This window comes from Heloderma suspectum, chromosome 5 (genome assembly GCF_057233095.1).
Source record: "Heloderma suspectum isolate Gila_16-S chromosome 5, 16-S_ref, whole genome shotgun sequence".
NCBI classification, from domain to species: domain Eukaryota; kingdom Metazoa; phylum Chordata; class Lepidosauria; order Squamata; family Helodermatidae; genus Heloderma; species Heloderma suspectum.
Window position 1 is genome coordinate 235,119,519 of NC_139462.1, and position 278,950 is coordinate 235,398,468.

Below are 278,950 nucleotides of genomic sequence, written 5' to 3' on the forward strand. Positions count from 1 at the left end.
GAGACGGGCTGCTTCTGCAACGTCTTCCTAATGGGTTGTACCTAGGGATGCTGGAGAAATCTGCCATAGACTCAGATGAAGCCGGATTCCGAAGACGGCCATGGAGGACTGGCCGCGCTTACCCCCGGGTCCTGCGGGGCGGCTCTCCAGTGTCCTAAAAAACACGATACACTAATGGCAGCCACCTTTATCGCAGGAAAGTTAAATTGTAAACAGCTGCAATTTAGGAAAAAGTGCTTTATGGCCTCAAATGACATAAAGTATGCCTTTTACGGCTGTAATTTTCCCACAATAAGCTAATTGGCAGCTGCCATTAGCATATCATGTTTTTTAGAATGCCAGAGAGCCAATCCACCAATTCCAGCGGACGTGGCAGGGCTCTGGAGGACTCGGCAGGGCCCCAGGCAGCCCGAATTGCCCCACAGCGAACCCAGCCCCCTGGGCCAGACAATGGGGGGTTCGTACATCCCTAGTCATGCCTAATGGTGGTGTTCCACTACTGCAAACCCACCCTAGCAAAAGCCATAAGGAAGCTGAGACATGGGGACACTTTGGAAAATTTCAATTCTTACATTTATAGAATCATAGAATAGTAGGGTTGGAAGTGATGTATAAGACCATCGAGTCACTCTCCTGCTCAACGGAGGAATCCAAGTCAAAGCATCCCTGACGGGATGAAGCATCCCACCTTCACCTTGAATGCCCCCAGTGTGGGAGAGCCCACCACCTCCCTAGGGAATTGGTTCCATTGTCATATCACTCTTTAACAGTCAGGAAGTTTGTCCTGATCAACCAGAATCTGCCTTCCTGTCACTTGAGCCCGTTATTCCGTGTCCTGCAGTCTGGGATGATGGCGAAGGGAGCCTGGCCTTCCTCTCTGGGACAACCTTTCAAGGACTTGAAGAGCACTATCCTGTCTCCCCTCAGTCTTCTCAAGGCTCAATCGCCGAAGGAAGTACAAAAATTTATTATGAACAAAAAAGGATGATTACATACAACAATCATGGATGGAGTGAGGTCTGGCAACTCTAGAAAGGGACTCATCCAGATTCTGGGCCCTGGTAGTAAATGAGATAAGAGGTTATAATGGCTCTACTGATAAACCAAATTTCATCATTGCAGTGGCATGCTCATTTTCCTTCACTTTTGGCCATTTTTTCCCCCGGGATGAACACAGACTCTACTTAGAATAGGAATGTGTTGGTTGTGTCCTCTTGCTGTGAATGGGAGCCTGTCACCCCAGATGAAAAAAAAATGCTTTAATTAAATCTTTACCTGTAAAAAATATCCCTTGGAGGGGATGTACTTCCAGGAGAATTGTTTAGAGCAAATCCTGACTGGTGGTTTCCAGTTCTTGCAACAACATTTACTTATATAAGCCATCATGGGAGAATTCCTCAGGGCTGGGAGTAAATGTAGCGGTGCTAATCCATGAGAAAGGCTGTAAGGCAGATCCAAAGAATTTTAGACCAACGCGCTTGCTCAGTGTTATCTCTAAACCGTATTCCAAATATCTGTTATGTAGACTAGAGTCCTGGGCTGCTGAAAATTCAATTATTGCTCAAAAACAGGCTAGGTTTATAAAGGGAAAGCCCACAATCGCTCAATGTTTTGAACTCCATCAAGATGGTAGAAGAGAGCAGTCTGCTTCCTTTATGGATTTTAGTTCCGCTTTTGATCTTATAGCCAGAGACCATCTGTGGCAAAAATTATCTGCCACAAATATGGACAGAAGACTCCTGTACTTAATACAAATGCTGCACTCTAATACTTCTCTTAGGGTCAGGTTAGGGGCAAATGGATTGCTCTCAGAAAATATACCTGTCAGGTCCCTCGGTCCTCTCCCTTCTCAGTCACACACTCCCAGATACCAGGCTTCAGGCTCACTACTTTATTAGTTAACGACCAGGTTCTTTACAAATGCAAATCCTTGGAGACTCTCAGGCTACAAAGGAAAACAGCTACTCCACACAATTATGAATATAAATAGAGGAGCCAAGTGGGAATTGGAGATGTTGCTGGCAGTTTGAAACAAGAACTTGCCAGCCAGAATAACTTGGGGGGATGTCCCTCCCTTGCAGTTGTGCCCTCCTACGTAGGCTATCACACATACTGGGTGGAACATCTGAGCTCCACCTCTTAACTTTTCACGGTTTGCTCTGCACCAGACTCAAGCATCCTTCAAGTCACACCTTGCACTCTCCTCCTCCCCCAAGACCCCATGGAGGAGGAAATGGGGGGGGGAGCCTTCAGGTCAACCCATCTGTGTGTCAAGGTCCTGAGAAGAATGCCTATCCATATCTGAGTTCACTAGGGAGGGAGCTTACCCTGGTTCTGGCTGTTCCCATTCTGAGTCCGAGCTGCTAAGTATCTCCATTCCTGATAATACCAACTGGCACAGGTGTGCATCAGGGATGTCTTCTGGCCCCCTTTTTATTTTTTATAACAACGATGTTGTACAGGAACTGAGTGGTTTTGAATACTATCCAGTTTCTATTTTGGATGTGAAACTCTCAGTTCTTTTGTACGCTGATAATATTGTTATGATTCCCACCACATTCATTGGGATGCAGAAGCCATTGACCAAATTGAGTAAGTTCTGCACAAAAGAACCCCTATTAATAAATGATACAAAAACAAAAGTGGTAGTGTTTGGGAAGAAAAAACACACCCATGCATGGAAATTGGAAAATAAGCCAATTGAACAGCAGTGTAATTTTAAAGATTTGGGTCTCAAGTTTAACACTCTGCTTTCATTTGAAGGCAGTTAAATTGAAATCTTCTCACTCTATACAGTCCCTGATGCATTTTCTGAAATTTCAAGGAGGAGTTTGGTCTCGCCAGCAGTTGAGGTATTTCTGAAGAAGGTATTTCCACAACTGTCATATGGTGCAGAGATATGGGAGTATACCCACCTTTCCATCTCAGAGGTAGTGCAGAATTCCTTTATGAGATTCCTGTGAGCTGTCCCTCAAGGCATAACCATTCCCTTTCTAAGGGTAGAAACAGGAATACTCTCCATAGAAACATCCACTCATCTTGCGTTTGCCCTATACTGGCTGAAGCTGTCTTGTATGAATGATTCCCACCTGCCAAAAAAATGTTTCTTGGAACAACTGCAAATTCCAATGCAAGGTTCTTGGGTAAAGTCTCACCTATCTACTCTTACTGCAGAGTTAAACTGTTGTTTGAAGAAATAATCCATCTATATTCTCAGCAATGGAACCTCTCACACAAAAGTCGTATTCAATTTGGTATTCATAATATAAAATGACATTTGGTGTGGAGCAATACTTTACAATTCTTAATGTGGCTCCTTTAAGAAAGTCATTCACAGCTTTACAAGTCCAATGCATGCCCTCTGCCTAACTGGAGAGGTGATATGACAATACCCCTCCTCATTTATGACTGTATTTGTGAGTCTGTCAAAGCTGAGGATATTGAACACTATTTACTTTGCTGCTACTTGTATGAGTCCCCAAGATAGAAATTTCTCCACCATATCCTTTGTTTTCTGTCAAACAGACTTTCCTTGGATCAGCTTTGTACATTGCTTGCAGTCAATGATGTATATGTTACGACCCAGGTTGCAAAATCTGTCCTGGCTGCCAGAAAATTAAGAGCCTTGCATCATATTGTACCCTCACATAAATCTAGGGGGAAGGACTTTGCAGCTGTTGCTCTGGAGGGGAAATGAGATGCAAATGTGTCATTTTAATTATTGTTTGTGTACTGTTTTTAAATTGATTTTATATTTTTATTGTATTCTGTCTTTTAAATTGTGATGGCCTATGCCTTTGCACAATAAAGGTTCATTCACTAGTGCAAACCCTTGTGGACACCCTGTTTTTATCCTTGAGCAAGTGTCAAATCCAATACGTTGATTCTGCTTGCACAAGCTATTTCACAAGGTATTATGTAAGCTGTTTCACAACATGTTGCACAAACTTGTGTAACTCACATGGTGTTGCACAAAGTGTTGTACAAGGCATAGTGCAAGCTGTTGCACAAGCTGTTTTGCAAATCATTGCACCAACCTTTGCACAATTCACAACTTACTAGACTAGGTTTTGCTTGTGCTACTGTGCTAGTTATTCTTCGTGGTCTCTGTGACTCACACATATGGGTTCTGCACCTGCGCAGAGACTCATTTGGGAAACTTCCAAGCTGAGCAAGTTTTTTGGTGGGAACCCTCCCCCACCATCCATATTATATACCGCATGGGTTCCTGCCTTCCCCTCACTTCTTTTTCGACCACCTCAGAACTTCTTTGACTTTTTTCCGTCAGCATGAGTCTTTTTTCTACCTCTTTTTCTACCTTGCCTCTTTCTACCTTTGTTATTTGCTTCTATCTATATCCTTTTTTAAAAAGGGGGGGGAGAAAGTGAGAGAGGGCGGGGATTGTGATCACCTCAGCAGTGACACGCCTCGCAGCCGATGGCCCCAAAGGCCCCTTTCCACAAATGTCCTGCTTGCAGCAGGAAAGTGCCTTCTTTGGACAGTCACTCTCTCTGCGTGCTTTGTCTAGGTGAATCCCATAAAATGGAATCTTGCCGCCAGTGCCAATCGCTATCGAAGCGGGCTTGCAAGAATCGGGCAGATGGATCTAAAGCGATCCTTTGGCAGCGGGCCCTTCAGGCAGTAGACCTGCCTCAGACCCAGACACCTCATGAGCAGGCTGCTGTTGCTCCTTCAACAGCTGTGAAGGGGGCGGCTTCTATGACTCAGCTTCTCCCCCTCTGTCAACTACGGAGCCGGTTAGAACAGACCCACCTATACCAGGTAGGACTCTCTAAAAAGGCTAAGCGCCCCAAACCAGCAGCAGATGCACCAGAAAGGAAAAAGAAGAAGAAAGCCTCTAAACAGCCAGAGGAAGAGAAGGACACTCCGCCGCCTCCTCCGCCTCCTCTGCTTAACTCTCCTACACGTACTGTGGCCTTGCCACCTCAAATAGTGGTTTTGGACCCAGCCTTTACAGCCTCTGAGGGTGAAGTGCGGGACACGCTGCCTCCTCCACCCTGTCCAGCTCCACCACTTAAAGCACAAAAATCTCTGAGCCCTGCGGTACCCCACTCCTTACCTCTCCCCAGTTTGAGAAGGTCCCATTGATAAGCACTCTTTGAGTCCGATTCTGTAGCCCACTGTGAATCCACCGGATCGTTGTTTCATCTAGCCCACTTTGAGCTAGTTTGCTCATCAGGATATCATGGAGCACTTTGTCGAAAGCTTTGCTGAAGTCGAGGTATATGATGTCTACAGCATTCCCACGGTCTACAAGGGAGGTGACTTGATCAAGAAATGAGACCAGATTTGTCTGGCAGGACTTGTTCTTGACAAATCCATGTTGGCTTCAAGTCATCACTGCATTGTTTTCAAGGTGCTTCCAGATGGATTGCTTGATCATCTGCTCCAGAATTTTCCCAGGGATTGATGTCAGACTGACTTGTCTGTAGTTCCCAGGTTCCTCCTTTTTACCCTTTTTGAAGATTGTTGTTCTTCAGTCGTTCAGTCGTGTCCGACTCTTCGTGACCCCATGGACCATAGCACGCCAGGCCTTCCTGTCCTGCGCTCTCTCCCGGAGCGTGCTCAAGTTCATGTTCATTGCATCGGTGATGCTATCTAGCCATCTCATCCTCTGCTGCCCCTTCTCCTTTTGCCTTCAGTCTTTCCCAGCATCAGGGTCTTTTCCAGAGAGTTTTCTCTTTGCATTAGGTGGCCAAAATATTTGAGCTTCAGCTTCAGGATCTGTCCTTCCAATGAGCACTCAGGATTGATTTCCTTTAGAATTGATAAATCCACTGTTCGATAGTTTGAACATTCTTTAGTGTTTCCCTTTTTTGGTATGGGGATACAAGTTGATTTTTTTCCAATCTGATGGCCATTCTCGTGTTTTCCAAATTTGCTGGCATATGGCATGCATCACCTTGACAGCATCCTCTTGCAAGATTTTAAGCAGTTCAGCTGGGATACCATCGTCTCCTGCTGCCTTGTTATTAGAAATGCTTCTTGAGGCCCATTCAACCTCACTCTTCAGGATGTCTGGCTCTAACTCACTGACCACACCATCAAATCTATCCCCGATATTATTATCCTTCCTATACAGATCTTCCGTATATTCTTGCCACCTTTTCTTGCTCTCTTCTGCTTCTGTTAGGTCCTTGCTATCTTTGTTTTTGATCATACCCATTTTTGTCTGGAATTTACCTCCGATGTTTCTAATTTTCTGGAAGAGGTCTCTTGTCCTTCCTATTCTATTATCTTCTTCCGCTTCTGCGCATTGCTTGTTTAAAAATAATTCCTTATCTCTTCTGGCGAACCTCTGGAATTTTGCATTTAATTGGGCATCTCTCCCCCTATCACTGTTGACTTTTGCTTTCCTTCTTTCTTGGGCTACTTCCAGTGTCTCAGCAGACAGCCATCTTGCCTTCTTGGTTTTCTTTTTATCTGGGATGTTTTTTGTTGCCGCCTCCTGAACAACGTTGCAAACTTCTGTCCATAGTTCTTCCGGGACCCTATCTACTAAATCTAGTCCCTTAAATCTATTCTTCACCTCCACTGCATATTCATGAGGAATATTAGTGAGCTCATATCTAACTGATCTGTGGGTCTTCTCTATTCTCTTTAGTCTGATTCTAAATTGTGCAATAAGAAGTTCGCGTTCTGAGCTACAGTCAGCTCCAGGTCTTGTTTTTACCGACTGCATAGATGTCCGCCACCTTTGGCTACAAAGGATGTAGTCAATCTGATTTCAGTGTCGACCGTCTGGTGAAGTCCATGTATAAAGTTGTCTCTTAGGTTGTTGGAAGAGGGTGTTTGTTATGCACAGTGAGTTGTCTTGGAAAAATTCTGTCAGCCTATGTCCTCATAGAATCATAGAATCATAGAATAGTAGGGTTGGAAGGGGCCTACAAGGCCATCGAGTCCAACCCCCTGCTCAATGAAGGAATCCAAGTCAGAGCATCCCTGACAAAGGGCTGTCCAGCCTCGTCTTGAAGGCCTCCAGTGTGGGCGAGGCCTCCTGCTTCATTTTGTTCTCCCTGACCATGCTTGCCTGTAATTCCAGGTGTCGTTTGACTACCCACCTTAGCATTCCAATCTGCTGTAATGAAAATAACATCTTTGTTTGGCGTAGTATCCAGTAGGTGCTGCAGATCCTCATAGAACTGATCTACTTCTGCTTCTTCAGCATCTGTGGTTGGGGCGTATATTTGGATCACTGTGATGTTAAATGGCTTACCCTGAATTCGAATTGAGATCATTCTATCATTTTTTGGGTTGTATCCAAGCACTGCTTTAGCCACTTTATTATTAATTATGAAGGCTACTCCATTTTTTGTGTGGTCCTCTTGTCCACAGTAGTAGATCTGGTGGTCATCTGATGTGAAGTGGCCCATTCCAGTCCATTTCAGTTCACTGACACCCAAAATGTCTATATTTAATCTTGACATTTCCCCAATAACCACATCCAATTTGCCCTGGCTCATAGATCTTACATTCCAGGTTCCTATGGTGTGTTGATCTTTGGAACATCAGATTCGTCGTTCACCACAAGCACCGTCGGCCACTAGCCGTCTTTTCGGCTTTGAGCTAGCTGCATCATCACATCTGGGGCTAATTGAACTTATCCTCTGTTCCTCCCCAGTAGCATTTTGACCATCTTCCAACCTGGGAGTCCCATCTTCCGATGGTATACCGACATATCTCTGGTTGTACTGATCCACTTAGTTTTCACGGCAAGAATACTGGGGTGGGTTGCCGTTTCCTTCCCCAGGGATCGTATTTAGTCTGACCTCTCTGCCATGACCTTCCCGTCTTGGGTGTCCCTTCACGGTTTAGCTCATGGCGGCATTGTGGTGCTCAAGCTCCAGCACCACGACAAGGTAACGATCTCCTTTGCTGGAGCAAAGGATAAAACTTTGCTGGTTTTATGGCTGGGCATATCTCCCCTCAAATCGCGTCACAGACTTGATCAATCATGCCACGTCGATATTTGTCAAGTGCCACACCATGGCACACAATATTCAATGTCTGCTAGGCCACATGGCAGCAATGGTGTCAGTTGTGGAATGGCCTTGACTGCGGATGAGGCCTTTACAAATTTGGTTCATTTGGACTTTCCACATCACCAACAATCCCTTTATGGTCACCCTCACAGTAGTGGAGGAGGTAGCTTCCAGCCTGACATGGTGGATGAATTCCACACATCTGATCTGGGAGATTCCCTTCCTCCCCTCTCCTCCATCCAGGGTCCTGACAACAGATGCTTCCTTACTAGGTTGGGGAGCTCGCTGCAGACCTCTGCAAATGCAAGGCCTATGGTCCTCCACAGAGACTACCTTCCACATAAATTTCCTGGAGTTAATGGCAGTTTGGAAGGCCCTGCATGCCTTCAAGCTGTATCTCCTTGTTGTTGTTCAGTCATTAAGTCGTGTCCGACTCTTCGTGACCCCATTGTCAGGGGGCCCTAGCTGGCCTCTTTCAGTCTACTCCAGTAGCCAACTCCAGACACAGACAAAGGATTCTTTTCAAGGCTTTATTCCTTTTACAACTTAATAACTCTATCACCAGCGACTAAGCTATGAACAGCAGAGTAACCTATGCCCCGGGTTGGAAACAGTTGGTCCCCGTTTGAACGAGAATCACTTGCAGACCCTGAACTTATGGGCTAGGGAGAGTCCCTCCCCTTTTCCCTTGGGTCCTATGGACGCGACCGTTGCTTGCGTGCCAGACGGGTGCTACACCTCCTTTCCGCGCCCTCCATAGCTCGTCGCTCTTTGCATCTGCGTCGAGCATCCAGCCAGCCCTCCTCCCACGCTCTTTCACTCCCAGGACCGCTATCTATATCTGGAATGCCGGCAGGAGGAATCTCTGCCAGCTGCAGGGCCTGGGAGGGATGAGCATGCTCCTCTCCCACGGATGGCTGTTCCTCCTCAGAATCAGAACTGCTCTGAGGTTCTATGGGCTCAGTGTCCACCCTGACACCCATGGACCATAGCACGCCAGGCCTTCCTGTCCTCTGCTCTCTTCCAGAGTGTGCTCAAGTTAATATTCATTGCATTGGTGATGCTATCTAGCCATCTCATCCTCTGCTGCCCCTTCTCCTTTTGCCTTCAATCTTTCCCAGTATCAGGGTCTTTTCCAGTGAGTTGTCTCTTCGCATTAGGTGTCCAAAATATTTGAGCTTCAGCTTCAGTATCTGTCCTTCCAATGAGCACTCAGGGTTGATTTCCTTTAGGATTGACTGATTTGACCTCCTTGCAGTCCAGGGGACTTGTAAGAGTCTTCTCCAGCACCACAGTTCGAAAGCATCAATTCTTCGGCGCTCAGCCTTCCTTAGTCCAGCTCTCACAGCCATACGTTACTACTGGGAAAACCATAGCTTTGATTATGCAGATCTTTGTCGGCAAGGTGATGTCTCTGCTTCTTACTATGATGTCTAGGTTTGCCATAGCTTTCCTCCCAAGGAGCAAGCGTCTTTGAATTTCATGGCTACAGTCACCGTCTGCGGTGGTCTTGGAGCCCAAGAAAATAAAATCTGTCACTGCTTCCATTTCTTCCCTTTCTATATGCCAGGAAGTGATGGGGCCAGATGCCATGATCTTCGTTTTTTTAATGTTGAGTTTCAAACCAGCTTTTGCACTCTCCTCTTTCACCCTCAACAACCTGCACTGAGCAGGGGGTTGGACTCGATGGCCTTGTAGGCCCCTTCCAACCCTACTATTCTATGATTCTGTGATTCTAATTGACATATTTAGATTCTCACGGACAATACTACAGTTTTATGGTATCTAAACAAGCAAGGGGGAATGCATTCCCCAGCTCTCCTTCATCTCACCATGGCCATTTACAACAGGGTTGTTGTGACAGACATTAGTCTGATGTCTCTCCACATCGCTGTATAGGACAGACTAGCCAGCTTTATTGTTTTGCTCCTGGGAGCAGGTGTCCAGGTGACTGGCATTTCTGGCTTTTGGGTATTGTAATCTTGCTTGTAATTTCCTGTACAACCTACCACCTCTCCCCTTTTCCTTCCTCTTTGTTCCTTTCCCCTAATAAACTTTTATCCAACTTCCATTTGGTGTCATGTGTCCTGTATAACTTCAGTGCCAAATACAGTGCCTATTGGCCTGGGCGGGAAGCTACTGGGTAATCTTGGGGGAACTTGTGGCCAAGTTCAGCCTGTCCTACCTTGCAGGGTTGTTGGGGTGAGTCCAACAATCCTTCACAAGGTGTTTCTATGCAAATGCTACAAGCCTCTGCAACAAAATGGGAGAGTTGGAGTGCTTGATTTTAAAGGAAAACCTGGATAGAGTGGGCAATATAGAAACCTGGTGGAGCAGAGAGAGCGAATGGGATATGGCCATCTCTGGATATAAACTCTATAGGAAGGTACTGGGGGAGGTGTTGCCCTGTACGTCAAAGAGGGCATAGTGTCCAGCAGACTAGAACACCTAAAAGGGATCGGCTGTTCCACAAAAGCTCTGTGGGTGACAATACCAGGCTCCAAAACTAATTTAGTGCTAGGAAAATGCTATCGTCCCCCAGACCACAATGCCCAGAGTGCCCTTGAGATGGAAAACAAAATCAGGGAGGCCTCCAAACAAGGAAGTGTTGCAATCATGGGAGACTTCAGTTAGCCCCACATTGATTGGATAAATGCATGTTCCAGCCCTAAAACAGTTGGTCCTGGAACTGACCAGAGGGGAGGCGACCTTGGATTTAATCCTAAGTGGTGTCGCCCAGGACCTAGTACAAGATGTAAATGTTGTTGAACCAAGTGGAAACGATGATCACACTGCTATCAGATTTAAGAAATATTTAAGTGGAAAATTGCCCAAGAAGTCCAACACAGTCACATTTGACTTCAAAAGAGGAAACTTCCTTAAAATGAGGGAACTGGTGAAACAGAGGCTAAAAGGGGGAGGATTAAATCCCTTCAGAATGCTTGGAGATTACTCAAAATCACAATAATAGAAGACCAGCTAAAATGCATACCACAGGTTAGGAAAGATAGGAGTCCAAGAGGTTGCCGACATGGCTAACGAGCAGTGTTAAGGGAGCTATTAGAGAAAGGGGAGCTTCTTTCAGAAAATGGAAGTCTTTCCCAAGTGAAGAAAACAAAAGGGAGCAAAAGCTTGCACAAGGACAATGCAAGCAGACAATAAGAGATGCCAAAAAGCATTTTGAAGAGCATATCGCTAACAACATCAAGGCCAAAAAAGAATTCTTTAAATATATCAGAAGCAGGATACCAGCTAGGGAAGCAGCTGGACCATTGGATGCCAATGGAGTTAAAGGAGTACTGGAGGATGAGGAGACTGCAGACAAGCTGAATGAATTCTTCTCATCGGTCTTCACTGCAGAAGGTATAGGACAGATACCTGCGCCTGAACTGATGTTTTCAGGAAGGGAGTCTGAGGAACTGAGGCAATTAGTGGTGACAAAAGATGAAGTTCTCAACCTTATTGATAAACTGAAAGCAAATAAATCACTGGGCCCAGATGTCTTCTTAAAGAACTCAAATATGAAATTGCTGATCTAACCAAAATATGCAACATGTCCCTAAGATCAGCCTCTATACCATAGGACTAGAAGATGGCCAATTTAACAGCAATTTCCAAAAAGGGATCCAAGGGGGATCTGGGATGTTACAGGCTGGTTAGCTTAATGTCTGTTCCAAGTAAATTGGTTGAAAGCATTACTAAAGATAAAATTAGTAAGCATATACAAGGACAAGCTGAAAAAGAATCAACATGGCTTCCGCAAAGGTAAGTCCTGTCTCACTAACCTTTTAGAGTTATTTGAGCGTGTCAATAAACATGTAGACATGGGTGATCCAGAAGACACTGTTTACTTGGACTTCCAAAGGCTTTGAACGAAGTCCCTCACCAAAGACTCCTGAGCAAACTTAGCAGTCATGGAATAAGAGGTCAGGTCCTCTTATGGATCAGTAACTGGTAAAAGAACAGAAAGCAGAGAGTAGGAATAAATGGTAAATTATCCCAATAGAGGGAAGTAAATAGTGGGGTCCCACAGGGATCTATATGCTTTTCAACCTGTTCATTAATGATCTGGAATTAGGAGTGAGGAGTGAAGTGGCCAGGTTTGCTGATGCCACCAAATGATTTAGGCTGGTTAAAACAAAAAGGGATTGTGAAGAGCTCCAAAGGGATCTCTCCAAGCTGGGAGAATGGGCATCTAAATGGCAAATGCAGTTCAATGTAAGCAAGTGTAAAGTGATGCATGTTGGGGCAAAAAATCCCAAGTTCAAGTATAGCCTGATGGGATCTGAGCTAGCAGTGACTGACCAGGAAAGAGATCTTGGGGTTGTTGTGGACAGCTCAATGAAGGTGTCAACCCAGTGTGCAGCCATTGTAAAAAAGGCAAATGCCATGTTAGGAATAATTAGAAAAGGAATTGAGAATAAAACTGCCAATATCATACTTATACAAATCTATGGTGTGGCCACACTTGGAATACTGTGTACAGTTCTGGTCACCACACCTAAAAAAATATATTGTAGAGCTGGAAAAAGTGCAGAAAAGGGCTGCTAAGGGTACAATCCTATTCAGATAGGTGCCCGCCTCCGAACTTGGAGGCGACTGCCTATCCAATGCAGGGCAGGAGAAGCATGGAGGGGATCGTTCCCTCCATGCTTCTCCTGCCCTGCATTTTTGGCTAGACAGCCACTTTCAGCTGTCTAACCATGGGAGGGCAGAGCAGGGGAGGAGGCTGCTGTACAACGTATAGGATGTGTCGTACAGGCATTACTGCCCTTCCTGCCCTGGAATGCCCCCCGGAACACCCCATGTTAGCTGCTCCACGCTCCTCTTGTGAGCGCAGGGCATGGGGCTGCTCCACACTGCCTCACAGGCAGCGCGGTAAGGGGGGAAGGTCAGTTCTCTGGGGACCGACATTTCAGCGCGTGCTCCGAGGTCAGTTCTTGGAAAACAAGATATCCTACGGCCATCTAGCCAATGAGTGGCGGCCATAGGATTGCTCCCTCCAATGATCAAAGGGCTGGAGTATCTCCCCAGTGAGAGGAATGTGGATAGGGAGACATTTTTCTCCCTCTCTCAAAATACTAGAACCCGGGGTCATACTATGAAACTGATTGGTGGGAGATTCAGAACAGATAAAAGGAAGGACTTATAGAATCATAGAATAGTAGGGTTGGGCCTACAAGGCCATCGAGTCCAACCCCCTGCTCAATGCAGGAATCCAAGTCAGAGCATCCCCTACAGATGGCTCTCCAGCCTCGTCTTGAATGCCTCTGGTGTGGGAGAGCCCGCCACCTCCCAAGGGAATTGGTTCCATTTTCATATTGCTCTAACAGTCAGGACGTTTTTCCTGATGTTCAGCGGGAATCTGGGTTCCTGTCACTTGGGCCCATGATTCCGTGTCCTGCACTCTGGGATGATCGAGAAGAGATCCTGGCCTTCTTCTCTGTGGCAACCTTTCAAGTGCTTGAAGAGCGCTATCATATCTCCCCTCAGTCTTCTCTTCTCAAGGCTAAACATGCCCAGTTCTTTCAGTCTCTCTTCATAGGGCTTTGTTTCCAGTCCCCTGATCATCTTTGTTGCCCTCCTCTGAACCCTCTCCAGCTTGTCTGCATCCTTCTTAAAGTGTGGTGCCCAGAACTGGACACAGTACTCCAGATGAGGCCTAACCAGTGCTGAGTAGAGGGGAACTAGTACTTCCCGGGATTTGGAAGCTACACTTCTATTAATGCAGCCCAAAATGGCATTTGCCTTTTTGGCAGCCACATCACATTGTTGGCTCATATTCAGCTTGTGATCTACAACAATTCCAAGATTCTTCTCACTTGTAGTGTTGTTGAGGCACATATCCCCCACCTTGTAAGTGTGCATTTGGTTTCTTTTTCCTAGGTGCAGAACCTGGCATTTATCCGTATTCAATGTCATTCTGTTGTTTTCTGCCCAGCGCTCCAGTCTATCCAGATCACTTTGAATTTTGTTTCTGTCTTCCAAAGTATTTGCTATCCCACCCAATTTTGTGTCATCTGCAAATCTGATCAGCATTCCCTGCACCTCCTCCTCCAAGTCATTCATAAAAATGTGGAAGAGCACTGGGCCCAGGACTGAGCCCTGCGGTACCCCACTCGTTACCTCTCCCCAGTTTGAGGAGGTGCCATTGATAAGCACTCTTTGAATCCAATTCTGTAGCCAACTGTGGATCCACCGGATCGTTGTTTCATCTAGCCCACTTTGAGCTAGTTTGCTTATCAGGATATCATGGGGCACTTTGTCCAAAACTTTGCTGAAGTTGAGGTATATTATGTCTACAGGATTCCCACAGTCCACAAGGGAGGTTACCTGATCAAAAAATGAGATCAGGTTCATCTGGCAGGACTTGTTCTTGATAAATCCATGTTGGCTTTGAGTCATCACGGCATTGTTGTCAAGGTGCTTCCAGATGGATTGCTTTATGATCTGCTCCAGAATTTTCCCTGGGATTGATGTCAGACTGACTGGTCTGTAGTTCCCAGGTTCCTCCTTTTACCCTTTTTGAAGATAGGGACCACATTAGCCCTCCTCCAGTCATTTGGCACTTCCCCCATCCTCCATGATTTCTCAAATAGAATAGATAGTGGTCCTGAGAGTTCTTCTGCCAGTTCCTTTATTACTCTAGGATGCAGTTCATCTGGCCCTGGAGATTTAAACTCATTCAAAGTAATTAGGTGTTCCTTGACCATATGCCTATCGAGCTCAAGCTGCAATCCTGCCCCTTCAGCCTGTACTTCACCTTTGCCAGGGGGGTCACAGACCCTCTTTTGGGAGAAGACGGAGCCAAAGTAGGAATTGAGCACCTCTGCCTTTTCTTTGTCCTCTGTTATCATTTTCCCATCCTTATTTATTAGCTCAGCCTTCCATCCTTCCGAGGTCGGTAAAATGAGTACCCAGTTTGCTGGGGGAAAGGTGGTCATGACTGGGGAAGGCAATGGCAAACCACCCCGCTATAGTCTGCCATGAAAATGCCAGCGCAAGCGGCGTCCCTCTAGGGGTCAGTAATGACTCAGTGCTTGCACAAGTTGAAGAAAGCCTTTTTGTTGCATTTAGCATCCCTCGCTAACCTCAGCTCATTCTCAGCTTTAGCCTTTCTGACTCCATCCCTGCAACTCTGTGCTACCTGCCTGTACTCTTCCTTTGTTGCTTGCCTTCTTTCTACTTTCTATATGTGTGCTTTTTTGTTTTCAGGTCATCTCTAAGCTTTTTGTGAAGCCACATTGGCTTCTTCTGTTGTCTTCCACCTTTTCTTCTTGTTGGAATTGTTCATGATTGTGCCTTGAGAATTTCCTTTTGTAAAAGCTCCCACCCATCTTGGACTCCTTTTCTCATTAGCGTCACTTGCCATGGGACCTTCCTGATCATTGTTCTGAGTTTATTAAAATCAGCTTTCCTAAAATCCAGGATACGCGTTTGACTACACTTGGCTTTTGCTTCCCTTAGAACCAAGAACTGAAATATAACATGGTCGCTTTCCCCCAGAGTTCCCGTAACTGCTACTTTATCCACTAAGTCATCTCTGTTGGTTAGGATCAAGTCAAGGATAGCTGATCCTCTAGTTCCTTCCTCTACTTTCTGTAGGAGGAAGTTATCCGCCACACAAGTCAGGAATTTCCTGGAGGGGCCATGTTTTGCAGAAAATTGAAGTCCCCCATTACTACTACATCATGCTTCCTTGAAAGATTGGCTATTTGCTTTTCAAAAGTTTCATCCTTGTCTTCTCCTTGATTGAGTGGCCGGTAGTAGACTCTGACCACCAGGTTCCCTTTATTCTTTGCTCCATTTATTTTGATCCAGATGCTCTCGATGGGGCTACCAAGCTCCTCCTCCTGTATTTCTGCGCAGAGATATGTCTTTTTCACATACAGTGCAACCCCACCTCCCTTTCTGTTCCTCCTGTTCTTTTTGAACAAGTTATATCCTTCAGTTGCTGTATTCCAGTCATGAGAGTCATCCCACCAAGTCTCAGTTATACCTATCAAGTCATAATTTCCCTCTTGTATTAAGAGTTCCCCCTTCAGGGATCACTGCCTTGTTGTGGTGAAGGGGCTTGCGTAACTCAGTGAAGCCATAAGCTATGCCGTGCAGGGCCACCCAAGATGGACAGGTCATGGCAGAGAGTTCTGACAAAATGTGGTCCACTGGAGAAGGAAATGGCAACCCACTCCGGTATTCTTGCCAAGAAAACCCCATGGAACGTATCACAAGGCTAAAAGAGATGACGCCGGAAGATGAGCCCCTCAGGTCGGAAGGTGTCCAATATACTACTGGGGAAGAGCTGAGGGAATTTCCAAGTAGTGCCAGAAAGAGTGAAGCAGCTGGGCCAAAGCCGAAAGGACACTCAGCTGTGGATGTGTCTGGTGGTGAAAAGAAAATCCGATGCTGTCAAGAACAATATTGTTTAGGAACCTGGAATGTCAGATCAATGAATCAAGGTAAACTGGAGGTGGTCAAACATGAGATGGCAAGAGTGAACATCGACATCTTGGGAATCAGTGAACTAAAATGGACAGGCATGGGCGAATTTAATTCAGGTGACCATCATATCTACTACTGTGGGCAAGAATCCCTTAGAAGAAATGGAGTAGCACTCATAGTCAACAAAAGGGTGGGAAAAGCAGTACTGGGGTACAATCTCAAAAATGATAGAATGATCTCAGTACGAATCCAAGGCAAACCATTCAACATCACAGTAATTCAAGTCTATGCCCCAATCACTGAGGGCGAAGAAGCTGAGGTTGATCGGTTCTATGAAGACCTACAACACCTTCTAGAACTAACACCAAAAAAAGATGTCTTCTTCATCATAGGGGATTGGAATGCTAAAGGAGGAAGTCAAGAAATCACCGGGATAACAGGCAGGCATGGCCTTGGTGTACAAAATGAAGCAGGACAAAGGCTAATAGAGTTTTGCCAAGAGAACACGCTGATCATAGCGAACAATCTTTTCCAACAGCACAAGAAGCGACTCTACACATGGACATCACCAGATGGTCAATATCGAAATCAGATTGATTATGTCCTTTGCAGCCAAAGATGGAGAAGCTCCATACAGTCAGTCAAAACAAGACCTGGAGCTGACTGTGGCTCAGATCATGAGCTGCTTCTTGCAAAATTTTGGCTTACATTGAAGAACGTAGGGAAAACCACTAAACCATTCAGGTGTGACCTAAATCATTTCCCTTATGAATATACAGTGGAGGTGAGGAATAGATTTCAGGGATTAGACCTGATAGACAGAGTGCCTGAGGAACTATGGACAGAGGTCCGTAACATTGTTCAGGAGGCAGCAACGAAATCCATCCCAAAGAAAAAGAAATGCAAGAAAGCCAGGTGGCTGTCTGATGAGGCTTTACAAGTAGCGGCGGAAAGAAGGGAAGCGAAAAGCAAGGGAGAAAGGGGAAGATATACCCAACTGAATGCAGAGTTCCAGAGAATAGCAAGGAGAGACAAGAAGGCCTTCTTAAATGAACAATGCAAAGAAATCGAGGAAAACAACAGAATGGGAAAGACTAGAGATCTCTTCAAGAAAATCGGAGATCTCAAGGGAACGTTTTGTGCAAAGACGGGCATGATCAAGGACAAAGAAGGCAGGGACCTAACAGAAGCAGATGAGATTAAGAAGAGGTGGCAAGAATACACAGAAGAACTATACAGGAAAGATCTGAATGTCCCTGATAGCCATGATAGTGCGGTCCCTGAACTTGACCCGGACATCCTCGAGAGTGAAGTCAAGTGGGCCTTAGGAAGCATTAGTAACAACAAAGCTAGCGGAGATGACAGTATTCCAGCCGAGCTATTTAAAATCCTAAAAGATCATAGAATCATAGAATAGTAGGGTTGGAAGGGGCCTACAAGGCCATCGAGTCCAACCCCCTGCTCAATGCAGGAATCCAAGTCAGAGCATCCCGGACAAATGGCTGTCCAGCCTCGTCTTAAAGGCCTCCAGTGTGGGAGAGCCCACCACCTCCCCAGGTAATTGGTTCCATTGCCGTATTGCTCTGACACTCAGGAAGTTTTTCCTGATGTTCAGCCGGAATCTGGCTTCCTGTAACTTGAGCCCATTATTCCGTGTCCTGCACTCTGGGATGATCAAGAAGAGATCCTGGCCTTCTTCTCTGTGACAACCTTTCAAGTACTTGAAGAGTGCTATCATATCTCCCCTCAGTCTTCTCTTCTCAAGGCTAAACATGCCCAGTTCTTTCAGTCTCTCTTCATAGGGCTTTGTTTCCAGTCCCCTGATCATCTTTGTTGCCCTCCTTTGAACCCTCTCCAGCTTGTCTGCATCCTTCTTAAAGTGTGGTGCCCAGAACTGGACACAGTACTCCAGATGAGGCCTAACCAGTGCTGAGTAGAGGGGAACTAGTACTTCCCGGGATTTGGAAGCGATGCTTCTATTAATGCAGCCCAAAATAGCATTTGCCTTTTTTGCAGCCACATCACATTGTTGGCTCATATTCAGCTTGTGATCGACGACAATTCCAAGATCCTTCTCGCTCGTAGTGTGGTTGAGCCACGTATCCCCCATCTTGTAACTGTGCATTTGGTTTCTTTTTCCTAGGTGCAGAACTTGGCATTTGTCCCTATTAAATGCCATTCTGTTGTTTTCTGCCCAGCACTCCAGTCTATCCAGATCACTTTGAATTTTGTTTCTGTCTTCCAAAGTATTAGCTATCCCACCCAATTTTGTGTCATCTGCAAATTTGATCAGCATTCCCTGCACCTCCTCCTCCAAGTCATTAATAAAAATGTGGAAGAGCACTGGGCCCAGGACTGAGCCCTGCGGTACCCCACTCGTTACCTCTCCCCAGCTTGAGAAGGTCCCATTGATAAGCACTCTTTGAGTCCGATTCTGTAGCCAACTGTGGATCCACATGATCGTTGTTTCATCTAGCCCACTTCGAGCAAGTTTGCTCATCAGGATATCATGGGGCACTTTGTCGAAAGCTTTGCTGAAGTCGAGGTATATGATGTCTACAGCATTCCCACGGTCTACAAGGGAGGTGACTTGATCAAAAAATGAGATCAGATTTGTCTGGCAGGACTTGTTTTTGACAAATCCATGTTGGCTTCGAGTAATCACGGCATTGTTGTCAAGGTGCTTCCAGATGGATTGCTTTATGATCTGCTCCAGAATTTTCCCAGGGATTGATGTCAGACTGACTGGTCTGTAGTTCCCAGGTTCCTCCTTTTTACCCTTTTTGAAGATAGGGACAACGTTAGCCCTCCTCCAGTCATCTGGCACTTCCCCGGTCCTCCATGATTTCTCAAAGAGAATAGACAGCGGTTCTGAGAGTTCTTCTGCCAGTTCCTTTATTACTCTAGGATGCAGTTCATCTGGCCCTGGAGATTTGAACTCATTCAAAGTAATGAGGTGTTCCTTGACCATATGCCTGTTGATCTCAAGCTGCAATCCTGCCCCTTCAGCCTGTACTTCGCCTTTGCCAGGGGGTCATAGACCCTCTTTTGGGAGAAGACTGAGCCAAAGTAGGAATTGAACACCTCTGCCTTTTCTTTGTCATCTGTTATCATTTTGCCATCCTTATTTAATAGCTGAACAACCATTTCTTTCCTCTGCCTTTTACTATGCACGTAGCTGAAGAAAGCCTTTTTGTTGTTTTTAGCATCCCTCGCTAACCTCACCTCGTTCTCCGCTTTAGCCTTCCTGACGCCATCCCTGCAATTCTGTGCTACCTGCCTGTACTCTTCCGTTGTTACTTGGCCTTCTTTCCACTTCTTATATGTGTCCTTTTTTGTTTTCAGGTCATCCCTAAGCTTTTTGTGAAGCCACATTGGCTTCTTCTGTTGTCTTCCACCTTTTCTTCTTGTTGGAATTGTTTGTGATTGTGCCTTGAGAATTTCCTTTTTTAAAAGTTCCCACCCATCTTGGACTCCTTTTCTCGCTAGCATTGTTTGCCATGGGACCTTACTGATCATTGTTCTGAGTTTATTAAAATCAGCTTTCCTAAAATCCAGGGTACGCGTTTGAGTACACTCGGCTTTTGCTTCCCTTAGAACCAAGAACTCAAGTACAACATGGTCGCTTTCCCCCAGAGTTCCTGTAACTGCTACTTTATCCACTAAGTCATCTCTGTTGGTTAGGATCAAGTCAAGGATAGCCGATCCTCTAGTTCCTTCCTCTACTTTCTGTAGGAGGAAGTTATCCGCCACACAAGTCAGGAATTTCCTGGAGGGGCCATGTTTTGCAGAATTTGTCTCCCAACAAATATCGGGGAAATTGAAGTCCCCCATTACTACTACATCATGCTTCCTTAAAACATTGGCTATTTGCTTTTCAAAAGTTTCATCCTTGGCTTCTCCTTGATTGGGTGGCCGGTAGTAGACTCCGACCACCAGGTTCCTTTTATTCTTTGCTCCATTTATTTCAACCCAGATGCTCTCGATGGGGCTACCAAGCTCCTCCTCCTGTATTTCTGTGCAGAGATATGTATTTTTCACATACAGTGCAACCCCGCCTCCCTTTCTGTTCCTCCTGTTCTTTTTGAACAAGTTATATCCTTCAACTGCTGTATTCCAGTCATGAGAGTCATCCCACCAAGTCTCAGTTATACCTATACCTAGATGATGCTGTTAAAGTGCTGCACTCAATATGCCAACAAATTTGGAACACTCAACAGTGGCCGCAAGACTGGAAAAGGTCAGTTTACATTCCAATTCCAAAGAAGGGCAACGCCAAAGAGTGTTCAAACTACTGCACAACTGCGCTCATTTCACATGCCAGCAAGGTGATGCTCAAAATCCTACAAGCTAGGCTTCAGCAGTATGCGAACCGAGAACTACCGGACGTACAAGCTGGGTTTCGAAGAGGCAGAGGAACTAGAGATCAAATCGCCAACATTCGCTGGATCATGGAGAAAGCAAGAGAATTCCAGAAAAACATCTATTTCTGCTTCATTGACTACGCTAAAGCTTTTGATTGATTGATTGATTGATTAAGAATCATATACCTCGACTTCAGCAAAGCTTTCGACAAAGTGCCCCGTGATATCCTGATGAGCAAACTAGCTCAAAGTGGGCTAGATGAAACAACGATCCGGTGGATCCACAGTTGGCTACAGAATCGGACTCAAAGAGTGCTTATCAATGGGATCTTCTCAAACTGGGGAGAGGTAACGAGTGGGGTATCGCAGGGCTCAGTCCTGGGCCCAGTGCTCTTCTACATTTTTATGAATGACTTGGAGGAGGAGGTGCAGGGAATGCTGATCAAATTTGCAGATGACACAAAATTGGGCGGGATAGCTAATACTTTGGAAGACAGAAACAAAATTCAAAGTGATCTGGATAGACTGGAGCGCTGGGCAGAAAACAACAGAATGACATTGAATAGGGATCAATGCCAAGTTCTACACCTAGGAAAAAGAAACCAAATGCACAGTTACAAGATGGGGGATACGTGGCTCAACCACACAACAAGCGAGAAGGATCTTGGGATTGTTGTCGATCACAAGCTGAATATGAGCCAGCAATGTGATGTGGCTGCAAAAAAGGCCAATGCTCTTTTGGGCTGCATTAATAGAAGCATAGCTTCCAAATCCCGGGAAGTACTAGTTCCCCTCTACTCAGCACTGGTTAGGCCTCATCTGGAGTACTGTGTCCAGTTCTGGGCACCACACTTGAAGAAGGATGCAGACAAACTGGAGAGGGTTCAGAGGAGGGCAACAAAGATGATCAGGGGACTGGAAACAAAGCCCTATGAAGAGAGACTGAAAGAACTGGGCATGTTCAGCCTTCGGAAGAGAAGACTGAGGGGAGATATGATAGCACTCTTCAAGTCCTTGAAAGGTTGGCACAGAGAAGAAGGCCAGGATCTCTTCTTGATCATCCCAGAGTGCAGGGCACGGAATCATGGGCTCAAGTGACAGGAAGCCAGATTCCGGCTGAACATCAGGAAAAACTTCCTGACTGTAGGAGCAATACGACAATGGAACCAATTCCCTGGGGAGGTGGTGGGCTCTCCCACACTGGAGGCATTCAAGATGAGGCTGGACAGCCACCTGTCAGGGATGCTCTGACTTGGATTCCTGCATTGAGCAGGGGGTTGGACTCGATGGCCATGTAGGCCCCTTCCAACCCTACTATTCTATGATTCTATGATCCATCCTCAGCTCATTTGCCCTTGTCCAGCCTGCCACTGTGTCCAGGTGTCACTCCAGGGCCTGCACAGCCTCTCCTGGCTGAGATGACTCAGAGAAAGAGAGTTGGGTGTCATCAGTGCCCAGATGGCACTTTACTTCCAACCCCCTCATGATGGCCTCCAGTGGCTTCGTCTAGGTGGGGGGAGAACTGGGGAGAGAATAGAGCCCTGCAGACCCAGGTCTGGTCCCCCAATGCTGTCCTGTGGACACAACCCTGCAGGCAGAGGCAGAGCCCGGTATCACTGCGCTCCTGCCTACCAACCCACACAGCTGGTCCAGAAGGGCACTGTGGCCAATGACAGAAAAGGCCACGGAGAGATCAAGGAGAATCAACAGGATCACACTCCCCCATTTCTCTCCCAATAAAGGTCATCTGTCAGGACAACCACAGTTGATTCGGCCCTAAAACTGGACCTGAACCCGGACTGGGAAGAGTTTCTTCCAAGAGCAGGTGACGCTGCATGACCAACACCCCCCTCGCAAGCACCTTTCCTAAGCAGCAGATATTAGTGTCTGGGCAGTAGTGATTAAGGGCCTTTGGGTCCAGTGCAGGCTCCTTGAGAAGTGGGTGCACCATTTAATCATCAAGGCATCAGGCACCTACCCATCCAGCAATGACACATTTTCCATACACTGGATTCACTGGGTCGATCTGTTCCGGCTACTTTGAATCAGCCATGAAGGGCATGTAGGGTCAAGAGGGCATGTAGTTGGAAGCACCACTTCAAAGGGCTTGTCCACTGGGCCTCAAAGCCAAAACTGATCCCACAAAGGCAGACCAGACAGAGCACCGGGCACCTCTTTTGGGCTTGCATCATTGGTGCTGTCCAAATTGGCACACAGAAATGCTTTGTGAATATATCACAGCACACGTCCATGGGCTTCAACACCCCATTTGCTGGAGTAGATGTTAAAAGACCCTGAACTGCTTGGAACAACTCTGCCAGATGGCTACCCAAGGATGCAATGAAGAAACCCTCCTTTGCTGCCCTCACCCCCACATGATAACCACAATCATGTGTTCCAGCCTGTATTCCATCGTCTTCACAAAGTGATTTCTGGCACTATGCTCTAGCCATCATCTAACCTGCCTCATTGCCTGTAGCGCCTCTGAAAACCAGAGTCAACCTGGTTCAACAGCAGCAGAGAGGGTACATGGGAGGGATGATGTTGGCACCCATCTCATCCCGTCATTCCCTAGGGAGACAAGGCCCTCGATGGAATTGCGAGCCCTGTCACCTGAAAAGCCCTGGGAGGTTTTACCCCAGGAAGTTCATCTTGCCCCTTCTCTGACTCCTGGTGCTTCAGCACTTGGGGAAAATCATAAGAACGCAAGAAGAGCCCTGCTGGGTCAGACCCAGGGTCCGACTCGTCCAGTACTCTGTCCACAGTGGCCAGTCAGATGTCGACCGGGAACCCACATGCAGGGCAGGAGTGCAACAGCACCCGCCCAACCGTGTTCCCCAGCAATCGGGGCACACAGGCTCACTGCCTCTGGTACTGGAGGTAGCACATCGCCATCAGGACTAGTAGCCATGGATGGCCTTTTCCTCCAGGAATTTGTCTAACCCGCCTTTAAATTGTATTACTATACAATTACTATACAAATACTATATAGTATTACTATATAATCCCCTTCATGAATCACTGCCTTGTTGTGGCGAAGGGGCTTGCGTAACTCAGTGAAGCCATAAGCTATGCCGTGCAGGGCCACCCAAGATGGACAGGTCATGGCAGAGAGTTCTGACAAAATGTGGTCCACTGGAGAAGGAAATGGCAACCCACTCCAGTATTCTTGCCAAGAAAACCCCATGGAACGTATCACAAGGCTAAAAGAGATGACGCCGGAAGATGAGCCCCTCAGGTCGGAAGGTGTCCAATATGCTACTGGGGAAGAGCAGAGGGTATTTCCAAGTAGCGCCAGAAAGAGTGAAGTGGCTGGGCCAAAGCCGAAAGGACACTCAGCTGTGGATGTGTCTGGCGGTGAAAAGAAAATCCGATGCTGTCAAGAACAATATTGTTTAGGAACCTGGAATGTCAGATCAATGAATCAAGGTAAACTGGAGGTGGTCAAACATGAGATGGCAAGATTGAACATCGACATCTTGGGAATCAGCGAGCTAAAATGGACAGGCATGGGCGAATTTAATTCAGGTGACCATCATATCTACTATTGTGGGCAAGAATCCCTTAGAAGAAATGGAGTAGCACTCATAGTCAACAAAAGGGTGGGAAAATCAGTACTGGGGTACAATCTCAAAAATGATAGAATGATCTCAGTACGAATCCAAGGCAAACCATTCAACATCACAGTAATTCAAGTCTATGCCCCAACCACTGAGGCCGAAGAAGCTGAGGTTGATCGGTTCTATGAAGACCTACAACACCTTCTAGAACTAACACCAAAAAAAGATGTCCTCTTCATCATAGGGGATTGGAATGCTAAAGTAGGAAGTCAAGAAATCACCGGGATAACAGGCAAGCATGGCCTTGGTGTACAAAGTGAAGCAGGACAAAAGCTAATAGAGTTTTGCCAAGAGAACACGCTGATCATAGCAAACACTCTTTTCCAACAGCACAAGAGGCGACTCTACACATGGACGTCACCAGATGGTCAATATCGAAATCAGATTGATTATGTCCTTTGCAGCCAAAGATGGAGAAGCTCCATACAGTCAGTCAAAACAAGACCTGGAGCTGACTGTGGCTCAGATCATGAGCTGCTTCTTGCAAAATTTCGTCTTAAATTGAAGAACGTCGGGAAAACCACTAAACCACTCAGGTATGACCTAAATCATATCCCTGATGAATATACAGTGGAGGTGAGGAATAGATTTCAGGGATTAGACCTGATAGACAGAGTGCCTGAGGAACTATGGACGGAGGTCCATAACATTGTTCAGGAGGCAGCAACTCAATCCATCCCAAAGAAAAAGAAATGCAAGAAAGCCAAGTGGCTGTCTGATGAGGCTTTACAAGTAGCTCATGAAAGAAGGGAAGCGAAAAGCAAGGGAGAAAGGGGAAGATATACCCAACTGAATGCAGAGTTCCAGAGAATAGCAAGGAGAGACAAGAAGGCCTTCTTAAATGAACAATGCAAAGAAATCGAGGAAAACAACAGAATGGGAAAGACTAGAGATCTCTTCAAGAAAATTGGAGATCTCAAGGGAACGTTTTGTGCAAAGACGGGCATGATCAAGGACAAAGAAGGCAGGGACCTAACAGAAGCAGATGAGATTAAGAAGAGGTGGAAAGAATACACAGAAGAACTATACAGGAAAGATCTGAATGTCCCTGATAGCCATGATAGTGCGGTCCCTGAACTTGAGCCGGACATCCTCGAGAGTGAAGTCAAGTGGGCCTTAGGAAGCATTAGTAACAACAAAGCTAGCGGAGATGACAGTATTCCAGCTGAGCTATTTAAAATCCTAAAAGATGATGCTGTTAAAGTGCTGCACTCAATATGCCAACAAATTTGGAACACTCAACAGTGGCCACAAGACTGGAAAAGGTCAGTTTACATTCCAATTCCAAAGAAGGGCAATGCCAAAGAGTGTTCAAACTACCGCACCATTGAGCTCATTTCACATGCCAGCAAGGTGATGCTCAAAGTCCTACAAGCTAGGCTTCAGCAGTATGCGAACCGAGAACTACCGGAAGTACAAGCTGGATTTAGAAGAGGCAGAGGAACTAGAGATCAAATCGCCAGCATTCGCTGCATCATGGAGAAAGCAAGAGAATTCCAGAAAAACGTCTATTTCTGCTTCATTGACTACGCTAAAGCCTTTGATTGTGTGGATCACAACAAACTGTGGCAAATTCTTAAAGTGATGGGAGTACCAGACCACCTTACCTGTCTCCTGAGAAACCTGTACGAGGGTCAAGAAGCAACAGTAAGAACCAGACATGGAACAACCGATTGGTTCAAAATTGGGAAAGGAGTACGACAAGGCTGCATATTGTCACCCTGCTTATTTAACTTATATGCAGAGTACATCATGAGAAATGCCGGGTTGGATGAATCACAGGTCGGAATTAAGATTGCTGGGAGAATTATCAACAACCTCCGATATGCAGACGATACCACCCTAATGGCAGAAAGCGAAGAGGATCTCAAGAGCCTCTTGTTGAGGGTGAAAGAGGAGAGTGCAACAGCTGGTTTGAAACTCAACATTAAAAAAACGAAGATCATGGCATCTGGCCCCATCACTTCCTGGCATATAGAAAGGGAAGAAATGGAAGCAGTGACAGATTTTACTTTCTTGGGCTCCAAGATCACCGCAGACGGTGACTGTAGCCATGAAATTAAAAGACGCTTGCTCCTTGGGAGGAAAGCTATGGCAAACCTAGACAGCATAGTAAGAAGCAGAGACATCACCTTGCCGACAAAGGTCCGTCTGATCAAAGCTATGGTTTTCCCAGTAGTAATGTATGGCTGTGAGAGCTGGACTATAAGGAAGGCTGAGCGCCGAAGAATTGATGCTTTCGAACTGTGGTGCTGGAGAAGACTCTTACGAGTCCCCTGGACTGCAAGGAGGTCAAATCAGTCCATCCTAAAGGAAATCAACCCTGAGTGCTCATTGGAAGGACAGATAATGAAGCTGAAGCTCCAATATTTTGGCCACCTAATGCGAAGAGAAAACTCCCTGAAAAAGACCCTGATGCTGGGAAAGACTGAAGGCAAAAGGAGAAGGGGACGGCAGAGGATGAGATGGCTAGATAGCATCACGGATGCAATGAATATGAACTTGAGCATGCTCCGGGAGAGAGCGCAGGACAGGAAGGCCTGGCGTGCTATGGTCCATGGGGTCACGAAGAGTCGGACACGACTGAACGACTGAACAACAACAACAACAAAATTACTATATAATACTATATAGTAATGGCCACAATCCAAATTGGTGGCCATTACTATATCCTGTAGTAGCGAATTCCATAGTTTAACTATCCGCTGTGTGAAGAAGGACTTCCTTTTATCTGTCCTGAATCTCCCACCAATCAGATTCATGGGATGACCTGGGTTCTAGTCTTTTGAGAGAGGGAGAAAAATGTCTCCCTACCCACATTCTCCACACCATGCATAATTTTGTACACCTCCATCATGTCTCCCCTTACCCTCCTGTTTTCAAAGCTATATAATCCCAGCTGTTGAAACCCTCTCTCATAGGGGAGTGGCGCCAGCCCCTTGATCATTTTAGTGGCCCTTTTCTGCACTTTCTCCAGCTCTACAGTATCTTTTTTTAGGTGTGGTGACCAGAACTGTGCACAGTATTCCAAGTGTGGTCGCACCATAGATTTGTATAGGGACAGTATGACATGGGCAGTTTTATTCTCAATTCCTTTTCTAATTATGCCTAACATAGAGTTTGCCTTTTTTTTACAGCAGCTGCACACTGGGATGACATCTTCATCGAGCTGTCCACCACAACCCCAAGATCTCTTTCTTGGTTGGTCATCACTAGCTCAGATCCCATCAGGCTATACTTGGAGTTGGATTTTTTGCCCCAACGTGCATCACTTTACACTTGCTTACATTGAACCGCATTTGCCATTTAGATGCCCATTCTCCCAGCTGGGAGAGACCCTTTTGGAGCTCTTCACAATCCCTTTTTGTTTTAACCAGCCTAAATAATTTGGTGTCATCAGCAAACTTGGCCACTTTACTGCTTCATCTCATTCCATGGTGCCTGTGGGCTTGCATGGTGTCCCCTGGGTCCAACTTGCTGCTGCCTCCATTTTTTGCTAATTCGTTCTTGTATTGTTTTGTTTTATTGTCCATTTTGTTGAGTGGCATCGGCATATTTTTAACTTGTTTGTTAGCCCCCTTGGTGGCGGGGGGGCGGGATCAAAAGGAGGGATAGAATTAATTAACTAGCTAGCTAACCAACCAACCGGAGCATCACATTTTAGAAACACTTTTTATTCTCTCAGGCATTTTAAGTTGATCTGGGAATATCTGTTACATTTGACCTTTCTGCTGCTCTCTGTTAGGAGGCCGGGTTAGCAGGCTGGAGCCTCGCAAGATGCCTCTTTCTCAGAATTGCCTGCACTGACTGGCAGCAGCCCCCCCCCCCCCCGGGCTCAGGCGAGGGAGACAGCTGCCAGCCCCGCCTGGAGAAAGCAGGCGGCAAACCTGGGACTTCCAGCGTGTCAAGCAGGGGCTGGACCCCTGAGCCGCCCACCAGGCCCCTTCTTTCTGCGTGCCACCTGTGCTCAAGCTCTGCCCTTGGAGGGACCGCTGGATCCGGCAGAAGTCCTGCTGCGGCAGAATGCCAGTCCTGCTGCCGCCAGGGCAGATGCGCCCAGAAGCACTGGTGGGACAGCTGCAGGGGAGTGTGGTTGGGGCTAGCCCCGGAGAACAGGGCCCTCGCCCCGCCCCTGCTTCAGCAGGAGGGGCTGCTCTTCCCAAAGAGCCGTCCCCGCGCCAACGGCCTCCCCGCCACACGGCTGCCACCGAGCAGGGGACATGGTGCGCAGCAGCAGTCGCAGCGCACAGCCGCGCTCAGTCTCCGGCCTCAAGCCAGGCACACTCAGAGCACACAGTGGAGAACTCTGGTGATGGGAAACTCTGGAGAAAGGGCACGTTGCGCACAGTGCTGTTAGCAGGCCACTCGGCAGGAGGGCAGGCACTGCGGGCTCCCATAGCATTTGGTGACCGTGGGCGTGGTCACTTCCACAAACCTGGCCTGAGCAAGGTTAAGCAAAGGCAGGAAAACTGATAGCCCCAAACTGGTCTTGCCTAAACCCCTGCATTTCTCCAGACCAGGTATGGAAGGCCAAATTGAGCAGCCCCACACGTGCACATAATCAGGAACCCTGGGTAGAGCAAACACCGAGTGAATTATGCATGCATAGTCCAGCCCTGAAGTGATTTCCCCAGGTGTGAGCAAATCACTGGTCCAGATGCCAGATTGGAAAAGTCCAAGGTTTCTGGGAAGGTCAAGATTTTGAATAGCAGTTAACGGGAGGCACTCTTTTGATGAGTTTGTCCATCCCAAATTGCCCCTTTTGACATTCGCAATGACTGTTCCCAGCCTTCTGGTTTCAGCTGGAAGGAATGGCTACTGAGGTCACCTGGCAATGGTTCTCCTACCCACTTTGTGTTTTTGCCATGCCAGGCCTGGCACCCAGTCTGTCTTTGGAGCCTTTGTGGAAATAGCAGAAGAATCCTGGCTCCGAGTGTTCCAGCTACCCAAACAGTTCCATTTGTGGCTGCATTACTGTGTGCTCCAGTGCCCACATACTGGCTCAACTCCACTGAAACCACAAAGGCATGCCAATTCACCCGCTTGGTTCTGTTTGTGGCTGTTATTTCCAGTCATGCTCATGGGAACCATGTTATGGAAATCACCTGGCTTCCTTGCCTACTCACTTCTTGGCAGGATTCCAATCCACTTTTCAAGTGTGGCAGACTTGGAGTCCCATGGCTGCCCAGGGTCAAGTGTCTCCATTTGTCCTGGACAAGCCTAGATAGACCTGGTTGCCTCTGTTGGACTTTGCAAGCCCAGATAGAACCACCAAGAGGGACACCATTGCTCAGTCATTCTGCTCTGCAATTGTTTTGCACAGACTCCCCTAGAATGGTTGCTCTGATCTCTGCCCAGCCAGAGCTGAGATCTGCTGCAAACTCTTCTTTAAAAGGACATATTTTTCTTCACTGAGACCCTAAGAGTTCCAATATGCCCCACTCTTCAGCTTCAAGCATGGGTTACTTGGACACAAGGGAAGGTCTCTTTCACAGCTCTGTCCTATTTTCTGGATAGCCTTCATCTAGACAGTGTAGCCTCTTCCTCTGTACCCTCTTTCTTACTGCAGATTCTGTTGGCATGTTATAATTTGGTCTACCTTTTCGACAATACTTGGGTGAGAACCCAGTCACTTGTGCAGCTCTCCCCTGGCCAACAGGGGGCGGGAGGAGAAGTTGGGAGCCTGGGCTTCCCCATGCCTCCTCTCTATGGCCATATCAGTCCGCCAAGTCTTGCAGAAGACATGGTTGGCATGACCGTGGGAATAAGGAAATGCCTTATTGCCCCCTTGAGTGTTGCCCTTTTTCCTGAGAGGACATGGTATGCACCCAGGGCACTGGACATTGGGCTGAATGTGTGTGACAGCTGCAGGGGACCCTGTCTTGCCACCCCCTTCTGTTATTGTAGCTGTGCACCAGAACTACCCTGATCACACCACCCACTCTGAGGACAAGCTTCTGTGAAACCTTTTATCTTGGACGAATTATTGGACAGAACGGTGGAACTACAGCAGCAAAGTGAAGACCAGAAGCTTGAAGAGCAACAGCAAACTGAGGCAGAAGTGGGAAATGCTGAGGTGAAGAAAAATGCAGTAGAGGATACTCCTTGGAAAAGGATGACAGGAGAAGAAGATCTAGACGCCACTCTGCACCAGTGGAAGCAGTGGAGCTGTGGAACCGATTCCAGGTACTTGAGGATGAGATAGGAGGACAGCCTGCAGAGGAAGAATCACAGGGGAACCTGCATGAGAGCGAGCAAGAGGCTGAAGGTCAGTCAAACAGAGGCGATGAAACCCGGGCATACAACAAGAAGAAGAGAAGAGTAGTAGTAGTGGGAGACTCCTTGCTGCGTGGGATCAAAACTCAAGTATGTCGCAAAGACCCATGGACTTGTCAGGTATGTTTTACCCCGGGAGGATGGATTAGAGACGTGACTGAAAGGTTGCTTGCACTCATAAAGCCCACTGACAGGGATCCCTTTCTTCTCATCCATGTGGGAACAAATGATACCGCCAAGCGGAGCTACGAAGAGATCCCGTCAGACTTTGAAGCTTTGGGAAGGAAACTCAAGAACTTTGGGGCCCAGATAGTTTTCTCATCCATCCTTCCATTAGTTAGAAGAGGGATAGAAAGGGAATGAAAAATACTCCGGGTGAATGACTGGCTACGAAGGTGGTGCCGACGAGAGAGATTTGGATTCTGGGACCACGGGCTATATTTCCTGGAAGATGGGCTGCTGGCAAGGGACGGGTTGTACCTCACAAAGGCTGGGAAGAATGTGTTTGGCCACAGCATGAAGAACTTCATCAGGAGGGCTTTAAACTGAATCCTACGGGGAAGGGAGATGTAATGTTGGGGGTAACAATGGACGTAGGCGCATGCACTGCAACGGAGAGAACAGCTCTGATAGCGCCCAATAATAGTCTTCAGACACATGTAGGTAGAAAGCCAGACTATGAAGCACATGGTCTTCGATGTCTACATACTAATGCTCAGAGTATGGGAAACAAACAGAACGAACTTGAACTCTTAATTTGTTGTTGTTCAGTCGTGTCCAACTCTTCGTGACCCCATGGACCATAGCACGCCAGGCCTTCCTGTCCTGCGCTCTCTCCTGGAGCATGCTCAAGTTCATATTCATTGCATCGGTGATGCTATCTAGCCATCTCATCCTCTGCCGTCCCCTTCTCCTTTTGCCTTCAGTCTTTCCCAGCATCAGGGTCTTTTCCAGAGAGTTTTCTCTTCACATTAGGTGGCCAAAATATTTGAGCTTCAGCTTCAGCATCTGTCCTTCCAATGAGCACTCAGGGTTGATTTCCTTTAGGATTGACTGATTTGACCTCCTTGCAGTCCAGGGGACTTGTAAGAGTCTTCTCCAGCACCACAGTTCGAAAGCATCAATTCTTCGGCGCTCAGCCTTCCTTATAGGCCAGCTCTCACAGCCATACATTACTACTGGGAAACCATAGCTTTGATCAGACGGACCTTTGTCGGTAAGGTGATGTCTCTGCTTCTTACTATGATGTCTAGGTTTGCCATAGCTTTGCTCCCAAGGAGCAAGAATCTTTTAATTTCATGGCTACAGTCACTGTCTGTGGTGATCTTGGAGCCCAAGAAAATACAAACTGTCACTGCTTCCATTTCTTCCCCTTCTATATGCCAGGAAGTGATGGGGCCAGATGCCATGATCTGAGTTTTTTTAATGTTGGGTTTCAAACCAGCTTTTGCACTCTCCTCTTTCACCCTCAAAAAGAGGCTCTTGAGATCCTCTTCGCTTTCTGCCATTAGGGTGGTGTCGTCTGCATATCGGAGGTTGTTGATCATTCTCCTGGCAATCTTAATTCCGACCTGTGATTCATCCAACCCGGCATTTCTCATGATGTACTCTGCATTTAAGTTAAATAAGCAGGGCGACAATATACAGCCTTGTCGTACTCCTTTCCCAATTTAGAACCACTCGGTTGTTCCATGTCCAGTTCTTACTGTTGCTTCTTGACCCTCGTACAGGTTTCTCAGGAGACAGGTAAGGTGGTCTGGTACTCCCATCACTTTAAGAATAAATGGATTCCTTTATCATCTGCTCCAGACTTTTCCCAGGGATTGATGTCAGACTGAGTGGTCTGTAGTTCCCAGGTTCCTCCTTTTACCCTTTTTGAAGATAGGGACAACGTTAGCCCTCCTCCAGTCATCTGGCACTTCCCCCATCCTCCATGATTTCCCTAAGAGAATAGACAGAGGTTCTGAGAGTTCTCCTGCCAGTTCCTTTATTACTCTAGGATGCAGTTCATCTGGCCCTGGAGATTTGAACTCATTCCAAGTCATTAGGTGTTCCTTGACCATATGCCTATCGATCTCAAGCTGCAATCCTGCCCCTTCAGCCTGTACTTCGCCTTTGCCAGGGGGGTCATAGACCCTCTTTTGGGAGAAGACTGAGCCAAAGTAGGAATTGAGCACCTCAAAACAGAGGAATTGTGGACAGGCAGCTCCCTTGTCCAGGAATTAGGACAAACAGTTGCTTGTTCTTCTTGGCAACCTTGAGGTTGGGTGACTGCGATGCACTCCTTGTGGCGCCACCTTTGAGGCTGGCCCGGAATTTGTGGAGTTGCTCACTGCAGCAGGCAGTGAGCAACTCCACAGCTAGGCTGTTGTGCTGGACAGCCTACCAGGAACATATGACACCAGTTTGGAAGGAGTTGTCCTGGTCCTGGCTGCCAATATGCTACTGAGTCAAGTTCAAGGTTTTCGTATTGACTTACATAGCCCTACATAGCTTACAACCTGGTTATGTGATGGAGCACCTTCACCCTTATGTACCTGCCTGGATTCATGCCCATGTAAACGAAAGCATATTTCATAACAAGATATAATGAGGGTGCCCTCTTGACGGTGTTGCGTTTGTCAGGAATTCAACATGTGGCAACCCAAGAAGGCGCCCCAGGTGTGGAATTCCCTCCCCCTTCAGATAAGGTTGGTGCCAAATCTTATAATCTGTTGGAAATCATGAAAAAATGTACACCAAAGGACTGCAGAATACACAGGCATTGCTGTAATGGCAAATATGCATCTTAAAACCAGTGTTGTACTCCTCTCCAAATCTTAATGTTGGATTCACAGCATTACTGATGTATCCATCAGCTAATGGGGCTAGAGAGTCAGCTCAAAAAATCCCTTTAACCAAAATAGTTGTAGAAATGTGTGCATCTTATTTCTTTCCTAGGCAGGTGTCCAAAAGTATATGCCAGTAGCCACACCCAGGAGTAGCTTTGCACACAGGGAAAGGGATTGCCTGCCTCAAGGAGGTGCCTTTGTAGTCATGTTAGCCATTCTAAGACAAAACACCAGCAACCGTATGGCTTGGAGGAAGATCCAAAGGGACGTGAAAGAGCTGCTGAGGAAAGGCTTCTAGCGTCATGTTATGTTTTAGTATGGTTTTGAATTTTATGGTTTTAAATTATGTTTTGTGAACTGCCCAAGGAGCTTTCATTATTGGGCGGTATAGAAGTGTGATAAAATAAATACATAAAATAAGCTTTGGCGCAAGCTGAAGACCTATTCATTCACCCAGGCCTATGGCTGAATCTGTGTGGCTGGGCTTTGTAAACCACTATTTGTCTATGTGAAAAGAAAATCCAATGCTGTAAAGAACAATATTGTTTAGGAACCTGGAATGTTAGGTCAATGAATCAAGGTAAGCTGGAGGTGGTCAAACTTGAGATGGCAAGATTGAACATCGACATCTTGGGAATCAGCAAACTAAAATGGACAGGCATGGGCGAATTTAATTCAGGTGACCATCATATCTACTATTGTGGCCAAGAATCCCTTAGAAGAAATGGAGTAGCACTCATAGTCAACAAAAGGGTGGGAAAAGCAGTACTGGGGTACAATCTTAAAAATGATAGAATGATCTCAGTACGAATCCAAGGCAAACCATTCAACATCACAGTAATTCAAGTCTATGCCCCAACCACTGAGGCCGAAGAAGCTGAGGCTGATCGGTTCTATGAAGACCTACAACACCTTCTAGAACTAACACCAAAAAAAGAGGTCCTCTTCATCATAGGGGACTGGAATGCTAAAGTAGGAAGTCAAGAAATCACCGGGATAACAGGCAGGCATGGCCTTGGTGTACAAAATGAAGCAGGACAAAAGCTAATAGAGTTTTGCCAAGAGAACACGCTGATCATAGCAAACACTCTTTTCCAACAGCACAAGAAGCGACTCTACACATGGACATCACCAGATGCTCAATATCTAAATCAGATTGATTATGTCCTTTGCAGCCAAAGATGGAGAAGCTCCATACAGTCAGTCAAAACAAGACCTGGAGCTGACTGTGGCTCAGATCATGAGCTGCTTCTTGCAAAATTTTGGCTTACATTGAAGAACGTCGGGAAAACCACTAAACCACTCAGGTATGACCTAAATCATATCCCTGATGAATATACAGTGGAGGTGAGGAATAGATTTCAGGGATTAGACCTGATAGACAGAGTGCCTGAGGAACTATGGATGGAGGTCCGTAACATTGTTCAGGAGGCAGCAACTCAATCCATCCCAAAGAAAAAGAAATGAAAGGCAAGTGGCTGTCTGATGAGGCTTTACAAGTAGCTGAGGAAAGAAGGGAAGCAAAAAGCAAGGGAGAAAGGGGAAGATCTATCCAACTGAATGCAGAGTTCCAGAGAATAGCAAGGAGAGACAAGAAGGCCTTCTTAAATGAACAATGCAAGGAAATCGAGGAAAACAACAGAATGGGAAAGACTAGAGATTTCTTCAAGAAAATCGGAGATCTCAAGGGAACGTTTTGTGCAAAGATGGGCATGATCAAGGACAAAGAAGGCAGGGACCTCACAGAAGCAGATGAGATTAAGAAGAGGTGGAAAGAATACACAGTAGAACTATACAGGAAAGATCTTAATGTCCTTGATAGCCATGATAGTAATGTCCTTGATAGCCAAGATAGTGCGGTCACTGAACTTGAGCCGGACATCCTCGAGAGTGAAGTCAAGTGGGCCTTAGGAAGCATTAGTAACAACAAAGCTAGCGGAGATGACAGTATTCCAGCTAAGCTATTTAAAATCCTAAAAGATGATGCTGTTAAAGTGCTGCACTCAATATGCCAACACTCAGCAATGGCCGCAAGACTGGAAAAGGTCAGTTTACATTCCAATTCCAAAGAAGGGCAACACCAAAGAGTGTTCAAACTACCGCACAATTGCGCTCGTTTCACATGCCAGCAAGGTGATGCTCAAAGTCCTACAAGCTAGGCTTCAGCAGTATGCGAACCGAGAACTACCGGAAGTACAAGCTGGGTTTCGAAGAGGCAGAGGAACTAGAGATCAAATCGCCAACATTCGCTGCATCATGGAGAAAGCAAGGGAATTCCAGAAAAACGTCTATTTCTGCTTCATTGACTATGCTAAAGCCTTTGATTGTGTGGATCACAACAAACTGTGGCAAATTCTTAAGGTGATGGGAGTACCAGACCACCTTACCTGTCTCCTGAGAAACCTTTACGAGGGTCAAGAAGCAACAGTAAGAACCAGACATGGAACAACCGAGTGGTTCAAAATTGGGAAAGGAGTACAACAAGGCTGCATATTGTCACCCTGCTTATTTAACTTATATGCAGAGTACATCATGAGAAATGCCGGGTTGGATGAATCAGAGGTCGGAATTAAGATTGCCGGGAGAATGATCAACACCCTCCGATATGCAGACGATACCACCCTAATGGCAGAAAGTGAAGAGGATCTAAAGAGCCTCTTGTTGAGGATGAAAGAGGAGAGTGCAAAAGCTGGTTTGAAACTCAACATTAACAAAACGAAGATCATGGCATCTGGCCCCATCACTTCCTGGCATATAGAAGGGGAAGAAATGGAAGCAGTGACAGATGTTACTTTCTTGGGCTCCAAGATCACCGCAGACGGTGACTGTAGCCATGAAATTCAAAGACGCTTGCTCCTTGGGAGGAAAGCTATGGCCAACCTAGACAGCATAGTAAGAAGCAGAGACATCACCTTGCCGACAAAGGTCCGTCTAACCAAAGCTATGTTTTTCCCAATAGTAATGTATGGCTGTGAGAGCTGGACTATAAGGAAGGCTGAGCGCCGAAGAATTGATGCTTTCGAACTGTGGTGCTGGAGAAGACTCTTACGAGTCCCCTGGACTGCAAGAGGTCAAATCAGTCAATCCTAAAGGAAATCAACCCTGAGTGCTCATTGGAAGGACAGATGCTGAAGCTGAAGCTCCAATATTTTGGCCACCTGATGCGAAGAGAAAACTCCCTGGAAAAGACCCTGATGCTGGGAAAGACTGAAGGCAAAAGGAGAAGGGGACGGCAGAGGATGAGATGGCTAGATAGCATCACGGATGCAATGAATATGAACTTGAGCACGCTCCGGGAGAGAGCGCAGGACAGGAAGGCCTGGCGTGCTCTGGTCCATGGGGTCACGAAGAGTCGGACACGACTGAACGACTGAACAACAACAACAATTTGTCTATGTACCCTCAACCCTGTTTTATTGGTTACTGATGGTTTTATGGTATGATTTTATTGTTTTTTATCAGTGTTGCACCCCATTTTGGAATTATTTCATTTTATAAAGTAAATAAACCAAGAGCACCCCAAAGACTAGTAAACGCATGATGGCATAAGCTTGCGTGGACCAGGGCCCACGCCACCCGATGTCATCCGGAGTTGTCAGATACCGTAAGAAGAGCCCTGCTGGCTCAGACCCAGGGCCCATCTCGTCCAGCGTTCTGCCCACACAGTGGCCAACCAGCTGTCGACCAGGAACCCGCCAGCGGGACACGGCGCAGCAGCGCCCTCCCGCCCTGGACCCCCGGCAAGGGGGGGCCTGGGCTCACTGCCTCTGGGCGGCGCACGTCCGTCGGGCGGGGAGCCATCGAGAGCCCGGGCAGAGCGCGGCGGGTCTCTCGCCCTCCGCCCGCCGCGCGGCGCCAGAGCTGCGCCCGCCCGTGGGGGCGGTCGAGAGGGAGGCAGGGCCCGGCGCGGGCGCGGAGCAGCCGCCTTCCTCCCTGCCCGCCTCCGTCCCTTGCTCCGGGGGCGGCTCCAGCCCGGCGCTGACGCGGGAGGAGGAGGAGCGGGGGCGGCTGCGTGACGCGGGGCCGCCGTTGCTGTTGCTGGCCGAGCTGCCGGCCGGGAGAGGAGGAGGCGGGGCGAGGCGAGGCGAGGCGAGGCGGGGCGGACGGCACGCAGAGCCTGGCCGGCCATGCAGCGGCGAGCGCCCGCAACCCGGGCAGCCGCAGCCCCGCGCCGCTGAGCCGCCCCCGCGCCGCTGCAGCAGGAGCCCCGCGCCGCGCCTCCCGCCGCCGCTGCGCCGCCGCCCGCGCCCTGCTGGCCCTGCTCGCCGCCGGCCATGAACTTCCAGGGCGGGCCCGGGCAGAGCCCCGGGCAGCAGGGGCAGAGCCTGGCGGCGCCGGGCGGCCCATCGGGGCCGTCGCCGGGCGGCGCGCCGCAGCCGCAGTTCGGCCTCTCCAACTCGGCGGCCATCCGGGCCGAGATCGGGCGCTTCGAGTCGGTGCACCCCAACATCTACGCCATCTACGACCTCGTCGAGCGCGTCGAGGACCTCGCGCTCCAGAGCCAGATCCGCGAGCACGTCATCTCCATCGAGGGTGGGTGAGCCGCGGGCCGGCGGGAGCGCGCGCGGGGCCCTTCCCGGGCGCAGCTCGGCCCCGGCGCCGCGTCGGCCCGGGGGGCTCCTGGGGCCGCCCTCGACGGCGGGCGGGCGGAGCCACTCCGGCCCGCGCCTTCGCCCCCCGCCCGGCCGCCCAGGGCCCCGGGCAGGGCCCACTGCCCCTCTGGGCCAGTGCGGGAGGCGCGCTCTGGCTGTGTGCCCCTGCCGAGGCGGGCGGGCGGGGGGCTGGCCGCCGCGGCCTCTCGGGCCCCCCGGCCCAGGCTGGCTGCTTGCTCTGCTCGGTCTCCAGGACGCTGTGGGGCAGGCAGGATGCGGCGTAAGGCCACGCAAAGCCCGCCTGCAGCGGCTGCCGCTCCAGAGCCGCCCCCCCCCCGCATGTGTGTAGCGTCCCCCGCTGCTGATGCTGCTGCTACAGCAGAAAAGGAAGCTCCCGAGGGGGCGGGGGCGGGGGTTTATTGGCTCTGCAGAGAGCCTGTGATTAATCCCTCGCCAAATGTCGGCCGGCCGGCCGGCCTGCCTGCTACCGCATGCTTGGCAGTTGGCCTGCGTTAGTGGCACAGGCCCCCGCTTGCAAGAGACCCCTGGCGAAGGGCAGCAGCCTTGGGAGGCTGCGCTAAGCAAGATGCTCTCTTGCCGGATGCCCAGGAGGTGCTGTGGCACCCCCTGGCTCTGGCTCTCATGGACTGTGCCCTTCTTTCCCTGGCAGCCTAGTGGGGAAGGCGCCACCCATGGAACAACAGCCCCCCCTCCGCTTAGGCGTGCCTTGCCTCCCTGATGGCCAGAAGGGGATCATTTGGGGGCTGTGGGTCAGGGGATAGGAGCAGCAGCCTCTCTGGGAAAGGGCCACAGCATGCCCTTGCCTAGCCCCCCCCCCCATTTCAGGGGTCTTGTGTGTGGTGCTTGGTTTGATGTTCCTTCTGAGCCCCAGAAAACCTTTCTCTGAAATGGGGGGGCATCATGGGGTCCCCTGCAGCATTTTCCAGTTGGTATGTGTTTCAGCAGAAGCCCAGGCACAGGCAGGTTGGCTAGTCAATGTTGCAGGGGCTGAGAACTCTGTGTGCTGAGGGCAGAGAAGGAGGTACTGAGCAATAGCGAATGGCTGGTGGTGGAACGTTTAAAAGGTGCTGGGGCTCTGATTGCCTGAAAACTGCCTGTCCTGTCAACTCCTCCCTCTTGTCCAAGATGTGATGAGTCTGGCTTTGGCTGTAGAACGGCTATCTACATAAGTCCAGAGGCACCATTTTCGTGCTACATGCTCTAGGCCTGAGTCTTCAGTACTGAGGCTTGGCTCATGCTGTCTGGCCCTTCCCTGCGGGCAAGTCTGTGTTTCTCCTGGTGTAGCCCCGAGCATGGTGGCTCCTTCCTTCAGGCCTCTCCTCTCGGAAGGGCTCTGCTTGGGGGAAGGCTCGCGGTGCTTGGTGCTGTGCCCGTGGCGCCTGGCTCTCTCTCCGTTGGCTGGGCCTGCGCAGGAGGTTTTTGCCAGAGGGCAAACTTGGGTCTGCCTGGCCAGTGGCTCTCGGGGCACTGGGGATAGGCAGCAGTTCTGATGCTGGTGGGTCGGGATCCTGCTGTCCTTGAACCTGCCCGGCCCACAGTGCTGCTCCCTCACACTTGTCCCCTGTGGCTGATAACCCAGCAGCAGCAAGCGGGGGCCTGGCGGTGTGTGTGGGAGTTCGGGTGACATGCCGGAAGGAGGGGCTGGCATCATCTCGCGCCTGTCATCAGCCCGGGTGTGGATCTGCTCAGAAAGCTGCCCCGGGTCCTGCAGTGCGCCTGCGCCGTGCCGGCCACTTGGCAAGCTTGCAGTGCCATTTTCCCCTGTGCTGCTTGGTGGGCCATGCCGAGTGGTATTGTTTTTGCGGGGGGCGGGATGCTTGTGAAATGTGGTTCAGAGTGGGAGGGACTGGCAGGCACATGAAGTGTGGCCCCAGAGAGAGGGGCACAGAAAGCCCACTTGCACCTAGCTGGCTCAAGATGGAAGGGAAACCCTGTGAGGGAAGGCCCAAGGAGCTGGGCCAGGCATGCTCTGCCTGGAGAAGAAAAGCTTGGGGGTATTTTGGGCATCCAAGCCTGTTGTGTAGAAGGGGAGGCAGGTAGAATTGGAACCACAGGCATGCAGACTTCTGGCTTCTGCAGACAGTCTGTCATTGATGGGATGGTGGAGTGAGGGTGGTTCCTAATGCTACCCACCGCTGGGCAATCAGGAAGCTAGCAGCAGCAAGAGTGTAGCCGCTGTACTGGGGTGGGAACAGAAAGCTCTTCTGTTCCTGCTTCCTTCCTCTCCTTTTTTAAAAGTGGAGACCATGCACCTGTGCATGTGTGTATTTTCCCTGCGCACATCCTTCAGAGGGAAAAAGAGTTCTTGAGCAGGCATGTGGCAATGTTGGGCAAGCAGGGGGAGCCTTGCAAGAACCCTCCCCATTCTCTTAAAGGGCTTTGTGAGTTCTCCTGCAAGGGAGCAGGGGAGTGCCAGTTCTTTGCCAAAGTAAACTAAAGCACTGATGGGGACACATCAGGGAGCAGGGTGCTGAGTGTTCGAGATCCAAGGCTGGCCATATCCTAGGGCTTGTCAACCATGGTCTTAGGCACAAGATGTCCAGGGTTGGGTGGAGTGTCAGGTCCTGTATCGTTCTGTGTGCGTGGTTTTCTCTTTCCAATTCTAGACAGGGTATCCAAATGTGTTCTAGCTCACCCAGCCCACAGCTCTCACTATTGCAAGCCCTGAGTCCTTGTGTGTTACCTGCGCTTCTGGGCCATGATGTGTCTGACACTTGCCAGCTGTGTGTGTGTGGGGGGGGGGAGTTGCCTGTGACACCTTGGAAACTCTGAGTCCAGGCCTCAGTGGTCTGGTGGCCACTGTGTATCTGCCTTGTGCCAAGGTGGGCAGCTCAGCAGTTGCTCATGAAGAAGCTTGTAGTCCAGAAGCTGGTAGCCAGGTCGGGAGGCTGGGTGGTTACTGGAGCCAGCAAAGTGTCTGACCTCTAAGGCGAAACCTCCCCTTCCTGTGGCTCCCAGTAGCCTTCAGGAATTCCCTTCCTCAGCCCCATGGCCTCAGTAGACCTGACCTGCAGATGCTGGCTGGGTGTTCCCAGCTCTGGCATGGTGGCAGGAGCAGAACCTCTAGCGGTGGCCTCAGTGGTCCCTTCTTTGGTACGTTGCTTAGTTTTTAAGTGCTCTAGAAATAATGATTAGTACCTGAAAAGCCGCAAATGTATGTTGTATCCTGTACCTCTATACATCTTCACCAGATGTGACAATTTGTGTAGGACCAGAATGTCAGCAAAGTCCTGTGGAGCTTGGCTGCCACCATAGTAGCCAGGTGACACTTGCAGAAAGCTCATCTGCAGAGGGCAGAGGCCTGATTCACCCCCCCCGCCAGTGTTTGTCCCACTGCAACTGGTGTTTAGAGGTAGACAGCGCATAGTTAAATGATGGCATTTGCTGCCACACAATGTAGCGATGGCCACCCACATGGATGGCTTTAACAGGGGATTCATGGAGGAGACAGCTCCCAATGGCTACTCACCAGGTTGGCTGTGTGGATTCCAGTACTGGAGGTAGACTGTCTCTTATTGTCCGTCCTGATCTGCTCCTATCAATTCCTTTGAATGCTCAAGGGGCTGCATTGTGAGAGAGGGAGGGTGGAAATGTCTCCTTCCATGCCATGAAGAATTTTGTGAACCTCTGTCTTACCCACATTAAAAGAACTCAGTCGCACCAAACGCTGTGACCTTCCCTTGTAGGGGAGTTGCTCAAGCCGCTTGATGGTTTTGGTGTCCCCTTTTGCACTCTTTCCAGCTCTACAGTGTCTTTTTGAGATAGGACGGGCAGAAGTGTACACAGCATTCCAAGTGTAGCTGCACCATAGATCTGTATATAGATACCTGCTGTTATTTGATCCCTTTCCTAATGCTCCCTAACGTGGAATTTGCCTTTTCACAGGAGATGCAGACTGGGTTTTCATTGAGCTGTCCACTGTGACCCCAGGATCTCTTTCCTGGTGATCAGTCACTGCCAGCTCCGACACCCATCACTGAATACGTGAAGTTACGATTTTTTGAGCAAAGTAGCTCAATCCACAAAATCATAAATACATCAAAATATCAACCATGGTAACTTCCCTGAATTTAGGTTATTGTTGATTCCAACCGTTCCAATATCTAATAAATGAAAATCAAATATCTCAGATGCATTTAACTGTGTCCTGTCTTTCCCTTATATAATTAGTCAATTTATATTCTGTATCTCTCTCCCCCCCCGATTCCATTGGTACTGGGATCTTATTTGACCTCCGGTACTTGTTGAGGTGACCATTTTGGTTCGAGATATTTTTGTTTTGCAGTGCTTGTATATGTGAGGAAAAGCAGGAGAGGGTCTGCAAGATTCTGGCATTTAATCCACTTTTCTAACCTAAAGGATTTGTCATTTCAAGTCATTTTGTACAGTCTGTTAGGAATGAGCCAATATGCAGGTGATGCGCATGATTGTTGTTCAGTCGTTCAGTCGTGTCCGACTCTTCGTGACCCCATGGATCATAGCACGCCAGGCCTTCCTGTCCTGCGCTCTCTCCCGGAGCGTGCTCAAGTTCATATTCATTGCATCCGTGATGCTATCTAGCCATCTCATCCTCTGCCGTCCCCTTCTCCTTTTGCCTTCAGTCTTTCCCAGCATCAGGGTCTTTTCCAGGGAGTTTTCTCTTCGCATTAGGTGGCCAAAATATTGGAGCTTCAGCTTCATTATCTGTCCTTCCAATGAGCACTCAGGGTTGATTTCCTTTAGGATGGACTGATTTGACCTCCTTGCAGTCCAGGGGACTCGTAAGAGTCTTCTCCAGCACCACAGTTCGAAAGCATCAATTCTTCGGCGCTCAGCCTTCCTTATAGTCCAGCTCTCACAGCCATACATTACTACTGGGAAAACCATAGCTTTGATCAGACGGACCTTTGTTGGCAAGGTGATGTCTCTGCTTCTTACTATGCTGTCTAGGTTTGCCATAGCTTTCCTCCCAAGGAGCAAGCGTCTTTTAATTTCATGGCTACAGTCACCGTCTGCGGTGATCTTGGAGCCCAAGAAAGTAAAATCTGTCACTGCTTCCATTTCTTCCCCTTCTATATGCCAGGAAATGATGGGGCCAGATGCCATGATCTTCGTTTTTTTAATGTTGAGTTTCAAACCAGCTGTTGCACTCTCCTCTTTCACCCTCAACAAGAGGCTCTTGAGATCCTCTTCGCTTTCTGCCATTAGGGTGGTATCGTCTGCATATCTGAGGTTGTTGATAATTCTCCCAGCAATCTTAATTCCGACCTGTGATTCATCCAACCCGGCATTTCTCATGATGTACTCTGCATATAAGTTAAATAAGCAGGGTGACAATATGCAGCCTTGTCGTACTCCTTTCCCAATTTTGAACCAATCGGTTGTTCCATGTCTGGTTCTGACTGTTGCTTCTTGACCCTCATACAGGTTTCTCAGGAGACAGGTAAGGTGGTCTGGTACTCCCATCACTTTAACAATTTGCCACAGTTTGTTGTGATGCACACAATCAAAGGCTTTAGCGTAGTCAATGAAGCAGAAATAGACGTTTTTCTGGAATTCTCTTGCTTTCTCCATGATGCAGCGAATGTTGGCGATTTGATCTCTAGTTCCTCTGCCTCTTCGAAACCCAGCTTGTACTTCCGGTAGTTCTCGGTTCACATACTGCTGAAGCCTAGCTTGTAGGATTTTGAGCATCACCTTGCTGGCATGTGAAATGAGCGCAATTGTGCGGTAGTTTGAACACTCTTTGGCGTTGCCCTTCTTTGGAATTGGAATGTAAACTGACCTTTTCCAGTCTTGTGGCCACTGTTGAGTGTTCCAGATTTGTTGGCATATTGAATGCAGCACTTTAACAGCATCATCTTTTAGGATTTTAAATAGCTCAGCTGGAATACTGTCATCTCCGCTAGCTTTGTTGTTACTAATGCTTCCTAAGGCCCACTTGACTTCACTCTCGAGGATGTCCGGCTCAAGTTCAGGGACCGCACTATCATGGTTATCAGGGACATTCAGATCTTTCCTGTATAGTTCTTCTGTGTATTCTTGCCACCTCTTCTTAATCTCATCTGCTTCTGTTAGGTCCCTGCCTTCTTTGTCCTTGATCATGCCCGTCTTTGCACAAAACGTTCCCTTGAGATCTCCAATTTTCTTGAAGAGATCTCTAGTCTTTCCCATTCTGTTGTTTTCCTCGATTTCTTTGCATTGTTCATTTAAGAAGGCCTTCTTGTCTCTCCTTGCTATTCTCTGGAACTCTGCATTCAGTTGGGTATATCTTCCCCTTTCTCCCTTGCTTTTCGCTTCCCTTCTTTCGTGAGCTACTTGTAAAGCCTCATCAGACAGCCACTTGGCTTTCTTGCATTTCTTTTTCTTTGGGATGGATTTCGTTGCTGCCTCCTGAACAATGTTACGGACCTCTGTCCATAGTTCCTCAGGCACTCTGTCTATCAGGTCTAATCCCTGAAATCTATTCCTCACCTCCACTGTATATTCATCAGGGATATGATTTAGGTCATACCTGAACGGTTTAGTGGTTTTCCCGACGTTCTTCAATTTAAGACGAAATTTTGCAAGAAGCAGCTCATGATCTGAGCCACAGTCAGCTCCAGGTCTTGTTTTGACTGACTGTATGGAGCTTCTCCATCTTTGGCTGCAAAGGACATAATCAATCTGATTTCGATATTGACCATCTGGTGACGTCCATGTGTAGAGTCGCTTCTTGTGCTGTTGGAAAAGAGTGTTTGCTATGATCAGCATGTTCTCTTGGCAAAACTCTTTTAGCTTTTGTCCTGCTTCATTTTGTACACCAAGGCCATGCCTGCCTGTTATCCCGGTGATTTCTTGACTTCCTACTTTAGCATTCCAATCCCCTATGATGAAGAGGACCTCTTTTTTTGGTGTTAGTTCTAGAAGGTGTTGTAGGTCTTCATAGAACCGATCAACCTCAGCTTCTTCGGCCTCAGTGGTTGGGGCATAGACTTGAATTACTGTGATGTTGAATGGTTTGCCTTGGATTCGTACTGAGATCATTCTATCATTTTTAAGATTGTACCCCAGTACTGCTTTTCCCACCCTTTTGTTGACTATGAGTGCTACTCCATTTCTTCTAAGGGATTCTTGCCCACAATAGTAGATATGATGGTCACCTGAATTAAATTCGCCCATGCCTGTCCATTTGAGTTCGCTGATTCCCAAGATGTCGATGTTCAATCTTGCCATCTCATGTTTGACCACCTCCAGTTTACCTTGATTCATTGATCTGACATTCCAGGTTCCTAAACAATATTGTTCTTGACAGCATCGGATTTTCTTTTCACCACCAGACACATCCACAGCTGAGTGTCCTTTCGGCTTTGGCCCAGCCGCTTCACTCTTTCTGGCGCTACTTGGAAATACCCTCTGCTCTTCCCCAGTAGCATATTGGACACCTTCCGACCTGAGGGGCTCATCTTCCGGCGTCATCTCTTTTAGCCTTGTGATAGGTTCCATGGGGTTTTCTTGGCAAGAATACTGGAGTGGGTTGCCATTTCCTTCTCCGGTGCGCATGATACAGCACTCCAAACCCAAAACAAGCGACCACCAGTAGCGCAACACGATGCTAAACAAGCCACAGATAGAAGGTCTGTGGTTTCTTGAGCAGCTTCTGCTTGCACTGGGAGTGATCGGTCAGTGTACACCAGCACACTGCCTAGTTCCCAATCACCCATAATTTTTTAAAAACTGTGGGTATTGTGAGGTGTGAACCAGGCTACTGAGTTAAAGGAGGCTTACTCCCAGCAAAGTGAGTATCAGATTGCAGCCTTAATACAATTTCCCCAGAAATTAGTACACAGTGACCTTGTTTGTACATAATGCTAACCCATGGTTTATTTTACCCTTGGTTAACCCATTGTTTATTGCTCTATCCACGGTTTGTTTGGCAGATGATGGAACAAACTGTGGTTTATTTTCTCAATCCCTGGGTTGTTCGTTACCTTCCTCTTTTGTCCGCTCCCTCCCTGTATCCCAAATGTCTTTGCGGTGCTGTAGTACTGGTGTACAGAGCAGTATGGCTTCGGTTTTTCTTTTTGCCACTTGTGCCCACCACTTCTCTATTCTGGCAAAACATCCTATGAACACCCCATGGTTCTGGGTTCATATGTAATGACAATTTATGGTTTAAACAGCCCAACAGTAAATGATGGGTTCTCTTTCTGGATTGTTCATGGTTAACAAACCATGGTTTGTTAGAGCGGCTGGATTTGCACAGAATTCCAATAAATAAACAATGGGTTAGCATTATGTGCAAAGGAGGTCAGTGGGGAGTTACGGCTATATTTTCACATACGTTTCCATTTATAAAGGGAATAATTGGCTCTCCCAAATCTTGACCTCATTTGATCCTGTAACCTTTGCTGCCTACTTCTTTGTGTTTATAACTTAACAAATTCTTGCCATGTTAAGATGCCATATGTTCTTCGTTCCTCGTAGCAATTAACTTCTCAAAAGATTAATTCATATAGCTGAATTTTTTGGCTTTTTAATTTATCTGTATAAGATCTCAGCTGAAGAAATTCAAACCAGGGTGGGCTTTGATTCCTCATCTGGACTTAAACGTTATCATAAGATTGACCCTTCCTGGAAAAGATCCTGTATGGTGAAGACATTCTCCATGGCAAGAAGGAGCCCCATCCCCTTCACGTGCGCATGGGGGCGAGTTGGCTTTGCCTGCAGTAAGCTCCCCTCCTTGAAGAAGAAAAATAAAGCCCACCCCTGAGGACCTGTGGGGTGTTTTCTACTCAAGAGCTAGGTGGTGGTATGTGGCTCAGAGGGGCTTCTTTGCACAGGCAAGCCCCCCCCCCCCCGCACTACAGATGTCCTAGTCTCATAAGAACATAGAATCATAGAATAGTAGGGTTGGAAGGGGCCTACAAGGCCATCGAGTCCAACCCCCTGCTCAATGCAGGAATCCAAGTCAGCGCATCCCTGACAGAGTGCTGTCCAGCCTCCTCTTGAAGGCCTACAGTGTGGGAGAGCCCACCACCTCCCCAGGGAATTGGTTCCATTGTCGTATTGCTCTAACAGTCAGGAAGTTTTTCCTGATGTTCAGCCGGAATCTGGCTTCCTGTCACTTGAGCCCATTATTCCGTGTCCTGCACTCTGGGATGATCAAGAAGAGATCCTGGCCTTCTTCTCTGTGACAACCTTTCAAGGACTTGAAGAGCGCCATCATATCTCCCCTCAGTCTTCTCTTCTCCAGGCTAAACATGCCCAGTTCTTTCAGTCTCTCTTCATAGGGCTTTGTTTCCAGTCCCCTGATCAGCTTTGTTGCCCTCCTCTGAACCCTCTCCAGTTTGTCTGCATCCTTCTTAAAGTGTGGTGTCCAGAACTGGACACAGTACTCCAGATGAGGCCTAACCAGTGCTGAGTAGAGGGGAACTAGTACTTCCCAGGATTTGGAAGCTATGCTTCTATTAATGCAGCCCAAAATAGCATTGGCCTTTTTTGCAGCCACATCACATTGTTGGCTCATATTCAGCTTGTGATGCTGGATATAAGAAGAGCCCTGCTGGATCAGACTAAGGGTCTATCTAGTCCAGCATTCTGTTCACACAGTGGCCAACCTTCTGTCAACTGGGAACCCACAAGCAGGGCATGAGTGCAACAGCACTCTCCCACCCCCCACCCTGTGTTCTCCAGCAACTGGTGTACATAGGCTCACTGGTACTGAGGTACCACGTAGCCATCAAGACTAGTAGCCATTGATAGCCTTTTCCTCCAGGAATTTGTTCAACCTCCTTTTAAAGCCATCTGCATTGGTGGCCATCACTACATCCTGTGGTAGCGAATTCCACAGCTTAACTATGTGCTGTGTGAAGAAGGACTTCCTTTTATCTGTCCTGAATTTCCCACCAATGAGATTCATGGGATGACCTCAGGTTCTAATATTATGCAGAGGAGAAAAATGTCTCCCTATCCACATTCTCTACACCATGCATAATTTTGTACACCTCTACCATGTCTCCCCTTACCCTCCTTTTTTTCAGACTAAACAATCCCAGCTGTTGAAACCTTCCCTCATAGGGGAGTGGCGCCAGCCCCTTGATCATTTTAGTGGCCCTTTTCTGCACTTTCTCCAGCTCTACAGTATCTTTTTTTAGGTGTGGTGACCAGAGCTGTGCACAGTATTCCAAGTGTGGTCGCACCATAGATTTGTATAGGGACAGTATGATATGGGCAGTTTTATTCTCAATTCCTTTCCTAATTGTGCCTAACATGGAGTTTGCCTTTTTTACAGCAACCGCACACTGGGTTGACATCTTCATCGAGCTGTCCACCACAACCCCAAGATCTCTTTCTTGGTCGGTCACCGATCCCATCAGGTTATATTTGAAGTTCGGATTTTTTGCCCCAACGTGCGTCACTTTACATTGCTTACATTGAACCACATTTGCCATTTAGATGCCCATTCTCCCAGTTTGGATAGATCCTTTGGGAGCTCTTCACAATCCCTTTTTGTTTTAACCACCGTAAATAATTTGGTGTTATTGGCAAACTTGGCCGCTTCACTGCTCACTCCTAATTCCAGGTCATTTATGAACAGGTTGAAAAGCATTGGTCCTAATACAGATCCCTGTGGGACCCCACTATGTACATTTCTCCTGTACTGTCCTGAGCAGAAGCCCACGGGGGTCAATGTCAGGCAGCAAGAGGCAGGGCGGCAAGGAGTCGAGGCAGGAGTTGCAGCACCCGGGAGAGCTCCTAGCGAGCCGCTTCCAGGGACAAAGTCTGAGGCCAGACTGAAGCCTTTTATGCTACAGCCCCAGACTCCACCCTTTCCTTCAGAATGGAAGCCTTAAAAGGACAGGCTCTGGCTTGTAGCCTAGCACTCCTCCGTCTCCCCAAGGGTTTGTGCCTGGCATGCTGCTGGCGTTGGCACACTGGCTCCCTGGAATGTGGGGCTCTTGTAGATGAGGGTGCTGGTCCGGTGCTAGAGCTGGGCTCAGGGGTCTCTGGCAGCGCTGCAGTGGTGCTTAACCCTCGAGTTTCCTCTGCTGGCACCACTGGATCTTCAGCTTCAGAGTCCATGTCACTGCTGGACTCCCGGGTCGTGACACCATCCCCCTCTTCATGGACCTCCTCCAATGGGCCTGGCTTATTTGGATAATGCTTGTAGAACTGCCTTACCAAGGCTGGAGCATGCACATCGACAACATTTCCCCCCGAATGATCTTCAGGCTGGTAGCCCTTCCCGTCTGTTAACTACTGTAAACATCCCCTACATACTCGTGAATCCAGGATCTGGGAAACTTCATATTCCTCCTGCCCCTCAACCATTAATGGAGGTGGCGGTGGCTGGTGCCTGTCAGGGTCTGTACTTGGGGCTGCTGGTACCAGGAGAGATTGATGAAACACTGGTTGAATGTTCATGTTTGATGGGAGCTGGAGCCAGTAAGCGACAGGGTTGATTACCTTAAATTCAGGAAATGGCTCTATGTACTTGTAATCAATTTTACTGGAGGGACGTTCTGTTGACTGGTAGACAACCACACTTCATTGCCAACCTTGAGAGGGTTCCCAGCCTGCCATTTACAGTCAGCATGATTTTTATACGCATCTTTGGCATGATTTGGCTGGTCCCGAAAGTCTTCTGGGATAGCTTTGAGTTCTGACAGAAAGGCATTAGCGGCAGGGACATTGGTGGAGGATGTGACATCAGGAAAATAACAAGGCTGGAAGCCATAAATGGCAAAAAAAATGAGTGCTGAGCTGAAGAATGAATTGCGCTGTTTTAGGCAAATTTGGCTGTAGCCAACAGGTCTGCCAAGTTGTCCTGCTGATGTGATAACACTGCAGATATTGCTCCAGTGTTTGGTTAGTTCTGTCCATCACTTTGAGGATGATAAGCCGATGACAGATGAACACGGATGTCTAGTAGGTGACATAAAGCTCTCCAGAATTTCAAGGTAAACTGCCCCCCCGATCTGATATAAAATGAGCGGGAAGTCCATGCAGACTAAAAATGTGAAGGAGTAGGGAGGCAGTTTCTTGGGCACTCGGGGATCCCGGATATGGAATGAAGTGGGCCATTTTTGTGAAAGTATCAACAGTTACAAAAGTGGTTGTGAATTGTTGGGAGGGAGGGAGATCTGTGATGAAATCCATTGTCAGCATTTGCGAGGGTCCTGTTGGTGTGGATAGAGGTAGTAACAATCATTCAGGCTTTCCAGTATGATCTTTAGATGTGCAGCAGGTCTCGCATGTCCCCACATAATTTTGCACTGTCGACTGCATTTGGGGCCACCAGAAGGTTTGTGAGAGTTGCCGAAGTGTCTTATACACCCCAACGTGTCCTGCTGGTAGGGAGTCATGGCAAAGTTGCAACACCTGCTTCCTTGCCAGCCCAACAGGAGCATGGAACTGAGAATTTCAGTAGAGTCGACTCTGTATAACTGCAAAGCCTGGAGGGGCTTGTCCCTCCTGTGGTTCCTTAAGCCATGCAAAGGCATATGGATCCTTTTTCTGATGAGAATAAATGAGTTCTATGAGCTCAGGGTCTTCCACTGTGGCTGAAAAATGTTCAGGTTTCAGGATAGGTGCACGGATGTCTGGTTGCTTTCCCTTAATATATTCTGGTTTGCGGGATAAGGCATCTGCTCTCCTGTTTTGTGAACTGGGTATAGAGGTGATTCAAAAACTGAAATGGGAAAAGAAAAGTGCCCAACATATCTGGTGCTGAGTGAGCTTACATGCGGTCTGTGAGTGTTCTAGGTCCTGATGGTCAGTGAGTGTCACGTTTCTTCATCCTCTCCCTTGGCAATCAACACACTCCAAGATACCAGGCTTCAGGCTCACTACTTTGTTAGTTAACGACCAAGTTCCTTACAAAGGCAAATCCTCGGAAACTCTCAGGCTACGAAGGAAACAGCTACTCCACCCAGTTACAAATACCAGTAGAGGAGCCGAAGTGGAAGTTAGAGAAGTCGCCTGCAGTTTGAACAAGAGCTTCCCGGCCAGGCTAGCCTAGGGGGCATGCCCCTCCCTTACAGTGGCTCCTGCCTAGTTGGGCTATCACACATGGCCAACCTGGAGGAGCGCCTGAGCTCCGCCTCTGACTTTTCCCGCTTCGCTCTGCGACAGACCCGAGCATCCCTCAAGTCACACCCTGCACTCTCCTCCTCCCCCGAGACCTGGGCCCTCATGGGGGGGGCTTCAGGCCGAGCCATCTGCGTGCCAAGGTCTTGAGAAGAAGGCCTTGCCATGTCTGAGCTCGCTGGGGAGGGAGCTTCCCTGGTTCTGGCTGTTCCCATTCTGAGTCTGCTAACTGTGTCCACGCGCTCAGATCCATTCCTGACAGCGAGGACCAAGCGTGGGTGCCTCCGGGTGCCGGTGTCAGGCCCCAAAGGCAGCTTTTAGGCCCATGCGTTCCATTTCCCATGCCGTATAATTCTGCTCAGGGGGAGTCACATTCCGAGAGAAATAAGCACAGGGATGTGGAGGGCCTGTGAGTGTCGCCTGTGGAGATAGAATGGCTCCTACAGCTGCATTTGAGGCATCTGTTTCCACTGAGAACTGCAGTTGTGGATTGGCATGGGCCTTGGTAAATTGCTGCTTCAGCTGGTCAAAGGCATGTTGGGCTTGGAGGTTCCATTTGAATGGCTGATGGACTTCCAAGAGTTCGGTCAAGGGGGCTGAAATAGCAGAGAAGCCCTTGATATACTGATGATAATAATTGGCAAAGCCAAGGAAACGTTGTGTGTCATTACGTGTATTTGGGGCCTTCCAATCCAAGAGAGCTTGGATCTTAGATGCATCCATCTGGACACCTTGAGGGGGAATCACGTGAACCAAAAATTCTACAGTGGTCAGATCAAATGCACATTTTTCTAATCTGGCATATAGATGATGATCCTGAAGTCACAACAGAACTTTCCTGATGTGTTGTATACGTTGCTGGGGTGTCTCAGAGTAGACCAAGATGTCATCCAAGTAAATCACCACAAACCGGTCTAAGATATCACGGAATACATCATTCATAAAAAGTGGGAAGGCAGCTGGTGCACCGCACAGTTCCGAAGGGAATAACCATATATTCAAAGTGCCCCTAATGGGTTCTGAGGGTGGTCTTCCATTCATCTCCTTCTTCGATGCGTAGCAAATTATATGCCCCTTGGAGGTCCAATTTCGTAAATGTCATGGCTGTCCCCAGTCTCTCAAAGAACTCAGGAATTAATGGCAGCGGTTAGCAATTTTGGGTAGTGATAGCATTCAGGGCATGATAATCATTGCAGAGGCATAGTTCTCCACACTATTTTTTTACAAAGAGCACTGGGGCAGCGGCTGGGGAAGTAGAAGGGTGGATAAAGCCCTGCCTGAGATTCACAGAATTATAGAATCATAGAGTAGTAGGGTTAAAAGGGGCCTATAAGAATAGAGTCCAACCCCTTGCTCAATGAAGGAATCCAAGTCAGAGCATCCCTGACAGATGGCTGTCCAGCTTCATCTTGAACGCCTCCAGTGTGGGAGAGCCCACCGCCTCCCTAGGGAATTGGTTCCCTTGTCATATTGCTGTAACAATCAGGAAGCTTTTCCTGATGTTCAGCCAGAATCTGGCTTCCTGTAATTTGAGCCCAGTATTCCGTGTCCTGCACTCTGGGATGATCGAGAAGAGATCCTGGCCTTCCTGTCTGTGGCAACCTTTCAAGGACTTGAAGAGCGCTATCCTATCTCCCCTCAGTCTTCTCAAGGCTAAACATGCCCAGTTCTTTCAGCCTCTCCTCAAAGGGCTTTGTTTCCAGTCCCCAGGTCATCTTCCTTTGCCTTCCTCTGAACCCTCTCCAGCTTGTCTGCATCCTTCTTAAAGTGTGGTGCCCAGAACTGGACACAGTACTCCAGATGAGGCCCAACCAGTGTTGAGTAGAGGGGAACTAGCAGTTCATGTGATTTGGAAGCTATACTTCTATTAATGCAGCCCAAAATGGCATTTGCTTTTTTTGCAGCCACATGACATAGTTGGCTTGTATTCAGCTTGTGATCTTCAACAATTCCAAGATCCTTCTTGCTTGTAGTATTGTTGAGCCAAGGATCCCCCATCTTGTAACGGTGCATTTGCTTTCTTTTTCCTAGGTGCAGAATTTGGCATTTATCCCTATTCAGTGTCATTCTGTTGTTTTCTGCCCAGCGCTCCAGTCTATCAAGATTACTTTGAATTCTGTTTGTCTTCCAAAATATTACCTATCCCGCCCAATTTTGTGTCATCTGCAAATCTGATCAGCATTCCCTGCACCTCCTCCTCCAAGTCATTCATAAAAATGTGGAAGAGCACCGGGCCCAGGACTGAGCCCTGCGGTACCCCACTCGTTACCTCTCCCCAGTTTGAGAAGGTCCCATTGATAAGCACTCTTTGAGTCCGATTCTGTAGCCAACTGTGGATCCACCGGATTGTTGTTTCATCTAGCCCACTTTGAGCTAGTTTGCTCATCAGAATATCATGGGGCACTTTGTCGAAAGCTTTGCTGAAGTCGAGGTATATGCTGTCTACAGCATTCCCACGGTCCACAAGGGAGGTTACTTGATCAAAAACTGAGATCAGAGTTGTCTGGCAGGACTTGTTTTTGACAAATCCATGTTGGCTTTGAGTAATCATGGCATTGTTTTCAAGGTGCTTACAGATGGATTGCTTTATAATCCACTCCAGAATTTTCCCAGGGACTGATGTCAGACTGACTGGTCTGTAGTTCCCAGGTTCCTCCTTTTTACCCTTTTTGAAGATAGGGACCACATTAGCCCTCCTCCAGTCATCTGGCACTTCCACCGTCCTCCATGATTTCTCAAAGAGAATAGACAGTGGTTCTGAGAGTTCTTCTGCCAGTTCCTTTATTACTCTAGGATGCAGTTCATCTGGCCCTGGAGATTTGAATTCATTCAAAGTAATTAGGTGTTCCTTGACCATATTCCTATCGATCTCAAGCTGCAATCCTGCCCCTTCAGCCTGTACTTCACCTTTGCCAGGGTGATGAGAGACTCTCTTTTGGGAGAAGACTGAGCCAAAGTAGGAATTGAGCACTTCTGCCTTTTCCTTGTCATCTGTTATCATTTTGCCATCCTTATTTATTAGCTACCATTTCTTTCCTCTGTCTTTTAGTATGCACTTATCTGAAGAAAGCCTTTTTGTTGCTTATAGCTTCCCTTGCTAACCTCAGCTCGTTCTCAGCTTTAGCCTTCCTGACCACTCCCTGCAATTCTGTGCTACCTGCCTGTACTCTTCCTTTGTCACTTGGCCTTCTTTCCAGTTCCTGTACGTGTCCTTTTTTTGTTTTCAGGTCATCTCTAAGCTTTTTGTGAAGCCACATTGGCTTCTTCTGTTGTCTTCCACCTTTTCTTCTTGTTGGAATTGTTTGTAATTGTGCCTTTACAATTTCCTTTTTAAAAAACTCCCACCCATCTTGGATTCCTTTTCTCGCTGGAGTTGCTTGCCGTGGGATCTTACTGATCATTGTTCTGAGTTTATGAAAGTTGGCTTTCCTAAAATCCAGGGTACGTACTTGGCTACACTCAGCTTTTGCTTCCTTTAGAACCAAAAACTCAAGTATAACATGGTCACTTTCCCCCAGAGTTCCCATAACTGCTACTTTATCCACTAAGTCCTCTCTCTTGGTTAGGCTGAAGTCAAGGATAGCCAATCCTCTAGTTTCTTCCTCCAATTTCTGTAGGAGGAAGTTATCCGCCACACAAGTCAGGAATTTCCTGGAGGGGCCATGATATGCAGAATTATTTGAGCTTCAGCTTCAGTATCTGTCCTTCCAATGAGCACTCAGGGTTGATTTCCTTTAGGATGGACTGATTTGACCTCCTTGCAGTCCAGGGGACTCATAAGAGTCTTCTCCAGCACCACAGTTCGAAAGCTTTAATTCTTTGGCGCTCAGCCTTCCTTATAGTCCAGCTCTCACAGCCATACGTTACTACTGGGAAAACCATAGCTTTGATTAGACGGACCTTTGTCGGCAAGGTGATGTCTCTGCTTCTTACTATGGTGTCTAGGTTTGACATAGCTTTGCTCCCAAGGAGCAAGCGTCTTTTAATTTCATGGCTACAGTCACTGCCTGCGGTGATCTTGGAGCCCAAGAAAGTAAAATCTGTCACTGCTTCCATTTCTTCCCCTTCTATATGCCAGGAAGTGATGGGGCCAGATGCCATGATCTTGGTTTTTTTAATGTTGAGTTTCAAACCAGTTTTTGCACTCTCCACTTTCAGTCTCAACAAGAGGCTCTTATATCCTCTTCGCTTTCTGCCATTAGGGTGGTATCGTCTGCGTATCTGAGGTTGTTGATAATTCTCCTAGCAATCTTAATTCCAATCTGTGATTCATCCAACCCGGCGTTTCTCATGATGTACTCTGCATATACATTAAATAATGCATCTCCTGCGGGGTCCCCTGTGATTCTTCCTCTGCAGGCTGTCCTCCAGTCTCATCCTCAAGTACCTGGAATCAGTTCCACAGCTCCACTGCTTCCACTGGTGCAGAGTGGGGTCTAGATCTTCTGCTCCGAACTGTCACCCTTTTCCAAGGAGTATCCTCTACTTCATTTTTCCTCGCCTTGGTATTTTCCTCTTCTGCCTCAGCTTGCTGTTGCTCTTCTAGCTCCTGTACTTTGCTTTGCTGCTGTAGTTCTACCATCCTGTCTAAGAACTCTTCATCTTCTCCCATTCCCTGGAGGGTTGACATTTGCCTCTCCAGTCTTCTTACATTTTCTTCCAGCAGTGTGCTCAACTTGCACTTGTTACATGTGTAGGCTATGTTGATCTCAGGCAAGAAAACAAACATTGCACAGACCTTGCAGGTCACCTCCACTGGAGAGGCTTGTCCTTCTGTAGTCTCTGTTACCTTTATCTTTCTTGCTTTTTGATTGTACTGGGATAAGCCTGTGCTTTGGCCTCTATTCTCTAGAGGTTAGCCACCGAGATCCACTGGTATGGAAGTGTGTGATACAAGAACATGAAATTTTTAAAAAAAATTGTTAGGGGCCTCCCCCTTGACCTCCCCCACCAAACTCCTGTTTGCTCTCCCTGTTTACTCACTCTGATTGCTCACTCTCTGGGAGCTTGCTTGCTTGTGTAGCCCCTAGAGCAGCTGGAGCAGCTTCCTCTGCTCTGCTCAGCTAGGAGGCAGGAAACAGACTGAAACTTCCTGCTGGGAGTACTCAGGCCATGCCCCCTCAATTCATTTGGAGTTCTCAGGAGCATATGGTGAGCACACAGCAACTCAAAATGGAAAGTCCCCTGGGCTTAACTCCAGCCTAGTCACCACTTTGCTTTTGCCTCCTCTTCCACCTCAACTCCCCTGTCAAACTCCTGTTTGCTTTCCCTTTCGCTCACTCTGATCTCATCAATGAAGTCCCAAAGGGCTGCAAGTTCAGGTTCAGACAAGGAATAAGAGGTGTCCTGTTGGTATCTTAGCACCAGGAATCAGATCAATGGCCCAGTCATATGGCGGATGTGGTGGTAAAGTGTTAGCTTCTGTGGGGCTGATGACATCCTGGAAATCATTGTACTTTTCTGGGAGTGAAGGGCTTGGTGAAGGAACTGGTGTTGTCGTCATAGTAGCCATAGCCAGTGCTAAACAGTGTTGACGGAAGCGAGATGAGTTGAAAACTGAGGCGCAGCCCTTCCAGGAGATGGATCGGTCATGTAGAGCCAGCCAGGGAATCCCTAACACAACAAGTGGGAAGTGAGGAATCTGAACCACATTGAAGACCAGCTTCATTGAAGACCACCCACATTGAAGACCTCTGCCCTTGGGTCCTCATTTCCAGTCTCCTGGTTTCTCGTGTGATAGGGCCCGGGACAAACAGTCTTCCTTCAATCACCTCTAGGGCAATCAGGAGATCTTCAGGCTTGGTAGGCTGGCATGCATAGTCGTAGTTGTCTCATCGGCAAAATTACAAGATGCTCCCAAGTCTACCATGGCAGCAGCCACTGGGAGCCACCAGGCAAGCGCAGGGCCACCACCAGGGCCAGGTGAGTGCCACTTCCTGAATCCCTGGAACATCGTCCAGGACAGTGAGCCTTCATGTAGCAGGGGCAATAGCATTTGCCGTCTTGCTGGCATGTGAGTCTTTATGTGGGCAAACACTGGCAAAATGCTCATCCTCCTCACAGTATAGACAAGAGGCCCAGCTGTTGACAGCGGTATTTTTCTACACAGTCTGTTCTATACAGCACCCCCTTGGACCCACATCCAGCTCAAGGGGTGGTGCAGGTACCTGCAGGTGGTTCCAAGAGAGAACCAAGGCGTCCTTCGATCTGGAGACAGGTATTAATCAGGTTTGGAAAAGTCCTAGGTGTATCAGCTTGGGCCAGCTCATCCAAGACCTCCACCCTCAGGCCTTCCCAGAACTGGTCAACAAGGGCCGCTTCATCCCTGTTCAAGTCGTATGCCCACAGGTGAAAGGAGTTGGCATATTCTAGGACTGAGCTGGACCCTTGTTGCAAGCGCCGAATGTGACAATTAGTAGTTTCTGCCTTCAGTGGGTCCTCCAATGCTTGCTTCATCTCAACTGTGAATTCGGAATGGCTGTTCAGGAGGGTACTTTTCGGCGCCAGGTGAAGACCTTTTTATTTTCCCAGGCATTTTAGCATTTTAGCTTTCTAAATTTTTATCTTTGCTGTTTTAAATCTGTATTTTAAACTCCTGCACTGCTGCTAGGTTTTATTGTGGTTGTATTGTTATATTGTGGTTTTACTGTTCTGTATATTTTAAATTGTTTTATTGTGTGTTGCTTGGATTTAATTTTTGTGAACCGCCCAGAGAGCTTCAGCTATTGGGCGGTATAGAAATGAAATAAATAAATAAATACTGGCCTGTAATATATATGGTGCAGTCCATCTAGTAGCATTCCCTGTCAGCATGGTCATTAGGAGAGTCCTGAGGTCGGAGTTCCATATAGAGTTCACATTACTTCCATACTTCCATTAGTTAGAAGAGGGCTAGAAAGGGAACGAAAAATACTCTGGGTGAATGACTGGCTACGAAGGTGGTACCAACGAGAGAGATTTGGATTCATAGAATCATAGAATAGTAGGATTGGAAGGAGCCTACAAGGCCATCGAGTCCAACCCCCTGCTCAATGCAGGATTCTGGGACCACGGGCTATAGTTCCTGGAAGATGGGCTGCTGGCAAGGGACAGGTTGCACCTCACAAAGGATGGGAAGAATGTGTTTGGCCACAGCATGAAGAACTTCGGCAGGAGGGCTTTAAACTGAATCCTACGGGGAAGGGAGATGTAAAGTTGGGGGTAACTGTGGACATAGGTGCATGCACTGCAACGGAGAGAACAGCTCTAATAGCACCCAATAATAGTCTTCAGACACACGTAGGAAGAAAGTCAGACTATGAAGCATATGGTCTTCGATGTCTACATACTAATGCCCAGAGTAAGGGAAACAAACAGAACGAACTCGAACTCTTAATACAGGAGGGAAATTATGACTTGATAGGTATAACTGAGACTTGGTGGGATGACTCTCATGACTGGAATACAGCAATTGAAGGATATAACTTGTTCAAAAAGAACAGGAGAAATAGAAAGGGAGGTGGGGTCGCACTGTATGTGAAAAGTACATATCTCTGCACAGAAATACAGGAGGATGAGCTTGGTAGCCCCATCGAGAGCATCTGGATCAAAATAAATGGAGCAAAGAGTAAAAGGAACCTGGTGGTCAGAGTCTACTAGCGGCCACCCAATCAAGGAGAAGAAAAGGTGGAAGACAACAGAAGAAGCCAATGTGGCTTCACAAAAAGCTTAGAGATGACGTGAAAACAAAAAAGGACACATATAGGAAGTGGAAAGAAGGCCAAGTAACAAAGGAAGAGTACAGGCAGGTAGCACAGAATTGCAGGAATGGCATCTGGAAGGCTAAAGCTGAGTTCAAAGAGGAATGCTAAAAGTAACAAAAAAATTCTTCAGATACATGCATAGTAAAAGATAGAGGAAAGAAATGGTTGTTCAACAATTAAATAAGGATGACAAAATGATAACAGGTGACAAAGAAAAGGCAGATGTGCTGAATTCCTACTTTGGCTCAGTCTTCTCCCAAAAGAGGGTCTATGACCCCCCTGGCAAAGGCGAAGTACAGGCTGAAGGGGCAGGATTGCAGCTTGAAATCGATAGGCATATGGTCAAGGAGCACCTAATTACTTTGAATGAGTTCAAATCTCCAGGGCCAGATGAACTGCATCCTAGAGTCATAAAGGAACTGGCAGAAGAACTCTGAGAACCGCTGTCTATTCTCTTTGAGAAATCATGGAGGACGGGAGAAGTGCCAGATGACTGGAGGAGGGCTAACGTTGTCCCTATCTTCAAAAAGGGTAAAAAGGAGGAACCTGGGAACTACAGACCAGTCAGTCTGACCTCAATCCCTGGGAAAATTTTGGAGCAGAAGATAAAGCAATCCATCTGCAAGCACCTTGAAAACAATGCAGTGATGACTCGAAGCCAACATGGATTTGTCAAAAACAAGTCCTGCCAGACAAATCTGATCTCATTTTTTGATCAAGTCACCGCCCTTGTGGACCGTGGGAATGCTGTAGACATCATATACCTCGACTTCAGCAAAGCTTTTGACAAAGTGCCCCATGATATCCTGAAGAGCAACTCTTCAAGTACTTGAAATGTTGTCACAGAGAGGAAGGCCAGGATCTCTTCTCGATCATCCCAGAGTGCAGGACACGGAAGAATGGGCTCAAGTGACAGGAAGCCAGATTCCGGCTGAACATCAGGAGAAACTTCCTGACTATTAGAGCAATACGACAATGGAACCAATTACCTAGGGAGGTGGTGGGCTCTCCCATGCTGGAGGCGTTCAAGACGAGGCTGGACAGCCACCTGTCAGGGATGCTCTGACCTGGATTCCTGCACTAAGCAGGGGGTTGGACTCGATGGCCTTGTAGGCTCCTTCCAACCCTACTATTCTATGATTCTATGATTGTGCTAGGAAGCTGGGGAATAGGGCGCGGTCTCCTGAAAACGTACCTGGACATCTTACTGGACACTTTCCCCGTGGGGGCACAGGGGCTGCTGTAGTAGTGGGAACTTTCCTTGGTGTGTCACTGTTTTTGGATGTCCACATAGCAGCTTGAACTGGTGCAGCATCCATCCTGTGTCAGTGGGTTGGAGCAAGATGGCCTGTCCTGTTCTGAGCAGAAGCCCACGGGGGTCAATTTCAGGCAGCAAGAGGCAGGGCGGCAAGGAGTCGAGGCAGGAGTTGCAGCACCCGGGAGAGCTCCTAGCGAGCCGCTTCCAGGGACAAAGTCTGAGGCCAGACTGAAGCCTTTTATGCTACAGCCCCAGACTCCACCCTTTCCTTCAGAATGGAAGCCTTAAAAGGACAGGCTCTGGCTTGTAGCCTAGCACTCCTCCGTCTCCCCAAGGGTTTGTGCCTGGCATGCTGCTGGCGTTGGCACACTGGCTCCCTGGAATGTGGGGCTCTTGTAGATGAGGGTGCTGGTCCGGTGCTAGAGCTGGGCTCAGGGGTCTCTGGCAGCGCTGCAGTGGTGCTTAACCCTCGAGTTTCCTCTGCTGGCACCACTGGATCTTCAGCTTCAGAGTCCATGTCACTGCTGGACTCCCGGGTCATGACACCTTCACTGGGCGAATTTATCATTTATTCCTACTCTCTGCTTTCTGTTCTTTAACCAGTTACTGGTCCATAAGAGGACCTGACCTCTTATCCCATGACTGCTAAGTTTGCTCAAGAGTCTTTGGTGAGGGACTTCGTCCAAAGCCTTTTGGAAGTCCCAGGTAAACAATGTCTACTGGGTCACCCCGTCTGCATGTGTATTGACATTCTCAAAGAACTCTAAAAGGTTAGAGAACTTTGGCTATTGGGCGGTATAGAAATGAAATAAATAGTAAGGCAGGACTTAGCTTTGCAGAAGCCATGTTGATTCTTTTTTACCAGAGCTTGTCCTTCTATATGCTTACTAATTTTATCTTTAATGCCTTCAACTAATTTACCTCGAACAGGTGTTAAGCTAACCAGCCTGTCTCAAGTTCTTTGTCTCCTGGAATCCCACTGCCAAGTTCTTAAGCGGCACACAAGCAGCCCAAACAAACCATGCAACCCAGGGGGAAGCATTTATGTGATGTGCATCTTTGCAAATCAGGAAGAGTATGAGGAGGCTGTAGTGCAGAGACCTTAATTATGCAAGGGAAAGGTAGACTTCTGTGGCTGGGGGGAAAGGAGTTCATTCCCAAACTGTCTGTCCCTGTACTGCTTGCAAAGCAAAATACAACCTGTGCCAAGAAATGCTGGCATTGAGAAGCTTTCTCCTTCTGAGGTTTAGGCATTCCCAGGAACCTGAGGAGTCCCGTAAATGCAAGGCAGCTTTCAGAGCAGGCACCAGAATGGTGGGACAGATGAAGAGTCGAGCAGGGAGGCAGAGCAGGCCTTACGCAAGGGTCAGCTCCTCTGCACTGAAGACAGATGCAAAGAATTAATTTGGCTACTCTGCAGTCTTCTTATCCTCCTTTAGTACTCCTTTAACTCCATTGTCATCATATAGACCAACTGCCTCCCTAGCCATTTTCCAGCTTCTGAAGTATTTAAATATTTTTATTTTATTTTAATGTTTGGTCTTAATGCTGTTAGCAATATGCTCCTCAAAATTCTGTTTGCATCCTGTATTGTCTGCTTGCATTTCTTTTATGCAAGTTTATGTTCCTTTTTGTTCCCTATGTTCACGTGACATTTCTGTTTTCTGAGGGAAGCATTCTTCTCCCTAATTCCTTCCTTGATGCTGCTCATTTGTGATACTGCAGGCCTCTTGAACTTGGCAGTACCTTTCCTGATGTTCTAGCTGGGCTTCTAACCCCGATCATTCTGGAGAGATCTGAGATCTTTTCCTTTCAGCTTTCTTCTTACCAGTCCCCTCATTTTAGAGATGGTTCCTCTTTTGAAGCCAAACGTGGCTGTGTCGGACTTCTGGGCAATTTCTAGCTTTCAAATAAATTGAATCTGATAGCACTGTGGTCACTGTTTCCAGTCGGTTCGAGAACGCTCACATCTTGTACTTGGTCACCCTTCCCCAACCTGGTGCCCCCCAACTGTTTTGGACTACAACTCCCAGAATTCCTGATCATTGGCCATGCTGGCTGGGGCTGATGGGAGCTGAACACCTAAACACCGGGAGAGTGCCAGGTTGGGGAAAGCTGCCCTAATTCCTGGGCACCACTCAGGATTAAGTCCAGAGTTGCCTCCCTTCTGGACAGATCAATGACCAGTCGCTCCAGGGCGCAGCTGTTTGGGTAACTAGGCAGAGCTGGACAATCTGGCAGCCTCCAGAAGTTTGGGAATGCAACTACCATAAGCTCTAGCCAGCTTGGCCAGTGGCCAGGGATTCTGGGAATTGTAGTCCAAAACATGAGGGAGCACCAGATTGCCTATTCAGAACTAGAAATCTTACCTCTTTGTCCTGATTGGAATTCGCATATATCCAGTCTATGTGAGTGCAGCTGAAGTCACCCATTACTGCAAGCCTTTTTCATTTATTTATTCTTATTTGTAGCCACATCTTTCCACAGTTGCTCAAGGCAGCTCACAATATCGATTAAGTTTTATTAAAAAAGCTATTAAGGATAAACACTAAAGTGAGTATTAGACCACCACCACCACCAAAGCCACCATTGTGTGGTCCCTCCTCCTCCTAACCCTGGGTACCCCTGGGCACCTCCCTTGGCACCAGCTGAGGCCAACTGCCAGTCCGGATACTTACAATTTGTTTAAACATTTTAGTTTGGAGGCCAGGCACCCTGCAAAGCAAAGATTTGTCCGGTGTCATGCACCTGTGATGCAACTAATAGGTTTCATTTTGCCTATGCCTGCTTTAATAGTAACCAATAAACCATAATATTTAAAAAGCTCTGTGGCTTTCCATGGCCCTGGTTGTGGCCCTGCTTGCTGCTGCCCTCTGATTGCCCGTGCAGGGCTGCCGAGTCATGTGCAGGATTGCTCTGTCTGAACGTGGCAGAGCCCAGGTTGTTGGGGTGTTTCTTGCAGCATCCTTTGTGCTGTTGGGGGCCTTGAGGTGGCTGGTGTGGGGCTGGGCCTCTGCCTGGGGAGTGCATGTGTTTTGAGAGGACAAGCTGCTGGTCCTGGCCCTTCCAAGCACCCTCTGCCTGCTTCCACATGAGTGCCTGCATCTCTCAGCCATGTGCAGTGTTTTGGGGGGGGGGCAGTTCCTGGCATGTTGGGGGTGGGCGGGCTTCTTCTGTCCCAGGGGCCTCCTTTGCTATTCTCAGATATCACCATTTATTGTGCCACTAGCAAATCACATGGTAATTTAGGGGGTTCTCTTGCTTTTGCCATCTGGTTTCCAAGCAACAGAAGGCACCACAGCCACATTTTCAAGATTTTCTGTAAAACCAAGATGGGGGTGGTAGAAGGGAAGAGAGAGTGGCGGTCTTGCTATCTGGGCTACCAGGGGCTTGGTTTGGGCCTCAGATGCCTATTTCTGGTTGCCTGTGGCCAGTATCGGCATTTGGCGCCTGTAGGACTTGAGTCCTTCACGTCCATAGTCTGAGTCCTCTGCTGAGGCCTTCATGTGGCCACAGAGAAGTCCTGGAATTGATTTCTGGGTTCTGCAGGAATCAGTCTCCCCTCCCTTCGGTTCCATGCTTGATCCACTGATGGCTTCTCTGGAGGCTAAATACTGATGCCAGCAATTACTTAAAAGCCACGAGCAGCTGTTTAGCAGTCGTTTGAAAGTGATGTGCTGCCACCCCCCACTAACAGTGGCTACCCGAACCTCTTGTCCCTGTCCGTGTGTGTGACACATCTGCTTAGTCCAGGAACAGAACCTTTTCCGCACAAGGCCGGGTTCCCTCTGAGGTCATCTGCTGGGACTCTGCTGATGTTGCTAGGATCTCCTTAAGGCTGCCAGCTTGCCTGGTGTGCTCAGTGAATGTTTCCAGTGAGCAGCAGGGGATACCCTCCAGTCTGAAGGCTGTGGGGTGTATTGGGGTGCTCTTGCTTCTGTGTGTCATACAGCGCCAGCTCACACTTACTGAGCTCTAAGTATGTGTGGTGTTAGTAGCAACTCTGCCTTCTCTTGGCAGCAATTCAGAGCTGATCTTTCTGGCCTCTCCCTCTTTGCTCCTTGGAAGCAGGTGATTTTGAGATGTGTCCAGCCGCTGGTGCTGGGCGTGAGAGGGTGTGGAATCCCTGCCCTGCCGTGGGCTGGGTTGCTCACCAGGGCGCCTCTTGCCTGGGAGGCAGCGGGGAGCTTGTGGAGCTGGACCTCCTGGTCTCTCCCTTGGGCCGCTTGCTCTGGCAGCTGAGCCAAGGGGCGTGGGCTGGTGGGGGGCTCTGGAGGGGACAGAGGTGGTGGCTGAGGAGGGGCTTACGCCCCTGGACCGTGTGATGCCTGAAGGCAGTGGCAGACCTGCCCTCCCTCCTGCAGAATCCCAGCTCTTGATGACTCGACCAGGGCTTGGTGGCCCATGGCCAGCCTGAGGCAATAGGCACTTGGTTGTTGGACTCAGAAAGGCTGCCCTCCAGTGTCCCAGATCTTGCAGTTTGGCAAGCAAGACTTTATTCCTGGTCCTGTTGTGTGATATCCTGTCATGGTCTCATGACTTTCTCCAGTTACCCTCCCCACAATTGCTGAGGCCAGGAATTTTTCCCTTCCCAGCCTAAGAAAATTGCCTCCTCCAAGCTGGCATTATGAGAGCTGGTGTTTTTTTTCCAGTACCTGCTAATAAGAGATATTGGAGATGGATTGTGATCCATTTTATACTAATCTGAAAAATGGACACACAACTGGGCAAAGAGGTTTGCCTCTGCAGAGAGTTTTTGCTCTGAGAAGTCAGAAATTGAGGTGTTTGGGGAGGGAGCAGCTGGAGGAAAATGGAAGTGAGCAAATGGGGTGGAGACCTCTGCTTCTGGAGGGGAGAGGTATTAGGAATCAGCGGGAACCTGCTCTCTTCCCCTCTCCCAACCCCCGCAGCCCATTCATTTATTCGTTGACAATATTTGTATACCACTCCATATCTAAAACAGATTTCATTGCAGTGAACACAAAAGATAAAACAGTAAAATAAAAATATTAAAAACCACCTTAAAATCATGCTTTTTAAAAAACAGAATCCCAATAGAAACCGTGATTGGTCAATTAAGGAATGCCTCCTGGAACAGTGCTGTTTTCAGGGGGCACCGGAAGCAACAAAGTGTTGGTGCTGACCTCCAGGGGCAGGGAGTTCCAAAGAAAGGGGGCCACCACGCCTGTGAGTTTCTGGCTCCGTACAATAGTAGCCGATGGTGTGGGCAGCTGATGGTTTGGCTTTGTGCAAAAACCAAGCAATGTTTGGAGTGGGGGCTGGATGCTGAAATCGATCTTGTATGGTGGTTGTATCGTAAGGGTGTGATTCCAAATACAATATTGAACTGGTTACAAATGTAATCATTTCTGCAATAACTGAAGCTGCCCGTCAACTTCTCCACTGAGCGGGGATTTGAACCCCAGGTCCTGGACCTACAGGCTCTTGTCTTGTCATTTATTTATTTATTTTATTTATTTATTGCATTTATACCCCGCCTTTCTCCCTCTCGCAAGGAACTCATTATCCTCCTCCTCACCATTGTATCCTCACAACAACAACCCTGTGAGGTGGGTTGGGCTGAGAGTCTGTGACTGGCCCAAAGTCACCCAGTGAGCTTCCATGGCCAAGTGGGGACTAGAACCCGGATCTCCCGGCTCCCAGTCCGTCACTCTCACCACTACACTACACTGGCTCTCCGATGATTATTATGATGATGATTATTATGATTACTAATCATAATCATGATGATTAGTAGCCAGTGTTGTCCAATGTAATAAACCCCCTTTAAAGCCTTCTAACTCAGCAACTGACATCACCTCTGTGACCATGAATTCCATAAGTTAATGATGCACTGCCTGCAGAGGTATTTCCCTCCCTCCGCCCTGAGTTTACTGCAAATCAAATCCCTGGGGTGACCTTAGGTTCCAGTTTTATATGAAAGGGCAAAATACTTCTCTTGATCCACTTCCTCCATCCCATGCATAGTTTTATACATGTCTATCATGCACCCCCTTAGTCATACTTTTTCTAAGCTATGAAACCCAAATGTCATAACCTTTCCTCAGAGGGGAGTTGCTCCAGCCCATCTATCATTTTGGGTTGCCTTTTCTGTATCTCTTCTAGTTCTACAATATCCTTTTGGAAGTGTGGTAACTAAACTTATTTATTTTAAAAATTTCTAAGCAGCCCTTCATCCAAATGAATTCTTGGGCAGTGTACAATAATACAAAAGACAATATAATAAAGACAACACAGTATCCTTCATACAAACAATAAAACAGAGGCTACAAAACTATAAAGCAAACAGAGGCCATAAAACCAATTTAACTAACCCCCACCCTGCAACAAGCTGCTTGGGCTGACTGAAGCACAAATGAGATAAAGAGGAAGGCACAAGGGAGGGGCCACCCCTGCATGCCCCCTCTCTGGTTAAATTAGCCCCCTTCCCCTCCGTGACTGGCACTGGATAGAGCAGCAGCCACCTGGGCAGCAGGGAGCGGGGGGATGTGGGATGGGATCTCAGCACCTTCCCATGCCTGCATGCTGAAATAGGAGGGGGCACCGCCCACCCATTGCTGCATGCAGCCCTTGGGGGCAAAAAAGCCCCCTCCCTGTCCCAGAAAAAGACACTTGCAAGGAAATAAGATGGAGGCTGCAATGTTAGCTGGGAGTGATTCTGAAGCCCAGGCAGGAGAAAGGCTGGAGGTGTTCTTCTGGCTGGGGCAGGTGCTGGCTGGTTCCCCGCGCCCCCCCCGCCCCCCGCCTCCAGGCCCTACCTACATGCTAGGTGGCAACTGTGGTGCCTTCCAGCCAGGCTGCATTGCATTTCTGTCTCTTCTTGCTGAGCCGCTTGTGCCTTTCCCCCCATTCTCCAAGAACTCTGGTGACCTGGCGAGCCCTATGGGGTTTGTAATCCATCGTGGGCAAAGCGGACTGTGGGGCGGGGTGTCTGGAAAGAACCTGCTGAGGCCCTCAGGAAGGAAAATGCACCCCTAGTTGTGCCCTGGGCAGCTGCCTCACCCAGCCAGGTGGTTTGTGGCTGCACCTTGATCTCTACCTTGCAAGCGTGGCCGGGGAGGGGGGAGTGCTCAGCATGCAGCTCCCTGGGCCTTGAGCAGGTGTCTGGGTGTGGACTGACCTGGCAGTGGGCAGGGTGGGTCGAGCAAAGCTCAGCCAGCCCCCCTGGGGTGGGGCCAGCTAGCTTTGTGCCTCTCAATGAATTGAGAAAGTAGCAGAAAATCTGATTAGCTACATTCCTAGCTTAATTTGCTCCTCTTAATGGCATGGGTGATGGCTGGGGGAGCCTGCAGCAGAGGCTCCATCAGAGGCTGTGAAGGGCCGTGCGGGCCGTGGGGGGGGGGGGCGAGGGAGGCCTTGTCTTTCAGTGTGGCAGTAGCGTCGAGGGGGAGGGGAGGCCAGGCTGTGCCAGGGCTCCCTCAGATGTGCGGAACACGGGTCGTGAGGCCTTCCACCTTCTGGACTCACCCAGCCCTGCACGAAGGGCCTTTCCCACAACAGAGCATGCAGAGACCCTGACAGACTGGGGGTGAGGTGTGTGTGTGGGGCTGTACCAGGTGCGAAACACATCTCCCCACTGGAGCACTAAACGCATACTGGCTGTCCCCATCTCTGTCTCCCCTGGAAGCCACACAAATGAGGAAAGGCCATGAGACCAAAGCAGCAGCAGGAACCGTTGCCCACATTTTGGGGAGCAGCCCCCCCATCGAATGTGGTTCAGTGGCCTACTGCTAGGAGGCCTTCAACCTGCCCCCCACCCGGTGCATCTTGGTGGCGAGGAGGAAGGCTCCATTTGCCTCAGGGCCCCATCCCTACCTGGGATTTTGTCCTGTCCCCCGAGGGCCCCCAGCCCATAATGTGGGAACCGCGGAAGGGTGGTGAACCGCCTGGGCCCACGTGCCATCGCTGTCAGGGCGTGGCGTGTCTCGCGGCGCGGCGCGGCGCGGCGCGCTGGGGCAGCAGGGGCTGTTCGCCGGGCCCCATGCGGGCAGGCACTGCCCCCGGAGACGTGCCCCGTGGCAGGACGCTGCGGCAGGCTGGCACGCCGGCCCACGCGGCGCCGCTCCCGCCCGTGGACAAGGGCCAAGGCTGCGCAGCTCTTGCTGGCCCGCGTGCTCGGCTCTCGGGCCCTCGGCGGCGGCCCCGCCCCGCGACTTTCGGGGCGCGCCGGCCTTACTCCCCCGGGCAGGCCGAGCTGCGCCGCGGCGAGGGGCGGCGCCGGGGCCCTCCGCCAGGCTGCGACCCTTCTGGAGCCCCGCCCTGCCCTGCCTCCCCGTGCCGCCCGCCGCGGCACGCGGCCCCGAGCCTCTCTGCCCCGCCCTGCAGCGGGAGGCTCTCGCGCGCCCGGCTGGCGCGGCGCGGCGCGGCGCGGAGGGGCGGGCGGCGGCCTCGTGCCCGGGCGCCGAGCCCCAGTGCTGCGCGGAGCCCCGCGGCCGGCCGGGCGGCGTGAGGAGGCGCGCGGCGCGGCGCTGGGCAGGGCAGGGCGGGGCTGGCCGCGCGGCCCCCCGCCCGCCGCGTCCGCACGGGGCCCCGGGAGGCCCGCGGGAGCTCGAGGGGCGAGGCGCGCCTGTCCCCGGCCGGCGTCTGCCCGGCGCCTCCTGCCCCGCTGGCTGCGCTGCAGCCGCTGCTGTGGGACGCGGCCTCCCGCGAGGCCGGCGAGCGGCGGCAGGCGGCCTCCGCCCCCGGCCCGGGGAGCGGGCGCGGCCGTGCGGCGAGGAAGGCGCACCGGGCCGCCCCCGCCCCTTTGTCGAGACGCGATGCGGTGCCTGGCCGGGAGGCCCGGCGCTCCGCTAGGGAGCCTGAGCAGAGGCAATCTGGCCCCGCCCTCCCATTTAGAAGCCGCCCTTCCCGGCAGGGGCGCCCGCCGCAACGGCCTGGCAGGGGCCGCTCCCGGGGCGGCCTCCGGGGCCTGCGGGGCGCGGCTGGCTGGGCCGGGCCGGGCCGGGCCCCTCAGCCGCTCGGCCCTCCCGCTGCTTTGCAGGAGGCCTGCGGAGCGGCCGACAGGACTGGAGCCCGGGCCCGGGCTCCCCACGCAGGAGCAGCGCGCGCTCCCGGGCCTGCTGCTCCCGCGGGCCTGAGCTGGACCCGGGGTCGGCCGCACGCGCCCCACCCCTTTGAGTTGGCCAGAGGCCTCGATGGCGGCTGGGGCCTCTGCCTCCTGCGGGGGGCTCTGGTGGAGGTGGGCCCTCCCGAGGCGGGCGCGTGCTTCGGCTGATGACAGCCAGCCGCCAAGGAGGGGCTGCCCGGGCCGCCCAGCCCATGCAGCCGTCTCCCCCACCTCCTGGAGCGCAGGGCAGCGTCTGGGCCACCTGGGAGCCCCCTTATGCTTCCCGAGGCAGTGCTGCCTGGCGTGGCGGCCTCTGTTCATGCAGATCAGCTCTGCGGCCTCAGCTAGGATTACTTATGTGGCCACCCGACCCCACAGCACAAGTTCTCTGCGGGGCGCATTTGCAGCAGCCCTCCCAGTTCATCTGAGGGTTAGGAGAGGGGTGGGGAAGATCTCCCCAGTGTGGGGATCCCAGTCTGTGCCCCCCAAATCAGAGGATTTGGAAAGAGATCGATAGAGACAGCAAAGCAGCTGACTTTTTCGGAGTGGGGGTGATCTTTGGTTCCCAAGCCATTTCCTGGGCTTCTGGGCATTTCCTCTTCATGTACATGCCAGCCCTTGCCAGGCTGTGCACGGAGCAGAGGCGGCAGGAAGTCCCGTGGGCAGCACCAGGAAGCTGTTGGGTTGCATGGGTGGCTGCAGGTGGCTTTTTGCGGCTTCCGCTTTGGGTGGTTCAGTGGTATCCGGCAGCGGCTGCTGCTGCTGGGCTTTCCTCCGTGGCTGCTGGAGCACCCCCAGCTCCACGCTCTGCCTGCCTCAGTGACCCAGAGCTCTGCGCCCTGCAGGCTGCCTGGAGACCATGGCTGGCCAGCCTGAGGCTGAGCCTCCCACCAGGGGAAGCAGAGCAGTGGGAGAGGGAGACTCCGGGGAGGCACTTCTGGGAGGAGTCAAGAGAGCATGGCCCTCTCGGGGGAGGCACGTCTGGACCAGTTGCACAGGGCCTCTGTGACAGAAGGATGACCGTTAGCTGGGGAGGGCAGTTGGCTGTCTGTGTGGACTTGCCTGCACAACTGGTTGTGGTGTGTGCGGTGTGCCCCTGCTGCACCATCACACACACTTGCACTTTGCTTGTAACACGTCTGGTGAGAGGAGGCTGTTTTGGGGGCTGATTGAGAGCAGTTCATTGAGTGGAGATGCAGGGGCTGCCTAAAAAAGGTGGAGGGGCTGAAGCACCTGGTGGAGCCAGGCTGGAAAAGAGGCAGGGCAGACCTGAAGAAAGAGCTCAAGGGGGAGGGGAGGATGGAGAGCAGGTCTTTCAGTGCAGCTCTCATTTTCACACACACGTGCATACACTGTGAGAAAAGAGCCAGGTGGTTAAGAAGAACAAGGGAAGATGTCAGGGGACTGCAGGAGAGGGTGGTTGCCACTAAAGTCCCCCAATCAAGAAGGCGGGGGCAGGTTGGCAGGGACTGGAGTCTGGGACCGAGTTGGGGTGGGGGAGGCTAAGGTTTACATAGAACAAAAAATATTTAGGGAAAAAGCCCCCCAAACAGCTCAAAGCAGACTGAGCATGCTCTGTAGCCATGGAAGAGTGACCGAATGTTCATTCATTCATTTAGCATATTTCTATACCACCCCATAGCTGAAGCTCTCCAGGCAGTTCACAAAAATTTAAAAAAATCCTTAAAATACATTATATAAAGTATAAAACTATTCCCATAATGACATAGAACAAATAGCAACACACAGAGACAACATACCAATTTTAAAACTATCAGCCAAAGACAATCCAGGACCTGACTGAAAACTCGTTATATACTGCCAATGCCTGAGAGAACAGGGCAGTTTTAACCCAGCATCGAAAAGATAACAATGTTGGCGATAACAATGATCTCCCCGACAGGCCTTGTCGGGGAGATCATTCCATAAGTGCGGGATGACCACCGAGAAGGCCCTCTCCCTTTTTGCTGCCTTCTGAGCCCACCTTGGAGGAGGCTGCCGGAGGAGGACCTTAGATGCAGAGCGTAGTTCGTGCCAGGAGAGGTGTTCTGTCAGGTACTGTGGTCCTGAGCCATGTAGGGCTTTATAGGTCAAAACCAACACCAATTGGGTTTGGAAACATACAGGCAGCCAGTGCAAGTGGTCCAGAGTCGGTGTAATATGTTCGGACCTTCTGGTCCCTGTTGTCCATCTTGCTGCTGCATTTTGCACAAGCTGCCATGTCTAAACTGTCTTCAAAGGCCTCTCCCAAATACGTTGAGAGTAGAAACCCAGGGTGGGAGATGGGAGGGGGCCATCAATGGAATGGGGTACCCGGCAAGAGGGCCCAGCTGTCTGGAACCCTGAACAGGAGCACACCAAACTGCAGCATCATATAGCAGCTCCCACTGCTTATTTTTATGATTAACTTCTTTTAGTAAAAGCATTCTGGTTACCCTCTGGAATTCTAGATATTCTACCTGTATCACTGAAGCCTTGTCCTGCCTACCAGTTTCCCCTCCTGCCATGGTGCTGTGTCCCAAAGAGTTGGCTGCCAAGAGCAGCCATGAGGGCACCTACTTCCCCCAAGATGAAGGGAGGGGCCAGGCTTCACTCAGGAGGTCTCTACCCCTAGGTGGTTTTTGGCTTTTTAAATACCAGTCTGCATGTAGAAGTGAATTAGTGGTATTGGGAGATCAGTGCTCAGGTGGGAACGCCAAGCATTTGATTCTCTGGGTTGCATTTTCCTGCCCAATAAAAGCGTTCCAAGTGCTGTGTATCAATGTCTTTCTTTCCCCTGAGGGCTCCCAAGATGACTTGAGTTAAGATCTGGGATGATCTGGATAATTTGTTAAGACACGCTGAGGAAGAAACATCCCCTGATTCCTATAAGACCATCAAGTCAACCCCCCTGCTCAATGCAGGAATCTAAGTCAAAGCATCCCTGACAGATGGCTGTCCAGCTTCATCTTGAATGCCTCCAGTGTGGGAGAGCCCACCACCTCCCTGGGGAATTGGTTCCATTGTCGTATCACTCTTAACAGTCAGGAAGCTTCTCCTGATGTTCAGCCGGAATCTGGCTTCCTGTAACTTGAGACCAGTATTCCGTGTCCTGCACTCTGGAATGATCAAGAAGAGATCCTGGCCGCCTTCTCTGTGACAACCTTTCAAGGACTTGAAGAGCGCTATCCTGTCTCCCCTCAATCTTCTCAAGGCTAAACATGCCCAGTTCTTTCCATCTCTCTTCATAGGGCTTTGTTTCCATTCCCCTGATCATCTTTGTTGCCCTCCACTGAACCCTCTCCAGTTTGTCTGCATCCTTCTTAAAATGTGACACTGAGAACTGGACACAGTACTCCAGATGAGGCCAAACCAGTGCTGAGTAGAGGGGAACTAGTACTTCACGGGATTTGGAAGCTATACTTCTGTTATTGCAACCCAAAATGGCATTTGCCATTTTTGCAGCCACATCACATTGTTGGCTCATATTCAGCTTGTGATCGACAACAATTCCAAGATCCTTCTCGCTTGTAGTGTGGTTGAGCCACGTGTCCCCCATCTTGTAAGTGTGCATTTGGTTTCTTTTTCCTAGGTGCAGAACTTGGCATTTATCCCTATTAAATTGCATTATGCTGTTTTCTGCCCAGCGCTCCAGTCTATCCAGAGCACTTTGAATTTTGTTTCTGTCTTCCAGGGTATTAGCTGTCCCTCCCAATTTTGTGTCATCTGCAAATTTGATCAGCATTCCCTGCACCTCCTCCTCCAAGTCATTCATAAAAATGTGGAAGAGCACTGGGCCCAGGACTGAGCCCTGCGGTACCCCACTCGTTACCTCTTCCCAGTTTGAGAAGGTCCCACTGAGAAGCACTCTTTGAGTCCGATTCTGTAGCCAACTGTGGATCCACCGGATCGTTGTTTCATCTAGCCCACTTTGAGCTAGTTTGCTCATCAGGAGATCATGGGGCACTTTGTCGAAAGCTTTGCTGAAGTCGAGGTATATGATGTCTGCAGCATTCCCATGGTCCACAAGGGAGGTTACTTGATCAAAGAATGACATCAGATTTGTCTGGCAGGACTTGTTTTTGACAAATCCATGTTGGCTTCGAGTAATCATGGCATTGTTTTCAAGGTGCTTCCAGATGGATTGCTTTATCAACTGCTCCAGAATTTTGCCAGGGATTGATGTCAGACTGACTGGTCTGTAGTTCCCAGGTTCCTCCTTTTACCCTTTTTGAAGATAGGGACAACGTTAGCCCTCCAGTCATCTGGCACTTCACCTGTCCTCCATGATTTCTCAAAGAGAATAGACAGCGGTTCAGAGAGTTCTACTGCCAGTTCCTTTATTACTCTAGGATGCAGTTCATCTGGCCCTGGAGATTTGAACTCATTCCAAGTCATTAGGTGTTCTTTGACCATATGCCTATCGATCTCAAGCTGCAATCCTGCCCCTTCAGCCTGCACTTCGCCTTTGCCAGGGGGGTCATAGACCCTCTTTTGGGAGAAGACTGAGCCAAAGTAGGAATTCAGCACCTCTGCCTTTTCTTTGTCCTCTGTTATCATCTTGCCATCCTTATTTAATAGCTGAACAACATTTCTTTCCTCTGCCTTTTACTATGCATGTAGCTGAAGAAAGCCTTTTTGTTGTTTTTAGCATCTGTCGCTAACCTCAGCACGTTCTCAGCTTTAGCCTTCCTGACGCCATTCCTGCAATTCTGTGCTACCTGCCTGTTGTTGTTGTTGTTCAGTTGTTCAGTCATGTCCGATTTCCAGAGAGTTTTCTCTTCGTATTAGGTGGCCAAAATATTGGAGCTTCAGCTTCAGGATCTGTCCTTCCAATGAGCACTCAGGGTTGATTTCCTTAAGGATTGAATGATTGGACCTCCTTGCAGTCCAGGGGACTCGTAAGAGTCTTCTCCAGCACCACAGTTCGAAAGCATCAATTCTTCGGCGCTCAGCCTTCCTTATAGTCCAGCTCTCACAGCCATACGTTACTACTGGGAAAACCATAGCTTTGATTAGACGGACCTTTATCGGCAAGGTGATGTCTCTGCTTCTTACTATGCTGTCTAGGTTTGCCATAGCTTTCCTCCCAAGGAGCAAGCGTCTTTTAATTTCATGGCTACAGTCACCGTCTGCGGTGATCTTGGAGCCCAAGAAAGTAACATCTGTCACTGCTTCCATTTCTTCCCCTTCTATATGGCAGGAAGTGATGGGGCCAGATGCCATGATCTTGGTTTTCTTAATGTTGAGTTTCAAACCAGCTTTTGCACTCTCCTCTTTCACCCTCAAAAAGAGGCTCTTTAGATCCTCTTCGCTTTCTGCCATTAGGGTGGTATCGTCTGCATATCGGAGGTTGTTGATCATTCTCCCGGCAATCTTAATTCCGACCTGTGATTCATCCAACTCGGCGTTTCTCATGATGTACTCTGCATATAAGTTAAATAAGCAGGGTGACAATATGCAGCCTTGTCGTACTCCTTTCCCAATTTTGAACCACTCGGTTGTTCCATGTCTGGTTCTTACTGTTGTTTCTTGACCCTCGTACAGGTTTCTCAGGAGACAGGTAAGGTGGTCTGGTACTCCCATCACTTTAAGAATTTGCCACAGTTTGTTGTGATCCACACAATCAAAGGCTTTAGCGTAGTCAATGAAGCAGAAATAGACGTTTTCCTGGAATTCTCTTGCTTCTCCATGATCCAGTGAATGTTGGCGATTTGATCTCTAGTTCCTCTGCCTCTTCGAAACCCAGCTTGTACTTCCGGTAGTTCTCGGTTCGCATACTGCTGAAGCCTAGCTTGTAAGATTTTGAGCATCACCTTGCTGGCATGTGAAATGAGCGCAATTGTGCGGTAGTTTGAACACTCTTTGGCGTTGCCCTTCTTTGGAATTGGGATGTAAACTGACCTTTTCCAGTCTTGTGGCCACTGTTGAGTGTCCCAGATTTGTTAGCATATTGAGTGCAGCACTTTAACAGCATCATCTTTTAGGATTTTAAATAGCTCAGCTGGAATACTGTCATCTCCGCTAGCTTTGTTGTTACTAATACTTCCTAAGGCCCACTTGACTTCACTCTCGAGGATGTCCTGCTCAAGTTCAGTGACCGCACTATCATGGCTATCAGAGACATTAAGATCTTTCCTGTATAGTTCTTCTGTGTATTCTTGCCACCTCTTCTTAATCTCATCTGCTTCTGTGAGGTCCCTGCCTTCTTTGTCCTTGATCATGCCCGTCTTTGCACAAAACGTTCCCTTGAGATCTCCAATTTTCTTGAAGAGATCTCTAGTCTTTCCCATTCTGTTGTTTTCCTCGATTTCTTTGCATTGTTCATTTAAGAAGGCCTTCTTGTCTCTCCTTGCTATTCTCTGGAACTCTGCATTCAGTTGGATAGATCTTCCCCTTTCTCCCTTGCTTTTCGCTTCCTTTCTTTCCTCAGCTACTTGTAAAGCCTCATCAGACAGCCACTTGGCTTTCTTGCATTTCTTTTTCTTTGGGATGGATTGAGTTGCTGCCTCCTGAACAATGTTACGGACCTCCGTCCATAGTTCCTCAGGCACTCTGTCTATCAGGTCTAATCCCTGAAATCTATTCCTCACCTCCACTGTATATTCATCAGGGATACGATTTAGGTCATACCTGAATGGTTTAGTGGTTTTCCCTACGTTCTTCAATTTAAGCTGAAATTTTGCAAGAAGCAGCTCACGATCTGAGCCACAGTCAGCTCCAGGTCTTGTTTTGACTGACTGTATAGAGCTTCTCCATCTTTGGCTGCAAAGGACATAATCAATCTGATTTCGATATTGAGCATCTGGTGATGTCCATGTGTAGAGTCGCCTCTTGTGCTGTTGGAAAAGAGTGTTTGCTATGATCAGCATGTTCTCTTGGCAAAACTCTATTAGCTTTTGTCCTGCTTCATTTTGTATACCAAGGCCATGCCTGCCTGTTATCCCGGTGATTTCCTGACTTCCTACTTTAGCATTCCAATTCCCTATGATGAAGAGGACATCTTTTTTTGGTGTTAGTTCTAGAAGGAGTTGTAGGTCTTCATAGAACCGATCAACCTCAGCTTCTTCGGCATCAGTGGTTGGGGCATAGACCTGAATTACTGTGATGTTGAATGGTTTGCCTTGGATTCATACTGAGATCATTCTATCGTTTTTGAGATTGTACCCCAGTACTGCTTTTCCCACCCTTTTGTTGACTAGGAGTGCTACTCCATTTCTTCTAAGGGATTTTTCCCACAGTAGTAGATATGATGGTCACCTGAATTAAATTCGCCCATGCCTGTCCATTTTAGTTCGCTGATTCCCAAGATGTCGATGTACAATCTTGCCATCTCATGTTTGACCACCTGCAGCTTACCTTGATTCATTGATCTGACAATCCAGGTTCCTAAACAATATTGTTCTTTACAGCCTGTACTCTTCCTTTGTTACTTGGCATTCTTTCCACTTCCTATATGTGTCCTTTTTTGTTTTCAGGTCATCCCTAAGCTTTTTGTGAAGCCACATTGGCTTCTTCTGTTGTCTTCCACCTTTTCTTCTTGTTGGAATTGTTTGTGATTGTGCCTTGAGAAGTTCCTTTTTTAAAAGCTCCCACCCATCTTGGACTCCTTTTCTCGTTCGCGTTGCTTGCCATGGGACCCTCCTTCATTGTTCTGAGTTTATTAAAATCAGCTTTCCTAAAATCCAGGGTACGCGTTTGACTACACTCGGCTTTTGCTTCTCTTAGAACCAAGAACGCAAGTACAACATGGTCGCTTTGCCCCAGAGTTCCTGTAACTGCTACTTTATCCACCAAGTCATCTCTGTTGGTTAGGATCAAGTCAAGGATAGCCGATCCTCTAGTTCCTTCCTCTACTTTCTGTAGGAGGAAGTTATCCACCACACAAGTCAGGAATTTCCTGGAGGGGCCCTGTTTTGCAGAATTTGTCTCCCAACAAATATCAGGGAAATTGAAGTCCCCCGTTACTACTACATCATGCTTCCTTGAAACATTGTCTATTTGCTTTTCAAAAGTTTCATCCTCGTCTTCTCCTTGGTTGGGTGGCTGGTAGTAGACTCCGACCACCACGTTCCTTTTATTCTTTGCTCCATTTATTTTGATCCAGATGCTCTCTATGGGGCTACCAAGCTCCTCCTCCTGTATTTCTGTGCAGAGATATGTATTTTTCACATACAGTGCAACCCCACCTCCCTTTCTGTTCCTCCTGTTCTTTTTGAACAAGTTATATCCTTGTTCAAAAAGAACAGGAGCGCTGGGCAGAAAACAACAGAATGACATTGAATAGGGATAAATGCCAAGTTTTGCACCTAGGAAAAAGAAACCACATGCACACTTACAAGATGGGGGATACGTGGCACAACCACACTACAAGCAAGAAGGATCTCGGAATTGTTGTCGATCACAAGCTGAATATGAGCCAACAATGTGATGTGGCTGCAAAAAAGGCCAATGCTCTTTTGGGCGGCATTAATAGAAGCATAACTTCCAAATCCCAGGATGTACTAGTTCCCCTCTACTCAGCACTGGTTAGGCCTCATCTGGAGTACTGTGTCCAGTTCTGGGCACCACACTTTAAGAAGGATGCAGACAAGCTGGAGAGGGTTCAAAGGAGGGCAACAAAGATGATCAGGGGACTGGAAACAAAGCCCTATGAAGAGAGACTGAAAGAACTGGGCATGTTTAGCCTTGAGAAGAGAAGACTGAGGGGAGATATGATAGCGCTCTTCAAGTACTTGAAAGGTTGTCACAGAGAAGAAGGCCAGGATCTCTTCTTGATCATCCCAGAGTGCAGGACACGGAATAATGGGCTCAAGTTACAGGAAGCCAGATTCCGACTGAACATCAGGAAAAACTTCCTGAGTGTCAGAGCAATACGGCAATGGAACCAATTACCTGGGGAGGTGGTGGGCTCTCCCACACTGGAGGCCTTCAAGATGAGGCTGGACAGCCATTTGTCAGGGATGCTCTGACTTGGATTCCTGCATTGAGCAGGGGGTTGGACTCGATGGCCTTGTAGGCCCATTCCAACCCTACTATTCTATGATTCTATGAAACTGGAGAGGGTTCAGAGGAGGGCAACAAAGCTGATCAGGGGACTGGAAACAAAGCCCTATGAAGAGAGACTGAAAGAACTGGGCATGTTCAGCCTTGAGAAGAGAAGACTGAGGGGAGATATGATAGCACTCTCCAAGTACTTGAAAGGTTGTCACAGAGAAGGCGGCTAGGATCTCTTCTTGATCATCCCAGAGTGCAGGACACGGAAGAATGGGCTCAAGTGACAGGAAGCCAGATTCCGGCTTAGCATCAGGAAAAACTTCCTGACTGTAAGAGCAATACGACAATGGAACCAGTGACCTAGGGAGGTGGTGGGCTCTCCCACACTGGAGGCCTGCAAGATGAGGCTGGGATGCTCTGACTTGGATTCCTCCATTGAGCAGGGGGTTGGACTCGGATGGCCTTGTAGGCCCCTTCCAACCCTACTATTCTATGATATCCTTCAATTGCTGTATTCCAGTCATGAGAGTCATCCCACCAAGTCTCAGTTATACCTATCAAGTCATAATTTCCCTCCTGTATTAAGAGTTCAAGTTTGTTCTGTTTGTTTTCCATACTCTGGGCAAATTTTTCGTTCCATTTCTAGCCTGCTTCCAACTACTGGAAGGATGGATGAGAAAACTATCTGGGCCCCCAAGTTCTTGAGTTTCCTTCCCAAAGCTTCAAAGTCTGACGGGATTTCTTCATAGCTCTGCTTGGTGGTATCATTTGTTCCTACATGGATGAGAAGAAGGGGATCCCTGTCAGTGGGCTTTCAGTCACGTCTCTAATACGTCCTCCTGGGGGACAACATACCTGACAAGTCCACGGGTCTTCGCGACATACTTGGGTCTCGATCCCATGCAGCAAGGAGTCTCCCACTACTACCACTCCTCCATTCTTGTAGGCCTGGGTTTCATCGCCTCTGTTTGACTGACCTTCAGCCTCTTGCTCACTCTCATGCGGGGTCCCCTGTGATTCTTCCTCTGCAGGCTGGCCTCCAGTCTCATCCTTAAGTACCTGGAATCGGTTCCACAGCTCCACTGCTTCCACTGGTGCAGAGTGGCGTCTACTTCTTCTCCTAACTGTCACCCTTTTCCAAGGAGTATCCTCTACTCCATTTTTCTTCACCTCAGCATTTCCCACTGCCTCATCTTGCTGTTGCTCTTCAAGCTTCTGGTCTTCCCTTTGCTGCTGTAGTTCCCCCATTCTGTCCAAGAACTCTTCGTGTTACTTTTTCCTCCAGCGGCGTGATCAACTTGCACTTGTTGCAGGTGTAGGCCATGTTGTTCTCAGGCAAGAAAGCAAACATGGCACAGGCCTTGCAGGCCACCACCACTGGAGAGTCTTGTCCTTCCATAGCCTCTTTCCCCTTTTTGTGTCTAGCTTTGTGATTGTTCTAGACTAGCCTGTGCCTGCTCCTCTACTCAGTAGAGGTTAACAACAGAGTCCCACTGGTGTGGAAGTGCGTATTACAAGACAAATAAATGGAAAAAAAGTTTGTGAAAAAGAAAAAATGTTAGGGGCCTCCCCCTTGACCTCCCCTGCCTAACTCCCCCGGCCAACTCCTGTTTGCTCCCCCTGTCCGCTCGCTCTCTGGGAGCTTGCCTGCTTCTGTAGTCCCTGGAGCAGCTTGCTCTGCTGGGCTGGGAGGCGGGAAACAGACTGAAGCTTCCTGCCCACTCAGCTGCTGGGAGTACTCAGGCCACCCCACCCCAATTCAGTTGGAGCTCTCAGAAGCACCTGGTGAGCTCACAGCCACTCAGAAGGATAAAAGGCAGCCCCCTGGGCTTCCTGCAGCCCACTTACCTCTTAGCCTCTGTCTCCTTTGTCTCTTCTACCACTGCAACTCCCCTGGCCAACTCCTGTTTGCTCCCCCTGTTTGCTCGCTCTGGTCGCTCGCTCTCAGGTGGCTTGCTTGCTTCTGTAGTCCCTGGACCAGCTGGAGCAGCTTGCAATCAATCCCTGGGAAAATTCTGAAGCAGATTATAAAGCAATCCATCTGTAAGCACCTTGAAAACAATGCAGTGCTTACTCGAAGCCAACATGGATTTGTCAAGGACAAATCCTGCCAGACGAATCTGATCTCAGTTTTGGATCAAGTAACCTCCCTTGTGGACCATGGGAATGCTGTGGACATAATATACCTCCGCTTCAGCAAAGCTTTCAACAAAGTGCCCCATGATATCCTGATGAGCTAACTAGCTCAAAATGGGCTACATGAAACAACGATCCGGTGGATCCACAGTTGGCTACAGAACTAGACTCCAAGAGTGCTCATCAATGGGATCTTCTCCAACTGGGGAGAGGTAATCAGCGGGGTACAGCAGGGCTCAGTCCTGAGCCCAGTGCTCTTCCACATTTGTATGAATGACTTGGAGGAGGAGGTGCAGGGACTGCTGATCAACTTTGCAGATGACACAAAATTGGGTGGGATAGCTAATACTTTGGAAGACAAACAAAATTCAAAGTGCTCTGGATAGACTGGAGCGCTGGGCAGAAAACAGTAGAATGACATTTCATAGGGATAAATGCCAAATTCTGCACCTAGGAAAAAGAAACCAAATGCACACTTACAAGATGGGGAATACGTGGCTCAACAACATGACAAGCAAGAAGGATCTTGGAATTGTTGTCGATCACAGAGTGTCTTGGACTGCAAGAAGATCAAACCAGTCCATATTCCAGGAAATAAAGCCAGACTGCTCACTTGAGGGCATGACATTAAAGGCAAAACTGAAGTACTTTAGCCACATAATGAGAAGACAAGATACCCTGGAGAAGATGCTGATGCTAGAGAAATGCCGACCAAGGGCAAGATGGATGGATGATATTCTGGAGGTGACGTACTTGACCTTGGGGGAGCTGGGGGTGGCGACAGCCGACAGGAAGCTCTGATGTGGGCTGGTCCATGAAGTCACGAAGAGTCGGAAGCGACTGACCGAATAAACAACAAAACAAGCTCAATATGAGCCAAAAATGTGATGTGGCTGCAAAAAAGGCCAATGCTGTTTTGGGCGGCATTAATAGAAGCATAGCTTCCAAATCCCGGGAAGTACTAGTTCCCCTCTACTCAGCACTGGTTAGACCTCATCTGGAGTACTGTGTCCAGTTCTGGGCACCACATTTTAAGAAGGATGCAGACAAACTGGAGAAAGTTCAGTGGAGGGCAACAAAGATGATCAGGGGACTGGAAACAAAGCCCTATGAAGAGAGACTGAAAAAACTGGGCATGTTTAGCCTTGAGAAGAGAAGACTGAGGGGAGACAGGATAGCGCTCTTCAAGTCCTTGAAAGGTTGTCACAGAGAAGAAGGCCAGGATCTCTTCTTGATCATTCCAGAGTGCAGGACACGGAATCATGGTCTCAAGTGACAGGAAGCCAGATTCCGGCTGAACATCAGGAAAAACGTCCTGACTGTTAGAGCAATACGAGAATGGAACCAATTCCCTAGGGAGGTGGTGGGCTCTCCCACACTGGAGGCATTCAAGATAGAATCAGAATAGTAGGGTTGGAAGGGGCCTACAAGGCCATCGCGTCCAACCCCCTGCTCAGTGCAGGAATCCCAAGTCAGTGCATCCCTGACAGATGGCTGTCCAGTCTCGTCTTGAACGCCTCCAGTGATGAGGCTGGACAGCCATCTGTCAGGGATGCTGTGACTTGAATTGAGCAGAGGGTTGGACTCGATGGTCTTATAGGCCCTTTCCAACCCTACTATTCTATGATCCTCTAGTTCCTTCCTCCGCTTTCTGTAGGAGGAAGTTACCAGCAACACAAGTCAGGAATTTCTTGGAGGGGCCATGTTTTGCAGAATTGGTCTCCCAAAAATTTGGGGAAATTGAAGTCCCCCATTACTACTACATCATGCTTCCTTGAAACATTGGCAGTTTGCTTTCCAAAGGTTTCATCCTCGTCTTCTCCTTGATTGGATGATTGGTAGTAGACTCCGACCACCAGGTTCCTTTTATTCTTCGCTCCATTTATTTTTACCCAGATGCTCTTGATGGGGCTTCCAAGCTCCTCCTCCTGTATTTCTGTGCAGAGATAGGTATTTTTAACACATAGTGCAACCCCACCCCCCTTTCTGCTCCTCCTGTTCTTTTTGAACAAGTTATATCCTTCAATTGCCGTATTCCAGTCATGAGAGTCATCCTATCAAGTTTCAGTTACACCTATCAAGTCATAATTTCCCTCCAGTAGTAAGAGTTCAAGTTCGTTCTGTTTGTTTTCCATACTCTGGGCATTAGTGTATAGACACTGAAGACCATGTGCTTTATAGTCTGGCTTTCTTCCTACATGTTTTTGAAGACTATTATTGGGCATTATTGATATTCCAAACAATATCTATTTGCAGCATTTGTTGATCTGTCTGCTGCTTTGGTGGCATAAATAATGAGGCAGATTTGAAATAAAAACATGGGTGGAACATGGCTCTTCATGTTAATCTGAGCATGCTCTGCCGATTTGGCCATGACTGTTAGTGCATGCCTCTCCTGAAATTAACTGACCCATGCACTACGCTCTGCATCTCAGGTCCTCCCCTGGGTGCCTCCTCCAAGGGAAGCTTGGAAGGTGGCAACGAGGGAGAGGGCCTCCTCAGTGGTGGCCTCCCATCTGTGTAACGAGCTCCCCAATGAGGTCTGCGTGGCACCAACATTATCTTTTTGGTGCCAGGTTAAGCCCTATCTCTTTTCTCAGGCATTTGGCAGCACATGATGAGTTTATTTGGTCCTGGGTGTGTCTTTAGTTCTGACTGATAGTTCAAAGTTGTTTCTAGTTAGATGTTGTTCATGTATATTGTCTGTGCACTTTTATGTAAATGGCTTTTACACTTTGTATATTGTATTTTGTGTTTTAACTTCTATAAACCGCCCAGAGAGCTTCGGCTGTGGGCTGGTATAGAAATGTTTAATAACAACAACAATGGAGGAATGTAAGGGTAAGCATCTGATAAGATTCTTCCTCTGAGGGAGGCTGTGCTAGGGGGCTTGTTGGTACCTCCGCCATTTAATCTGGATATGAACAGTGTAATAATTTTATTTATTTGATTTGTAGCCTGTCTTTCTACCAACAATGGCACTCAAGGCAGCTTATAATCACTAATAAAACTTGATAAAAGCAATAATAAGCAAACACACTAAAACACAATGGAAAACAATTAAAACACAACAATAAGAGAGTACAAACAGCATCCAGCTCAACCACCTCGCTTACACATCAAAGGCCCCCTTGAATAATGCCGTCTTCCCCTCCCTGGGTGAGGACAGCAGAGAGGGAGTGAGCCTGGCCTTCCTTAGCAGGGAGCAGCCACCATGAAGGTGGGCCTCTGAAGCCAGCAGTCTCAAAAGAAAGGTCTCTCCTGAAGATCTGAAGAACCAGGCAGGATCGAATGGGAGAAGGGGTGATACAGACCTGCAGATCGCTCAGAGGTCCCTTGAACCTCCAAAATTAAGTTTGGCTCTAATAACACCCCCAAATGGTTAATGTGGTCACACGGGCCATGCAGCCTTGTCCAGAACAGGGAGAACACCTCTCAGTCCCAATGAACCACCAAGCCAAAACACCTCTGTCCTGGCTGGATTGAACCTCAGTCTGTTGTCATCCCCCCGCCACCCAGCCCATAATCAATTGCAGATGATGATTCAGTTTCCCCCGAGTGTGATGAGAAGAAGAACTAGAGCTCGGTTTTATCCTGATGACACCTTACTCCAAATTCCCAGGTGGCCTCTGCCAGCAGCTCCATAGAGATGTCAAAGGGCATTGGGGACAACAGAAGCCAGCAGAGCACCATTGCACAACTGCTCTGGCGCAGAGCCGTCGTCTGCCAGCATGGTCCCCTGGAACTGGAGCAGAACCACCGCAACATGGTGCCCCCACCTCCCATCCTAGGCAGTCCAGAAGGCATCAAAAGCTGCTGGGAGGTCCAGGGGAATCATCAGGGCTGCACTTGACTGGATGGTGCTCTGGATATATCAACAGGCAACGCATACAGTGTGGGGTCCGGGTGGTTGAGGGTGTGAGCGATGTCGTCCGCAAAGTACTTAGCCAGTGAGTTGCCAGGGCTCTGTGCCTCATCCTGGCCCGGGCCCCTCGGAGCGTTTGTGGAGGAGGACCGAGGTGCAGTCATAGAGGCGGGAGAGGGTGGCTGCTTTGCTTCATCGCCGCCATAGTGTGGGCTTGAAAGTGAGCTGCTTGTTTCCCAGAAGGCCCCACCCCAAAGCCCATGGACAGACAGACAAACTGAGCAAATCCAAAGCTTTCAGTATTTCAGAGTTGCAGCCACATCTGGAGGAGGCCAGGTTGAGTTAGGCCATGGCTACCCAATATTTAGTTAACTGTTACTCCAAAATGCCAGTGAACCAAAGACTGTGCATGCGGATCTGGAACGCTGTGGAAGACAGTCTGGAAAACCTAGAGTGGGTGGTCTTTGACAGCTTGCTATTCTATGGCTGTCAGCTCATCCCTACAAATTTGATATTGGGTTAGCTGCTGCTGCTGTCTGTGTGTCGCGCATCAACACGGCTGCCAGTATTTTTGGACTCTTCTGGGGGCGTGGCTATAGGGACCAGCATGAGGAGCGCCTGCTCCTCAGAATTTGCCGCTGTGTCACTGGGGACGGGTCACCCCCCCCCCCGAGTTCGCCCGAAGCGGATGGCTTAGCTCCTCTCCCCCATAGCTCGGGGGCAGAGCGTTGGGCTTGCGGGGCAGCGGTCCCTGGCTCAAGCGGCGGCATTTCCATTGCAAAGGCTCTTGGGCAGCAGGTCCGGCGGGGCCACGGCCAGTCAGAGGAGCTGGGGCTGGGCTGAAGGGGCGAGTGGCTCCCCGTGACAGGTCCGGCGCCCCGCGCCCCTCCGAGCTCTCGGCGAGCCTCCCTCCGCAGCGGCCCCTCACGAGTCCGCTGGCGGGATCAGCGCTGGGGCGCAGCCAGCCCGCCCTCCCGGGCCGAGGGCGTCCCGCCGTTCCGCAGCCGACGCCGCGCACCCCGTCCCCTGTCGCCCGATGCTGTGAAAGCGGGCGGCCGACCCCGCGCAAGGCGGCCTCTGTCTGCTGCTCCCGTTTCCCGCCGGGCGGGGGCGCCATCGCGGCACGCGAGCAGCGTTTGGCCGCGCCCGGCCCTCGCGCGGGGCTTCTGCGAGCCGGCGGGGCGCGGCAGCCTTGGGGGTCGAGGCGCCCGCCGCTGGCCAGCGGGCCTGCCCCGCCCCCGGTCCCTTGGCCGGGGCTTCCAGCGCCCGGTCCCGCGGCGAGGCAAGGGCAGCCGTGGGCTGGAAACCGCCGGGGGCGCGCGGTGAGCTGAGCGGAGCGCGGCCCGCCTGCCCGAGAAGGCGGCGGAGTCCCGCTGCGTGGGGAAGCCGGGGGGCGGGAGGCGGGCTCTGCCTCTGGCTGGAGCAGGCGGGGGCACCGAGGCCCCCGGCAAGGGCAGGCCTGTGCGGGAGGGGCGGGAACGGCGCTGAGCTGCCGGGCGGGCGCCCGACGGGCGAGTGCGCAGCCCCCCGGAGGGCGTTGCGGCGCCTCTGGCGGCGGCGGGGCTCGGACGCGTGGCATGGCTCCCCCCGCCCCGCGGAGGAGCCTCGCGTCGCTACTTCCCGGTGGGTGGCTGGGCGCCGGCCGGACGCCGCCTCTGGCGTGGCGGGCGCGGTTCTGCCGCTCTCCGCCCTTGCCCTCTCCCTCTCCCAAGCCCTGGCGGGCCTTGGCGGCCTCTGCTCTGAGAGGGCTTTGGATCTCCCCCGCACCTGGCAGCTGCAGGCCCGAGGCGCCCCCATGTGGCCCTCTGCTGCCTCTCCCTCGGTCGCCCCCCTTGTATCCTGGCATCCAAGCCAGGCGGGCTGTGCTGATACCCTGTGCGCACCCAGGACCCCCAAACCTCCCCTCTCCATCTCGGGCCTGGAGCCCTAGCGACAAGCAGACCGGCCGGCTGATTCCCTCCCCTGCCCTCTCCATAGCTCCCATGTCCTGGAGATCAGGATCTAGGGGGGCTGCCGGCTGAGAAGGGGGAGGGGCTGCTGGTTGGTGACCCATCAGGGAAGGGGAGGAGCAGCTGGTGTCCCCAAGCAAGTCAAGGCAAGGCAAGGCATTCTCTCTCAACCGCGAGCAGCAAAGATGATCAGGGGACTGGAATCAAAGCCCTATGAGGAGAGACTGGAAGAACTGGGCATGTTTAGCCTCGAGAAGAGAAGACTGAGGGGAGACAGGATAGCGCTCTTCAAGTCCTTGGAAGGTTGTCCCAGAGAAGAAGGCCAGGATCTCTCCTCGATCATCCCAGAGTGCAGGACACGGAAGAATGGGCTCAATTTACAGGAAGCCAGATTCCGGCTGAACATCAGGAAAAACGTCCTGACTGTTAGAGCAAGACGACAATGGAACCAGTGACCTAGGGAGGTGGTGGGCTCTCCCACGCTGGAGGCCTTCAAGACAAGGCTGCACAGCCATCTGTCAGGGATGCTCTGACTTGGATTCCTGCGTTGAGCGGGGGGTTGGACTCGATGGCCTTGTAGGCTCCTTCCAACCCTACTATTCTACAATTCTATGATCACATTTTTGGCTGATATTCATCTTGTGATCTACAACAGTTCCAAGATCCTTCTCGATTGTAGTGTTGAGCCACGTATCCCCCATCTTGTCACTGTGGATTTGGTTTCTTTGTCCTAAGTGCAGAACTTGGCATTTAGAATAGAATGGTAGGGTTGGAAGGGGCCTACAAGGCCATCGAGTCCACCCCCCTGCTCAGTGCAGGAATCCAAGTCAGAGCATCCCTGGCAGATGGCTGACCAGCCTTGTCTTGAACGCCTCCAGTGTGGGAGAGCCCACCACCTCCCTGGGTCATTGGTTCCATTTATCCCTATTCAATGTCATTCTGTTGTTTTCTGCCCAGTGCTCCAGCCTATCAAGATCACTTTGAATTTTGTTCCTGTCTTCCAGGGTATTAGCTATCCTGCCCAATTTTGTGTTGTCTGCAAATCTGATCAGCATTCCCTGCACCTCCTCATCCAAGTCATTAATAACAATGTTGAAAAGCACTGGGCCCCGGACTGAGCCCTGGGGTACCCACTCGTTACCTCTCCCCAGTTGGAGAAGATCCCATTGAGAAGCACTCTTTGTGCCCAAGTAGGAATTGAGCACCTCTGCCTTTTCTTTGTCATCTGTTACCATTTTGCCATCCTTATTTAAGACTCAGCAGTACTACAAGGGGGACAGACAGGGTCACTCAGGCAGGTCATCTCCTGACAGATGGAACTCTGTGTTCGGGAGGGTGGGGAGGGCACAATACAATCCAGAAGGAAAAGGAGATCTTAAGTGGTATTTAACACTTGCTATCTGCAGGCAGTCATGAGACTGGAATGGGAGTTAGCAGGTGTGGGCTTCAGTCCAGGGAGAAAGAAGAAGCAGGGTGGGCAGGTGGCTGAGCCATGGTGGCATGTGCTGGAGCGGGGTGCTGGAGAGAGGGATTATTCAGCTAAGGCAGGTGGGTTGGGCTGGCAGCAGCTGCAGTGACAGGGTGGCTCTTTGGGGGGAGCGGTATGGATTGGTGGGGGCTCATGGCTGCTGCAGCCTCCATGTGCTGCTCTCACAGCATCATGGCTCCGGGGTTGCTGCCGTGGCCCCTGCCGCTGTGGCTCCTGCCGGGAGAAGGAAGGAAGGGCCAGCAGTGACCTGCAGTCTTTCAGGATGGAATGTCCCCTCCAGGAAAGTGTGAGGCAGCTTCATTTTACTGGCTGGTCTGTGCTGCCCTCCAGTGGCCATAAGCAGTAGTGCATGCTGGTGGGAGAATGGGGTCTTGCACGTTGCTTGTGTGGCCAACAGGATCTGGGTTCGGAGCAGGATCGCTAGGGCACATCCTTGCATTCTTAAGAGACTACAGTGCGCTGTGTGGCCCAAGGTCAGAAGTGGCTGCAGAGTCCTTGGGCTGCGCAACTGCTTCGTAGACTTGAGAAGAGATTCATTCTCCGGCAAATTGTGCTCTGAAGGGACTTCCGCTCCAAGCACAGCAGGGACAAAGAGATGGGAGTGGCAGCTGGAACTGAAGTCAGAAGCAGGCATCACAGTCCCCCAGGAGCCCCTCTGGGAACAGAGACAGGCACAAGAGCGCAACATCTGGCAATGTCCCCTTGTATACATCATGAGAAGAGCCCTGGAGCTGGACGGGGCCTCTCTAGGCCAAAGGCATCCATTCAGATGCCCCAAGGAGACGCCACAAGCAGGATGGGAGGGTGATAGCATCAACCCTGCCCCGCAGAGCAACTGGTGTCACCCCCCCGAGACAGCAAAGACCCCTTCACCGCCCCCAAACAGTTATTGGCAGTGAGAGGCATTCTGCTTCTGATCCTGGAGGAAGCCTAGAACCATCGGGACTAGTAGCCATCGCTAGCCTTACCCTACATGAATTTGTCTAATCCCATTCAAGTTGGTGCCCATCCCTACATCTTGTGGGGTTTAACTGTGCTGTGTGAAGACGTCCTCCATTTTATCTGTCCCGAATCGCCCACCAATCACCTTCATGGGATGACCCCAGTTCTTGAATTAATAGACGATTTGGCCAGCTCACTCTTTCGGGATCATCTGGCCAGGGGTGGGGAAGATGGGTTAAATATCTGCTGCCTATCTCCTGTTCCCACCACCAGAGAACCTATGGTTACCTTAACATCCTGCCATCAGGCCTTTGGGAGGTGATGCTGATTGCTGGGTTGGGTTGGTGATCATGAAATCTCCCTCATTCATGATTGGATTATGGAGGAGGAAGCTGAGCTGGGATGCCTCCCTGAGACGGATGCACTGGGGGGGGGGGTGTTTCTCAGCTGTGTCCCCCTGGGTACTTGGGTCAGCACCAGAACAGGCAGAAGAGTTGGGGACAGGCACTGGTGTGCCCCACCAGAATTCTTGGCTTCCTGTCCAGGTGAGCGCACCTTATGCTGGGTGAATGGGACAGACTGGGGCTTCTGCTGGTGCACCGCCCATTCCACTGCCCAGAGGCCTCCCTGCCTTAGCTAATGGTGGGGGTCTCAGTGTTGGCCACTGGATCAAGACTTCATGGCTGCCTTGGTAGCCCCAACATGTTATGGGCCCAACATGTGTAGCAGAACACACACTCTGGGTTTGGTTTTCTCGACTGGGCTGAAGGTGAGGGATTTTTTAACTTTTCCCTTGGCATGGTCAGATTGCTTCTTGTTGAGATTTAGATTTACAGTGGATGCTTCCTTCTGCAAGGGTGGGGGACCTATTAAGGTGGGCTGCCCCAGTGGAGACAAATGGGTTCTAGAGTGGCTCTGGATTTTCTGCACATCTGGTACATATGATGCTCCTGTCACAGTCCCAGCTGATCTGGGGACTGCAGAGATGAGCTGGGCAGCTGACACCCCATGATCACTCCGCAAGGGGCCATCCCACTTTGCAGAGCCCATGCAGCTCCTTGGTGTCACGGTAACACTGTTTATTGTCTGGCTTGGTTCCGTGATTTGTAGTGGATTTCATCATGTTGGCTCTGTATTGGGTTTTAGATTTATTGCCAGACTTTTCCTCTACACCTAGTGAATATCATTTTACAGGCATCTAATAAATACAATCAGTATGAATCCAAGGCAAACCATTCAACATCACAGTAATTCAAGTCTATGCCCCAACCACTGAGGCCGAAGAAGCTGAGGTTGATCGGTTCTATGAAGACCTACAACACCTTCTAGAACTAACACCAAAAAAAGATGTCCTCTTCATCATAGGGGATTGATTGGAATGCTAAAGTAGGAAGTAAAGAAATCACCGGGATAACAGGCAGGCATGGCCTTGGTGTACAAAATGAAGCTGGACAAAGGCTAATAGAGTTTTGCCAAGAGAACACACTGATCATAGCAAACACTCTTTTCCAACAGCACAACAGGCGACTCTACACATGGACGTCACCAGATGGTCAATATCGAAATCAGATTGATTATGTCCTTTGCAGCCAAAGATGGAGAAGCTCCATACAGTCAGTCAAAACAAGACCTGGAGCTGACTGTGGCTCAGATCATGAGCTGCTTCTTTCAAAATTTCGGCTTAAATTGAAGAACGTAGGGAAAACCACTAAACCATTCAGGTATGACCTAAATCATATCCCTTATGAATATACAGGTGAGGAATAGATTTAACGGATTAGACCTGATAGACAGAGTGCCTGAGGAACTCTGGACGGAGGTCCGTAACGTTGTTCAGAGGCTTTACAAGTAGCTGAGGAAAGAAGGGAAGCGAAAAGCAAGGGAGAAAGGGGAAGATATATCCAGCTGAATGCAGAGTTCCAGAGAATAGCAAGGAGAGACAAGAAGGCGTTCTTAAATGAACAATGCAAGGACATTGAGGAAAACAACAGAATGGGAAATATTAGAGATTTCTTCAAGAAAATCGGAGATCTCAAGGGAATGTTTTGTGCAAAGACAGGCATGATCAAGGACAAAGAAGGCAGGGACCTAACAGAAGCAGATGAGATTAAGAAGAGGTGGAAAGAATACACAGAAGAACTATATAGGAAAGATCTGAATGTCCCTGATAGCCATGATAGTGCGGTCACTGAACTTGAGCTCGACATCCTAGAGAGTGAAGTCAAGTGGGCTTTAGGAAGCATTACTAACAACAAAGCTAGCGGAGATGACAGTATTCCAGCTGAGCGATTTAAAATCCTAAAAGATGATGCTGTGCAAGTGCTGCACTCAATATGCCAACAAATTTGGAACACTCAACAGTGGCCACAAGACTGGAAAAGGTCAGTTTACATTCCAGTTCCAAAGAAGGGCAATGCCAAAGAGTGTTCAAACTACCATACAATTGCGCTCATTTCACATGCCAGCAAGGTGATGCTCAAAATCCTACAAGCTAGGCTTCGGCAGCATGTGAATCGAGAACTACTGGAAGTACAAGCTGGGTTTCGAAGAGGCAGAGGAACTAGAGATCAAATCGCCAACATTCGCTGGATCATGGAGAAAGCAAGAGAATTCCAGAAAAACTTCTATTTCTGCTTCATTGACTACGCTAAAGCCTTTGATTGTGTGGATCACAACAAACTGGCAAATTCTTAAAGAGATGGGAGTACCAGATCACCTTACCTGTCTCCTGAGAAAGCTGTATGAGGGTCAAGAAGCAACAGTAAGAACCGGACATGGAACAACTGATTGGTTCAAAATTGGAAAGGAGTACGACAAGGCTGCATATTGTCACCCTGCTTATTTTATGTATATGCAGTGTATATCATGAGAAACACCAGGTTGGATGAATCACAGGTCAGAATTAAGATTGCCGGGAGAATTATCAACAACCTCAGATACGCAGACGATACCACCCTAGTGGCAGAAAGCGAAGAGGATCTAAAGAGCCTCTTGTTGAGGGTGAAAGAGGAGAGTGCAAAAGCTGGTTTGAAACTCAACATTAAAAAAACGAAGATCATGGCATCTGGCCCCATCACTTCCTGCCATATAGAAGGGGAAGAAATGGAAGCAGTGACAGATTTTACTTTCTTGGGCTCCAAGATCACCGCAGACGGTGACTGTAGCCATGAAATTAAATGACGCTTGCTCCATGGGAGGAAAGCTATGGCCAACCTAGACAGCATAGTAAAAAGCAGAGACATCACCTTGCCAACAAAGGTCCGTCTAATCAAAGCTATGGTTTTCCCAGTAGCAACGTATGGCTGTGAGAGCTGGACTATAAGGAAGGCTGAGCGCCGAAGAATTGATGCTTTCGAACTGTGGTGCTGGAGAAGACTCTTACGAGTCTCCTGGACTGCAAGGAGATCAAATCAGTCCATCCTAAAGGAAATCCACCCTGAGTGCTCATTGGAAGGACAGATACTGAAGCTGAAATATTTTGGCCACCTGATGCGAAGAGAAAACTCCCTGGAAAAGACCCTGATGCTGGGAAGGACTGAAGGCAAAAGGAGAAGGGGACGGCAGAGGATGAGATGGCTAGATAGCATCACTGATGCAATGAATATGGACTTGAGCACACTCCGGGAGAGAGCGCAGGACAGGAAGGCCTGGCGTGCTATGGTCCGTGGGGTCATGAAGAGTCGGACATGACTGAATGACTGAAAAACAGCAACAAATAAAGACCAATGAATGATTAAATTCACGCAGGCAGGCTGAGTGGCCATGAACAGGGTCTGTGGTGTCGTCGTCCCCCACCCCCGCCGCCGCCCGTGTCACTCTGACCAAGAGCCAGTTCGGATAGCACCTTCCCCGGCCAACATGCACACCTTGCTGCTTGCACAAATGTCTCCTCGGGTGTGCACTGTCGAGCCTGCGCGAGGACTCCGTGCAGCCGCATGAGGGTGCTGGCCAGCGCAGGTGATGTGCGAGCTGACTGGAGGGCCCACCTCCGGACCCCTTCTGGTGGGCAGGAAACGCCCTGCGGCCGGCATTGCCGTCCGACTTGACTGTCGGTTCCCAGCGTGTGCAAAGAGTGAAATGCGCGATGGGCGCCTGCAGCCCGCTTGTACCCAGGTTGCCTGGAACCTCCGACATGGGAATGAAACGTGCGCCGGCCACCCTCCTTGCTGGTACCGGGCCGGTCGAGCGCACTGGCGCGGGAGCCTGCCTCCGCGGCGACGGCTCAAGCTCGGGAGGAGGCCGAGCCCCGCTCCAGCCGCCTCCTCCCGGCCCGAAGCGTGTGACGAGCCCGGCGCTCCGCCCAGCCCGGGCGGTCGACGCGGCTCGGCAGCCGCGGCTCTCCCGCCGGGGCTTCGGGCGCGCTTGCTCGCTACCTCTGCCTGGAGATGCGGCCGGGGCCCGCCGGCGCGCACAGCAGGGCTCCGCCGCGGAGCTGCAGCCCCGCCGGCGGGGGTCAGGGCGGCTCCCCAGGGCCTCGGACGGCCGCAGCCTGCCGGCAGAGGGCGCTGCTTCCGCGTCGCGAGGCCCCGCGTTGTCCCGGCAAGCGCGGGGCGCGGGCGGCGCTGCTCCCGGCGGGGGGGCGGCGCGGCGCGGCGCCCTCCCCGGCGACCCGGCTGAACGGGGCTCTGCCGCCTCCCCCGCGGCCTGCCGCCTTCGGGACCGCGGCAAGAGTTCGCCGGGGCGGCCGCGTGCCGCCCCCGCGAGGACGGGACCCGCGCCAGACTTTGCAAGGCGCGGCGGGCCTGGCCCGGGCATGTCGGCGCCTGCCGGGCGCGGGAGGGGAGGGGAGGGGAGGGGAGGGGGGCGCGGCGGGGCGCGGCGCGGCGGGGCAGGGCGCGCGCTGGCCGGCGGCCGTGGCGATGCGCTCCTCCGCGGGCGATGGCGGCGGCGCGCGGGCGTGAGGCGGCCCCCCGGCGGGCCGCGAGCGCGTGCGAGGCGCTGGAGCGGCAGGGGGGCCCGGCCGTGCGGGCGGCGGGCGAGCGGCAGCAGCGCCAGCGCCGGCCCCAGAGCGTCTGCGCGCTGGGCGACGGGCTGGGCCAGGGCCCCGCGCCCGCCGCCCGCGCCGGCTGGCTGGCGTTCCTGCGCCGGCGCTCGCCCCGCCGGCCCAGCGGCGCCGCCGAGGAGGGAGCGGCCGGCCCGCGCCCCGAGGCGGCCCCGGCGTCGGAGGGCGGCGGCGAGTTCGCGCGCGGCGGCGCCGCGTGGGGCAGCCGGCGGTGGGCGCTCCTCGGGGCCCGGGCCGACGCGGGCGCGGGCGCCCGCCGCACCTTCAGCCGGCTGCGCAAGAGCTTCAGCTTCCGCCTGCGCCGGGGCCCCGAGCTGCGGCGCTCCGGCTCGGCGGCCCTGCTGCGCCCGGCGCGCCTCCGCACCCGCAGCGAGGGCGACGCCGCCTCCCTGCACGCCTTCCCCAGCAAGCGGGACCTGCTGTGCCCGGCCGCGGCGCCCGCCTGGCACCGGCCGCGCCAGGACGGCGGCGGCTTCTGGAGGCTGATCGCCGGCCGCCTCCGGCGTCGCGAGCGCGGCGACGGCCGCTCCTTCAGCCTGCTGGAGCCCGCTCGGGGCAGCGCCGGCGCCCCCCTGTGGAGCCGCCTCGGGGCCGAGCCCGTCCTGGTGGCCGTGGGCAGCGGCAGGAGCGGGCCGCCCGGTAAGAAGCGTCGCTGGGCTGCGCCGGGGCGCGCGGGGCGGAGGGCTGTTCGAGCCGCCTCTGACCGGCGTGGCCTGTAGGCGGGGGAGGGGGACGGGCCTGCCGCCTGCCTGCCTCCCGCCGCGTGAGCGGCTCTGCCCGGGGCCTCTGGAACAGGCCGGGTACCCCTCTGCTTGCGTCCTCGTCCTTGTCGCCAAGTGCTTCCGGGGCTGAATCCTTCCCCTTGGCGACAACCTTGTGCGGGAGCCGCTGCAGCCCTTCTGAGTTCGTACAGGGGATTTGAGGGCGGGGGCCGGGTGATGATGCCACAGCTCAGCTGGGACACCGGGGTGCCCTTTCAGTGGGGTGTTGTGGCCCAGGCCTTGAAGAGCAACCTCTGTCTTGGCTGGGGATGTTGGGAGGGGGCTGTGCCCTGTAGTGGTGAAAGCGATTTTCCTGGCAGGAGCCCTGGAGGGCCTTCTCTGAGAGAGACTGGGGAGCCAGGCATGGGCAAGGGCTCTCTTGCCATGGAGGGAAGAGCTCCACTGGCCCTTGGCGAGATCCTTCCTGCCCAGGAGTTGCCTTGGCCCAGGCAGGGGCCAGGGAAAGCCTCACTTTGAAGGCAGGGGAAACTGTGACAGGAAGGGGACATGGTTCCTGCATGTGGAGCTCCATGCCAAGCAGGATGTCAGACTGGGGGGGGGGGGTACCAAGGACCAGCCCTGCGAAGGAGGAGCAAGGCAGGATGTCAGCCAGCCAGCCTGGGTCACCCAGGATGCTGTGGGTAGGATTAGGCTGGGGGGGTGGACGCAGGTGGCTGCCCTTGTTGCCTTCTGCAGCTCTACCTAGTGCTGTCCAGCACAATCCCCCCCCCCCATGCGCACGTTTCAGCGAGTGAGCCAGGGCCCATGGTACAAGCCCCCGGACTGCATGTGGGTCCAACACTCGTGGTCTGGGCACGTGGGTGTGCCAGTCTCCCCAACCCCAGGAGGGCTCCTCAGCTCCCTTGGTGTGCTGGAAAGAGTGGGCCGTGCTTGCCAGAGCTTCTGGCCCAAGCTGCCCCCCCCCCTGGTGTTCGTAGTTGCTGGTACAGAGCCCCCCTCCCCCAAGCTGCTGTCCTTGTCTTCGTTGCATTCATTTGTACCCCATGATTCTCCCAAAGAGGCTGACGTCATCACAGACACAAGAATTTCACAAGACAGCCAAGCAACATGAAGTTATCTGACAAAAAAGCTGCAATACACTCTCAGTTCAATACTTAAGAAGACACCAAAATATATATTGATTCAGTTATCCAAGAAACTGCTGATTTAAGGCTAGAGTTAAGATTATCTCCTGTTGGCTTAAGCTCCACAAAGCCAGGAAACTGGAAGCATAGGCTGATGCTTTAACAGACATGCCCGGGATCAGTGATGCTCTGCTCTGACAGCCATTGTGCTTCCTTAAGATTTATCCTCCTTGCACCCACACTTTGCCTTGGTCTTTCAGGCCCAAATCCAGATGGGGAGGACGGAGTGCCTGGGACCTGCAAAGATCCCCCACACTGCCCTGGTCCGGTCTTGCCTTAGGAAGCTTCTGAGCCTTACTGTATTGCTAGAGAACCCTCCTGCGAGTTGACCCAGGCCAGTTTGCTGCTTGTAAGCAAGCACAGTTTCTGGCATCGCACAGCATCTTCTCTGATCACAGGGCACTTCTGTTAACGCATCAGCCTAAGCTTCCAGGGCCCCGGCTTTGTGGAGCTTGGTCTTAAACAGGCCGGTTTTTTAATAATTGAATTTCCCTTGTTTTTAAAGAGGGCATTTATCATTACAAATGTTTCGAAAAAGGGAACTAATACGCAGTCTAAAAAACAAAACACAAACAAGTCGTTAACTGAGTACGTGTGTACAAATGGATAGGTATGTTCCTTTATGTTCAGAATAGCTTATTTCTGAGTACGCCTGCACAAAGTTTCAGCACAGCTTTTTCCTTTTCCTCCCTTGCTTCATCAGTGAAGTAGATTCCCTCAGCCTCCAAAATTACCTCACTCTTATCTCAGTTGCCAGTTACCCCCGCTGTCAGAATGCTGGCAGGAACAGGGGGCTCGAAGCATCGCTGTGTCCAGGCATCGTTCTCACCTCAGAGTGGCACCGAGCATGCCTGACAAAACTTTGCCTGCAGTTGCCACAGGCTTTCATGGGGCAGAAAAATCTTGATGCTTTTTAAACCACTGCTCAGAATTCACCAAAACTATGAAACGCACACCTCCTTGACAAGCCCAAATAAATTGCATCAGTAGTTTTCCCCAGAATTTGAAAGTAATATATAATATGCTGAGCCACAGCTTGGAGTAAAAAGTACAAATTTTCAGCACATTTAACTTGCTGTACCAGAGGCAGTTTTTATCAGATTGGTTTGAAATTTTGTACAGTTGTAGACCTTACTGGATAGGTTATGAAGTTTCGGGTTAGTAGCTCAACGGGTGTCATTTTTGTAAGCAGTAGAAACTTGAGGCTTATAACGGCAGAAATGGGGGGGGGAGTTGGCAACTCACCTTAACTAAAGGCGCACTTCTGTGCCCCTTTAATAAATGGGAAGGGGATGACAATCTGCAACCTATATTTCGGCCAATGCTGTCCACACTCCAGCAGCCAGTGACCCCAGCAGCTCTCAGACCATGAGAGGAGGCAAAGCTAGCCTAGAGGCAGCAGGTGCCAAGAGGAGAGCTCCGCAGAGCCAGCCCGTGCAGGGATGGCAGCACAAGGCACCAAGCAGCACCAGATCCCCTCTTGTCAGACCTGCCCCCCCCCACAGGTTAGTTCAGATGCAGAAAACGGGGAGGCAGCCACCACGGATCTTGCGGCACGTGGAGTAACTGTGGTTGTGTTGGTGACTTGGTAGCCCATCCTGAGGTACTCAAGGCACCTGCAGAACACCTAATCCCTGGTCTCAGCCAGTTGCCAGGCTGGTCGCCTTGAGTGTGAAAGAGAGTCTGGGTGTAAGTGGGGGCTGGGCGGGCAACAGAGAATGACACTGCCCCTCAACCCATTCCTGCCACGGCTGCTCTCCTGGCCAAGGGGAAGGCAGGGTGTGGCCGCTGTGCAAAAGCTTCTGTGCCCCGGAGCGTGGTGGTTGGGGTGTCACATGCTGCTGCTCGCTCCTGCCGTCACCAGTGGCCCCGGAGCCACTCCTTGGTCCCACAAAGACCCCCTGGGAGCTGGAGCCGCCATTATTTTCCTTCTGTGCAGCGGTAGGGTGGTGTGGTGGACACTGGTGAGATTTTCCCTCCAGGCAACTTGGATGGAAGATCTCTTGGGGCAGGGGGCTCTCTTTGAACTATGTGACCTTGGTCCTATCGGCATGTTTTCCATGGCAACTAATGTGACTTAATGAGCTGTCTGTGTGATTGAAGACTCCCGTTGGCTGGGACAGGAAGGAAAGAGAGCGGTCCTGTGGGAACGACTGCAGTGGATGGCGAGAGGCCCGGCGTGTTTGGCACAGGGCACATTTGGAGTATGCCAGCCCTAGGCTGACCTGAGGGAGCCGCACTGCACAGTTGTGCAGGGACTGGGCAGGATGAGGTCCCAGCAAGGCTGGGTCCAGGAGATGGCTGGCTGGCTGAGCTGCAGGGAGAGGTGGAGCTGGCTGCTGGCCACCTCCTGGCTCCTGTGGGTGGAGAGGGTGCAAGAGGAGATGAGGAGGAGCAGGGGACAGGCTGTTGGGCAGAGGGCCGAATCCACGTGCGCGCGCACCCCCGTCAGCCTGCCTGGTCAGCTGGCAAGAGAGGGGCTGGAAAAGGGATGCTGCAGGGAGCGGGGGCGTGGATGAAGTGGGAAGCAGGGGCAGCAGAGGCGAGGCAGGGAAATGGCAGCGGGGGGGGGAGACGTGCCCGGGCAGGACGGCGACGGTGATGTCACGTGCTGGAGGTGGCAGGAGGCACGCCAAGGAGTGGGGGGTGGAGGAGGCCCCGCGCAAGGGTGTGTCAGCAGCCATGGCTGCATGGAGGACGGAAGGTGCACCTTTGACGCAAAGGTGGGGTGGGCGGGTGGGTTTCCAAGGCAGGAGAAGAGCAGAGGGCCCCAAGCCTTAAGCAGGCTGGGGAGGGGCCCTTAGGGCAGGGGTTGGCAGCACTAGAGTCGGCCCCAGCACATACCTTGGGAGGGGGGAGCAGCTGCCGCCCAGGGCAGGGAAGGGTCCCCACTACCCGGGTTGCTGGGAAGCTCCGTAATGTTGCCACATGTTTGTTGCCGGGCCTTTGGGTTGGGAGGATGGGTCTGGCATCCAAGTGCCCCCCCATCATCTGTGTGGTTTCTTGAGGGCGGGGGCTTAACCAGGCTCTTCTAACTTCATCCCTAACCTGAGTGGGTTGGGGGCAGAGGGGCTGCATCTTTCTTGCCTACGCCCACCCCCGGGCTTTTTTTGCTGGGGGCGGGGTGTCTGCACAGAAGATCTCTGGGCAGGCCTGCTGAACGCGCTGCACTGCTTCTTTGGTCCAAGGAAGAAATGCGCAGCTTTGTTTCCTTGGAGGCCCCTTTTCTGCCGGGGGGCGGGGGCTGATGTTGTAATATAATTGAATCGCAACAATTGAATCGCAATTAACAGTCTCTTAAACAGGGGAGGGGGGCACTGTCTCCAACCCTCTTGGAGAGCTGGAGGAAGGGGGGTGTACATGGGGGGGGCTCCTTTATTTTTATTGCCTTTCTGTCTCACCTTTTTTCCATCGTAGAACTCAAGGTGGCTCCCTGGGGCTCCCAGGTGGCCTCCCCTCCAAGCACTGGCCAGACCCAGGACTGCTTAGCCTCCGCACAGCGGCCGCCTCGTGTGCCTTCAGACTGTGCCCTGCTGAGCACGGAGGTGTTTGCTGGACCAGGGGACTCCGCAGAAGTATCTGGGTTCTTGCCCACTGGTGGTCATTCTCATGAGACGGGGGGCAGAGAGGTTGGCTGGAGGGTCAGAACAGAGCTGTGAAGGAGCAGAGAACTGGGCGGGGCGCAGCGGTGGGCGGGGGGATCGCCCTTCTTCTCTGGAGCAGCTGCGGCGCCTCCCTGGGTCCACTGAAGGGGTGGCTGTGAATGAAGTGTCGGGATGGGCACGGCAGACCCTGTGCCTGGAGGCCAAGCGTGGAGGCGGCCGCGATGCTCTGCTGGCCGGAGAGGCGGCCACCCGCATGGCTGGCCGCTGTGGGGTTGATCTCTGGCCTGGGGAGGGGAGTAGTAATGGCCACCCTCCTCTCTGAGGCCAAGGCAAGCAATGGGGGAGCTGCTTGGCGGAGGGGCAGTGGGTAGGAGCCGTCCCGGAGAGTCCTCGCAAGGGCCAGCTGGCTGGCCAGGCAGCAGTGGCCCCAGGCCCCTTCCTGGCAGCCTCCGACTGGGGCAGGAGGGAGCCTGCCTGGAAGATTCCCAGGCCGTGGTCAGTGCTCAGCCGCATGGGCCTGCGATCGGGATCCTCTCCATGGCCCCCAGGCCGCTGCAGGGCTGCTGGTCAGCTGGCTGGGGTTTCGCTTGGCCCGAGGAGCCACCCACCCGCCTCCCCTTCTCCCTGTTGTTGGCTGGACTGTTGCCGGGCGGAGCAGCCCCAAATGCTCGCGCAGTTGCCCCGAGAGGCTTGCTGCCAGGTTGGGCTGCTCTGACTTGTGCAGAATTGAGCTGGTGCCTGGGGCCCGGTCAGCTATCTTGGGCTGGATGCAGTCCGGGGGCTGCCAGTTGGCGCCTTTGTGCTCCAGCCGGCCTTTGCCCATGCTGTGATTCTGCGACGGACCGTGTGAAGGCACCTCGTCCCCGCTCGCCGTGCCCAGCTCTGCCCGTGTGTTCCCCAGGAAGTAGCGGCCTTTCTCTGTAGGGCAGGGAGCTTCCCCCGCGTGTCTCAGACTGGGACTGGGGCTCAGGTAGCCACTCCCTCTTGTGGGCCAGGAATCGCCCTGCCATGGCCCTCCTCCTGCCCCACTCCTGGCAGCTCACCCCTGGCGTAGGAGACTGCTGTGGGGTGTGGCAGGCAGGCAGGAGCCCACTTCAGCCATGCCTCCATCCGGCCTTTCCAGTTGCAGGGCAGAGGAGCAGCCTGGAGAAATGTGGCCTGTGGCAGCTGTCGCTGGAAGCCTCTTCGTTGTCTCGCCAGCCTGTTGGGGAAGGGCGTTGGGCTTCCTGGCATGCATTCCCCAGTCGCAGCTGCCTTGTGTGGTGGCTGGCCAGGCTGCCAGGCCTCTGCTGGCCCCTTGATCCCACGCTCAGTGTGTTGGCAGTGGTGCCCTCTGAAGCTGCCAGAGCCGGCCCCATGGCCCATCTCGCCCAGGCAGGCAGGCGTTCTTTCCCAGCTGCTGGGCTGCCTCTGACACCTTCGTGGAGATGCTGTGGCTGCGGCGCCTCCTCTCGGCCCCGTCTTTCCGGTCTCACTCCCTCGTTTTACGGGATGTGGCACAGCGGGATTAGGGGTCCCTGCCGTGCTCTTGCTTGCTTGCTCACTTTTGCTCCCTCAGAGGGTGCGCTGTTTGGGGGCTGGAGATGGGGCCACCCTAGACATGCTGTCAGCTGTGGGCAGGCGATTGATGCACATCTTAAAAAGGTGAAGAGTGGCGGGGAGGGGAGCAAGCAGCATCAAGACTGCCAGGGGTGGGGAGGGAGTTTCTGACCCTCTCCTCCCCTGCCACTTTCCCAACAAAACTCTCCACAGCTGTTACTTATCATCTCGTTTGGCTCATGCCAGTTAGTAGTGCTACCTGAACCACAGACCTCCTGTGCTTGGTGTGGCTTTCCAAAGCCCCCAAATGTGGCCTTTGTGTGCACACAATTGGACACCATGTGGGAGCAAGAGTGGTCCAGTGTGTCTGCCCCAGGGATTGGTCCCAGTGCAGATGTGAGGCAGGAACAGAGCCAGGAAACCTCCATCCTTGGGCTCTAGGAAGCAGCCTTATTCAGGGCCAGGTTCTCTGTGTGCCCAGCCCAGCATGGCCTCCTCTCATGGTCTCCAGGGTCTCTGGCTGAGCAGGGCTGTTCCCATCACCTGCTGCTACCTGATCCTTCTAACTGGGGAGGACAGAGGTGGAACCCAGGTCTTCTGCATGCAGAGGCACTGAGTGATAGCCCCTCCCCAAAATGGCTGCACCGGTTGATTTTTCCATGAATTGGGTCTGGAGAGTAACGGGGGCATTTTGTGTTGGGCACACCTCTCCTGTGCCCTGCCCCCGTTGGCACTTCACCTCTGGATTTCGTTGCTGGAAATCAGGGTCATGCTACAAAATAGAAAATGGATTGCAGAGCTTGAAGGTGCAGGATGGCTCCCCCCTCCCAGATAAGCTGCAGTGGATGAGAGTGCCCCTCCCACGCCACCGTTGATGGCTCAGCACCAGCTTTCTCTGGCCAGCCCATCCTTGCTCTACTAAGCAAAGGGTGCTCCAAATCCTGGCAGCATGATGCAATGCATGGGGTGTTGTTTCTGTCATCAGAGCCTCCTGCGGCGACAGCCTTGGGCTTGTGGTCCTCTGTGTGTGGAAGGCGATTGTTTTCTGTCATCAACAGTCATTGGAACCCCTCTGCTTCCCCAAATCCACCTGAATGAGGTGAGGCAGATACCTCCTAAGGATAGGGCCTTTTCCATGGTGGCACCCTGCTTGTGGAATTCCTGCCCAGAGAGACTCGCCTGGCACCTACCTTGTAGTGTTTTGTGGTGTGAAGGAAGACCTTTTGATTCTCCCAAGCGTTTTAGCTTTTCTGTTTTATAAATTGGTGTTAGTGCATTTTAAATTCTTTTGCAATGCTGATGGCTTTTACTTTGGTTTTTACCAATTATTTTATTCTGTGCTTTTAAGCTTTTTAGGTTTTTATATTATGTTTTATTATGGTTTCAAGATTTGTTTTGTGGCTGCCAAGGAAGCTCTGGCTATTAGGCAGTATAGAAATGTAGTAAATAAAGAAAATAATGAAATGATGAATGAATCCAGGAGCAGGTGGAGGGAGAGGTGGTGGCAGAGAAGAGAAATCACAAATGTGATGAGCTGTCAGGGGGTGTCAAGGTGAGAGCAGCCCTGTCAACCTGGCTGGTCAGGAGAGGATGTGGGGGCTCCGTTGCTGCTCCCTCTCTGCTGGGATTTTGCACACGCACCTCACCCCACCCCCTAGGCAGGCTCCCTGCAGCCTCTCGCAGCCTCCATCATCATCTTGGGGGCAAGAGGGTTCTCTTTCTGCGGAGGCTGTGGGGTGATGGGGGAGCAGGGTTCAGGCCTCTGCTGCAGAGGACTGGCTTGGCCTGTCTAGGCAGGGCCCAGGTGTGACTGGAGCGGAGCTGAGGGCTCAGCAGAGCAGCCCTCCCTCCCCCTCTCCCCATGTGGCTTGACCCGGGCATGCATGTTGGGTGTGGTCCCACCCAGTCTGGGGGGGGATGCTGGATCCCAAAATGCCTCCAGTGCTGAGGCACTGCTCTCCTGCTGGGCTCCATGAAGCTGAGCATGGCTGTAGGACAGGAGGGGCTGCACTCCCCCCCCCCCGAAGGACCCTTCGGCCCGAGCAGGGCTGATGGAGATGCCCCCCTGCCCTGCCTGTGGTGTCCACGTCCACTTCTGCCTCTGGAAGCGTGGGGGCAGGGCGATGACAACAGGGAGGTTTCTGCCCCAGCAGAGGCCCAGATCAGCCAGACCTGTCTAGCCAGTTTGGGTGGTGTCCCTGCTGGCTCCTAGCTGAGCCTCCCGCCTGCCTGCCTCTTCAGCCTGGCCCAGCAAAGAGCTGCAGGGCTTGGGAGGATGCGCCTCTGAGAGCTCCGGACAGGGGGCCCCGAGGTTCAACCTCTGCACCACATGATGCCCCCCCATTATTTGACCACAGCTGCCGTAGCGCTGCTGAGGTGCCTCTTCCCTAGGCAAAACAGGTCCAGGCCATTTGGGCCTTCCTCATCGGATGTGGTCTCCGGTCCCCTACCATCTCCATCACCCTCGTCTGGAGGCAGTCCGGTTTCTCAGTCTCCTTTATTAATCTGTGAGGTGCCCAGAACCAGGCCCAGTACTCCAGATGCAGTCTGACCCAAGCAGAATAGATCGGGGGGGGGGACACTGACTCCCAGCCCCCCAGAACTATTCTGTATAACCAGGAATTCTGATAAGAAATTAGGGAACAAGCACACAACTGTAAATGGGTCAGGTAATACTAGTATGATGTTGTAACAATATGAAAACACACAATGCATGTAGTGGGTGTTAGTGATACATTTAAAATAGGATCGTTGTTGGAATAATATAATTATACATATGAAAACAATGTGAATACAACTGTACATATATTGGAAGATAACAGAAGCATCTGTATCACAAGTTGTTGTTAAGTCGTGTCCGACTCTGTGACCCCACGGACCATAGCACGCCAGGCCTTCCGGTCCTCCGCTCTCTCCCGGCGTGTGCTCAGATTCATATTCATTGCATCGGTGATGCTATCTAGCCATCTCATCCTCTGCCGTCCCCTTCTCCTTTTGCCTTCAGTCTTTCCCAGCATCAGGGTCTTTTCCAGGGAGTTTTCTCTTCGCATTAGGTGGCCAAAATATTTGAGCTTCAGCATCTGCCCTTCCAATGAGCACTCAGGGTTGATTTCCTTTAGGATGGACTGATTTGACCTCCTTGCAGTCCAGGGGACTCACAAGAGTCTTCTCCAGCACCACAGTTCGAACGCATCAATTCTTCGGCGCTCAGCCTTCCTTATAGTCCAGCTCTCACAGCCATACGTTAGTACTGGGAAAGTATCACAAGTATATACATATTAATATTATAGTTTGTTCAAAGGACCTTAAAGTCCATCCAAAAAGTCTTTACAGGAATCCGGTGTAATCCTGTTTCACATATGACTTGCTTCTTCAGATAGATAATAACTGTTAAGATATTAAGATATTAAGATCTATAGTCATATATATATATATGCACACATATGCACATACAGACACGTGTGTGTTCATGCATAGGCACATACGCACGCACACATTATTATTTTTATATTCACATTAGTTGTCAGTTAATGATCATAAGATCTGACATCTTATGTGTAATATATAAAGGCATTTGTATTGGGGATATTTATTTGATTGCATATGAAGCCAAACGCTATACCTTTAATAGCAATGTGGATGACTTGGCCTTTCTTCAGCACTGGGTATTTAAAACCTGTTAGGAATTGGTGTGCTCACAGCTGCCGACTCAACTTACCGACATTAGAGCAGGAGAGATTATCAGCCTGTGGTTTGAGGTTTGTTTGGTCACTGTGTGTCTCATTTCAAAGAAACTCGGTGGTGTACTGATACTGTATGCTTTACATGTTGTCCTTTCTTAGCTCTGTGAAGCTCTATGAAAAAACTATTCAGATTACAGTACTGTCACAGCGTTTTTTGTTGAGTCTAAGGACGGTGAGTTTGTACGTGTACATATTATGATAACTGACAACTAATGTGAATATAAAAATAATGTGTGCATATATATATAACTATAGATCTTAATATCTTTACAGTTATTACTTATCTGAAGAAGCAACTCATATGCGAAACAGGATTTTTGGATAGACTTTAAGATCCTTTGAACAAAGTATAATATTAATATGTATATACCTGTGATACAGATGCTTCTGTTATCTTCCAATATATGTACAATTGTATTCACATTGTTTTCGTATGTATAATTATATTGTTCCAACAACAATCCTATTTTAAATAGATTGCTAACACCTGCTACATTCATTGTGAGTTTTCATATTGTTACAACATTATACTAACTTTACCTAACCCATTTACAGTTGTGTGTTTGTTCCCTAATTTCTTATCGGTTTTTATAACTGTGGCCCTTTTTTGTACTTAACCAGGAATTCTAACCTGTATAATGGGACTTCTGGTTCTGTGATGGCCTGGAGGATATAACCAGAATTGTTCTGTGATGGAGAGAATGGGAATTCTTTGTTTCTTAACTCTCAGATGTTTCCAGTACAGGCCATAGAAGCAAATAACACTTGGATAAATATATCAAATAAACATATGTGCTTACCGAAATGGGGTGGGGGTGGGAGAGGGATTTAGCATTACTTTGCTGACCATTGCTCCTTTGCAGCTGCTTCAAGGAGGGGCCTCAAGGCTCAGCCCTGCCACGTGGCCCAGAAGGATGCCCAGGTTGATGGTCCTGAAAGCCACCGGGTGGAACTGCAGCTGCACCTGGGCTTGCTGAGAACCAGAAATGGATCCACTGGTCAAAGTGGCAAAAGTTCTGCTGGAGGTCTGTGGGCTTTGCCCAGCATGGAAACACGTCTTGAGTAACAACAGGATTTTATATTTCCAAAATGAGGGATCCGCCGTTTCCCCCTTTCTGGTTCCCAGCAATCCTAGGCACAGCTTCCAGTCTAGCCTGTAACCATGACCCGCAGAGCCCAGTTTGAACATCTGCAGACCCCTTCCCCCCACCCCACATCATCTTGGGACTCTGAACATGCGGAAACTGTGACCGTCATGTTCGGTTTCCCCCCCCTCCCCTATTCCTCCTCCCCAAACCTGTTTTTGTAACCCCTCACTTGATGAAAAGATCGGGAGATCTCGAAAGCTTGCACTGTTTTGTGATTGTTTGGTCCAGTTGAGGTATTTCACTAATATGAATTTTGGAATCTTATATTTATGTATTTATTTGTAGGGCACTTTTTAGGGCAGAGCTCTTGCAAGGGGCTGACGTAATCATAACACTTAATACCCATTAGAAACAAGAAAACCCAGACAAGCGAAGACAGACTTCCTACGACAGCTGCGCCATTTTCCAAACAAAACACAAAAAGCCCTCCCTGCCTCGGCTGCTCTGCCACTGTTGTTGGCCAGAAGGCGCTCCGGGTGGGATCGGGGTGAGGAAAGGCCCCGAGGGTGCCTGGGCAAAGCACTGGCTCAGTGCGCGGAGAGGAAGCCAGGCGTTTGGGGCCAGGCCCTCCTCAGGCCTTTGGGGGGAGGGGTCTTCATCTCTTCTGCTGACCCCTCGCTGGATGGAGCGTTGTCTGTGCCACTGGGCAGCTCTCAGCTCTGGGCCCCTGCTCTCCCCCAACCCCACCTGGGTGCTGCTGCCTGTGTTGCCACGCGAAACGAAGGCCGTGCCCCCTTGGCCTGGCTCCTGCGGCTGCAGTGCTGCTCCGTGGGCCTTCAGGCCGCCAGACCAAGCCTGCGGGGGCACAGAGGAGGGTCTGCTGCTGCTCCTCGGGTGGGCGGGGGTGCCTGAGGAGGGCCACGCCACCCTTCAGTTTCTCCTGTTTTTAGGCAAGCATTTTGTTGCTGGGATGTGTTAGGGAAGAGATGATTGTTCCAGGCCTTGCAGTCGATATCTCATAAAAGGAAAACTGGGCCTTCTGTCACTATTGTTTACTATGTAAGCAAATATGGTGGATGAGGCTCATCTCCCCCGCCCCCCTTCTGCTCGCTTCCGTGGCTGCCTCCTGTCCAGGCACTGACCTGCCTGAGGCTTGGGCGACTAGCTGGCGTTCCTGAGCATGGTCTGTTTGGCTCATGGTGGCCCCTCAAGGTCTCTCTCTCTCTGTCTCTGCAGATTCATTTGTGAACAGCCAGGAATGGACCTTGAGCCGGTCAGTGCCGGAGCTCAAAGTGGTGAGTAGCTTTCCGTGGGGGGTGCGCGTGCTCCTTCGCCCCAGCTTGACTTGGGAGAGAGGCTGGGTCAGCTGCTGGCTGTGGACAGGTGACCTGACCCTCTCGCTCCGTTAGATCAAAGGTGGGGGCTGATGTGTCTGCGATGAGTGCTGCCCCCCAAGTGGTGGTTGGCACTTCTTGTTCTTGCCTTCAACAAGGAACACCCCCCCACCACCCGTACACACACACACATGTAACTGGGCCATAGGAGGGCACGAGACAGTGGGGTGGCTTTGCATCTGCACCCAGAGCAGACTGGAGGTGGGGCTCACTGCCGAGCATGCAGGATGGCCTCTCCCTGCACCCGGTGTTTTTAGCAGGGCCCCATCAGTGGGCCTGAGCCTGCTGGCCACCCAGCCGTGGGCGACTGAGCCAGGGAGCGGTGGGCCAGCCCTGTCCCACTGAAGGTGAGTCGCCCGAGGAACTCGGCACCTCTGTCTCGCTCCATCCTGCTCTGCAGTGTCTGGCCAGACAGGGCAGCAGCTGGCAGCCCGATGCTGCTGTCCGAAGAGCAGATCCTTCGCTGCTGCTGCGGTGCGTGTGTTTTTGAAGGTGTGGGAAATGGGGCCTGTGTGCTTCAGAAAGCTGACCTTGTCGAGCTCGGGGACAGGCTTACGAGTGCCAGCCAGTCAGGATTTTCCCACCTGAGGGGAGGGGGCGGGGCTCAACCAAGGATCCAAGGCCAGTGCCCCCTCCCCACACATGGGCTCGGAAGAAGCACATTGCTGTGTAAAGGCCCAGAAAGGGAGCTCTCTCCAACCCAAGAGATGCCTGACAAACCCAAAGCATGAGCTGCTAAGGTCCCATGGACTCTGCAGGATAGAGAGTGTCTGGGATGAGCTTATCCAGTCAAGAATTCCCAAATTACCTGGAGAGGAGTTTAACTCGTTCGTAGCCGCTGGGGCTCACTGTCTGTCTGGAAAGGCAGAGAGCGCCACCTTCTGGGCAACGGCAGGGCAGGGATCCGCTTGCAGGCGGTTCTCTTTCCACGCCTAACTGCGTGGGGCAGATTGGACAGATGGACGTGGGGCTGACGTTTCCCTCATGCAAGGAGGCCGACTCTCCGGGAGAGGAGGGGCGAGGCGGGGCGGCACAGCAGCGGAGCCTGCAGCCCGAGAGGCTCCAAGGGCGTCTTCGGAGTGCCGGGGCGGCGGCGGCATTCTCCCAGGGGTGAGCACAGACTAGTGGGGCCTGGCAGGGGCTGAGAAGGCAGAAGGGGGCCGTGCTCCTGGAGTCTCAATGCGCCCACGGCCGTCTTCGGTCTCGGGAGGACGCCTGACCTGCTGGGCGACCACCGTGCGTCTCTCAGCAGAGTGGTGTCGCAGGAAGGGCCTGGGTGGGTGGGTGAGTCCTTGCGTGGGCTGTGCTCCGATCCTGGCTTCAGTGGCGCGAGGGGCATGCCAGGTGGCGGCTGCCCTCTGCTTTGCCTCCAGCAGCACCAGGAGTGGCCAGGGGCTCTTCGCCATCAGCAGAGGCTGCCGGGCGCGGTCCTCCTCTGCAGGCCGAGGTCGCGGGGAAGCAGTGCTCCAGGTCCCTGGAGGCCCTTTGCCAGAGCCCCATTGGCGGGGTAAGAATGGGAGGGGTGTGCACTCCACACATGCCTCCCTCCGCCCCTGCACATGTCCAGCAGCTGACCTAGGCCTCTGGAAATGGATCCGTGGGCAAAGCCCCGGAAGCCCCGGGCACAGTCGCTCAGCCATGGCCCCTTCTGCTCCGTGCCAGGCCTGAGGGTGGATGGATGCACGGTCGGGCGGAGGACCAAGGGTCTGCCTGTGCAGAGAACCATCCCCACAGTGGTGGCAAACTGCCTCCCCACTCCCGCCAAGCAAGAAACTTACCCTGTTCCTCAGACGGGCACAGACTCACTGTCTTCTTGGAGCGAGCCCTTCTGGACCACTTAGCAAAGGCTTTGGCTCTGATTGCACCCCAGGTGTCCAGTGTAGATTTGAGGGTCCCCTAACAAGATCAGCCTCGGATGGCCTTCTCTCCGTCCCATCAGCCAGGACAGCTAGACTGGTGAGGACGAGGGAGAGGGCCTTACCTATGGTGGCCCCCACTCTGTGGAACTCCCTCCCTAGGGAACTCCCCCATGCCCCTTCTTTAATGAGCTTCGGCCACGGACTGAAAACTTGGTTGTTCAGGCAGGCATTGGGTGGGTTAGGGTATTTTAGAAAATGGTTTTACTGTAGAATGTTACTGTTTTAAACTGTTTTATTATATACTTTGTGCATTGCCCAGAGTGGCTGGGTGACCAGCCAGACGGGCGATTAATAAATTTAATAAATAAATTAAATAAATAAAATTTCATGCTCCAGCAGAAGCTGGAGACCTCCTCCCCCAACTCCTTCTGCTGTAGCAGCAGGCACTGGTTGCCCCCTCTTGCCCCTTGCTCGACAGGCACCTGCGGAGGCACTGGGCTGGGCCTGCTTGCGGCGCACACTTCCTCGGTTCGCAGCGTTCACGCCGTCTCGCAAGTCAGGCGCAGGCCCTTGCTGGATGTCCGGCACGCACCCTCCCGACCACTGGCCGTTGGGAGGCTTCCTGGCTTTTTTGCTGTTTTCCCCCGTTCTAAGCGACTGAGATCCCCACCGCCCCCAGGCTTTGCTACTGGCAAAAAGACCTTTAAGCAAAAACATGCTGGTGTTTTGGCCTCAGCCATTTTCTGGCCCCATCCACCACTAGAATGCAGCCCCCGAGAGCTTTCCTGAGGGGGGATTTGGCCCCTGGGTCGAAAGAGCCTCTTCAGCCCTGCCGTGCTGGGTCTCCATCCAGGCTCCGCCACCCGAGTGGGCTGGGCGGGAGCAGGGGTGGTGCTCAGCCTTGCTTTTGTGTTGCAGGGGATTGTGGGCAACCTGTCCAGCGGGAAGTCGGCCTTGGTGCATCGCTACCTGACAGGCACCTATGTGCAGGAGGAGTCCCCGGAAGGTGAGCGATGGGCCGCAGAGGGAGGGACCAGCAATGGAGTGCTGAAGGGTATCTGCGGGTTGTCCTCAGGCAAGAATGGTGGGATATCAAAGTTTAAAACTGGCACGACGTCATTGAGACACGTGCGTGGCTCTCTGTGGCTGTAGGTTGCTACCATCCCTGTGCGGTTGTCTTTGCTGCATATGTCAGCGACAGCAACATGGCTTCTCTTGTGTGCTCGGATCTGATCTGCCCAGGACAGCCAAGGCTGAGAAGAAGGGGAAACCAGTTTGCCATGCGGCACGGATGGCACTTGGAATTCAAGGAACCTCTTCTGCTAGGCCAGAGTCTCTCTTCCTCGGAGAGTGCCCCCCCATTCATCTGCAGGTGTCAGGTGCTTCCAGGCACAGGCAGACCGGCATCACCCGGCTGTAGCCTCCATTCCTGGCTGCAGGAGCCCAGCTTCCAAATTAACTGCTCCTAGAACGCAGAAGTCATTTCTGACGTCTTTCCCAAGCTCTGCTGGTATTGGCACTACAGCTTGCCTCATGAGTCACTCCAGTCGTCTCTTCGGCTTTCCGCAGAGGGTTAATTTAAATCTTGGGAGCCGCAAGAAGAAGGGTGCTCTCTGGCTGGTCAGGAGTGGTGCTGCCAGTCCGTCCCACTGGTTTTTTTGGCTTCCTAGAGTGAGTCGGCCTTTGGCTTGGCTGGAATCTCCCTGGCGATGCGCATCCATGCTGTGTCTCCCTTAGAGTAGAGTATGAGGCTGCTCTGTATCTGCCTGGAAGGAGTGGTCCTCATCATGCAACGGGGGCCCCCATCACTGAGAAAGAAAAGCCTTGGAGCTGGATCAGACCAAGGGGGCCCATATAGTCCAGCATTCTGTTCCCACGGTGGCCAACCAGAGGTCCCCATGGGAAGCCCACAGGTGCAAGAGACCCCCCCCCCCACGCTTGTGTTCCCAGCAACTGGCAGTGATAGGCATGCGTCCTCTGTCCTGGAGGTGATATGCAGCCATCAGGACTAGGCGTCCTTGATAACCCCCTCCTCTGTGAATTTGTCTAATCCCCTTTTAAGGCCATCCAGGTTGGTAGCCATCGCTACATCTTGTTGCATCTCTGCTGCCCCCATTGATGTCCTGACGCTGCTGCGAAGCCGATGTTTTAGTCTGGTTGCCACCTTCTGTTTCCTGTGCCTGTTTCTCTCCCTTCCAGTCTGTGTCCTTATTTGCCATGTTGTTTGTTCAAATCCTCCGGGCAGGAGACTTCTAAGGGGGCCCTTTTTGGCACTTGCAAGGGGCTGCGAGAATATCAGGCGCGAGCTGAGAGATATGAATAGACTGTTGGTGAATCTCCAGCAGCCGGAGAGGGAGAGGCACTCCTCCCGCCAAAGGACAGGAGCTGGTGGTGGCCCCAGGAGGAGGGATTGACTTAGATTTGTTATATCGGGGGTGGGGAGTCCATGGGGAGTACTGTTAGAACGCTGCCCCCCGCATTCCAGTTTCGATGGAGAGGAAGCCTGAGGCTGAGAAAAAATAACTTCTCCCTGGCAGAGCTGGTGGAACTTGAACTCTAGCCTCCCGATCCCAGCCCAGGGCTCTGTCTCCCAGGGGCAGGGCAGGGCTCTGCAGGAGGCGAGGGCTGTGGGCAGTGCGCAGGCGGACATCGTGTCTGGAAAGTGCTCTGCGCCTGCGGCCTCGGCTCAGCCTCTCCCTCCCTCCCGGGCGGCGTCTCCAGGTGGCCGGTTCAAGAAGGAGATTGTTGTGGATGGCCAGAGTTACCTGTTGCTGATCCGTGACGAAGGGGGCCCTCCGGAGCTGCAGGTAAGACTTGAGCCCCTCTTCCTGCTGCCCCCCCCCCCCCGAGGAGACCATTCCGAGCAAGACCGGGGCGTTGGGCTCTGCGGGGCCCGTGCTACCCTGGCCGTAGCTGAGCTCTGCCCGGCGCGCGCTGGGGCTGGCAGAGGGCGGCCTTAGCCGGCCTCCTGCCCGCTGGCGTGCTGCAATGGGCCTGCAGAGGGGGAGGGTGCTGCGCGGGCGGTGTGGCTTCGGAGGCCCTCGCACAGCGCTCCGGAAGCCGCGCCTGAACGTGGCAGCAGCGGGCTGGCCAGCAATGGCGCCTGCAAGCCTCGCCGAGAACCCGTGCGCCATGCCCTCCAGCCGTGGCTGCTGGCTCTTTCCCAGGCAGCCCTGCTTGCACGGTGCCTGGCTGGAGGCCGCTGGGGCCCCGCCCCGCCCTGACAGCCCCGCCCTCTGCCCTCTGCCCTCCAGTTCGCAGCCTGGGTGGATGCCGTGGTCTTTGTCTTCAGCCTGGAGGATGAGATCAGCTTCCAGACGGTCTACAACTACTACCTGCGCCTCTGCAGCTGCCGCAACACCTCCGAGGTGCCCATGGTGCTGGTGGGCACGCAAGGTGAGCGGGCGGGGCGGGGCGGGCCGTCAGCCACCCTCCGTGACAGCGGACGAGCGGGCAGCGCAGAGGCGGGCGTGGAATTGGGAAGTCCCCCAAGGTGGGGGTGGGAAGCAACAGCTGGCCCCCCAGTTGCTTTTGTCTGCCACTCCCATCGGCCTTACCCAGCATAGCCAGTGGCAAGGGATGATGGGAGTTGAAGGCCAAAACTCCCATCACACAAGGGAGGGCTACACATCCCCCCCCCCGGGCCATTGCAAGGCCAACTTCTCCCTGTACCTGGACTCCATAATGAGTGATGGCAGATGTGGGGGGCCCTGGTGGAAGGCCCCCCCGCGCATCACATCAGATGACGTCCCACCCAATGGGCCTGCCCAGGAGAAGGGGAAGCCAGCTCCCTTCTCCCCAGCCCACCCCAGCCCTCCTTGCGTGGGCACTGGTTTGGGCGGGAGGACGAGCCCCTACAGCCCGGCCAGAGAGGGACAGGCCAGACACCGGCTCCTTCCCTCGCGGGGCGAGAGCTGGGCGGAGTGTGCCGAGCGTGTGCTTGATAGGCTGCTCTGGAGTGTGGCGACGGCCTCTTGCTGGCTGCCGTGCAGACCTCTTCGTGCCTTCGGATCCTGTAAGCTGCATGGCGTGGCGGCGATGAGGACGCTGTGGGGCTGCGATGCACCCGCCCTCTGCGCATGGGCTTCTCGGTGTGCTTGGGGAACCTGCTGTCTCAGGGAGCCCAGCCATGCACGCAGGGCCCCCTGTGCCGGCCCCACATTGGATGTGTGTGGCCCAGGGTGGGGTCCCACCCTCGCTGTGCCACCCCCCCATCCCCATGTGCTGTGTTCAGCCAGGAAGAGCTCTCTGGGCATCTCTGGAAACTGCCCTTGGTTGAGCTTGGTCTCCATTAAACAATTACGGTTCATTATTGTTTTTTGATTATTGATTTATGTCTGAGATTTATCAGTTGCCCTATAGCTAAAAGCGCTCAGTGTCGCATAGCATAAACATAAATAAAATCATCATCTAGACTGACAGCAAACTCAGGTGCTCAGTCATGGGGGACAAGAGGGGCCTAGATGGAATCCCAAGGTTTGTAGATGCAGAAAAACGGGTTTTGGGGGGTGGAAATAAGGGGTCAGAATTCATAGAATCATACCATAATAGGGTTGGGAGAGGCTTACAAGGCCATCGAGTCCAACCCCCTGCTCCATGCAGGAATCCAAGTCTGAGCATCCCCGACAGACGGCTGCCCAGCTTGCTCCTGAATGCCTCCAGGGGGGGGCATTCTCCCCAAACAGTCCATGAAGTGGCCGCACAGTGTCCTTTTGGGAGGGGAGCAGGGGAAATGGAGGGAGCATCCTCACGGGGCATGGCTGGAGCCCAGGACAGGAGCGCTCGACAGGACAGCTCTTTGTGGCATAACCCGGCTGCAGTCAGCAGTTTGTGCAACACAACCCACGTTCCTGATGCCTCCGTACAGTCTGGCATCGGACGGCGGGCTGGCTGCCGAGCAAGGGGGCAGACGCGAGAGGCGTAGCAAGGGACTGTCGTGCGGAAGAGCCGTTTCTCGCACACAGGCCCTGACTCCAGTGGGGAGGGCAGCAGGGGGGCGGGGGTGATTTCTGGATCCCGAGGGGAAAGCTGAGGAGTGGCTGGGTTGGGATCAAAGTGACTGGCAGGAAGAGGCTCCCCGCCCCCGGCATGCTTGATGAGGGGCACCGTCCCCGTGCCAGGAGGCCTTCCTGGGTGCCACCTCTGAGGGAGGGAGGGGGGCCTGGGCTTCCTTTGGAAGGGGGTCTGCTCCTGCTCCTGGATGCCTTGTGCATGTGGCCAGCAGGGGGGTGGTCTGCGCATGCACACGCAGGGGTGCTTCTGCTCCCAGCAGAGGGGTCCTGCTGCCTGCCCTCGCCCCCCACTCCTGCCGCTGCTGTGCTTGGGCGGGGGTCAGAGCTCCCCGTTGCATCCAGCAGCAGCCAGAGGCGGGGGCCGCTCAGTGCTGCCGCCCTGCCCTCCTCCGCCCAGGCCAAGGCTGCTCGGCCTGCCTGCCTGCACCCCTCCCCCAGCCTAGAGGGAGAGCTTCCCACCCCCCACCCCACCCCCGGCGGCGGCCCAGGCCACCTGGCAGCTGGGGGCTCCGAGGGAGGCGGCGGCCAGGCCCCTCAGCACTGCCTGGCGTGGGCAGCAGCCAGCACCCCTTCCCTGTCCGGGGCAGGCGGGAGGCCGCCGGCTCCCCTAACCCCCCCTTGTCCGCAGATGCTATCAGCGCCACCAACCCCCGTGTGATTGACGACTCGCGCGCCAGGAAGCTCTCCAACGACCTGAAGCGCTGCACCTACTACGAGACCTGTGCCACGTACGGGCTGAATGTGGAGCGGGTCTTCCAGGACGGTGAGCGCGGGGGCGGCAAGCCCGTGAGGGCGGCAGGGCTCCTGGGGCGCGGGGGCGAGCCCGCAGCCTTCGCCCGCGTGCTGGCTCCCGGCCGCAAGGCAGCCCGTGGCGCCGCCTCCTTTTCCAGAAGCCACGGGGGGCAGTGGCTGCTGCGGCACTGCGCTCGGTAGGTCGCTGGCGCGTTGCACACCGGGCGCCCTCTGAGCAGCTGCCCAAGCGCGGCGTGTGGCGAGAAAGGGCCGCGCCCTCGGCTCTTCTGCTCCGGCCCTTCCAGCCTCGCTCGGGGCTAAGCCCCTTCCCCCCGAGTGCCCTTTCCTGTCCTCTGACCTACTCTGGGAGCGGGGGGAGGGGAGAAGCCCCGAGATGTGGCCCCCCCTCCCTGCGCGCGGAGTGTGGCTGCGCAGAGGCATGTGGCGTCCCTGTGGCTGCAGCTCGCCCTGAAGAGCCAGTTGAGCCTGTGGCGAAGTGCCCCTCGGCCTGAAGAGGCCCGATGGCCCGGCACCACACGAGCGTCTCTGTCCTCCCTTCCAGTGGCCCAGAAGGTGGTGGCCTTGCGCAAGAAGCAGCAGCTCTCCGCTGGGCCCTGCAAGTCGCTGCCCAACTCCCCCAGCCACTCCTCCGTCTCGGCCGCCTCCATCCCCTCCGTGCACATCAACCAGGTAGGGGGCCGGGGCTTGGCTAGGGCCTTTGGGCTCTGCGGCCTGGGGCACGGGGAGGCCGCATGCAGGCAAAGGGCTTCTCATGAGCCCCGGAGGCAGAGCAGGTCATGGGCCGCTTCCTCTAGCCCTCCACTGAATTCGGGAGGGCTGCCACAGTTGGAAGGGCCCCCCAGGCCCTGCATCGGACATCCCGCCTCTCCCTGAGGCTCCTGGGGTGGGGATTCCAGCACAGCCATCCTAGGCAGCCGCTCTGGCAGCGCTGCTCGCCCCAGGCCCGCCGCTGTTTGGGATGTGTGAGCAGTGGGCAGCCGCCCCCCCGCCCCCTCAGCCACGTGGCTGCGCACCTGGCTACGCGCGGCCACAAGCGGTCACGTGGCGAGCTTCAGGCGAGCGTGGCCCGAGGCACCCTCTGGCGCAGGGAAGCACTTCCTGCAGAGCTCCATTAGACAAAGGGTCTCTCCCCACTCCCTGCTGTGGGTTTCATCCACCCCAACGAGCCCCCACTCCCTTGAGGGTTGGTTCACCCTCCCAGGAAACTTGGCTTTCCAGGCTGTGGCATTGTCGCAGTGCTCCCCGCCCAGTTCTCAAGCATGTCGAGGCCACTCCCTTCTTTCTGCAAGCCGGCTACCTTGCAGGACTTTGGGCTGCTGTTACTATCTAAAATGTTGACACCCATGGTTTGTGGCACCCTGCAGAGTCCTAGTCCATCCCTTCCCTAAAGCAATCCTGTCTGCACCCTGTCCTGTGCTGTCTTGGTTGGACTAGGACACCGAACCCCCCCCCCCCCAAATATGGGGATGATAATACCTACCTTGCAGGGTTGTTTGGAGATTTCTAACGCATGAGATTTTTTTTTTAATTGATTACTTAAATTTCTTAATCACCCATCTGGCTGGTCACCCAGCCACTCTGGGTGATGTACAATAATACAAACAGTTTAAAAACAATAAAATTACACATTAAAACAGCATTTTCTAAAATTTCCCTAGCCCACCCAAAACGCCTGCCTGAACAACCAAGTTTTCAACGCGTGGCAGAAGCTCATTAAAGAGGGGGTATGGCAGAGTTCCCTAGGGAGGGAGTTCCACAGAGTGGGGGCCACCACAGAGAAGGCCCTCTCCCTCGTCCTCACCAGTCTAGCTGTCCTGGCTGATGGGACAGAGAGAAGGCCATCCAAGGCTGATCTTGTTGAGTGGCCTGTCTGGTGTTTCTGGAGGTACTCCTTAAGATAGGCTGGGCTGGAACAATATAGGGTTTTAAAGGTCAAAACCAACACCTTGAATTTGGCCCAGAAAACAACTGGTAACCAGTGCAACTCCTTCAGCCCTGGAGTGATGTGATCACACTGGTGGCTGCCTTTAATCAGGCGAGCCGCCGCGTTCTGCACCAGCTGCAGCTTCTGAACCATCTTCAAGGGTAACCTCATGTAGAGCGCATTACAGTAGTCTAGACAAGAGGAGACCAGGGCATGTACTACCAATGGGAGCAGATGGTCGGGAAGGTGGGGGCGCAGCCACCATATCAGATGGAGTTGGTGCAGTGCTGTGCGGCTCACAGCTGACGCCTGAGCCTCCACGGACAGCTGGGAGTATAAAATGACCCCCAGGCTGCGGACCAGGTCTTTCAAGGGTTGTTGTTCAGTCGTTCAGTCGTATCCGACTCTTCGTGACCCCATGGACCATAGCACGCCGGGCCTTCCTGTCCTGCGCTCTCTCCCAGAGTGTGCTCAAGTTCATATTCATTGCATCAGTGATGCTATCTAGCCATCTCATCCTCTGCCGTCCCCTTCTCCTTTTGCCTTCAGTCTTTCCCAGCATCAGGGTCTTTTCCAGAGAGTTTTCTCTTCGCATTAGGTGGCCAAAATATTTCAGCTTCAGCTTCAGGATCTGTCCTTCCAATGAGCACTCAGGGTTGATTTCCTTTAGGATGGACTGATTTGACCTCCTTGCAGTCCAGGGGACTCGTAAGAGTCTTCTCCAGCACCACAGTTCAAAAGCATCGATTCTTCGGCGCTCAGCCTTCCTTATAGTCCAGCTCTCACAGCCATATGTTACTACTGGGAAAACCATAGCTTTGATTAGACGGACCTTTGTCGGTAAGGTGATGTCTCTGCTTTTTACTATGAAGTCTAGGTTTGCCATAGCTTTCCTCCCAAGGAGCAAGCGTCTTTTAATTTCATGGCTACAGTCACCGTCTGCGGTGATCTTGGAGCCCAAGAAAGTAAAATCTGTCACTGCTTCCATTTCTTCCCCTTCTATATGCCAGGAAGTGATAGGGCCAGATGCCATGATCTTAGTTTTCTTAATGTTGAGTTTCAAACCAGCTTTTGCACTCTCCTCTTTCACCCTCAAAAAGAGGCTCTTTAGATCCTCTTCGCTTTCTGCCATTAGGGTGGTATCATCTGCATATCGGAGGTTGTTGATAATTCTCCCAGCAATCTTAATTCCAACCTCTGATTCATCCAACCCGGCATTTCTCATGATGTACTCTGCATATAAGTTAAATAAGCAGGGTGACAATATGCAGCCTTGTCGTACTCCTTTCCCAATTTTGAACCACTCAGTTGTTCCATGTCTGGTTCTTACTGTTGCTTCTTGACCCTCGTACAGGTTTCTCAGGAGACAGGTAAGGTGGTCTGGTACTCCCATCACTTTAAGAATTTGCCACAGTTTGTTGTGATCCACACAATCAAAGGCTTTAGCGTAGTCAATGAAGCAGAAATAGACGTTTTTCTGGAATTCTCTTGCTTTCTCCATGATGCAGCGAATGTTGGCAATTTGATCTCTAGTTCCTCTGCCTCTTCGAAACCCAGCTTGTACTTCCAGTAGTTCTCGGTTCGCATACTGCTAAAGCCTAGCTTGTAGGATTTTGAGCATCACCTTGCTGGCATGTGAAACGAGCACAATTGTGCAGTAGTTTGAACACTCTTTGGCATTGCCCTTCTTTGGAATTGGAATGTTAACTGACCTTTTCCAGTCTTGCGGCCACTGTTGAGTGTTCCAAATTTGTTGGCATATTGAATGCAGCACTTTAACGGCATCATCTTTTAGGGTTTTAAATAGCTCAACTGGAATACTGTCATCTCCGCTAGCTTTGTTGTTACTCATGCTTCCTAAGGCCCACTTGACTTCACTCTCGAGGATGTCCGACTCAAGTTCAGTGACCGCACTATCATGGCTATCAGGGACATTCAGATCTTTCCTGTATAGTTCTTCTGTGTATTCTTTCCACCTCTTCTTAATCTCATCTGCTTCTGTGAGGTCCCTGCCTTCTTTGTCCTTGATCATGCCCGTCTTTGCACAAAATGTTCCCTTGAGATCTCCGATTTTCTTGAAGAGATCTCTAGTCTTTCCCATTCTGTTGTTTTCCTCGATTTCTTTGCATTGTTCATTTAAGAAGGCCTTCTTGTCTCTCCTTGCTATTCACTGGAACTCTGCATTCAGTTGGATAGATCTTCCCCTTTCTCCCTTGCTTTTCACTTCCCTTCTTTCGTGAGCTACTTGTAAAGCCTCATCAGACAGCCACTTGGCTTTCTTGCATTTCTTTTTCTTTGGGATGGATTGAGTTGCTGCCTCCTGAACAATGTTACGGACCTCCGTCCATAGTTCCTCAGGCACTCTGTCTATCAGGTCTAATCCCTGAAATCTATTCCTCACCTCCACTGTATATTCATAAGGGATATGATTTAGGTCATACCTGAATGGTTTAGTGTTTTTCCCTATGTTCTTCAATTTAAGCCGAAATTTTGCAAGAAGCAGCTCATGATCTGAGCCACAGTCAGCTCCAGGTCTTGTTTTTACTGACTGTATGGAGCTTCTCCATCTTTGGCTGCAAAGTACATAATCAATCTGATTTAGATATTGAGCATCTGGTGATGTCCATGTGTAGAGTCGTCTCTTGTGCTGTTGAAAAAGAGTGTTTGCTATGATCAGCGTGTTCTCTTGGCAAAACTCTATTAGCTTTTGTCCTGCTTCATTTTGTACACCAAGGCCATGCCTGCCTGTTATCCCGGTGATTTCTTGACTTCCTACTTTAGCATTCCAATCAATCCCCTATGATGAAGAAGACATCTTTTTTTGGTGCTAGTTCTAGAAGGTGTTGTACCGATCAACCTCAGCTTCTTCGGCCTCAGTGGTTGGGGCATAGACTTGAATTACTGTGATGTTGAATGGTTTGCCTTGGATTGGTACTGAGATCATTCTATCGTTTTTGAGATTGTACCCCAGTACTGCTTTTCCCACCCTTTTGTTGACTATGAGTGCTACTCCATTTCTTCTAAGGGATTCTTGCCCACAATAGTAGATATGATGGTCACCTGAATTAAATTCGCCCATGCCTGTCCATTTGAGTTCGCTGATTCCCAAGATGTTGATGTTCAATCTTGCCATCTCATGTTTGACCACCTCCAGCTTACCTTGATTCATTGATCTGACATTCCAGGTTCCGAAACAATATTGTTCTTGACAGCATCGGATTTTCTTTTCACCACCAGACACATCCACAGCTGAGTGTCCTTTCGGCTTTGGCCCAGCCGCTTCACTCTTTCTGGCGCTACTTGGAAATACCCTCTGCTCTTCCCCAGTAGTATATTGGACACCTTCCGACATGAGGGGCTCATCTTCCGGCGTCATCTCTTTTAGCCTTGTGATACGTTCCAGGGGGTTTTCTTGGCAAGAATACCGGAGTGGGTTGCCATTTCCTTCTCCAGTGGACCATATTTTGTCAGAACTCTCTGCCATGACCTGTCCATCTTGGGTGGCCCTGCACGGCATAGCTTATGGCTTCACTAAGTTACGCAAGCCCCTTCGCCACAACAAGGCAGTGGAGCCGTACCCTGTTCAACACCAGGTCAACATCCCCCAACCTCCTCTTGTCTCCCACCAAAAGTACCTGGGTGGGGCTGAAGTGGGGGGGGGTCTGTGGGGCTCATGCTGTGGCATGGAAAGACTCAGGGTGTGTGTGTTAATTTGGTCCTGTTTAACTACAGAAACTACACCAGCTGGGTTCTAGACCCCGTAGTGGGTAGCCAAGCTGAATCCAAACAGAAAAACATCACCAAAGATCAATGCTTTATTTAAAAAATTTACAGAAATTAAGAGAAGGTCGCGTGTGGTTGTATGTGCATTAGAAGCTGTTCCTGTGATTGGATTTTTTGCGGTGAAAGATAATGTAACGTAAATAAGAGTAACTCCTTATTTACTGTTATGTTTTAAGAGTAACATGAGACTAAGAGTCTCATGTCATGAGTGGGGGATATAGCCCACTCCCTCCCCCAGAACACCACTAAACCACCACTGCCACCACTGAACTTACTTGGGGGGCAGGCCAAGGGGAGTGACAGAAGCCCCCCCTAAAAATTAAGAAACCATTGAGGACCCTTTCAGTTTGCACCTTTTCTGGTGGGTTCTGTGGTGAAGGCCGACTTGTTCAGACGGAGGGGAGAGCTGGGTGTGGAGGGACTTGGATGTGGGGGGGTCCAGGGGCCTTGAGCCAGCATGTTTGTCCTTTGGCCCTGCATCCCACACTGCCCCCCTTCTTGCCCCCCCAGGCCGCTAATGGGAGCGGGGCCTTCAGCGACTACTCCTCCTCGGTGCCCTCCACCCCCAGCATCAGCCAGCGGGAGCTGCGGATCGAGACCATTGCTGCCTCCAACACACCCACGCCCATCCGCAAGCAGTCCAAGCGCCGCTCCAACATCTTCACCGTGAGTCCGGGGCGGGGGGGCAGGGGGCAGCTCCTCGCAGCCTCCGTGCGAGTGGGTTCTGCTGCATTGCGTGGGCCGTCCGCATGGAGTTCCCTGGGGGGGAGCAAAGGGCTTGACCCAGCTGGCGTTGGGGTCCTGCAAGGGCTCAACCCTGGCTCCCGTGCTGCTCCAGGTGTTCGTGGTCGGTTTGGCGACAAGACGCTCATCCTGTGTGCAGATGATACGAAATTGGGACGAACTGCAAACATGACTGAGGACAGGCTTAAGCTTCAGGAGGAGACTTGGGAAACGGAAGGGAGTGGAGGATGTAGGCAGCTGTGTAGTTCTTCGCTTCAGCACAACGTTTTTAACTCTCTTGGGTGCACAGAAAGATCTGGGTTGTTTTTGCTAAGTGAAAAATGAGAAGGGTCTAGTGAGTGGGAGCTGAGATCCTCATATTTTAAAAGTCCCGTTCTTCTTTCACTGTTCTGCCAGGAAAGTCCACATTCTGCAGGAAAAGTCACCCTGAAATACGGTTTTTGTGGATCTGCTGAAAAGTCAGGAATCTTTTGCAGAGACCTGGAAGGGAGGGGGAGGTTGTGCCAAGTGCACGGAGGCCAGCCTGGATAGGAACATCGGAAGCTGCCTTATAGCAACTCCGCCCCCTGGTCCATCTAGCCCAGTATTGTTGACACTTGCAGCAGTGGCTCTCCGGGGTTTCAGGCAGGACTTTTCCCTACCTGGACTTGCTGCTGGGAATTGAACCTGGGACCTTCTGCATGCGAAGCAGGGGCTCCACCATTGAGCCACAGCCCCTCCAGAGATGCTGTCCAGTCTTCAAGGATGTGCAAGATGGGACTTCTGTCTTTAGGAATTGTCAGGAAAAATGATGGCTCCATATTTTTAAAAAAATTAGCCATCACTTCAAAAGGAAAACCCCAGTTACTGGTTATGATATTGTGGAGTTTTCCCACAGAGTACAGAAGAGGTAATACAAAAGTATCTGGGGGTGGGGGGGACTTTAGGAGAGAGAGAAATATTGGGTGGGCGGATAACAGATTCCTGGAAGGCTATTCTGAAGAGGGGACAAGAAGCAGCAAAGGCAAGTCCAGGCGCGAAACAGCCCTGGCACCTTTTAAGAGGTGACCACCCGTTCAGGCTTCAAAATAGGTACCTTTCAAGGAGGGAGACACTGAGAGTGCATTGCCCTCTGTGTCGTGCTGAAGCTGAGGCCATGGGGGCCATTGCAGCTCAGTGGCAGAGCAGAAGATTTGCATGCAGAAGGTCCCAAGTTCAAATCCCAGCAGCATCTCCAGGTAGTGCTGGAAAAACTCCTGCCTGAAGCACCAGAGAGCCTTTGCTGCCAGTCAGTGTCGACAATACTGGGCTACATGGACCACAGGGGTCTGACTTGGCTTCAGGCAGCTTCCTAGGTTGCACTAAGGCCATGGAAGGACTCTTCAGGTGCGAGGAGGGGCTGTGAGGGGCTCCATAAGCATCCCAAAAGGCCATCTCTTAACGGCAGGAATCCCCACAGTTGTCTCTCCGCATTTCTGAATCATCTGTTTGAAAAATGTCACTGGTATCTTCTCCACTGCCTTGACATCTTGACCTTTTCAAGGTTTCTGGGTCCTTGAACATGAGAGAAAATTCCAGCGAAGCTGCTCACACGCTGCCCCCCCAGCCCCCCCACACAGCCCAAAAGCAGCTGGGCAGCCCAAGGGCCTGGGAGGGGGGTGGGGGAGACACCACTTGAAACGGGTCTGGAGTGGGATGCAGACCAATGCGAAGTGTGTGCGTGCGTGCATGGGGGGGCCTCTAGAGAAGGGCACCTTTGGCTCTGCTTTCCTCGTGGCCCCCAAGCATGGCAGGGAGGTCTGGTGCAGGCTGGAGCTTGTTTTCTGGGGGGAGCGGCCTTTGCAAGAGAGAACAGGGCACTCCCCATCAAGGCGCTTGACCAGCAGCGGTCTCCGGGGCTTTACCCGTGTATATGCATGTCCACACACACATTTGCACCGGCCTTTCTGGGCCTCAACACTTTCCCCACTGGTGGGGCTGCTGTGCTCCTGCGGCAGCCACAGTTGCTCTCATGCCTGCTCCTGCTTGCTTTGATGCCCCGCTGCACGCGGTTCCTTCTCCCCTCCACACATGTCCCACCCCTGCTTGCTCCCACTTGCTTTGGCTGGCTGTGGCTCATTCCTGCTCCTGGCAGAGTCTCGTGGCCGTGTGGTGCTGCACGTGGCTGCTCATTGGTTTGCTCGCTTGCTCGGCCCATCGCAGCTGTCCGTGGCCTCCACTCGGAATGGCTTGCTGCAAGTGCCCCTGTCACTTCAGGCGTGTCCTGGGCTGGCCATGGATTTGCGTCCCACCACGCTTGCCCCATTTGCTTAGAGCCATGCCGACTCAGGGCTGTGGCACCCTGCCACACGGTGGCCCTTCCGGGAGCAGTACTGGCCGCGGGGGCTTGTTTGGCTGTCATGGCTCATGGGGTGGGACAGGGAAAGATAGTGTGGGGGGGAATACTTGGTTGCCCTCCCTGGAAGGGAGGAGGAGTGGGGGGCCTTTCCTTAGTCTACCAGGACCCTTGCTCGGGACTCCCTCCCCACCTTCCATCCTGTGTTTCTGCGCCACTCGTTCCAGAGGCTCATTCCGAATGCCTGCTGCGTCCCTGTCTCCCCCGCCACCGCCGCCAATCATCCTGCTGCTTCCGCCCCTCCCTGGCTCGCTCGTCCTGCACGCCTCCTTTCCTCTGCGCCACCAAGGGACGAAGATGGTGTCACGGTGTCTCTGGCCAGCAGGTGGAGGCAGACGCCTGCTTTCCGTCCACCTGGCCCGCCTTCTTTCTTGCCTTCCGGCCCCGCTGCTGCTGCCCCCCCCCAGCACGGGTCTTTGATTGTCTGTCCGTGCGTCTCTCCTGCCCTGCCTTCGACAGACAGACAGACGTCCATATTCTGAGTCTAACATGCCAAACTCTTTATTCTTTCGATATTTGCAGATATGTGCCACTGTTTCCAACTTTTCATCAACCAAAAGGCCTTTTCAGCTCCTTCCAAATTAGAAGATCCAAGTGGTTCCCCAGCAGGCACCTCAGTACCAATTCTCTCACTTTTCATTGCCTCTCCAGGGCCGGATCAGGGACAGGCAGCGGGAGTGATCTCAGATTAGCAGCCTGCCCTCCCTAGCCCGCCTGCCTGCCTGCCTTCCCGCCTGCCTGCCTGCCGCTTGGGTCCCCCTCCGCCCGGAGACACGCAGGAGTCTTTATCCCCTCCCCCCTCTGTAAAGTCTCTGAGAGAGCCTGCGCCGGCCGGCCAGCACAGTCAGCTGGGACTTTGCTGGCGCGCCAAGTGTCCGCGTGCAGGAGACAGGAAGACCGACTGCGCCGCCCGGAAGTGCCAGGAGATGGAGGGGCCAAGGGACACCTTGCCGCCGTTGGCGCCCGCTGCGTGCTCTCCGCCCCCCGCCCCCGCATGGACTCCTCCTCCTCTTTCTCTCCTCCTCCTCCTCCAAGCAGAGCAGCCGCCTGTGGCTTTTTGAGCCCCCCTCCCCTTTGAGCTCCGCTTGGGAGGAGAGGGTGCTGCTGGCTCTTTCTGGCCCCTCTTGAGTGTGGGGGTGCCGCCGCCGGCTGGTGTGATGGACAAACAGAAGGGCTTGTAAGACTGATGGACCATTGCCTGGAGCCCGAGGCCGCTCCCTCCCGCCGTTCTTGTGGTTCTGAATGTATTGATTGTGTTCCATGCCGTGAATTTCGCGATATCCTCCACTGTCTCTCAAGCACCTTCAATGGACAGCTTCTTGGCAGACTGTAGATTTCCACCTTTATTTATTGATCCATTTATTTATTGAGATGATGATGATGAACTGGAGTTATTGCGCTCTTTCTCTCCCCCCCCCCAGAATCATGTTCTAAATGTAAAGTAGCTGTTTCTTGTCGATGCTCTTTTGTAAGGGCTAACAGTGGCCCAGTGACATCTGCGACTTTGTATGGTGCCCGTGTGTTCACCAAATAAACGGTTGGATTAGTGGGGCTGGTGCCTTTCTTTCTGGGCTTCCGCCGGTGCCTTTGCTGCTGCTGCTATTGCTGCTCCCATCCACGCTCAGCCCATCTCACCCCATCCCATGCTGCTAACGTCTGTCACTGCCCCCGGGGGCCGGGGGGCCCTGCGTCTGCACTCTGGCCTGGGGCTGGGGCAGGGGGCAGGCAGGGGCTTCCCGGAGCCGCAAGGGGAGGTGCTGTCTCCCGCCCCGCCCCGGAGATCTAATGCCCGCGTGTCTCTTCTCTTCCAGTCTCGGAAAGGCACGGACATCGAGCGGGAGAAGAAGGCGCCAGAGTGCAAGGCGGACACTGTCGGCAGCGGGCGGGCCATCCCCATGAAGCAGGTTCGCCTTTCTCTCCGCCCCCTGCCCATCATAAGGGGGCTGCCCTGCGGCTCCGGGGGGGGCAGGTGGGGGGGCTCCCACCAAGCCCGTGCTGGTGGGCGGAGAGAAACAGATGCAGAGGAAGGTTGTGTGGGGCTGATACACGTTGCCTTCTCCCTCCCCCCAGCAAGAAGCATCTCTGTGTCTGGCCCATTGTGTCTCTCCATGCAACTGTTGCCCTCACCAGCACTGTACCGTGTGTGTGTGTGTGTGTGTGTGTGTGTGTACGTGCACACGTGCCTACAGTGGGTGTGAGGTCATGGGAGGAACGACATTTGCTGCACTCTTTGAGGTGTCCATGCTAGGGTATTTCTGGGAATCCATCTTGCTTGCTTCAGCACTCATGAAATGTCTGACCATCTGGGGGTGCTGCATGCAGAGGGCTGCTGGGCTCAGGCCTTTCCCCAAATGCTAGGGGTGTGGTGCTGGTTGCAGCTACTCTTCGGTGGTGAAGTAGAGGCACTCTGGGCATGCTCTGAGACACTCTACTCCTCCCCTGTCCCAGGAGAGAGGCCTGCGTCCAGTGTCGGAGGCAGTATGCCTATGTACACCAGTTGCTGGGGATCACGGGTGGAAGGGTTGCACTTGTGTCCTGCTGCCGGGTTCCTGGTCGACAGCTAGTTGGCCACTGTGTTAACAGAATGCTGGACTAGATGGACCCTTGGTCTGATCCAGCCCAGCTTTTCTTACGGCATTGTAGACAGACAGGTGCTGGGGTGTGGCCTTGCGGAATGGAACCCGGGCTCAAAGACACACTTCCCCAGGGGTCTCCCAAGCACTGCGGTGGCTGTCTGTGCTCAAGCAGCCCCTGGTCTCGCCACATCCCGCAAGGCTGCTTCACAGCCCTTCCGCCTGGGGACAGTCTCCGCAAGACCGCTTTTCTCCTGGCAGTGTCGGGGGAGTGGCGCCACCTTGTGAAGGAAGCGCCCGCCCCCCCCAGGTGCCTGTGGCTCCCCCTTGCGGTGGAGAGGCCTCTTGGAGGGAGGTCTCCTACATGGCCAGGCAGGGCTGGTATGGTGACAGGCCAGGCTGGCTGCCAAAGTTTTTCTGGAGGAGCTGTGTACCGGCAGACGTTTCTGCTGGGATTTAGTGCAAAAGCTCTCTTGCGCCAAGCACCACGAATCAAAAAGCACAGTGTGGCTGTTCCATCTTTCCGCCCGGAATGGATTTTTTTCTTTTAAGAAGAAAAGATGGGAAAGCCAATGGGAAAACACGGGAGGGCTACAGATTGAAGGCGACATTGTCCAGACCCCCGTAAATCCCGTGAATGAGGCAGGGCAGTTGCACAAGAAAAGCCATTGGAAGGACCCTTTCAGAGCCCCTGGCAGTCCTGCTCCCCTCCCCGTCTCCCTCTCTCACACATACACATGCAAAATCCCAGCAGCTGGGTCGGTGGGAATTTTAAGGAGACAAAGTACAGGAGGGGAAAGGGTTAAGCATCCTCCCCCCTCCCCCCTTCCTCAGTTTAGAAAGCCTTCCTGGGAAAGAGAGGCGGGGGCCAGGCGAGGCGCAGCTGCAGGAAGGGCCCAGCGACAGGCATCTCATTCTCATTCTCGGCTTCTCAGCACCCCGCCCCCCGCGCCAAGGACTTGCCGAGGCTCTCCGGGCTGATGGTGTTTTGGGAAGTGGGGGGGAGCTTCCTTCTGGGGTGCCTGGACACTTCTGAGTGAGCTCTGTAGCGCTCAGACTGGCGGGGAGGCACACCGCCATCTGGTCCCGCTCTCAGCCACGCGTATTTCCACAAGGCTGACAGAGCGGTCCCCACCCCCTGCCAGCCCCCAGCCCACCCATGCCTGAGGGACTGGAAGTGCTGGTTCCAGGGAGTGCCACGCAGGGTCCCATCACAAAGGCCCCCTGTCGAGGTGGAGAGCCTTGCGTGGATGGTCCCCGCCTGCCCTGCCCTGCCCTGCCCCCCCCCATCGTGAGGCGCTCACACTGGCCCTGATGCCAGGCAAATGCCTAGGCCTGGCCTGGCCTTGCCAAAGAGAGGATCTGAGCCCACCGGGGTGGGGGTGGGGGGTGGACTACCCAGGCGAGGCCCCAGTCCTCCGCCCATCCCCACACATGTTCCCAGCAAGCTTCCAATGCAGGGGCTGGTTGGGTGCTGGAGACCGCCCCCTTGAGAGGGAGAGGGCAGGGGGTTGTTGCTTCAGCCTCCGGGCAGCTCCTGCTGGTTCTCTGGAGGGGCCCAAGCCCAGCGCCCCCCAAACCTGCCCTTTGCTGTAACCGCTCTAGCCAGGAGCCCTTTGCCTGCCCAGCCCCTTGGCACCTGATGGCGACCCCCACCCCACCCCCACCGGGGCTGCCTGCTCCAGCGCAGCCTGGGCCGGGTGGCTTTTCCTTGGAGGGAGCCGGGATCACGCTGGGAGCTTAGATTACATTTAAATTGCCATTTGCATTTTCCAATCAATACGCGACTTTACAATTAAGTTTGGTGTTAAAATTCTTAGCGAAAAGTGAGTGGAAGGGAGATTTGTGGAGCAAACGAGTCCTGTGGGGGCCGTTGCTACTCCCTGCTTCATTACCCTGCGCATTGCTGCTGCCGCTGCTGCCACCGCCATCCTTGCACGTGCCGCCATTGCGGCCTCCTTCAGCCCCACTCTCAGGGCGAGCGGAGGGGAGGGCGAGGAGCGCTGGGGGGCCTCCCCCAGCTCAGGGCACCTTTCCCTCCCCGGAGGCTGGGCTGCTATGTGCACTCTCTGCCGGAAGGGGGAGAGGAGCGGAGGGGCCACAGCCAGCTGGAGAGCGAGGGGCAGGTGGCCCTGCTCCATGGGGCTCGGGGGGGCCCTCTTGTGGCCGGGGCTCGCCCACCTGCTTACCCACCCAGCCGGGCGGCCTTTTTCGTCCCCAAAGGAGTTCTGTGCAGTTGGCAAAGACACCGGCTGTTCTGCACTCTGTTGCGCCTCAAACGTCAGGCCTCTCAACCGTCCCCTCTTGGTGCATCACAAGAGTGGCCCCCCCCAGCCTCTCCATGAGTGTTCCCCCCCATTGGTGCTGCAGCAGCAGCAGCAGCAGCAGCGTCCTTCTTGGGGCTCAGGAGTGGTGCTGTTTTGCCTTAGCAGCTGTGTGTGTGTGATTTCTTCTCCTTTGGGCAAAGAGGGTGTATGGGGAAAGGGAAGATGGTGAGGTTGCAAACTGATGGGGAGAAACTGGCCTAGCCTGCTCCTGTGCCTTAAGCAGTGCCATGATTGTAGAAATCAGCAGATGAATCTGGGGGTGAGCATCACCCCCTGACCAGGCGGCTGTGAAAGTCAGAGGAGCAGGAGCCAGGAAGTAGTTGGCAGCTTCAAGGGGAAGGGCCTCTTCCCCTCCCCCAAGTCATCCTGTGCATGTGGTGGGGCTCTGAGTGAGTGTGTGTGCGGGGGGCACCCGGCCAAAGGGTTCTGTGGGGACTAGTTGAGCCGCCCCGACCCACCCCTGTTCTAGCTGCTCCTTGCTGGCGGCTGGGCAGCTCCCGCCAAATCCAGATCACTGGGATCCCGTGGTGATCAGGATTACTGTTCTCCTGCAAACAATGAGGAACCGCCCCACCCCCCAGTGCTCCTGATCAGGATCCATGGGGTGGGGGGGGGGTTCATTCTCAGCCTGCTCCCCAGCAGTCGCAGTCTGGGGAAGACTTCCCTTTCCCTGCCGCCATTAGCAGGAGAGAAGTGGTGGGGTGGGGTGGGTTTCAAGTGGCTCTAAGCTCGTCTCCCCCCCCCGCCCCCCTGATCCAGGTGGTGCTGGGGAACTGGGCCTGCAGGACTGCCTCTCCTTGCACGCCCTCCTCCCTCACGTCAATGGGCTTTCTGGAGTGGAGGGGTCCTGGGGAAAGGAGGAGGCGTGTGGACTGTCAGCCCTGTGCGGCTACTTCCCCAGCCCAGTTGCGGTTGGCAGGGGGGAAGCCAAAGTGGTCAAGGGAGAAGAATTATTCAGCAGCAGTTCAGCAGGGGCGGGTCAGGTCTAGGCAAGCGCAGCATGCTCTTGTTGGGTCAGGAGGATTGGCTGATTCCCGGGCCAGGGAGTTTGCCAGTGACTTGATCCCCAGCTGATTTGGGATGCGGATTTGGGAAAGTGCCAAGAGACATTGGCGAGATTCAGCCTTCCCTGGCACAAGGCACCTAGTGTGGGGGTTCCTGGCCTTCATGCTGATCCAGCGCCCCCTCCGTGGCTTCCTTCCTTCCTTGGTTTTTGGGTTTGAGGGGGGCGTGAAACGTTTGATGTGCTGCGTTCCCTACCCTTGAAATGGCAGGAAATGAGTTGCTCAAAAGTGGATTCCTGAAATGGGAACAACATTAGTTTTTTGTGGCAAATGTGTGGGACATGAGTAGTTTGCAGAGAAGAAGCTGTGGGCATTTGAGTGGCAGCATGCTCCCTGGTGGCCAAGTGCTTTGCAAAGGCACCCCAGAAAGTGGTTCTGGCTGAGGGTGCTGAGCACTCAGAGGCCAGCTTCACAAAAGGGCTCAGTTTCCCTTTTGCCAAGCTGATTGCGCACTGGCATCGTGTGTGCAAGGCACAACGTGTGGGAGAATGAAGCACTGTCTGTGCGGAGCTGGCCACTGTTGGGGACGGATGGTGGGCCTGGTGGGGCGGCTGCCCGTGTTCAGTGGCAGGAGCCTTCTTCGCGCCCAGTGACCGTCCTCCATGGCGCTTCTCTGGAGATGGCGGGCAGCAAGCGGGCCCAGGACCTCTGGACGATGCAAGCTGCCTCTGGGGCCTGGCCGGGCGGGGGGTCGCTGCCTGCCTGGGCCCCTCGTCATGGGGCTGGGTCAGAGGGCCAGCAGGACAGTCAGCTGGCTGGCTGCTCCTGCTGTGGAGATCCCAGCCTGCTGCGCTGGGCCTGGTCCCCTAGCCAGCCCTCCTTTCTCCCAGGGCAGCCTCACAGCGTGGCCAGAGGTTCCCAGGCACGCAGGCAGCATTTGGGGAAGATGCTTCCCACATCTGTGCTGCCGCAGTCCCTCTGCCCAGCAGTGCTGTGGGGCAAAACTTCCCCCCCGATCTTTCCAGCGGGGCAGGGGGGACAGTGAGTCAGCAACCCCCGTTTCCCAACAAGCCGTGCAGGAGCCAGCTTCTCCCTTGCACGAGGGCTCTGCCAGCGGGACAGGGCCTCCTCCTCCCACCCTGCAGGCTCTCGCTCATACACGCCCAAGGACCCGGAGGGCGTGGTGGGGCGGCCGCTGGCCTCGTGCAGCGAGGAGCAGGCTGAGTCCTGCAGCCAGAGCCTCCCCAGGCCCTGGGTGTGCAGGGGCGGCCTTGGCTGGCCTGGGGGGCTGCCAAAGAGCAGGGTGAGATGTTGCCCTGGTTCGGGGCTCCCCACGCAGAGGCCTCTGGCCAGGGCAGGGCAATGCCCAGCCCAGGGGGAGCTCCTGAGCATGTGGGCTGGGCAGGGGCCTCCTGAGCCCGTCGCTGTCTGTCCCACAGGGCGTCCTCCTGAAGCGCAGCGGCAAATCTCTGAACAAGGAGTGGAAGAAGAAGTACGTGACCTTGTGCGACAACGGCATCCTGACCTACCACCCCAGCCTGCACGTGAGTGGCTCTGCGTGAGGGGCTCGGGGGGGGGGGGGGCTGGTGTGCCATCGCCGCTCAGCTCTTTGTCAGCAGCGCGTGCGTGGCCCCCACCCCATCCATCTCTGTCGCCCCCCCACTGGGGCGCTAATGGCTTCTTCCGCTTCTTCCGCTCGCTCTTGAGCACAGTTTGCTGCTGAGACGGAGAGCCACGGCGGGCGCGAGGCGTGGCTCCTCGCAGGGCAAGGCGGGGGACGAGTGGGGGACGGGCCTCCCCGGGGGGCCCTGCTCACACTGTCCCCTCAGCCGCCCGCCCTTCGCTGTCCTCTGGCCCTGGGCCTCAAGAGTGCTGTCGTGTGGGCCTGGGAGAGCATGGGGAAGCCTACTGCCCCCTCCCCTCCCCTCCCCCCACCCCAGTTAGCCGCTTCAGCCAGCAGTTGCAGATGGGCTCTGGCGTCCCTCAGCTGGATGGGCCAGCACTGGCCCTGGGCTGGGCCCCTCCTGAGCATCCGTGGCCCTTCTGGCCTTGATTGCATTTACGTGCAGAAGAGGGAGCAGGATTCGAGTCTTCAACAGTTGTGCAGGGAAGTCTGTCAGACTGCCCGGAGTGCCTTGCAAAGATGTGGAGAGACAGGCCCAGGGCTCAGGAAGAGGGGCTGCTCCGCCCCTCACGTCGCCCCCCCCCCTTGCCAGGCTTCCTGCCCCAGTCCTCTTCCCAGTGGACCCAAATATCCCAGATTACTCAACCAAATGCTCCATCCAGAGACCATAAATTATGCAGGCACGGAAGACGGTTATGCAAAGTATAGGCCTGAATGCAGACTTTTTGTGAACCACCCAGAGAGCTTCGGCTATTGGGCAGTATGGAAATGAAATGAAATGAAATGAAATAAATAAGTAAGTAAGTTTTGCGGGTGAGCCAAAGGAGAAGGTTGGAGGTCAGCTGTCCCGCCACTTTTCTGGGTGTGGGGGGAAGGGAGAGGAGGGGGGGGCATCAGAGTGGGAACACCTGGGAGGCGGTGCCCCTGCCTCGGGAGCGCCCTGGCCTCCCCGGGCTTGCTGGATGCCCTGCCTCCTCCTCTGGGCTGCAGTGGTCATCCTCCCTTCGGCCAGCTCAGGGTGCCCCAGAGCCCCAGAACATCTCCCCACCCCCGCCTCCGCCCTCCCTCCCCGCAAGCGAGGAGGACGTCGAGGCGGCAGTGCGAAGGAGGCGCCTCCCATATTGCAGCCATTGAAGCCATTCACACAATCACCTTCTGTTAATTCTATCTGCAACATCAATTAAATTGTTTGTAGAAGCTAATTGAATGTGGCTTAATCACACATCTTAATAGCTTTCCACGCTTTGAACTCGTTGTTAATTCCAGTAATAAAATGAAATGAGAGAACTGGCTGGGTAATTAGCGAGGAGGCTTGGGAAGAAATTGCTGTTTTATGGCAGGCAATAAAGGCACCGCGTTGGTGACCGTGGTGGTGGAGCTCCGGCAGCAGGCGGGCGGGCGGCCCAGCCAGCGCCCGGCCCCAGTTCTGCTGAGGCAGGGGAAATCCTGCCGCTCTGGTGGGGCCCCACGCTGGGCGGGGGCCTCTGGAGCGGGGGGCCGGGGGGAGCCCTTCTGGCTCGCTGCAGCCTGGGCCGCAACCCGGTCTGGGGGCAGAGGCCGGTGTGCCAAGGCCTCGCTGCCCCCTCACGCCTGTGCCAGGGGAGACTCTCCCTCCTCCTCCAGCACCACCTGCCTGAACCGAGGCGGCTGCAGGTGGAGCTGGCTCTGCTTGAGCTGTTCAGTGACCTCCTTGTGAACTGGAGCAGACGCACAGCACCTCTGCCTTGGATGCGGAACTGGGCTGAAGCGCCTTCCCCCTCCTTCTTGTGGCGTGTGGGGCCCTGGGGGTGGTCTGCATGTGCCGAAGGCACACTGGGACAATCCCCTTGGTGCAGCCCTGGGGAAAAAGGGATTCCCCGCCCGCCCGCGCGCTCGCGCACACACACACATGTACGTCCTCCGCTGCTGCTTCTCTGTTCCTAGGTGATGCTTTGAAATTGGAGAGGCTTGGAGGAGGAGGAGGTGGCAGCCAGAGGCAAAGATGGAGTGGGGAGGGAGCCGCAGAGTGTTCGGTGGTGGTGGGACTTCCCCAGGATGGGTATCCCGGGGGGTGAGATGGGGCTCCTGGGAGCAACCCAGGGGTGGGGGAGGGGGGCTTCCTTTCCTGTGCATTGGGGGAGCAGCCTTCCCCTGAAGTTTGGAGAAAATCACTCCAACTGGACCTCGGTGGGGGATCCAGAGATGGGAGGCTCTTTGCATGGGAAATGGTGCTGTTGCAGGAACAGTCCAGGGTGCAGCATTCTTTGTGCAGAAGATGAGGCCCAAAGCCTTTTCGGTGCTGGCTCCCCAGGAAGACCCATGTCTGCCCAGTTACTGGGCCAGGGCAAAGCTGGGGAGGAGGTCTGGATTGCTGGCTGTATTGCTCTGCCGGGGGGGGGGGGGGCCTTCTGCCCTTGAGGGAGGCGGCCTCAAGATAGGGCTGGGGCGGGGGAGGCTTCCCCGAGGGCGTGAGATGGGACTGAGCCACCTCCCTTGGCCCTCCGCAGGACTACATGCAGAACATCCACGGGAAGGAGATTGACCTCCTGAGGACGACGGTGAAGGTACCCGGCAAGAGACTGCCCCGGGCCACGGCCACCGCTCCCCCCGGGGCAAGCCCCAAAACCAACGGCCTGGCGAAGGAGAGGAGCAGCACGCAGTTCCCTGGCGGGTCCAGTAAGAGCAGCGCCTGTGTGCTCCGGGGCTCTCGGCAGGGGGCTCTTTTGGGCCGTGAAGCAGAGGTCCCGGTGGGCCTGGCACAGGGACATCCGAGGCCTGAGCAAGGCCCGGGCGGGAGCTGGGGCGCCATTGCCAGGCACTGGGGCCACCAGAGGGTCCTGGCTGGGCGGCAGAGGTGGCAGTGTGCCAAGTGCCTTTCTGCGCAGGTTCTTGGTGGGACCCCGCAAGCCGCGGCCTCCTTCAGCTGCCCAGCGGCACCGGCAGCTTGTCCCTGGCGAGGAAGGGCCAGGCAGCGGTCCGTGCCATGGCCACGCTCCCCCCCAGCGGGAGGGATGGCCGTTGGCATTGCCCAACTTTGGAGCGCTTGACTTCGCTGCTCAATGTTCCTCTAATGGAATGTAGATGGAATGATGGAGAGAAGGGGGAAGATGAGCAAAGTGCCGGCTCTATTAACGGTTTTCAGTGTCTAATTAAATGCAAATAACTAGCATTAAAGCCCCATTACAGCTGAGCATCTGAGCCCTCCAAAGTTGGGAAGTTTGCGAAGTGGGGGCTTCGTTTCTCGCACAAACGCAGCTATTACTGGCAGGTGGGCGGCAGCAGCATGGGCAGCACGCCAGCCAGGGGGACACTTCTCTGGCCAAAGGTGCCCACCCACTTCTCCCACATGAATTGTCTCACTCTGTGGCATGGGGTTGGGGCTGTGGGGCAGCTGGAATGCCGGAGAAGTTCCAGTCCCTGGAAGGATCCCCGTGGGGACCACCAGCTGTGCAACTGGAGATGCCCAATAGTAGGTCCCTGTCTGTCACTTGCCCCCCAGTTTTAACGGGGGCAAATGCAACGGGGTCCCTTGGGTGGCACCAGAGAGGCTCCCAGATTTGTTGAGGCCAAAGCTGTGTGCCCTGGAGAGAGCCGGCCCATGCTGCAGCCGGCCCGCTGAGGTGGCGCCAGATGCCTCCCAGTGGCGGTGCTGGCTGCAGCCGACAGCAATACGTGGCTGGTGCTTGTGGCTCCAGCTGGCTGTGAGGCCCCCAAGCCCTTCCGGCCACGCGGCTCCCTTCTTTTCCCATCCTCCCTGGGCCCCTCCCCGGCTCCCTCCCCACTGGAAACGGCTGGAGCTGGGCTCATGGACAGCAGCTGCCTTGGGACGGGCTCTCCAGCACCCCCCGGGTCTGCTCTGGGCCCCGTGGGCCTTTCCTGCAGGCCTGCCTCGAGGGCTTGTGTCCCCGTTGCCTGCAGAACGTTTCTGCGCTTCCCCTGCCCTGAGCTGGCTCCCCCACTGCTGTCAAACCTTGATGTGCCAAGAGCGGCACAGAGACGATGCCGCCATGTTCCCACCCAGGAAGGGCCATGGGTGGCGGGGGGGCATTGCTGGGGAGGGAAGCAGAATGCTGAGCAGCTGAGGCTGTCCGTGGCATTCTGGCAGGGCTTTGAGGAAAGCATGAGCTGCCAAGAGGAAGGCTGTGCTTCCTCCTGGGGTGGGGACCAGTTGGGATGCCTGTCCAGACTCTGTTAGGGGTCTGCTCCCCCCCCATGCTTCTGTCTCAGTCTGGAGCTTTGCTCTTAGTCCATACACAAGAGATTTGGGTCTGGGGGCGGGCAGAGTGTGCGGCGCTCACTCTCTCTGTGGAGGTGCCACTGGCAGGAAGCCCCTGGGCCGCTCATTTGCTTGATTGTTCCGTTCTGAGTGCGAGTTACTCGCAGGCACCCTGCCCTTCGCCCTGGCCATGCACAGGCCCTCCCCCCCCACATCCCCCCCACTCCACGGGGGCAGAGAGTGCGATTGGCTCCCCCAGGCCCGGTTGCTTTGCCTGCTGTGATCATGTCACGTCGGGCTCCGTCGATGTTAACATCTCATTATCTTTGTTACTGTAATTACATTATCCGCTGCTTTATGCAGAATTATTCTCCAAGGACTAATTGATGGATCCATGTTTAATTCATTAATCATTAGCATCAAATTCGACAATTACAGTGCACACTGATTGTGGAATTTCAAATGTAATGAGGGAAGAATTAACAAAGAAAAGGGAGGCTGCTTCCGCCAGTGCGCTGCTGCTCGCTTTGGGGTGATGGCCTTGAGGCGGGCAAGGGAGCCGCAGGGGCAGGGGGGCACCTGGCCCTGGCCACTTTTTGTGGGGCGTGGGAGACACTGAGGCTCAGCTCCCTCACCTGTGGAGCAACAGTTTTCTGAACCCCCTCCCCAGTTTCTCCAGCAGCCAAATGCACTCTAATGGTTGCTGTCTTCTCAAAAGGTTCTCTGGCCCCTCCAGGCTGCCCCATCTGGGGTTAGAGGCTGAAACAGCTGCCGTCAGAGGTGCCCCTCCCTTCCCTGCAGAAAGGCTGAGGCAGCTCCTGCGTGGGCCCCTGGGAGGCCCACAGCCTCTGTCCAGGCAGCCCCAGGGTGTTCTGGGCATTTCCTTTGGCACTTGTCTCAGTGACTGACTTGCTGGGTCACCCATTAACCCCCCCCCCCACACACACACACACACACACGCACTCACCCCATAGGAATTTTGGCCAAAAATGATGCACATGCAACACTTACTTTCCTGTCAAACATAAACTTACTTTTCTGAGTCAAGAACATGGCATGTGCTGTGTCTTAACCCCATCTGGCTTAGAAACAGTACACAGACTCTGCATGATTATCTTGCAGAAGAAACTCGCATTTTCTTAAAGAAAAGGCTCAGAAGATGAAACAGCCCTTTACTGTCATTAATCCAAATGCATTTACTGTCATTAATCCAAAAGCATTTGGATATTCTGTTAAACTTTATAACATCTTCAAACTCCTCACTAGTTTATAACCATAATGATAACCAGCAAGTGTCATAGTAACTAAGTCAAAGTAAGCTATCCTAAAACTGTCCTTATTTATTTTATTTATATTACACTCCATCTCAATAAATGATGCATTCTTGAAATTTCTCCCATCAGAATCTGTGCTTGAAAGCAATTCAGTCTGAGGGCTGAACAGATATGATGTTGGAGGACCAGGACTGGATCTTTGTGAAATGTTCTTTTTCAAAGTTCAAAGCAGCAGGGATGGGGCACAGCAGAGAGACTAATAGGGAGGGGGTTCTGGTTTTGATTGGATCAGCCATGCTGGGGAAGGTGGCATTTAACCCTTTCCACAGTGGCCTTTTCCCTGTCTAAATGGCTCCCTCGCGAAACGTCCGTTAGCCCCGTGGGGAGCAGGCACCTGTATTGTGGCTATAGTTTTCCACTGGGGACCTAATTATGATCTTCTCTTAAAATGCAGCTTTGAGAAGTTTTTTATTCATCATCTTGAAATAGACAACATTTTGTGAGATCTTCCCCCCCATTTTCCCCAAGAATTCCAATGTTTCCATTCAGATCTAGAAGAAAACAGTGGGGAGGGGGGCAGTTGCTTTACACTGTGGTTGGTTGTTGCTTTCTGGGCCTTTATATCTCTGCTCCTGGCTTAGGAGGAGCAGAGCCTGTGGCTCCATGGCGGAGTCCAGCCCTTTGCGTGTCAAAGGTCCCCATGTAGGAATGGGGCTTAGCTGTGCAGCTAATTTCAGCCAGATAGACACTGGAACTGCACGGGCCCTGCTTCGTTTGGGTCCCTACAGCCCCTGCCCCACTGGGGAAGCCCTGGCTCATGATTAGAAGTGCATTCTTGGGATCAGACCACACCATTGCATACATGGATGCACACATACCTAGGGTATATTTTATAGATTTCACTGACAAAAATGCACAACAAATACTATTAAAAGGTAGTGTGGTTGTTGTCGTTCAGTCGTGTCCGACTCTTCGTGACCCCATGGACCATAGCACGCCAGGCCTTCCTGTCCTGCGCTCTCTCCCGGAGCGTGCTCAAGTTCATATTCATTGCATCCGTGATGCTATCTAGCCATCTCATCCTCTGCCGTCCCCTTCTCCTTTTGCCTTCACTCTTTCCCAGCATCAGGGTCTTTTCCAGGGAGTTTTCTCTTCGCATTAGGTGGCCAAAATATTGGAGCTTCAGCTTCATTATCTGTCCTTCCAATGAGCAGTCAGGGTTGATTTCCTTTAGGATGGACTGATTTGACCTCCTTGCAGTCCAGGGGACTCGTAAGAGTCTTCTCCAGCACCACAGTTCGAAAGCATCAGTTCTTTGGCGCTCAGCCTTCCTTATAGTCCAGCTCTCACAGCCATACATTACTACTGGGAAAACCATAGCTTTGATTAGACGGACCTTTGTCGGCAAGGTGATGTCTCTGCTTCTTACTATGCTGTCTAGGTTTGCCATAGCTTTCCTCCCAAGGAGCAAGCGTCTTTGAATTTCATGGCTACAGTCACCGTCTGCGGTGTTCTTGGAGCCCAAGAAAGTAAAATCTGTCACTGCTTCCATTTCTTCCCCTTCTATATGCCAGTGTGGTACTTGTTAACAAAATATAACATGGATGAAGTAATGACATAAGAACATTGCCCACGTGTGACCATTTACATCTTTCTGCTGTAATAACCCCACCCGGTTTCTTCCCTTCCCTCTTATAGTTTTGGACTTTGGCATGATGTGTGTTTTGGCCATTGACTTGTGGCTGCACCTTCCCCCTCCCCCTTCCCATCATGTGTTTATCGCCCCACTCTCACCGTGACCTTTGACCACCCAGCCCAGTGTCCACAGCATGGGAACTGCACTCTTCCTGTGCTCCGGTGCCCCGTCTTGGACCCAGGACAGCACCTCCTCTCCGCTTGGGCTCCTCCTGGCCTTCTGTAGCTTTCCGTGCCACCTGCTGCGGAGTGCTGCTTTCACAATTCAACCAACCCTTATCATAGAATCATCGAATAGTGAGGTTGGAAGGGGCCTACAAGGCCATCGAGTCCAACCCCCTGCTCAGTGCAGGAATCCAAGTCAGAGCATCCCTGACAGAAGGCTGTCCAGCCTCGTCTTGAAGGCCTCCAGTGTGGGAGAGCCCACCACCTCCCTAGGCAAGCGGTTCCATTGTCGTGTTGTGTTCTATTGGTTCCATTGTCGTGTTGCTCTAAAAGGACGTTTTTCCTGATGTTCAGCCGGAATCTGGCTTCCTGTAACTTGAGCCCATTATTCTGTGTCCTGCATTCTGGGCTGATTGAGAAAAGATGCTGGCCAACCTTTCAAGGACTTGAAGACCGCTATCCTGTCTCCCCTCAGTCTTGTCTTCTCAGGGCTACACATGCCCAGTTCTTTCAGTCTCTCCTCACAGGGCTTTGTTTCCAGTCCCCTGATCATCTTTGTTGCCCTCCTCTGAACCCTCTCCAGCTTGTCTGCATTCTTCATAAAGTGTGGTGCCCAGAACTGGACACAGTACTCCAGATGAGGCCCAACCAGTGTTGAGTAGAGGGGAACTAGTATTTCCCGGGATTTGGAAGCTATGCTTCTATTAATGCAGCCCAAACTAGCAGTTGCCTTTTTTGCAGCCACATCACATTGTTGGCTCATATTCAGCTTGTGATTGACAACAATTCCAAGATCCTTCTCGCTTGTAGTGTGGTTGAGCCACGTATCCCCCATCTTGTAACTGTGCATTTGTTTTCTTTTTCCTAGGTGCAGAACTTGGCATTTATCCCTATGAAATTGCATTCTGTTGTTTTCTGCCCAGCGCTCCAGTCTATTCAGATCACTTTGAACTTTGTTTCTGTTTTCCAAAGTATTAGCTATCCTGCCCAATTCTGTGTTATCTGCAAATTTGATCAGCATTCCCTGCACCACCTCCTCCAAGTCATTCATAAAAATGTGGAAGAGCACTGGGCCCAGGACTGAGCCCTGCGGTACCCCACTCGTGACCTCTCCCCAGTTGGAGAAGGTCCCATTGATAAGCACTCTTTGAGTCCGATTCTATATCCAACTGTGGATCCCCCGGATCGTTGTTTCATCTAGCCCACTTTGAGCTAGTTTGCTCATCAGGAGATCATGGGGCACTTTGTCGAAAGCTTTGCTGAAGTCGAGGTATATGATGTCTACAGCATTCCCACAGTCCACAAGGGAGGTATCTTGATCAAAACATGAGATCAGATTCGTCTGGCAGGATTTGTTCTTGACAAATCCACGTTGGCTTTGAGGAATCACTGCATTGTTTTCAAGGTGCTTCCAGATGGATTGCATTATCATCTGCTCCAGAATTTTCCCAGGGATTGATGTCAGACTGACTGGTCTGTAGTTCCCAGGTTCCTCCTTTTACCCTTTTTGAAGATAGGGACAACGTTGGCCGTCCTCCAGTCGTCTGGCACTTCCCCCGTCCTCCATGATTTCTCAAAGAGAATAGACAGCAGTTCTGAGAGTTCTTCTGCCAGTTCCTTTGTTACTCTAGGATGCAGTTCATCTGGCCCTGGAGATTTGAACTCATTCAAAGTAATTAGGTGTTCCTTGACCATATGCCTATCAATCTCAAGCTGCAATCCTGCCCCTTCAGCCTGTACTTCATCATAGGCCCTCTTTTGGGAGAAGACTGAGCCAAAGTAGGAATTGAGCACCTCTGCCTTTTCTTTGTCATCTGTTATCATTTTGCCATCCATATTTAATAGCTGAACCACCATTTCTTTCTCCCGTCTTTTACTATGCACATAGCTGAAGAAAGCCTTTTTGTTGTTTTTAGCATCCCTCGCTAACCTCAGCTCGTTCTCAGCTTTAGCCTTCCTGACGCCATCCCTGCAATTCTGTGCTACCTGCCTGTACTCTTCCTTTGTTACGTGGCCTTCTTTCCACTTCCTATATGTGTCCTTTTTTGTTTTCAGGTCATCTCTAAGCTTTTTGTGAAGCCACATTGGCTTCTGTAGTTGTCTTCCACCTTTTCTTTTTGTTGGAATGGTTTGTGATTGTGCCTTGAGAATTTCCTTTTTTAAAAGCTCCCACCCATCTTGGACTCCTTTTCTCGTTAGCGTCGCTTGCCATGGGACCTTCCTGATCATTGTTCTGAGTTTATGAAAATCAGCTTTCCTAAAATCCAGGGTACGCGTTTGACTACACTCGGCTTTTGCTTCCCTTAGAACCAAGAACTCAAGTGCAACATGGTCGCTTTCCCCCAGAGTTCCTGTAACTGCTACTTTATCCACTAAGTCATCTCTGTTGGTTAGAATAGCTGTGTTGGTTAGGATAGCAAGTCAAGGATAGCTGATCCTCTAGTTCCTTGCTGTGACCGCTGCCCTTGCTAAGACCATGCAGGCTTTTTGTAGCCCGTCTCTGACATTGGCATCCCTGTTCTGCGCAGGCTCCATGCCAGCCCCTGTGTTGTTGACACTGGGGTCTCCACATGGTGCCCACAGACACGTCTCCTGGTGCCTCCAGGCTCCCTGCCCCTCCCGATTCCTATGTTATTTCTTAGGGGTCCTTTTAATGTAGAAACCTAACTGGCAGGCTGAGAAGGGAAGGGCTGCCCTCCAGCACCATTGTTCTTTGGGTCCCAGAGAGTGGTTTTGTGCTTTGGAGCTGGGACCCCACCTCTGCCTTGTTCAGTTAGGTTCTTGGGCAAGTGACGTTTTTTTAGCCTCAGCAGTTTGCCTTCTCAGAAATGAGTGTTGTGTGACTGGCCACGCCCACCACGGCAGCCATTTTATGAATGGGCAAGGCCCCCCTCCAGAGGCCATTTTGTGAGAGTGCCCACAACACACTCAAAATTCCAAAGGCACCCACTGACCCCCCAAAATAGGGGGCCCTGGGAAAACATAGATGTGTGTGTGATGCATGTCTCTGCACATGCGTGTATCAGTGTCACACACCTTTGCAAGGCTCAGTCCTTGAAAGCAGCATCTCCTGTTAAAAGGATCCTAGGCAGCAGCACTAGGGAAGACCTTGGTGAGTCGCTGCTGGCCTGAGTCGAGAGGCCTGGCTGGATGAGCCTCCTTGTGGGGCACCTTGGGTGAAGGGGCTGCCCAGGCCGCTTCTAACGGAGGAGCTACTCGCCCACTTCATAAAGAAGCAGTATGTGCAATGAAATAAATGTTAGAGGACCAGGAGCAAGTGGCCCTGTGAAGGAAAATGGGCCTCGTCCTTTCCAGGGAGCCATTGATCTAGCCAACCTGCGCCCACCCTCCCTCCCTCCCTCCCTCCCGGCAGCTCAGTCGCACTATTCGCGGCTGTGCCGCCGCCCCCGAGTGGCGGATCCATGCTGCAGATTGCCCTGACGCTCAGGTGCTGCTCCAGTGGCCCCCCCTTGCCGGCACACCATTCCCGGCCGCACAGCTCTGTGAAGTAGCTTCCTGAGGGGTGGCTCTCAGTTCCAGCACGCTCCTCCCCACCTCCCCAGTTGAGGCGGCGCCTCTTGACAGGAGGCACAGCGGGGAGCGGCCGCAATCCCCGTTGCTCAGAGGCGCTGAGAGGCCCAGCTCCAGCCCCTGCTTGCCTCCTGGGCCAAGTGCAGAGCACAGCTGTTGAGCAGGGCCCTTCCGGTGCCAGGAGGCTGATCCTGCTGGCCTGTGAGCACCTCCTTCGGAAGGGCCCCTGGGGGCTGAGGGGGCCCTCTGGTCCCCTGGCAAGGAGCACCCAGCATGTCCGGCCATTGCGGGGTCTCCCCGCCTCCCAGCTCCCATGATGTGAGGGTCACGGTCTGGGTAGTCTGCTTGCGCATCGCAGGCAGCAGCCGTCCCACCACAGGGATACGAGTCAGGCCAGCACCACGGCCATCGGCGTCCTGGCATGCGGCGTCAGCAGAAGCATCTCTCCCCACTGCCCGCAGTGGCTGCAGAGAGGTTGCACAGGCCACCAGCGGACCCCCTTCGACACCCGGGGGCAGGGGCCCCCTATCCCGGGAATGGCCATGCTGCCTTGAGCTGGTTCCGTGAGTGGCTTGGAGGGTGTGGAGTGCCGGGGTGAGCTGCGCCTTGGTCCTCCACAGCTGGCTCCAGACAAGCAGGTCCATCAGGGAGAGTCTTCGGGAAGGAGCTCTGCTTGAGAACAGAAGAGCCTCTGCAGATGCCTGCAGCTGGATTACACCGGGAGGGCCACCTCGTCCGGCCCCATCCTGCTCCTCCAGTACCCCATGGGAAGCCCACGAGGAGCGTAAGAGCCTGCCATTTCCCCAGAGGCGCAGGTGGCCTCCAATCCTGGCGGTAGCAGGTGGCCATGGTGACCAGCTTGTTTGCTGGGAAACGGGGGCGCTCCCTCGTGAGGTTCTTGTGGCCCCTCATCACCCAGCCTCATCCACAGAAGTTGCAGGGGTCCCAGCAGCAGCATCTTCCACCCATTGCCCTCCCGTGTTTTCTCGCTGCTGCTTCCACCGTTTCTCTTTCTGTGAAAAGCCAGAATGGCTGCAGGAGGCCGCCTGAGTGGTGGCACTAGGAGCCCCCGTGGCTGTTGAATGGGGGGACAGACTGAACGCTCGGGGCGGCCCTCCTGCAGCCACCTGTCTGGGCAGCCTTCTGAGCCACGGCCTGCTGGCGCCATCCCCAGGCCTTTGGCCACGGCGCTCTGCTCCCACCCCTCCGGCCAGTGCTTGTGGCCCACGTGGCGCATCCTCCAAGCGGGAAAGTAATGTAGCAGATCCGATCCCGCCGGTACTGTGAGACTCACCAGCCAGGCCTTCAATCACACCCACCTTCCTCTAGGGATTGTGTTGGGCCTCTTTGCTGAAGCAGCACAGAATGAGGTCATGGCTGTGCCTGCAGTCTGGTTTCACTGTTAGTCCTGCCTCCCCTTTCCTGCTTCAGCCTGCCACGCTCTCCCCACCTGCTTCTCACCACAGGCACTGCTCCTCATGCTGTTGAGTAGCAAGCCAGTCAAGTGGAGGGGGTGCTCAGAGATGGGCTGCTGCCTGGCACCCGGTAGCTGTCCCTGAAACTGATGGTCTGAATTCACCAGCAACGCCTAGGGTAGCAGGCACCTTTGCCTGGAACCGGCCATTTTGGGATTCCCTCTGTGGGATGGCCAGTGGCACTGTGGAAAGGCCTGTATGCAGATCGCTCTGGTTCTGGACGAGAGCTCAAGAGGCGCACCTCTGGTTGGAGGACGTTGCAAACGCAGGACGGACCTTCTGCCCACACCCCTTCTAATTTTGAGGAATGGGGCTCCAAGCAATGGCATGTGCAGCCCAATCCTGTGCATGTTCATTTGGAAGGACGTCCTGGGGTGTGTGCTTGAGTAGTTCTGCGCTAACAGGGAACATTGGGACAGGGCTGCTCCTTGGGGTTTAACTGGTGGGACAAAACGTGTGTGTTTGGGGGGGCGGTCAGTCGGGGTTTTCTTTCTCTCTGTGCACCATCTCTTGTCCTGCTGTTGCTGCAGAGGCTTTGGGCCGCAGCTCCTTCTGCTCCATCCCCTGGGACTCGGCGGTTCTCCAGCCTGCCTTGGCAACCTCCGCTGCCTTTGACATTGCCCTGACCCCGCTTGGGCAACCTGGTGGTCTTGGGTGCTAAGGGACAGTTCCCACTCTTTGAGAAGAAAATGGGTCCTTAGGAACGGGGTAGCTCTGGGGGCTGCCCTTGCCAGCAGGTCAGGCGCACCCCTTTTTTCCCTGCCCCGCACAGAGATCTGCTGGCCACGCTAGTGTTCTGTCATGCTTCAGAAAGCCCCCTGGGAAATGAACCCCATTTGGCTGTGCTTGTTGCAGACACTGATGGGCCAGGAACACAGAGGTTTTGGTGGTTCTAGCCAGGAGCAGAGGGGGTGGGCTGTGTGCAGTGGAGACCCTCTTAGTATGTGACATGATGTGAAGGTGGAGTGATGGATGCTTCTCGCACATTGTCCAGAGCCCTTTGACAGAGAATGTGGAGCGATGTTCCCCCGCCGCCCCCAGCAACACCCTGCTGTTTCAAGAAAATTTCCTTGTTTGTAACCAACAATTTTGCGACAGGAGGTACGTCCTCCCTCCTCCAGCACCAGGATGTCCAACCCTGGTGGCTCCCTCCTCTTCCAGAAGGACATCATTTCTGAAACATGCCCCGCCGCCCAGCAGCCTTCTGCTTCTCTGTGGCTGTTGATCTGCAGCAGACAGGCCGAGGATGAGGGTGGCTCTTCCGGGAGACATGGGAGTGGCTGATGGGAGGAGAGGTCGGGGCCCTCTTGGGGAGCCGTTTGGAAGGCTGTTCAGGCCGCTCTCCTTGTGGGCCCAGAGCAGGAGCTGGAGGCTGTGAGGCTCCCCCAGCCCACTAAGCATCTGCCTGGAGAGGACCTTTGGCGGCCCGCTGCTGCCCCCCCATCCCCGCCTTCCTGCCTGCCGCTGCCCCTCCCTGCCGCTGCCCCTCCCTGCCTGCCAGGGAAGGCAGCAAGGGAGATGGATGTGGCAGTCGGGAGCCGAGCGCCAGCTAATTACCCTTCCGAGTATGTCTTGTAAATTAAGGGCTAATTAGAGGCAAAGTCAGTGTCATGGTTTTACACGTGTTTTCAAGGCGCTGAACCTGGGGTGGGGGGAGTGCAGTGGAGCAGAGAGCAGGCAGGCCTGTTGCTCATCCTGGGGGAGGGGGCCAGGGCAAAGCTGGGTTTCTGGGGGGGCCCACGGCTAGGCCCAGAATGGGGCTCCCTGTAGGCACAGCTTTTGCTCCCTGGCGGGCTTGGCGGTTTACTCAACGGGACCTGCACCAGGGGCCTTGGGGCTCGGTTCAGACGGGATGGGTCTCCTCCACCCACCGGGAAGGAGAGAACGGAGCAGCCAGGGGAGGGTCCTTCTCTCCCTCCTTGGCCTTGCAGCTGCTGACCCACAGGCTCCTGCCTTGGAAGTGAACCATGCCAAGGAAGGGTGAAAGCTCCTTGCTGGCTCTTTGGTGGGCCTTGTGGCCAAGGCTGCGAAAAGTGGGTGGCTGTTGGAGCAGCCCACAGGCTGACGGGACCCTCTGCCCTGTTCCTAAATGCAGAACAGTCTTGCATCGATGGACCTTGCTGGATCCTGTACTTCCATCTCCCCTTGCATTTGGCCCCCCCGAACTTTGGTTGTGCTGTTCTAAGGAGGCATGAATGCCCGAACAGCCGGGGAGCGGGGGGAGCATAAAGCGCTGATGGTGTGCTGCGGGATGAGGCCACAGTCACAAGGAAGCCCATCTTCAGGGCAGGGGGTGGCTCCAACACAGAATGAAGAGCATGCCCCTCTAGGGAGCGGCTCTGGCAGCAGTCCCCGTGGGCACCATCCCGCCACGCATGCCCCAGGAGTGCCTGGGGCACTCGGGTGTCTTCCACGGGCCTGGAGTGGCACCGTTCCTCCCACCGTGCCCCTCACCCCAGGCCTGGCCCTGTCTTGCTTGCAGGTGCCCCCCACTCAGCCAGTAGCACCTCTCTGCACTCGGAGCGCTCGGGCAGCGGCACCAACCTGGTGGGCTTCAGCATCAAGCCGGAAGGCGGCAGCGGCCTGCACCAGCGCTCCTTCTCCGTCTCCAGCGCTGACCAGTGGAGCGAAGTGGTCGTCATCTCCAGCACCACGCCCAGCCCAGGTGAGTGGGGGCCGTGTGCCTGCCTCTTGCTCCCAGGGGTGGAATAAACCCAGAGGGCCCCGGCTGGGTTTGGGGAGAGACTGCAGGAAGTGATGCTGCCTGCCTTGGTCAGCGTCTCCGCTGTCCGCCTCAGCTCATGGAGCTCACTAGAAGCCCTGGGGCTCCTGCTCCTGCCAGCCAGAATGTTTTCTTGTGGAGCGGAGAGGAGGGAAGGGCTGCTTCTCCAAACTTCTTCCACTGGGCTCCCAGAGGTGTGAGGGGAGGAGAAAAGAGAGGGCCCGTTTGCATCCTGAGGCAAGAGGGAAGCAGCCCTTCCCGGAATGGGAATGCATGTGGCCAGGGATGACAAAGGGAGGGATGTCCTGTGCTTTGGGGCAGCAACAGCCTTGTCTCGCCCGCCCCCCCGCCCCCCCATGTGGCCAGGAAGGGAAGCTGGGCACCCCTGGGCTGGGGCCAGAGGCAGCCTGTTCTCCAGCTGCGCACAGATGTGGCTGGGCTGCCGGCCGGCTGCCTGAGCTAAGCGTGCCGGAGCCCCAGCAAAAGTCTCCTGCTTGCCTGCCTGCCGCCTCCCTCCTGCATGGGGGTTTCAGGACAGTTGAGTGAATTAAAATAATTCATACATTTCCCAACGTAGCCACTTTGCCGAATTGGAAAATAAATGCTTCTGTGCGGCATCCATCACTCGGTGCTTCCTGGCTCTGCCGCCGCACTAAAAAAGCAGTTAAATGCACATCAAGAGTGGAGGAGCCATTTCCATGCCTGCTCGCCCCCTTGTCGTTCTCATTAGCGCAGCCGCCGCCCCCCCACTCGCTCCCAGGGGCTTTCGCAGTTTAAAGAGAGCCTCTTTATGATCATTACCGGAGTCCGACTGCGCCGCCGCCATTTGGAGCTGGGGAGCCTCCTCATTTGTAACTGTGAAAAACTATCAATTTCAGCGCGCCTGATGCAGCGCCTCCATCATTGGCCCCATCAGCTCCCTGCTGGAAGCGAATTAATCAGACTGTTACTGCTGATGGGGCAGAGCGGGCGGGCGGCAGCCAGCCAGCCAGCCAGCAGCCGGCAAGTGCCGGGCATGGCAGAGGGCTCAAGCACTGCCGGGGTCGGGGCTGGGCCACCGGGAATGGCTCTGCCTCGGCACTGGGCAAGTTTATCACAGAGCAGGAGCTGGGGGGCGGGGGGGAGGAGAGAGCCAGCAAGCTGTTTCTGTCAATAACTGGGGCGGGGGGGGCAGGCAGACTTCTTGGCAGGGCCCTGGGAGGAATCGTAGGCGGCTGGCTAAGGCCAGAGACCCCCGTCCAGCTCTGGAAGCGGTTGTAGGGTGGGCCGGTTGCCCCCAGGACACTGTTGGTCTGCCTAGGTGAGCTGCCGCGGGGGTACAGAGCCCCTCCTGAGGCAAACGGTTGGCCTGGATCACCCTTTGGGCCCCTGTAGCCCACTGATCCCATTTCCCAGGGCTTTGGCTCTCCCCACGCCCAGCATTGGGAGGGCTGCCTGTAGTGTCCATGCTGCACTCTGAGCTGGTCCCCCTGGGCAGGTGAGGACTGCTCGACCCCGCACGTGTACTGTTCTCCTGGCACCCAGTTGCTGCACAAAAGGAAGGGGGTCTGAGGGGCCAGGGGCGTCTCCTCCTCCCTGGAGGAGGCGGGGAGACCATGCTAAGGTGACGCAGAAATAGGAGCGGGAGTTCGGATTGGGGTGGGGGTGGGGTTCAGGAGGTTCTCCCAGGTCCAGGGCCCTTCCCGACTTCCCACTGCAAGCCGTCTTCAGTGGTGTAAAAGAAAACGATCCCCATCACGCTGCCGCCGCCACCCTCCGCCGGCAGATCAGTCCTGTGTGCTCAGCCCGAAGCCACAATTGTGTGGCCCCCAGACCTAATGGGCTAGGCGTTCCATGGCCACTTATTTTGTCACAGGGCGAAGCGGACAGAGGCCACTGGGGCCATTCCTGCAACAGTTCTGACCCAACTCAGGCCTACTTCGTCCCGCCATTGTGGTCCAGGGAACCCACCAAGAGTCTCCCAGTTGATGCTCTGGCATGTGCTGCTTGTCCCTGAGTGTGGTGCGCACTGTTTGTGAGCCACGTCTGAGCCTTGCTGGGGCCAGAGCCTGGCCACGGCTGGCAGGTTTACCTCGCCACAGTCATCCTCCCACAGCTCGGCCCCTGCGCAGCCTTGCCCGGATTGGGCATCTTCCAGCAGCCTTTGCAGTGGACATGGATGTTTTCGCAGGCGTTCTTTTGTGTCTCTGTTGCCCCGCAATCCTCTCCCGTGTTCCCCTCTGCCCAGGGAGGGAGAAGACAGTTGGGCCAGTGCTGTAGGGCCCCTCCACTGCCATTGCCGTTGTGTTCCAGCCTTTATTGGGGTGCCCCTGGGCATTTGCCCATCTGCCCAGTCTCCAGAGGGAAGCCCTGATGGCGCCTGCCTGTGTCTATCTTCCTCTCAAGACGGGGAGGGGTCCCTCTCCCTGGGGAAATGGCGCCCCCTTCAAAAGGGCGTTAGGGCTCCCACCCTGTACCGCCAGAGGCCTTGTTGGTAGCCAGAGAGGCTGGGCTCGCGGTGTGCATTTGACCCTGTCTCTGACCTGTTCAGCTGGCCTGGCTTCCAAGGATCTGGATGCCTGAGGTGGGGGGTGGGGGGAGTTCTAGCTCTCCCCACTCTTCTTGCGGGGGAGTCATGGCCTGGCCCAGTGATTTCAAGCTGTTTAAACTTACAATGTAGCTGTGCCCACTCTTGGCGGGGGGTGGAGGGGCAGGAGTTATGGCCCCCAACTCCAGTGACTGGAACCAAAGATCTCTCTGGGCAGTGGGTCGTCTCCCACAGCACCTGCCCTAGAAGGGGGGACTTGTTCCCTGTGGGTGCCCTGCCTGGGTTCCATGCCAGGCGAGGGCTGGGCTGGGCTGGGCTGGGGGCTGTGGGGTAGAGCTCCTGGCGGGAGTAAGTGTTTCCGCTTTTATGCTGATTGGGAGCGGGCGCTCGCTCGGTGCACCGCGGCTGGAATTGAATGTCAGGCTTCTGATTTTGTTGCTGGTCTCTAATGAAATTTGACATTTAATGGTGAGAGCCGCAGCAGCGCGTGTGTGTGCGTGTGCGTGTGTGTGTGATCGAAGCTTGATTAGTGCACTCTAATTGACAGTAATTAGCCAGCTCCCTGATTGTTTCTAATTCTGCTATTAATTGTAAGGAACAGTATGATTGAGGATAAATGTGGCGCATGGCAGCCAGGGATGCGCTACGTCTCTTCGGTACCACGGCAGGCGCTGGAGGCGGAGGCCCTCCCGTTCCTGCCCCAGTGTGTGGCGGGGGCTGCTCTGCCCTCAGTGGTGGCCCAGTGCTGGTCTTGGACTCTGGCCTCTTGAGGGGGAGGTGTGAGGCATTGGGGGGGGTCTTGATTGGACGGGAGGGGTGGGTTGCTCAGAGTGGGGAACGGAGGGGGCTGATTGCCTGCCTGCCTGACTCTCCCTCTCCCTCCTCTTCCTGCCTCCAGCCAACGGCACCACGGACTCACTCAGCTCCAGCCCCAACGTGTCCAGCACAGCCAGTCCCAAGCTTGAGCCCCCGCCATCCCCTCACTCCAACCGGAAGAAGCATCGCCGGAAAAAGAGCACGGGCACTAGCCGGCCAGACGGGGCGGGTGCTGCAGCCGAAGGTACCTGCAGCGCTCTCTTTGCTGCCACCGCCCCGCCTTCCCCATCTGCTGTGCGGGGACAGGGGGAGAGCGGGGGCTGCCTCCCCCTCCAAGGCGTGGGGCAGAGCGTGGGAGCCAGCACTGCCTGTGGGAGCGTGGAGAGCCTCCGTCTCCGGGGGCGAACAGGGCCCGCCCCCATGCAAGCTCTGCGTCTTTGGGGAACAGCCTGGCCGAGGCAGGGGGACACTGCTGCTACCTCCCTGCCCGTCCCTCTGTTCCCCTGTTCCTCCAGCCATCCCGTTGAGCTCTTTTGCTGGGGAGGGGCAGGGCAATGTCTCCCAACTGTCCTGTGCATTTTCACTGGTGGAATGCGGGGGGGGGGGGGGGGGCTCTAATCCAGACAAGGGATTGCGACTCAGGAGCGAGGAGCTGAGCAGTTATCCCAGGTTAGTGGGGTCCGAGCTGGGGTTTGGTGGGTGAAGGAATGAATGCCTGCTAGAACTAGTGGCCAAATTCCCCCCTTGAGTGCTGTGCTACGAGTCCTCAAGGAGAGACGTGGACGGCTACCAGCAGAGGGGCCAGCTGTGAACCCCCCCAGCTGTGCCTGCTTGGCCTTGGAGGCAGGGGGTAGCCAGGCCTCTCCCAAGCAGAGCGAGGCGTGCCTGTCCCCCCCCCCCCCGCCCCGACCCTTTGTGACTTGCCTATGCCAAGGCAGAGGCCTGAGCTGAGCAGGCACAGCGTGGTGGGGAGGAGGGTCCAGAAGTGCTAGTGACAGGCCAGGAAAGAGCGGCCTGAGACTGCACGTGCCATGGGCTGGGCGCACGCCGGCGCATTTCTCGTGTGCAGCAGCCCCTCCCTTGCCCGGAGAAGCCCTGAGTGTCGTTTCTGGTGTAGCAGGATCTGGAGGCATCAACGTCTCCCCTCCCCGGCGAGACACACTGAGCCTTGGAACGGGAAAGCCTGTGCATCAATTTCTGGCCTTCTTCACATGCTCAGGAAGCCCACACAGCCTCTGGGGCTTTGCAAACCGAACTCCAGCAACCCTTTTTCCCTTGCGGTACCTGCTGTGTGGGGGGCAGGATAGGGGATGCTGAGCTGGCCGGGCCCCTCCTGGCAGCCTGACGTTGCCGCTGGCATTCTGCCATCTCGGCTACGCATTGCCCAGGGACCTGGTGGAAAAAGCCACCATCTCCCTACTGCCACATCCCAGGCGGAGGCCCTTTCCCTCTCCCAGGCTGGCCGAGGTGCGGCAGAGGCCGCTGGGGCAGGGGTGGGGAGAGCTGCAGGCAGGCAGGCAGGCAGGCAGGCAGGCAGGCCTCGGTGCCTCAGGTTGGCACCCTAGGAGCGTGGGTGAGGTCTTGGGATGAATTGCCATCAGTTTATCTCATTTAGGAGGTAATCAGAGGCAAGGACGTGCGGTGCAATTGAATCTTCGTTGTTCTGAAGTATCATAAATCACGCAAGGAGCGCTTGCTTTTTTGCATGGCCGCATGTTAAAGAGAGAGCGCGTGTTGCTGCTGCCGCCGCCGCCACACCGCTGTCACCACTGTGTCAAACTGCTCAGGGAGCATCTGCAAAGTGCAGCAGCAGCTCCAGAGGTTGTGGAGTGTGGGGGGGAGCCCGACTTTACGTGTGTGAGCTGAGCTCCTGGAAGCACGGTGTAGGGGAGCTGTGGGCGCGACGGGGGGCTGCCCCGTGGATACCTCGGCTTCCAATAAAGACATAAAAAGCTGCAGGCAAGGTTGCTGGGGCGGCCCTGTGCTGCCCACAGCCCCTCGCCTGCCTCTTGGCAGCAGCTCAGTGACACGCTTAAAGCCCAGGGGAGAATTGATGGCCAGTAAAGAGCCATTTGGGGGCACCGGGCAGGATGAGTGCCGCCTATCGGGGCCCTCGCAGTGGCAGGCCCTGTGCTCCAGAGCAGCATCCGCCGGTTTGTGGGGGATTACAGTGGCGTCTCCCGGGGCCACTCCCGGCCGGCTGTCCCGTGGTATCCTGGAGGAAGCTGCCCGCCCGCCCCCCGCCCTCCGGGAGCCTCCTGGCTCTCCCTGTGCTCTGGACCCACCTGCCTTGTGCGACGGAGGAATGGCCCTGCAGGGCTGCCCCGGAGAGGCTAGCCGCCGACTCTCCTTGAACCTTCTTCCACTGGTCCCAGCCCAACACAGCGCGCCCGCCCAACGCGGCCCCCGTGCTTCCTGGCCATGACCCGCCGCTCCCCCTCCCCGCATCCCATGGCTTGTCCTGGGAATGCCCGTTCGCTCCCCGGCCTGGCTGGGCCACGTCTGCCTGGCTGCAGGGCGGTGGGCATGCACGTGGCTCCCTGCCGCAGAGGCATTGTGGCTCAGCCGCCATCGCTCGTGTCCCTCAGTTGTGCTGCTGTTTGCTGGGGGGGGCTGTCCCTGATGCACTAATACAGGTTAGGAATATTGGGTTTAATGAGCTGCAAAATGAGGCAGCAGCACAGTGACATTTACGAATGGCCCCGCCTGGCACCCCCCCACATGGCTCGACTGCGGGATCTGGAGCAGCTTGCGGAGTAGCGCTGGGCTGCGGGGCCTGTGAGCTGCCCGGGCCGTGCCAGGGGCTTCGTGGCCTTTCTCTGGCCCTGTGGCAGGCCCCCACAGCTCAGACACAGGCGAAGCGCATCCCCTTGGGCGGGGCCTGCGGTGAGGAGGGCCATGGGACAGGCGTCGGAGGAACGGGGCGGTCGGCCAGTGCTGCCAAGGTGAGGGTTCCAGAGGAGATCGCCCCCCCCCCGGCGTGCAGCGTGGACTCCTGGGCAGTGTGCTTCGCCCCCGCCCCATCCTCCCAGCAGTGCCCGGGGCAGCGGAGGGGGTCCTGGCTTGGCCCTCTGCTGGTGCTGGGGGGCTGGCTGGCCTCGCTCCCTGCCCCGCCGTGCCCTCGCTAATTTCCCTCTCATTTGGAGGGCTTGTTGCCGAGGCAGCGTTGGAGACGGGGTCGTGGGGTTAACACCCATTAGCGGCGGCGGCGCTCCCTCGCTTGCTCGGGAGTACTTCAGAGCGTTCAGCCTGTAGAACATCATCAAAAAATAATCAAGAGACGCGCTTGCTCATTCCACTGCCCACGAATTCCCGGCGAGCAGCACACGGGCGCCTCCCCATCCTTCCCTGGCCGGGTTCCTAGCAGCCCCCCCCCGCAGCCAATCCAGCAAGGGAGCTCTTCCCTGCCCGGCCCTGAGCAGCCCACCCCGGTCTCTCGTCAAATTACCCAAATGCTCCTCTAATTTCTCAGTTGGTCAGTCACTGAGCTAATGAGTTGCGGGGGGGACCTGCTGGGTTATACAGGAATGTGGTAAAATGGGGGGAGGGAGTGGGGGTGCGCAGTGAGGCACTGCGCTCTCCCCGCCCTCCCTCTGAACACTGCTCCTCAGCTCTGGAGCCCTGCAGAAATGGGCAAACTGCCTCTCCCAGGACTTTTGACCCCCCGCCCCCCGAAGCTGGGTGCCAGGCACCAGGCAAGGCGGTGGGGTGGCCAGCACCTGACCTGGCCGAGGGCACCTGCCTTCAAGGGTGCATTGCGTGCCAGGCTGTTGCACCAGCCACCCTAGGCCGCCTTCTGTGCACACCAGTGCCAGCCCCAGCCGTGGCCCCTCGCAGGCCAACCTGGCCGCCGTCTGTCTGGGCAGGGAGGGCTGCGGCCCTTGAATGCGGGGGGATTGAGCACTGAGGGCTGCTCTTGGTGCCTCCCCTGACGGGTCGCTGTGGCAGTGCTGGCAACTGGCGCGCGAGAGCACTGGCCCGCAGCACCAAGCGGAGAAGGCGAAAGGAGCGGGGGGGCACCAGGGTTCGAAGGGAGTGGCTGGAGCATAGGAAGGGCCTTCCCCCCTCCCCCCCACACCTTAATAAACTCAACACTGAAGGACGTTGCCTGAAGCCCCACTGCCTCCACAGGGTGCTCCTGGGGCCTGAGGGATTCCCTGCCACTAGGCTCTCTGCCCCGCTGGCAGGCAACTGGCCAGTCAAGAGGCGGGCTCTGGGGCCCAGTCTTGGTCCTGCTAGCCCTCCTGTGTTCTTGCACCAGCTGGGCTGACCCCCACTTCCTGGGGCAGCCCCACGCCCACCCCTGTGGGCACTCTCCAGGTCAGGAGGAGGCCTGGCTCCCTCCTCCAGGGGCCACTGCCCCACTGAAAAGGGTGGAGTGGGTGGGGCAAGCTGCACCCCCTCGAGGCTCAGCCCAGGAAGGGAGAGTGCCAGGCAGGGGCTGCCAGGGCCGGCTCTACAGCTGAGCAAGGGGCAGCCCTGCTGCCGCCACCCTTCCTGCATGCCTGCCTCTACGAGAGAGCAAGGGAGCCGCACAATGGAGCTGCGGGTGATAGTTGCATAACAGCTAATTAGGTAATTACAAATCATAATAGGGTTGGGCGGGGCCTACAAGGCCATCGGGTCCAAGCCCCTGCTCAGTGCAGGATTCCTAGCCAGAACGTCCCCGACAGATGGCTGTCCAGCTGCGCCTTGAGTGCACCCGTGTGGGAGAGCCCCCACTTCCCTAGGTAGTGGGTTCCATTGTCGTTTTGCTGTGGCGGTCAGCACGTCTCTCCTGCTGTTCAGCCGGAATCTGGCTTCCTGTCGCTTGAGCCCATGATTCCGTGTCCTGCACTCTGGGATGGCCGGGAAGGGACCCTGGCTGTCCTCCGTGTGAGAACCTGTTGTCACAGAGAGATCGTTTTGCCAAGAGCTGAAGCATGCGCTGACACTGCATGGGCGTTCGGGCCGTACATCCAGCAGAGCTGTCTCCGCATGACTGGCCTGCATCATGCGGGTGGGCAGAGGCGCTCCCCGCCCTGCTGGGCCCCTCTCAGACTGCCCTCCCTCCTCCTGGGGGGGCTCTTGGCACTAACAGCAAGAAGGCCCTGCACCTTCTGCCCTCTGGACCTTTCTCCTTAATGGAGTTTCCCAAAAGTGGGAAAATGTGGGAGGCATTTATTTATTTCATTTCATTTCCTTTCCTTACCGTCCAATAGCCAAAGCTCTCAGGGCGGTTAACAAAAGGGTTACAAATAGATGACTGTCACATCTACCCCCACCTCCTATAAAATTCCGTGAATGAGGCAGGGTAATTGCAGGATGAAAGACTGGTCTGGGAGCCCCACTGTCTCCGGCTGGGACCCCTCCTAGGCACCACAGCAGAAAAGGACATGGCACTTCTGGGCAGGGCTGCTGCTGTGTCCCCCTCCCCAAACTGAGAACTCCCCCCCCCCAAATTCCACAGGAAATGAAAGGAGAACCCACGGCTCTTCTCACTGGAAGCCTGGAAAGGGCACCAAGGGCTGGAGGGGAGCGGTTGGGCTGGGCAGACCCATTGCTCCGAAGCCCCCCCCCCCAGCCCTGCCCTTGGTAGCCCTGCTACAGGGTGCTGGCAGGGCAGGTGGCGTAGAAACTGAGCCCCCCCTCCTCCTGCAGAGCAAGACGAGTCCTTTGAGTTCATCATTGTGTCTCTGACGGGGCAGTCGTGGCTCTTCGAGGCCTCCGCGGCAGAGGAGCGGGAGCTGTGGGTGCAAGCCATTGAGAGCCAGATCCTGGCGAGTCTCCAGGGCTGTGAGAGCAGCAAGAACAAGGTGGGCTGCGGCGTGGAGTGGGGCGGGGCGTCGCTCGCAAGGGAGGCACGAGGAGGGCTGTCCAGGCAGCGGGGGGCTGGGCCTCTCATTTGGACTGTCCCCTCTTGCTGGGTTGAGGGCTCTCTGTCTGACAGCCCTGGAGGCCACCAGAGGGGCCAGGCGAGAAGGCTGCTGCCCAGGCAGGCAGATGGGGAGGAGTGGAAAGCGTGTCACTGAGCATGGACAAAGTGCCTTCCCCTCACCAGCAAGGATCCAGCAGCAGATGTAGGGGGTGGACATCCAGAGCTGATCTGCCTTGCAGTGCCTGGGTGAGGTGGGGCTGTGGGTGGAGCTGCAGGACTGAGTGGGCTGCGGCGGCGGGGCAGAGTTGAGCTTGTGCTCTGGCCTCCTCTCCCCATCGAGCACATTGTGGCAGGTGCCATTCTGGTGCTGAGCTGAGGAGGTTGCAGGAGACCCCTGCCCCTAACAGGCCCCATGATGGCCCCTTTCTTTCAGGCTCGGCTGGGCAGCCACAGCGACGCCCTGGCTCTCCAGTCCATCCGCACGGTGCGCGGGAACAGCTTCTGCGCGGACTGTGATGCACCCAGTGAGTGCGGGGGCGGGGAGGCTGCCCTTTCCTGCAGATGTGGCAAGAGCAAGCAGGTGGAGGCAGGGAGTCCGGCTGGGGCGGGGGCTCGCTGGGGCAGGGTCCTTGCAGATCTCCAAAGGGCGCCGGGGCCAGAATCCCATAGAAGGGAGCAAGACACCAGCTGCCAAGTGGGGCCCCCTGAGTCTGGGGGTGCTGCACTGGCTGCCAGCTCCTCTGGCTTCGGGCTGCTGTCCACCGCTTGCTGCCAGGACACTTCCGTGGGGAGCAGAGCCCCGCCCCCCCCCCACTCTGGCCTAAGAAGGGCATCCCCTCCCCCACCCTGGCTGGGGGAGGGTGGCCTCATCAGCAGTGCACCAGCCCCCTCCTCAAATGCCTCCTGGGTGGAGAGGCTGAGGAGGCTGCAGCCAGGGTCCTAGCGAGTCTGTCCCTCCCTGGGGCCTGGGGGGGGCTCATTACTCCAGGGCTTAGCTCCAGTAGAGGACAGAAAGATGGCCTCCCCCTTGGGAGTGGGGGGACACAAAGCTAGGACCCCCCCTGCAAACATTAGCCTGAGGTTAGGCTCACTCTCTGGACGGTCTGCAAGGCCCACGGCCATGGCTGCATGGGGAGGGGGGCGACAGTTCCTACCCGGAACTCTCCAGCCGCTTCGTAGCAGCTGATCCTTGGACGGGGCCATAAAACGGCCCTGAGCCTGCTTTCTGTTGTGGGGGAAGGAGATTTCCTGAGGGAAGGGGGGTGAGGGAGGAGGCCCCTGCCCAGCAGGCCATGAGTCCGCTCTGGATCCATGCCTGGTGTTCACCCTGTCCCCCCTCTCTTCTCCACAGACCCCGACTGGGCCAGCCTGAACCTGGGCGCCCTGATCTGCATCGAGTGCTCTGGCATCCACCGCCACCTGGGCACACACCTTTCGCGCGTCCGCTCCCTGGACCTGGACGACTGGCCCCTGGAGCTGGTGATGGTGATGACAGCCATTGGCAACGCGCTGGCCAACTCCGTGTGGGAAGGTGCCATGGAGAACTTCCCCAAGCCCGCTCCCGAGAGCTGCAGGTAGGGGCTCTGGCAGGAGGCTCCGCCTTGGTTGGCTGGTCTGAAGGCCTAGTGGCCTCTTCCACAAGAGGCAGCCCACGAGGTAGCCCATTCAGACCTTGCCAAGCCTTTCCCACAGGCCAGTTACAGCCCTCGGCACACCCGCTGCCCCAGGCAGAGGGCCCACTGGCCCCAGCCGCCCTGTGTTCATTCTGGTCAGGAGCACAGCCGCTGAGTCAGTCCGTGTGTGTTGCACAGCAAAAAATGGCCTTGCAACATGTGAAGTAACAAAATGACTCCGTTTTGTAGTGTAGCCACTACCGTCAAAAACCTACGCAAACAGGCTGTAATAGTGGCCATATGTACAACGTTGTCCACAGTTCTGTGCTCGAGAACGGGGCTAGCGGAATTGTTCCACTATTTCCATGTGACCTAGAAAAGTAAAGATTTGATACATCCATGATTCAAGACACTCCAATTACTAGAGAAACTGGAAAATGGGATATTTGTGTACCTCCGACTCATAAAGTGCACCTGCAAATGTTTAAGGTATTTCTACACCACCCAGAAAGCTCACATTTGTCATACATGTAGTTTAAGACACCGTGATTACTAGGAAAGTCTGAAAGAGGGACATTTTAACGTCACCTTCATAACGGGAGAGCTGATGTGTATGCCTCCCCCCTGCCCCAAGTCGGTGAAGGTTGTTCAACGAGAAAGGTGAAATGTGGTACACGAGTCCTAAGACACACCGCTTTCTGGAAGTCTGAAGAGGGGACTTTTCGTTACAGTCACCCATCTAAGCTATTTGCCTTGTGCTGCCAAGCAGTGCTTGGCAAGAGAGCAAAGCGAGCCCAGTGTGGAGTGGGGCTGAGAGGCTGCAAGAGGGGAGCTGCTTCTTCACAGGCCTGGCCAGCAGCAGCCAGGGACCATTTTATGTATTTCTTCTTTGTCCCGCCCTTGCTCCTAGGAGCTCCAGGGAGTATCTCTGATCCTTTCCTCCCCCTTTTATCCTCACACAGGTCCTCTGAGGTAGGTTTAGGCTGCGGGATGGTGATTGGCCCCAGGTCACCCAGCGTGTTTCATGGCTGATTTGAACCCGGCCTTCCCTGTTCCACGTCCAGCATGCAGCCACGAGTGCCTGCGGGCATTCTCGTACCTCTGCTTCACTAGCCTCATTTACTAATATGTCATCAGCTAACCAGTTTACAACACAATTTGCCATCCTAACAAACAAGCCCAAACTGCAGGGAGTTTCTGTCATGTGGGTTAGGAGGGCGTCACTCAATCAAGGACGTTCCCTGCAGTGTGGGCTCCACCACGAAGCCAGCTGGTAGTGCGTGGCAGTGAGGGAGCGAGCGCAGGGGAGTGCCCAAAGCAAGGGAGGCTCCTTGTGGATTGCAGCCCAGTCCCCACCCCCGCTGCAGGCCGCTCTTCAGCTGACCGGGTGGCTGGGAAGGGTGTGGCTGTTTCTTGCAGTCTGAGCAGAAGGGCGAAATCTCCATTTTGGCAGTTAGCAATGCGCAGACAGCTGGGGCAGGAGAAGCAAATGCAGGACGGGCGTGAACGCTGCTGACTCTCTTGGTCCCCCACGTTCTGCCCCCTGATATGCTTCCTCTGAGGCATGAAGAGGCCTAGAGATGGAGACCCAGCTGGGACGTCCCGGTGCTGCAGAAGAGCCGCGCTTCTTTGCTTTGCTTCTTGCTCTTCCCCTCGGAGCTTGGCCGGAGCTTGGCCAGCAAGGGTGCTTCTGTCAGGCAGGTCTTCGCCAGAGCTTGGCAGAGGATGACGGGGGAGCGGGGAGGCGGCTGTAACATGCACACCTCACCACCGCCTTTGGTTGAGCCTTTGCTGCTGGCTGGAGCACGCCCCGTGCTGAAGCACCAGGAGGTAGCGATGCGGGATGTTGGTCTGCCCCAGAGGACCGAGGACCCTTTTGCCCAGAGCCACCAGAATTGGGAGGGCGGGGTGTGTGGCTGGGCTGGGTGCCTCCTCTGGGAGCGTTTGGGATGGGCGCAGCCTGTGTTTTCCTGCCGGATACCCCTGCCGCCGAGGTCTTCCTGTGGGCTGGGGGTGTCTAATGCCAAGGAGCTGTTGCGCCCCTGGGCTCTGAGAAGGGCAGGTGTAACCCACCGCAGAGCCAAATTCCAGAAGCAAAGTCAGGTTGCCGCTCCCTGTGCCTGGCCCTGTTTTCAGGTTTCCTGGGACTGGTGGCCGGTCAGCCCCTGCTAGGAAGCAGATGCTGGACTAGTCGGCTGTTGGGACTAGCTGGGATCTGGAGCCCCAGCCCATCAAGTCCCCTGGCCTGCCCCGCCCCACTGGGCGCGGCCCCTTCCACTCTCCTCCGCACGGCTTGGCACCCAGCCTCTCCGCCTGCAGGGCAGCCAGGAGGCCCCCAGCTTCCTGCATGTGGAGGAGGAGAAGGGGTTAAGCGAGGCGGCCTGGCTGCATCAGCCCCAGGGGCCGGGGAGCTGCCTTGTTTGTCCCTCTCCTGTCACTCACTCATCCGGACACTCAGACAAGAGGCCTTTCTGCTGCTGCCTTATCAGCGGATAAGAGCAGGTCAGGGGGCGGGCAGCCACTGAGCATGCTCCGCGCCGGTATTGATTGTGCTTGGGAAGATGCAGATGGATAGAATGGGCCGCAGATAGCGGGGTGCCTGCAGCATCGATCGGGGGCCCCTCGGCACCAGTGCCTTTGTGTGGCAAGTGAGACGGCGGCTGCGATAATGCGGCTCCTTCGGTGTCTTGTCCGTCCCGCCGCCCCCGGCACGGCGGCTGGCCTTTCCTGCCAGGGGCTCATGATAGAGGGCACTCCCAGCGGGGGACAGGCAGACAGGCAGCCTTCTGGGGGCCTATGGAGGCGGCCTCTCCCACCTCCAAGGGGGGAAACGCGGGGGCCCCCAGGGTGCAGAAGCCCAGTGTGATGCCCCCTTCACTTTTGCAGGGAAGAAAAGGAGCGCTGGATCCGGGCCAAGTACGAGCAGAAGCTCTTCCTGGCCCCTTTGCCCCACTCGGATGTGCCGCTGGGCCAGCAGCTGCTCCGGGCCGTGGTGGAAGATGACCTGCGGGCTGTGGTCACCCTGCTTGCGCATGGCACCAAGGAGGAGGTGAACGAGACCTACGGCGACGGGGACGGGCGGACCGCGCTGCACCTTTCCAGCGCCATGGCCAATGTGGTCTTCACGCAGCTCCTTATCTGGGTAAAGAAAAGCCCCTCGGGATCGGTGGCTGCCAACTCGGCCCAGAGAGATGCCTTCTGGTCCGGCTCCACCACCACCCCAGCATGTTGCGGGGGGGAGGGGAGCCCTCCCTCCCACAGGAGCTGCGCTCTCCTGGCCAAAGGAGGGGCCGGTCCTGCCTGCTGCTGCTGCTGCTGGGGTACGGGGCTCTTGCTGCCCCCTGATGGGCATCTTTGCTTCTTTCTCTGCCTGCAGTATGGAGTGGATGTGAGGAGCCGGGATGCCCGAGGCCTGAGCCCGCTGGCCTACGCACGCCGTGCAGGCAGCCAGGAATGTGTGGACATCCTGCTCCAGCATGGATGCCCCAGTGATGCTGCCATGAGCTCCCTCACACCCAGCTTGCCCCGCCGGAACATCAACAACAACGCCTCTGGCACGCTGCCCCCCGAAGCCCCCCCGTGCTCCCCTGCTCACTGAACCCTCCACTCAAGGCTCCCAGCCTTCTGAGAACCTGGCCACCCGCACTGGCCTCCAGGTTCGTGGCCCTGGGGCACACACTCCGCCCCTGCCAGCCTGGGCACCTTGGCCCTCCTGTGGCGCGGGCTCCTTGGAGTGGGCAACAGCAGCCTCCTTCCCACCCCCTGGGAGAAAGGGGATGTGGGACCCATGCAAGGCCCAGAGTAAAGGGAAGCTCCCTGCCTCCCCAGCCCACCCCACCTTGGCTGCAATGGCTTGTCAGTAGCATTGCTCTCCTTCCCTGTCTGCTGCAGCCTTTCGTGACCAGGCCACGGGGACTCACCAGCTGACTCCCCTATTTTACATGCTGCTCCCACCCAGCTCCACCTGTCTTGATCACTTGTGTATAAAATGTACATTGGAAATATTTATATAAGTCTGTAAATAAGGTTTCTTTGCTGTATGTGAGTGACTGACTGACTGACCTGCAGCAAGAGAGAAGCTGCCCAATAAAGTAACTGTCCTAACTTCACCCAAAAACTGCCCAACTGGTTTTGTTCTCTTCCTTGCCCTGTGGGAATTTGGACCAGGGTCAAATCCAGTTCAGGGCAAGTTTTACAGTGGAGTGGGGCAGAGAGACTAGGCTGGAACAACTTGGCTGAGGAGCCTGGCCAATGGCCAGCAAGACATGTGAGCACGCGCACCCTACCTTCCCCGGGGGACACCACTCAAGGGTGCTTGCCTTGCTTGGAGCAGTGCAAGAGACCCAGTCCCTGCCCCCCCACCACCTAAGAGCAAGGCGAGAGCTGAGATGCCTTCTTGCATCCCGTGACAACTCCCGCGCTCCTCTTCCGAGTGGTAAAAAACCTTGAGCTGCAGCCAGCAGCGCCTGAAGAGGCTCTCCGCCCGCCTCTTGTTCATGGTTGCCAGGATCCCAGCTTCCTCCTGGGGGCTGTACTGTGGACTCCCTTCAAGAGAACCATTTTCAAAGAAAAATAGAAGTTTGTAATGTGCCCAGAAAATACATTGCTCCCCTTTTCTGAGTATGCGCAACTTCAGCGGTGTGGCTTCCCCTAAAGGGAATCGGGGAACTAGGCATGGGGCAGGGACTTGCTGCTGGCCCAAGGCATCTGGCCCCCTTGGGAGGGACAAGAGGGACCCTGCACCCCCCCCCCCAGTGCCCTTCTGCCTGGAGGAGCTGACTGGAGTGGCAGTCCAGTCCACCTTCAGCACTGGTGATGGGCCAGTATCACCCGCCACACCTGAGGGGGGCAGGGCGGGCTGCCTGCTCCACCGGGTTCTGTCCTCCAACTAAGGGAAATGAGCAGAGGCTGCAGCAGCTGTTGCCACCCCACCCTCACCACGCCCCTGCTGCACCTTGCTCTGCCCCACGGTAGGGCCGACCCTGCTTGGCACCTTCCCAAAACAACAGCTGCCGACTCTGACAGCGTCCGGCCGCTGGTCCATCTAGCCAGGAACGTCTGCGCTGCTTGGTCCAGGGTCTGTGGCAGAGAGAGCGCCAGCCCTCCCCCAGGCTTGTCTACCTGGGACCCCTTAAGCTGGCTTGTGCTACTCAGGACGGTCTGCTCTTCTGCAGGCTGCCTGGGGCTGAACGGGCGAGCGCAGGCCAAGAACAGCGGGCGACACAGCGCTGGTCTGGCACTGAAAGCAGCGGCAGCAGCACCTCCTGCCGCCTGCAAGGCAATGGCGGGCCAGAGCCCACCCCATCACCCCTCTGGTGAACGGTGCTCCGCACAATATCCGAGAGCTCCCGGGCTCTCCGTTCCAGGGCTGGCGCCCGCTGGGGAACGCCCCTCTCCCGTTGAGTCCGTTCACTGCTGCGCCCCTTTGCTCCGCTCCTGCCGGGAGAGCCGCGCCCTTCCTGCCCAGGGCCCCGCTGGCTGTGCCTCGTGCTGTGCCGCCGGCAGGATGGAGCAGCCTGGCGTGGGGCGGGGAGCGCCTGGCACCTCGGGCAGCGGAGCGTGGCGGCTCGGACGGCTGCGCGACGCCTGGGGCGCGGTGTCCGGGATGCCGAGGGGCCGGCTCGCCCAGCCTCCTGCCCCGCAGCGGCCAGCAGGCGCCCCAGGGACAGGCCCCGGAGCAGGCCGGGGGCGCAGTAGGGGGCCGGCGGAGGGGGCCCCGGGAGCTCGCAAGGCCGCCCAGAAGCGCATCCCCGGGCCCGACTGGAGAGGGGCGCACACCGGAGCCAGCGCGGCCTCGACGCGCGCGCCTCCTAGGAAGCGGGGGGGGGGGCCGGTACTACAGCTTATGGGCTGCTTCGGGGTGGGGGGCTGCGCCTGAGGTGCCTTGCGCAGACCGAGTGCCCCACTAGCCCCACGCACTTTCCACCTGTGACTGACAGTAGACACCCTCCCCTTGGAATCTAAGGGGCGGGGGGGGCGCTTCTGTTTGGCAGGGGCCTTCTCTGCACAGACTGCAGGCTGCTGCCTGCGTTCGGGGGTTCGGCCGCCAACCTTCGGATCGGTTCCGCAGCAGGCCGGGGAGGGGCATGGTCGGAAATCCGAGGCAAGTGGGCGAGACCTTCCCCCCTCCCCCAGAAGCCTGGGACTCCGCTAGCCACTCCTCGTGCCCTGGGGGGGGCGCGGTCCCCAATCCCTCCTCCCACACTCAGGCGTGCGCCGCGTCCATAGAAAATAGGTTTATTGACCTTCATCACGACTGTGTACCGAACAGACACACCGACCGGGGCTGGGCTTATATACAGACGCAGGGGCGCGGGGGGTGCCTCCGCCCCGGCGCCTTGAGAAGGAGAGGCGCGCCCGTCTGCACAGACTTCGCACCGAATAAATAAGGGCTATCGTACACGGGGAGCGCGCCGGGCACAGGGCGGGCGGGCGGCGCCGCGGGCTCGGCCAGGCCGGGCTCCCCCCGCAGTCCGCCCGGCGGCGGCGGGCTCAGGGACGCTGGCCCTGGTCCAGCTGCTGGTGCTGGCTGCGCACGGCGAAGCGGTTGACGTGGACGGGGATGGGCACCACGATCTTCGGGTTGCGGACGGGCTCGCCGGAGCGGCCGGTGACGTTGCCGGCCTTGATGCGCTTCCACTTGGCGCGCCGGTTCTGGAACCAGATCTTCACCTGCACCTCGCTGAGCTTGAGCGCGTGCGCGATCTGCGAGCGCTCGGTCAGGCTCAGGTACTTCTTGCAGTGGAACTCCTTCTCCAGCTCCAGCAGCTGCTCGCTCGTGAAGGCCGTGCGCCGCCGCCGGCTCTTGCCCGGCCCCGCCGACGAGGACGCCGCCGCCGCCCCGGCAGCGGCGCTGGCGGCGGCGGCAGGACCCGCCGGCTCGCCAGGCCCCCGCTTGGCCCTGGCCTTGGTCCCCAGCGATCCGCCGCCGCCGCCCGCCCCGGCCAGGAAGGGCTCCTCGTCGCTCTCCGCCTCCGCCGAGCTCTCGTCCTCCTCCCGCCCGCTGCTGCACGCCGCCTCACCCGGCCGCCCGTCCAGCTTCTCCTCGTCCGAGCTGTAGGCCTTTCCTTCTGCGAGCCAGACAGAGGCAGGACAGACAGACAGACAGACAGACAGAAGAAGAAGTTAGGGGGCCCTGCAGGAAAGTGGGCGGGCAAAGGCGGCGCTTCTGCACATGCTCGGCGCACTTCTGCACATGCTCAGGGGCATTCGCCCTGCTGCTGATGCTCATGCCAGCCCTGTCCCCACGGGTGGGGTGACGCTGGCCCGAGACATTTTGCTGCGGGCAGTGGCGGCCCCTCCCCAGTCCACGCGCAGACTTCCCAGGCCGGTCAAGTGCTCTGGGCCCGTGAGGCAGCAGGAGACCCTCCCTCGCGCCCCTCGCCGCGAGAAGGCCCCGTGATGGCGCGAACAGCGAGTCGCGGCCCTCTCCTGACCCCGGGATCGGAGGCCTGGAGCTCTGCCTGGCGGTAGCGCCGGGCTGCTGGCAAAGCCCGCCCGGCTGCAAGGGCGGGGAGGGCCGAGGACGCGGGAGGGGCGGGGAGGCCGTGGGGCGGGGCGGGTGGACAGCCACGCCCCAGCGGCAACGTCCCCCTGGAAGCCAGCCCTGAGGGGGGTCCGTTCGGGAGCCAAGTCACGCCCTGCCTGGGTTCATCTAGCTTTGCATGGTACGCGCCGACTGGCAGCGGCTCTCCAGAGAGAGAGAGAGAGAGAGAGAGAGAGAGTGTGTGTGTGTGTGTGTGTCTGGGCGGGGGGGGGGGAGATTTCCGAGCCTTACCTGGAGATGCTGCTGGGGATTGAAGCTAGGGCTTCTGCGTGCAAAGCAGGGGCTCTACCACTGAGTTATGCCCTCCTCCATTACTGAGTGGGGGTGGGGCGGGATGGCGGGTGTCACGGTTCTATAGACAAGATTCTTGAAACGGTGGCTCTCCCACCCCTTTCCAAAGCCTCAAAGTGTGTAACAACAACTAAAACATAAAATGCACACAAAGAAACAAAATGCTCTATGCAACTGAAGTTACCCCACCTGGGCTTAGTTGTGGCCAGGAGGCACTCCGTCTCCTTCAGCTCTAAGGCACCTCCTAGCCAGCAGAGAAACACAGACTTCGTGGTCCAGTCCCTCTGCCAAACCCCCTACCCCACCTTCTGGAAGACCAGAAGGGCAGGCGGCTAACTTGCCCTCTCTTTGTCAGCAAGGGGACTAGGAGTAGGGGACCTTCCAGTGCCTTTGGGAAAGGTCTAGCCAAATGGCGAGGGGGGGGGGGCTGTCCCTGCCCATTAGTCCTGATCCCAGCCTCCTCACTCAGAAGTCCACCTCTGACTACCACTTTATGACAACAAGCAACATGAGATGGCTGAGAACAGGCTCTTTTAGGGACCATCCAGACAACACCAAATGTGGAGATCCAAATCTATATGGTTGGATCCAGAGTTAGCCATACTATGGGCTGGTTCTCATGATCGCAGTGAGGGAGATCAGCCATGGTGGCTCATTTCCCCTGCTGCGTGTGCCAGTCAGATTTGCCTAATTCCCCTCACTAGCACAGCTTGCCATGTTGTCCAAACCTGGGCGATGTGGCTTGTTTGGGGATGGGACCCTCAAATGACCCTTGGGCTCTTGTCAGGTTATCGTAGGGATGCTACCCCATCCCCAGACAAGCTATGCTGCCCAGGCTCGGACAACCCGGCAAGCTGTGCCAGCAAGGGTAATTAGGGACATTCAGCAGGCATGTGACCGGCACTCACAGCAGGGTTAACAAGCCACCATGGCTAGTTAACCATGCTGCAGTTGTGCGAACCAGGTCTTAGAACAGACTCGTTAGAATCAGTGGGACTTGAGTTAGCCGTGACTAACATCAGCCCCATTAATTTAAGTGAGGTCACTCAAAGTATGACTAGGTCTGGATCTGACCCACGTAGCTTTGCCCAAGGAATAAGGACCATTCTGGCAAACTGAGTCTGCTGTGGCTTTGTCCATCTCAGGCCATCCAGAATATTATCTAAGCCAATGCCCACCACCTCCCTCCTCCACCTGTCTGGGGCAAGGAAAGGGAGGGGAAGTGTGACCCCCTCAAACTGGGCCAAAGAGGGAAGTGCAGAGTCCTGTCAGCCAACACACAGAGTCTGAAGAGAGCCTGCCACGCACTCTAAGACTGCACCAGCTGGCCCCGTTTCTCCAGCAGCAGCCAGAGGTAAACTCCAAAGTGCAGGCACTATCATGCCAGTCTCCACAGCCACGCCCCCAAGAGAGTCCACACGTTCAGGCAGCTGTGTTGATCCACACCATCCCCAAGAGAGAAGAGGGAATTGAGGGGGCGGGGGAGAGATCCAGCATTGCTGCTGACATGCATGTGCTGGTGTTGCCTCCCTGTGAGCCCTGGCTCCCCTACACCACTGAATTCCCCAGAGACTCGGCCATGGCACGGAGCAGAAGCAGCGGCTGCTCCTCCCTCGGCACCCGCTCGCCTCTGGCTGGGATAAGGCTCTCCAGAAGCGGCAGGCCACAAACCTGGATTCCTCTGACTTCCGGAGGGGAAGAAGAAGTATTTAAGGGGAGACCGCCTGTGAGCATGTACAGAAAGGCTGGGTTCAGATGACACAGCATTGCCCGTTGTGGGTTATTTAACCCATAGCAAGCTGTGACACCCACAGGCACCAGGTTGTACTTGGAGCCCTAAAATAGGCCATGAGTTGTGTGACGGTGTTCAACCCTTGCATAACCCACACTCATCCGACTGTTTGACACTACAACCCCCTTGAGCGGGGGTTGCATATTCAAAATGGTGACTGCACCCCCACCCCACCCTTGCATGCTCCACAGCCTGACCCTGGGCTAAATAGCTCGTGGTGGGCTGTCACGTCATGCAAAGAGCCCCACTGCATTTCCCTTTCCACAGAGTGACCAGGCCATGCCCCACACATTCTGCGGGGGATTCAGGAGAGGGGGCGGGCCCTATGACCTCTCCTTGTAAAAAGGCAAGGATGGGCAACCCCTTGGAATGCTGCTCCAGGAGGGGTCCCCTGAGTTGGTGCGCCCTGTTCTTGGGCCCCCATAGAAGAGCACTTGAGGAGGTTAAGCAGAACGGTCTGCTGAGAGAGCACCCTGTAGCTCTCCTCCCTGCGGGGCAAGCAGCGACCCACCCAGCACAGATTCTCTTGAGCAGACTGGCACCCCCCCCCCCATGGCTGCGTTTCAGCAAACCCAGCCACCACCCTCCCTCATCCTGTGTCCTTTGGTTCTGAGGAGGAAAGCCAGTGTGCTGCTCAGCACCAGCTGAGGTCCTCAACAGGGCATGGTGAGCAGCATTGGCCCCCCCTTCTGGGCTGGAGGGGGCTCTTCAGCAGGTCCCACCCAGAGCAGTTCTGTGTCCTGAGAATGCCGCCAAGGTGGACCCAGTCACTCAGACGAGGCCTTGGAGGTGCTGCTGAGTCATCCCTCCCCAAGCCAGGCCCTTGATTCTGCAAAGTAGGCTGTGGTTGGCTCTATGAGGAACGGGTGCGCAGCGTGTCCGCAAAGGCTGCTTCTGCCCGAGTACCTGCTACAGTCCCAGGGCTGCACTGCCGTGAAGTCCTCCTGGGAATGGCTCCTTCGGTGTCCTGGCTGCCCACCTCCCAAGGGACAGAAGCAGGTTTCTCCACGAATACAAGAAGGGTCCTTTGGGACCAGGCCCAAATGGTTCATTCAATGCAGCATCTTGGTGGCCAGAGTGGCTAGCCAGGTGCTTCCTGGAAGCCCAGCAGCCAGACTCAAAGGCAACAGCAACGGACAGCCAGAGGAGGTTGGACGTCCCCTGCACATGGAGCCTCCATTGCACAGATTCCCATTCCAAGGAGCTTGGCTCATGCAAGGGTGGCCACCAAGAAGGCCAAGCTGGTATCTGCCCATCCCACCCACGGTCCATTCTCTTCAAGATGTGGCAGGGCAGGGTTAGGACCTGTGACCACCACACACACCTCCATAAGGGGCTGGTCTTTGCCATAGACTGCAGCAACACTTCTGCACTTTGTCACGAAAGCCTTGGAACTGGAAAGGCAGCAGCAGTTGTCAGTCAGCCTGTTAACATGCCAGCCCTACCCTTGCAGAACAGCCTGTACACACACACACACACACACACACACACACACGCTCGACCCCACCTCGTTGCCTGCAGCAGGGCAGCCTCTAGTGGCCACAAGGGAATCCGCAGGCTGGCCACTAAGCCGGCTTGCTGAGCCTGGGGAGGGGGTGTGCATAGCACCATGAACAAGAGCGCAACCCTCTGGTCACAGGCAGCCCGTCTCTGAAGGCACCACAAGGGCTGGCATGGTCCAGCTTCCTTCCGCATCGTGCCCTGAGCAGTACCATATGCCCAGGAATCCCACCCTGGAACTTAGTCCCTTCCTAAGCGGTCCTGTTTGCATTGGCCCAGAATGTCCTTCAGCCCAGAGACTCTTGCACTGGTCCATTCCGCCCTATGAACATTTCGCCCCCTCTTTGCTGCTGTTGAACCCTGGCTATATGCACTTCCCCACCAACTGACTGAGGCGCACTCCTGGGCACAGTCCTACTGTCTGTGTGGGAAACGCCCAACCAGGCAGCCCAGGAGAACGCCCAGCGACAAAGCATGGCGTCAAGCCCTGCAGGGCGGGCCAAGGGAAACTGTAGCAGGAGGGGAAGGGGAAGGGCTCCCCCGGGCCTTGCTCCTTGGCCGGTCACGGAACAAGTGCACTCCTCTGAGGCTGAGCGCCCTGGACGGCAGAGCAGCGTGCAGAAGGTCCCAGGTTCCACCCACAGCAGCATCTCCACGCAGCACTGGGAGAGCCCCGTCTGGGACCCCGGAAGGCCGTTGCTCGTCAGTGCCAACAGGGCTGTGCCAGGGGACCCCTAGTCTGCTTCAGAGAAGGGCAGCTTCACCCGATCTGCCCAGGGGCCGGTGTGGCTGCAGGATGAACAGACGGACAGTCATGCAAGCGCGTCGGGCCCCTGCTCTTCACACAGGTACATCCAGACTGGCTTTGAAAAGGCCCAGCCACTCCGAGAAATTCAGACCAAGCAGATCCACCATTCATAAACACAAAACAAAACGAAGGTGCCCTTTTGGGGTCCTGGCAGACAGAAAAGCCAGCCTAGGTGGGTGAGCAGATGTGAACTCCTCTGTGTTCTAGCTAGACACAATCTCTCCCCTCACCTGTTCTTGGCTCGGCAAGCCCTACCTGCTCAGAGGTGGGCAGGGACCAGATGCTTGCAACAGGACCCCTTTGGGGCAGGGAGGAGATGCCTTCAACAAGAAAGGGCTTTGCAGGTGATATGCCCATGGGTAGCTCTCCAGGTCATGGCTCGGAGCTGCCCCCCTACCCCCAGTGTGCTCCCTGGCCCTGCTGCTCCCTGACCCCCCACTCCACATGCTACTGCCAAGGAAGCCGAATCCCAGGGTGCCAGTGGCACATCCCAGTGGCTGCCCCTAGACCAAGTCCCACCTGGGGAAGGGAAGAGCCCCAGCGCTGGTCAGGCCCCGCAGCTAGCAGAGCAGGTGAGCCGTAGGTTGCATGTGGGGCTGACACTGGGATTAAGAGCTCCACCCCAGGGCCCTCCACTAGTGACTGGGCACAGCCAGTTTTAAGCTGCCAGTGGCCGTTGGCCATGGAATCCCGTCGCCACCACGAGCCCAGAAGTGAGCAAAGGCAATGATGCTCCGTGGATCTTTCATCTCTGGCCTTTCCTCGAGGCAGTCTAGGACAGACCCCCGTGAGCCCTGCTCCCTATGCATCTGAGAGCCAGCGCGGCGTAGTGGCGAGAGTGTTGGACTGGGAGCCGGGAGATCCGGGTTCTAGTCCCCACTCAGCCATGGAAGCTCAGCCGGTGACTTTGGGCCAATCACAGACTCTCGGCCCAACCCACCTCACAGGGTTGTTGTGAGGATAAAATGGAGAGGAGGAGGATCATGTAAGCCGCCTTGGGTGCCTGGCAAGAGGGAAAAAGGCAGGATATAAACGCAATCAATCAATCAGTCAATCAATCAATCTAGGCTTCCAGCTCTGGGCCGCACACCTGGCAGGAGGCGACCCCTTGCCTGCGGCCAGCAGCAAAGTCCTCCAGGCGGCTTCCCAGTAACCGCCCCCATCGCTGCACTGCTGCAGCAGCCTTTCCTCCGCCCCGCGGCCGTGGCCGCACCCGCCTCCCGGCGGCACACTGGCCCTGCAGCACCAACGCTGACCCGCCCCCAGCCCCCGATGCAGCTCGTGCCCCGGCTGCGGAGGTCGGCAGCTCGCGCTGGCTGCGTGCCGGCCCGCCCCCAGACCTCGCCCTCTCCTCCCCCGTCGCCGAGGAGCCACAGGCGCTCCTTGCTCCGCGGGCACCGGGGGGGCCTCCGCAGCACAGGCTGCCCGAGCGGGGCTGCCTTGGGCGCGAGGGAGGCAGCCCGGGGACGTCTCAGCCCGGCCCCCCCCCCCCGGTGGCGGCGCGGGACGGGGGGCAGCTCGCTCTCTTCGGCCTCCTCGCGCCCCCGCCGCTCCCTGCCTGGGCGGGCGGCGCTTGGCCGTTGTCGCTCCCGTTGGAGGGCCGGGAAGCCGCGCAGCAGGCGCGAGGAGGCTGCGTAGCCGCGGAGCCTCCGCGGAGCTTCGCGTCTGCCCGAGGGTGCTGGGCTGGGGCAGTAGCGCACGCCGGCGGCGAGGCGCTGCAGCGGAAGGGCACGAGGCCATCCGAAGGGGCCGAAGGGGCCGAGGGGCCACGCGGGTGAGGCGGCGTCCGGGAGCGGCCGCGGCAGGCGGCTGAAAGGGCACCCGCGGGCGCCCTCGGGGGCGGGCGGCCTCGGCGGAGCGCCTCTGGTGCTGCGCGCAGGCTGCGACGGGGGATGCTGGGGCATGCCTGGGCTTCTCCAGTGCTTAGTCGGGCGTGAGCCCACCAAATAATTTCAGGTGATCAAGCCCCTGCCGCTTAACGCCCATTTAGATGTATTAAATGTGCATAAATGTGCACGTCGCCGGAACCTGGCAAGCGCCGTCTTCTCGAGACCCTCGGGGAAGCGGCCGAGAGCCTACGGTGAGGTCGGCCGAGCGTTTAACGAGAAGAGGCGCCTGCGGTGCTGCGCTGCCCAGGGCAGCTGGCACACCCAAACCAAGACGGCCCTTAAATCTGGACCCCACCCCATCAAAATGCGCCCGCCCCCCGCCAAGACCCCAGAGCCGTGGCAGCGGGCGTGCAAGCCCTGTGCGTGTCTACTCGGAGGTGAGTGGCCTCAGGCCAGTGCGTCGAAATCCCAGGGACTCTGCATCGGACTGCAGTCGAAGCTTCCTGGACGCAGTGCTCCTCCGGACAGGCCTAGCTCTGCGCCGGATCGGGCCCCTAAGGCTTTCATCAGCTGAAACGGGACGGCTGGCGACGATCCCCAAAGCCTTCGCACCACTTGCCACGGGGTGCGAAGTCTGACGGAATGGGACCCGACCCCCCCTTAAATTGCTAGGATGCCGGACACGGGGGGGGGGAGCATTCGGGATGGGCGGGGGGCGAGGATGACGATGGGGGACCTTCCTTCCGAAGGAGCTGCTGCGTTGAGCCCCGACAGCAGAAGCTGCGGGGGGGGTGTTGTGGGGGGTCTGGGGAGGCCTCCTCAGACCGCCCGAGGCCCGGGGTACCAAACTCTCTCCCGGGGGAAGCATGGCGGAGGCTATCCTGGATGTCTTCTAAGGAAAGCCACCGCCGGACGGGGTCGAGGACCTGGGGGGGGGGGCTGTGACAAGGCACCCCCTGCCCCTGCCCGCCACTCGCTTTCTGATGCTGAGGGCGGAGCCAAATTCCGGCCAGGTGGATGCCTGAGGAGCTACTACCCCCGCCCCGAACGAGCCCCCGGGGGCAGCAGAAAGCGGCGTCTCCGTCCCAGGCACGTCTGGGCGCCTGGCCTGTGCTCACTCTGCCCCCGAACCCTTCGCGGCTAGAAGGGGCCCCGAAAGCCCCTTCCCTCCTCTCCCCACGCGGCGGGGGCCTCTTCCCTCCCCAGCCCGGCTCGGAGGCACCCAGCACCACGGACAGCTCCTCTCTCCCTGCCCCCGCTGGAGGGGGTGAACTGGCCTCGGTCGAGCTCGGGCACCAGGCTCTCGGAGAAGACCCCCTCCCCAGGAAGAGCTGCACTGGGGCTGAAGGGAGTGGGAAGCCAGAAGGTCGCACAGCACCCCGCCCCGCCCCGCTTGCCGGCCCGAAGGCGGGGGTGAGGCTCCCCGTAGGCTGGCCCTTCCCCTAGGCTGGCTAGCGTCAGGGGGAGGGAAGCAAGAGATCCCCTCCGGACAAACTGCGTCTCCTCCCACAGCCCAGAGCGCGGCTGCTGTGGGGCGCGGGTGGCGCGGGGCCTCGTGTCTGCCCCGGGGCCCCAGATCCTGCCTCGGGTCTCCGGAAGCCCCGGTGGGAAGAGCCTTTTCCGCCCCCCGCGCCCCTCTGGCCCTGCTGCGGCTTAGCCTGAGAACTTCGCCACGTTTCTTCCGCGTGTGGGGGGGGTACATCTTTGGCGCCTTCGCAGGACCAGAAGCGGAACTCGGACACGTCAAAGGGGAAGCCGGGTGACGGCGGCGGCAGCCACACGCCGGAGCAGACGGGTCGGGCGGCAGGGAGAGCCCCAGCCGCTCCTGGCGTCAGCGGGGGGTGCCAACGGGTCCCCTGAACCAGACCTCCACCTCCCCGAAAGTTCAGGTGCGACGGCCGGAAGGGCGGGCTCTGACTCTCAGTCTGGTCCCCCAAACGCGCCGCCTGGAAGCGACCCGAAGTGCGCGGGGGGCGTGCGCGTTCGGCGGTGCGCGCGCGCGGGGCTGGCCATGGGGTGGGAGGAAGGCCTGCTCAGGTCGTGGGTTTGCTTCTTGGTCCTTCACTGCGTAGCGAGCTTCTCCCGCTCCCAGCTCTGCACTTTCTCTTCCCTCTGGACACTCTCCCAGCTTCGAAGGAAACTTTCGTCCGTGCAGAAAAGTTCTCTCAAGTCCCCAGCGGCCGCGGCCGCCGCTTGCTCTCTTCTGGGCCGGTTGCCAGTCCCTCCCGATTCGAGAGGTCTCCTCCTCCGAGGGAGATCAGGGCACCGTCCCCCCTCCCCCTCCCCCGCTACCTACCTGCCATGCCGGGAAAGGGCTCCGAGAAGTGCAGGGGCTGCTCCGGAGGTCCTTTGTCCCGGCCGGGGGGCAGCCCGTCGCTTTCCAGGCTTTCGGCCGCGCTCCGTCGGCGGCAGGGCGGCTCGGCGTTGCCTCGGCCCGCGGCTGGCAGCTCCTGCGCAGGGTAGAAGCCATCGGGGGGCTCCCCGAAGCTCGGCAGGGCGGTGGTCAGCGCCACCATGGACGGAACGGCTTGGCCGAGGCTGGCGCAGAAGGAGTTGGTGAGGCGGCCGGCGAAGGAAGCGAGAGGTGCCAGCGGCGGCAGCCCCGCGGCTGTCTGCAGTGGCCCATGAGGCAGCACCAGAGGCCGGTAGGGCATGAACATCGGGTAGCCGGTGTAGAGCAGGGGGCCGGAGCGCGGCGCCGGCGGTGAGTGCCCGATCAGCGAGTCGATGGAGAAGGCGGCGCCTTGGCCGCTGGGTCTCTGCATGGCCGCTGCCCCGGGGCCCCGACAGCTACTGGCCAGGCTGCCCGGCCGGGGCCCCGCTGGGCGCCAGGCTCCGCGCGAATCCGAGAGGCGCCGTGAGCGCCGTAGGTCCCGCCCCAGCCGAGGCGCGGCGTCCGTCCGCGCGCCGGGCCTGGTTTGCGCGGATCCCCTGGTGCGCGCCCGCCTCTTCGAGGGAGCCGCCGCCGCCGCCGCCGCCGGGAAGCGCGCCGCGCCGCGCCACGCCCGCCCGGCTCTGCTCTTCTCTGCTGTGCTGCGCTCTGCCGCGCCTGGCGCTTCGCTGGCGCTGTCTGCTGCTGGGAGGGAGAGAAGGGGAGGAGATGGCAGGGGCGGGGGCGGGGGAGTCTCCTTGCCTGCCTCTGGGCTCATCCATCTTCCTCAAATTCCGCTTGAGTTCCCCCCGGAGCCGCCCGCCCAGCGGCCGGGCCAGGGAGCAGCGGCGGGTTCCCACTGGAGCGGCCAAGGGGGGCCCCTGGGAAGGCGCCGCCCCCTCCCGCCTCATCAGCTATTATGGCTGGTGATTGATGATTGCCAATTACTGGCGGGGCGCACAAGGGCCTTTTGTCGGGCGGGGCGGGACCAGCTGCTGGGGGTTGGGGGGGAGAGACTGACCCACCCTCCGAGGGACGGCCCTTCGAGTTAGCCTGGGCAGGAACCCGCGGGAGACCAGGGAGGGGGCCGTGGAAGCGCCCGGACCCGGTGGGCACTGATTAGCCCGAAGAGCTCCGCACTCAGCCGGCCTAAGGCACGCCCCGTCCCCTGCCCCCCAGCCTTGCCATGCCGACACCCGCGCTGACGGGGACAGCAAACCCACGAGGTTCTCCTTGGGCATCGCCGAGGATGGACCTGGGATGCGCAACACTCAGAGCCCGGCGACTGAATGGCTGTTTCAGACCTGTCCGCCTCAAATCAAATGTCGGCGCTCATCGATGCTCGTCTCTTCCTACGGCGGGGCGGGGCGGGGCGGGGGTCGTGGTGGGTTCCTAAGGTCTCCTGGGCGGGTGGGTTCCTCAGGGGCGCCTGCGATGTCACTTCCCGGTCACTACTGTAACACGGCCCCTCCCCAGAAGTACACGGCCACTTTAAAGGTAGCCTGCCCTCTTGTGCTCCCCGCCCCCGTTTTACTCCAGGAACGGACGCCCCATGGTGGGCTGCAAAGACGCCCGTCGTGTGCTTTCATACCGTGATGTGGGGGGTGCTGGGGTGGGGGTGTCCCAATTATTCCCTTACGAGCTGCCTCTCTCATCCTGGGGAAAAGTAGCGACTCGAGGGGCCTCCTCGGAGAGCTGCGGTGCCCCCGCCCCAGAGGGCGCTCTCCTGCACTTGGCGCTGGGGCGGCGGGCCGGGAGGGAGGGAGGCGGTTGTGAGCGAGTGAGCGAGAGGGAAGGGTGGGGGAGAATTCCTATTCCCGCCAGCCAGCGTTCCCAGGCATCCAGGGCAGGCTGTTTCATCGATGCACCCCGGGACCTCCGACCCACATGAGACCCGCTTGGGAGGGGGGTTCATCGCCTGGCGGAGAAATGCCCAGGCTGCTGCAAGCCCTCCCCGTCGAGGCCATCCCGCGGAGCTTAGGGCATCCCAGCCCTGAGGAGAAAGTGTGTGTGCGTGTGGGGGGGGGGGGGCTGCCCCAGTCAGCCTCGTCTTCGAAAGGAAGTTCGGCGGGCTTCGCGGGCGGCTCGGCCCAGCCCCAGCTGCCAAGACCGTGCTCTCCGCACCCCGAAGCAGGCCCGCGGCGTCAGGCTTTTCGCTCCTCCAGGCCCCGCTGCTCCAGCCTCTCCCGAAGAACCCATGCAGGACCCCGGGCCGGGGCACAATGTGTGCGGAAGGAGGGGGCTCCACCCGCGTCCCGCCCCAGCCTCTGCTGGTCTGGCGCCCTCCCGCCGGTGCGTGGCGGCGGTTTCCGCGGGATCCGGAGGGAGGCATTTGGCGCGCCAGCGAGCATCCCGGCCCTAGCACGCCTGGCGGCGTCCCCGTAGCCCTGCCGCCGCCCTCCGCTCGGCCCCCTTGCGTCCTCCTCCTGGCGCCAGGCCCACCGCGGCGGCTGCTCGCCAAAGGCTCCTTCACCGCGCGGGGGGGAGCAGCCCCCCTCCCCACTGGCCCACGGCAGGAGAGTCTCTCGCGCGCCTGAGGCTCCGACCGCGGAAGGCAGGCAGGCGGAGGGTCACTTGCCAGGAAGGCAGTGAGGAGGCACCCCAGGTAACTCGCGAGGAGTCCAGGTGGAAGAAAGACCCGGACCTTGTCAGGGTCTGAAAGCAGCAAGGAAGCCCAGCCCGAGGTGAAGGGAAGCCGGCAGGGCGGACGAGGTGGCTGCGGGGCGCCGGCGGGGACAGCGCCAGTGGCTCAGAGGGAGAACACCTGCTTGGCTGGCCGGATGCACGAAGCCGGTGCCGCCGGGGCGAGACAACATTGGGTTAGCGGCCTTGGGCCGGGGGCGGGTGTGTGGAACCCCCGCGGAAGGTCCCAGGTTCGGCGTCTCTCGGGAAGGCGGGGCGGGGTCTGAAACTGCGCAGAGCCCCTTCCAGTCCGAGGACGGGATGGACCTTTGGCCGGACCTGGGGTGAGGCAGCTTCCCCTGTTGTGCTTTTCGCTTATTGGTTTTTATGTCACGGTTTAGTTAAGATTGTGCTTTTTGAGCCGGGTTTTACTGTTAGCCGCCTGGAGCGCCGTTCTTTAGCAGAAAGGTGGGAGATTACATACATACACGTCCGTTGAGACAGCAGCGCGCTGGCTTCCCCATGCTGGCTGAGGCGAGACTTGGCTTTCAAGGGGGGGGGGGGGACGCGAGGCAAGCTGTGCGCGCGCGCAGCGGGCTGGAGAAGGGGAAGTGGCGCGCCGCTCGAAAACGGGTTTATTTGTGGCGAGGCACATGAACGCCGGATAAACTGCACTGCTATAGGCAAAATTCCTGCAGAGGAGGCCTTGCACCCCCGGGAAGAAATGGGGCGGGCGGCGGGGATTGGCGCAGGCCTCACTGCTTGAGCCTCCAGTTTCCGGGCGCTCGGAGCTGCCCCCCCCCCGCCTTAATTCGGTGCCGGCGAGTTACACTTCGGGAAAACTCCTCCTCGCAGTCCCGCTGCGGGGAGCGTCCAGGGCTGCTGTGCCCTGCAGCTCCCTCTGCCGGAGGCCTACGGCGGAGACTCCTGGCTGTCGCCCGTCGCCCGGGCTAGCCATTCCCCGCGGGAGGGAGGGACCCCTAAGGAGACTGGCTGGAGGGGAGGCAGGTCCAGCCCCACCCGCCCCAACCCCGGCCGACTGCTGCGCTGCGCTGCGCTGCATGCGCTTCTCTTCTCTGGCTTATGGAATGAATGAAGGCAGTGGCGCAGCGACATGTTTTAGACCCTGGACTTCGTGATCTTACGGGGCCCCTTTAGATGGTCGTATCGCTTCAGTCCTGGAGCACACAGTCGGCGACCCTCCACGCCGCTGCCTCCCACAGCCGCCTTTCCCACAATCCTGTCCTCGCCTTACAACTGCCGCTACATTCCCGATATGTTGGAATGTTTGCCAATCCCATTAAAAATACCCGTGCATGCGCACTTCCGTATCTTAAGCTCACTGAAATCATAGCACCATCTGGACTGGAGGGATCAAATGGGGCTTGCTTCCGCTGCGCTCTGGGTGGTCATGGGGAACGGGCTGGGCTGGGGGCTCCTGGGCTTTGGCCGAAGGTCCGGGCCGAGCCGCGCCGAGCCGCGCCACTGAATGAAGGAAAAAAGCACACGTCTCAGAGGCGCCCTCTGGCGGTCAGCTCCTTGGGGATGCATGAAGACCGCCCGCCGGTGCGAGGGGGAAGGCGCTGGGCGAGGAGGGGGCTGCTGCTTAACCTCGGTCAAGCCCCGGTTGCGGGGGAGGGGGAGGAGTTCCACCTTCAGCCCAAGCCACAGAAAGCGGGGGGGCGGGGCTGGCGCCAGCGAGGTTTGCCGGTCCGGCGGAATTCGGACGGGGCGCGGATGTACGGATCCCGGTTGGGGAGACGGTGGCTCCTCGCTCTGGGCTCCGAAGGAGCAGCGCCAATGAAATCGCGGCAGCCGGAGGAGGAACAAGCCAGAGGCGCGTGTTTATTGAAGGGAGGTAGGGAAGCGGCCGGGCCGGGCCGGGCCGGGCCGAAGAAGGCGAGTTCCAGAGGCAAAGCCCGGGGCAGGGGAGGGGCGGGGCGGCTCTTTCCGCCCCAGGCCGTTCCGCATTCCGGCGGTGGGCGGGACCAAAGGCGAAAGGGGCAAAAAAAGCAGCCTATTTCAGCGCCAAGCTCTTCGTGCAGGGGCCCGGGCCTTCGGGGGGCAGTTCAACCTGGGGGGAGGGGGCTCGCCGGGGACCAGCCGAAGCTGGCGGTCCGCGGCGTCCCACCTCTGCAGAGAGGAAGCCACCGCAGCTGCCCCGCTGGATCTGCCACTGCCCCGTGGCGGGCTCCCGCAGGGCGCCCTCGAAACTGGGCGGCCTCTCCCCACTCCGGCCACGGATCCGCCTCCTCAGATTGGCCCGGTTCGGGGCCAGGAGGCCCGGCCCGCCCCCCCCCCCCCGGAGGGCGCTGCAGGGCTGCCACGGCAGGGCGGGGAGGCTGGCGTCCCCACGGCGCCACCGCGGCCGTCTTCCCCGCCTTGCGCCGTGGCGACGGGACGAGCTGGCTCCGTGTGAGCAAGCCGCCCAGCTCCTCCGTCCGGACTCGGGGACGCTGTGCGCCGGCCACCCCCTCCGCCTAGTAAAGCACGTCTTCGAAGCCGAGCAGCAGGAACTGGTGCAGGGCTGTTGGCAGGCGCAGTTCAGGCAGGGCTTGGACCAGGCGGCCGTCGAGGTGGCTCCGCAGGGCGCAGCGGGCCAGATGCTGCAGGGCGCGGGGGCTCTGGCCCAGGGCGAAGAGCGACTGGAAGAAGCGCGGGTGCTGCTGCAGAGTGAGAGAGAGGCTGGTGGCGCTGAGGCCGCCGGGAGGGCAGCCTCCTCTCCCCGCCAGCCCGGGCCACTCCCCGCCCTCAGTGTCCGGCCGGGACATGCACGCCGGCGGGGCCCGAGAAGAGCTCGGCCCAGGCTGCCAGCTGGTGGAACTCCGCGCGTCGCCCGCGCTGGCCAGCGGGGCTGCCCTCAGGGGCAGGAGGGGGCGCAGCGGGCCCTGGTGCCGGGCTGCGGGCGGGCGTACACCACCCAGGACACCTCCGCGCGCTCACCTGCGCCAGTTCCTCCGGGACAGCCTCCGCCCAGGCCTCCGTGACCGGTACCCGCTCGTAACAGTTGACCAGCGCCTCGATGGAACGGGGGGACGCGCAGCAGTGGCGCAGCACCTGCGAGCGGGGCGAGAGGCGGGGGAGAGGCTGCAGAACAGCCCGGGGCCCAGCTCCGCTCCAGAGACGGAGAAGGGCGGCTGGGCAAGCGGCCCGCGGCCCGGTCTCTGATGCCCGGGAGGGCGTTGTCCCGCAGGCGGAGCCCTGGGCCTGGCCGGGAGCGCCGGGGCTCGGTCCCACCGGCTCGTGCAGCCTTCGGCCACCCCTTCTCCGCTTGGGGCTCGGCGAGGAGTAAGGCCCCAGCAGTCCCAGGGCAAGGAGGGGGAGGGTTGAGCCAGGACCCGTAGAGCCCCGTCCTCCCGCCACGAATGCCGCCCGCCCCGCCTCTGTCCAGTGGGAAGGCCGGCTGCGCCTCCTCTCTCGTCGGTCTGCCCCCTCGATCAACAGCTCCCTGGGGATCGGGCCCTCCACTTGGCGCCATTTTGTTGCTAGTAAAATTAATAGAACGTTAGTAGATCCCATGATCTGCTTTGCACGCGCGCGCGTGTCGGGGAAAGGAGGGTGCGCGACAAATGACAAATAAGCAGCCCTCAATATGACATTCTCCTTGTTGATTCAGTTTAAGCGGCCTTGCGGTTTTAGATGAAATGGGATGCCAAATAACCTCAGAACTACATCCTCTAGGGGTTGGGAAAATGCGGATCGCTGCGGGGTTTCCAATGGCCAGCTCTACTTGTGCGCCGCGAGGAATTTATATCGAAAGAGCCTCAGCCGTAGCTCGGGGCAGGGCGCCCTCGGCCCCCTGCGGGCGGCGCCCGGGCCACTAGGATCCGGCGCCTCTAAGCCGGGCTGGGCGGGGAGACCCCCACTCAAAGCCTTGAAGAGCGGGTGCTGTTGGCGCGGGCAGGTAGCGCGAGCCACACTGAGCTGGAGGGACCCGGGTTCTGCCTCGGGACGAAGGCACTTTCCTCCTCTGTCCGGCGAGGCCCAGCTGAGCAGCAGTTGGGAGGTCTACAGCCGAGTCAGCTGCCTGTGGGCGGCGGGCGGCAGGAATTGGCTTCCCTTCGGATAAAGCCCCTTCAAGCGGAAATATATATTGGGAGTTGGGTGCAGGCATAGTGAGACTTAGTAGACCCACTGAGATCAGTGGGACTTAAGTTAGTTCCGCATCACCGGCCATTCGGGTGAGCTGGTTTTCGGTAGACCAGGAGGATTTAGACCCGCAAGCACGGCTCCTCTGGACCCAGGGGGCGGCACTGCACTTCCGCCCCACCCGCAAAGCCTGCTGCCCCGCAGCCCCGCTGCGCTCGTGGGTTACGGGCACGGCCTTCTGCTCGGAAAGGCCGGAGCGGAGCTCAGCCCGCAAACGTAATAAAGAACTGAAGCGCAGACGCCCCTGCACCCCAAAGCGACAGCCCCGGGGCTCCGTGCCCAGGGCTGGGGGTTCCCGCTCCGGCGCCACAACAGCTCTCTCCAAGCACAACCGGCGCTCTCGCTCCACGCTCTTCCACTCAAGGGGGCCCCACGCTAGAACGACAACCGAGGGGCTGGGGGGCGCACTCCAAACTGAGCCGTGGGCCACCCCGCATCGGAGAGCCGAACACCCAGGCGGGTGCCCTCTGCGCGACGGCGCCCCCCCCCCCGCGCTTGGTTCCGACGCGAGAGAGCGCCAAGCGCGCGCGGCCGGCGCTCCCGCACGCGCGCGGCCGCAGCGAAGAACCGGACGCCTCCTCTGCAGGCCGCGCCGGCACTTTCCTCCAGACGAAGAAGCGGGACGGAGGCGGAAGCAACTTCCGCGTGGAGGGCGCGTCTCGCCCCAGGCGCCGCTTTGCTGGCGCAGCACCGCCAGCCGCCGCCGCGGCGCGCTCCAGGCCAGGCAGCGCAGGCCGCCGCCCTCTCCTGGCGTCGGCGTGGGGCCTGCCGGGCCGGCCGACGGGCCGGGCCGGGCCAGGCCAGGGCCCCCTCGGGGCTTCTCTGCCGTCCGCAGAGAACGGCCGGGGCTGGACTCGGAGTGCAGGCGAGCCCGAGCCGGCTGCACCGAGCTGCTTTAGCCTCATTATCTGGCGTTAATGGGAGATTAATTAGCGCTAATTGTTGATTTTCCTGCATTTTCCCAAAGGGGAGAGCAATCTGCCAAGCCTGGGAATTAAGACAGATGGTTAACCTGTCGTGCGCCGAGGTGGCCGGCGAGAGCGGGTGGCTGCGGCGCGCCGGGAGGAGGAGGGGGAGGGGGAGGGCGCTTCCGGCCGCCGCCGCTCCCCAGGGCTTCAGCCCCGCATCTCACCGACACGGGCGGCGGCCTCCGGCCCAGCCCTCACGAGCGCCGCGCCCGCAGAAGGGGCCCCGCCCGCCCCGCCCCGCGCCCCTGGCGGCGGCGGCGGCTCCTCCAGACCCTCGGCGAGGGAAGGGAGCCACGCCCGGCGTCCAGCTCACCGGGCCATGAAGCCCCAGCGCGGGGCGAGGGCAAGGAACCACCGCTCGCGTTCGGAGGAGACTGATCAGGCCTCGCCCCCGCCCCGCCCCGCCCCGCCCCGCCCCGCCGGCCGGGCGAGAGAGGGGCTGCCCAGGCCACCACCCCGCGGGGCTCCGGGGCGCTTCCTCCTAGGACCGTCCCGCGGCACCCCGTGAGCTAGCGAGTGCCCCGCCCGGCCCAAGTGCTGGCGGGCCGCTCGGGCGCGGCCAGGAGAGCCCTGCCCGCCGTCGCCTCCCGCCCGCTGCCCGCACCTTGAGCAGGGCTCCCGGCCAGACGCGCGCGGCCCCGTGGTTGAGCAGGGCGCGCACGGCCAGCTCGGGCCGGTGCTGGAGCCGGTAGGGCGCCCCCTGCAGGACGTTGTGCAGGGGCGTGTTGCCGCCGTAGCTCATGGGGTTGACGCCGGCGCCGCGGGCGAGGAGCAGCGCCACCACGCGGTGGTTGGCGGTCTTGCAGGCGTGGTGCAGCGGGCGCTGGCCGTCGACGTCGGCGGCTTCCGCGTGGGCCCCCGCCTCCACCAGCTGCCGGCACACGTCGTAGTAGTCGGCGGCGGCCTGGGGCGGGTGGGCCTGGGCGCAGGCGGCGTTCAGCGGGGTCTGCCCCGCGGCGTTGCGGGCCTCCAGGTCGGCGCCGTGGCGCAGGAAGAGCCGCACGTGCTCCGTCAGGCCCAGCCGAGCCGCCACGTGCAGCGGGCCGTCCTCTTCCTCTTCCGACGGCGCGTTCACCTTTCCGCCCTGGCGCAGCAGGAGGCGAGCGCACCTGGGGGGGCAAGCGCGGGCGAATCATGAATGCTGCAGGCTCTGCTAGGCCGTGGAGCACCCCCCCAGCACCGCAGCGCCCCTCCTCCCTCTGCCCGCAGCAGCTGCGCTGCAGGCCTGGCCCCAGGTGAGGCCTCCTCGGGCAGCGCCTTGCTCTGCCCCGCAGCCCCCGGCTCATCAGGCCCGTTGGCCAAGCCTGCGCCTGGTGCTCCGCTCGCTAGAGGGGCGCGCCGGGCTGGGCGGCAGCGGCCTGGTCAGAGGCCTGGGTGACGGGCTGCTGCTACTGCGCATTAATTCTCTGCACTTATTAATAGTGTCAACAAGCCACCCGCTAGCGAAGCTCTCAGAGCGGTTGGCAGCAGGCCCATAGCCGGCCTAAAAGTTGCGGGCTGCCAAAAAAGTAGGGGAGTAGTTCATCTGGTTTGCAGGTCTTTTAAAGACAAAACTCTAAACTTTTTGTTATTTTATAAAAAATTGGGGTGGCATAGAAAATTTTGGGGGCAGCCCCCCAGCGGCCCCACCCTCCCGGTTACAGGCCCAGCTGGCAGTAAGAAATCAAACAAGAAAAAAATCATTTTTTTCTTGTCAGGTCACAGTGAAAAACCAGTGCTTCCCCAGCCGCTGCGTGCCGCCTGACACGGACTGGCCAGTGCCTATGGTGTCCCTCCACGCCTCCGCCTGCGACTGTTTCGGAGCTTAATCTGGGGGGCCGAGACACGGCTCTCCTGCACCCACAGCACAACCCCTCCTCTCGCCTTCCTCCTTCCCAAACGGTGGCTGCTACGGCTACCGGCAAGGTGTCGGCGGCTGCTTCCTTCGCAGCCCTCGCTTGTGTCTTGCCAAGCGGCCCGACTCCAGCGGAGGAGGAGGAGAAGCGCCAAGGGCCCTGAAAAGCGTTCTGCCCCAGCCTCGTCGCCCACGCGAGGAGCGGCCGCTTTCTCATACCGGACCGGGGCTAGTCCAAGGGCGAGGGGGGCCACTAGTCAGGCCGTCGTGCCACCATCTAAGACTCGAGGGGCCAAAGGGAGGCTCCCTCCGGCTGCTGTTCCCGGCCCCGGCCCCGAGCCCGGCCCTTCCAGCTGCCCAGGCGCCTGGAGCCACGCTCCCCTCCGCAGCAGGCCGGCCCGCTGGGGGCGGACAGGCCGCTCGCCACCGCCCTTTCGGAGGGCCCGGGGGCGAGGCGGGTCGCCTCGCAAGGGCACGCGCGGCGCGGGAGCGACACTCACTCGGCGGAGCCGGGGCTCCGGCACAGGTGCAGCGGCTGGAATCCCTCCTCCGAGACGGCCTCTGGGTCAGCGCCGAAGGACAGCAGCAGCCGGACGCAGTCCGTCGTGGCCGCCGCGCAGGCCGCGTGCAGCGCCGTCTGCCCGCCCGGCGCCAGGTCCACGTCCGCCCCTCGGAGCAGCAGGTGGCGCAGGCAGCCCAGGTAGCCGCGGCTGGCTGTGATGTGCAGCGGCGTGGTGAGCTCCTGCCGGTAGGTCAGAGACCAAAGCCCTGGAGAGGGGGCGGCGATCAGTGCGGGCAGAGAGGCGCGGCTCGGGGCGAGGGCAGCGCTCCGCCCGTGCTCAGGCGCGCCGGGGCCTCTCGCCCATTCGGCGCCTGAAGCCAGGCTCGGGCCTCCCGTGCAGAACGCAGCTGGGCAAGGCGGCGCGCCGCCGTCGTGCGCGTTCCGCTGAGCGGGCCTCGGCCCTCTGCCCCAGCAGCAGCCCTTCCCGAGGCCGGCGCCGCTGCTCAGCGGGAGGCCTGGCGCAGCCCCGCCCGCCGCCCCGGTAGCAACCGCCCCCGTGGCTCCTCGGGAGGGCCCTGCTTTGCGCACAGAAGGTCCCGGGCTCGATCCCCGGCAGCATCTGCATGCAGGCAGGGCGGGGAAAGGATCCCGCCTGGACCCTGGCGGGAGAGCGCGGCTGGGCGGCCGGCCGGACAGGGGCCAGAGGTGGCGAGGGTCTGGCTGAGGCCAAGCAGCTCCCGCTCTCCCCAGGGAGGTCCAGGCCCTTCCCGGCCGGCTCCCTCCGCCCGACCTTCGGGCTCCCCGTAGGACGGGCCGCCCGCCCTGCCGCTCGTCAGCCGCCCCTCCCGGCGCACTCAACCAGCGGGAGGTGGAGCGGTAGTCCTTCCGCTCGTCGAGATCGCTGGTGTCGAAGACGGCGCCGGGGCTCACGCCAGGAGGCCGAGAGGGGCGCGCCCGTCGCCCGCCACGAGCGCCCGCCAGAGGGCTTGCGCCGCGCCTGCCGACGTGCGGGTCGCGATGTGCTCCATGGCCTGCGCCGCTGGGCCCCGAGGGATGGCGGCGGCGGCTGGGGCCTCTGGGGCCATACTGCTTTCGCTGCCGCCGCTGGAAGAAGCCGAGCGCGCTCTGGGAGGGAAGGTGTCGGGTGGCAGCCGCGGCGCTTCTATTCTGGGGCATCTGCCTTGGCCCGCATCGCCACGGCCGGCTTAAAGGAGACGCGCCCATTGGGCGCAGAGGGGGAGCATCGAGCAGAGAGGGGCAGGAGATGGGCCCGCTGGACCCGGCGGGCGAGGCGGGGGGGGGTGCTCAGCCCCGCCTTCAGCTCAGCCCTGCGAGGCTCCCGCAAGGCATACCTGGGCCAGGGCTGACCCACCTGGCAGGGCTGTTCGGTTACGCAGCCCAGGAACAAAGCCAGGAAAAGATTTTGCAAATTGCAAGGGCCCAGACCCGGCCGATGTGGGGTGGGGCCGCCTCGGCGGCAATGTATCGAGTCGCGCACGGGCGGGCAGCCGTGGGCGGGGCGTGGGGGATCGTGGGTTGAAGGCACCTAGGATCCGGGCGAGGGATGAGGCGGGCGCGGGCGCTTCTGGCGTACTGACGCAGTTTGGACGGTAAACGTCGAAGCGAACGAACATTTCGCTTGCCTCCCCTTCGGACGAACCCTTTGGCTGCCTCCAGGGGGGTTGGCGGCAACTGGCAAAAGACCCGGCGCGAGTCCTAGTGACTGTGATAAGCCCTCTGAAGGCTGCCCGTCGCCTTGCACTGAGCTGAGTTAAAAACAAGAGCGAGGAACTGGAGGGCAGGGCCTTGATCCATTTCTTCCATATCCAGATTTCAGCTAAGGGGTAGGAGAAACGGGCAAAGGACTTTGCCTTGAGAAATGATGAACTTTCCTACTCTGGAGGTTGGACAGCCATCTGTCAGGGATACTGTGGTTACATCCTGCTTTGTAGATTCAGCAGGAGTTGGATTAGATGACCTCAAGATACATTCTATTAATACAAAATAGGAAGCCTGACTGACATTCAAATGCTCAAAATGAGCCCCCATTGCCTTCCCAGCTGACACAGTTTGGAGAAACAGCTGTGCAGAGAAAGTGGACAGGGAAACATTTTTCTCCCTCTCTCAAAATACTAGAACGTAAATTATGGCAACCAGCTTGATTGATAACTGGCAAATAGAGGGAGAAAATGTGGAGGCAGTGACAGACTTTGTCTTTCTAGGCACAAATATTACTGCAGACGCTGACTGCAGCCAGGAAATCAGAAGATGTTTACTTCTTGGGAGGAGAGCAATGACAAATCTTGACAAAATAGTTAAGAGCAGAGACATCAGGCTGACAACAAAGGTCTGCATGGTTCAAGCAATGGTATTCCCCGTAGTAACCTATGGCTGCGAGAGCTGGACCATAAGGAAGGCTGAGCGAAGGAAGATAGATGCTTTTGAACTGTGGTGTTGGAGGAAAATTCTGAGAGTGCCTTGGACCGCAAGAAGATCAAACCAGTCCATCCTCCAGGAAATAAAGCCAGACTGCTCACTTGAGGGAAGGATATGAAAGGCAAAACTGAAGTACTTTGGCCACATCATGAGAAGACAGGATACCCTGGAGAAGATGCTGATGCTAGGGAAAGTGGAAGGCAAAAGGAAGAGGGGCCGACCAAGGGCAAGGTGGATGGATGGTATTCTGGAGGTGACTGACTCGACCTTGGGGGAGCTGGGGGTGGCGACAGCCAACAGGAAGCTCTGGCGTGGGCTGGTCCATGAAGAGTCGGAAGCGACTGACCGAATAAACAACAACAACAATGGGCGTCCTCCCATGAAGCAGGTTGGTGGGAGATTCAGGACAGATGAAAGGGAGGGCTTCTGCACACAGCATGCAGTTAAACTACGGAGTTCATTTCCATAAGAGGTAATGATGGCCACCAGTTTGGAAAGCTTTAAAAGTGGATTGGACAAATTCCTGGAGAAGGCGATCAGTGGCTACTGGTCCTGACGGCTCTGTGCTACTCCCAGTATCAGAAGCAGTATGCCTATGTGCACCAGTTGCTGGGGAACACAGCCAGGTGGGTGCTATTGCACCCATGCCATAGCCCTATAAAGGTGTTTCCCAGGGGCAGCTGGCTGGCCACTGCATGTACAGAATGCTGGATGAGATGGACCCTTGGCCTGATCCAGCATCAGGGCTCTTCTTGTGGAGTAACAACTCTAAGGAGCAGGGCCTGTTCTTCTGGGCCTCTGGGCAGTTGGTGTGAGAATCCGGAAGAGGTGCCGGGATGACTGGCTGTGCCACAGGAGAGGAGGCTTCGCCAGTGGAGGCGGTGCCACTAAAGAGACTGGCCTCAGCCCACCATTGAGAACAGAGAGCACAAAACCAACTCCCTCGGCCCAGGCATTGCTCCTGGCCATGCCTTCAGCCCACAAAGGAAAGCTTTTGAGTGTCAGGAACCTCAAAAGGCTTTCCTAAAATGAGCAGACCCTTGAGGGGCCCAAAAACTAAATGGCTCCAATACAGGAGTGGGTGAGTACTTACTTGAGCAGCCCAGAGAGAGAGAGAAGAGAAGGAGGATTTGGAAGAGACGAGTGGATCTCAGAAATGATGCCACTTTATAGCTCAGATAGCTGTCAAAGATGGGCCTGCCTCTGCTTGCACATAAACAATAGTTTGGGGGGAAATGCTGTGAACTAGGTTAATAAGTAACTAATACATTAAATATATTTTTTTAAAACCCTGAACAGATAAAAACTTCACCTGCTCAAGAAAATTTAAAATGGGTGAAGACTTTCCAGCCTAACACCAAAAATGTGGTCTTTATTTTAATTTGTTTGATGGGCTGTATTGTTTGGTTGGTTGTTTTTTGTAATTGTTCTGTATATTTTTAGCAATTTGAATTGGGTCCAGAAACTGACTGGAAGTCAGTGCAGATGACAAAGCACTGGTGTAATATAAGTGCATTGGCCAGTCCCTGTGAACAATCTTGCTGCTCTATTTTGGAGCAGCTGCAGTCTCCAGACCATTTTCAAAGGCAGCCCTATTATGAATATTGCAGTGCAGTAATCTCAGCAAGAGGTGATCCGGGTGCAGATCAGGCTATCTCTGTCCAGATATGGTTGTAACTTGTACACCTGTTTAAGGCAGGGGTGCACAACCTGAGCACGCTCCGGGAGAGAGCAGAGGACAGGAAGGCCCGGCGTGCTATGGTCCATGGGGTCACGAAGAGTCGGACATGACTGAACGACTGAACAACGGCAGCACAACCTGCAGCCCCCTCACGGTCTTCATTGCAGCTCCCAAGGGTCCCCTGTCCCTCCTCCGCTGCTTCTGCCAAAATCCCCCCCCCCACCTGTGATTGTGATACAGATTTCCCTTTCCCTGCTGCTGCTGCCAGGAAAGGAAGAGCAGCCTATATCAGGATCTCTGGGAAATGGGCTGAAAAGATTGTGGTTTAAGGCAGTAAAAAGTGCTCTGTGCCTCTGAGGCCACCTGTGCCTCCAGTGACTGCTGGACCCAAGAACGTCCCCAGACTACAAACCAGATCCCTCAGAGCAGGGATGCAGCAGCTCAGTTGTTGTTGTTGTTCAGTCGTTCAGTCGTGTCCGACTCTTCGTGACCCCATGGACCATAGCACGCCAGGCCTTCCTGTCCTGCGCTCTCTCCCGGAGCGTGCTCAAGTTCATATTCATTGCATCCATGATGCTATCTAGCCATCTCATCCTCTGCCGTCCCCTTCTCCTTTTGCCTTCAGTCTTTCCCAGCATCAGGGTCTTTTCCAGGGAGTTTTCTCTTCGCATTAGGTGGCCAAAATATTGGAGCTTCAGCTTCATTATCTGTCCTTCCAATGAGCACTCAGGGTTGATTTCCTTTAGGATGGACTGATTTGACCTCCTTGCAGTCCAGGGGACTCGTAAGAGTCTTCTCCAGCACCACAGTTCGAAAGCATCAATTCTTCGGCGCTCAGCCTTCCTTACAGTCCAGCTCTCACAGCCATACATTACTACTGGGAAAACCATAGCTTTGATTAGACGGACCTTTGTCGGCAAGGTGATGTCTCTGCTTCTTACTCTGCTGTCTAGGTTTGCCATAGCTTTCCTCCCAAGGAGCAAGCGTCTTTTAATTTCATGGCTACAGTCACCGTCTGCGGTGATCTTGGAGCCCAAGAAAGTAAAATCTGTCACTGCTTCCATTTCTTCCCCTTCTATATGCCAGGAAGTGATGGGGCCAGATGACATGATCTTAGTTTTTTTAATGTTGAGTTTCAAACCAGCTTTTGCACTCTCCTCTTTCACCCTCAACAAGAGGCTCTTGAGATCCTCTTCGCTTTCTGCCATTAGGGTGGTATCGTCTGCATATTGGAGGTTGTTGATAATTCTCCCGGCAATCTTAATTCCGACCTCTGATTCATCCAACCCGGCATTTCTCATGATGTACTCTGCATATAAGTTAAATAAGCAGGGTGACAATATGCAGCCTTGTCGTACTCCTTTCCCAATTTTGAACCAATCGGTTGTTCCATGTCTGGTTCTTACTGTTGCTTCTTGACCCTCGTACAGGTTTCTCAGGAGACAGGTAAGGTGGTCTGGTACTCCCATCACTTTAAGAATTTGCCACAGTTTGTTGTGATCCACACAATCAAAGGCTTTAGTGTAGTCAATGAAGCAGAAATAGACGTTTTTCTGGAATTCTCTTGCTTTCTCCATGATGCAGCGAATGTTGGCGATTTGATCTCTAGTTCCTCTGCCTCTTCGAAACCCAGCTTGTACTTCCGGTAGTTCTCGGTTCGCATACTGCTGAAGCCTAGCTTGTAGGATTTTGAGCATCACCTTGCTGGCATGTGAAATGAGCACAATTGTGCGGTAGTTTGAACACTCTTTGGCGTTGCCCTTCTTTGGAATTGGAATGTAAACTGACCTTTTCCAGTCTTGTGGCCACTGTTGAGTGTTCCAGATTTGTTGGCATATTGAATGCAGCACTTTAACAGCATCATCTTTTAGGATTTTAAATAGCTCGGCTGGAATACTGTCATCTCCGCTAGCTTTGTTGTTACTAATGCTTCCTAAGGCCCACTTGACTTCACTCTCTAGGATGTCTGGCTCAAGTTCAGTGACCGCACTATCATGGCTACCAGGGACATTCAGATCTTTCCTGTATAGTTCTTCTGTGTATTCTTGCCACCTCTTCTTAATCTCATCTGCTTCTGTTAGGTCCCTGCCTTCTTTGTCCTTTATCATGCCCGTCTTTGCACAAAACGTTCCTGGGGCCAAATCCAGCCCCCAGGGGTTCTCCAGATGGCTGCAACAGCCCTTTCCCCCCAGTCACTGATCATTGGGTGGTTACCTGGGTTTTGTGCAGTTTCTCCCCATTCTCAAAGGCTGGCAGGCCTCTTCTGAGGTATCATTTGTGGAAGGAAGAGCTTCAAGCTGAAATATGCTGGTGTTTTGGCCCTGCCCCTTTGCCTTCAGCCCTGCCCACCACTGGAATGCAGGCCCTGAGAGCTCCTCCAGCATGGAATGTGGCCCTCAGGTGAAAAGAGGTTCTGCACCCGTGTTTCAGAGAACAGGGAATTTTTGTCGGTCAAAATCCATCTCACTACAATCAAAACCTGTCAAGGCCTGTATTCCAGCAGCAGGTGTGGCCAGAGCCAAAGATGGGAGGTGTTACAGAATATGACTTTGCTTAGTAAACAAAAGGCGGGACACACACACACATGTACTTCTTAAATTTCTTAAACACCTCATAGATTTGCCTCCAGACATCCTCCTCCCCCAACTTGTTCACTGTTCCCTTCATCAGCCTTGTAGGTGGGGGCAGAGTGGGATGGAGTATGTGACCACAAGGCCTGTGGAGAGAGGCCTGCAGGCTGGCCATTCCCCAGCTCCCCTTCAGCTGGAGTGGCAGCCCCTCTGCACCACTCCGCCCGGCAAGCAAAACACCCCTCGCAGGGCCTCCACCTGAGTTTCAGTCACCACACCCAGGCACCAGGTCAGAACACCCACGGCCTCACCTGGGTACGATGAAAACGAGGGACAGAGCTTTCCTGACAGGGCCATGCTGGGGTGGGGCAGAGAACATTACACCAGATGCCTCCCAAGAGCAATCCCAAGCTCTAGCCCATAACGGGGAGGGGAGTTGTTGCCTGCCCACTTTGGTGCCAGGCTCTGCAGCAGCTTTGGAACAAAGTCACAGGGCATGATGGGGTGGGAACCTCACCATAGGATGGGATACAGCAGTTCTGGCCAGAAGTGGCTACATTGGTTCTTCACAAGGATTTAAAGTACAAGCCTGGATTTAAGGACCCCTGTAGTTGTGACTCAGCTGGCCAGGGGCTGTGGGCAGAGACTTCCACATTCAATAGAATCCATGCTCTGCTCTCACCCCTGCCCACCCCACACACTTCAGGCTTTTAAGGAGATGGCTTTTTCAAAGTCTGCTGCCAAGAGGGCTGGCCCTGTATTTATGTGCACACACACACACAGCATTTTTGTAACACCTGTTTATTGTTAAACAGGTTTCAACATGAAACCTGTTTTCATGTTGAAACTGTTTCAACATGAGCTTGAAACATGAGCGGTTTCAACTGTTTCAACATGAGCCAGTGGTGAGTGCAATGGGTGAGTTTTAACGCCCCCCCCTTTCGAAAATGTGGGTTTCACAGTTAAAAGAATATTTTCCACTTTATGAACATAACAATATAAGAAGAGCCATGCTGGATCACACCTAGGCCTACCTAGCCCAGCATTTTGTTCCCATGGGGCCAGGTACCCCAGTGGGCAGCCCCCAAGCAGAACATGGGCACAGCAGCACTCCCCTGCTGGGCTGCCCAGCACCTGGGCTGCAAAGGCGTGCTGCCTCTGACCCCAGAGATCACATACAGCTCTTCTGAGTAGCAGCCATTGACAGCTGCCTTCTCTGTGAATTTCTCTAATCTCCTTTTAAAGCTATCACTGCATTTTGTGGTAGTGAATTCCACAGTTTTAGCTATGTATTGTGTGAAGAAGTCCTTTCTTCTCGATGTTGGACTCGATGGCCTTGTAGGCCCCTTCCAACCCTACAATTCTATGATTCTACTATTATGATTCTATGATTCTTTTTGATCTGTGCTGAATCTCCCTCCATTCAGTTTCATGGCGGACCCCAGGTTCTTGTACTAGGATGTAATGGGACATGCATGATAATGTGTGAAATTGGCAAGAATTTATCGTATTTTATAGATGGGATTGGTTCTGTGTGTGTCATGAGCTGTGAGTGCTAGAAAGTATTTTTAGAAATGGGTCAAAGAATTTTGCCAGAGGTGGGTTGGTTAATTCTTGGAAGCGAAAAGCTTCTTGGCTTAGGAGGGGGACCTTCATAAAGGTACTTCTGAAGTTAGCAGTAAACCTGGCTGCATTGGGAAGGAGCCCTCTTCGGATTAGATGCTGAAGCTACGTGCAGGAGAATGATCAGGTCATAGATTCATAGAATAGTAGGGTTGGAAGGGGCCTACAAGGCCATCGAGTCCAACCCCCTGCTCAATGCAGGAATCCAAGTCAGAGCATCCCTGACAGATGGCTGTCCAGCCTCATCTTGAAGGCCTCCAGTGTGGGAGAGCCCACCACCTCCCCAGGTAATTGGTTCCATTGTCGTATTGCTCTTACAGTCAGGAAGTTTTTCCTGATGTTCAGCCAGAATCTGGCTTCCTGTCACTTGAGCCCATTATTCCGTGTCCTGCACTCTGGGATGATCAAGAAGAGATCCTGGCCTTCTTCTCTGTGACAACCTTTCAAGTACTTGAAGAGTGCTATCATCTCTCCCCTCAGTCTTCTCTTCTCAAGGCTAAACATGCCCAGTTCTTTCAGTCTCTCTTCATAGGGCTTTGTTTCCAGTCCCCTGATCATCTTTGTTGCCCTCCTCTGAACCCTCTCCAGTTTGTCTGCATCCTTCTTAAAGTGTGGTGCCCAGAACTGGACACAGTACTCCAGATGAGGCCTAACCAGTGCTGAGTAGAGGGGAAGTAGGACTTCCCGGGATTTGGAAGCTATGCTTCTATGAATGCAGCCCAAAAAAGCATTTGCCTTTTTTGCAGCCACATCACATTGCTGGCTCATATTCAGCTTGTGATCGACAACAATTCCAAGATCCTTCTCGCTTGTAGTGTGGTTGAGCCATGTATCCCCCATCTTGTAAGTGTGCATTTGGTTCCTTTTTCCTAGGTGCAGAACTTGGCATTTGTCCCTATTAAATGTCATTCTGTTGTTTTCTGCCCAGCGCTCCAGTCTATCCAGATCACTTTGAATTTTGTTTCTGTCTTCCAAAGTATTAGCTATCCCGCCCAATTTTGTGTCATCTGCAAATTTGATCAGCATTCCCTGCACCTCCTCCTCCAAGTCATTCATAAAAATGTGGAAGAGCACTGGGCCCAGGACCGAGCCCTGCGGTACCCCACTCGTTACCTCTCCCCAGCTGGAGAAGGTCCCATTGAGAAGCACTCTTTGAGTCCGATTCTGTAGCCAACTGTGGATCCACCAGATCGTTGTTTCATCTAGCCCACTTGGAGCTAGTTTGCTTATCAGGAGATCATGGGGCACTTTGTCGAAAGCTTTGCTGAAGTCGAGGTATATGATGTCTACAGCATTCCCACGGTCTACAAGGGAGGTGACTTGATCAAAACATGAGATCAGATTCGTCTGGCAGGACTTGTTTTTGACAAATCCATGTTGGCTTCGAGGTCTGAAGCCTTTGGCTGTGAAATATGTGAAACGTAAGGCAGAATTTTGTAAAAAGTGGGAGTTTGACCTGGTTGAGGGAGGAGATCCCGGGAGAATGAGAAACCCGCCAAACATGGCCATGCCAGTTCTGTCCACTGTGCCTTCTGGTAGGTAGATGTGCATTTCCAGTATCAACGCTTAGATCGAGAGGAGCTTGCATCTCACTGCATTAACAATATACTTGCTGCCATTTCCATTCTTGGTGATTCTAACCTGTATGCATTTAGGGGTGTTTTTAATCTGCCTTATTATGATGAAAGCATGTTATCCTTTTAGACTGTTTGAGCAATGAATACATATTCTTCAGGGCCAAGTTTGTGTTGTCTGGCTTGGAGATGCTTCTGGGACTACTACCCATATGTTAATTCTTGAAGCTTAAAACACTCAGCTGGGATTTCTAAATCTATCACTGAGTGGGGTCTTTTCCCAAAGCCACTGTTTACTCACTTGGTCAGGTGAGTCACAGATGCACCCATTCAAGCAGGGGAAAGAAGATAGTCAGATAGAGAAGGAGTAAGTTACTCATCCCAATGAGAGAGGCCTGTCCCCTTTCTCCACACCATGCATAATTTTATACCCCTCTGTCATGTCGGCCCCACTCACTCGCCTCTCTTCTAAGCTCAAGAAGTCCCGGACATTGTAACCTTTCCTCAGAGGGGAGCTGCTCCAGCCCCTTGATCACTTTGATTGCCCTTTTCTGCACTTTTTCCCATTCTGCAATATCCTTTTTGAGGTGTGGTGAGACCTGTACACAGCATTCCTGAGGTCAGATCATAGATAAGGGCAACACAATATTAGCAGCCTGGTTTTCAGTCCCTTTCCTAATGATCTGCACCATGGAATCCACCTTTTTCAGAGCAGCCACACACAGCGTTGACAGTTCCGTAGAGCTGCCTGCCACAATCCCAATATCCCTTTCCTGCTCAGGTATTACCAGTTCAGCTCCCATCAATGCATATGTGAAGTTGGGAGTTTTTGTCCTAACGGGCATCACTTTATTTACATTTAACCATGTTTGCCACTTTAATGCCCATTCCCCCAGTTTGGAGAGATACTTTTGGAGCTCTTCACCATCCAATTTTGTTTTAATGTTCTACAATAATTTGGTGTTGTCAGCAAACCTGCTCACTCCTAACTCTAGATCCTATATGAGTAAGTTTTAAAGCTCTGGTCCCGGTACAGATTTATTTAATATTTATCAGATGCATATCTCGCCTTTCCACCAGTATTCTTACCCCACTTCTGGCTGGTCCAGCGCAGGTCGTGGCTCTTGGCCTGGATAACCAGGTTGACCTCAGCTTGCTCCGAAAAATGCCGCTGCACCTCAGCCAGATCCCCCGTGTACAGGGCATTCTGTACCACCACATCTCGGCATTCCAGAGGCTCCTTGTGGGCTCTGGTGCTCAACGAGGTTATGGGGCCTTGGCAGGAGCCTGGCCTCTTGTCACAGCTCCACCTCCATCGCCAGTGCTCCTGCTGCCCCGAGGAACGTCCCCTGGAGGAGGAGGAGGAGAACCGTGACATGGACTCTCTCGGAGGGACTGACTCCCCTAAGCAAGGTCCATCTGCTGGCTCCTTGTGCCCTACTGTGCCTGTCCTTGATGAGCAGCGTGTGTCTGTCCATCCATGGGCCCCAGGCCTGACTCAGCCTTTATAAATAGCAGCAGCTTGTCTGCGGCTGGTTTGTTTGTCATCTACTCCCAAAATATATTCAGCATTTGAGCTAAGGCAGGTGTTTCATGTCAGGCTCAGCCTACACCATGGAGAACAGCAAATGCTTCTAAGCATGTGTAGAATATCTTACCCTATCTTCAAAAAGGGTAAAAAGGAGGAACCTGGGAACTACAGACCAGTCAGTCTGACATCAATCCCTGGGAAAATTCTGGAGCAGATGATAAAGCAATCCATCTGGAAGCACCTTGACAACAATGCCGTGATTACTCGAAGCCAACATGGATTTGTCAAAAACAAGTCCTGCCAGACAAATCTGATCTCATTTTTTGATCAAGTCACCTCCCTTGTAGACCGTGGGAATGCTGTAGACATCATATACCTCGACTTCAGCAAAGCTTTCGACAAAGTGCCCCATGATATCCTGATGAGCAAACTAGCTCGAAGTGGGCTGGATGAAACAACGATCCGGTGGATCCACAGTTGGCTACAGAATCGGACTCAAAGAGTGCTTCTCAATGGGACCTTCTCAAGCTGGGGAGAGGTAACGAGTGGGGTACCGCAGGGCTCAGTCCTGGGCCCAGTGCTCTTCCACATTTTTATTAATGACTTGGAGGAGGAGGTGCAGGGAATGCTGATCAAATTTGCAGATGACACAAAATTGGGCGGGATAGCCAATACTTTGGAAGACAGAAACAAAATTCAAAGTGATCTGGATAGACTGGAGTGCTGGGCAGAAAACAACAGAATGAAATTGAATAGGGACAAATGCCAAGTTCTGCACCTAGGAAAAAGAAACCAAATGCACAGTTACAAGATGGGGGATACGTGGCTCAACCACACTACGAGCGAGAAGGATCTTGGAATTGTTGTCGATCACAAGCTGAATATGAGCCAGCAATGTGATGTGGCTGCAAAAAAGGCAAATGCTATTTTGGGCTGCATTCATAGAAGCATCGCTTCCAAATCCCGGGAAGTACTAGTTCCCCTCTACTCAGCACTGGTTAGGCCTCATCTGGAGTACTGTGTCCAGTTCTGGGCACCACACTTTAAGAAGGATGCAGACAAACTGGAGAGGGTTCAAAGGAGGGCAACAAAGTTGATCAGGGGACTGGAAACAAAGCCCTATGAAGAGAGACTGAAAGAACTGGGCATGTTTAGCCTTGAGAAAAGAAGACTGAGGGGAGATATGATAGCACTCTTCAAGTACTTGAAAGGTTGTCACAGAGAAGAAGGCCAGGATCTCTTCTTGATCATCCCAGAGTGCAGGACACGGAATAATGGGCTCAAGTTACAGGAAGCCAGATTCCGGCTGAACATCAGGAAAAACTTCCTGACTTTAAGAGCAATACGGCAATGGAACCAATTACCTGGGGAGGTGGTAGGCTCTCCCACACTGGAGGCCTTCAAGACGAGGCTGGACAGCCATTTGTCAGGGATGCTCTGACTTGGATTCCTGCATTGAGCAGGGGGTTGGACTCGATGGCCTTGTAGGCCCCTTCCAACCCTACTATTCTATGATTCTATGATTCTAATGCCTCCCCATCAGCGCTGAGAATCCACCCGCCTCTTGCATCTGGGATTGGGGAGGGGGCTTCCTGGGCAGCCAGGCTGGCTGCTGGGGTCCCCATACTTTTCCTGATAGAAATTAAGCTCTCACAGGGCCATTGAGGGAATCCCGAACCTGGCTGTGTGCACTGAGGGGGCACTTAGAAGGCAAGGGGCCCCACAGTGGTTGATGCCTCAAAGGCAAGGCACGGCTGCCTTGAGCTGGCCCCTGGAACAGTTCTCCCCTTCCCTCATTCTGAAGCAGGAGACCTACAATGGAAGAGCACAGTCCTGGAAAATAAGGCAAGGGCCTTCCAAATGCAGCAGGCATAGAGAAGCGGTGGCCCTCCAGACATGGCTGGAATATGGCCAGTGATCAGAGATTATGGGAGTTGTAGTCCCCAACTCCTAGAGAGCCACAGGTTCCCCACATCTGAAACAGAGGAAAGGTGAAAGCTCACCCCAGAGATAACCAGGGAACCATCATCCTCTGAGTATAATGGTTCCTCTGTCATCCTCGGACATAAAATAGGGCAGGATAGCTAATACCTTGGAAGACAGAAACAAAATTCAAAGTGATCTTGATAGGCTGGAGCACTGGGCAGAAAACAACAGAATGACATTTAATAGGGAGAAATGCCAAGTTCTGCACCTAGGAAAAAGAATCTGAATGCTCCATTAGAAGATGGGGGATACTTGGCACAACAATACTACAAGCGAGAAGGATCTTGGAATTGTTGTCGATCACAAGCTGAATATGAGCCAACAATGTGATGTGGCTGCAAAAAAGGCCAATGCTCTTTTGGGCTGCATTAATAGAAGCATAGCTTCGAAATCCCGGGAAGTACTAGTTCCCCTCTACTCAGCACTGGTTAGGCCTCATCTGGAGTACTGTGTCCAGTTCTGGGCACCACACTTTAAGAAGGATGCAGACAAACTGCAGAGGGTTCAGAGGAGGGCAATGAAGATGATCTTGTCACAGAGAGGAAGGCCAGGATCTCTTCTCGAATATCCCAGAGTGCAGGACATGGAATTATGGGCTCAAGTTAAGAGGGAGGAAAAACTTCCTGACTGTTAGAGCAATTCCCTAAGGTGGTGGTGGGCTTTCCCACACCGGAGGCATTCAAGACGAGGCTGGACAGCCCTCTGTCAGGGATGCTCTGACTTGGATTCCTGCATTGAGCAGGGGGTTGGACTCGGCCTTGTAGGCCCCTTCCAACCCTAACATTCTGTGATTCTACGAGTATGTTTCCACCCAAGGCCGCCTCATCCTATCTCACCCACCCAGTTAAAGGAAGGTGTGTGGTGCTGGCGGCTGCAGCAGCCTGCAGTCTGTGTGGTTCGACTCTGCCTCCTTTGAGCTAGGACATGCCCGAGACCTCTGTTGCCCCCCTCTTGCTTGCCAGCTCCCTCTCTGGCCTTTGGTTGCCCGGCTGGAGGGGTGGGGAGGAGACATGCTGCTGGTGCCGTAGGCCCAAGAACGTGACCTGCTTGCACAAGCATCCGGGAAGCCATCGCTGCGAAGGCGCTGTCTCCACTCCTGCATTACTTGTGCAGCTGCAAATGGGCCCAGCAGTCTCCCTGCGCCAAAGGGAGCGTGAGGATCGTTGGCCCTCCAAAGCAGGGGCTGTATTCAGCTCAGCACTCAGACCTGTTGACACGCGGACCTGTCCCCTTCAGCACGTCCGATACAATCCAGTGCTGGGGACAAGCAGCAGGAGCAGCCGCCCCGCCCCGCCCCGCCCCGCCTGTGAGCTCCCAGAGGCATCCACCACCGCCCTCTGTGGCATACGGAGTGGCCGGCTGAGACGGATTCCGTTTGGTCTGAGGCCAGCAGGTGGCCCTCACAGCACTTGCCTGGATCAATGGAGCTGAACGCCCTCACAGCTGCTGCTTTCTGTCAGCCCCACAGCTCTGGCGCTCCCTGCCTAGCTGCTGCGCCCAGGGCTCTCATGTGGATGGCTGCATCCACCAATGACGGGGCCAGGCCAAGAGAGGCCAGTGAGCCCCTCCTCTCCTTGGGGAACATGCCAGACCAGGGATGGGGGACCCGCCACCCTCCAGACATTACTGGACTGCAACTCCCATCTGCCCCAGCCAGCATGGACAACGGCCATGGTTGATCAGAATTGTAGTCCAGCAGTACCTGGAAGGCTACAGGCTGCAGCAGAAGGGGATGTGATGGGGAGCAGGGCCACTCCACCAGCCCTGCCGAAAGGCCTCTTGCTTTTTCCTCTTTCCTCCCCATCTTTTTCCTTTTGTGATGTCTCTTTAGATTGTAAGCCTGTAGGCAAGAAGTGTCCTGTTTTTATTGATTGTACATAAGCAGCTCTGAGGGCCTTTTTGGAGCAGGATCAAACGCCGTTTTCAGTAAATAATAAATGCAAGATGGGGACCAACCTGGAAAAGTTAGCGATGACCACACTGGATTTTGAACGAGGAAGGCAGAGAGAGGCCCTCTCAAGGCTGGCCACAAGTCCTCCTCAAGTGACTTTCTTCTTCCTTAGTGCAGGGATCCAATGTGTCATGTTTCCCTTGGGCCCCCCCTTTCCTGATGCACTCACACACACAAATAGAGGCTTCAGTCTCAGGCCTTTAATTAATTATCAGCTGGTTCATTACAGATGCAAATCCTCGAAGAGACTCAGGCTACAAAGGAATGCCTCGAGGGGATTCAAATGGGAACACAGGAGTTGCCTACAAGCCGAAGTGAGGCTTGCTGGCTAGACTAACTTAGGGAGGGATGTCCTGCCCTTCCAGCAATGCTTCCTTGATGCTTCCTTACGTCGCCTTTCACACATTGCTAACCGGGTCCACCTTCTGAGCTCTGACCCTGACGTTTCCCCCTCTTAGGTCACAGCCCCCACTCTCCTTCTCTTCCTCCCAGGAGTCCTCCTCCTCCAGGCCCGGCCATCCGGTAGTTAGCAACCTCAGAAGCACACCTACCCATCTCTGAACTGGCTTGGGAAAATGCATCCCCCAGTTCTGGCTGTTCCTCTTCTGAATCTGAGCTGCTAACTCAGAAGTGTGGTGCCCAGAACTGGACACAGTACTCCAGATGAGGCCCAACCAGTGCTGAGTAGAGGGGAACTAGGACTTCCTGGGATTTGGAAGCTATGCTTCTATTAATGCAGCCCAAAAGAGCATTTGCCTTTTTTGCAGCCACTTCACATGGTTGGCTCATATTCAGCTTGTGATTGACAACAATTCCAAGATCCTTCTCGCTTGTAGTGTTGTTGAGCCACGTATCCCCCATCTGGTAACTGTGCATTTGGTTCCTTTTTCCTAGGTGCAGAACTTGGCATTGATCCCTATTAAACGTCATTCTGTTGTTTTCTGCCCAGAGCGCCAGTCTATCCAGATCACTTTGAATTGTGTTTCTGTCTTCCAAAGTATTAGCTATCCCGCCCAATTTTGTGTCATCTGCAAATTGGATCAGCATTCCCTGCACCTCCTCCTCCAAGTCATTCATAAAAATGTTGAAGAGCACTGGGCCCAGGACCGAGCCCTGCGGTACCCCACTCGTTACCTCTCCCCAGTTTGAGAAGGTCCCATTGAGAAGCACTCTTTGAGTCCGATTCTGTAGCCAACTGTGGATCCACCGGATCATTGTTTCGTCTAGCCCACTTTGAGCTAGTTTGCTCATCAGGAGATCATGGGGCACTTTGTCGAAAGCTTTGCTGAAGTCGAGGTATATGATGTCTACTGCATTCCCACGGTCCACAAGGGAGGTGACTTGATCAAAACATGAGATCAGATTAGTCTGGCAGGACTTGTTCTTGACAAATCCATGTTGGCTTCGAGTCATCACTGCATTGTTTTCAAGGTGCTTACAGATAGATTGCTTTATCATCTGCTCCAGAATTTTGCCAGGGGTGGATGTCAGACTGACTGGTCTGTAGTTCCCAGGTTCCTCCTTTTTATCCTTTTTGAAGATAGGGACATCATTAGCCCTTCTCCAGTCATCTGGCACTTCCCCCGTCCTCCATGATTTCTCAAAGAGAATAGACAGCGGTTCTGAGAGTTCTTCTTCCAGTTCCTTTATGACTCTAGGATGCAGTTCATCTGGCCCTGGAGTTTTGAACTCATTCAAAGTAATTCAGTGTTCCTTGACCATATGCCTATCGATCTCAAGCTGCAATCCTGGCCCTTCAGCCTGTACTTTGCCTTTGCCAGGGGGGTCATAGACCCTCTTTTGGGAGAAGGCTGAGCCAAAGTAGGAACTGAGCACCTCTGCCTTTTCTTTGTCATCTGTTATCGTTTTGCCATCCTTATTTAATAGCTGAACCACCATTTATTTCCTCTGCCTTTTACTATGCATATAGCTGAAGAAAGCCTTTTTGTTTTTAGCATCCCTCGCTAATCTCAGCTCGTTCTCAGCTTTAGCCTCCCTGACGCCATCCCTGCAATTCTGTGCTGCCTGTACTCTTCCTTTGTTACTTGGCCTTTCCACTTCCTATATGTGTCCTTTTTTGTTTTCAGGTCATCCCTAAGCTTTTTGTGAAGCCACATTGGCTTCTTCTGTTGTCTTCCACCTTTTCTTCTTGTTGGAATGGTTTGTGATTGTGCCTTGAGAATTTCCTTTTTTAAAAGCTCCCACCCATCTTGGACTCCCTTTTCTCGTTAGCGTCGCTTGCCATGGGACCTTCCTGATCATGGTTCTGAGTTTATGAAAATCAGCTTTCCTAAAATCCAGGGTACACGTTTGACTACACTCGGCTTTTGCTTCCCTTAGAACCAAGAACTCAAGTGCAACATGGTCGCTTTCCCCCAGAGTTCTTGTAACTGCTACTTTATCCATTTAGTCATCTCTGTTGGTTAGGATCAAGTCAAGGATAGCCGATCCTCTAGTTCCTTCCTCTACTTTCTGTAGGAGGAAGTTATCCGCCACACAAGTCAGGAATTTCCTGGAGGGGCCATGTTTTGTAGAATTCTCAAGACTGGGTCGCATTCTCAAGACTGGGTGTGCCTCAGAGGCAAAAGAAACCCAGAATTTCTCTATTCTCTTCAATCTGACATATTTCACAAAATGCTCCTTCTAAAAATCAAGGGGCCTCCAATGTCTTTTCCTCCCAGTTGAACTCAAGGTATGAGAACTCAATGGAATATCCAAACCTGTTGGAAGAGCAATTCTGCAAACGCCTTTTCCCTCCACCTGGAAGGCTGTGCTTTATGGGATGTCCTTTTCCAAAGCATCCCCACCCCTGCCCATGGTCTTGTCTAAAGATTTCCAGTAGTTCCAGTACAGCTGTTGGGAGCCCTCCTCAAGAGCCTTCCTGGCATCTCAAGAGCCCTCTTGGAATGGCAGTGGCCAGGGCTTCAGGCAGCAGTGAACCACGACCTGCCCCCCCCAGTGGTGCAAACTTGGGGACCGCTTTGGCTCTGGATGGCAGAACAGGTGACTGGAATGCCCTTGACTACTCAGCGTCTAGCACTTTCCCTCCAAGAACAAATGCAACTGTATTCTTTTCAGACTTTGTGAGCAGAAGCACCTCTGGAATTTCAGAGGGCCAGACGACCCCCTTTGCAGCCCCATGGCCCTCTGTCCATGGAGCATGTTGTTGATGCTGGCAGTTCTGAAGGCTGCCCGGTCAGCATTGCTCCTCTTGCTCTCCATAGCACGGCCCTCTCACAACCCGCTTCCCGTGGCCTGCCCCAAAGCTCCCTCCTCTTTCTCCTTCCTTAGCGGAAACCTCCCTCTGCTGTTGGTCAGCAGCAGCTCTGGGACTGCCAGCCCTAGGTCATGCCTGCCTTCACATGTGTCCCTGGTGCACCATGTGCTCCAGGGACAAGGAGGGCCTGGTTTCCACTGACTGCTCCCCTTCTCCCAGGACTGAGGATCTTGGGAGGGGCCATGGCTCCGAGGGAGAGCCCTGCTTTGCATGTAGAAGGGCCCAGGCACGACCCTGGCAGCATCTCCAGGCAAGGCTAGGAAGGAATCCTGCCTGAAATCCTGGTGAGGGAACTGCCGCTGCCAGTCAGCATGGACAATCTAGTGGGCCACATGGGTTGCGGGGGTCTGGCTCAGTACAAGGCAGCTCCCGATGGACCCCTGCTCAGCCCCCTGAGCAGCATGCAGCACCCAGTGCAGCTGCCTCAGGCACCTTCACAGCTGGCACCACCACCGCTGACCTCTCCACTCCCCCCACTGTTTCAGAAGAACCAACCTTGGGCCTTCTCCCCTCCCCAGAACCTGTGGCTGGAGGCCCTTTCAGTTCCTGGCAACAATAGCCTTGGAGGCCGCTCAGAGCAAGCCCAGTGCTGGCTTTTGGCTGCTTTGGGCCTAACTCTGGAGAGGTCACCCAGGCCCAGGAAGCCTCCTTAAGGCCACCCTTTCTGCCCAGGGTGCCTCATGGCCCCCATATGACTTTCAGGAAGCCACTGTGGTGAGGAGCCCCCTGGCTCAGCCCCACAGAGGGTCAATGGCCAACAGAACTCTTTCTTACCATGAAGTAACCTGCTGAGAACACTCCCCAACCCCAGCATCAGAATCTGGAAGCCTCCAGCCTGGCCCGATTCAGATGGATCAGATGTTCACACACACAAAGTCCTCGCACATATTCATATAGCATCCAGTGGCCAGAGGGCCTTCGATCCTTCTCCCATGTACATGCTTCCTGGGGACATCTTTATCGCTCTCCCTCCCTCCCACACGCAAACACACACACACACACTTTGCCTACAAGCCCATTTATGTTGCTGCTGCCTCACAGGATCTACTCTTTCCTGCCCCCTCTCTATTTCTTCTTCTTCTTCTTCTTCTTCTTGTCCTTTGCCTCTGCTGCCTTGAGCTTTTCCTCTTCTTCCTTCAATTTCCTCTTGCCCAGGGGAGTTTTGTTGTACCACTCCTGCCAAAAGATACCGAGATGCCTGCTCTGGTGTAGCTAGAGGCAGGTGGGGAGGGAGGCCTTAAGGAAGCCCCCCCCACACACACACACACTGCTGGGGATGATAGAGGTGGTGGGAAGCAGGGGAGGGGGAGTCTTTGGCCTCATCAGCCAGAGAGCCCGGATTGGGAGACAGGGATCTAGCCAATGGACCCTGTGAGGGATGCTGCTGGCAACACAAGCGTAAACCAGGGGGCAGGCAGGGCCTGGGGGGCTCCCATGAGCCAGTTGGGCAGGCTAGGGGCCAGAAACACCAAGTCCCATGGCCAGGAGTGGCCATGCTCCACACCAGAGCTGCATGGTCCCCATGGAGGGATGACTGGGGGAGGGGGCTCTGCCAGACTGCCAGTGCTTAACACCAAGGGGGCTGAAGCAAAGCAGCCTCCTCTAAACGGGTTTCTGGGGCAAAAGCAGGGGTGGCCCCCCACCAGGCAGAGTGAGGTAGCTGCCTCCGGTGGCAGTTGCTGGGAGTGCAGAGCAGGGGCGAAGCACTGGAGGAAAGAGCGGGGGGGTGCCACGCTGCCTGACCTGCACCCCCAAGCTAGCCTACTGCCCTCTGGCAGTGGAGGAGGTCGTTCTGTCATCAGCCTTGACGGACACGCCCACTGTTGCATTTTCATCGATATGCACCTCATATGTATTCATTGCTATGGATATCTACACATCTATGCGTATGTATATTGGAAAGAGAGAGAGAAAGAAAGATCCCACTGCCAGTCACCTGCCATCTTGTCCTTTGCCTCAGGCAACAAGATGTCTTACATAAGAACAGAAGAGCCCTGATGCTGGATCAGACCCAGGGTCCGTCTTGTCCAGCATTCTGTTCACGCAGTGGCCAACCAGCTGTCGACCAGGAACCCACAAGCAGGGCATGAGCGCAGAAGCACCCGGTCCTGGGTAAAAGAGGCAGGTGCAGGGGAGCATGGTTTGGGGGACTTAAGCATATCTGATGATCATACCCTGTCCTCGAAGTGGGGATAGGTTACAAGTTGGCAATAAATAGAGAAATAAATGACAGCTATTTAAAAAGGACCAAAGCCATAGGGGGAAAAAACTGCTAACAAAAAGGACATTTAGGGTGAGATTCAGCAGCAGGTGTTTATAGGGTAATGCCAGAAACCTCCAAGCTCAGAGTACTTGGTCCTAAAGGGGAACACTGCCTGAGCCATGCAGAACAGAGAAAAATCCACGAGAGATGGTTATCCTTCAATTTAAAATCTTTAGAAAGACCAAGGAAGGGTTTATTGGGGGGCCTCAAGGAGGACACAGAGAATCCAATATATTAGAAGTCTTAAAAGAAACAAAACTTATCTAGCTTCAGAACCACTCACTGTAAAAGTACCAGACCCAAACTATCATCCCTGGGACATCCATGTCTAGCCAAAGCTCAGGTGGTGATCCTGAGAGGCCAGGGGTGGAGAAGGATGCATGGCAGCAGCTGTCAGGGTAGATCAAGGGGCATCTTGAGCTACTCCCAAAGTATTTTGATAAATATAAACTAAAGCCACAAAACATTAAATTTCTGCATACAAGAACATGTTTGCACCTTAGAACAGTTAAAACTGTATTAATTGTCTTATAAAGGAGAGAAAAGTCCACATTTTCAGAATATGGATTTCAGAATGGATTTCTCAAAAATTCAAGAATGAATTAAGTTAGTAGGGAAACTGAAGGGGGGAGAGGGGGAGAGAGAGGCAGGGGGTGTCAAAGCCTTTCAGGAAGCCTGGAAGTTTTAAAATCCCAACTGTAATACAGGCACAAATAAAATGTTGAGCAGAGATTAGAAAGGGTACAAGCAAGCCTAAAAGGATGCCAGCATGGTTAAATAGCAAGGTCAAGAAGGATACAAAAGGCAAGAGAGCTTCTGTTAAAAAGGGCACATTTTACCAGAATGAAGAATACAAACTCTGGAAAATAAAGAAGGAATTTTGGGAGCAAATTCCTAAAGATGCAAGAACAAATAAGTTAATAAACACATCAGAAGCAGGCTGGGGAGGAGAAAAGGCCAGACAAGTAGAGACACTGTTGGATTTCAAGAATACACAGGAGGAACCAACTGCAGAGCAGCGCTGTGGGTTCTTTGCATCACTCTTTCATGCAGAAGGTGTCTGAGAGAGACAGGAACCTTCCTCCTCCCCTGCAAGATTGCAGAAAACCCGCACAATAATATGCTGACTGAGTGGCAGAGATTCCAGCTTACTGAGAAGTTTTCTGCTCTCTCTCACCCCACCACCCCAACTTGTGAGGTATGTGGCCGGCTACCACTGTCCACAGGACGCTGGACTAGTCTGATGGCCGACTGAAAGGATCCCGGCAAAGCAGCTGTCATGCCAAGAGATCTTACATGGAAGTAGGCTACATGCCCCCCCCGCAGCCCCCATCTGACATGGATCAGGGCATCACTGCTTGCTTGCTTGAAATGCTTGCTTCAAAAAACCGGGAACGGCACTTGGGATCACATCAAAGAGCCAAATTTGGGTCCTCACCAACCGCACCACGAATGAATAACGGGAGGAGGCCGACTGGTTCTCCAGACCTAGCCCCCAAGCCCTGGGGCGGCGGGGGTGGGCCCACCTGCAGCGCCGCCTCCTCCGCGGGGTAGACAGGGTCTTCCCTGGCCAGCATCTGCAGGAGCTCGTTGGCGCTCAGCGGCTTCTTGCGAAGCTGCAGGAGGCGCCTCTCGCTGAGCGCCGCTGCCGCCGCCCGGGCCAGGCTGCCCTGGCTGTAGCCGTCCGACACCTTGGCCAGGGCGCTCAGGTCCAGGCTGTCTGTCACAACCCCTCCGTGCTTCTGGATCAGCCACTGCCAAGTCACTGTGGGGAAGAAGGGCGGCAGGTGAGGCATCTTCGCCTTGCCTCGCCCCCTGAGAGATTTGGGCTGCCCTGAACTCTGGCTGTGGCAAGTGCCAGCCCTGATTTGTGGAATAGGGTGTTTCTGCTGTTCTACGCCTGGCAGGAAAGGCAACAGCGACATATTTAAAATTAAGAGAGGGCTGGCGGGGGACTGGGAGAGGGGAGCCCGCCTGTGTTTCAGGAGAGCCACGAGACAAGCGCCAGGGGTGAGGCCGAGGACAGGACAGTTGTTCTGCGCATGGAGAGGCTCTGCTGGGTGGAACTGGTGAGCGGTGCACACCCCGGCTGCATTCACCTCCACAAGGCCAAGCCACACTCCGCAAGCCCACTCTGAGAAGGAAGCCGCTTGAACGGATTCTGGGGACTGTAGTTCTGAGGTGGGCGAGGAATTTTCAGTGCCAGCTCAGCAAGTTCCCAGACTTCTCCAAGCTGATTCAACTTCAGGAACATCAGAAGAGCCCTGAGCCTGGGGCAGACCCAGGGTCCATCTCGTCCAGCGTTCTGTTCACACAGTGGCCAACCTGCTGTCGACCGGGATCCCACAAGCAGGACATGAGCGCAACAGCACCCTCCCACCCATGTTCCCCAGCAACTGGTGCACATGGGCTCACTGCCTCTGGTACAGGCAGTAGCACACAGCCATCTTTCGAAGAGGGCAGGGTGGGGGCTAAAGCTCGGGTGGCCACAGAGATTGCTCTGAGCCATGCATGTGGAGCAGACGCAAGCTCTGATAGCTAGCAAATGCATGCTGATTCATTTATACTGTTTCATTTTCATTGTGCTGCCAGAGGCACGTACAATACGTGAAGAAGCAACGATGTCCGTTTTAAAGTGGGAAGAAAAGAGGACTAAGGAAAACAAATAATCACCATCTCTACGATGGTTAGCTTGTCAAGATCATACATTTTCCAACTTATAAACTAAGGAAGAAGCATCTCCTGCCCCTATTCTAGCTCCCCATTGCCTGGGCTAAGGAAGGGCTCCTGCAGACATCCTGGGCCCTGGAGAGCCTCCCCCCCCCCCCCCCCGCTGCTCCTCAGGGCCAGCCCAGCTGCTGCACTTGCTCACTCTCTGCCTGGGCCCTTGAAGGCTCAGCCGCCAGGGAGGCCCTGGCAACCCACTCCCCTACACTTTCCCCTACGCTGGACGCTTTCTGCCATACGCTGCCCGTTTTCCTGCCCCAAACACACACGTCCCTACTTCATTTTACAGTTGCACGCAGTTCTCATTGTACAATGTTGAAAAATACACCCTATGTGGTCCTGTCTTGTATCGTTGTCATGGGGGGTGCACCAAAAGGGGGTGCCAATGGCATTTAACAACCCCCTCCCGAAGGCATCAGCAACAATAGCGGATGGGGGAGTGGGCAGTAAATTGTGGCTGTGCTTCCTTGCTGGTCCAGGGCACTGGGCATGTGTTGGAATTCCTCCGGCCTTCAAAGTGAGAGATTTGAGATCATTCACTCCTTTATCTCTGGCATGTTATCTGTGTTCACATTTCCTCCGTATTAACTTTGCTCCACACCCTCTCTTGGGATGTCTAACTTCTCTAAAAAAAGTTGAGGTTTTACGTTACTGAAATGTTAGGGATTTGAGGACTGAAAGAACATTTCATGTGGGGAGGCAGAATTATCTGGGCGGGGGGGAGGACACTGCCCGTTTGCCTCCCTGTCATTATGCCCCTGCTGTTTGGGGAGAGACACCTGCACAGGCCCAGTGGCGGATCCAAGCCCTCTGGAGAACTGTACTGGGAGGCTCCAGGTCTGCCCGCCCAGCACTGCACAGCCTGCTCAGTTCTGCACAGCAGCCCCACCTGCCCGCTGTCCCAGTCCATGGCAGCCCCAGGACACTTTCCTCCAGCTCTGCAGTGAGGTCTGTAAGCCTTGGACCAGGAGGCCCTGCTGGCAGCCCAAGGAGCTCCAGGGCTGTGCGGTGTTGTGCTTCCCCTCTCCCAGGACTTCAGCTGCAGCTTCCCACAGCAGCGGGGGAGGAAAGACAGCTGTGTGCGTGTGCGGGAGGAGTGAATGGGCATTCGAACATGTGCGTGTGGACATTCTCCACTCCCGTTCCTGGGCTCCTAAGGACCCAGGCAGTACCTCCAGCTCTTGACTTTGCAACACTCCCCACTGCCTGCCCAGGATGCCATCACCCTGGAGGGCTCTATAGCCACATGAAAATCCAATCCTGCCTCAAACTCGTTCCCAGGCTGAGGATCAGCTAGTCAAGAAGGAAGGTGGACCCTGAAGTTGAGGACCCTTTCGCTGAAATTTTACAGAGGCTGCAGCTTCCCAAAACGGAATGCTTGGAGACTCTGAGTATTCAGATCCCCCTAACCACGCAGCGTGTGCCCCTCCCCCTCCTCCTGCATCGCCCCACATGTTTGGAGGAAACGGGGGAGGAGTGCATGTGCCAGCACGCACATGGCCGCAGAGCCCACCACTCACCGTAGCGCGAGGCGTAGTCCGGCCGGGGAACGAGCAGGATCCTCTCGTAGACCTTGCAGAGACCCTTGATGTCGGCCAGGTAGGGCTTGCTGGAGGTGCCCATCAGCAGCACCCGGTCCTCAGCCTTCAGGAGGCTCAGGACCTTGGGCAGGTCCTTCTTCAGACGTTTGGGGTCAAACTGTGGGGCAGACAGGGTGGGGGCAACAACCACTGTATCAGGGCTGGAGACGGCTATGGAGCTCGCCCTACAGGATGCGGCTAGACAGCTCCTAGCCCCCAATCTCCTCTCCCCTGCCAGAGGCCTGGCTTTATGGGTTTGCGGGCGGGCCAATGCATGCGGCCATCCAGGTTGGGGCTGTCCAGCGAGCCCCTCCACAGTCACTGCCACCATCTGCGCGGGAGGAGTCACGGCTCAGACGGGGGCACCCCTGCTTCGCACACAGAAGGTCCCTGGTTTCGTCCCCGGCAGCATCTGCAGACGGGGCTCGGAAAGAGTCCTGCCTGAAACCCGGCAGCGAGGGCCATGGCTGCTGCCAGTCAGGGGCGACAGCCCTAGGCTAGATGGAGCAAGGGACTGCTGACTTGGCCTAAGGCAGCTTCCTCTGTCACTGCCTGTTCCTGTTCGATGTCCTGACCCCATCGCCACGCCAGACCAGGCACGTGGGGCTATGCCCCCTGGCGCCCGAGGACCGCGCTCCACCCTACTCCGGCAGGAAGCCCTTGCCCAGGCATGCAAAGCATCTCCCCTCGGCACCCACCTCCTTCTCCTCTCTTGGGACCTTTTTGTAAAATGTCTTCTCAGCATTGCCCACCCAGATGACAGACGGCTGCAAGAGGCGGGCCACCTGCAGTGGGGGAAGGGGGGGTGAGAAGGGACGCATGAGCACGAGGCGGACCCTGTGCCCCAGGACAGTGAAGGCCAGGGACACAACGGGAAGTGGAGGCTGAGCAGCTCACCGTGGGCTGCGCCCCCCCCCCCCAGACAGTGCACCCACAGCCATGCCCTGTGCCGCCAAGGCTCAGCTGAGAAGGTGCCCAGCAATGAAGCGAGGGCCAGGTGAGGGTGTGAAGCACAGCTCAAGCACCACCTGCCCCCCTTGGCTCAGACCCCCCCTTCCTCTGGGCTAATCCCTCCTGCTGCACCTGTATTTGCCATTCAGCAGCCTCTTCCTAGCTTAGAACCACCGCCCACTCGCTGCCTTTTGGAAGACCCACGACACTCAAACTCGACTGGCCCAGTTCCAGCAAACAAGGTGCTTACAGTTCAACAACCTGCACGTCTGTCTCTAGTATCTCTTGGTACCAAGGAATATCAACTCTACACCCCTGCCTTTGTGCCTGAGCTGGACATGCTTCCCTGCATGTGGCTGCAGCCGCCTGGCTCAGGCCCAGAAATGTGTTCCTCACACACAAGGCCATTTCCTCTTGAAACTGGTGTTGTGAACAGGGCTTTGGCTGCAGCCCCCTACCGCCAGGCTGCTCCAGCCCCACTGAAATCAAGGGCCACCAACAGCCCAGTGGTGTTGAGGCCCTGCAACCACGGGCTCTTTCTTCATTGCCAAATACAATTCACACAACAGTGTCCCTGAAGCTGAACTTGTTTGCCCATGGTTGTGTGTGTATTTGTGTATTTGTGGTAGCTTAATCTTTTGTACGTCACCATGAATATTCATTCTATCCATATTTTGTATCCTGGGCCATAGGGTAGCTGACAACACAAAATACCCAAACAACCATAAAGTAAAAACACAGAACATCCTTTGATCTACAGTACATTAAAAGACAGTGGAACAGTAGGGATAACTCTCACTAAGATGGCACCTAAATGACTTTACAGGAGAGTCCGAAAGCCTAGGCAAATAAAAATGTGTTCAGTCCTTGTTTAAACACTTGGACTGTGGGGGCAAACCTGATAACACCTAAAAGGGAGTTCCATAAATGGGGCAGCACCTCCACAGAGAATGCCATGTCCCCCCTGCTTCCTAGCCTCCGCCATTGGCAGGACTATGAGCAAGGCATCCCTTGCCGATCACAACACAAATCGGCCAAAAGGGAGAGGCTGCATGTTTAACAAGGCTCAAATAAAGAACATGCATGAATACTGCTTGCAATACAGTCATCCTGGGCCCAGCACTCCCTACTGATGGCGGCCAACGTTTGGTGAGTGTAGGTGGCCTGCATTTCCTGAAACTGGTGCTTCATTTTCAAAGCCAGGTGTCTCTCATTTTGCTCCTCAATGAACCTGTTACAATGGCTGAGTGCCTGACTTTTTGCCTGGTTTCGAATGTTCTGCCCTACTCCTCATCTGCACCTAAAGGACTGCTGACCATTATGCTGGCGGACAGCTCTAAGTGCTGAGAATGAGCTGAGAGAGCTGGGAGAGTTTCAGGGCACAAGAGCATGATGCTAGATTGTGCCTGCCTCCTTCCTGGATTTTAAACAGCAGAGTAGCCAGTGGCAGCGAACGCCCCAGGACTGAGGCCGAGATTCCGTTCCCCTTATTCCCAACTGTCGTAAGTTAACTCATCATCTTCTCTGGGCCTGTTTCTGAGGGAAGCAGAGAGAACCCTGCAAGCTAAGCCCTGGTCACATAACAAGCGGTGTCCATTTGCTTCACTTCCAAATCTCAATTGTTGTCACTCCCCGCGAACGCCTCCCACCGCTGCCAGGTATTTCAGAATGACTGGACACGGTGCAGGCAGTGGTGCTGAAAAGCAGCATAAAGACTGCAGACAGGCAGCTTGTGGGGGCAGGCACAGAGACCGTGGGGCCGTTTCCAGGCCCAGTTCAAAGTGCTGGAATTAAATTTTAAAGCCCTAAACGGCCTGGGGCCAGGCTACCTCAAGGCTTGTCCCCTCCCATATGCATCTGCCAGGCCCCTAAAGTCGTCTTCGGAGGCCACTCCTCCTTGTGGCCCCGCTAAGTCAGCTGAGGTGGCTGCTACTGGTGAGGGCCCCTCTTCAGTGGGGCCCCCAGAGGGGCTCCCCTGAAGCCCACCTTGTGGTCTTTTCGCCAGGGGAAGACCTTATCTTCCCAGGCTTGGTAGTCCTTCAGTTTTGTTTTTAAATGTGTTGTTGGCTCTTCATACTGCTGCTGGCTTTTACTCTGGTTTTATTCCATTTTAAACTTTTGAAGATTTTATGTTCTATCACGTCGTACTTTTGGTTTGTAATTTTTGTGAACCACCTAAAGAGCTTTGGCTACTGGGTGGTATAGAAATGTAGCAAACAAAATAAAGTCAAACTCTTCCCTGGCCAGATCCCACCCTCGCACAGAAAAGCTGTGGAAGATGCACAGGTCGGCCTTAGGGACAGAGCCTGAGTCTGGACAAGCTGCGGTCAGACAGCCCCTGGCGCCACCTGCCAGCGCCTCCTCCTCCATGGGGCCCTGGGAGCCCCCTCGCTTGCCTCCTCCCCTCTGATTCCCTCCTCTACCTCAGATGGGGAGGGATCCCCACTCCTCCAACCAGCCCCACCCTCCTCCTCGCCAGCCAGCGCTGGCACCTCCCCCAAATTGAGCCCCCTGGTTTGCCAGGCCCGCACCTTGAGCACCAGGTGGACCATCATCTGGAGGCCGCTCCTGCCAGGATACTTGCCAGCCAGGTTGTCCGGCGAGAGGTCAAAAAGGTTGGCGCCTGTCTCAGTGCACACAGCATGAACTAGCATCTTCTTCCCAGTGCCTGCTGGACCGACCAGGAGGAGGGACTTCACCAGGGGGGCCAATGCGTGCACAGACTGAGAGCCTGGCGGGTGGGAGGGGAGACACGACTTTCAGGGCCTTAGCAGCAGGGGGCAAGAAAGGGGGTGAGACAGACGAGCGGCTCTTGAAGCAACTCCTGCCTCGCATTCTGGGAGGGGGCTTGACCACCACCGTGGGACCTACCCAGACGCAGGATAGCATACAGGGCAATGTTTTGCCGCACATCCAGTGTTGAGGGTATAGGTTCAATCTCTTGCTGGCGCAGGATGGTACCCAGGTAGCAGAAGTCACCTAGCAGGAAAGGAGATGAGAGTGTGGAGGAGGTACACCCATCCTCAGCCAGCACCAGGCTCAGGCTCCCTGGACACACATGGCCAGGCAGCAGGGTCATCTACCAGCATGGGTGGGGTGGGGGATAGGCTCAACAGCCCCCAAGGCCCCTCCCAGCTCTGTTAAACTATGGCTGACTGTGAGCAATTGCTCTCTGTACAGGCTTAAAGACACGAGTTCCAGGGCTGAGGGCAGGCACTTGGAAGGGGGTTTGAAGCTGAGCCTGGGTGAGGCTGTGTCCATATCTCCACATTCCACACCGAGGGCAAGAGGGAGGAGCCCAAGAGAGGAACAGGCAGGAAAATGCCAGCTGCATCTTCTGACTATGCATTTTTCTTATATAACTGTGTACATTGTAGGTCACCCCATCTCAAGAGGATACAGTAGAGCTGGACAAGGTGCATTAAAGGGCAACCCAAATGAGCAACTCCCCTATGCAGAAACGTTACAGTGTTCAGGGCTCTTCAACTTAGAAAAAGGCGAGTTAGAGGAGACATCATAGATATCTATAAAATTATGCATGCATGGTGTGGGGAAAGTGGAGCGACCCCCCACCACAGAACACTCAAATTGAGGTTCTCCAAGCAATGTCAATTGGCAGAACACTCAGGACAGACGAAAGAACGTTCTTCCCACAACACACTTAAGGAAGCCCCAGTCACAAGATGAAATTCTGGCCAGTAGGCCCAGACAATGGGGAATGGAGGGGAACAGCTCTCCTAAGGACTATTAGCCATAGAAGCCAAACGTAGACCATTTAAGTTCAGGGACAGAATACACCTACAGGACACCAGAGGCCCCATGAACTCCCCGAGTTCTGAAGTGCCCACTCCACTTGGTTCTACCCTTGAAACACTTTGCACACTAGAAGCGAGAGTGCAATGCACAGATTAGCAACACGGTTGTGTCTCTTCTGTGCTCTGCTCAGCACCTGCAGCGTGAGGGAACTCCCAGGTCACAGGCACAGCGCATTTGTTGTTGCTGTTATTATTCATTTTTATCGAGAAGTTTTATATGCCACCCTTATAGGTAAAACCCTTTCTGCAAATGCCTCCGCTCAAAGGTGAGCTTCCCTCCGATGAGCAAGACTGTGGGAAGGGGGGTTGCTCAGTCACTCACCTGAGTACTCGGCCAGTTGCACCTTCTGGGGCTTTTTAATGATGCCCTGAAGCACCAGCTCCTCATACAGAGAATCAATGGTCCTGAAGGTGAAGCAAGGAGACCGGTGTCACCCCAGGTGGGGCCCTCCTCACAGAGGAGCCAAAGTCCCCAGCACAAGCCTGGGAACAGCCCCGGGTGCCGGCTGGGCAGGAAAGAGGAAGCCCACTGAGTGAGGGCAGGCATGTGGGACTCCCCGCTTTCCAACTGTGACAGGCGGCAGCAAACTCTGCCCGCAAGTGCCTGTGGCTTCCTGGCCTGCTTGTGGGTTCCCAGTTGGGAGGGGGGCATCTGTTTGGCCACTGTGGTGAACAGGATGCTGCATCATGTGAAGCAAGCCTTGCAGAGGGAGAGTCACGTGGCTCCTGCAAAGGGAAGTCTGGCTTCACCCATCTTTTTTGGAGGTAACAAGCATGGAGATAGAGGTGAGCCACTTGACATTCTTGTCCTGGACTTCCAAAATGCTTTTGAAACATCCCTGACAGGCTCGCTGATGGCTCCTGAGCAAACATGGAAGTCATGGGATAAGAGGAGAGGCCTTCTCATGGGTGGGAACTGGTCAAACAGGGCTGGCTGAAGATGTTGTGCGGAATAAGGTGGAATGGCTAAAGGCACCCACACACGTTCATCCCCAAGGGAAGGTGCAGAGTAATAACCAAGGCTGCTGAATTGATTCTGGCATCTGAGGCCAAAAATCCCACAAGCACTTCTCCACACAGGTCAAAATACAGTAAATTAAATGATGAACAATTGGCTGCCCTTTCAGGTCACCCAAATCAGCTGCCTCACTCTGCCTGAGGGCCCAGCCCCGTGGCTAAAGGACAGGAAGCAGACAGCAGAAATAGGCAGTCTCACTATGGAAAGACATTAGAAGTGGGGTCCCTCAAGGACCTGAATTGGGATCAATGCTTTTAAAGTTGCTCATACATGATCTGGTGAGCAGCAAGGAGGCCAACTTTGCTGACGACACCAAATTATTTAAGATGGTTAAAACACAAAAGAATTGCAAAGAGCTCCAAAAGGAATGCTCCAAACTGGGCAAATGGACATTAAAATGGCACATGTGGTTCAATGTAAGCAAATGTAAAGTGGGGGTAAAAACATCCCAGCTTCACATATACACTGATGGGATCTGAGCTGGCAGTGACTGGCCACGAACAAGATCTTGGGGCTGTGGTGGACAATGTGATGAAAATGTCACCCTGTGTGTGGCAGCTGGGGACCATCAGGAAAGGAATAAAACGACAGAACTGCCAAGATTATACTGCCTTTGATCAAAACTATTGTGAGGCTGCACTTGGAATACTGTACAGTTCTGGATGCCAGGCCTCAGAAAGGATATTGTAGTGTTAGAAAAGGTGCAGAAAAGGGCAACCCGAATGACCAAGAGGATGGAGCAACTCCCCTACAAAGAAAAGTCACATCATCTGTTTAGCTTGGAGAAAAGGTGAGTGAGGGGAGACATGACAGAGGTGTCCAAAATTATGCAGGTGTGGAGGAAGTGGACAGGGAGACATTTTTCTCCCTCCCTCATAATACTAGAACTCAATGGGATTATCCCATGAAGCTGATTGGTGGGAGATTCAGGACAGATAAAAGGACTTCCTCACACAGCACAGAGTTATGGAATTTGCTACCATACGATGTAATAAAGTCCACCAATTCAGATAGCTTTAAAAGGGGATTAGACAAATGCCTAGAGGAGGAGAAGGCTATCACTGGCTGCTAATTGGCCCCTGTGAGAAATAGGGTGCTGGACTAGATAGACCATATACCATCTGATGGTTCAGAAAAAGAAATCACCTTCTCTGCACAAAACAATATGCATGAAACAGTGACTAGATTTCTGAATGCAGCAGGGTAACAGGCAACACATACAATGGGGGATGGAGGGAAGGGGTGGAGGAGGGGAAAGGGGAGGGAGTACCTTTCTGGGGTCAGGTCCTTCTCCTTTTTGCCTTTCTTCCCTTTTTTCTGCTCCACGGAAGAGAAAATGGTTTCTTCAAACCGGAGCTTTTGAATGGGGCTACAGACTCTTCCCTGCAGCCCCCATTATACCCCCCAGGCAATGTTCCTGGGATAAACAGGGGGCCCTACCCCCCTGACCTTGGCACACTTCTTGCCCTTGAGGGGCTTCGCAGCTTTAGTTTCTTCCATGTCCACGGCCAGCCTGAGTTTCTGGAGCTCCTCTCGCATCAGTCCGTCCACCTACCCAGGTGAGAGAGGGGAGGAGCCTCACAAGGGGGAGGGGAAAGTGCCCCACTGGCATCTGAAGGAGGCCCAGCTGCTGTGCCTGGATGCTCAGCCTGGGCACACCTTAGCCTGCCCCACCCCCGCACCCACCTGCAGCCGGATCTCCACCTCCACCTCCTTCCGCTTTTCAGCCTTGATGAGTTCTGACTCATAATGCTGCTCAAAGTTGATGACCTCATCCCAGTCACTCCAGCAGCCTTGGAAAGGGAAGGGCTGATGTTACCCATGGACCCCCCCCAACACACAGGAAGGAGGCTGGCCTGGCGGTGCCCATGTGGGGGTGCGGAGGGGAGCCATCCCCATATCCCCCTGGCTTGGTCAGCTGGCCTCTGGCAGAGAGCCCACCTGAGGATGGGCTGCAGTGGCTGCCCTGCCAGCACTGCCGGCAGGCGAGGCTAGCTAAGGCTAGGGGCTTCTCCCCTGCGGCAAAAGTATTAACTCTGTTGCCCTGGGCTGGCGGCTCTGAGCTGGAGTGAGGCGGTGGCCCCTGAAACTGCTGCCTGGCCTCTTGGTGGGGCGCCCTGCAAGGCTCCTCCTGGTCCTGGCCGCTCCTCCGCCAGCAGCACCGGTCTCCCCGGACACTTACTTGGCTTGGAAGGCAAGAGTGAGCACGGGGCAGGGAGCCAGCCAAGAGGTGCCCTCGCCTCCACCCCCTCACCTGTGTACTGCAGGAAGCTGTGGTTGATAGCTGCCAGGAACTTGGAGGGAGAGAGCGTCAGACCTTCCTCTTCCTCCTGAGGGGAGCCTCAAACCCAGCCGGTCAACTCACACCTAAGGACCGGCCCCCTGCCCCCTGCCCCCTGGGGCTGGCCAGAGCCAGGCCTGGCTTCGAGGGGAGTCTGCCCGCTGGCCTCACGCTGTGCTGGGCGCCCAAGCTCAGAGCGAGGCAGGCAGCATCCGGCCGGCCCTCTGGCCCCATTGTGCCGGGGCTCAGGCATGCTCTCACCGCTCTCTTCTCCTTCCCTTTCTTGCCCTTGCCCTCGTCCGCCTCCTTCTTGCCCTTCTCCTTCTCCCTCTCTTTCTCCTTCTTCTTAGCGTCTGCCTTGATCTCAGCGGAGTCCAGCTCAGCCCTCACCTGGCGGGCGGAGGGGGGGCAAGAGGACTAGGCTGCGGGGAGGGCGTCCCATGGCAGGGCTTGGGCGCCACCTCCAATGGCGGGCCCCGGGGCGCCTCCCACAGGCACAGACCAGGGTCCCACGGCGGGCCCCGCCCGTACCTCTCCTGGGGTCTTTCGGGCGAAGAGGGCTCCGCAGCCGCCAGCCGCCTCCTCGGGGTAGTCTGGGAAGCGGCCAGTCAGGTCGCTGCAGGACGCGGGAAAGGGCGTCAGGGCCGGGCCGGGCCGGGCCGGGCCGGGGGCGGCGTCCCGCCCCGCCCGGCGTCCCGCCCCCCCCACGCCCAGGGGCGGCCAGGCCAGGGGGCCGGGCGGCGCGCGGAGGCCGAGCAGCCTCGCCGCGCCCTGGGAGCGGCCGCGCGCGCGGCTCCTCGGCAGCAGCCCCGCCGCGCCGGCCGCGGGCAAGAGGGACGGCTCTGGCGGGCGGGCGGGCGCGCGCCTCCGCCGGCCCCGCCCAAGGCCGCCCGCGGCCCGGCGCCCCGCTCACTGGCACTCGATGAACCACTGGCGCAGCTGCTCCTTCAGCGCCTCGCGCACGCTGGGCCCCTCCGCCTCGTGGAGCGCGTCGCGGACGCTGTCCAGGGCGTGCCGGTACTCCGCCTCGTAGTCCGCCTGGCGCATGCGCCGCAGCTCTTCCCCCAGCTGCGCCCGAATCATGGCCGGGGAGGGGCCCGTGGCGTGCGGCTCCCGCTCCTGCGGGGGGCGGCGGTGAGGGCGGCGGCGGCGGCGCCTCGCCCTCGTCGGCCGGGACACGCAGGCGGCCCCAGCCCGCGCCGCGCCGCGCCGCGCCGGGGGAGGCCCTCAGGGGAAACGGGGCTGGCGCCGAGCGCGGCGGTGCAAATTAGCCCGTAATGAGCTCGTAATAGGCCGGCGCGGCGCCTCCCGCCCGGCGGCGGCCGCGGCGCGCAGGCACTTTCCCGCCTCATTGCCCCGCAAATGGATTTTAAATATCATTCCGAGGACGCAATTACTTAAAACGCTGAACTCGACACTCGCTGCGGGCGCCCGGCCGCGTGCCCGCCCGAGCGCTGCCGCGGCTGCCGCCCGTGGGCCCCCGGCTGCGCGCGGGCTCGGCGCCCGGGGGGCCCGGCCAGTCGCAGGCCGCGCCGCTCGGGCTCCCGCGGCCGGGCGGGGACGCGGCCGGCCCCTCCCCCGCGGGCCCCTGAGGCGGGGGCGCTCGGAGGGGGCGGCCGGCGCAGGCCCTGGCCCGGAGGCCCGCGCTTCCCGGCAGGGCGCGAGAAGCTTGGCCGTGGCTGGCGACGGGAGGCCCCGGGCGCCGCGGCCGCCTCGCCGAGCCCGGGCGGGGCTGGCGGAGGGCCCTGCGCCGGCGGCGGGGGGAGGCGGGGCCCGGCCCCGGGCTCCAGACATCGGCGGCCCATTCCCGAGCAGCCGCGGAAGCGCCGCCCGCGCTGGCGGGTGCCTGTCCTGGGCGCCCCCCCGCCGCCCGGTGCCGCAGCCGGCGGCTCCGTGCCGCGCTGCCCCTCGCCCAGCCCCGCCAGCGCGAGAAGAGCGCTCGCGCCCTGCCCGCGGGCGGCGCAGCTGGTCCCGGCTCCGGGCAGCTCCCGAGCGAACGGGCGCCGGGGAGACCCGTGGGCCTCCGGACATGTCGGAGCTGCCACTCCGGCCGCGCCTTCCCAGTGGCCAGGGCCGGTGGGACTGTAGGCCGAGCCACCGGAGGGCTCAACGGCCCCTCCGGCCTGTGCCCCCCGCGGGGCGCGGAGCAGCGTCAGGCCGATCCCGTCAAAGCAAGGCGGGGGGGGCTTACCATGCCAACGAATATCATCTCCATCTGCCGCACCAGCTTGGTGAGCCTTCGCTGCACGCACCCTTTCCAGATCTGCGTGGGGAGAAGGGGGCACGAGATGTAACAAGGAAAACGGGGGCCGGGAGTCAGTTTGGGGCACAGTCAACAAGCCCAGCTATTCATCCACCTAGTCTCCGGGGAGAAGGGGCTCAGGCCACAGAGACCCATTTCCTTGAACCATTTCCAGCACCCCCCCCCCCACAGTTGAACCACTGTTTTATATTTTTACATATTTTATTACATTTATGCCCCACTTTTTTTCCTCCAAGGCAGCTTATGGGATCCTCCTCCTCCACTGTATCCTCACAACCATCCTGTGATGTAGGTCAGACTTAGAGTCTGCAGCTGCCCCAAACTCATCTAGTGGGCTTCATGTCTGAGTGGGGGCTAGAACCCAGATCTACCAGGTCCCAGTCCAGCACTCTGGATTTTCAGTCCTTCTCGCCCACAACACAGGCTGCTGCCATCACCCCTAAAACGCTGATCAAATTTGCAGATGACACCAAATTGGGAGGGATAGCTAATACTTTGGAAAACAGAAACAAAATTCAAAGTGATCTGGATAGACTGGAGCGCTGGGCAGAAAACAACAGAATGACATTTCATAGGGACAAATGCCAAGTTCTGCACCTAGGAAAAAGAAACCAAATGCACAGTTACAAGACGGGGGATACGTGGCTCAACCACACTACAAGCGAGAAGGATCTTGGAATGGTTGTCGATCACAAGCTGAATATGAGCCAACAATGTGATGTGGCTGCAAAAAAGGCCAATGCTCTTTTGGGCTGCATTAATAGAAGCACAGCTTCCAAATCCCGGGAAGTCCTAGTTCCCTTCTACTCAGCACTGGTTAGGCCTTATCTGGAGTACTGTGTCCAGTTCTGGGCACCACACTTTAAGAAGGATGCAGACAAACTGGAGAGGGTTCAGAGGAGGGCAACAAAGATGATCAGGGGACTGGAAACAAAGCCCTATGAGCAGAGACTGAAAGAACTGGGCATGTTTAGCTTTGAGAAGACTGAGGGGAGATATGATAGCGCTCTTCAACTAGTTGAAAGGTTGTCACAGAGAGGAAGGCCAGGATCTCTTCTCGATCATCCCAGAGTGCAGAACACGGAATCATGGGCTCAAGTGACAGGAAGCCAGATTCCGGCTGAACATCAGGAAAAACGTGCTGACTAGAGCAATACGACACTGGAACCAATTACCTGGGGAGGTGGTGGGCTCTCCCACACTGGAGGCATTCAAGATGAGGCTGGACAGCCATCTGTCAGGGATGCTCTGACCTGGATGCCTGCGAAGAGCAGGGGGTTGGACTCGATTGCCTTGTAGGCCCCTTCCAACCCTACTACTCTATGATTCTAATTGCAAGTTGATCACGCTGCTGGAAGAAAAAGTAAGAGGACTGGAGCGGCGAGTGTTGACCCTCCAGAGAATAAGAGAACATGAAGAGTTCTTGGACAGAACAGTGGAACTGCAGCAGCAAAGCAAAGTACAGAAGCTAGAAGAACAACAGCAAACTCAGGCAGAAGAGGAAAATGCTGCGGTGAGGGAAAATGAAGTAGAGGATACTCCTTGGAAAAGAGTGACAGGAGCAGAAGAACTAGAACCCACTCTACACCAGTGGCAGAAATGGAACTATGGAACCATTTCCAGGTACTTGAGGATGAGACTGGAGGACAGCCTGCAGAGCAAGAATTATAGGGGAATCTGCATGAAAGCGAGAAAGAGGCTGAAAGTCAGACAAGCGGAGGTGATGAAACCAAGGCCTACAACAAGAAGAGTAGTAGTTGTGGGAGGCTCCTTGCTGCGTGGGATCAAAACCCAAGTATGTCACGATGACCCATGGACTCTCCAGGTATACTGTCTCCCAGGAGGACGGATCAGAGAAGTGACTGAACGTTGCCTGCACTCATAAAGCTCACTGACAGGTATCCCTTTCTTCTCATCCATGTGGGAAGAAATGATACCGCCAAGCGGAGCTACGAAGAAATCACATCAGACTTTGAAGCTTTGGGAAGGAAACTCAAGAACTTTGGGGCCCAGATAGTTTTCTCATCCATCCCTCCAGTAGCTAGAAGAGGGATAGAAAAGGAAAGAAAAATCATCTGGGTGAATGACTGCCTACGAAGGTGGTGCCGAGGTGGGAGATTTGGATTCTGGGACCACGGGTGATACTTCCTGGAGGATGGATTGTTGGGAAGGGACGGGTTGCACAAAGGCTGGGAAGAATGCGTTTGGCCACAGCACGAAGAACTTCATCAGGAGGGCTTCAAACTGAATCCGACAGGGGAGGGAGACGTAAAGTTGGAGGTAACAAAGGATGAAGGCTCATGCACCGCAACGAAGACAGCAGCTCTAAGAAAGCCAGACTATAAAGCATATGGTCTTTGATGTCATAGAATCATAGAATAGTACGGTTGGAAGGGGCCTACAAGGCCATCGAGTCCAACCCCCTGCCCAATGCAGGAATCCAAGTCAGACCATCCCTGACAGATGGCTGTCCAGCCTCGCCTTGAACGCCTCCAGTGTGGGAGAGCCCACCACCTCCCTAGGTCACTGGTTCCATTGTTGTATTGCTCTAACAGTCAGGACGTTACCTCTCCCCAGTTTGAGAAGGTTCCATTGATAAGCACTCTTTGAGTCCGATTCTGTAGCCAACTGTGGATCCACTGGATCGTTGTTTCATCTAGCCTACTTGGAGCTAGTTTGCTCATCAGGATATCATGGGGCACTTTGTCGAAAGCTTTGCTGACGTCAAGGTATATGATGTCTACAGCATTCCCACGGTCTATAAGGGAGGTTATTTGATCAAAAAATGAGATCAGATTTGTCTGGCAGGACTTGTTTTTGACAAATCCATGTTGGCTTCGAGTAATCACGGCATTGTTTTCAAGATGCTTACAAATGGATTGCTTTATCATCTGCTCCAGAATTTTCCCTGGGATTGATGTCAGACTGACTGGTCTGTAGTTCCCAGGTTCCTCCTTTTACCCTTTTTGAAGATAGGGACAACGTTAGCCCTCCTCCAGTCATCTGGCACTTCCCCCGTCCTCCATGATTTCCCTAAGAGAATAGACAGAGGTTCTGATAGTTCTTCTGCCAGTTCCTTTATGACGCTAGGATGCAGTTCATCTGGCCCTGGAGATCTGAACTCCTTCCAAGTCATTAGGTGTTCCTTGGCCATATGCCTATCGATCTCAAGCTGCAATGCTGCCCCTTCAGCCTGTACTTCGCCTTTGCCAGGGGGGTCATAGACCCTCTTTCAGGAGCAGACTGAGCCAAAGTAGGAATTGAGCACCTCTGCCTTTTCTTTGTCATCTGTTATCGTTTTGCCATCCTTATTTAATAGCTGAACAACCATTTCTTTCCTCTGCCTTTTCCTAAGCACATAGCTGAAGAAAGCCTTTTTGTTGTTTTTAGCATCCCTTGTTAACCTCAGCTCGTTCTCAGCTTTAGCCTTCCTGACGCCATCCCTGCAATTCTGTGCTACCTGCCTGTACTCTTCCTTTGTTACTTGGCCTTCTTTCCACTTCCTATATGTGTCCTTTTTTGTTTTCACAATGTAATCACAATGCCAAAATCACAAGTAATCACAATGTCAAATGAACTGCATCCTAGAGTAATAAAGGAACTGGCAGAAGAGCTTTCACAACCACTGTCTTTTCTCTTTGAGAAATCATGAAGGATGGGGGAAGTACAAGAATTGTCCCAGAATCCCTGGGAAAATTCTGGAGCAGATGATAAAGCAATCCATCTGGAAGCACCTTAACAACAATGCCGTGATTACTCGAAGCCAACATGGATTTGTCAAAAACAAGTCCTGCCAGACAAATCTGATCTCATTTTTTGATCAAGTCACCTCCCTTGTAGACCGTGGGAATGCTGTAGACATCATATACCTCGACTTCAGCAAAGCTTTCGACAAAGTGCCCCATGATCTCCTGATGAGCAAACTAGCTCGAAGTGGGCTAGATGAAACAACGATCTGGGGGATCCACAGTTGGCTACAGAATCGGACTCAAAGAGTGCTTATCAATGGGACCTTCTCAAACTGGGGAGAGGTAACAAGTGGGGTACCGCAGGGCTCAGTCCTGGGCCCAGTGCTCTTCCACATTTGTATTAATGACTTGCAGGAGGAGGTGCAGGGAATGCTGATCAGATTTGCAGATGACACAAAATTGGGTGGGATAGCTAATACTTTGGAAGACAGAAACAAAATTCAAAGAGATCTGGCTAGGCTGGAGCGCTTGGCAGAAAACAACAGAATGAAATTGAATAGGGATAAATGCCAAGTTCTGCACCTAGGAAAAAGAAACCAAATGCACAGTTACAAGATGGGGGATCCTTGGCTCAACCACACTACAAGCAAGAAGGATCTTGGAATTGTTGCTGATCACAAGCTGAATATGAGCCAACAATGTGATGTGGCTGCAAAAAAGGCCAATGCTCTTTTGGGCTGCATTCATAGAAGCATTGCTTCCAAATCCCAGGAAGTACTAGTTCCCCTCTACTCAGCACTGGTTAGGCCTCATCTGGAGTACTGTGTCCAGTTCTGGGCACCGCACTTTAAGAAGGATGCAGACAAGCTGGAGAGGGTTCAGAGGAGGGCAACCAAGATGATCAGGGGACTGGAAACAAAGCCCTATGAGCAGAGACTGAAAGAACTGGGCATGTTTAGCCTTGAGAAGAGAAGACTGAGGAGAGATATGATAGCACTCTTCAAGTATTTGAAAGGTTGTCACAGAGAAGAAGGCCAGGATCTCTTCTTGATCATCCCAGAGTGCAGGACACGGAATAATGGGCTCAAGTTACAGGAAGCCAGATTCCAGCTGAACATCAGGAAAAACTTCCTGACTGTAAGAGCAATACGACAATGGAACCCATTACCTGGGGAGGTGGTGGGCTCTCCCACACTGGAGGCCTTCAAGACGAGGCTGGACAGCCATTTGTCAGGGATGCTCTGACTTGGATTCCTGCATTGAGCAGGGGGTTGGACTCAATGGCCTTGTAGGCCCCTTCCAGCCCTACTAATCTATGATTCTTTTATTCTATGATTCTAAGTGCCAGATGATTGGAGGAGGGCTGATGTTGTCCCTATCTTCAAAAAGGGTAAAAAGGAGGAACCTGGGAACTACAGACCAGTCAGTCTGACAGCAATCCCTGGGAAAATTCTGGAGCAGATTCTGAAGCAATCCATCTGGAAGCACCTTGAAAACAATGCAGTGATTACTCGAAGCTAACATGGATTTGTCAAGAATAAATCCTGCCAGACGAATCTGATCTCATTTTTGGATCAAGCAACCTCCCTTGTGGACTGTGGGAATGCTGTGGACATCATATACCTCAACTTCAGCAAAGCTTTCAACAAAGTTCCCCATGATATCCTGATGAGCCAACTAGCTCAAAGTGGGCTAGATGAAACAACGATCTGGTTGATCCACAGTTGGCTATAGAATCGGACTCAAAGAGTGCTTATCAGTGGGATCTTCTCAAACTGGGGACAGGTAATGAGCAAGGTACCGCAGGGCTCAGTCCTGGGCCCGGTGCTCTTCCACATTTTTATTAATGACTTGGATGAGGAGGTGCAGGGAATGCTGATCAGATTTGCAGATGACACAGAATTGGGTGGGATAGCTAATACTCTGGAAGACTGAAACAAAATTCAAAGTGATCTTGATAGGCTGGAGCTCTGGGCAGAAAACAACAGAATGGAACTTAATAGGGATCCAAGCTGAATATGAGCCAACAATGTGATGCGGCTGCAAAAAAGGCAAAGGCTATTTTCAGCTACATTAATAGAAGTATAGCTTCCAAATCACATGAAGTACTAGTTCCGCTCTACTCAGCACTGGTTAGGCCTCATCTGGAGTACTGTGTCCGGTTCTGGGCACCACACTTTAAGAAAGATGCAAACAAACGAGAGGGTTCAGAGGGGGGCAACGAAGATGATCCGGGTACTCGAAACAAAGCCCTATGAGAAGAGACTGAAAGAACTGGGCATGTTTAGCCTTGAGAAGACTGAGGGGAGATATGATAGCGCTCTTCAAGAACTTGAAAGGTTGTCACAGAGAGGAAGGCCAGGATCTCTTCTCCATCACCCCGGAGTGAAGGACACAGAATAACAGGCTCAGGTGACAGGAAGCTGGATTCCGGCTGAACATCAGGAAAACCTTCCTCACTGTTAGAGCAATGTGACAATGGAACCAATTGCCTAGGGAGGTGGTGGGCTCTCCCACGCTGGAGGCGTGCAAGACGCGGCTGGACAGCCATCTGTCAGGGATGCTCTGACCTGGATTCCTGCACTGAGCAGGGGGTTGGGCTCGATAATCTTGTAGGCCCCTTCCAACCCTACTGTTCCATGAGTCTATGACTCACAGGATTGGGGCTGGGAGGGGCCACAAAGGTCCCCCAGTCAGCCCCCTGCCAAAGCAGGAACTCCCTCCCTGCAGCACTCCTACCAACTGGCCATGCAGCTGTGCTTCATTTAACAAGAACCCTAACGGAGAGGCGAGTTGTCCACCACCACCGCCACCTTCCAAGCCAAGGCACCTTCCCAGTTAAGACGTTTGGGGCGGAAACCACAAGTCCCTCCCAGGCAGCCCCTTTTGCGAAGTTGTGTTTGGTGGCTTGAGAAGCTGAGCAACTCTCCTCATGCCCCCAGCACAGCTGGAGCAGGATGCTCAGTTCCAGGGAAGAAGCTGTCGCAAGAGTCCACAGGTAACGCAGATGGCCGCCCAAGTCTTGCACAATCTGGAGCCTGCCCATGAATTTGCCCTCCGACAGGCTCGGGCCAAGCAGCTGGCCAACCTTGGAACCTGCCTATCTCCTGTAGTCTGGCAATGCCCCCTCGAGGGCAGGGAAGGGCTGCTGCGGGAAGGTGAAGGCTGAGCCAGTTGCCAGAGAGGGTCAGGAGATGGGCCATGAAGCAGGTCCAGTTCAGCAGTAGTGGGGCTGGTGAACCCCCCTTAACCCAGGATCTGCCTCCTCTCCTGGAGGGTGCCTGCAAGGCAGGATTTTGAACAGTGCATTCCAGGGCGCCAGTGGAGTCGAGGGGGTGGGAGGCCATTCCCTCTTGCTCTTGGGGCCAGAAGAACTCTGTGGTTTGGCCCTTCTCTCCTTCCACCAGCCAAGAGCTGCAACAACACCCCTGCTCTCTTACCTTTTGGATGCAGGTGGCAGCCATCTCTCGGTTGGGCTCAGAGAGGCCACCCTCCCGCACCTTCCTCTCGCGCTCCTCATCCCGTCGGATCTCCCACATGAAGCGGGCCCGCAGGCGGCCTTGGCGCATCCGCTCAGCCATCTGGATCAGCCTCACCGCCTCCTCCCGAGGCATGAGGGCCCGTGGCGGCTGGGGAAAGGCAGCCCTTTCAGCAGGGGGGTGGCTGGCGCATCCCAAGCAGCAGCAGCCCCACAGCCACGAGAGCCCACATGCAGGACAGCCTGTCTATACACGCTGTGGCCAGGCTGGGCCTGGCCACCTGGCTCAGTCCCCGGGGCCCTGGATAACCGCCCACTTGCCAGAAAATGGGCAGGGGACATTCAAGTGAAGCCGAGTCTCATCTTCAGCCTCTCAGCCCACAGGCCCCTCCAGAGAGGAAATGCAGGCCTGGCCTCTGGAGGGTCCGTGCAGAGGAGCAGCCCACGCAGCTGCCGCCTCAGCCAACAGGAGAAGCGTGGGGATGGGGCTGAGCAGGCAGCAGGAGGCTGCAGGCCAAGCCGTCTCCAAGCGCCGCAGCATCTTGGCCCTAGCCAGACCCGCCAGCTGCCCCCCCTCCCGGGGTGGAGGTGAGAGACTCACCGTCAGGGCCTTGCTGGGCCCCACCCGAGTGAGGAGTCCTGCCAGCACCTCCTGCCGCTCCTGGAGGACCTTGGCGCGCTCGCTCAGGAAGTACTTGGGAATGGGCACCTCCATCTCAGCCTGGGAAGACGGGCGAATGAGGTTGGTGGTTCTCCCCTTGCTCAGCTGGACTCCAGATGGAGCACAGGCCGAGACAGACCCACCCTGGACGGAGCCTTCCTTTAACTCAGTCACAGGGTCTTGTTGCCAAGATCATGGGTATCAGATTGGGCAGTTCTGAAAAGCACTCCATGTGAGTGCTTTTCAGAAGCACTCACATGGAGTGCTTCTTTTTCCTAGGTTTCTTTTTCCTAGGTTCTGCACCTAGGAAAAAGGTGCAGAACCTAGGTTTCTTTTCCTAGAAAAGAAACCTAGAAAAGAAACTCAAGGCAAGGTGCAGGTTCTGCACCTAGGAAAAAGAAACCAAATGCACAGTTACAAGATGGGGGATACGTGGCTCAACCACACTACGAGCGAGAAGGATCTTGGAATTGTCGTCGATCACAAGCTGAATATGAGCCAACAATGTGATGTGGCTGCAAAAAAGGCAAATGCTATTTTGGGCTGCATTCATAGAAGCATCGCTTCCAAATCCCGGGAAGTCCTACTTCCCCTCTACTCAGCACTGGTTAGGCCTCATCTGGAGTACTGTGTCCAGTTCTGGGCACCACACTTTAAGAAGGATGCAGACAAACTGGAGAGGGTTCAGAGGAGGGCAACAAAGATGATCAGGGGACTGGAAACAAAGCCCTATGAGCAGAGACTGAAAGAACTGGGCATGTTTAGCTTTGAGAAGACTGAGGGGAGATATGATAGCGCTCTTCAAGTACTTGAAAGGTTGTCACAGAGAAGAAGGCCAGGATCTCTTCTTGATCATCCCAGAGTGCAGGACACGGAATAATGGGCTCAAGTTACAGGAAGCCAGATTCCGACTGAACATCAGGAAAAACTTCCTGAGTGTCAGAGCAATACGGCAATGGAACCAATTACCTGGGGAGGTGGTGGGCTCTCCCACACTGGAGGCCTTCAAGACGAGGCTGGACAGCCATTTGTCAGGGATGCTCTGACTTGGATTCCTGCATTGAGCAGGGGGTTGGACTCGATGGCCTTGTAGGCCCCTTCCAACCCTACTATTCTATGATTCTATGATTCTATGAATGCCAGCTGCTATTTGATGTGATTTAAACCTCACATTTAACAGGTCCCCAGGATGGCATACAAGAAGTTAAAATTACAATGGAACACGTTAAAACACAAATATACAGTAGAAAAGAGTGGTAGAAAAGCAGTCAGCAGAATAAAAACAAAGATCAAGCAACATAAAGCGATGCACAGATTAAAAAGCCTGGGGAAATGAAACGCCATTTGTCTGCCTGGCATCAAGGCAGGTGCCAGGCAAGCCTCCCCTGGGAGAGCACTTCACAGTCAGCATGACACCAGCAAGGAGGCCCTTTCATCTAGCCATGTGCCATGCCTCAGATGGTGGGACCGTGTGTGCGCGCACGCGCCCAAAGGGCCTACGCTGAAGAACTTAGTGGAGTTCTTAGTGGGTGGTCCTCCAGGGATGTCAGTTCCACACCAGGAGGGGCTTTAAATGCCGAAACCAGGACTCTGAATTGGGAGCCAGTGCAAGTGGCAAAGCACAAGTGTAATGTGATCATAATGCCCAATCCTGGCTGACAGCGTTATATATACTAGACGCAACTGCAGTTTCCAAATCATCTTCAAGGGCAGGCCCCTGTACAGCAGTAGACTAATCTGGAGGTGACCCAATGATCCAGGGCCTGGATCATTGAGGCCAGTCTACCTCTGTCATGGAGGCAGGCTTATGCAACCTGAGGACGTGGGCAGAGTGCTTGGAAGGCTCAGGCCTATTACTTGCTCCTGAGATCCTTGTCCACCCTGGCTCATGTATTCTGCCAGAGCTGGGCTGGTGCCTGGACCTCCGAGGTGGCCAACGCCTCCTTGAAGCCTAAAATAAAAACATTATTGGCAGTTCCCTTGAAAATAAAATAAAAATATAAACCCTGCAACTATTTTTCTGACGTTGGGCAGGTGTAATCCCCTTCTAGGAGGCTACTATGCCTGAAATTATCATCCAGTTCTGACCAAGAGAAAAAAGTTAGACTTTTCTAATTTCCCATGGTAGTCAATAGGAAGCATAAAGACTCATTTTTCCAAACCTTAACTCAGGTTTAGTGCTGAGCTGAAGTGGTCCAACTACAATTTGCCCCTAGCAGAAGCAGGATGTTTTTCAAATGCTGAATCGGGGTCTGAGTTGAAGTGGGGTGGGAGGTCACAGAATCATAGTTCAAATCTCCAGGGCCAGATGAACTGCATCCTAGAGTCATAAAGGAACTGGCAGAAGAACTCTCAGAACCGCTGTCTATTCTCTTTGAGAAATCATGGAGGACCGGGGAAGTGCCAGATGACTGGAGGAGGGCTAACGTTGTCCCTATCTTCAAAAAGGGTAAAAAGGAGGAACCTGGGAACTACAGACCAGTCAGTCTGACATCAATCCCTGGGAAAATTCTGGAGCAGATCATAAAGCAATCCATCTGGAAGCACCTTGACAACAATGCCGTGATTACTCGAAGCCAACATGGATTTGTCAAAAACAAGTCCTGCCAGACAAATCTGATCTCATTTTTTGATCAAGTCACCTCCCTTGTAGACCGTGGGAATGCTGTAGACATCATATACCTCGACTTCAGCAAAGCTTTCGACAAAGTGCCCCATGATCTCCTGATGAGCAAACTAGCTCGAAGTGGGCTAGATGAAACAACGATCATGTGGATCCACAGTTGGCTACAGAATCGGACTCAAAGAGTGCTTATCAATGGGACCTTCTCAAGGTGGGGAGAGGTAACGAGCGGGGTACCGCAGGGCTCAGTCCTGGGCCCAGTGCTCTTCAACATTTTTATTAATGACTTGGAGGAGGAGGTGCAGGGAATGCTGATCAAATTTGCAGATGACACAAAATTGGGCGGGATAGCTAATACTTTGGAAGACAGAAACAAAATTCAAAGTGATCTGGATAGACTGGAGTGCTGGGCAGAAAACAACAGAATGGCATTTAATAGGGACAAATGCCAAGTTCTGCACCTAGGAAAAAGAAACCAAATGCACAGTTACAAGATGGGGGATACGTGGCTCAACCACACTACGAGCGAGAAGGATCTTGGAATTGTTGTCGATCACAAGCTGAATATGAGCCAACAATGTGATGTGGCTGCAAAAAAGGCAAATGCTATTTTGGGCTGCATTAATAGAAGCATCGCTTCCAAATCCCGGGAAGTACTAGTTCCCCTCTACTCAGCACTGGTGAGGCCTCATCTGGAGGACTGTGTCCAGTTCTGGGCACCACACTTTAAGAAGGATGCAGACAAGCTGGAGAGGGTTCAAAGGAGGGCAACAAAGATGATCAGGGGACTGGAAACAAAGCCCTATGAAGAGAGACTGAAAGAACTGGGCATGTTTAGCCTTGAGAAGAGAAGACTGAGGGGAGATATGATAGCACTCTTCAAGTACTTGAAAGGTTGTCACAGAGAAGAAGGCCAGGATCTCTTCTTGATCATCCCAGAGTGCAGGACACGGAATAATGGGCTCAAGTTACAGGAAGCCAGATTCCGGCTGAACATCAGGAAAAACTTCCTGAGTGTCAGAGCAATACGGCAATGGAACCAATTACCTGGGGAGGTGGTGGGCTCTCCCACACTGGAGGCCTTTAAGACGAGGCTGGACAGCCATTTGTCAGGGATGCTCTGACTTGGATTCCTGCATTGAGCAGGGGGTTGGACTCGATGGCCTTGTAGGCCCCTTCCAACCCTACTATTCTATGATTCTATAGAATAGTAGGGCTGGAAGGGGCCTACAAGGCACACTTCATCAGTGCACACTTCATATGTATGTATGTAATCTATACACACATGCAAGCACACCACACACACACACATATATATATTAGAGGTTCGCTTAGACCCGTGTGTGTGTGTGTATGTGTGTGTGTGTGTGTGTATATATATATACAAATTTGTGTTACAGGCCTCTGCCCCGGATCTTTTAAGAACCTAGCAACACCCCTGGTGCCAGCCACAGGCCTGAAGCGAAACTGAAATGGATTGAGAAACTCTGTCTCATCCAAGAGTGCCTGCAGTGGAGTAGCAACTATGTAATAGAGGCCTTGCCCAAGAAGGGGAAGTTGTCAAGTGTTCAATAGTGGCTGAGATCTTTCATGTCCAAGGCAGGGTTCTCCAAGAGCAGTTGAACCACCGCCTCTTTTACAGTGGCTGGAAGGAACCACGCCCTCTCTCAGAGAGGCAATTTCTACCCCCGGGGGCTGAGCCAGGCATGGTCCCTCCTGTCTCTCTGCCGGATGTAATGAGCCAGATTGCAAGAGACCCTGAACCTCCTGGGGAAGCTCAGCTGGGCAACACAAAGAGTACAACAGCTTCTTCATCACTGCCATCAAGTCAGCTAAATAATGAGTTTCTGCCAGAGTGTGGTCCAGCTCTGAGCAAGTTTTACTCCACTGCCATTCTAGCCCTGCTTCATGTCCCTCAGAACTCCACCCTAAAAAGCCCCCCACCCCTACAGAGGGGAAAGGCCACTGCAAGTCTAAACCTCCACGGGAAGTGTCTGATCATGATCAGGGGCTTAAGTAAAACTCTCCCCCTCTCAGACTACCGTCCCCTGCCCAGCTAAGCCACATCCAGCTGCATCCTGCTACATGGGTTGGGCTGGTCCTGCGCTGGGACAGCCTCGCGGCGGTTATGGCAGCCATGAAGCCCTGACCCCTTCCAGACAAAGAATGACCTCCTCCCTCATGCAGGGGAGATGGACTCCAGTAGAGAGCCTCTCCTGAACTAAGCAGCTCCTGGGGCAAGTTGGAGTCAACCGGGTCATCTCGGAATGGGGGAAGAGGGCATAAGCTGCCTTATTGCCCTTTCCCATACCTGGCCCGTCCACCCCCACCTCCCATATCCCCCCTTGCCCACAGTCACCAAAGTAGAGGCACTCCTTCAAGGGGAGCCCTCCTCTCCTGGCTGGGGGCTCTTTCCCGACCTTCACTGCACAACCCTGAGGACTAGAACCATGCCTTAGGGCTGAAACACAAGCGAGGTGGTTAGACCCCAAGCTCTACATGCTGGACAACACGACCTCCTCTGAGCCCTCCCCTTCACCCCATCTGCTTCATAGCTCCCATCAACTACGGCAGCGCACGGCAGGCGAGGCGAGGGTCTCTGGCAGCACAGGGCTGGCAAGGCGGAGAGCAAAGCCCGCCCCCTCCCGCCCCGGGCCAGCTGGGGACTGACCGGCGTCAGCTTGAGCTCCTCGAGCACGTGGTCCATGTAATGGTACTCGGAGAAGTCCAGCTCCACCAGCTCCTGCTTCAGCTCCAGGATGCGGCCCAGCACCCCGTCGAGCAGCCGCCGCAGCACCACGCGCTTCTGCGGGTGGACCACCTGGTCGTAGCAGGCCTCGAGGCGCCGCGCTGTCTGCACGTAGCGCAGGAAGAGGGTGGCCACCGTGTGGTAGAAGACGGACCGATCCCGCTCGGGCTTGGCCGGCTCGCTGGGCAGCTCCTGGGCCAGGAGCTCCTTCAGGGCCAGCCGCGACTCCAGCCACAGCTTCCCGTATGTGCTGCGGGCGGAGGAGGCAGAGGCCTGAGCGCAGGGGCCGTGGCTCGGCGGTGGCGCCCCGGTCCCCGGCAGCGCCTCCAGGCAGGGCTGGGAAAGGATCATGCCTGAAACCTTGGAAGGAGAGCCGCTGCTGCGCCAGGCAGCGTCCCCAGCCCTGGGCTAGGTGGACCGGGGGACTCCTGACTGCCGATGTCCCCCACTCACGGGACGCGAGCCGTGCGGCGTCCGCGGCTAAGAAGGCGCAGGCCCAGGCCTCCCCCATCTCACCAAAGGGCTACCTGGGCCCACCCTGCCTTGCGGGCGGCTCTCGGGCCACGTGAACCGGGAGAGGGAATTCAGACGTGACAGGATGAGGCAGGTCCTGATGCACATGAGAGAGGAGCGGCGAAACGCGCGGCGGGGCCGCCCCCCTCCGGAGGCATCAGACGCCCTCCAGCGCTAACCCCGCCTCCCCCCCGCCGGCTCTCCTTGAAGGCTCCACCCGCCCCCCTCATGGGGTCCTGCCCCTCTGGCCCCGTTACAAGCAGCGCTCCAACAGGCACCATCGACGCCGCCTCTCCTCCCCCCACCCCCGGGCGGTCTTCTGTACGGTACCCGGCACCCTCCGGGTGTAAAGCGCCTTCTCCGGCCGGCCAGGGCAGTGCAACAGGGGCCGCGGCCGGGTCCCTCGAGACCGGGCGGGGACACGCTGCGCTCGCAAGCGGCACGCCGTCGCCCGCCCACCTGCTGGCCATGATGCCCCCGCTTGCTCACGCCGCTCGGGCGGACCATGTGCAAAGTTTCTCGGAGGTAGAAACCCGGGCGCCGCCCACCATTGTCCCCGCCAGTTCCCATAGAAACCAGGGAACAGGAGGCGCCGGCTGGTCTGGCCCACCTCGCAGGGCCGGCAGGAAGCCCCCGCCGCTCCCCTTCCTCCCGCGCTCGGGGCGTCACTTGGTCTCGACGGCCGCGCGCTTCGCCAGCTCGCCCGCAGCGGGAGGCGCGCGGCCGTCTGCGGCTCGCGGGAGCGGAGCGCTTGGCGTGCTGGGGCAGCCGAGAGGCCTCGGGAGCTCGGCGCTCGGACAGGTCGGGGACGAACGAGTCCAGGGTGCCCACAGCCATCGAGGGGGTGCCCGTGTCGGGGTGAACCTGCGGGACGCGCGCACAACGCGGGGCTGCCACTCGCCCAGCCGCAGCCGCCTTGCCCGGGGACGAGGCCTTTCCAGGCAGGCAGAGCCCGCTGCTAGCACGCACGCAGTAGCGGTGGTGGCACTTGTGAATGGCGAGCGGCCGCCCTCGCCCCCCGCAGGACCCTTTTGTGCCCAAGCAGGCAGAGCGAGTTTGGTAAGTCAGGGAGTGGCGACTGCGGGGACGACACGCCAGCGACTCAGCCTCCTCTGGTCGAGCCCCCAGCCGTTATAGTGCCCACTTGGGGATCACGTTCACACGTGCGGCCCGCGATGGCTCCACATGGACGGGCACATTGCCTGTGTGAATGAGCCATAACAGGTCTAACACGTGACACGACGCAGCTCTTTCAGAGCAACTCACGCAGGGCGCTTCAGGTCGCCCCTGAACTAGCCGAAGCGGCCAAGTGGCGTCTGTGTAGTGGCCGGCCTGCCCCAAGCCCCCCAGGTGGGGCTGGCGGGTGGGCCGAGGGCGGCCTCCGCCAGCGCCCCGCCGCGCACGACTAGCCGCAACAACCCGTGTCGGGCTTCCTTTCACACGCCTGTCAGCTGCAGGAGCCCCGTTCCTTAGCGCGACGGCTCCGCCGCGTTACTCCCAGGCCCAGTTCCTACGCACCAGCTCCAGCCAGCCCAAGCAGCCGCCGAGCGGCTCGGCGCACGCGAAGGCACTGCTTCCCTTTGCCGCTTCCCACCCGGCTCTCGGGGCCGTCGCCGAACCGCCCCGCGCTCGTCTGCGTGCAGCGCGCCTTGCGCTCGGCGCGGCGGCGTGCCCCGCTTCGCCGCCTGCGCCCGGAAGGCTCTTACAGGGCGGCGCGGGTGCGCGCCGTCGTCAGCCTCCGGGAAAGCAGCCCTGCGCTGGGCTGAAGGGCCCCAGGCGGGGAGCGGCCTCTCAGCCCAGAGGGGGTTGGCCCGGGCCTCACATTCCCAGAGGGCCTCACATTTGCCCTTGAAGATGCCTCCCGGTGAGGCTCTCCACAGACGCAGAGATAAACTGACAGGATTGGAAGAAGAGGTCCATCATGCAGCTTTAAACTGGACTGTAAACCAAAGGAATTGCTTCAAGAAATACTGCAGCTTGGACTTGCTGGTGTGTTTCCTAATGTTACCGTAGCACTAAGGATTTTTTTCATTCTGCTTGCATCAGTACCTTCAGGTAGAGGTTCTTTCAATGTGCTAAAGCAGGTCAGGAGTTACTACTGTTTGACTGTGGAACAAGATTGTTAGAATGGCCTTGCTACGCTTAATGTAAACTGTGACACTGCAAGAAAATTATTTTCCCCCAGAAAAAAATGGTTAATTTGCATAGAAAAAAACTAGAAAAGCAATTCATAGAATCATAGAATAGTAGAGTTGGAAGGGGCCTGTAAGACCATCAAGTCTCACCCTCTGCTCAACGCAGGAATCCAAGTCAAAGCATCCCTGTCAGATGGCTGTCCAGCCTCGTCCTGAATGCCTCAAGTGTGGGAGAACCCACCACCTCCCCAGGTAATTGGTTCCATTGTCGTCTTGCTCTAACAGTCAGGAAGTTTCTCCTGATGTTCAGCCAGAATCTGGCTTCCTGTAACTTGATCCCATTATTCCATGTCCTGCACTTAGGGATGATTGAGAATCATAGAATAGTAGGGTTGGAAGGGGCCTACAAGGCCATTGAGTCCAACCCCCTGCTCAATGCAGGAATCCAGGTCAGAGCATCCCTAACAGATGGCCGTCCAGCTTCATCTTGAATGCCTCCAGTGTGGGAAAGCCCACTAAGAGAAGAGATCCTGGCCTTCTGGTTTGTGACAACCTTTCAAGTACTTGAAGAGCAAATCTGCCAAATGAATCTGATCTCATTTTTTGGTCAGGTAACCTCCCTTGTGGACTGTGGGAATGCTGTGGACATAATATACCTCGACTTCAGTAAAGTTTTTGACAAAGTGCCCCATGATATCCTGATGAGCAAACTAGCTCAGAGTGGGCTAGCCGAAACAATGATCTGGTGGATCCACAACTGGCTACAGAATCGGACTCAAAGAGTGCTTATCAATGGGATCTTCTCAAACTGGGGAGACGTAACAAGTGGGGTACCACAGGGCTCAGTCCTGGGCCCAGTGCTCTTCAACACTTTTATTAATGACTTGGAGGAGGAGGTGCAGGGAATGCTGATCAAATTTGCAGATGACACAAAATTGGGCGGGATAGCTAGTACCCTGGGAAGACAGAAACAAAATTCAAAGTGATCTGGATAGACTGGAGCGCTGGGCAGAAAACAACAGAATGACATTGAATAGGGATAAATGCCATGTTCTGCACCTAGGAAAAAGAAACCAAATGCACTGTTACAGGAAGGGGGACACGTGGCTCAACAACGCTTCAAGCGAGAAGGATCTTGGAATTGTTGTCGATCACAAGCTGAATATGAGCCAACATTGTGATGTGGCTGCAAAAAAGGCAAATGCTCTTTTGGGCTGCATTAATAGAAGCATAGCTTCCAAATCCCGGGAAGTACTAGTTCCCCTCTACTCAGCACTGGTTAGGCCTCATCTGGAGTACTGTGTCCAGTTCTGGGCACCGCACTTTAAGAAGGATGCAGACAAGCTGGAGAGGGTTCAGAGGAGGGCAACCAAGATGATCAGGGGACTGGAAACAAAGCCCTATGAAGAGAGACTGAAAGAACTGGGCATGTTTAGCCTTGAGAAGAGAAGACTGAGGGGAAATTGGAAGGGGCCTACAAGACCATTGAGTCCAACCCCCTGCTCAATGCAGGAATCCAAGTCAGAGCATCCCTGACAGATGGCTGTCCAGCCTCATCTTGAATGCCTCCAGCGTGGGATATTGGGGAAATTGAAGTCCCCCATTACTACTACATCATGCTTCCTTGAAACATTGGCAGTTTGGTTTTCAAAAGTTTCATCCTCGTCTTCTTGATTGGGTGGCCGGTAGTAGACTCCGACCACCATGTTCCTTTTATTCTTTGCTCCATTTATTTTAACCCAGATGCTCTTGATGGGGCTACCAAGCTCCTCCTCCTGTGTTTCTGTGCAGAGATATGTATTTTGAACATATAGTGTAACTCCACCTCCCTTTCTGTTCCTCCTGTTCTCTTGAACAAGTTATATCCTTCAGTTTTGGTATTCCAGTCATGGGAGTCATCCCACCAAGCTTCAGTTAAACCTGTCATAATTTCCCTCCTGTCTTAAGAGATCAAGTTTGTTCTGCTTGTTTCCCATACTGTGGGCATTGGTATATAGATATTGAAGACCATGTGCTTTATAGTCTGGCTTTCTTCCTACATGTTTTTGAAGACTATTATCAGGTGCTATTAGAGCTGCTCTCTCCGTTGTGGTCCATTGTTACCCCCCAACTTTACATCTCCCTCCCCTGTAGGATTCAGTTTAAAGCCCTCCTGATGAAGTTCTTGATGCTGTGGCCAAACACATTCTTCCCAGCCTTGGTGAGGTGCAACCTGTCCCTTGCCAACAGTCCATCTTCTAGGAAGTATATAGCCTGTGGTCCCAAATCCAAATCTCTCACGTCGGCACAACCTTCGTAGCCAGTCATTCATCCAGAGTATTTTTCTTTCCCTTTCTATCCCTTGTCTAACTACTGGAAGGATGGATGAGAAAACTATCTGGGCCCCAAAGTTCTTGAGTTTCCTTTCCAAGGCTTCAAGTCTGACATGATTTCTTTGTAGCTCTGCCTGGTGGTATCATTTGTTCCCACATGGATGAGAAGAAAGGGATAGCTGTCAGCGGGCTTTATGAGTGCAGGCAACCCTTGAGTCACGTCTCTAATCTGTCCTCCTGGGAGACAGCATACTTGGTGAGTCCATGGGTCATCGCAACGTAGTACTTGGGTTTCAGTCCCACACAGCAAGGAGTCCCACAAACCTACTACTCGTTGTTGCAGGCCTTGGTTTCATCGCCTCTGCTTGACTGACCTTCAGCCTCTTGCTCGCTCTCCTGTGGAGTCCCCTGTAATTCTTCCTCTGCAGGCTGTCCTCTAGTCTCATCCTCATGTACCTGAAAATGGTTCCATAGTTCAACTGCTTCCACTGGTGCAGAGTGGCTTCTAGATCTTCTGGTCATAACTGTCACCCTTTTCCAAGGAGTATCCTCTATTTCATTTTCCTCACCGCAGCATTTCCTTTTCTGCCTCTGCTTGCTGTTGCTCTTCCAGCTTCTGTACTTCACTTTGCTGCTATAGTTCCACCATTATGTCTAAGAACTCTTCGTCTTCTCTTATTCCCTGGAGGGTCAACATTTGTCACTCCAGTCCTCTTACTTTTTCTTCCAACAGCATGATCAACTTGCACTTGTTGCATGTGTAGGCTATGTTGATCTCAGGCAGGAAAACAAACATTGCACAAACCTTGCAAGTCACCACCACTGGAGTCTTTTCCTTCCATAGTCTCTATTCCCTTTATGTTTCCAGCTTTCTGATTGTACTGGGATAGCCTGTGCTTTGGCCTCTATTCACTGGGGGTTAACAAGAGTCCCTTGCTTTGCCTTTGTCTCCTCTTCCACTGCATCTCTTCTGCCAAACTCCTGTTTGCTCGCTCTGATCGGTCACTCTCTGGGAGCTTGCTTGCTTTCATTAAATAAAATTGTTAAATAAAAAAGGAGCATTTATTACACATTATTGCATTGTATTTTGTGTGTGTGTTAAAAGTGTTAATTGGTTAAATGTAAACAGTTTAAAGATACCACAATTTTTGTTATCCTTTTTTGGCATTTCTTTTTTTAATATCTGGTGTTGAATGGGGTACGGCTACCCTTGAAAGACCAGGTCTGCAGCCTGGGGATCATTTTGGACTCCCAGCTGTCCATGGAGGCTCAGGTGTCAGCTGTGAGCCGGACAGCGCTGTATCAACTCCATCTGATACGGCGGCTGCGCCCCTTCCTTCCCGACCATCTGCTCCCATCGGTAGTACATGCCCTGGTCTCCTCTCGTTTAGACTACTGTAATGCGCACTACGTGGGTTACCCTCGAAGACGGTTCGGAAACTGCAGCTGGTACAGAGCGCGGCGGCTCGCCTGATTAAAGGCAGCCGCCACCGGCGAGATCACATCACTCCAGTGCTGAAGGAGTTGCACTGGTTACCAGTTGTTTTCCGGACCAAATTCAAGGTGTTGGTTTTGACCTTTAAAACCCTATATGGTTCCGACCCAGCCTATCTTAAGGAGCGCCTCCAGCAGCACCAGACAGGCCGCTTAACAAGATCAGCCTCGGATGGCCTTCTCTCCGTCCCATCAGCCAGGACAGCTAGACTGGTGGGGACGAGAGAGAGGGCCTTCTCTGTGGTGGCCCCCACTCTGTGGAACTCCCTCCCTAGGGAACTCCATCATGCCCCCTCTTTAATGAGCTTCCATCATGCATTAAAAACGTGGCTGTTCAGGCAGGCATTTGGGGTGGGTTAGGGTATTTTAGAAAAGGTTTTTATTGTAGAATTTTATTGTTTTAAACTGTTTTTATTGTATGTTGTACATCGCCCAGAGTGGCTGGGTGACCAGCCAGATGGGCGATTAATAAATTTAATAATAATAATAAATAAATATACTGGGAGCATCAAAACATGGAAGTGGCCCAGGCCTCACTTGTCCTCTTTGAGGGTCTGGCAGCAGCAGCAAGGAGCCAGACAGGTGGGTGCCCCGCAGTCCTCTGCCAGGAGGTGGCTCGCTGTGGCCAGGCTGCTGTCCTGCCTTGTGCAGCTAGCCCTGCCCAGCCCGCTTCTGCCAGTTGGACTCAGTTGGCCATGCAGCTCTTGGCCCTGGGACCTGCCTGTGCCAAAAGCCAGAAAGCCACCCTGGAATGGATGGAGGAAGGCAGCTGAAGGTCTCTGCTGCCTTGCCCGCCCGGGTGCCACAGACAGCTCAGCATTCACCTGGGGAAAGACAGCACGAGAGAGAAGGTGGAGGCGGCCCTGCGTGTCCCTTCTGTCTGGAGGCCCAAGGGGGCCTTTCTTTGTCTGGGGGCAGCATATTGAACCACAAGGAGGAGCCCTGGCTGGAGCCATGCAAAAGAGACTGGCAGACCCTGCAGAGGCAGACGGGCATGGGGGGGGGCAGCCTTTTAGTGTGGTCCTGCTAGATATGGGACCTTTTTTGCAGGGACCTGGGAGCAGGAAGAAGCTGGGCTGATTCCTGAAAATGCCGGCTTTACTAAGGCCTGAACTTGAAGGCAGCGATGCAGCTCCCTGCCTGGAAAGGTAATTTGAATGATTAGTCAGGTTTTCTCTAAAAGGGTCTTTAAGTGACACCTGCTACAAGCCCAGGGAGCATCGCAAGCATCCCTATCTGGGGACTATGCCACTCCTCTCTTTTGAAAAAAAGTGTTGCAGAACTCAGAGTCAGAGAGACCACGGAGTGAAGGAAAAAGAGCTTTTCTTCATTTAACGTGTGGGCTTATGGCTGGAATCACTTCCCAAGAGCCAAAAGCCCCGAGGCACATTAACACATTGCTTTTATAGACATTATGGCACATATGAAACGGCTCCTCCTCTCCCTCCCGTGTGGGGTTGCAGTCCTCAACATTTCTTCTCTTAGCACCATTGTTTATAATACAAGAAATGGGTTATAGGGTAGCCATGATAAGCAAAGAACAGCAGAGAACATAATATACATATCACTATGACCTTAGCCTTTGTTGACAAGATAAGAAATTTCTGTGTCTCGTCAGCTTACAAACATATATTTCAGAGAGCAAGAGCTCAGCAAGAACATGAAGCATGAGGCTGCATGAGGCTACTTAGTCTGACCCCCGATATGGCTACTACGTTTGTTGTTGTTGTTCAGTCGTTCAGTCGTGTCCGACTCTTCGTGACCCCATGGACCATAGCACGCCAGGCCTTCCTGTCCTGCGCTCTCTCCCGGAGCGTGCTCAAGTTCATATTCATTGCATCCGTGATGCTATCTAGCCATCTCATCCTCTGCCGTCCCCTTCTCCTTTTGCCTTCAGTCTTTCCCAGCATCAGGGTCTTTTCCAGAGAGTTTTCTCTTCGCATTAGGTGGCCAAAATATTTCAGCTTCAGCTTCAGTATCTGTCCTTCCAATGAGCACTCAGGGTTGATTTCCTTTAGTATGGACCGATTTGACCTCCTTGCAGTCCAGGGGACTCGTAAGAGTCTTCTCCAGCACCACAGTTCGAAAGCATCAATTCTTCGGCGCTCAGCCTTCCTTATAGTCCAGCTCTCACAGCCATACATTACTATTGGGAAAAACATAGCTTTGGTTAGACGGACCTTTGTCGGCAAGGTGATGTCTCTGCTTCTTACTATGCTATCTAGGTTGGCCATAGCTTTCCTCCCAAGGAGCAAGCGTCTTTGAATTTCATGGCTACAGTCACCGTCTGCGGTGATCTTGGAGCCCAAGAAAGTAAAATCTGTCACTGCTTCCATTTCTTCCCCTTCTATATGCCAGGAAGTGATGGGGCCAGATGCCATGATCTTAGTTTTTTTAATGTTGAGTTTCAAACCAGCTTTTGCACTCTCCTCTTTCACCCTCAACAAGAGGCTCTTGAGATCCTCTTCACTTTCTGCCATTAGGGTGGTATCGTCCATGTATCTGAGGTTGTTGATAATTCTCCCAGCAATCTTAATTCCGACCTCTGATTCATATGGCTACTACGTTCCCCCCTTAAATGCATAATTTTAATTTTATTACAATTATAGCATTTCTGATAAGCGAATGCTCATAATAGTCTGCAAAGCACAATACAAAACTTTTTATAACATACATATCACTTAACCTCCTGTTGGGCTATTAGAGCGTAGAAGGCGGCAGTTTTACTAGCCGAGACATAAAACAAGATTGGTTAAACAGCGCATAAGACAAGGAATGCAAAGGCATAACAGTATCTCTATGAACAACACTGGTAGAATTAGGATGAACAATGCTTTATTCTAGTGATGTTAGCCAAGTGAAGCCAGTAATTATCAGCGAATCACTGGGACAGACTTCCCCTTCCAGGGGCAGACCCCCCTTTAATACACGTTATTAAAAAACACACAACACAACACTACTACTACTACAACCTGCATGTTTGATTTTCTTTGGGATCTGACCGTACGCTGGGCAGCTATTCACCTGGCTAGCTGCAGTAGGGTCTAATCCCTTTTTCAATCTTCCCCAGTTGCAGGTCTGACCGTATGCAGAGTGGACAGTCTCCCGGTGTGCCCACAGTAAGGTCTAGCCTGAGTCTTCTTACTGCCTTTTCAGAATGATTTTTAAAGGATTTTCAGGATTTCTGGTCACAGTCCACTCTCCCCCCCCCCCTCGCTCTCTTGACTCCTGTCTAATGTATCCAGGGTTTAACTCCAGCTACTTTCACAGCTGTGGGGGTGGAAAGCATAACAGTTTTTGGTCTTCTCCATCTGGGAGTTAAAGGGTCATTTTTCCACTTTTTAACCCATACTTCATCTCTTGGTTGGAAAGGATGAACTTCTGTGATGGGAATTGGGGGCTTATTTTCTAAGACAAAGCGACGCTGGGCTTGAAGAACTTTGCCCAGTGTTTGGACTTCTTGTTTAAGGCTAACGTTTGCTTGCTCTTGATGCCGCTCCAGTGTCAATCATGAAGTCAATGTCATGGCCCCTCTCAAGCTGTCTTCTCTCTCGCCCGTTCTGGCTCCTTTTGTTTTCTCCTTTGTGTATTTGATTTATTTTATTTGGGCATTCATGCCACCAATGTCCATCTTGTCTACACTGGGCACACTGTGCCTCTGCCTCTGCTGGGTCTTCTATTTCCTTGTCCACGTCTTCTTGGGCTTCTGGGTCGAGGGGGGTATATTGGCGATAGGCATCTAAAAGACGCTTTAAGTACGCTCTGGGGCCTCGGTGGCACCTTGCAGCACTTCAGACACCTTGGTCATATTAACTGACTTCTTCATACCTGCCTTCATGGCTTCTAACAGCAGGGTTTGATACTGGGTGAGGCGCTCTAGCCCCGCTTGTGTTTTGGGATTCCAGCGGGGGGGGGGGTATTTATAAGGAGACTTTATTGGGTAACTTACAGCACACAGGCGTACCTAATGGTTGGATCAGACAGCTTCTCTGAACCACGAGCTATTGGGCTAAATGGGTTTTATACCATACATGTTACCCATAAGGCAGCACAACACTAGCAAGCATTTTCAGCATAGGCTAGAGGTGTTTGGTTCTCAGGCACAGCTTCCTGTAAACAACTTCGCTTCCCAAAGTGCTTGATAACACTTTTATTCATTAGTATGGGAAGACAAATTTTTTCTCTTTCTTTTGCTTTCTTTTTCTTGCTGATCTGCCTGTATTGCAGATCATGTTTTAAACTTTTTACATAAAACTTTCCTCTCTATGCACCAGCCTTGTCTCTTCATTTGTCTTTTTTTCAAGTTAAACTCACTTACTTAAACCTTTCTGCCCTACACTAGTCCCAATGACGCACATTTGGGATAGGCTCTTCTTCTCCTTCTAGTTACATTTTCTCATCTTAAAGAACTATTACGTTATTGTGGCTACTTTACCCCCAGGTAATAAGCTCCAGGCACAATCAGCTGCTTTTAATTCACCCTGGGGGCAACTATGGCCACGCTTCTTCTCTACAAATGTTCTTTCTCTTTCCCTCTTGCCTTCTCTTTTTTCCTCCCCCCCCCCTTTCTCTATCTGTCTGCCACTTTCTCTATTTCTCTGTCTTTTCTACTTGTCTTTGTCTTTTCTCTTGTCATCCATTGGGAACCACACTTAGTATCATTTGGAGTTGCAACTAACACTAATCTGCAAATATCACATATATTTTATGATATCTAAGAAATCATAAAATATACACAACAAACTTTTTTTGCAATTTAACACAATGAATGGAAAACACTTTTTGCATGGTAAGGCATGATGGAGCAGATCTAGCAATTATACTGCTCCTCTGGCTGCATGCTCAGGGCTCATCAAAATCAAGGGATGGGCATACTCACACACGCAAAGAGTTTTAGGTCACCATTTTTGCATCGGCAACTCTATGCTGCATGAGTTCTAGCAGAAGGAAATCTAAAAGTCATAGATCAAACTTAGCCTGTTGTGCACTGAGCTGACTACAACACAGACACACAGTCTACAGCAATGAGAGTTCAAGTTTATGAAAAGCCTCACAGCACTGTGAAAAGGGGGGGGGGCTCTCGGGGCTATCTGTCACTAGACAAGCTAGCCAGGGATTTACAATATCACACCCCCCCCCCCTCTTCTCTTCCCCTTCAACTTGGTACACGAAAGCAAAGTGCCGAAACTCAGGACGCTGGGGGGTGATGGGCATCGCCTTATACTTGCATTTTTCAGGCAGCCATTAATCTTCTTCGGGGAGGCGGTGGGGTGATTTGCAGGACTTCAAAGGCAAGCTTCCCAGTTTGTATTTGTAAATCCCAAGCTTAAAACAGGACACGATGAGGTACAGGACAGCCAAATCTTTGCTTTGACATGGGCAACAAATAACTCAGGTCAGCTTTCTTTGCTGGGGTCTCAAACAGGAAAACAGTCTTAATTTAAAGTTGTAACATCACTGACAGCATCAGCTAGCCAGCCACACAGATTTCACTGTTTAAGACAGTTACTCCAATATCTTCTTCTCAATCAGGTTGGGTCTCCCAGCTTACACAGTTTATTGCAGCTTCCAGGAGCATGGTAGTAGCGTGATTTTGGCTTGGCCAGGAACATGCTGTCTGGTTTCTCGGTCTCTTCAGCACACACACTCAGGCAGTGTAACACTGGACACTCAAATCAGTGAGATTTCTTCATTGCAGGGAATCCCACGGCAAAAGCTTAATGGTTATGCTCTTCAGAAATCATATAGCTGATGGTCTACAGGCTCTACGAAATTCTAGGACAGTTCAAAGCTAAACACGGCTACCTTGACAGAGATCTTCATCGTGGTCTTTCCGCTTTATTCTGCCTTGGGACAGTCTTATGGCACACTTTCCACTCGAAGAGGGGTCTAGCCTGTGCTCTGGGGGCTGATTCTTCACCTTTATTTTCTATTTTGCACCTTCATCTTCTGGGTCTTCATTTTCAGTTTCCATTTCTTAGGGATTTCATCTCAATTAGGCGAGGTGATGATGTTGCACAACTCAGAACGTTGTGGGCAATTCTCCTGCCCCCCCTCCCGGCGCACTAGGCTAACGGCTACTTCTTTGGCCTCACACTCCCACGCTTCGTTAAAAGCCAGACTGTCCTGCAACATTTCTCTAATTAACAGCCTCAGATCTTGTTCTTTTTTTTCCCTCTCAGCTCAGCCTTGAGCTTTTTTGCTGTTTCCTCTCTCTATTCTGAATCCTTTTTTAAAAAAGCTTTTTCCTTCTTTTTTAACATACATCTCAAGGGGGTGCAAGTCTTGCTTCCCCCACCTCCCATAGCCTCCCACTTAAGATGAAGACAGACACAAAGAGGGAAGGGGATTGGTCAGTGAGTAAGGGGTCTCACTGATCAACACAAGAGGAATTTCACACCATGCACTTTGCTACTGGCCTGGGCACCCGGACGGTCAACGGTATGCAACAGAAACCGCAGTAGCCACTCACACAATCATCAATTTCACCACTTCATTCATATGTCCCGGCCACCCACTTTCCCACTAGAGTGAAGCAGTTTCCTCAGCGCCTTGCTGAGTATTAGTGCCTGCTCGGGGGAGTGATCAAGTCCCCCCTTCCACCCCCAATCGGGTGGGTCACCTTTTGTATACGTATACTAACACTGACCTTCTTCATAAGGCGGGTCCCTCTTTTTTTCTGCCCAGTGGCCTTTCTCCTAAAGGCGGGGCCCTCTTTTTACTCCATATACTTGCCTTTCTCCTGAAGGCTTCCAATGTGGGTTTCAACTCAATTGCAGCTGCAGTATGGGCAGGGCTCAAGTTCCTTCCTCCGCTTCCCAAGGTTCTCTTGCCGCTCACAGCCGTTCGGGCAGGCTCGGCGCAGGCTTTCTCCCGTTCACCTGACAAAAAGGTCGGTGGCGCCAAGAAAGGGAGGCGTGCACTGAGCCCTCCCTCCCGGTGCGGCGATTAAGAGCAGGCAACTGCCACCTCTCTGTCTTAGCGCCTGCCACATCCAAGTCACGGCACCATTTATGTTGCAGAACTCAGAGTCAGAGAGACCACGGAGTGAAGGAAAAAGAGTTTTTCTTTATTTAACACGTGGGCTTATGGCTGGAATCACTTCCCAAGAGCCAAAAGCCCCGAGGCACATTAACACATTGCTTTTATAGATATTATGGCACATATGAAACGGCTCCTCCTCACCCTCCCGCGTGGGGTTGCAGTCCTCAACATTTCTTCTCTTAGCACCATTGTTTATAATACAAGAAATGGGTTATAGGGTAGCCATGATAAGCAAAGAACAGCAGAGAACATAATATACATATCACTATGACCTTAGCCTTTGTTGACAAGAAAAGGAATTTCTGTGTCTCGTCAGCTTACAAACATATATTTCAGAGAGCAAGAGCTCAGCAAGAACATGAAGCATGAGGCTGCATGAGGCTACTTAGTCTGACCCCCGATATGGCTACTACAAAAGGACTTGAAGGCCAGTCATCCAGCTCCTCAGGTCGAGGCTGTGGTACCTCTGGGAATCCCGGCAGTGCAGGAGGCAGCCCTGGAGATGAAGCCAGCGGCTTTTGCTGCTGCTCCAGCCTTGATCTTTCTTCCTTGGCCTCTTCTAAATCCCTTCCATGGTTTGGCCTAGAACACAGAATAGTAGAGTTGGAAGGGGCCTACAAGGCCATTGAGTCCAACCCCCTGCTCAATGCAGGAATCCAAGTCAGAGCATCCCTGGCAGGTGGCTGTCCAGCCTCGTCTTGAATGACTTGAACTGGCTTGGATTCTTGCATTGAGCAGGGGGTTGGACTCGGCCTTGTAGGCCCCTTCCAACCCTACTATTCTATGATTCTATGAATGCCTCCACTATGGGAGAGCCCACCACCTCCCGAGGGAATTGGTTCCATTGTCGTATTGTTCTAACAGGAAGTTTTTCCTGATGTTCAGCCGGAATCTGGCTTCCTGGAACTTGAGCCCATTATTCCGTGTCCTGCACCCTGGGATGATCGAGAAGAGAGCCTGGCCTTCCTCTCTGGGACAACCTTTCAAGGATTTGAAGAGCGCTATCCTATCTCCCCTCAGTCTTCTCAAGGCTAAACATGCCCAGTTCTTTCAGTCTCTTTTCATAGGGCTTTGTTTCCAGTCCCCTGATCATCTTTGTTGCCCTCCTCTGAACCCTCTCCAGCTTGTCTGCATCCTTCTTAAAGTGCGGTGCCCAGAACTGGACACAGTACTCCAGAAGAGGCCTAACCAGTGCTGAGTAGAGGGGAACTAGTACTTCCCAGGATTTCATAGAATCATAGAATAGTAGGGTTGGAAGGGGCCTACAAGCCATCGAGTCCAACCCCCTGGTCAATGCAGGAATCCAAGTTAGAGCATCCCTGACGGATGGCTGTCCAGCCTTGTCTTGAATGCCTCCAGTGTGTTAGAAAACACCACCTCCCTAGGTCATGGATTCCATATTGTTCTAACAGTCAGGAAGTTTTTCCTGATGTTCAGCCGGAAAGCGATGCTTCTATGAATGCAGCCCAAAATAGCATTTGCCTTTTTTGCAGCCACATCACATTGTTGGCTCATATTCAGCTTGTGATTGACAACAATTCCAAGATCCTTCTCGCTTGTAGTGTTGTTGAGCCATGTATCCCCTATCTTGTAACTATGCATTTGGTTTCTTTTTCTTAGAAATGGCATGGCCCCTGCTGGCTTCACCTGGAGGCATTTCTGTTCCAGGGAAAGGAAAGCCAGTTACAACTCCTTTCATAGGCCGCTTGTAAGAATTACCCACCTTGCTATTTTAGAGGGAGAGAATCAACCACCCCACGCCAGGCAAACTGGCCCAGTAATAATATTGGCCTGGCCTGGCATGCTGCTGTTACCAAGCCCTTACTACCCCAATATACCTCTGGATATCAGTTGCTAGAGAACACAGGCAGGAGGCTGTGATTTCACTCCTGTCCTGCTTGAGGGCATCCCAGTGGGGCATCTGGTTGGCCACTGTGGGAACAGAGTGCTGGACAAGAGGCCCCCTCGGCTCTGTATTGGCCCCAGGCCTGTAACCAAGTCACCTGTAGTTTTAGAGGAGCCTGGAGATCCATAATGCTTTGCTTAGGTTCATTATTGGTGCAATTCCCTTGCTAGTGGGCCTCTAAGCATGTGAGATGTGTCAAACGTCAATAGGGCAGCCTCAGCACATTCCATGCTAAGGAAGGCTAGTATTGTATCAGGGCCTGGGATGTGCCTGAGAAGTGAAGCTATGTTTATGCCGAGCAACAGGTGGGTGCTGGGAAAGTTCTGATTGCTTTCCTTCTGAACAAGCACTGTAAGTCTATGCTGGGAATGACCGCTAATTAATCATAGATAGAATCATAGAACTGTAGGGTAGGAAGGGGCCTACAAGGCCATTGAGCCCAACCCCCTGCTCAGTGCAGGAATCCAGGTCAGAGCATCCCTGGCAGATGGCTGTCCAGCCTCCTCTTGAATGCCTCCAGTGTGGGAGACCCACCACCTCCCTAGGGAATTGGCTCCATTGTCGTATTGCTCTTACAGTCAGGATGTTTTTCCTGATGTTCAGCTGGAATCTGGCTTCCTCTAACTTGAGCCCATTATTCCACGTCCTGCACTCTGGGATGATCAAGAAGAGATCCTGGCCTTCCTCTCTGTGACAACCTTAGAGCAATACGACAATGGAACCAATTACCTGGGGAGGTGGTGGGCTCTCCCACACTGGAGGCCTTCAAGACGAGGCTGGACAGCCATCTGCTAGGGATGCTCTGACTTGGATTCCTGCATTGAGCAGGGGATTGGACTCGATGGCCTTGTAGGCCCCTTCCAACCCTACTATTCTAGGATTCTATGAACCTTTCAAGTACTTGAAGAGCGCTATCATATCTCCCCTCAGTCTTCTCTTCTCAAGGCTAAACATGCCCAGTTCTTTCAGTCTCTCCTCATAGGGCTTTGTTTCCAGTCCTCTGATCATCTTGGTTGCCCTCCTCTGAACCCTCTCCAGTTTGTCTGCATCCTTCTTCAAGTGTGGTGCCCAGAACTGGACACAGTACTCCAGATGAGGCCCAACCAGTGCTGAGTAGAGGGGAACTAGAACTTCCCAGGATTTGGAAGCTATACTTCTATGAATGCAGCCCAAAAGAGCATTTGCCTTTTTTGCAGCCACATCACATAGTTGGCTCATATTCAGCTTGTGATCGACGACAATTCCAAGATCATTCTCGCTTGTAGTGTTGTTGAGCCATGTATCACCCATCTTGTAACTGTGCCTTTGGTTTCTTTTTCCTAGGTGCAGAACTTGGTATTTATCCCTATGAAATGTCATTCTGTTGTTTTCTGCCCAGCGCTCCAGTCTATCCAGATCACTTTGAATTTTGTTTCTGTCTTCCAAAGTATTCGCTATCCTGCCCAATTTTGTGTTATCTGCAAATCTGATCAGCATTCCCTGCACCTCCTCCTGCAAGTCGTTAATACAAATGTGGAAGAGCACTGGGCCCAGGACTGAGCCCTGCGGTACCCCACTCGTTACCTCTCCCCAGCTTGAGAAGGTCCCATTGAGAAGCACTCTTTGAGTCCGATTCTGTAGCCAACTGTGGATCCCCCAGATCGTTGTTTCATCTAGCCCACTTCGAGCTAGTTTGCTCATCAGGATATCATGGGGCACTTTGTCGAAAGCTTTGCTGAAGTCGAGGTGTATGATGTCTACAGCATTCCCACGGTCTACAAGGGAGTTTACTTGATCAAAAAATGAGATCAGATTAGTCTGGCAGGACTTGTTTTTGACAAATCCATGTTGACTTCGAGTAATCACGGCATTGTTGTCAAGGTGCTTCCAGATGGATTCCTTTATCATCTGCTCCAGAATTTTCCCAGGGATTGATGTCAGACTGACTGGTCTGTAGTTCCCAGGTTCCTCCTTTTTACCCTTTTTGAAGATAGGGACAACGTTAGCCCTCCTCCAGTCATCTGGCACTTCCCCCGTCCTCCATGATTTCTCAAAGAGAATATACAGTGGTTCAGAGAGTTCTTCTGCCAGGTCCTTTATGACTCTAGGATGCAGTTCAACTGGCCCTGGAGATTTGAACTCATTCAAAGTAATGAGGTGTTCCTTGACCATATGCCTATTGATCTCAAGCTGCAATCCTGCCCCTTCAGCCTGTACTTCGCCTTTGCCAGGGGGGTCATAGACCCTCTTTTGGGAGCAGACTGAGCCAAAGTAGGAATTGAGCACCTCTGCCATTTCTTTGTCATCTGTTATCGTTTTGCCATCCTTATTTAATAGCTGAACCACCATTTCTTTCCTCTGCCTTTTACTATGCATGTAGCTGAAGAAAGCCTTTTTGTTGTTTTTAGCATCCCTCGCTAACCTCAGCTCGTTCTCAGCTTTAGCCTTCCTGACGCCATCCCTGCAATTCTGTGCTACCTGCCTGTACACTTCCTTTGTTCCTTGGCCTTCTTTCCACTTCCTATATGTGTTCTTTTTTGTTTTCAGGTCATCCCTAAGCTTTTTGTGAAGCCACATTGGCTTCTTCTGTTGTCTTCCACCTTTTCTTCTTGTTGGAATGGTTTGTGATTGTGCCTTGAGAATTTCCTTTTTTAAAAGCTCCCACCCATCTTGGACTCCTTTTCTCGTTAGCGTCGCTTGCCGTGGGACCTTACTGATCATTGTTCTGAGTTTATTAAAATCCAGGGTACGCGTTTGGCTACACTCGGCTTTTGCTTCCCTTAGAACCAAGAACTCAAGAGCAACATGGTCGCTTTCCCCCAGAGTTCCTGTAACTGCTACTTTATCCACTAAGTCATCTCTGTTGGTTAGGATCAAGTCAAGGATAGCCGATCCTCTAGTTCCTTCCTCTACTTTCTGTAGGAGGAAGTTATCCGCCACACAAGTCAGGAATTTCCTGGAGAATTTTCTATGTTTTGCAGAATTTGTCTCCTAACAAATATCGGGGAAACTGAAGTCCCCCATTACTACTACATCATGCTTCCTTAAAACAGTGGCTATTTGCTTTTCAAAAGTTTCATCCTTCTCTTCTCCTTGATTGGGTGGCCAGTAGTAGACTCTGACCACCAGATTCCTTTTATTCTTTGCTCCATTTATTTCAACCCAGATGCTCTCGATGGGGCTACCAAGCTCCTCCTCCTGTATTTCTGTGCAGAGATATGTATTTTTCACATACAGTGCAATCCCACATCCCTTTCTGTTCCTCCTGTTCTTTTTGAACAAGTTATATCCTTCAACTGCTGTATTCCAGTCATGAGAGTCATCCCACTCAGTTATACCAATCAGGTCATAATTTCCCTCTTGTATTAAGAGTTCAAGTTCGTTCTGTTTGTTTCCCATACTCTGGGCATTGGTATATAGACATCGAAGACCATGTGCTTCACGGTCTGGCTTTCTTCCTACATGTGTCTGAAGACTATTATTGGGCGCTATTAGAGCTGTTCTCTCCGTTGCAGTGCATGCACCTACGTCCATTGTTACCCCCAACATTACATCTCCCTTCCCCGTAGGATTCAGTTTAAAGCCCTCCTGATGAAGTTCTTCATGCTGTGGCCAAACACATTCTTCCCATCCTTTGTGAGGTGCAACCCATCCCTAGCCAACAGCCCATCTTCCAGGACGTATAGCCCGTGGTCCCAGAATCCAGTCTATCTCGTCGGCACCACCTTCGTAGCCAGTCATTCACCCAGAGTATTTTTCGTTCCCTTTCTATCCCTCTTCTAACTACTGGAAGGATGGATGAGAAAACTATCTGGGCCCCAAAGTTCTTGAGTTTCCTTCCCAAAGCTTCAAAGTCTGACGTGATTTCTTCGTAGTTCCGCTTAATCATAGAATAGTAGGGTTGGAAGGGGCCTACAAGGCCATCGAGTCCAACCCCCTGCTCAATGCAGGAATCCAAGTCAGAGCATCCCTGACAAATGGCTGTCCAGCCTCATCTTGAAGGCCTGCAGTGTGGGAGAGCCCACCACCTCCCCAGGTATTTGGTTCCATTGTCGTATTGCTTGGCGGTATCATTTGTTCCCAAATGGATGAGAAGAAAGGGATACCTGTCAGTGGGCTTTCTAAGTGCAGGCAACCTTTCAGTCACGTCTCCCATTTGTCCTCCCGGGAGACAACATACCTGGCGAGTCCATGGGTCTTCGTGACATACTTGGGTCTCGATCCCACGCAGCAAGGAGTCTCCCACTACTACCACTCTTCTTCTTCTTGGAGGCCTGGGTTTCATCGCCTCTGTTTGACTGACCTTCAGCCTCTTGCTCACTCTCATGCGGGGTCCCCTGTGATTCTTCCTCTGCAGGCTGTCCTCCAGTCTCATCCGCAAGTACCTGGAATCGGTTCCACAGCTCCACTGCTTCCACTGGTGCAGAGTGGCGTCTAGTTCTTCTTCTCCTGTCACCCTTTTCCAAGGAGTTTCCTCTACTCCATTTTTCTTCACCTCAGCATTTCCCACTGCCTCATCTTGCTGTTGCTCTTCAAGCTTCTGGTCTTCCCTTTGCTGCTTCCCCCATTCTGTCCAAGAACTCTTCGTGTTCTCTTATTCCCTGGAGGGTCAACAGTCGCCGCTCCAGTCCACTTAACTTTTTCTTCCAGCAGCGTGATCAACTTGCACTTGTTGCGGGTGTAGGCCATGTGGTTCTCAGGCAAGAAAACAAACATTGCACACACCTTGCAGGTCACCACCACTGGAGAGTCTTGTCCTTCCATAGCCTCTTTTCCCATTTTGTGTCTAGCTTTGTGATTGTTCTAGACTAGCCTGTGCCTGCTCCTCTACTCAGTAGAGGTTAAAAGCAGAGTCCCACTTGTGTGAAAGTGTGTTTCAAGACAAATAAATGGAAAAAAGTTAGTTAAAAAATAAAAGAAATTTTTTTTTTAAAAAGTTAGGGGCCTCCCCCTTGACCTCCCCTGCCGAACTCCCCTGGCCAACTCCTGTTTGCTCCCCCTGTCTACTCACTCTGTTCGCTCGCTCTCTGGGAGCTTGCTTGCTTCTGTAGTCCCTGGACCAGCTGGAGCAGCTTGCTCTGCTCTGCTCTGCTCGGCTGGGAAACAGACTGAAGCTTCCTGCCCACTCGGCTGCTGGGAGTACTCAGGCCACCCCCCCCCCCAATTCAGTTGGAGCTCTCAGAAGCACCTGGTGAGCTCACAGCCAATGCTTGCTTCTGTCATGCTGCCTCACTGCTGACATGTATGGTATAATAGAGAGCCAGTGTGGTGTAGTGGCTAGAGTGCTGGACTGGGAGTTGGGATATCTGGGTTCTAGTCCCCACTTGGCCATGGAAGCTCACTGGGTGACTTTGGGCCAGTCACAGACTCTCAGCCCAACCCACCCCACAGGGTTGTTGTTGTGAGGATAAAATGGAGAGGAGGAGGAGGATGTACACTGCCTTGAGTTCCTTGGAGGAAAAAAGGCGGGATATAAATGTAATAAATAAATAAACAAACAAACCCATTTTACCCCATGGCTCTGGGTTCAGAGAAGCTGTCTGATCCAACCATTGGGTACACCTGTGTGCCGATCGTACTCAATAGGTACTCCTTGTAAGTAAACCTGGATCTCATTTATCACTACCTTGGCACCTCTAAATTAAGAGGCCTACTGCAGGGGCCATACAGGGTCTGGTCCAGCACGCCTCTTCCCATGTCCCACCAAGGCCTGCTTTCCATTTGCAGCAATGCACCTCTCTTGATAAAGGAATGCAAGAGCTGTGCTAGATCAGCCCCAAAGGGGCTACCCGATCCAGCATTCTGCTTTCGCAGTGGCCAACCAGATGCCCATGGGATAAAAGCCTGCAAACAGGACATGAGCGCAACAGCACCCTCCTCCTCCTCCCGTTCTGCAGCAACTGGCATTCAGAGGCATAGTGGAGGGAATATACGGCAATCATGGCTGGTATATCGTGGCAAAATTAATTATGCAGTGTGGAGAAAGCAGAGAAGCTGTTTTCCTCTCTCCCCATAATACTGGAACCCAAAGGGGCCCTCCCATGAAGCCGATTGGTGGGAGATTCAGGAAAGAGAAAAGGGCTTCTTCACACAGCACAGTCGAACTGCAGAATGCACCATCACAGGATGTCGCTATGCCACCTCCAGTGCCAGAGGCAGTGTGCCTACCAAGACGAACTACTGGGGAACTCAAGCAGGACGGTGCTGTGGTGCTCATGCTCCGCTTGCGGCTTCCCATGGGGGGATCTGGTTAGCCACTGCATGAACAGGACGCTGGGCCAGATCGGCCACTGGCCTGATCCAACATGGTTCTCATGTTCTAAACTGTCAATAGCCAACTGAAGCATCCTACTTTTTATGCTCTTGTAAACAAGAGGGGTGTCACGGTTCCAGAGCATCTCCACCTAGTTCCACCTCCACCACCCTACTGCCAAAGGCATCGCTTCCAGTGATTATGGTAGCAAGTAGAGAAGTGGAATTCAACTGAAGAGTATAAGGATTCACAACCTGCTTATAAGCTAAATCATTCGAACTTTGTTAGATGTATTATTCATTGGGGGAAAACCAGTAACACAGAAAGTATTAAATGAGGGACCAATATGGATATTTTAAAGCCGTTGAATTCAAATTACTTTGTTTATAGAAATGCCTCAGCTCTGTACTGGGCTCCAGTGTGCTGCGAGAGTAAGGATCTTCTTTGTTCCTCCCACCATCTCTGCTTCTGTTTACTCAATTCAGGCTCTCACTGGCACAATGGGAAATGGATGCTACTCAGTTGCAAGTCCAGGAAGGGCAGGGGAGGAACTATAATCTGGACTGCTGCTGCCCTGGTCTCCCAAGCTCCTCACAAGAAGGCAGAACTATGGAAACATGTTTTCCTCTTTATTGACTGATATTCTCAGGCAGGTCTGGCAATTACGCTGATAAATAATTGTTAAAAACAAACAGAGGCCAAACGAGGTTGGAGTGAAGTCTGGAGACTGAAGCAGAGGGCCAGTCCCTCCTCACCCACTGTGCAGCAGCATGCTGGGCTCCCCCTTTGCACAGAGAGGGATGGAGAAACGCCGTCCATAGGTGGAGGGGTGCAGTCAAGATGGAGAGCTGCAAGGGCCGTACAGCTGGGGGAGCAGAGGGAAGAGTGTGTTGAAGAGAGGAAGAAGCTGCAAGAGGACTGGAACAGAACAAGGCAGGATGAACAGCAGCAGCAGTCTGATCTTTCAGCCCCCCCCCAGGGGGTGTGCAGCAGGTCAGGTTGGCTGGGCTGGGGGCTGGCACCAGTCTCTGGAGAAAGATCCGGCTGACCACCCACTCCCCCGGCAGTGCTCAAATGTTGTGGGTCTTCTTGGTGAGCTGGGGCTCCTCATCCACCAGCTTGGACTTGAGATGTTCCTTGTACGAAAGGATGTCGCCAGCCCACTTGGTGATTGTCCGCTTCTCACACACCCAGATCTCCTGGGCAACCTGCAAGGGAGCAAGGGGAACCTCCCATGAGACACGGGGCTGGCCAGTGCGGCAGCTGGATGAGGCCAGAGGCTCCACCTAGTCGCAGGTGCTGTCTCCAAGACCTGCCGGTCGGGTGCTTCTGGGACCTGTGAGGTAGCAGGACAGCTGCACCCACCTGATGTCCTGCCTCTGCATGTGTAGGCTACACCCACCTGTCAAAGGGAAGAATGGCTGGGAGATTATTTTTTAAAGCTCACTAAACTTGGTGGCTCTTTCACATTTTTAATGCAGCAAATTCCAGGTTAAATTGCACATTATGGGAAGAACCATTTTGTATGGTCTCTCCTGCCATACTGAAAATTGCCTTCTTTTGGTGGCTCTCAGCCCTGGTGTTGAGAGAAAAGCTCTCTCCAGAGCATGGGTATAAACCTTTCCTTGAGCCCTATGAATCACCCCAACAAACACTTTAGTGTTCCTTGTAGGGAAGGGCCCTTCTCCTGCATGCAATATTTTAAGCGCAGCTGCACCAAAGGTGCATTTATATGGACATTACGATACTCGTGGTTTTACCGTCAACCCCCTAACTCGAATTTGCCTTTTTCACTGCTGAGTTTGGCGTTTTCGCAAAACATCCACTAAAACCCCAAGAACCCCAACAGGGTGTCTTGTGAAGTTAGGACTTTTGTCTTGTTTTGATTAGCTCAGTCACCTTGCTCAAAACCTTCTACATACTAGTAAAGATTTCAGCATCCTGGAGTGTTTGGGTATCATGCAGACACTTGGTCGCCTCTAGGCAATTACAGAGGACTTCATGTGACTCTCCTCCTGTGGCATGTATGACCCAACAGGGGCAACACTGCTAGAAAGACTTCAGAGGAGTCACTCCCCAGAAACACGAAGCCCGACACTGACTGTACCACCCCACCCCACCCCGGAATCAGAACCCACTGACCGACTCATCCTTGCAGAGGGGAGGGGAGAGATTCATACAGGCAGGAATTCCTCACGCACACGCCCCACCTCACCCCAGTGAAGTTCCACTCCAGCAAGGCTGCAGACTTGTGAGCGGGATGGGAGGCTGTTGCCGTGGCCCAGGTGGAGCAGGCAGCCTGCGTTTCTGCCCCAGAGCCCCCTCCACGCCCTCTCCCCTTCTGCGACTGACCTGCTGGATGAGCCGGAAGTCATGGCTGACGAGCATCATGCCCCCCTCAAAGTCGCTGATGGCGTCAGCCAGCGCATCAATGGTCTCGATGTCCAAGTGGTTTGTGGGTTCATCCAGAAACAGCATGTGGGGGCTCTGCCAGGCCAGCCATGCAAAACACACACGGCATTTCTGCCCATCCGACAAGTTCCGGATTGGGCTCACCTGCCAGGCAGACACAGACACACACACCTGTCTCAATGCCAGACGGGCTCCGGCCCCACAACCTGCGCTTGCTATAGCAGGCTGGACTGAAGTACCGCAGCCCGTGCCCCTCCCAGCACCGACCCCCCAGGATTGCCAGCGGCGCGTGGAGAGACTCCTCCATCCATTGCGCCAGCACTTCCAACAGCCTCTGGCCAACCCACAGCTGAACCTTTGGCAGACAGTCTTCTTGCACCAGGTCCCCAGACCCGTCTCTGCTTCCTGGTTTCTCCTTTAACTCTGTCGTCATCCAACAGTCCACTTGCCTCCCTAGCTGATTTCCCATTTTTGATCTATTTAAAAAATCCTTTACTGTTGGCCTTGATGTCGTTAGCGATGTGCTCCGCAAGATGCTTTTTTTGCATCTCTTACTGTCTCCTTCCATTGCTTTCGTGCAAGTGTGTCCTCCCTTTTGTTTTCCTCATCTGAGCGAGCCTTCCATTTTCTGAAGGAAGCCTTTTCTCTAGTAGCTTCCTGGACACTGTTCGTTAACCATGCCAGTGACCTCTTGGACTCAGTGCTACCTTTCCTAACCTGTCATATACATACTAACTGAGGTTCTATTATTGTGGTTTTGAGTAACCTCCCAGCACTTTGGAGGTTAACCCTCTTTACTACCCCTTTCAGCTTCCTTTTCACTAGTTCCCTCGTTTTAGAGAAGTTTCCTCTTTTGAAGTCAACTCTGATTGTGCTGGACTTCCTGGGCAATTTCCCACTTAGATAGAAATTAAGTCTGATAGCACTATGGCCACTGTTTCCAACTGGTCTGACAAGATCTAGATCTCATACTAAGGCCTCTAGGTCATCTCTCCTCTGGCCGATTCCATGGCCAACTGTTTTGGGGCAGTCTCAAACAGGCTGTGTGAACCAGCATCTCTGGCATGTTGGGGGAGAGACAACGCAGAGCTGGAACCCAGAGTTAAACCCACTTGCATTGGGAGCGACCACCACGTTCACAACAGTCCAGGGCAGGAAGAACACTATTGTGGACCACAGGACACAGTCCAGGGCGAGTCCTGCCAGAGGCTCAGTAAAGTGCTCAGATCTGTTTTCCTCAAAAGCCGCCTTACGTCCCCGAGAGTCACCAAGGGTGGGCATGCACATGCCCTATCCTTGGTCCTGCCGCCATCCGAGCCTGGGATTTGGAGAGAGGTGAGCAGGGGCCTTCGGTGGCTGCCCCCAGGCTCTGGAGCCCTCTGCCAAGGAGGTGTGGGTGGCCCCCTGCCAGTTATCCTTCTGCTGGCAGGCCTGCGGTGTGTAAATTGGTCTGTGGATGAACAGGGGCTAGTTGGTGGGGTGGGGTCTATTTCTTTCACTAGTATGTTTCTATGAATCCGTTTTGCCGCTATGTTTGAATTCAGACTGTTTTTAGCTTTTATTTCATTGTTGTTAACTGCCTTGAGCGCCACTCTTGGCAGAAAGGCAGAATAAATATTTGGCCCCCCACCAGAGAGAACCTGCCTGCCTAGATAAGGAGCAGAGGGATTTCACAGGCACGAATGGTTCTATCTGAACAATAAATGTCAATACTGTATTGTATTCTATGCTGTATTGGGGGGGGTTAATTTTTGTGAACTGCCCAAAGAGCTTCGGTTACGGGGCGGTATAGAAATGAAATAAATAAAATACATAAATCACAGAATGGATACAACGATCAACCACCTGTTACTCATGCTCCTAGGCTACAAAACTCCCTTCCAAGGGGGGAAGAAGTATGGATGGCCCTTTCAGTTTTGGTGTTCAAAGAGGCTTTTATAAACTACACGTTCCAAGCAGCTTTTATTCGACTTTAAAAAAAGTGGGATTTGCTGCTGTTTTATTGTTGTAACTTTGGACATTTTTTGTACTCACAGTATTGTATTTTAGCATATTGTTGGCTTAGTGCATTTTTTAATTTTAAAGCTTAAAATAGTATGCATATCAAAATTTATTTTTTTAAAAATGGCTCCATCCCCTTTACTTGTAGCCCCCGCCCCCCTTTTGCTTTTTGACTCTGCCTACCTATGGAATGCGGACCCTAGGATCCCTCCGAGAATGGAACTCAGCACTCAGGTCAAAAATGGTTCCCCACCACTGACTTAGATTAAATATGTTTTGTTATTTTATGTTTATAACTCCTTGCCACCTGGGGTGAGCTTTGTCCAGAAAGGCAGCCTATACATATTTCAAAAAATAAAACAAAACTGCCTCCGCCCCACATCCTGCAAGGCCTTGAAGGCAGCCCCAGGCCGGCCCGCCAGGGCTGAGGTGCCCTGTCCCAGTCACATCTCCTGGAGTGAGCCACCCTCTCTCACGGGAGGGAGGAGAAGCAACCCCTTGGCACCGCTGGTGTGGCAGGAAGCGCCCTGCTCAGGGGCAAGTGTCCCCTTCTGCCCAAGGCAACCGGAATGGGGACAGGGAAAGCGTCGTCCCCAAGCAGCCTGCGCTCCGGGGAAGCCTCCCAAGGGGAGTGCGCAGGAGGCCAAACGCTGCGGTGTGGAGCAGCTCCAGTTCCCAGGAGTGGGCTGGCCAGCCACTTTGGTCCTTCCCTGCTGCACGTGCCAGGAATCCTCCCTCGTTGCTGGCATGAACTGGGGCTATCCCCTGAGGCGGACCAGAGACAGCCAAGCAGTAACAGCCCCTCCTCACCTGAACGAACTTCCCCCTTGGCCATCCTGAGCCCCTCTCTCTCTGCAGATGACTTTCAGCAGCAAGCCTTCGATGACGGAAGAGACCACCAGCGCCCCACCCAGGCAAAGCCGCAGCGGGAGGCTACCCCAGAGCACCTGCCAGTCCCCTGCCCCCAAAAGCCTTGCCTGGCTTCCCCCAGGGCTGCCCTCTGGTCCTGGGCAGCCACAGAAAGCAGCCTTGAGTGTGGCGGAGCAAGTGCCAAGGCTCCCCCCCGCCCCCCGGCCAGACCAACCTGCTGCTTCCCTGTCAGCCCGTAGCGGCCAATGATCTTGCGCATCTCCTCCTTCTCTTTGATCTCTGGATAGCACTTCATCATGTACTCCAGCGGCGAGAGGTCGAGGTCGAGCTGCTCTTGCAAGTGCTACGGTGGCCAGGCCAGGCGAGGGGAGGGGGAGGTGATGTCAGACCAGGAAAGGGGAGGAGCCCAATGGGCTACTGCCTGCTCCCCATCCATCTATCTGGAAAGCAGAGCGGTCAAGCCCCTCCCTGAGCATGGGAGGCCACACTGCTGCTCTGCCTCCCCCTCAGCCACGTCCACCTGTCGTGGGCACCGGGAGGCGTGGCTGCTGCGGAAGAAGACCAGCCCCATTCCTGCCCCCTAATCCCCAGTTACAACCAAGAAAGAAACCGGCACCTGGTGGTATCTGCCAATCTTGACGTGCGAGTGCTTGCGGATCATGCCGTCACTGGGCAGCAGCTGGAAGGGACGGAAAGTGTTCATCAGCAGAGAAGAGGCACCACCTGCCAGGGCCTAGGTGAGGAAGCTCCCGCTGCCCAGGGCCACACCCCAGTCCAGGAGGGGGCTTACCTCCCCCGTGAGGAGCTTCAGCAGCGTTGACTTCCCAGCCCCGTTCGGTCCCACAAGCGCGACACGGGTGTCCAGGTCAATGCCGAACTCCAAGCTGCTGTAAATCCAGGGCTGAGGAACAGACACAGTGAGGGCTCCAGCCCAGCCATGAGTGATGCTACCTTGACCCCCCGCACTGCCCCCGCCCCCCTGAGGACTCACCCCATCCTTGCTGTATCTGAAGCTCACGTTCTGGACCATAATGACGGGAGGGGGAATCTTCCCACACGATGGGAAATAGAAGGAGAGCGTCTGGCAGCGGCGGGGGACAGGGGGGGGGCAGGCATTAGGAGAGTCGCACCGGCTGCTTGGCCCCACCCCACAGAGCACCAGCGAAGGGAGGCCCTGAGCTACGAGCCCCCCGCCCAGGCTGACCTGCCCCTCTCCGGAGCCCCAAGGCTGCTCATGTTCCTGTCCTGTCCAGGGCTGCAGGCTCTGCACCTCGGTGCCTCGCTGGCCCAGCTGGAACCCACTCGCCTGCCCCCCACCCAAGCCCTACCTTGTCACTGATCACCCGTTCGGTGAGCCCCGAGGCCATCATCTTCTGGAGGGTCTTTTCCTTGCTCTGCGCCTGCCGAGCCAGCTTGGCGCTGCCGTGACCAAAGCGCGCAATGTAGCTCTGCAACAGTGGAGAGCGGCTGTGGGCACCTGGCAGAGCACACAGGCTGGGAAGGGGGCCGGGAGGCAAGCCCGCCCTCCGCAGGTGAGGCCCTGTGCCAGGGGCCCAAAAAGCTACCTTCATGTGGGTGATCTGGTCCTGCTCCCAATGGAACCGCTTCATCTGGTTCTCCTCCAGCTCCAGGCGGGTCTTGACGTACTGGTCATAGTTGCCCTGAGGGAGAGATGGCAGAGGAACAGGGCTCTTCTTATGACCCTCTAGAGCCCCCTCCCCACAGGCAGCCCCCTGGCCCCCCAAAGAGACCCTTACCCCATCCTTAGTCTCAAAGACCTAACGTTCACACGCAAGCTGTGAGAGGAAAGCCCATCCCCAAATTCATGGGACACCCCCCACTAATCCCGAAGGCCCAAGAGCCAGCAGCACTCCCTCCACTGTGTCCGGCCTGCCTGCTCACCGTGTAGTACTTGAGTTTGCGGTTGTGCATGTGGATGATGTTGGTGCAGACGCCGTTCAGGAAGTCCTGGGAATGCGAGATCAGGACAAGGATGCGCTTGAACCTGCAGCGAAGCAAAGCAAAGATGAAGGAGAGCTCTCCTCAGCCAAGGCCGGGGGGGGGGGGGGGAGAAGGTGGTTCCTGACAGACTTACGTCTTCAGCTCTTCCTCCAGCCACACGCAAGCATCCAAGTCTAGGTGGTTTGTGGGCTCGTCCAGGAGCAGCATGAAGGGCCGGATGAACAGAGCCCTACGAGGGAAGGGGTGTGTGAGGAGAGAACAGGACAAACGGCGCCTCCCCACCGGGATAGTCGTTCCAGACTCCCAGGGAAGGACCGGCCGGCGCACCCACCTGGCGAGAGCCACCCGCATCCGCCACCCACCGCTGAAGTCCTTCAGCCCCTTCCTCTGCATGGCAGGGGTGAAGCCCAGGCCATGCAGGATCCGGGACGCTCGCATCTCGGCCTTGTCGGCATCCAGCTCCTCCAGGCGCTCGTACAGCTCCATCAGCTTCTCGCATTCCGCTTTGGGAGATGGGGAAGGGACAGCTGGTCAGTCACCAGTGGGGGCTCTGCCTGACCCAGCTGCAGCCCTGACCAGCTCTCGCTACTGTTGGCGTTCCCCCGCCCCGCCAGACAGCATCCAGCGGGGAAAGGACGCTTCCACAGGCAGCCCTCCCCTGAGCTGCACCCTGAAGGGGCCAGGGCTATTACCGTCCTCGTGAGCGAGCCGTTCCGCCTCGCGCTCCAGCATGGCTCTTTCTGTGTCCACTTCCATCACGCACTGCAGGGGAGTCTTCTCACTGGGAGGCATCTCGCGGGTCAAGTGGTAGATGTCAATGTGTTCCGGGATGGGCACCTCCCGCTTCCCAATGGCTGACAGCAGCATGGACTTCCCTGGATGCGTCAGAAGGGCAAAGAGATGGAGAGGCTCCGCTGGTCATCCGGAACGGCCTCTGCAGCAGCACAGCGAGAAAGGGAGGGGCCGGGAAGGCCACCTGCCACTACCAGGCTCTGGGGCAGCTCCTGGGCCCTGGGGCCGCAGGTGATGCTTGCCAAGGAGCCCCTACGTGAAACATTTTTCTGGCACTAGCCAGCATTAGGCTGCTCAGTCTGGGAACTACCGTATAGATTCCAATAATGCCTGAGAGGATCAACACAGGGGCATTGTGGGGAGTTGAAAGTGGCTCCCAGCTGGGTGATGTTGGACAGAGGAGCCTGTAGCTACTGCTTGCTGGCATCGCCAGGTAAACCTGCCAGAGCTCACCCACAGGGCAGCTGACTGGCCCATCCAAGGGGGCCACCCTGAAGCCGAAATGTCATCCCGGACCACAAAGCCACACAGTGTCCCCCACCACCTCCAGAGCAACTCAGATGAGGGCTGAGAAAAACCAAGACAAATCCTGCCCCATCTGGACTGGCTACACGACACCGGCCCTCCTCAGGGCAACCTCTGTCCTCCCATACGGAGCCATCCATGCTTCTCTTGCACCTGCTCAAGACAGATACATCAACCGCTAGAGTGCTGCTGAGGGGGTGCTCAGGGCTGCTGGCCCTGGAAAAGATTACTGTCATAACCCAACAGCAGGGACTTCCCAAGACAGTCCCTGCCCCCACTGCCTGCTCCTGTCCACACCACCTCCTGGGGCTCACCAGCGCCGTTCAGGCCAATGAGGCCATAGCGCCGCCCGGAGTTGAGCTCCAGCTTGGTATCGCTCAACAATTCCTGCCCGTGGAAAGTGAGAGAAAGGTTGATGATGTGGACGTCGGTGCTGTTGGGATGGGAGGCAAGGACCCCTGTCACAGCACGGGCAGCTGCTTTCTTCAGCTCGAACTCCTCCACGGCCTTTGTGATGGCATCCACGTCTGGGGGGAAGGAAGGCCAGGGTGAGGGGCCAGCCAGCCGCCTCCCTCGCGTCCGCCGAAGGACTGCTGACGCTCCCCCACGTGCAGGGCCGCCCTGTGCCGCGCCCGTGAGCCCGCGCGCCCAACGTAACGCAGGGGCAGCGGCCGGCAGGACGCGGAGGGGCTGCTGGAGCACAGACACCCCAGGGACACCTCAGGCCCTGGGCCGAAGAGGAGAGCCCAGAGACGGGGCCCTGCCCCGCAACCCCTGCTCAGAAGTAGAGGCTGCTTTCAGAGCGCCTGCGGGCCACCCCCGGCCCGGAGGTGGCTGGAGCGAGTCGGCGCAGAGCTGCGGCGGGAGCCCGAGCGGGAAGCGACCCCTCAGCGGAGCCGCCCGCGGCCGGGCCCTGGCACAGGCCGCCTGCCGGGGCTCTGCAAGACGGGCTCGGCCCCGCCGCGCTGGGAGGCTGCTCCGCCCCGCGGCAGGCCAAGCTGCCGGGCCGGCAGAGGGCGGCGAGCGCGGCCGGCCGGCCGGCCGGCCCGGGGGCGGGGCGGCGTCGAGGCGCGGGGCGGGCCGGCCGGCGGACGAGGCTGCCTGCCTGCCTGCCTTCCGGCCGGGCCTACCCGTCTCGCCGGCGCCGTCGGCCTCCTGGCGGCCGCGGAGCTCCTCGGCGTCGTCCGGATCGGTGCTGCCGGCGTCGCCGTTCTCCTCGGGGGTCTTCCGGGGCCGCTGGCGCGCCTTGGCCGCCTCCTTCTTCTTGGCCGCCTTCTTCTTGGCCAAGTCCGACGGCATCGTCCTGCCTCGCCGGCGCGCGCGGACGAGAGGGCGAGGGAGGCGCTCAGCCGCGGCGGGGCGGGGCGGGGCGGGGCGCGGCGGGGCGGGGCGGCCGCCCGGCCCGGCCCGGCCGCTCTCCGGGCACGCGGGGAGGGGAGGGGAGCGCCGCGCCGCCGCTCCGCGCAGGCCCGCCGGGGAGAGCGAGGCTCGCTCCGCGCGGGCCCGGCCCACCGACTCGCCCGGCTCCGCTCCGCTCCGGCCGGCTGCGCTGCTGCCCCGGCGCACTTTCCCTTCTGTCGCAACGGAACAGCTGCTGCCGCGTGCGCAGGCCCCGCCCCCTCCGGCGCCGCTCCCAATGGCCGGGCGCGACGTCCGCGCACGCCGGGCCCCGAGCGCCGCCGGGAAGGCGAGTCTCCGGGAGGCGGGCGCGAGAGGCGCGCGCCCGCGGAATTCTGGGAAATGAAGTCCCCGCGGCGGCGGCCGGGGCGCCGGACGAGAGTGCCGCAGCGGAGCCGACCCGCGCCGCCCCCGCGGCGGCCGGCGAGCGGCTTCCCCCCGGGCAGGGCCCGGCTTGGGCGGGAAGCTCCGCCGGCGGGCAGGCGGCTTCGCACACGCGCCGACGGAGGGCGCCGTTCTCACGTGCCGGCCCGCGGTCGAGAGAGGGCGCCACCCACGCCGCCGGGCCTCGGCGCCCGCCGCGCCCGGAAGCCGCGAGGCCCCTGCGCGCCAAGGCGAGGAGGAGGGCGGCGGCGGCGCGGCAAGTAGCGCAGGGGAGCCGGGGCGGGCGGAGCCGCGAAGGCGCGCCGCTTCGCCGGGGCCGCCCAGACCTCGGCCGCCGGCGCAAGCCTCGGGCCCTGCCGAGCCCCGGGGCCGCGCCCCGCCCCGCGCGGCCGGCCCTCCCCGGCCCGGCCCGGCCCCCTCGCGCCCGCGAGCCCTCGCCCGGCCGCATCGCCCCCGCGCTCCCGCCGCCGGCCTCCCGAGCAGCCCCTCGGCGGCTGGCGCGGCCGCCCCGAGGGCCGGGCGGCCCTGGCGCGGCGCCGTGCGGGGCGGAGGGCTCCCCGCGGCGCCTCCCGTGCTGCAGGGCGGCCGGGGGACGTGGCAGAGCAGCGCTGCGGGGCTTGCCCCGCTCCCCGCCGGCGTTTCGTGGCGGCGCCCTCCGGAGCCCGCCCGCGGAAGGGAAAGCCCGCCGTCCGAGGGGAGAGCCCCCGCCTCCGGCTCTGCCCCTGCGGGCGGGGGGACCTTCTCTGCGGGGTCAGTGCTGCTGCAGGGAGGCTGGGTGCGCCGGGCGGGCGCGGGGGAGCAGCCGCCGTCCCCTGCCCGGACAGCTCACCCTTCCCCCTGGCTTCTCTCCAGCAGGGCCTGAGCGAGGTGCCCAGCTGTGGATCCGTCCGGAAGGCGGCCTCTCCCCGCGTGGCGGCGAGTGCCTGGGGCCCGGAGCCTCCCTCTCCATGGTTCTGGCCCCGCGGCTGCCCTAGGGCCCCGCTCCCCCACGCCGCTGACTGGCCCCAGGCCATGCGCGTGGTCAGCCTCCTGGCCTCCCTGCGGCCGGCCTTGCCCCTGCTGCTGGGCTTGTCCTTGGGCTGCAGCCTGAGCCTGCTGCGCGTCTCTTGGGTCCAAGGCGACGGGGGCGACCCGTGCGTGGGCCCTGCGGCGCTTGGGCACGGCAGGCAGCCTGCCGCAGGGCAGCAGGAGGGGGAGGCCCCCGAGGCTGGAGGGGGGCCAGAGCAGGGGCCAGCGGGGGAGCATTTCAAGCCACGGATTGTGCCCTATCACCGGGATCCCAACAAACCCTATAAGAAGGTGCTCAGGTAAGAGGCTGGTTCCTCTGGAATGAGGGTGAATCGGGCTGGGAGCCTGGGGATCCCACCCCCCCTCGGCTGCTGTTTTGAGTGAAGGGCCATTGGCTTGGCCATCCCTGTGGGCATCCCAGCAGACTCCCGAGAGCGTGGAGGGGGAGGAGGGCATGCTGGTGCCCCCATGGCTCTGGAGCCTGCCCACGTGTCCAGATGGGGGCTGTTGTGCTCTCTGGAGAGAATAATGCCTAGGCTGTGTGTTTTTCTGGTCCTTTGGGAGCCTTTGAAAGTTTTTATGTATACTGATGACAGGACCTGTCAGGCTGCTGTTGTTATCATCCCCCTGTAGCAGTTGGGGTGGGGGCTGAGGTGGCGTGAAGGGTGCATGTGTGTGGTTTGCCTAAGGCCACCCAATGGGCTTGTGGCTGAAGGAACGTTTGAACCAGGGGTGGCTTTGCTCATGGTCCCCCCCGCCCATTTCTTTCCCAGGAAGCTCTGCTGAGCTAGCCCACAGAAGGGAAAGCGATTTCTACTGTAGCTTTTATTGTGCCCCCCCCCCAGTACGGTAAGCAGCAATCCACGATAAAAGGAAACCAAAAAAAAGCCCCTTTTAGTATGCAGCCCTTGCTGATCGCACGGTGTGGTTCCCATTCCTCCCTCTGGTAGCTTATAGCCAGGGTGGGAGGGCATACGAGCCTTAGAAGAGCCCTGAGGTTGGATCAGACCCAAGGGTGCCGTCTCGTCCAGCATTCCGTTCCCACAGTGGCCAGCCAGAGGCCCCCATGGGAAGCCCACCAGCAGGACATGCATGCAACAGTGGCATTCTCCCACCCATGTTCCCCAGCACCTGGTATACAGCAGCTGGCACTCTGCCTCCTAGCATTCTGCCTCCACACATAGCCATCAGGACTAGTTGCCACTGATCATCTTCTTCATGAATTTGTCTCCTTTTAAAGCCATCCAGATTGGTGGCCATCAATACATCTTGTGTTGGCAAATTCTGTAATTAACAGCGCGCTGTTTAATAATCTCGTTTAAGGATACAGGGAAAGCATAGTAGGAGAGAAAGGGCAGCACCCGTGAGGCTGCCATCCCTAGCTGTGCAAGGGCATCGTGAGGTGCCCAGGTCTTGGAGAGGGCGGCAGAGCAGTGGGTTTAGGGGCGGTTCAGCACAGTCTGCAGCTAAGCTTGGGTGGGGGGTGCTGGCGGGTTGGCCTTCCTTGGGACAGGTGGATCAGCACCTGCTGATCTTTGGGTGCCTTGCTGCAGGCCAGCAAGCGTTTCTGTCTCCTAGACATCAGAAGAGCACTTTTCCCATCCTAAATGTCAGTAGACATCTGCGTGGAAGCATTTGTGCACATGCCGCTTCTGCTACTGAAAACAATGTCCTGGGCTAAGCATGTACTCAGAGGCACTCTTGTTCTGCAATTCTATGTCCACTTTCTTGAGCCGGTATTTTGACCTTGGCTCCATTTGGTGGACATTGGGGTTTTGTGAAAAACAAAGTAGACCCTCCATAAGCCTAAAGCTTGCCCACCCCTGTCCTGAGGGCCCATGTTGTCTGGTGGTTGGAGTGGGGGCAGGGAAGAATGTCCCTTTGGGTCTGGGATCTGTCTTCATTGGCCCTCGCGTGAGAGAAGCCTCAGTATCCACATTGCTGCTCTATGCCCCACAGCTGGACCAAGCCACTCCTGCGTGTTCTTTGCTGCTGAGAACTCTGTGCCTCACTAAGGGAGTGTGGGGGGGGGGGGAATGTGCACTCCAGCAGCACGTGGGTGGGAGTGGTTGGAAACAGAGGGGCCATGGAGGGCCAAGTAGGCTGTGCTTAAATTTGGAACTGCCCCCTTCATGTCCAAAGTGCGGTAGGGGGTCATAAGAATATGAGAACTTAAGAAGAGCCCTGATGCTGGCTCAGACCCAGGGTCCATCTCATCCTGCACTCTGTTCACACAGTGGCCAACCAGCTGTCGACCAGGAACCCACAAGCAGGGCATGAGCACAACAGCAACTCCCACCCATGTTCCCCGGCAACTGGTGTATATGGGCTCACTGCCTCTGGTACTGGAGGTAGCACATCGCCATCAAGACTAGTAGCCACTGACAGCCTTTTCCTCCAGGAATTTGCCCAACCCCCTTTAAAGCCATCCAAATTGGTGGTCATCACCACATCCTGTGGTAGTGAATTCCATAGTTTAACTATGCACTGTGTGAAGAAGGACTTTTATCTGTCCTGAATTTCCCACCAATTAGGTTCATGCGATTACCCTATTGGGTTCTAGTATTGGGGAAGAGGGAGAATAATGTCTCCCTATCCACATTCTCTACACCACGCATAATTTTGTACACTCTATCATGTTTCCCCTTAGCCTCCTTTTTTCCAAGCTAAATAGTCCCAGCTGTTGTAGCCATCTCCCATAGGGGAGATGCTCCAGCCCCTTGATAACTTTAGTTGCCCTTTTCTGCACTTTTTCCAGCTCTACAATATATTTTTTTAGGTGTGGTGACCAGAACTATACACAGTATTCCGAGTGTGGTCACACCATAGATTTGTATAGGGGTAGTATGATATTGGTAGTTTTATTCTCAATTCCTTTTCTAATTGTGCCTAACATGGAGTTTGCCTTTTTACAGCGGCCGCACGCTGGGATGACATTTTCATCGAGCTGTCCACCACAACCCCAAGATCTCTTTCTTGGTTGGTCACCACTAGCTTGGATCCCCTCAGGTTATACTTGAAGTTTGGATTTTTTGCCCCAACGTGCATCACTTTACACTTGCTTACGTTGAACTGCATTTGCCATTTAGATGCCCATTCTCCCAGTTTGGAGAGATCCTTTTGGAGCGTCTCACAATCCCTTTTTGTTTTAACCACCCTAAATAATTTGGTGTAATCTGCAAACTTGGCTGCTGCGCTGCTCACTCCTAATTCCAGATCATTTATGAACAGGTTGAAAAGCATAAATTGACCATTTATTCCTACTGTCTGCTTTCTATACTTTAACCAGTTACTGATCAATGAGAGGACCTGCCCTCTTATTCCATGACTGCTAAGTTTGCTCAGGAGTCTTTGGTGAGGGATTTTGTCCAAAGCCTTTTGGAAGTCCCAGTAGACAGTGTCTACTGGATCCCCCCGTCTACATGTTTATTGGCACTCTCAAAAAAAACTCTAAAAGGTTAGTGAGACAGGACTTTCTTTGCAGAAGCCGTGTAGATTTTTTTTCAGCAGGGCTTTTCCTTCTATATGCTTACTAGTTTTATCTTTAATAATGCTTTCAACCAGCTTACCTGGAACAGCCGTGTGTTTCCCCGGCCGTGGGCATTGAACTCTTAGGTTAGGTACCAAGATAGTGATAAATCAGATTCAAAGGTTTACTTACAAGGAGACTTTATTGGGTAACTTACAGCACACAGGCATACCCAGTGGTTGGATCAGACAGCTTCTCTGAACCCAGAGCCATCTGGTACAATGGGGTTTATACAATACATCATAGCAGTATAACAGCAGCAAGCACCCCCTAGCGTTCATTTCCAGCATAAACTAACAGCACTTGGTTCTCAGCACAGCCACCTGTAAACAAACTTCGCTTCCCAGGCAGAGTGCTTGATAACACTCTCACTCATTGGTATGGAATGTTCTAGGCTGTGCTATCGGCCCTTTGAATCATCTTCACATGCTCAGAGGCTTACTAGCAAAGGAATTGCAACAATAATAAACTTAAGCAAGCATTATGGATCTCTAGGCCCTTCTAACACTACAAATGACTTGGCTACGCTCCTGGGGCCAATAGAAGCTGTTAAGCTAACCAGCCTGTAATTTCCCGGATCCTCTGTGGATCCCTTTTTGAAAATTGGTGTTATATTGGCCATCTTCCAGTCCTCTGGAGCTGTTGCATATTTTGGTTAGGAGATCAGCAGTTTCATATTTGAGTTCTTTGAGAGCTCTAGGATGGATACCGTCTGGGTCTGGTGATGTACAGTAAGGGCCAGAAATGTTGGAACAAGGATAACCGTTTGGGCAGTTGGCCTCTGCACACCACCACATTGATGTTGAAAGGAAACACACCCAGATGGGAGCGAGGCCAGGACTTCCAGCTGTAATTCAAGGGGTTTGGCAAAAGTGGGGCACTTTAGGTTGCAGAGCATGACATGCAAAATGGGACTGCTGGGTTGTTTAGGGGCTAAACAGCCCAGCTGTTAACAACAAACCATGGGTTTCGTGTCTGAACAGCCCAGCGGTCCAGGTTCGCATGTCACACTCCGCAGCCTACGAAGGAGGCAGTCGTGGGTTGCTAAGTAAAAGCAGACGTGGTGGGCACGCTGCAGGCAGCATATATGTCCCCTGCTTGTCCCCAGCAGCCCGTGGGTTAGTTAACCCATGTGGTGTCACATTGCGCACACCAGATCATTAAAACTCTACACCCCACGGGCTCGGCCCTTAATAGCTCATACAGCCAAGGAGGACTCGCAGGGCATTCTCAGAGTCCCCCCGCCGCCCCCAAGATGCACCCGTGGTTCCAGTTGTTCCTTGTCCACATTTATTTTCCAAACTCCAATTTGAGCGGAAGGACCCTGGGAAGTCCAAGGGATCCCGTGACCTTTACAGTGAACTGTGCAAGCCTCCTGCCCAGATCGCGGAGTCCCTGCAAGCGCTATCAGCAGATGCCTCATGGTAGCTCTTCCCTCCAGCAATACCCAGGGAAGGGGGGAGTCACTGACCCAGGAGACTGCAAGGACGATGTGGCCTTCAGCCACCTTCATAAAGAGACGGGCTTGGCCATTGAGCCACAGCCACCAACTCTGTTACTGCACTGGCAGTTATGTGGCCCCAGGCCCTACTCCTGGAGGCTCAAGGCACCTAAGGAAAAGGCTTCTATTTAAAAGTAAACAGTTGGGCTGCCAGTCTTCCAAGTCTGTGCCCACGCAGCCAGCTTGGGAGGGAAGCATTCAGGGAAGCCCACCTCTGCTTGATGCCACAGATGGCACCATTGGGGGCAGACTCTCCACAGTGGACAAGTGGGATGGGGACACTGTCAAACAGGGAATTCAGAATACTCCACATGGTCTGATCTATTATTCCTCCAAAGTCATGCAACCCACTGAAGCACCAAAGGATTATGGACACCATACAACATCTGCTCAACATCAGCACCTTCAAAGCCCTGCCTGCTTTGTGAGTTGGCATCGTCTCTGTCCTCTTCATAAAAAAAGAATGGGGATTAGAGAGCAGTACTGGATCTCAAGTTCCTAAACCACTTGAGAACACAGAGGAAATCCAAAATGGAAACTCCCAAGTCCAACACAGGAGATTCATAGAATCATAGAATAGTAGGGTTGGAAGGAGCCTACAAGACCATCGAGTCTAACCCCCTGCTCAATGCAGGAATCCAAGTCAGAGCATCCCTGGCAGATGGCTGACCAGCCTTGTCTTGAAGGCTTCCAGCATGGCAGAGCCCCCCCCCCCCCCCCGGAATTGGTTCCATTGTCGTATTGCTCTAACAGTCAGGAGGTTTTTCCTGATGTTCAGCCAGAATCTGGCTTCCTGTCACTTGAGCCCATTATTCTGTGTCCTGCACTCTGGGGTGATTGAGAAGAGATCCTGGCCTTCCTTTCTGTGACAACCTTTCAAGGACTTGAAGAGTGCTATCATATCTCAGTCTTCTCAAGGTTAAACATGCCCAGTTCTTTCAGTCTCTCTTCATAGGGCTTTGTTTCCAGTCCCCTGATCATCTTTGTTGCCCTCCTCTGAACCCTCTCCAGCGTGTCTGCATCTTCTTAAAATGTGCCCAGAACTGGACACAGCACTCCAGATGAGGCCTAACCAGTGCTTAGTAGAGGGGAACTAGTACTTCCCGGGATTTGGAAGCGATGCTTTTATTAATGCAGCCCAAAAGAGCATTTGCCTTTTTTGCAGCCACATCACATCACATTGTTGGCTCATATTCAGCTTGTGATCAACAACAGTTCCAAGATCCTTCTCGCTTGTAGTGTTGTTGAGCCACGTATCCCCCGTCTTGTAACTGTGCATTTGGTTTCTTTTTCCTTGGTGCAGAACTTGGCATTTATCCCTATGAAATGTCATTCTGTTGTTTTCTGCCCAGCGCTCCACTCTATCCATAGAATAGAATCATAGAATAGTAGGGTTGGAAGGGGCCTACAAGGCCATCGAGTCCAACCCCCTGCTCAATGCAGGAATCCAAGTCAGAGCATCCCTGACAAATGGCTGTCCAGCCTCGTCTTGAAGGCCTCCAGTGTGGGAGAGCCCACCACCTCCCCAGGTAATTGGTTCCATTGCCGTATTGCTCTGACACTCAGGAAGTTTTTCCTGATGTTCAGTCGGAATCTGGCTTCCTGTAACTTGAGCCCATTATTCCGTGTCCTGCACTCTGGGATAATCAAGAAGAGATCCTGGCCTTCTTCTCTGTGACAACCTTTCAAGTACTTGAAGAGCGCTATCATATCTCCCCTCAGTCTTCTCTTCTCAAGGCTAAACATGCCCAGTTCTTTCAGTCTCTCTTCATAGGGCTTTGTTTCCAGTCCCCTGATCATCTTTGTTGCCCTCCTTTGAACCCTCTCCAGCTTGTCTGCATCCTTCTTAAAGTGTGGTGCCCAGAACTGGACACAGTACTCCAGATGAGGCCTAACCAGTGCTGAGTAGAGGGGAACTAGTACTTCCCGGGATTTGGAAGCGATGCTTCTATGAATGCAGCCCAAATCCAGATCACTTTGAATTTTGTTTCTGTCTTCCAAAGTATTAGTTATCCCGCCCAATTTTGTGTCATCTGCAAATTTGATCAGCATTCGCTGCACCTCCTCCTCCAAGTCATTCATAAAAATGTGGAAGAGCACTGGGCCCAGGACTGAGCCCTGCGGTACCCCACTCGTTACCTCTCCCCAGTTTGAGAAGATCTCTTTGATGAGCACTCTTGGAGTCCAATTCTGTAGCCAACTGTGGATCCCCCGGATCGTTGTTTCATCTAGCCCACTTTGAGCTAGTTTGCTCATCAGGATATCATGGGGCACTTCGTTGAAAGCTTTGCTGAAGTCGAGGTATATGATGTCTACAGCATTCCCACAGTCCCAGGAGATTCTTTGCTCCATTTATTTTGATCCAGATGCTCTCGATGGGGCTGCCAAGCTCCTCCTCCTGTATTTCTGTTTAGAGATATGTATTTTTAACATATAGCGCAACCCCACTTCCCTTTCTGTTACTCCTGTTCTTTTTGAAGAAGTTATATCCTTCAGTTGCTGTATTCCAATCATGAGAGTCATCCCACCAAGTCTCAGCTACACCTATCAAGTCATAATTTCCCTCTTGTATTAAGAGTTCAAGTTCTGTTTGTTTCCCATACTCTGGGCACTAGTATATAGACATCGAAGACCATGTGCTTCATAGTCTGGCTTTCTTCCTACATGTTTCTGAAGACTGTTATTGGGCGCTATTAGAGTTGTTCTCTCCGTTGCGATGCATGAGCCTTCGTCCATTGTTACCCCCAACTTTATGTCTCCCTTCCCCGTAGGATTCGGTTTAAAGCCCTCCTGATGAAGTTCTTCATGCTGTCAGCAAACACATTCTTCCCAGCCTTTGTGAGGTGCAACCTGTCCCTAGCCAACAGTCCATCCTCCAGGAAGTATCGCCTGTGGTCCCAGAATCCAAATCTCTCTCGTCGGCACCAACTTCGTAGCCAGTCATTCACCCGGAGTATTTTTATTTCTCTTTCTATCCCTCTTCTAACTACTGGAAGGATGGATGAGAAAAGTATCTGGGCCCCAAAGTTCTTGAGTTTCCTTCCTAAAGCTTCAAAGTCTGACGTGATCTCTTCATAGCTCCGCTTGGCGGTATCATTTGTTCCCGCATGGATGAGAAGAAAGGGATACCTGTCAGATACAGGTATACAGAGAAGGAGAACGTTTTTCTATCCTAAGAATGGCTGAACAAGATTTTGACAAGCGTGTGCTACCCTCTCTCCTTCCCTCGCCCCACACTCCTGAGCTTATCGCAGAGGAGGGCAACCTCTGGCCCATGGGCCTAGTGTGGCCCATGGAGGGTTGCATGCCCTCCACAGGCCCTATCTCCTCCTCCTCCCCAAGCCCCACCACCTGAGGAAAAGGAATCCCCATGTTAGCTCAGATTGGATATAACTAAGTGATTCCCATTTGCAAGACATGCCCTCCCTGTCAGAGGGCAAGTGGCACAAAGGGGAAACCCTTTGTTATCTCCAGCCAGAGATTGGAGATGAAATGGGGATTCCCCCTCTCCAATCAGCTGGGGCTTGCGGGAGCTGGTCCTGCAAGCCTCAGCAAAGTCCATTTCTCCCTGCAGAGAGAGGCATAGAGGAAAATATTACTTTGGGGGAAAGTGGGCAAAGTGCATGATGTCGTGGGAGGGGAGTGGCTTTGGAGCCCTCCACCCTTGATGTCATCAGACCTGCTGACCTGGTCCGGGGGAGGTGTGCAATCCAGCCCCTGGGCTGAAAGCGGTTGCCTTTCCTTGGCTTAGTGTGCTCCCAGGAACTGATTATTGCGTCAGTAGACTTGGTGCCATGGGCGAGAGCCCGCTCCAGGTGCCCCCAGTGGTTTGTACTCAAATCCCAGAGCCAGATAATGGAGCAGAGTCATATGACAGTGGTGCTGCCACCCAAAGTCTGCAAGTCCCTAAAATGATGGCTCATTCTGGTGAAGAGGTGGGATCCCTCTTGGGGAACCCTCCCAAATACAGTTGATGGCAGATGCCAGTCTGAGAGGTACATTGCATCTCCAGGACTGCCCAGGAAACATGGTCTGTGGGAGAAGGTGCCCATCCCATCAGTCCGTTGGAGCTGAGAGCAATCCTGCTGCCAATAAAGACCTTCTCTGACCTGCTCAACCAGCAGCACATCCTCGTTCAGATGGTGACAGCAAAGGCGCATGTTGATTGCTGGGGGCAGGGGCAAATTTAACCCTGTGGCTTGCAGTAGGAGGTGATTCTACTTTTAACCTGGGCAGAGAAGAATGTGGCCTGTGTTGCAGTGGAGTATGTTCAGGGGTTACTTGAGTGTGCAAGCAGACGAGCAAGAAAGCAGCTGCATCAGAGCAGTGAGCATTAACTCCATGTTCTTCAAGCTGGCGTTAACAAGGGCCTGCCCCCCCCCCACTCTTAAGCACCAAGCGGTGGCTGCAGGGACTTGGGAACATAGGGAGCTCCCTTACACTGGGTCGGACCACTGGTCCATCTAGCCCAGTATTGTCGACACTGACCAGCAGCAGCTCTCCAGGCTTTCAGGCAGGATTCTTTCCTCGCCCTACCAGGGGAAGCAAGGGATCGAGCCTGGGACCTGCATGCAAAGCAGGGGTTCTGCCACTGAGCTATAGCCCTCTCATGGGATGATCCAGCTGGTTTTGAGTAATAAGAGAAGGGAGGAACACACGTTCACTGGCTGTCCATAGCAAGGCCTTCCCAGATCATAACAACGCATTCCCAATGCCATATTTGCCTTGCCTTTGCCGGGGATGACGGGCAGGTGGGGAGTGCTTGACCATTCCCCTGTCTGTCATTTCTCCCCTGCAGCCTCTCCATGCAGGGCATTTTTCTGTTCCTCCACTTCAGCCAGGCTTACTCCTGGTCTTGGAGCCTAGCTGGGGTGAACAACAGGGGCAGGGGAGTGGCTAGGTGCAGGAGAGGGGGGGGGGCAGAGCCGATAAATTCCGAGTGTGCCGCCTCCTGCTTGCTGATTCTCCCCTGCACGTTTGTTCCCCATATTTTCCTTACAAAAGAGCCTGATTCTGTCTGCGTGGCGTAACGTTTCGTTTCGTTTTTTCCGCTGTCTAACAATATTAGGTGCTTTGAAGTATATTTTGTGGGAATGTTGGATAATGCAGATGCTTGTAGTTTTTTCTCTTGTGAATGTCATCTTTGTTTATAACATGTATTTCTTTATATATTATAAGTGTGTGTGTGTGTGTGTGTATAATTAAAACCAAAGTGCCCTGCTGCCTCCTGATGTGTGATTGCACTCTGAATTCCTCAGCGGCTTCAGGATGTCTGTCTGGAGACCCCAAAGTCCTTGCTGCAGATTTTGCTGCCTCCCTAGAATTTTCCCTTTTAGGCTTTCTTCACCAGAGTAGGGACTTCTCAGAGCTCGGATGTCATTTAGACAAGTTTTGAGATGCATGGAAAAGCTCCCATCTCCAGCCACCCAGATGTCAAGGGCCTTCCGCACGGGGCATCACTCATCTCCCCATTCGCAGTTCATTGGTCCTCACCATGGGATTTGCCGGTGGTTCTGAGAGCCGCCACAGTTTTGCTGCTTGAGCCCCTCTCTGCCGTCCCCAAAAAAGAACTCATGTGGAAAATCGCATTCCCGGTGCTCCTGATGTCTGCCAGGAGGGGGAGGGGGAGTTAGGGGCGCTGCCAGGATCTCCTTGCCAAACCATGGGGCACTAAAACTCTGCAGTGCGCCGGGTTCAGGAGATGGCGCTGCCCAATTCTGGACCAAAGCCTTCCCAGCCTCAAGGAAAGGGGTGGCACAAATTCGATGTGCGCAGGGCTCTCTGAGTGTCCATCGGGCATAAGCAAGACACTAGATGTTTGGAGGCTTTGTTTCTTTTAAGGCAGGGAAGAAAGTAGCCAGGCCTGCTATGAGCACCTGTGTTGGGGAGCGCATCGCACTGCATATTCGGGCCCGGTCACGAGCCCCTCCCATGGGCATTATGGTGCTCTCAGTCTGGAGTGAATCCACGCCAAACGTGCTTCGGACTAATGTAACACCAGAGGATATTTGTAGGGTGGCTTCAAGGGCATCGCCATGAACACTTACTTGCCACTACAGTGTAGAAAAGTTTTCTTCTGCAGAAGCATCTTTTGGCCATCGGGTCTGAGAGCAAGCGTCATGCCACGTTGGATGTGACCCGCGCATGCAGCGGTGCTGCTCTCGCCCATCCTTCACCTGCCTGTTCCGCTCCCTTGCTGGCCACGAATGGGAAATGGGACTTGCTGCGGAGCTGTGTTCTGGCACAGGGAGCCCTGCCCAGGCAAGCATTCAGCACCAGCGGGTTCAATGGCATGGAATGGTAGAACAGTAGGGCTGGAGGGGGCCCACGAGGCCTTCGAGTCCAGCCCTCTGCTCACTGCAGGAATCCAAGCCAGAGCGTCCCTGGCAGGTGGCTGTCCAGCCTCGTCTTGAAGGCCTCCAGTGTGGGAGAGCCCACCACCTCCCCAGGTAATTGGTTCCATTGTTGTGTTGCTCTAACAGGACGTTTTTCCTGATGTTCAGCCGGAATCTGGCTTCCTGTCACTTGAGCCCATGATTCCGTGTTCTACACCCTGGGATGATCGAGAGGAGATCCTGGCCTTCCTCTCTGGGATAACCTTTCAAGTACTTGAAGAGCACTATCCTATCTCCCCTCAGTCTTCTCAAGGCTAAACATGCCCAGTTCTTTCGGTCTCTCTTCATAGGGCTTTATTTCCAGTCCTCTGATCATCTTTGCTGCCCTCCTCTGAACCCTCTCCAGCTTGTCTGCATCCTTCTTAAAGTGTGGTGCCCAGAACTGGACACAGTACTCCAGATGAGGCCCAACCAGTGCTGAGTACAAGGGAACTAGTACTTCCCAGGATTTGGAAGCTGTGCTTCTATTAATGCAGACCAAACTAGCATTTGCCTTTTTTGCAGCCACATCAGCTTGTTGGCTCATATTCAGCTTGTGATTGACAACAATTCCAAGATCCTTCTCACTTGTAGTGTTGTTGACCCATGTATCCCCCATCTTGTAACTGTGCATTTGGTTTCATTTTCCTAGGTGCAGAACTTGGCATTTATCCCTATGAAATGTCATTCTGTTGTTTTCTGCCCAGCGCTCCAGTCTATCCAGATCACTTTGAATTTTGTTTCTGTCTTCCAAAGTATTAGCTATCCCGCCCAATTTTGTGTCATCTGCAAATCTGATCAGCATTCCCTGCACCTCCTCCTCCAAGTCATTCATAAAAATGTGGAAGAGCACTGGGCCCAGGACTGAGCCCTGCGGTACCCCACTCGTTACCTCTCCCCAGCTTGAGAAGATCCCATTGAGAAGCACTCTTTGAGTCCGATTCTGTAGCCAACTGTGGATCCACCGGATCGTTGTTTCATCTAGCCCACTTTGAGCTAGTTTGCTCATCAGGATATCATGGGGCACTTTGTCAAAAGCTTTGCTGAAGTCGAGGTATATGATGTCTACAGCATTCCCACGGTCTACAAGGGAGGTTACTTGATCAAAAAATGAGATCAGATTTGTCTGGCAGGACTTGTTTTTGACAAATCCATATTGGCTTCGAGTAATCACTGCGTTGTTTTCAAGGTGCTTCCAGATGGATTGCTTTATCATCCGCTCCAGAATTTTCCCAGGGATTGATGTCAGACTGACTGGTCTGTAGTTCCCAGGTTCCTCCTTTTTACCCTTTTTGAAGATAGGGACAACATTAGCCCTCCTCCAGTCATCTGGCACGTCCCCCGTCCTCCATGATTTCTCAAAGAGAATAGACAGCGGTTCTGAGAGTTCTTCTGCCAGTTCCTTTATTACTCTAGAATGCAGTTCATCTGGCCCTGGAGATTTGAACTCATTCAAAGTAATTAGGTGTTCCTTGACCATATGCCTATCGATCTCAAGCTGCAATCCTGCCCCTTCAGCCTGTACTTCACCTTTGCCAGGGGGGTCATAGACCCTCTTTTGGGAGAAGACTGAGCCAAAGTAGGAATTGAGCACCTCTGCCTTTTCTTTGTCGTCTGTTATTGTTTTGCCATCCTTATTTAATAGCTGAACAACCATTTCTTTCCTCTGCCTTTTACTATGCACGTAGCTGAAGAAAGCCTTTTTCTTGTTTTTAGCATCCCTCGCTAACATCAGCTCATTCTCAGCTTTAGCCTTCCTGACACCATCCCTACAATTCTGTGTTACCTGCCTGTACTCTTCCTTTGTTACTTGGCCTTCCTTCCACTTCCTATATGTGTCCTTTTCTGTTTTCAGGTCATCCCTAAGCTTTTTTTGAAGCCACATTGGCTTCTTCTGTTGTCTTCCACCTTTTCTTGTTGGAATTGTTTGTAATTGTGCCTTGAGAATTTCCTTTTTGAAAAGCTCCCACCCATTTTGGACTCCTTTTCTCGTTGGCGTCGCTTGCCATGGGACCTTCCTGATCATTGTTCTGAGTTTATGAAAATCAGCTTTCCTAAAATCCAGGGTACGCATTTGACTACACTCGGCTTTTGCTTCCCTTAGAACCAAGAACTCAAGTACAACATGGTCGCTTTCCCCCAGAGTTCTTGTAACTGCTACTTTATCCATTTAGTCATCTCTCTTGGTTAGGATCAAGTCAAGGATAGCTGATCCTCTAGTTCCTTCCTCTACTTTCTGTAGGAGGAAGTTATCCGCCACACAAGTCAGGAATTTCCTGGAGGGGCCATGTTTTGCAGAATTTGTCTCCCAACAAATATCAGGGAAATTGAAATCCCCCAACTTCTAGGTGTTGCTAGAGGGGATGCCCCTGGAAACCCCTCCACACTTTCTCTCATTGTTGGTTTATGTTCTTTGGTTATTCCAGAAGATTTCTGGTAGCTGAAGCAAGCCCGAGGACTGGTGCGGAGGGCAAGGCAGGTTGCTGCTCTTCTGGAAGGAGAAGGGTCTCCTTCTGATCAGCCCAGCCTTCCACGGGCATGGGAGTTAACCCTTTCGTGCCTGCTCCACTCCTCGCTGACCAGAACAGTACTTTACAGCAAGTCCAACTTCACAAACGCAGCTGACTCTGCTTGCTAGAGTGCTTGCTCTGTCCTTAGAGCAGTGGCTGTAGTCTGGCTGGAGCAGCTACTTGTGTCCCGCCCTGCGGCCTCCCTGCCTTGCTGTGGCTTGTGCTTTCAAGGGCTGTGCTGCCTCTCGCATGCCTTGCAGCGCAGCCAGGGGGACTCTTCTCCAGTGGGTGCTGCAGCAGGTTTCCATGTCCCCGGCAAGGCAAGGGGGGCTTTGGCTGTCCTGAGGGGCAGAAGGTGCCAT

The 278,950-nt window shown here is 54.1% G+C and overlaps 7 protein-coding genes across 19 annotated transcripts in view; 3 read left to right on the plus strand and 4 right to left on the minus strand.

Annotated features, from left to right (window-relative positions):
• The first annotated feature begins 37,601 nt into the window (after positions 1 to 37,601).
• Positions 37,602 to 160,868, plus strand: LOC146345412 (arf-GAP with GTPase, ANK repeat and PH domain-containing protein 3-like). Of its 2 annotated transcripts, XM_084859715.1 has the most exons (18): positions 37,602 to 38,069; positions 106,743 to 106,801; positions 109,678 to 109,765; positions 111,481 to 111,566; positions 112,014 to 112,155; positions 114,400 to 114,534; positions 115,066 to 115,193; positions 120,742 to 120,897; positions 125,161 to 125,253; positions 130,693 to 130,797; positions 133,364 to 133,532; positions 145,695 to 145,877; positions 149,360 to 149,521; positions 154,918 to 155,072; positions 155,568 to 155,658; positions 156,486 to 156,708; positions 159,634 to 159,889; positions 160,124 to 160,868. In XM_084859715.1, exons 1-18 carry the CDS (start codon positions 37,811 to 37,813, stop codon positions 160,343 to 160,345), a joined length of 2,712 nt encoding a protein of 903 aa, XP_084715841.1. In that variant the 5' UTR covers positions 37,602 to 37,810; the 3' UTR covers positions 160,346 to 160,868. The 2 variants fall into 2 exon arrangements, with proteins under 2 accessions (XP_084715841.1, XP_084715840.1); XM_084859714.1 differs by having other exon boundaries at positions 37,628 to 38,069; positions 159,634 to 160,853.
• Positions 93,502 to 94,344, plus strand: LOC146345413 (uncharacterized). Its single transcript, XM_084856074.1, has one exon. It carries the CDS (start codon positions 93,502 to 93,504, stop codon positions 94,342 to 94,344), a length of 843 nt encoding a protein of 280 aa, XP_084712200.1.
• Positions 160,869 to 163,067: 2,199 nt separating the features above from the next.
• GBX1 (gastrulation brain homeobox 1) lies at positions 163,068 to 173,712 on the minus strand. The gene is made up of 2 exons (XM_084859734.1): positions 172,810 to 173,712; positions 163,068 to 163,817 (listed from the first exon to the last, which is right to left on the minus strand). Exons 1-2 carry the CDS (start codon positions 173,660 to 173,662, stop codon positions 163,240 to 163,242), a joined length of 1,431 nt encoding a protein of 476 aa, XP_084715860.1. The 5' UTR covers positions 173,663 to 173,712; the 3' UTR covers positions 163,068 to 163,239.
• Positions 173,713 to 177,322: 3,610 nt separating this feature from the next.
• ASB10 (ankyrin repeat and SOCS box containing 10) lies at positions 177,323 to 194,328 on the minus strand. Of its 3 annotated transcripts, XM_084859733.1 has the most exons (5): positions 193,933 to 194,328; positions 182,958 to 183,225; positions 181,228 to 181,732; positions 178,450 to 178,563; positions 177,323 to 178,172 (listed from the first exon to the last, which is right to left on the minus strand). In XM_084859733.1, exons 1-5 carry the CDS (start codon positions 194,219 to 194,221, stop codon positions 177,987 to 177,989), a joined length of 1,362 nt encoding a protein of 453 aa, XP_084715859.1. In that variant the 5' UTR covers positions 194,222 to 194,328; the 3' UTR covers positions 177,323 to 177,986. The 3 variants fall into 3 exon arrangements, with proteins under 3 accessions (XP_084715859.1, XP_084715858.1, XP_084715856.1); XM_084859732.1 differs by lacking the exon at positions 193,933 to 194,328 and having other exon boundaries at positions 182,958 to 184,228; XM_084859730.1 differs by lacking the exon at positions 193,933 to 194,328 and having other exon boundaries at positions 178,160 to 178,563; positions 182,958 to 184,228.
• Positions 194,329 to 204,002: 9,674 nt separating this feature from the next.
• On the minus strand, positions 204,003 to 253,467 carry DRC11L (dynein regulatory complex subunit 11 like). Its single transcript, XM_084859852.1, has 21 exons — positions 253,238 to 253,467; positions 245,649 to 245,766; positions 238,678 to 238,964; positions 233,718 to 234,092; positions 231,609 to 231,936; positions 226,255 to 226,374; positions 225,616 to 225,804; positions 218,415 to 218,486; positions 217,137 to 217,342; positions 216,755 to 216,839; positions 216,485 to 216,613; positions 216,197 to 216,272; positions 215,629 to 215,735; positions 215,392 to 215,493; positions 215,213 to 215,259; positions 213,247 to 213,329; positions 211,981 to 212,088; positions 211,641 to 211,840; positions 208,857 to 208,943; positions 208,099 to 208,276; positions 204,003 to 205,616 (listed from the first exon to the last, which is right to left on the minus strand). The coding sequence occupies exons 1-21, from the start codon at positions 253,465 to 253,467 to the stop codon at positions 205,264 to 205,266; spliced, it is 3,480 nt and encodes a 1,159-aa protein (XP_084715978.1). The 3' UTR covers positions 204,003 to 205,263.
• A 116-nt stretch (positions 253,468 to 253,583) lies between these two features.
• Positions 253,584 to 263,890, minus strand: ABCF2 (ATP binding cassette subfamily F member 2). 3 transcript variants are annotated; one of them, XM_084859727.1, is made up of 14 exons: positions 263,015 to 263,888; positions 262,199 to 262,411; positions 261,260 to 261,442; positions 260,899 to 261,070; positions 260,701 to 260,796; positions 260,508 to 260,610; positions 260,171 to 260,266; positions 259,934 to 260,053; positions 259,597 to 259,686; positions 259,396 to 259,506; positions 259,222 to 259,284; positions 258,820 to 258,948; positions 255,675 to 255,878; positions 253,584 to 254,530 (listed from the first exon to the last, which is right to left on the minus strand). In XM_084859727.1, exons 1-14 carry the CDS (start codon positions 263,181 to 263,183, stop codon positions 254,393 to 254,395), a joined length of 1,887 nt encoding a protein of 628 aa, XP_084715853.1. In that variant the 5' UTR covers positions 263,184 to 263,888; the 3' UTR covers positions 253,584 to 254,392. The 3 variants fall into 3 exon arrangements, with proteins under 3 accessions (XP_084715853.1, XP_084715854.1, XP_084715855.1); XM_084859728.1 differs by lacking the exon at positions 259,597 to 259,686 and having other exon boundaries at positions 263,015 to 263,890; XM_084859729.1 differs by lacking the exon at positions 262,199 to 262,411 and having other exon boundaries at positions 263,015 to 263,889.
• The window catches only part of CHPF2 (chondroitin polymerizing factor 2), a 21,160-nt gene continuing 5,829 nt past the window's right edge, over positions 263,620 to 278,950 (plus strand). For 2 of the 8 annotated variants that reach the window (XM_084859723.1, XM_084859724.1), the window contains exons 1-2: positions 263,620 to 263,922; positions 264,522 to 264,973. In XM_084859723.1, coding sequence (XP_084715849.1) covers positions 264,678 to 264,973 — 296 coding nt within the window. In that variant the 5' untranslated portion in view covers positions 263,620 to 263,922; positions 264,522 to 264,677. The other 6 variants (XM_084859718.1, XM_084859719.1, XM_084859725.1 and 3 more) reach the window with 5 other exon arrangements.

What these genes read in the sequence shown, in the direction of transcription:
- ABCF2 (XM_084859727.1), bottom strand. Translation starts at nt 263,183, where the DNA reads ATGCCGTCGGACTTGGCCAAGAAGAAGGCGGCCAAGAAGAAGGAGGCG. An exon ending in ACGGCTCGCTCACGAGGACG is followed by an intron (nt 261,071 to 261,259) that starts GTAATAGCCCTG and finishes CATCTCCCAAAG; the next exon opens with CGGAATGCGAGAAGCTGATG. An exon ending in AACGGGTGATCAGTGACAAG is followed by an intron (nt 259,687 to 259,933) that starts GTAGGGCTTGGG and finishes CGCCGCTGCCAG; the next exon opens with ACGCTCTCCTTCTATTTCCC.
- GBX1 (XM_084859734.1), bottom strand. Translation starts at nt 173,662, where the DNA reads ATGAGCCCAGAGGCAGGCAAGGAGACTCCCCCGCCCCCGCCCCTGCCA. An exon ending in GCCCTTTCCCGGCATGGCAG is followed by an intron (nt 163,818 to 172,809) that starts GTAGGTAGCGGG and finishes TCTGGCTCGCAG; the next exon opens with AAGGAAAGGCCTACAGCTCG.
- LOC146345413 (XM_084856074.1), top strand. Translation starts at nt 93,502, where the DNA reads ATGGCGGCGGCGCGCGGGCGTGAGGCGGCCCCCCGGCGGGCCGCGAGC.
- ASB10 (XM_084859730.1), bottom strand. Translation starts at nt 184,183, where the DNA reads ATGGGCGCGTCTCCTTTAAGCCGGCCGTGGCGATGCGGGCCAAGGCAG. An exon ending in CGGAGCCCCGGCTCCGCCGA is followed by an intron (nt 181,733 to 182,957) that starts GTGAGTGTCGCT and finishes TTGCCCCCCCAG; the next exon opens with GTGCGCTCGCCTCCTGCTGC. An exon ending in GGCCGGGAGCCCTGCTCAAG is followed by an intron (nt 178,564 to 181,227) that starts GTGCGGGCAGCG and finishes CCCCGCTCGCAG; the next exon opens with GTGCTGCGCCACTGCTGCGC.
- DRC11L (XM_084859852.1), bottom strand. Translation starts at nt 253,467, where the DNA reads ATGCTCTGGAACCGTGACACCCCTCTTGTTTACAAGAGCATAAAAAGT. An exon ending in GGCCCAGCAAGGCCCTGACG is followed by an intron (nt 225,805 to 226,254) that starts GTGAGTCTCTCA and finishes GCCTTTCCCCAG; the next exon opens with CCGCCACGGGCCCTCATGCC. An exon ending in AGATGATATTCGTTGGCATG is followed by an intron (nt 217,343 to 218,414) that starts GTAAGCCCCCCC and finishes CGCCCCCCGCAG; the next exon opens with GAGCGGGAGCCGCACGCCAC.
- LOC146345412 (XM_084859714.1), top strand. Translation starts at nt 37,811, where the DNA reads ATGAACTTCCAGGGCGGGCCCGGGCAGAGCCCCGGGCAGCAGGGGCAG. An exon ending in GCAGGAGGAGTCCCCGGAAG is followed by an intron (nt 109,766 to 111,480) that starts GTGAGCGATGGG and finishes CGGCGTCTCCAG; the next exon opens with GTGGCCGGTTCAAGAAGGAG. An exon ending in GCAGTTCCCTGGCGGGTCCA is followed by an intron (nt 133,533 to 145,694) that starts GTAAGAGCAGCG and finishes TCTTGCTTGCAG; the next exon opens with GTGCCCCCCACTCAGCCAGT.